At 41.3% G+C, this 245,198-nt stretch overlaps 13 protein-coding genes across 28 annotated transcripts in view; 9 read left to right on the top strand and 4 right to left on the bottom strand.

Annotated features, from left to right (window-relative positions):
- The first annotated feature begins 11,680 nt into the window (after positions 1-11,680).
- Positions 11,681-55,009, top strand: kcnip3b (Kv channel interacting protein 3b, calsenilin). 4 transcript variants are annotated; one of them, XM_069707820.1, is made up of 8 exons: positions 11,681-11,858; positions 26,490-26,664; positions 50,233-50,357; positions 50,483-50,552; positions 51,430-51,608; positions 52,111-52,215; positions 52,328-52,390; positions 53,912-55,009. In XM_069707820.1, the coding sequence occupies exons 1-8, from the start codon at positions 11,853-11,855 to the stop codon at positions 53,957-53,959; spliced, it is 771 nt and encodes a 256-aa protein (XP_069563921.1). In that variant the 5' UTR covers positions 11,681-11,852; the 3' UTR covers positions 53,960-55,009. The 4 variants fall into 4 exon arrangements, with proteins under 4 accessions (XP_069563921.1, XP_069563922.1, XP_069563924.1 ...); XM_069707821.1 differs by lacking the exons at positions 11,681-11,858; positions 26,490-26,664 and adding an exon at positions 37,878-37,998; XM_069707823.1 differs by lacking the exons at positions 11,681-11,858; positions 26,490-26,664 and adding an exon at positions 42,474-42,809.
- Positions 55,010-57,344: 2,335 nt separating this feature from the next.
- Positions 57,345-91,822, top strand: slc23a2 (solute carrier family 23 member 2). Of its 3 annotated transcripts, none has more exons than XM_069707792.1 (15): positions 57,345-57,428; positions 72,091-72,311; positions 73,920-74,018; positions 75,300-75,416; positions 76,500-76,657; positions 80,478-80,566; positions 80,837-80,904; positions 81,942-82,123; positions 82,857-82,977; positions 83,833-83,989; positions 84,222-84,369; positions 84,492-84,597; positions 85,589-85,856; positions 86,285-86,380; positions 86,837-91,822. In XM_069707792.1, exons 2-15 carry the CDS (start codon positions 72,207-72,209, stop codon positions 87,112-87,114), a joined length of 1,992 nt encoding a protein of 663 aa, XP_069563893.1. In that variant the 5' UTR covers positions 57,345-57,428; positions 72,091-72,206; the 3' UTR covers positions 87,115-91,822. The 3 variants fall into 3 exon arrangements, with proteins under 3 accessions (XP_069563893.1, XP_069563889.1, XP_069563892.1); XM_069707788.1 differs by lacking the exon at positions 57,345-57,428 and adding an exon at positions 69,528-69,577 and having other exon boundaries at positions 72,088-72,311; XM_069707791.1 differs by lacking the exon at positions 57,345-57,428 and adding an exon at positions 69,528-69,577.
- A 2,102-nt stretch (positions 91,823-93,924) lies between these two features.
- On the top strand, positions 93,925-106,349 carry rassf2b (Ras association domain family member 2b). 2 transcript variants are annotated; one of them, XM_069707782.1, is made up of 11 exons: positions 93,925-94,221; positions 97,583-97,633; positions 99,364-99,437; positions 100,484-100,559; positions 100,890-101,041; positions 101,948-102,063; positions 102,724-102,866; positions 103,135-103,288; positions 104,997-105,118; positions 105,265-105,362; positions 105,507-106,349. In XM_069707782.1, the coding sequence occupies exons 3-11, from the start codon at positions 99,385-99,387 to the stop codon at positions 105,574-105,576; spliced, it is 984 nt and encodes a 327-aa protein (XP_069563883.1). In that variant the 5' UTR covers positions 93,925-94,221; positions 97,583-97,633; positions 99,364-99,384; the 3' UTR covers positions 105,577-106,349. The 2 variants fall into 2 exon arrangements, with proteins under 2 accessions (XP_069563883.1, XP_069563882.1); XM_069707781.1 differs by having other exon boundaries at positions 93,925-94,175.
- A 1,291-nt stretch (positions 106,350-107,640) lies between these two features.
- Positions 107,641-110,356, top strand: sprn2 (shadow of prion protein 2). The gene is made up of 2 exons (XM_069707709.1): positions 107,641-107,668; positions 109,828-110,356. Exon 2 carries the CDS (start codon positions 109,838-109,840, stop codon positions 110,354-110,356), a length of 519 nt encoding a protein of 172 aa, XP_069563810.1. The 5' UTR covers positions 107,641-107,668; positions 109,828-109,837.
- A 2,440-nt stretch (positions 110,357-112,796) lies between these two features.
- On the bottom strand, positions 112,797-118,036 carry prnpb (prion protein b). The gene is made up of 2 exons (XM_069707774.1): positions 117,916-118,036; positions 112,797-116,215 (listed from the first exon to the last, which is right to left on the bottom strand). The coding sequence occupies exon 2, from the start codon at positions 116,206-116,208 to the stop codon at positions 114,988-114,990; it is 1,221 nt and encodes a 406-aa protein (XP_069563875.1). The 5' UTR covers positions 116,209-116,215; positions 117,916-118,036; the 3' UTR covers positions 112,797-114,987.
- An 828-nt stretch (positions 118,037-118,864) lies between these two features.
- On the bottom strand, positions 118,865-124,522 carry LOC138626256 (uncharacterized). Of its 3 annotated transcripts, none has more exons than XM_069707776.1 (3): positions 124,431-124,522; positions 123,013-123,239; positions 118,865-122,982 (listed from the first exon to the last, which is right to left on the bottom strand). In XM_069707776.1, the coding sequence occupies exons 2-3, from the start codon at positions 123,230-123,232 to the stop codon at positions 121,640-121,642; spliced, it is 1,563 nt and encodes a 520-aa protein (XP_069563877.1). In that variant the 5' UTR covers positions 123,233-123,239; positions 124,431-124,522; the 3' UTR covers positions 118,865-121,639. The 3 variants fall into 3 exon arrangements, with proteins under 3 accessions (XP_069563877.1, XP_069563878.1, XP_069563876.1); XM_069707777.1 differs by having other exon boundaries at positions 118,865-122,904; positions 122,953-123,239; XM_069707775.1 differs by having other exon boundaries at positions 118,865-123,239.
- Positions 124,523-127,231: 2,709 nt separating this feature from the next.
- letm2 (leucine zipper-EF-hand containing transmembrane protein 2) lies at positions 127,232-138,782 on the bottom strand. 2 transcript variants are annotated; one of them, XM_069707778.1, is made up of 11 exons: positions 138,577-138,782; positions 137,977-138,045; positions 135,010-135,535; positions 133,723-133,866; positions 132,627-132,764; positions 132,186-132,389; positions 131,955-132,074; positions 131,516-131,635; positions 130,887-130,985; positions 130,178-130,246; positions 127,232-128,495 (listed from the first exon to the last, which is right to left on the bottom strand). In XM_069707778.1, the coding sequence occupies exons 2-11, from the start codon at positions 138,021-138,023 to the stop codon at positions 128,439-128,441; spliced, it is 1,524 nt and encodes a 507-aa protein (XP_069563879.1). In that variant the 5' UTR covers positions 138,024-138,045; positions 138,577-138,782; the 3' UTR covers positions 127,232-128,438. The 2 variants fall into 2 exon arrangements, with proteins under 2 accessions (XP_069563879.1, XP_069563880.1); XM_069707779.1 differs by lacking the exon at positions 130,887-130,985.
- A 5,714-nt stretch (positions 138,783-144,496) lies between these two features.
- nsd3 (nuclear receptor binding SET domain protein 3) lies at positions 144,497-169,960 on the top strand. 3 transcript variants are annotated; one of them, XM_069707783.1, is made up of 25 exons: positions 144,497-144,983; positions 146,887-147,746; positions 149,529-149,783; positions 149,914-150,076; positions 150,185-150,339; positions 151,752-152,369; positions 152,446-152,728; positions 152,830-152,930; positions 153,385-153,430; positions 153,532-153,662; positions 154,486-154,611; positions 154,719-154,845; positions 154,936-155,136; positions 156,665-156,844; positions 157,546-157,692; positions 160,457-160,613; positions 161,608-161,810; positions 161,909-162,021; positions 162,151-162,297; positions 162,414-162,536; positions 163,462-163,578; positions 163,672-163,813; positions 163,933-164,039; positions 164,156-164,360; positions 165,075-169,960. In XM_069707783.1, exons 2-25 carry the CDS (start codon positions 146,931-146,933, stop codon positions 165,338-165,340), a joined length of 4,929 nt encoding a protein of 1,642 aa, XP_069563884.1. In that variant the 5' UTR covers positions 144,497-144,983; positions 146,887-146,930; the 3' UTR covers positions 165,341-169,960. The 3 variants fall into 3 exon arrangements, with proteins under 3 accessions (XP_069563884.1, XP_069563886.1, XP_069563885.1); XM_069707785.1 differs by having other exon boundaries at positions 157,669-157,692; XM_069707784.1 differs by having other exon boundaries at positions 152,449-152,728.
- A 729-nt stretch (positions 169,961-170,689) lies between these two features.
- Positions 170,690-178,527, top strand: plpp5 (phospholipid phosphatase 5). Of its 2 annotated transcripts, none has more exons than XM_069707786.1 (8): positions 170,690-170,850; positions 171,817-171,939; positions 172,059-172,167; positions 172,587-172,677; positions 172,798-172,861; positions 172,963-173,087; positions 173,396-173,566; positions 174,452-178,527. In XM_069707786.1, the coding sequence occupies exons 2-8, from the start codon at positions 171,869-171,871 to the stop codon at positions 174,619-174,621; spliced, it is 801 nt and encodes a 266-aa protein (XP_069563887.1). In that variant the 5' UTR covers positions 170,690-170,850; positions 171,817-171,868; the 3' UTR covers positions 174,622-178,527. The 2 variants fall into 2 exon arrangements, with proteins under 2 accessions (XP_069563887.1, XP_069563888.1); XM_069707787.1 differs by having other exon boundaries at positions 171,820-171,939.
- A 926-nt stretch (positions 178,528-179,453) lies between these two features.
- Positions 179,454-188,255, top strand: cdc45 (CDC45 cell division cycle 45 homolog (S. cerevisiae)). 2 transcript variants are annotated; one of them, XM_069707794.1, is made up of 19 exons: positions 179,454-179,614; positions 179,767-179,826; positions 180,462-180,554; positions 180,648-180,785; positions 181,085-181,234; positions 181,338-181,396; positions 181,479-181,527; positions 182,448-182,509; positions 182,599-182,649; positions 182,772-182,891; positions 182,982-183,113; positions 183,223-183,321; positions 183,399-183,560; positions 183,715-183,853; positions 184,051-184,134; positions 184,222-184,340; positions 185,404-185,480; positions 185,921-186,008; positions 186,533-188,255. In XM_069707794.1, the coding sequence occupies exons 1-18, from the start codon at positions 179,564-179,566 to the stop codon at positions 185,983-185,985; spliced, it is 1,710 nt and encodes a 569-aa protein (XP_069563895.1). In that variant the 5' UTR covers positions 179,454-179,563; the 3' UTR covers positions 185,986-186,008; positions 186,533-188,255. The 2 variants fall into 2 exon arrangements, with proteins under 2 accessions (XP_069563895.1, XP_069563894.1); XM_069707793.1 differs by lacking the exon at positions 186,533-188,255 and having other exon boundaries at positions 185,921-186,469.
- A 10,026-nt stretch (positions 188,256-198,281) lies between these two features.
- Positions 198,282-200,081, bottom strand: cldn5a (claudin 5a). Its single transcript, XM_069707824.1, has one exon. It carries the CDS (start codon positions 199,820-199,822, stop codon positions 199,175-199,177), a length of 648 nt encoding a protein of 215 aa, XP_069563925.1. The 5' UTR covers positions 199,823-200,081; the 3' UTR covers positions 198,282-199,174.
- A 1,314-nt stretch (positions 200,082-201,395) lies between these two features.
- Positions 201,396-228,219, top strand: LOC138626278 (septin-2). Of its 2 annotated transcripts, XM_069707816.1 has the most exons (13): positions 201,406-201,478; positions 203,913-203,977; positions 207,236-207,291; positions 207,709-207,808; positions 207,897-207,983; positions 208,402-208,525; positions 209,560-209,694; positions 210,367-210,484; positions 223,280-223,381; positions 223,567-223,712; positions 223,888-223,971; positions 224,054-224,111; positions 226,835-228,219. In XM_069707816.1, exons 3-13 carry the CDS (start codon positions 207,265-207,267, stop codon positions 226,898-226,900), a joined length of 1,047 nt encoding a protein of 348 aa, XP_069563917.1. In that variant the 5' UTR covers positions 201,406-201,478; positions 203,913-203,977; positions 207,236-207,264; the 3' UTR covers positions 226,901-228,219. The 2 variants fall into 2 exon arrangements, with proteins under 2 accessions (XP_069563916.1, XP_069563917.1); XM_069707815.1 differs by lacking the exon at positions 203,913-203,977 and having other exon boundaries at positions 201,396-201,478.
- Positions 228,220-229,216: 997 nt separating this feature from the next.
- The window catches only part of septin5a (septin 5a), a 21,314-nt gene continuing 5,332 nt past the window's right edge, over positions 229,217-245,198 (top strand). Inside the window, exons 1-5 of one of the 2 annotated variants that reach the window (XM_069707796.1) lie at positions 229,217-229,364; positions 229,519-229,532; positions 243,773-243,863; positions 244,349-244,435; positions 245,073-245,196. In XM_069707796.1, the coding sequence (XP_069563897.1) occupies positions 229,319-229,364; positions 229,519-229,532; positions 243,773-243,863; positions 244,349-244,435; positions 245,073-245,196 (362 nt within the window). In that variant the 5' untranslated portion in view covers positions 229,217-229,318. Of the gene's footprint in view, positions 229,365-229,518; positions 229,533-241,418; positions 241,755-243,772; positions 243,864-244,348; positions 244,436-245,072; positions 245,197-245,198 lie in introns of those variants that run through there. The other variant, XM_069707795.1, reaches the window with a different exon arrangement.

Genomic DNA, 245,198 nt, shown 5'->3' on the forward strand with positions numbered 1-245,198 from the left:
GCTCTTAGTATCATATTTTCTAAAGTACAATGTGTCTACTGCAGCCGTGCGTTTACCAGATAGAGCCACCGTTTCAGATAAGTACAGTGTGTCTCCAGATGCAGAGCAGAGAAAAAAAACACGGGGACTGTCATCTTAGGAAGTGACTGATAAAGCAAAGTGACAGTGCAGCCATTTAAGCTGCCTCAATATTTAATTAGGCACTGCCATCCGGGTTAAGATTAATCACGAGCGAACAGGCTTCAACCTGATTGGGGTTTCCACTCCTGAAATGGCCACAATTTCAGACTGCAGTATCAGACATGCTTCATAATTATGTCAGCTGTAATTCTGAGTCATATTTAATAGCTGGCGCAAAATCGGACTAAATCAGGCCAGAAAGATGAATATGTCTTTGAGTCAGAGCGACAGAGCAGAGGGTCCGTCACTTTCAATCATTCAACAGCATAACTTTTGTTTCTCCCCGAATTGATATTATTGAAATTGTTTGTTTTTGTATTTTTAATTAGTTTACAATTACTGTATTTCACATAACTATCTACTCCAAAAGATGGTAATTAACATCCATCTTCAACTCTACTCATTTGTTTTAACAACCTTATTATCTGGGATATTACTGTTTTTAAGCTTCCGACAACACAGTTCAGACAAGTTATTTATATATAAATAACACATTTTACTTAAGCAATGGGAAACCTGACTTTATTTCTATAGTGCCCTTTCACAATAAGGTAATTAAGCATGCTTTACGTAAGACATAAAAGAAATAGGTTTATAGGACAAAATAATGTTAAAACCTCATGGGAAAGGACCTTAACTAATATTTCTACAGATTGTATTCCAGTTAGCAGCACTGATCAGATATTAAAGTGTTTTCTAAACAACAGGGGACAATAAAGCCTCCCAGTGGTGCCAAATCACCTGCACTCAAGCTGCAGAGGACTTTGAATACCAAACACATGATGACAGGTGAAACTCTAGCAAAGACATTGAATGGGAACAGCTGGCTTAGTTCTATCCAAAGGTAACAAACCTGCCGGCCGGCACCTCTGAAGCTCACAAATGAACCCGTCACATGTTATCTGTTCAATCAGTTAAGAAATGAGGGGTTACAAAATGCAGTTTGAAGGAGATTTATGAAAGCTGTAGAGGTGCTTATACACAAATTACCTTTGGGCAGAAACTCTTTTCATCAGTTTCCAGTTGTTGGGTTTTTTTGCGCTAAGCTTAGCTAACGGTCTGCTAGCTGTAGATCTTGGCACAAAAACACATTTCCCACAACGGGATGCCACCTGCAGCTGTGAGGCTCTAATGGTGAGTCGGTTACTTGGACACAGACGACGCCACAAAGGCTCCTGTCCTTTTTCTTGCACACACGCAAAATTCATCAGGGTGTCATGTTGGCTCATAGTTGAGACTTCTTCAAAGGGAAAACGAGTTTTCAGAAAGTTATTTCACTCTGAAAAAAGATTTTGTTCAAAGTATCACATCACACTGAAGATTGTGGTTTAAGTGCCTCTGACCCCGATGGCCCGAGCCCAGCTGTTGATCTTTATGTTGGTCTGTGAGTTCAACAAAATCAAGTTATACTAGATCATCTCCATTATGTTATTGTGATCTGCTGACCACTGTTATGTGAAAATATTTCCCTTTTTTAAAAAAAAAAATAAGAGTGAACAGCGTGACATGCTCAAGATAATGTTAGAGACTGGGCATTCATTTGAATTTTATTTTTGTATTCATGGCTTTATTTGTCTCGTCTGGGATGCAGCCTGTTGTATTCAAGGGAACCTGGTGTCGACGGTGTTATCACGAGGCTGCATTCCTGCATCTCTCCGGCTCTCTCTTTCTCCCTCTTCTGTCTCTGTCTGGCCTTTAAATTGCTTTCTGCAGGCAGGGGATTTTGGCCAGGGAGATAAGGGGAATGGGATGAAACACTCCCCCCGACTGTCTATCTCTGTCTTTCTCCAACGTGGCAGGGGGAGTCTACTGAGGCGCCACGTTTTACGGAGACAGAGGAGAGAGCAGGTTGTTCTCGCTCATCCATCGGGTCAGCAAGGCCGAGGAGACGCCAGCGACATCTTTCCATTTCAAAACCACCGTCAGCCTTATCAGCAACAAAACTGCTTGTGGATGAGCGATGTCTAAGCGTACAGTAGACTCTCGTTGAAAGTAAATGTGGGATGTTGCCGAGTGGACGAAAGCCTCTTTTTCACCTCTGTACACAGATTCGTGTTCTTGCGGTTTTCTCTGCTCGCACCAGTCAGGCAGGTCCTGGAGGGTCAATCCCAACTCTCAGACCTGACACTCTCTTACATAAAGCCCTCAGTGCTCTGCTGCCTCTCCACCAGCAGGTTGCATGGATTATTGATGCCAGCACAAGAGGCCGCACATGGCAAGGACATACCAGTCGTACTCTGTGCGTGATCCACCTGCTTCACACCACTGCACGTTTCTAATATTACTGTTTCTGCGCCTGAGGATTTGAGGCAGTGTGATGCAATTTTTTTTGGTGTTGTGCAGACGTGGGGATTCCCTCCCCACAAATCTAACATTTGGGATTTTATGCACGCATCCGCAGCTCTCTGTCCACAGTACATCCACATCACCATCCTCCTCCCTGAGCTTTGATTTTGAACAGCGTACCGCTCAGTTGACACGCATGTATTTGTGGCTGTCCTCCGCGTGTTGAAGTCATCCCCGCATGGATTAGCATATTAATGGGATGTCTCCTTTGTCCCTGTTTTCTGTCACTTAGATTTCACAGCGGCGAGGGAGAGGACGAGGCGACGTGGCTGAGGAGGAAGATGAAGGAGCGTGCCTGTAGCTGGGAGTCACAGCTCAGTTTAAAGAGTACAGGTGGGACAAATAACTGATGTAATAACTGACGTGTTCAGTGACAATAATACGGTATGCGTTTAATTCCCCCATTTAAAAATTTTAAACCAAAGTAAAACACAGAAAAACATGTGTACTCCCCGATCTTGCAATATTCAGTTTTTAGGACACGCTTTTTGTTAAAGACTCCTATAGCATCACAAAGTGAGCAAAGCAGTAAAAACTGTCAATCAGAGTCCTGGTGCAAAACATCTGTATCACACGACCATCCCAGTCTTACCTTAACCAAGCTTTTATTTTGGCGGTCTGAACTGGATGTGTCAGTTGACGCAAATTACGCGCCTACCTGTCTGTGTTTTCCTAATATGGAAGGACAGGGCAAAGGATTGACAGCAGGTGGAGTGGACAGCCAGGTCAAATGACAGCCTAAATAAGTGGGAACTACATAACAAACCTGCTACATGTATGTTTCCTCTGCACTCACAGACATCACTGTGCTGATGATTATAGTTATGTTAAGGAAACGATGCATTTGTCAGATAATCCGGCGGGTTTTAAAATTGTTTATTTTTCTCAGCCCATGAAGGTAACACTTCTTTAAACTTCAGTGAAAAATTCCAACTCCATTAATTCGGGGATCGGAGCAGAACGAATGCTTTGTTTAGTCAGACTCGAACTATTTTGGTTATCAATTAAGAAGAATCTCCAAGCTTCCTTAATTCTTCCTCAGTTGTGAAGCTTTGCTGCTGCTCTTTGTTTCATTCAGTAGTAAAGAAAGAAAATGTTTCAGGTAGACTGTATTTACAGATTCTGGGCTGATGATTAGGAGAAACCAGCAGTTCAATGGTGTCACGTTGGGCTTTAGGGAAGTGTGATGAGTACTGTATTATTTCTCAGACATTTGTTTACATAATCCGTAGACTAGTGGATACTGAAATTAGTCTTTAGTTGCTGTTCTATTGTAGATCCGTGTGTTTTTGTTGGACATTGATGCTGCACAGCACTGTGTTAGTATTACATTGTGAAGTACCTTGTACAGTTTATTAATATAAGCTGGAATGGCTTTAATCTTCCTCAGAAACCATTTAGCTCTTCGTTCCTCTCTATCGTATGAAACTCTGTAAAAAAAAAAAAAAAAAGTGGCGATTTCTTCCTCTTCTCCTGCACCTTGCTTCCCGTCACAATCAGAGCTTTGTCCCTCTCCGTCTGGGGATGCCTCGCTTCGCTACTTAGCAACTGTTTCCACGGCTACAAAGTTGCTCCCTGTCTCACCCCTACCCCGATGCACAATAAGTGGCCGGTGTCCCTCTGCTGCTTTGGGTCTACTTCCTGAAGCCTGCTGATGAAGCGAGAGTCTTGACGAGGTCGTCGGTGAACACCGCCTCTTGGTTATCTCAGTTGGAAACCAAACTGTCTGAGGTTCGCGCTCACGCCCCAGTATGCCTCTGTTTGTTATCTCTGAGCTTTTGGTGCTTTTATTTTTCCGAAGAGGGCCGTACTCATCGTACTTTTATGAACGTGACAACCTCTTACCGACTGCGCCCACGCGCCTCTCCCTTTTCCTCTGTCCTCGTAGTGTCAGGGTGCTCTGAAACCTCACAGCTCGGCACTAATGTCACTGAGACAAATTCCACTTCATTGTCTGCACTTTCCCAGTAAACTGTTCATGTTTGGGACAGTCATATACACACACACACACACACACACACACACACACACACACACACACACACACACACACACACACACACACACACACACACACACACACACACACACACACACACACACACACTCAGGGAGGACGAGGGCGGATGAATCTTGAACCGGGTCCACAGAGACACACAGATGTATGAAAAATAATATACAGTAAAGGCTGCTGGTTATATTCAGACGGGAATCCGGCGCTACAGAAAGATCTATTTATATCGCTCTTAAAAATAGACTTTCTTCTCCATAGAAACATGAAATCCTTCTGAGGGGCGAATTACTCTCGAGCTACTGCTGTTGCGTGTCCGTGTGTGCGCGCGCACGTCTTCTGCGTTATTCTTCTAGTTTCTTCTAAAGGTGAAAGCAAATTATGGCCTGTATCGTTCCAGCTGTGCGACTCTTTCTCGGGGAATCTCCGCTCTCCCTCTCCGCCTGCAGCAGGCAGGATTTTTACAGTGCTTTGATGATCAGCTCACATCCACCACCTCTTCCTGCCTTCACGGTGACGGGTTTTAAGCCGGCAGGCGCGCCGCAGATTCATGCACATTAGAGTACAGTAGCAGAAAGAAGGGATGTGTGTGAATCCCTGGATAATCTGCTGTGGGAGGGAAGGGACTAGTTCATGTTGAAAAGACAAAATGACATGAAAATGGCAACAATATGCTCAATAAGCTAATTTGATCTCATTCAAACAGAAAGGGTCAAAAGCCGAATGATCCTTGTTAGTAAGCATTAACTGGGATAATTTGGATGATTTTTAACTGATTGTATTTGTGACACTATAGTATATCACTGCTGCAGCTCTGGGGCATGTTCACTTCATTATAAACACATTCATGTTTCTGAGACAAAGCATCAATTTGTCTGGATGACAGAAAAAGTGATGCGTGACAGCTCGAAACTCAGAACCAGTTGACACAACCAGGCGATGTGCTCACTGTAAGGTTGGATGCATGAGGGCTTAAATTAATCCCAGAGGGAAATTACACTGATTACACCTTCAAATTCATATAAATCAACACCAATTAAACTGTCAAGAAGGTAAACAAGAAACAAGTATGACTTTTTAAAATTATATGATGAGTATTTAGTTTCATATTTACCTCCTCGAGCCTCTCATTTGTCTCAGTTTAAGTTTTTTTTTTTTAATGGTTGGTAGAGTTGCAGATGCACTGTGCTGTATTTTATTTCTCCATGCTGGCCGGAGACCACTGCTGAACCCATAGACATGACAAATTAAAGGAAAATTGAGAATGAATGAGTTAAAAATGCAATTTTAAATGCAGATGTAGCGCATGATACAATTAAGCAGTTAACATCCTCTGAGCTGTAAAACTGCTGAGCTGGCCTCAAGGGACCTCACTTTTCTTTTTTTCTTTTTTAGATCAAACTGGAAGCAAAAGATCTAAGTGCCCTTTAAAAATATTTCAAAGGGTGTTAGAAGTCACTGAATGTCAGTGTGAAAATTATGTGAATCATTGGAGCAACTAGTTAGACAGCACTCATACGTTTTGTAAAGATCTGTGCCAAGGAGCTCTGAAGCTGCTCTGGAGGTTCCCACTCTCCAAACTTCCTTACTGAGACATACAAAGTTGTATTTTACTTTAATTTGTTTTTAGGATCATAATGCAGAACATAAATCAAGAAAATCTGAATGTTTCTATCCAGTTCACTTCAATCTACCCTGCTAGTGGAATTTAACAGTACAGTGCAATCTGCATCATTACATGGACGCGTCCACCGTCTCCTGGATCAATGACTACCTGACAGGCAGACCACAGTTTGTCCAACTGGGCGGTGTGCTGTCTGATACGGTGGTCAGTGGTACTGGAGCTCCACAGGGAACTGTTCTGTCCCCCTTCCTGTTCACCTTATACACAACTGACTTCCAGTACAACTCAGAGTCCTGCCATCTGCAGAAGTTCTCTGATGACTCTGCAGTGGTCGGATGTATAAGGGATGGACGGGAGGACGAGTACAGGGCAGTAGTGGAGGATTTTGTGGAGTGGGCGGGAAGGAATCACCTGCTCCTGAACGTGGCCAAGACCAGAGAGATGGTGGTCGACTTCAGGAGGAAGACGACGGCTCCACAACCGCTGAGTGTTCTGGGAGAGGAGGTGGACCTGGTTGAGGAGTACAAGTACCTGGGTGTCTCCATGACAACAGACTGAACTGGAAGACCAACATCAACGCTGTCTACAAGAAGGTGATGAGTCGACTCTTTTTCTTGAGGAAACTTCGATCCTTCAATGTGTGCAGCAAGGTGTTGGAGATGTTCTACCAGTCTGTACTTCGCTGTGGTCTGCTGGGGGAGCAGCTTTGGAGCCGGAGACACGAGTAGACTTAACAAACTGGGTAAGAAGGCCGGCTCCATCATTGGCTACAATCTGGATAGTCTGGAAAAGGTGGTGGAGAGGAGGACGCTGAAGAAATGATTATCCATATTGGATAATTCTGACCACCCTCTCCACCACCTGCTGCAGGGACAGCGGAGCACTTTCTCCAAAAGACTCCTCCAGCTCCGCTGTCACAAAGGACAGATACAGGAGATCATTCCTGCCGACAGCAATAAGACTGTACAATAACTCACCTCTGGCAAAATCCATCACACATCAATAACACCGTTGCATTGTTGGTTGTTTGTTCTATTATTTGCACTGTTGTTTAGTTTAATTTAATACGATTCTATTTTTATTTGTATATAATGTCATTTAAAAATATATATATATTTAATATTCCTGACTACCTGTATTTTTCATTCTGTCATTTTTATTGCGGGGTGTCAGCAGTGAGCATACAATGCGGCTGTGTGTTACGCAAAGCGAGCGAGGCAGAGATAAATTGGAGGAGAGGGGGAGATGGAGATAACGTGAGCTGACAGATATGAGATGATAAAAACACACACTTTGTTAAAAATCACTTTATAGATAAGAGCTTCAAAGAACAAGAAGTATAACTCTCCTCTGCACTTCTGACTTCTTTCCACTCCACCCTATTTACAACATATTCTCATAATATCCACTGTCTTCAGAGTATTTTTCTGCTGCACACAGCACAGATATTTACGACCTTAAGAGGACAAAAAAAAAAAACTGGTGGTCTTAAACGAACATGATGGGATGTTACTTAATTCAAGCATTTGATCATGTCATACAGCAGCCCAGTCTCACAACAAAATGTGTGATAACTAGGTTGGTTCACAGCACAACACGCACCAGTTGTTGCAGGAGGACGTTGTAGAAAGAAGTGACAAAGTCTGTTGGATTCAGCCTGTAACCTACATTAATGTTGTTTTGCCATGACGACCATTAATATCGGTCATAACAATATAATCTGTTGGAAGCTTTGACTTCCAGAGAAAATGATCAAAGTAAGAAGAAGTTAAAGTAGCACTTCCACAGGACTAATCCTCCATTAAAAACTTTACTCAAGTGAAAGCACAAAAGTTTCAATACGCTACACTAAATGTTAGTCGATAGGGAACAAGTGAAGAACAATCTGATTATGAATAAATGGTCAATGAGTAGTTGTTAATTAGCTCTGAATCAATATGGTGGTTAATGATGAGTTATCAGAGAAGGGACTGGAAGATGCTGTGTTAATGGATCATTAGGGAATGATTAGTTCATCAATATCTGTGGAACACTTTCAGTCTTTACTGTTAAACTCTGATTAACCGCTCAGTGGCACAAACTAGTAACCACTCAGTCATTATTATAAGTAAATTCTTAGTTAGTCTTTTTGTGACACACTATACGGACTAATTACTGACTCGTTCCTCAACACTGTCTGGCTGCTACTCTGGAAGAAAAGTAAAGCGTCATCTCACAAGACTAATGGGTCGATTTTTACTGGACAACTTCCAATTATTTCCTTGACAACAAACCAGAGAGCACACCTGTGAAATGTAATATCACATCATATCTCAGTTTAACTCTTTCAGTGTTAAATTCATATGCGACTGGATCATTATTATTGGTGCATTGACATGTTTAGTGGAATGTTGGTTGTGGATGTGAATCTTATTTTAACTAGTTACATATTTTAATCTGCTGTAATTCATCATATTTTGAATGTAGATTTAATATTTTGTTGTAACTAATAACTACTTGTATTAACTAAAGAAAGTCAGTAAAAATACAATATTTCCCTAAAACACAGTGAAATAGGTTTAAATGTACAAAGACAGATGAGATTGAAAAGCTTAAGTAAGGTAGCTCAGCATTGCACTCTCTGCAAATAGATAAATGTATAGAAGTTAGCAGCCTCTCTCCCCTGAAAGAAAAAGGTTCTCTGCTCTTGAACATCTTGTGATGCGACTGAAAGCTTGAGTACAGCCAAACAGTGAACCACGAGGTGAGACTGTTTTGTCAACTGGTCAAGACTGAACTTTGAATCAGCTGCTTCTCTGCGGCAGAGGCAGTTTGCTCACGACTTTAGTTAAACCTCCTGAGGCGCTTAATCCTCCCATTAAATTAAACTGTGTGATGGGGTGTAGAAGGATTTTTAATTTTAATAGACACTTTATTTTAATATAGCCATCACGCTGTGTCGACACAGTTTTAGTTTTACATCAAACTTGTGCTGCTGTGGTTGATTCACTGATACATTCAGTATCCACAACAGCCACTTCTTGCCTCCCTCAGATAAATCTCACTATGTTCACATCTGGAATGAATAAATTCTCTTAATATTCTGCTGCTCGTCCTCTCTTTTGTCGGTGTTGTACGTGGTCGCTATTGTTTGCATTCATGTTTGATCTAGTCTAACAGTGTTGCATTCAATAGAAATTAGAATTCGAGATGTAAAACTCTAACAATCGAAGCACAACAGCGTAGATGTGATGGTGTGTTTTGAGGATTCAAATCAAATCTTAGCATATTCAGGGAGCTGCAAGCATTGATTTTTGTCCACTCTGTGTGTCGGCAGCCTCGGGCGATAATTTGGCACTTTTCTCTTTAACCGTAGTTCATCCAGCACCATTTCCTGTAAGCCTAGGTTTAATTATTTTTTACTGGTGGATATACAGCCAGGTACCTCACATTTAAAGTCAGTGTGAATGTGTGTTTCCTTAGAATGACCGATCGGGCTGTGAGGATCCTGCAGAAGCACGTGGAAACGTGTCTTCAGCTTTGGTGGCTAATGGGAAGTAGTTTTATTTGACAGATGGCCTTTCCTCATTCATCCTCCAGGCTATTTACATTTGTTGGCTGTTCATTATGCAATCAGCGTGGTGTTTGAGGATGCTTGACCTGGCTTGATTGCAATTTAGCATCTTGCTACAGTCCCTCTCTGTCTGCTCCAGGCAGCTTCACGGAGATACAAGGTCGCCTAAATTGTTTTAGTTCCTCACCAACCACACTCGAATTCTCCTTGCAGGGCTTTAATTGCGTTTCTGTATCAATAACTCTTATGACCATCACGTATTGTACACGCACAAATACGCACTTGTTCACACATACAACTCACACAGACATAGAGAGAGGAGCTCGCTCTTTTTACTTGCTACTTACATTAAATTGGCTGGGAAGGATGGGAAGGGAAAGAGATGAATGGAAAGATTTAGTCTTTACTTTTTGTCTCAAAACCGCATTATATTGCAATATTGTATACATTATATTACGACCGTGTAATGCTCCTGCAGGATAGTCAGTGTCACCTAGTGCCTCACCTAATAAGTAAGGGGCCTCACATTTAAGCACCAAAAACTATGCAGCTAGTGTCCAGAAAAGATGATGGTTTGGGTTCAAATAAGTCATTTTACGCAAGTAAAGTTACGTGGGCTACGTTATGCGAGTTACTTACTAAAGATGAAAAAAAAAACTACTTGCGCAGCTTAAAAGAAATCAACGTTGACTATTGCTTACTCATGGACTCTAACACTGGCCTCCTGGGTGGACATCCCTGACCTCCTCCCTGCGCTGACTTCATCACTCTTTGTGCTGCTCATACACGCGTGTTCTTTTCACGCATATCAGGCGAGGAAATACGTGACACCGAAACGGTATCCTCAGTGGACTGACGGGTTCACTACATAATTTGGTGTGATACCAAGCTGTATGTTATAATGGCCAGTAAGTTATTCAAAATTCGCTTTTTGTTGCGTTAACGTCTCTCAACAAGAATTGAACACCGACAGCTGCATGTAATACACAGCTGTTTCTCTGAATCCAATTTAAGATACAAATGAATAGATAAAACTTGAAACCCTTTCCTGCTAGAGGGTTTAACCAGGTTTAGCTGAATAACACAGCTCCTTAGATCAACAGCAAAAGTAATTCATCTAAATTAAAAATGGCAATAAATTGTTAGTAGAGAGTGCTTACAATAATTAATCAATTCTGCAGTTCGAAATATTGATAAATATGAACTTTTTTTAAATCATTTACAGGCAGCGTATGCAATTACTAAATTGTTTATAACAGACTCAGCAGACTGTTATAAACAGAAGGTTGATGACACACCCACTATACATGTTTTATATGATTGCAGCTCAGATGTCAATTATTCATTTATACAGCTCACCTGCAAACTCCATGCTTCATCAGACGATTTATAATCCTTGACAAATATATTCATAAACTGTTGGATTCAAGTCAATCCATGGAAGGGATTCTCCTGATAATCTAAAGAGATAAAAACTCAAAGCAAGTGCCGTGATGGAGGAGAGATTTTTCACAAACTGGCACCTCAAAAGTTGTCAAGTTAATGACTTCTAAAAGCTTTAGCAGACGATGCATATGAGATTTAATGAAGCCGTTGCGGCGTATTAACCGTCATTAGAAAATGTGTGAAAATTAAGCTTTACAGCAGCAAAAGAAACATCCACAGGAGGGAACGTAGAGAATAATATGAATCAAAGACATAGAATCATACAGATGTGTCTAAATATTCTGCATGTGTAAATCCATTTATGAGATTTTTCTGGTCAACATCTGTCCGCGTGTGTCCCTCCACGCAAGGCTAATACATTAGCAGAATTAAATCCAGTGCCATCCTGTTGACTTCGTCCTAACATCATGGTAATATGAAGGTCCGCTTGTTTCCTGTGTGGCTGCACCCATCCCTCCCTCCACCCACTCACTCCCACACCCACACCTCCGTGTCTCTCCCCGTGTGTGTGTGTGTGTGTGTGTGTGTGTGTGTGTGTGTGTGTGTGTGTGTGTGTGTGTGTGTGTGTGTGTGTGTGTGCGCGCATTCCTTCGCATCCAGCGGAGCAGCAGTTGGAGGTTGAGGGTTCCGCGCAGAGAGGACACACTCGGCAGATATCAGCCATCACTGTCGCCGTTACAACACAGGAAAACATGCAGGTAAGACACTAATATTTCATCCTTTTCTGTTATCGGACTTTCGACAGGGCGGCGGGTTAAAATACAGATTTTCTGCAGGTGGTAAAATACAAAACGCGCCTTATATTAAATCAGCAGCTCGCCACCCCACTTTGGTTTAATGACTATTTTCGTACTCATTTTCACGTTCCTCCACGACCCTGGGCGGCTCATTTGCTCACACTTTTTTTTTTTTTTTTTTTTGCCGAAAGCTGAGTTTGGGAGTGAAGTTATGTAATTGCAGCCCTGCTGGAAGCTGCCCGTGGAGGAGACGCTTCGCTTTTAGCGCGCAGCAGAAATCCTGCAGACACCAAGTGTCACTTGGCATCACGTCCTTAACCGCCACTTTCCCTCTCCTTTCCCCCCCTCTCTCTTTACATCAGTTTTTTTTTTTTTTTTTACAGTGTGCTTTATCTGGGGGATTTGTGTGTGTGTGTGACTTGGAGAAACCTCCTCCTGTCATTCACGAGTGATTTAAAATGTAAAGGCTGGATTAAAATCCGCAAAGTCTGCCTCTAATCCTGAATTCTTGCAAGAGGAGTGAGATTGTGTTTGTTATTCTGGGTGTTTTCCTCCTGGCTGCTGAATCAATTTAGCAGTTCCATCCTCAACAAGGAGCAACCCATGAACCTAAATCCGAGGTAATAGACTGTCAAGTGAAAGCCCAGCCTCCCCAAAGTGACTCCTAGCACCTTGCAGGGCAGTGGTCATTAGTGCTCCATGAATGAACAGATGTTGTCTTATATCCACAGCTGGACAAACATCCCTCCTCTGCATGAGCACACACAATACTCAGCGGTGAGATGCTGGTCAGAGTAAAACCAAAGGATGAGGCAGAACTGAACTTCTTCGTGATTATCAATCATTCAATGGGTCAATCAGTCAGTCAGTAAATTGGTTGACCAATCAGGCCAACATAATCAGATGGAGAGGTGCAGGCTCCGGTGTGGGCTGGTTGCAGTTCCATGCATGTACACTCTTTTTCCGTGGTTCTTTGAGTCATCCTGGTAAATGTGCGAGATGCTAATCACGTCAGGTTGTTTCTTAAATTAGATTATTTAGTTAATAATTTCGTCAAATGTATAAAAATGAATTACCTAAAGACCAAAGTGACGTCTTTAACTTGGTGGTTGATGCAAAACAATACTTGAAAAGGCAAAATGTTCAGTTTAGTGTCACAGAACACAAAAACCAAACCAAATCCAAACATGTCAAAGAACTAAGTGATGCTCAGCGTTTTTGTTTGAAGTGACTCAACTGATTAATCAGCAGAAACTAGATTTGAACTTTAATTTGTTTGCTTCATTGCACCGCTTGTCTAAATCGAAGTTAAATTTGACCATTTCAGAATCAGCTGCAGTTATTGGCACCACCAGGTTCGATCGCTGTCACCGACTGACTGCTGCAGCACCTCAGCATGTTGATTTCTTTTTTTTTTCTTTTTTCGTCTCACTGGCATGCAGGTGTTTAAATTAAACCATGGTGTGAGGCATCTGGATGCCTGATGTTTCAGTGGGTGACTCACTTCCTTTTATTTTTTTTGCTGATGAATAACCCTACGATCAATAGGTTTTGTGGTTGTTCTCTAATTCTGAGTCATTTTCAGCGAGATCAGAGAGGGGGATCGACATTTTCCTCTATAACATCATTTTATATCAGATTTCCCATCAGTTTGAAAAATCTTCAGCTCGTTACAAGATTTACTTTGTGTTGAAGAATTATATTCAGTTGACCTGGTGATCATATTTCATAGATTATCCTCTGTGTCACTGAGCTTGATGGTTGTATAAAAGCTGTTAGAATCACATTCATCACGGAGCCGATGATCACGGCTGCTGTAGTTGTTGTTGTAGTCAATCCATCTTTTTTGGAGAAATTACTCAGCCTTTTCTGAAAATTAAAATGAAAGTACTGTATAGAAAGACTTCAGAATTGCATGCATGTAGATAAAGGAAAAAAATAACCGATCAAGACTTCTTTCAGTGTGTCATCACATGTTATGTGGCTGCCTTGTGGCTCTCAGTGTAGAAGGTGACTGTCTTTCTCTGTGCTGGATTTTTCCCTTTATGTTGCAAATAGTCCTAAACTAAAGGACAGAAACAGCCTTATCTGTTTGTGCTTTTAAAAACACATCCCTAATGAAAAATAATGATATTTGTGATAAAGTTGTTTTTGAGGTTTGGTTATGTTCAGGCACAAAAACAACTTGGCCAGGGAAAGATCATGATTTGGGTTAAACTGACTGCTTTATTAAGATTATATGCGATGTCTGTCATCACAGTTGTGATAAAACTTGGTTAAATTTCAGGAACAATTCTGATTAAAACACTGACTGTTGGCAGGAAACAGTCGTCTCCTGTTGCTTGTTGACCCAATCATCCACCCCGACATCCCCCTGAAATCGCGTCAACGTCCACTGCCTCCTTCTTTGCTTTGAACAGACCACACTGCTGTCGTTTTTGGGCTATTGCTGAAACAACTGACTTTAATTTTTGTTTCGTATAATCAGTTTAGTAAGAAATGATGGAGTTTAAAATATTCTCAGGTGTTAGGTCTACCCGAGTAACGAGATTATGTGTCGTGTTATTTAATCCACTTACTTAATGTGTTTTGGATGGAAATGTGAAGTTTTGGGATGAAAAGGCAGCCCGGTTTCACTTCTCATGCTCTAAAGTATTTATACTGAAGATAAAGACTACATAACGGGTATTTTATGGTGTACTTTTCCGTGAAGAGATTCAGCCTGATGTTGCAGGTTTCCACAGAGCAGCATGTCAATCAGAGCAGTCACACACAGTCAACCTGCAAAGATCAGCGACGCTGTGCCAGACAGGCTGACAGGGACACACACACACACACACACACACACACACACACACACACACACACACACACACACACACACACACACACACACACACACACACACACACACACACACACACAAATACGCAGAGTGCATTGTGCTGCACCTGATATTGTGTCTGAGGAACCCACCTGTTTAATAGGTGGAATGATTGGTGGACTCAGCTTCATTAAATAATTTAATGGTTCTGGTAACTGTATCCTTTAAAGTGGGAACAGGGATGGGCACACCTCTGATCATCCTCACCAAACACAGAGGAGAGCTTCTCTTCACTCTGCTGCAGAAAAACTAAACTTCAGGAAACTTTTTGTCTCCTTATTAAAACTGCTGGGTTTTTTTTTTTTTGCTAATAGCTTTTTTTAAATTTTATTTTAGCATAATTGAATGTTCTCAGGATCTGGGCCATAAACAGGGTTAATTTGACCACACTCACAGAAAGCACCAAAAAAAAAAAAAGCAGTGAGGTGCAAAGGTGCTGCTGTAAACGAATCAACCATTGATCAGTTAATGTTGTGATGTTCATACATGGTTTCTTTATAATTGTCAATATTCTTATTGAACTGTACAAAGGCGAATGACCAGACAGAGTTATGCAATCTGGTGTGTGTGTGTGTGTGTGTGTGTGTGTGTGTGTGTGTGTGTGTGTGTGTGTGTGTGTGTGTGTGTGTGTGTGTGTGTGTGTGTGTGTGTGTGTGTGTGTGTGCGCGCGCGTGCGTGCATGTTAGAGAGAGAGAGGGGCAGCTGATAATTGAAACATGGCTCCTCTATTGCTCGAAGTCTCCTCAGAGTATTAATTCTTTCTCCACATGAAGGCTCACACATCAATATAATACGCACTGTCGCTCTTTCTGTCTCACTCACGCACACGCTCACACACTCTCACACTCTCACACACACACACACACACACACACACACACACACACACACACACACACACACACACACACACACACACACACACACACACACACACACACACACACACACACAGCTTGCCGTCCATATGGATGTGCCATTCTCCCACAGACACACTGATTCGCACCGACAGCCATACTGAGAGGCTCAAGCAGTCAGGACACAAATAGTATCAGCTTTCCACCATGAGGCTGCTCGCATATTTTCTTCATCATGCAGCTGACTTCACATCTCCAGCCGCACTGTGCCACATCACAGAAACATATCGAGCCATGCAGATATCTTCTGTCCTCCAGTAAAGGTTGCAGCTCTGCTTATTTTCAACAGCAAACTGAAACCACTGAAAGGTGGCTCATTTCCAAAACTTCTTCAGTCTGAGTCTGTAACTGCCATCCAGCATCTTCTTTTTCTGCTGTTTGGTGATTTAATTGTTTTTTGTTTTCCATGAAAACTAATCTGTTCACTTCAGATGGAGTTTGTTTATACAGTTTAGTGTTTTACTTGGCGAGGTGGATCTTATTTATTCAGACAAACGATTTTACATGGAAAAGAAGTAGCATCTGATTCATGTAGGATTTTTATTGTATGATGATGTTTTTCAGTTAAAAAAAGGCAGAAAATTAAAAGGAAACAACAAACGATTTAAGCCAAGAGTCACTGCGTTGACATTGTTTGTCAGTGCTTTCCAAAATCATTTCATATGACAATTTGTCATATAACTGTTTTGTCATTTACCACCACTGTGATTGGGTTTGGTTACATTAATGCACAAGATGTACTTAATTCCTCTAAAAGCAATTGAGTTGTTAAGTGTTGGCTGGAGAAAAAGATTAGAGGTCTCCTGTGTCCAAGTCATGTTTTTAACCCCACTCATCCACCCTGATCTCTTCAGCTTATGTGGGTATAAAACAATCTTATGCCACTTTCAGACCGACTAGATTCATGATTTGCACAGCCTACAGTGATCTTTGAAAGGTCTTTGAAAGGTAAATGTAAACATCGGTTGCTACTGACACGGGAACAAACAACAACTTCTTCTTGGCTACAGTCTGAAAACTGTGGGAGGAAATGAAGACAGAGAGTCAGTAATGTGATATGATGAAGCTGCATGGACGTATATTAGCATAGATTAAATGACTGTAAAGTGAGAGGGGTTGGTCATAGTTACAAAACAACAAAAAAAAAAATCCTAAAGTTTCCTTTTTCTCTTCTGAACTTTTTAGCATTTATCAGCTCTATATTTATTGTACCGCTGCACCGTTGCATTATCAGTTTTTTAGTTCGCTCAAACAGGTCTTATTAATGGTGCCACAGCAGACAGCTAAAAACCACATTGTACACCGCCTGCTCAGCACCAGACTGAAGACAGACAGCATTAGTGACAAGCTGGTTTACATAACGGAGCATTTAGCAGCAAAAAAGCTACACATTTTCTCATGTTGGTGGAGACCAAAACAGAGCTCACCGCAACACACTGCCAATCAAAACTTATTATGATGATAATATCAAGCCCAAGAAGCTAAAAACGCATAGTAATCCCCCTCCACAGTCCCTTTTAGTCCATAGGGGTAAAATCTACTACATTTCCCATAAGGCAACTCAATGGTGTCACGAGTCTTTTAAAGTCTCTTGTCTGGCTTTGATTAAAACTCATCTCTGTTCGTCAAAGTTACATATTTAAAATCCCATAATGCCTTAAAAAGGCTTAAATTCATTGGGCAGATTTATGGATATGCAAATGGTCACTGCCTCTATCTCCATCCACCCCTCCACCACCAGTGAGTGTTGGAGGGATGGGTGGAAAGCTGGCAGCTTGATGATATGGAAAGCCCCATCCTGCATGTTGATTAGATCGGCTCCTTTAGAAATCCCAGCTGTCTAAATGTTTTTGACACTCAGTGTCACAACGCCGTTCCAAAGTGCCATGGCATTCACTGCTTCTTTCGTTAATGATATGTTCCCTAGCACGGACATGTAACCAGGGTTACAAACTCGATTTTAATTGGAGGGGGTCTTTAAAGTCCACATCCCCTGTGTTGTGTCTTTTCATAGGACACCACTGACTTGCTGTAAGGTGTGTCTTTTAAAGTCCACATCTCCTGTTGATACAAATCTGCTGCCTCCAAACCCTAAAGGCAGGATTTTTTATTTCCAAACTAAACACAGGGGACATTATCCAACTGTTTTAAGCAGCTGACTTGTTGTTGTCACAAGTAAACTGATCTTCATTTTTGAAATTTTCCCTCGTATCTACTGTCTTTTTAAAGGTACACGCAACCTCTCCATTTTTGTGCTGCCAGTTATTTTATAACTCCAGGTGTCGCTTATTTTGGAACAAATCTCTGCCAACAAACTGAATAACTGTCCTGTGAATCTATTTGTCATTCTTATGCTGTTTTGCACCTGCATGGCAGAGATTTGAGAACATCTCGCTCTGCTGGAAATCCCAGGTTATGTGCGAGAGTTTTTATAAAGTATTTACTGTACTTCTGCTTTTGTGTTGTCAGTCGTCTTGTCACCGCGCTCCTCCTCCCGCCTGCTCGTCTCATTTCTCTCCGAATTCGAGCACACATGGGCTCGCAGAGGCTGAGTCTTCCTCCTCTCTGTTTATATCCCTGTTGGTATCTCAGCTTCACCTGGAGAGAGGCCTGGTGACAGGTGACATCACAGTGAGAGAGGAGGGTGAGGCGGGGGAGCGATGGAGAAGGAGTGATTGACTGTGAAATAAATTGGAAGGAATGAAGAGGTGACGAAATGGAGCGATCGGCGACAGATCTGTACAGACATCAAGGGCGGAGAGAAACTATAAATATTAATGGGAGCGGCTAATGAAATGTTTTCCACTGTATGCATGTGTGTGCTGGTGTATGTGTGTGCACTCTGTTTTATTCCAAGTGAAATCAGGTTAGGTCTTTGAAATGCAGTCCTGTGGATCAATTAGATCTCCTCAGAGTTTTATTAGGCAGCAGAAAAGTAATACAGGGGGAATGAAAGCTTGTGTTGTGGTTTATGGGATGAATAGAGACAGAAAAAAAACATTTTATTCATTACCTTTTATTTTTTGATCATGTAGCTGTCAGTTATTTGCTAATGCGACTGGTCCAGTACAAATGTCTGTTCTCTAAATCACTGTTGAGCTTCGATTCTTGCATGACAGATATGATGGATGGATGGATGGATGGATGGATGGATGGATGGATGGATGGATGGATGGATGGATGGATGGATGGATGGATGGATGGCAAATAACTGACAGCTACATGATCAAAAAATAGGTCAAAAGTTTTAGCTATTGTTTAAAAAATGTGTACTTCATCTCAGACAGCGGTAGAAAAAAGCAGCTTCTCGTTTCCAGCTTGTGACCGTCGATTTTGGCGGCTAAAATTACAGCGGGACACTAACGTTAGCTACGTGAATTAGTTGAAAATGTTGCTAGGCTGTGACTTTTTACTGGTCATTTCAAAACAAGAACCCTGGAAAAGGACTTTGAGTCATAGACTATCTAAAAGTAGACGTAACTTCCGAGTATGGCAAGTAAAGCTTGTGCGGAAGTGCCATACACTGCAATACCATTGATGGCCACTAGGGGTTGCTTCCAAAAAGGCTCTGGCTCCATAGACTCCCTTTAAACTTCTCTAATGAAATACAAAGTCAATACATTTTTTCAACAAGTCATGATGGATTAATTTGCTAAAGTCAATCCTCTTGATTAGCTTTTTAAGTTTTTGTAGTTTTCTGGAGTTCTATCTGAAAATCGTCACATCATTAATTAGATATTAGGCCTCAAAAAGCGTTATGTCTGTTTGATTGACAGGCCTGTGGTGCAGGAAGGTTTCTGCTATAGGTGGGCGACACGAAATGTCACACCCACCGGTCGCTCCTCCACAGCTCGTCCAAATATGGTCACTTCTAGCTCCAAAATAATAAGATGGCGACGGCTGAAATGCTGACCTCAAGACTTCAGAATGGCAGTTCACAAACACATGGGTAACGTCACAGTTGGCTGCCACTTGTTAAAATATGCCATTAATAGGTATTTGATACATACATGATATTATAAAGATAAAGCTGCTTGTCCCGGGCAAAAGAAAATCCCCATCCATACCAGTTGTCCATGTAAAAACATAGAAGTAAAAAAGCACCACTGCTCTAAATGTGTAAAAATGATAAAGACAATAATATACAATTACTTCAACCGCAATGCTATTTGGCTTCCTAAAAGCTTTAATGTTGTTCTTATGCACTTGGGTCTGCTTTTATGTCTCTCTTAATGCACTTCCATAGATGTGTTGTGGGTGTATCTCTGTGGTCTAAATGAGTTTGCGGGGTTGTTTTTGTGTTTCGGGGTTTCGGATATCCCCGTAAGGATAGAATATAAAACAGAAATAATGCAGCTGAACAAACAGTAGCTAGTTTATGGGGAAAAAAACTATGGAAAACTTTATGGAAAATCATAAACACAGTGATGTTCCTACTCCTGAATGCAAACAGTAGATAGCATATCTCATGAGGTAATTGATAGAGAATACATATCGCTAAAGAACAATAGGAATCCAACGAGAGATTTAGTTATGTTTTTGTTCCCATGGAGACACCTGTTCTGTACTAAATACATATTGAAGTTCGATACTACATGTACTGTGCACAACTCTTATTTTCTTCTATTCAATGATGATAAATCAGAAGAAAACAAGGATTTGGTATTTGTGTTATTAAAATTGACATGCACTGATGTGATGGAAAGTGAAGGTGAAGCATACAGCGGTACATTTATTTTTTTGGTCTATCACCAAGCAGGTTTTGTGACCGGAAGATTTTTTCCTCAAGTGGCATGTTCAAATGAATGTTGCCCTTGAAGAAGCAGCCATGCAGAACAGGTGAACCTCAGACTTTGTGTCATGCTGAGAAAAAGCCAGGGAACATGTGAGCTCGGACATGAAAGCAGAATATGAGAGTGAGACGTGCTGTATCTCTGCTGTAGCCTGCTTAATCACTGATTACTTATTGATGGAAACTCCCATCCACTAATATAACATTACGAGACTGCACCTCTCTCTCAGCTCACCTCCTCTCTCCATTAGTTTCGCCTCCCTCTCCATCAGTGTTTGGATATATTCATAAGCCTCCATCAGTGTTTGGATATATTCATAAGCCTCCCTAATTCTCTCATAAGTTCTTCCTTCTCAAATTTGCTTTATTGGCACATGACCATAAATATATGCAAAAGCAGGTTGTACAAGATTTAAACATTTAAGTCCCCCCTACCTGAATATGCGCCAAGTGAAAATTCTGTCACTGTATTTTTAAAAGCAACAGACGCAAATATACACAGTTTGAAATGACAATTAAAGTGTAAACCATGTAAAGATGCAGACACAGCACGAGAAGTTCCCTACTTTGTAATGAGTGTCCTTACCTGTCTTCTATAGGGGCTCATTATGAATCCTGATGTGCTGCATGCTATTTTTACCCTAAGAGTCCAAAGAGCAAAATGCTTTCAAGCAATTAGTCCTTTTTTTTTAGTATAAAAGATTGTAAAAGGTTGTCAATGGTAAAATATACATACAATATCTACATAATATACCATAATACAAGGACCAAATAGATTGCTGCAACCATGTTATTAAAGCTGCTCTAATCTGTATTCTTATAGTAATATTACCTGCAGTGAAAATATCACAGAGGATTAACTCCAACCCTGATATTATTTTCAACTCTGCAGAGATACAGTTTTTATTATCATTTATCTCATTGTTTTGATTCTTCAGTCCATGACTTTACTGTTTTGATTTGATCCTCTCTATAATGTTGTTATTTGAACCCAAAACAGCAGTATTATGACTGAAGAAGAAAATCTAAAATTCAAATGTACACTACATTTTCTATCCAAAACATTATACAAAGTTAACTGTAACACACTAAAGCATTTATAAACTAAAGAGCAAGATACGAGGGTGAATTAATAAGTTTCGAAGCTGTTCCTGTTGCATGTGAACGGAGCGCAGCATCATGATGTGGGCGGAGCACAGAGAGGATTTACCCTTTGTGAATAAATATTCCTAGTTTCATCACTTGATCAAAATCAGAACATGAGTTACACAGGTTCATGTGATTGCTGGTCCGGTGCATCAGTGATTTTTTTTTTTTTTTTTTTTTTTTTAGGCACCTGCAACTTCAGCAGAGAGCGCACATCGAAGATTATGTCACGTTTTTATTGAACAGAAAGAAGTAGCAGGGAATCAAATCCAGTGAGCAGGAGTGGTGGGGAGCGACCATTGTGTTGTTTAGGATGAGAAACCTGTGTTTTTAACACACTGTGAGCAAGTGCATTGTTATGTTGGAGAAAACCAAGTGTCAATCCACCACAGTTCAGGTCATTTGTACTGAATGTTTTCCTTCTGCCCCCTTTACAATGTCATTGTAGAGTTCGGTCTGAACCTGAAGGACTAATTCACAGTGCACAACCCCGTGAATGTCAGCAAAAACCTACCTGTTTGTGCGCCTGACCTGATTTGCCGCCCCTTGGAATGCAAATGTCACTCAAACACCTGTCCAGGTTCATTGCTCGAGGATTCCTGAAGCATTGTTGCTGATTTCCAGAGTTGGACACAAAATTTGATGTGCGCCCTCTGGTCATGCCCACAGATGCATTGCTATGCGCGTGGACCCGCACTCATAAAAATGTGTGTAACTCTGAAACTGATAATGATCAAGTGATGAAATTTGAAGCACTTGCTCATTATGGTTATACCTCCCTCCTTCCCTGTCCACATCCAAGTGCTGCGCATTGTTTGCGCGCAACAGGAGTACTCATTGAATATATCTATCCACCGTTGTATTTCCCCTAATAGCAGATGGAGAGCAAAAACTGAGCTGAATGAAAGTGAATAAAGGAATTAAATTAACAGGTGGCCAGATATACAACTTTAAATGATTGGCGGTCTTTATCTGTGCTGTTAATGGTTAACTATTTTCTGACACACTCTACATGACAATTAGATGGTGATCTCTCAGTGTCGGGTTTACAACTTGTGTGGCTGCTACCGGCTGACAGAAACCTCAATTAATTAATGCTTTAAATAATTGAAAATATAAGAATCTATCTGGTAAGAGAAAAACTGATAAAATAAATCAAAGAGGAGCTCAGTGCAGTTTCTTGGGTTTTTCTGCTGGTTATCCCTCGGCCTCTGACATTGTGCTGCTTACATGGCGATGTCACTGTTTTCCTACAGTAAATATTGAATTTTGGTTTGGTCCGAGAGTGTGTTGAACTTCTGCTACTTGAGTTTTATTCCAGTAAAAACTGTGATGCAGAGAGAGCTGCTTTGTCTCCGTCTCGTGTTGTTGTCTGTTTTCTCCGGGTTGCCATGTTTGTTTTTGTGCACCAATCACAATCAAGCTGAGGTTAATGTCTCTCTCATTCTCTCTGAGATAATCTACGACTGTATTTTCTGTTCAGTGCAGAAAAGTACTGAGGTTAAAATTTTTGTTTGAACTTTCTTTTCTCTTTGACTCTGTTTTGTTTTGGATTGGTCTGGATCTTCTCCGTGTTGGGTACAGTGGAGTAACAGCATGTAATGAGGCCAGAGTTTACGCTTCATGTAAACCAACGTTCACTGAACCAACAACACAGTGACTGATATTTAATAATTTACAGCAGAGCATAGAGATGTGCTCTGTGTTTGCTTTAAGCGTTATGGGTATATGCTCTGCCTTATAGGGTGTGTGTGTGTGTGTGTGTGTGTGTGTGTGTGTGTGTGTGTGTGTGTGTGTGTGTGTGTGTGTGTGTGTGTGTGTGTGTGTGTGTGTGTGTGTGTGTGTGTGTGTGTGTGTGTGTGTGTGTGTTTTGGTGGATGTTGTACAGACATTACATTACGAGAGGGAAGTGCTGCCCCAGGACAAAGCTAACTGAAGCGTTAAGGAGCAGAAGATGCTAGTTGGAAATGTGTGTGAGTTAAGATTGTCAGTGCGCCTGTGTGTCCAGTAGTCCATGAATAAACAACTAATGCAGCGCTGGATTTTCTTTTGTTTACACTGAATCTGTCTGCGTCTATTTATCTCGCAGGCTTCTCTTTCCAATTTGTGGCTTCTACTGAAAGGCCACATTGAAAACCATCCTTTCTTCTAATTTACTTCCTCAAAGAAGCAATTCACTGCTGTGTTTTTTCACATTACTCATGTCTGCTGTGCCACTGTTGATATATGATGAAATAGATATTGGTATAAATGGAATTGTTTCCATCATCTCTTTCCATTTCAGTGTGCCGTCACCACATTACTGGCCAGTTGGCTTGGTCTGTTTGTGCGAGTATCTCTGCAGATGTTCACTCCTGACGTTCTGTGTACATTTCTCTCCTTGTAGTCCTCTGTCTTTGCCTCCTTTTCCCCTCTCATCTTTTGCTCTTTTTATCCATCTGTTCATGTGAAAGATGCACAGAAATAGCCTTGGAAATGTATTCCAGAGCAAAGTGCTTTCATAGATTCACCTCATCTATCTCCCCATCCTCCAACCCCCCGTCCTCTGGCCGTCCTTTGCTCTTCTTCTCAGATAGGCAGCAATTCATTATGCTAATTGACTTCAGTTCTTCCAGGAACATGAGCAGACCATGTTGTCCTCACATCTTTTTCTTTTGCACTCTCTCTATTTTGTGCTTTCTCAGTCTCTCTCACTACCTTAAAATCAGGGATTTGCATGGTCAGACTCCCATGGGATCAAATAGCCGTTTAAAATCCTCTTAAAATCCTCTGTGTGTATGTGTGTATATGTGTATGTCGGTGTATTTGTGTTTGTGTGTGCTCCCTCCTCCCTTCTCCTCCATTTTCTCCCACTCTTCTCTCTGTCATCCCTTGCTTTCCTCTCCTCCCAATAGAGTAAACAGAGCTTCTGTTTGTTCAGCGTTCACCTCTTTCATCTTCCTCCCTACACGTGTGTGTGTGTGTGTGTGTGTGTGTGTGTGTGTGTGTGTGTGTGTGTGTGTGTGTGTGTGTGTGTGTGTGTGTGTGTGTGTGTGTGTGTGTGTGTGTGTGTGTGTGTGTGTGTGTGTGTGTGTGTGCGTGCGTGCGTGCGTGCGTGTTTGGCATGCACCCACCAGGAGCTATTTAATAGAGCTTCTTGAGAGTTTAGGAAAAGACAATCTTACTAAATCAGATCACATCAGATCAAATGTTTCCTGGATAAGAAGCTGAAAGGTTGCTGAGATATGAAGGGAAGAAATTGAAAAATATATTTGACTTTATCTACACTGATGAGCGAGGATAAATGATGAATATGAATGAGTTGGTGGGGATTTGTTTTGCATAAGAGTCATGGCTGGATATGAAAATGAACAGAATTAGGCTTTGAATTCATCTGAAATTAACAGAGCGAATATTTCAAGAAGTGATAATGCTTCTCCTCTCTGGATTCTTAGAGAGCTGAATTCAAGGGTGTCTTGGGTTGACTCTTTACTGACCATCACATACCGGAACATTTGGAGATGAAGTGGAAATCAACTCTAATCAAATTATAACCTTTCTCTTAAACTGAACTGATGTTTTTCTCCTGTGTCCACACAGTGTCAGTGGTTCTTGTGAGCTACTGTAATGGCAGCCACATTGTTGTAATCTACCCTTATTAAAAAAAAGTTTTGAAGACCATGTGGTGAGTGAAATGACAACATGATGGCGGTGTTGGCTTTAAAAAACATAAAGTGTGGGGCACACATTCAAACATGTGGACCCAAAAGCTGTTCCAACACTTTAATACTAAAGCAAGTCATTGATGATGGATGGATGAAGGATTTTATTGGCTACATGAAAAGGAAGGCTGAAATATTACAAATCACAACACTAGCAATAAATATAAGTGACTTAGTAGAATTAGTTCATCATTATTCTCACTTAATAGGGATGTCATGATACCAGAAAATTGATAATTGTACCAATAACCTTGACATTTCACAATTCACAAAACCAAATTCAATAATATAGAAAAAAAATCAATCAACAGAATTTCAGCAGAAAGTATTTTATTGAAAAAACAAACAAACGCCGTGCTTGCTACCACACGCATGCACAATGTTATAATTTGCTGAATGGCAACGACCCAGCACAAAGCTCACGTCACGTTAGCCTGTTAGCCTTTGTGAACGTTGTGGTTAGAGCATTGCAGTAGATGCAGCTCTTAGTTCACAAAGAACAAAAATACAATTTTAGGACGAAAAGACTGTTTTGACAACATTTTAACAACCAAAACTGTGTCACCTTGAATTCTATGTACAAATCTGGATGCCTGTCTTGGAGCTGCTTGGATAAGTTTTAGATATCTCTTCCGGTCGTTCATCATGCTGTGTGACACCTTTTGCATTTTTGGTCTTAACTCTTCCCTGATTATGTGTTTTTTTTTTACCAACCAATTGCAGAAGCCCTTTTGCTGCAGCTACACTTGTTTACATTTAATGTGAAAGGTTGGGCAAACTTTCTTTCAATCCAGCAGTTTCCCTCACGTGTTTGAACCACTGCTGTTTGTGGTGTTTTAGTGTCTTTCAGCTTTTTGTTTTTGTTTTCAGGCCCTCTGTTTTACTGTCACCGCCGCTGCAGCAGCAGGAAGTTGTTTTCAGTGAAAAAAAATATTTAATGGACTTTCAAAACCTCCTAAAACACTGCAGATATTGTGAACTGAACTCTTTTTGAACCTCTTTAAAGTGTTCCTGAAAGACTTACAGATCAGAGGCTAATCATATTTTCCAGGCACCCACATAATCTCCTGTTTAATTTAAAGATCTCAGCCTGCTTTGTTTAATTTACATATTGTCCCTCTCTCTCTCTCTCTCCCCCTCTCTCTCCTCCCAGGCGGATGGCAAGGTGGTCGATGGCAGCCTGTTGGGAGATGCCAACGGCGTCGAGCCTGTGCCGGGCAGAATGAAGGATTCTGGGAAGTGGCAGAAGCCGCGGTTCTCTCGCAAAGCTCTGATGAAATGCTGCCTGGTGAAATGGATCATTGCCAGTACGCAGCCACAGGACAAAGGTGAGGAGGGAGAAATGGATCAGTGAGTGGGACGTGTTGGTGAGACTGACAATGTGGTGAATGCACAGCAAGTGTTACAACACTATTTGAAATGATCGATGAATTGACTGGACAGACCTCTGCTGGCCTTCAGAGGTCCCTGGAGACCCGACTGACTCATTATGCAGGACAGTTGACCTCAGGTGAACTTGCACACACTCATTTATCAAATGTGTCTACACCCTTTTTCATCATTAATAGTCTCTACACTGACCTGAAATACTGTGATACGCCCCATCACAGTATTTACTACTCTTTTTATCTCCTAACTTATCTACCATTTCTGCCTTTGATAAGCACTCATATACGTGCACACATTATAGATGAAAAATTAGAAGAACTAAGGTAACACATTATGACTTTGTGATTTACAGTGGCATTTTGTATTAATCAGATACCAGTAAAACACATAATGGTTCCTAACCTCTCTTGTGGTCCACAAGAGAGCAACAACCGATTAGAGGAAAGGATGAATAAATGATTCTCTTTTGTAATTATTGGGTTTCTGCCAGTTAAAGGAAAAACACTTGATATAACAGTCAACATACTTTATTCCTACAGCAAAGTCAAAATAATTGTTTGATCCACCCACATCTATATGTTGTTATTCGTCAGTTTTTACTCCTGGGGTGATCGTAGAAGCCCTCCATAGCTCTGCATTTGAGAAATTAATGCTGAAGGACTTGTCATCTCGGACCAAATTCTTATTGGTACTTAATTAAAACGACAAGACTATGCTGTAAATCACAGTCTGTGTTATATAGTGTCAGAACTGAAAGACTAATTAGGACTTCCTGAATGTTTTTCTCTTCCTTTGTGGATCCTGACTGGACTCCAGTCCTGGTTTGTTCATGGACTTGGAGTCTTAGTGCTCCACCCAGTGGTCGAGCTGTGACCGTGCACGATTAATCATTACTTGCAGGGAGACGACTAAGAAGTGTTTGTGAATGAAAGCATCCCGTCTGTCAGTTGAGCTCTCAGCGTGGTGTAAAGTTGTGAGGTATCATTGTACTTTTGTAAGTAATAATTTTGCACAGTGCAAATAAAAGCCACTTTTAAACTGTGAGAATCGGTCGACATATCAGGAAATAATATGTTCAATATCTCCGATCAGAGGCTCCATCATTCCTTTTGTCTTTCTTTGCCATCCTCCTGTTTCCATATTTGTTAGAAAGATATTCCTGTGACTCCAGAGAGTTTTAATTAAACCAAATGAGGCAGTGTGTAATTGTGACCTGTCTGTAAGGTCTGAGATCAGCTCAGCTGCATGTACCATGTAATGGTACTCTAGCAGGTCACTGAAACGTGAGAGCTCGTCTCGGTCGTACAAGGCCTTCCGTTGCAGCTTATCATGCAATCCAGTTTATCACACACACTCTTTGGATCAGGTAAGTGTCTCCTCTCCTCTTCCTCCCTCGGATCCGGCAGCAGCACTGAGCGCTGTAATGTTTTTTTCTCACAGCCTCATTGAAAAACTTTGTCCTCACCCCAAGTGGCAACAACAAGTGACAACTGTTTACATTCATTCTCAGTTTGAAGGAGGACGTTTGATACGTGTTTTTGAAACCTGTGTGGGTGCAATTTCTCATTGGCTGAAAATGGTATAAATGTTGAGCACGATCCTTCAGGTCTTTTATTTCTGTCTTTGGCTGCAAAATCAGTGAACGAGCTCTTTGTTTTGGGTGAATCAGGAGCGCAATGAGTCATAAAAAAACACAAGACCAACAGTCAGAGGGAGAGAAATAAAAGCAGGGCTGTGATGGGATCCCTTTCATCTCAGTAGAGCAGAGCAGAGAGCGAGTCAGCATTGACAGTGGGCAAGTCCTCACCCTGATAATGGCCAGCAGCTAAAAATAGCAGCACAAAGATGATGTGTATGGGAGAGGTGGGGCGATGGTGGTTTAGTTTCAGTGTGAAGAGGTTGAGACAGTGAGCAGGGTTTGAGATAGATAACTGATACTTAATACACTGCTGGACAGGAAGCACTACAGCTGAGGGTTTATGGATAATAGAAGTCTTGAGGTCACCTTTCATCATCTTCATTTGAATGGATTTACACCAAATGTTATGTAATAGTATTCATTATATAATACAAGTGATTTCATGTTTCGATCTCTCGTTAAGTAGTTTTGGTTTTAATTTGTTCTGCTACTACTGTGAGTAGCAGAAGCTTTTGGCCTATTTTAGTTTTGATTTCTCTAATCACCCGCTGCTCTTAATTGCAATGTGTTGCTGTTGTAAGTTAGCAGAAGGCGCGATTTGGTTTGTTACAGCCTCGAGAACAGGCCCGCACCAATTTGCAATGCTCTATATGTGTTTATTTTCTTCTCCACAACAGGATAAAGATATATTTTTTTTATCATGTTATTGTTTCTATCTAGTTTTAGCTCTGCAACTCGTCCACAATCTGAAGAACTTCTCAGTACGTATAATAATACAGTGACTCTGAGAGCTAAATGCACTGTGACGGACATCTTGCCGTTATCAAGGGTTCTCCTGGCCTGAATGCAGAGTGAGAGACCTGCTAGGTGCTTTTATGTGGGGAGAGAGACCAAACGTGGTTCACTGCAGCTCTGCTTATTAAGCCTCTTTCAGGCATTGTTTCCTGAACCACTCCCCCAATCAGTCCCTCTTGCAGCTGAGCCAAACAATGCCCCACTACCACACAGTGCAACTTGACAAAACACATGCAAATAGAGAGAACACAAAGAAATTAGGAAAACATCTTCACCAAGCTTACAACACAGGCACAGCACATACAGTAAACACACAAAAAAATACAAAAATGCTGCAAACACAAATGTTTCCAAGGGGCACTAAAAAGTGATGAACACACTAGTTGGTCACATAGTTAATCATGAAGTTACTGCAGTCTGTCAGTGTTGTTGGAAAATGAGCTTACATGTCTGGCTTCTGTTTGTTTGTTTGTTTTAACATACTAATGACATGATTCGTATGTAATTACAGATATCTGCCATTATATCTAGAATTAAACCCACATTTCTTCATTATTATTATATTATCAATTTATTCATTACATACCAATATTATTTATAGCTCGATAGGCAAAGTTTACAAGTATCGAGTGATGCTATCCTCCTACTGGATTCTTTTAAAGGATCTTCATGGTTATTATACCAAATACTAAACAACATTTTCTTAATTTGGTTGATTAACTGAGATTATTCTCTATTGCGGCTTCTAAAGGAATGAACAAAGTTGAAGCCAGCTTTCATAGTCTCTGTTTAAGTATTAAGCATGTTTATGTCCTTATTCCTGCGACTTGTTAGTCTAACAAAGAGCAATACATTATCATTGAGTGTTGGCCTCCACCAGCGTTGTCACTAGTTACAAATCCTGTTTGTGATTTACAGTACCAGTCAAACGTTTGGACACACCTTCTCATTCAATGGTTTTTCTTTATTTATTTTTTTTATTTTTTCTACTTTGTAGATTAATATTCAAGACATCAAAACTATGAAGGAACACATGGAATTATGTGGTAAACAAAAAAATGCTCAACAAACCAGAATAAGTTTTATATTTTAGATTCTTCAAAGTAGCTACCTTTTGCTTTGATGACAGCTTTGCACACTCTTGGCATTCTTTCAATCAGCTTCACGAGGTCGTCACCTGGAATGGTTTTCCAACAGTCTTGAAGGAGTTCCCAGAGGTGCCGAGCACTTGTTGGCTGCTTCACCTTCACTCTGCAGTCCAACTCATCCCAGACCATCTCAATTGGGTTTAAGTCGGGTGATTGTGGAGGCCAGGTCATCTGACGCAGCACTCCATCACTCTCCTTCTTGGTCATATAGCCCTTACATAGCATGGAGGTGTGTTTGGGGTCATTGTCCTGTTGAAATACAAATGCTGGTCCCACTAAGCGCAAACCAGATGGGATGACATGTCGCTGCAGAATGCTGTGGTAGCCGTGCTGGTTAAGTATGTCTTGAATTTTGAATAAATCACCAACCGTGTCACCAGCAAAGCACCCCCACACCATGACACCTCCTCCTCCATGCTTCACGGTGGGAACCACACATGTAGAAACCATCCACTCACCTTTTCTGTGTCTTGCAAAGACAAAGTCTTACAAAAATCTCAAATTTCAACTCATCAGACCAGATTTCCACTGGTTTAATGTCCATTCCTTGTGTTTCTTGGCCCAAGAAAGTCTCTTCTTGTTGTTGTTCTTCCTCAGAAGAGGCTTCTTTGCAGCAATTCGACCATGAAGGCCTGATTCATGCAGTCTCCTCTGAACAGTTGATGTTGAGATGTGTCTGCTACTTGAACTCTGCGAAGCATTTATGTGGGCTCTAATCTGAGGTGCTGTTAATTTGCGGTTTCTGAGGCTGGTAACTCTAATGAAGGTCTTAAAGTAATGATGGACTGTCGATCCTCTTTATTTAATTGAGTGGTTCTTGCCATAATATGGATTAGATGTGCAGTCAAATAGGCCTATTCACTGTATAGAACTGTGCACCAACCCTGCCTCTGCACAACACAACTGATGGTCTCAAACACATTAAGAAGGCAAGAAATTCCACAAATGAACTCTTGACAAGACACACCTGTTAACTGAAAACCACTCCAGGTGACGACCTCGTGAAGCTGATTGAAAGAATGCCAAGAGTGTGCAAAGCTGTCATCAAAGCAAAAGGTGGCTACTTTGAAGAATCTAAAATATAAAACATATTCTGGTTTGTTTAACACTTTTTTTGTTTACCACATAATTCCATATGTGTTCCTTTATAGTTTTGATGTCTTCAATATTAATCTGCAATGTAGAAAAAAAATTAAGATAAAGAAAACCATTGAATGAGAAGGTGTGTACAAACTTTTGACTGGTACTGTACATGGACAGGATTTTAAAGCTTAGTTCAGTTTGGGGGTCTAAGGATCAGATGATGTGGTTTTATTGGCTTCATCAGACCGTGACCTTCAACATGTGATGTGGGGTGGTTTGCAGCTGCGGACGGTGGCTGGGATGAGAGTCAGCACCTCCAAGTCTGAGGCCGTGGTGCTCTGTTGGAAAGCAGTGGATTACTTCCTCCGGCTTGGGATCGAGTCCCTGCCCTTAGTGAGGGAGTTTAAGTATCTCGAGGTACATTGTAGTTCATGTAAGCTGTGTTGGGTGTCAGTGACATTGTAAGACAGGAAACACTTTATATTTGAGAATCTGGAACCACTTCATGCTTGTTATTTTGCTTGACAAATGACTCAACAGATTACCAAATAGTTGTAACTATTTTCCAACGCCAGCCCCACTCTTTGTTCTATCTGTTCTAGATTTACACTGTACTTTTTTTTTATTTTAGATAGCACAAAGTTAAGTTTAATCTGTCAATTGTAACTCCCCCCATTATGGAAGCAGTGAGATAACGGGGCCATGTGAACAGGAGAGATATCAGTGACTGTAATATGAAAAGCGTAATATGAGTCGGATTAGATATATAAGACACCAAGAAGGGAGGGGGCGGAGTAACGTTGTGAGATTTGGTTTCTTCACTGAACTCCAGCAGCTCGTGTCTGTGTGACTTTTGTCTGTCAGAGAAAGTGAGCTGAACTTCAGAGGACGAACGCGTCCCGGTGACCATGCAGCGCTGCGGCCTGATGACGGCTGAAACAGGAGGAGAGTTGACGGGTGTCGGTGTTGTGTGTTGTGGTTTGTCAGGGTCGGTCATACGAAACGACAGGACGGACCAAACATCATGCGATTCAGTTCACCTCCTGGGAGATAACAAGGGTAGAGGAGAAGAGGAGAAGAGGAGAAGAGGAGAAAAGGAAGCGGAGAAGGAGGAGGAGGAGGAGGAGGAGGAGGAGGGAGTGAACTTTACCTGGAATCAAACTAGGATTTATAAAGGAGTGTTGGAGTGGTTATCCAAAGAGGAACAGGCAACATCAGACCAAGGAAACAACCTTCATAGTAAAAGTTCTTTTCTGCAAGTTTTTTGTTTTTGCTTGAAAATTTTAGCATCCCACTTTTTTCTTTTGTGTAATTTTTTTGGGATGATTTTTTTTTTTCCTTTTTTTTTTTTTAATCACATTTGTGGGGTGTTTTAACTGACTTTTTCTTGAGGGACCCTTTTCTTTTTTTACACTCTTGGTGCTGTGGAGGCAGCTGACTAAAGTTCAGAGGATGAATGTGTGCAGGGCAGAGTGTGAAAAAGAAATCACCAAGCTGCTGAGCTGCTTCTTTGGCTTCATCACTGGGACACTAGTTCAAGGTATTTTCGGTTTTATTCTGCTGCTTATTGTTCTTCCTGCTTCTTAAAACAACAGGTTAAATAGTTGTCTATAATTAATTGTAGTCTGAGATGAAGTGTATACTCACTGAATATCAATCGGTGGTAGAGAGCAGTACATTCAGTGAAGTACCTTTGTCTGATTTTGAGGTTTTGTACTTGAATATTTCTATTTTATGCTATTTTTTTCTTCTACATTAGGGCAGTGGTGTAATGTTTACTTTTACAGGTTATAAATGAACAAAACATCCCCACAAAAAAGCATTTTAAGGGCCAGAAGAGATGCTTCTCCCCTAAATCTGCCCGATGATTTCATAATTGTTCAGCGTCCAAAAAAACGTCAATTTATACAATATTTTAAGATTTCTCTTTTTCTTTTTAAAAACACAAACTCATCTGACCTTTGATTTTCTTCTTTGTTCTTCCATTAAAGATCTGACAACCCCTCAGATTTATTCATGTGACCCTTTAGAGGAACCTGACCTCTAGGTTGGGAATGACTGAACTAAACTGCCTAATTTCATATAGAGTAGTTGAAAGTAGCTGAATCTGGATCTGCTGTGTGAGAAAAATGCTGCTTACATATCAATGCATTCATCTTTTAAAACTTGAATAATATTTAAAATAAACCATCTACTAATGCAATATATGATCATTTATCAGTCACAGGGGCCTGTCACAGTCACTTTGCAGAGCTTGTACTTGTCATTTTTAAACTGCTGTATTGGTACTTTACTTAACTAGAGTTGTGAGTACTTTTTCCACTCCTGTATTGAAAGCAGTGCTTTGAGGGAACTATGCAAATTCTTATGTGTGACTGAAGCATGTCCTTAATTTATTTGTCTCTCTGTCATAATTTCCACTGCAGGAGAAAGATGGGTATGGTCTTGTTTTTACTCACTTGGTTACTATTATAAAGAGTTTTTAAAATGTTGTACTGAGAGAAAGCAATAGGACTTTTTTCTTCTCTTCGGATTAAAGAAATGCTTTTATTCTTCAGTTAAAGGAGACTTCTGAGTGTTGTTTTAGTAAACTGTTGGTAGGATTTTGTCCAATCAGTGGCATCTTCTCCAAATTCAGATTCTCAAATCTTCACTGCTGCTCTGTTCATCTTTTCACCAGTCTGTCCTTCTTGAGTCCGTCTGAATGTCCTTCTGTTCCTCATTGATTAGAAGTAAGTCTATCCTCTGTCCTCCTTCTGTGTCCTTTTGTCCAGCAAACACATTTCTTCACCAAGTTGAGTCAGCAGAATCCCTCACTCCTCATGCTTCATGTTTCCTCTTCACTCACACTCATTCTTTAAAAAAGTCCCATTGTGTCTGAAACCTGCTGTTCCCTGTTGTGCCACATTCCCCTCAGGACACTTCAGGGTCCTCTTTAGGGGGGCGACAGGACACAGGACTTGATGATGGGTTCTCTCTGCAGAGTAGAAAAAACACCTTCTTTTGCCTCCTGCTTGGTTTAACCTTTCAGCATCATCTATCCTCTTGACAGTTCCCAGTTTGAATCTCCATAACTGAGTCGTGCTCAGGTAGGTTCAGGCCTCCACTGATCCATTAGCTAATTCTGCCCTCAGCAGAAATGAAGGACAGAAATGGAAAAGAGAGAGAGAGAGAGATTTAGGTGTTGGATAAAATTAAATGAGAGGAATAAACAAAACAACCAGGGTCGAGGGAAAGGAGAAAAAGCAGCTTTGATTAAGAAGTCCCTGTTTAATTACACCGTGAAGGCTGTCTTTGAACCTGCCCGGCTGAGGTGGTTTTATGAAAAGGAGATTATCTCACATGGCAGTGGGACTGGGTTTACTTTTAATTGGAACATATCCAGCAGTTGAAGGGGCGAGGCGGAGATATGCCTGAAATAGCTGCCAGCTTTCCTCCTGATGACGATTGTTGGATTTCTGCAGCTCTTGTAGAAAGTTGGAGAGGCCAGGCAGTGAGTTTAAATGTCTGGGGTCTTGTTTACTGAGCACAGAGAGGCCTGTTCTTGTCAACACTTGGTGCAACCTGGAGAAAAAGTTTTCATATTCAGTCCCCGGAGCAGGTTGTTAGGTAAGATGTAAGCATTAAAAGGACTTGGATGGTACAATCAGCTCTCCTCTGCCCTCAGTAGCTGTGTGTTTACACGCTTATCACCATGCAGATTCTCACTTGTATGATCACATGATTGCAGTGATTATTCAGAGAAAAACAGTCAGACTTCAGGGCTGCAATCCCTTCGTATTAGATTTCTTTGTGACTTGTTTGTTGTCTATGTATTGGTTGTTCCTGATCAGTTGTTTCCCTGTGAAACATAGATAATGATGACAAACCGCAGAGCATCCACATATAGGTTTTCTGCTGAGTAAGCTTTAATAGTCGGATGAATTTGATCCATTTTCTCAGGTTTCATTTCCCTCTCTTTCCTCTCTGATTGTGTTAGTGAATGGAGAGCTGCTCAGCTGTGTGTTGTGTGGTATCTAGCACCCTCTAGTGGACAGGGAGGGGTATTACACGACTGCTGGGAACAAGAAAATCATCTTAGTGTGCAGTGATGTCATATCTTGCTGGTAGTACTGGAAAACACCTCGTGAGTCCCAGAAAGATGCTTCATTTGTATAAGAGGGATTTACTGGAAATACAAGTTGACTTAATCTTTCATTTGTTATAGACTCTGGCAGTGAAATAAATATAGCAGGGAATCACTCAGTGACCACAAGTTCAACATTTCGGAGAATATGCTTATTTAGACGAGAAGAGAGTTACACAGAAAGATAAGCACCACTCCCACAGCCGTCTGTTCAGAATGAGCTGAGCTTTACATAAAGACTGGAAACAGCTTGCTCTGTCCAAACAACGTTCACCTTCCAGCTTCTCTGATGCTCTTATTTGTACAGATTTAATAAACAATGTAAAACAAGGTTATGGTTTTCTCTCGGTTTCTGGAGGGCTTAGGTGCTGAGGGTGGTGTGCAGTTATTTGGCAAAAGGCGATGCATTTTTACATAATTTTGAACTGTTATCTGTTTGAACTGTCTGCCATTGAAATGATAATCACCAAACAACACCAAGCTGACAGGGAAGCTATAGTGGCTCAGACGCCGTGGGAAACCACTTGGGTGATGCGTCTGTGTTATATGTCTTATAATGGTGGTAAAACCCTGAAGTAATAAATGAGATTTAGAGGTGACCTTCTGACAGAGACAAGCTCGCTGTTACCCTGTTTCCAGTCTTTGTGCTAAGCTAAGCTAACTAGCTTTATATTTACAGAACAGACATCAAGAACAAAGTGAATTTGTAATTGAAAGAAATTGTTACCCTGTTCATCATCTTTTATCCACTGAGAGTGGTGTACGTTTTTTTTGTTCATGAGACTGTGAAGCTCTTTCAGACGATTCATGTTGAGTGTGTGAATTCATACAAAAACTTCTCACTGAATATTTGTTCACTCTTCAGGAGTTTGACTCTTTTGCTGATGGAAATGAAGCAGTTTGACCATAATAACTTTGCACTGATGGCTGTTTTCATTGCCCTTTCAAAACAATGCAGACGTGAACTGTAAAAACTAAAAGCACTCCTGCTTTCACATTATGGCCGGTTTGTTGTTGATGTGGACACACTTTGTGTTACATGACATTTTCCTCCACCACTGGCTGCATGGTGCCTGCTCTGTGTTGAGTCTCCAGCTGTGTATTCTTACAAAGCACAATCAAGTGAATCTTTACGAGTCACGAGTCCTCCGGAAGGGGTTTGTGTCAATGCCAGAATATTTGGCCTTTCTGAGTTAAAATCAAACAAGCTAAACATTAATAAAGACAGAAGTGTGTTTTCTACGCTTTTTACCAGAAGTTGTGAAATTATTAAAACTGTATAAAAAAAACAAATGGGTTACTCACTTGTACCAAAAGACACACCATCCAACTAGTCTCATATCCTTCATCCTCCTTTATGTTTCAGTAATATGACTAAACTTTCATTTACAAACTTCCTTTTTCATGGCATTTGTCTGGTTATTTCACCCTGCAGCTCCTGTCTACACCAGAGAAAGCTGCAAATATCCTTTAAATGTATTCTCTTGAAAAAAAGCTTGTTGAAAATTAGTAAAGTAACTCATTAATAAGAATAGATAACATATGTCACAATGCAGTTTGTCCATTTGTCTGTAATGAGATTCGGGAGAGTAGTTTGGCTTATCAGAAGGTTAGGTTAGGTTAGGTTAGGTAGTTACATTATTAATCCCCGAGGGGACATTTTTTCACTATAGCAGCATACAGGAAGCAATAAGATAATAATAGAATAATCTCGGCACAGGACTTGAAATTTATGCAAGAGTCTAACAGAGCGAGATGTTTTATAGGAGTCACAGTTGTGTGGCAAAAGAGAGGAAGGGAGTGAGACGGACAGAAAGAAAAATAAATGTGGAGGTGTGCGACGTGTGTGATGTGAAAGGTCAAAAGCTCTGCTGTGTCGTTTGATCCCTTCCTCTGTTTTTATCTCTCTCGCTTTGACGTGGTGTCACAAACTCAAACAGATTCTCCAATGTGGCCTCTCACAAAAGCATGGGCACGCACACACACACACACACACACACACACACACACACACACACACACACACACACACACACACACACACACACACACACACACACACACACACACACACACACACACACTGCATACCCTCTCTCACCTGTTGCCTTTTCCACAGTGCCGTCAGTCGCCTCTGTCGGTACGTGAGCTTCAGACTTCCCAGCGTTGTTTATTTGCCTTCTTTCAGGCTGAGATCAGATTTTTAGTCAAGCTTGGCTGCTCAGCATTTTAAAGCATTCAGTTAGCATTGATCTCCACCACTGAGTGTCACATTTAGTCCTTTAAAGTTTGGATCTTGTCTCATTAGACCTCTTTGGTTCTCCATCACTATCCAAAATATCTCAGCCCTCGTTGTTGTGGTAGTTCAGCTGCATTATGGGAGCTGTGCTGGCTGCTCTGTCTGTGGAGGCCCGGCGACGCCTCTCTCGGCCCAGCTGCCTCTCTCACTGTGGCCACAGTGCAGCCAGGTACCATCGCTCAGGTAGGCGCTAATGGTCTCCCCTCCACATTATTAATGTATCTGCATCTTCATTGTCTCCCTGTGGTCCACTCATTCATCACCCCATCTGTCCATCACATATTCCTTTTCTTTCTTTAATTATAATGCTTATTGACTGAGCCGGGCAATAACTCCATCTTATTGAGTGAAGACTTTTATTAGATTAATAACAAGACAGTATCATCACATCATGCTATGGCTTCACAAAATTGTGATATCCAAATTATTCATGTTGACAGCTGTTAAAATAATTTATAAAGTTTTTCTTTTTATGTGTGAAAAGTTAAACATCACTGATTATTTTATATATAATTTTGCAAATATTTACTCTATCCCAACACATACAGATATTGGAAAAAAGATTTTGTTATGATAGTAAATTGGCTTCTAGATTCTTGTTTTCATGGATTTTGAACAGCTCTTGGAGATAAGTGGACTGTTGTTTTATCTACAGAATTACCTGTTCGTGAAACAATTTGTTGGAAACGTTTCTTCTCAGTTGATATTTACGTTTCTGCGGGCTCTTTTCTGTGTCTGTACAGTTACAATGGAATTTGCAGCTGCCATTTCCCTGCATGCATTAAAGACATTACCTTACCTTTACTTATACTCCACTAGACTTCAGATTTTACTTCACTTTATTTATTTCACAGCTGTGATTACTCTACTGTCCCACCAAACGATTAAAAGACACCTGCAATACCAGACATTATGCTTTTTAAATGAGCTGGTTGATTGTGTTTATTAAGTTCTGATTGAACCCCTTATGTGTGAAAATATTCAACGTAATCTCTTAAAGTGTCTTTTCAGTGAGTCTTCCTCTCTGTGAAGATCTTTGCTGATGTGTTTAACTGAGAGGAAACATTCTGGGTCCTCTCTTTCTATTTACTGACTGTTGTGTCAGCAGGCAGCTCCATGCGTACCTTTTAAAAAAACCTGTTAGTGTCCTAATGGCCTGGTCAGAGGAGAGCGCACGCACACACACACACACACACACACACACACACACACACACGCACACACACAAAAAAGAACACACAATTTTACCAGCATCAATATACAGCAGAACAAACCTGCATACATGTCTTAAATAGACCCAAAACACACACCGTTATTAAACCGTCCATATGGACATGGTGATCAGATCCCTACATGCACGGTGTAGTTCTTTCTTAGCGTGTGAACGTCACCTGATCCACTCGCCTCCAAAATGGCAACTCAAATGCAAATTTGACCTTCAGGGTGATTCATCCACTGGAAAGCACACAAACAACCTCATCATGACTGCTAGAATAGATTTGTAATTTTATTATTGAAGGCTGACCTTGATTTTTCTAGTAAAGTACACGAAGTGGAGGGAGAGGAGAGGGGAGCTCGCTACCACCACCACCACCTCACCACAAACATATCGATCTCTCACTCTGTCCTCCCATCTGTGTCTCCAATCCCCAACCAAGTCAATGCATTAACACACACACACACACACACACACACACACACACACACACACACACACACACACACACACACACACACACACACACACACACACACACACACACACACACACACACACACCTTATTTTGATGCATTAGCAAGTGCAGAGTCATCAGTTATCCTCTCTTGACCTGTTTAACACACGTTCACACAAACACTCACATTTACGGCAAACTGTGGCACAAATTCCAATAATCATTACGATAATATAGTCGTGCATTTATGGTAATCAAGGCTCGCTCCTGAGGAGGAGGAGTTGAAGTGAGGCGAGTTGGCGTGTCCCTGCTTTTTGATCTCTGTACCACTGTATTTCTGTCCATGCCACACTCCACCTGTTTGAGTAATTTGACTTCAACTCTTATATGCAAACTGTACCAGCTAAGGATGACGTATATATGGCGGACCGGAGTGGTGACACGGGCACTCTCTGAAGTCTGGTTGTTAATATCATAAATGGATCACTGAGTACATTCTCTCAAACCTCTATATAAAGTTAATGTTAACATTTCTTCTAGAATATATATTTGTATATAATATATATAGATATATACTGTACTGTATACACTGTATATATTGTGCATTTTATATTTTATATTTATATTTTTACTGCTATTTTATTGCTTTTCTATTGTTCTATTATTATCTTATTGCTTCTGTATGCTGCTGTAGCAAAAACATTTCCCCTCGGGGATTAATAAAGTAACTACCTAACCTAACCTAGAAAAATAATTATGAAGAGATGTAAAATATCCACAACACAAGAGACAAAACGGAGCCAAAGCAACTGACTAAAACAACATTCAAAATGACTAAAAAGTGGCACAAAATCTCAGCAAAACAACTACAAAAGGCGTAAAACAATCACAGACACAAACTTAAACAAAAGGACAAAATGACCACAAACCGATTTCATAACAAATACGAAACACTCCAGAAGGATAAATAGACAGAAAATGACCACAAAGAGACACAAAACTTCTTCAAAAGGAGAAAAGCAACCACAAAAAGATATGTAACAACTACAAAACAATGCAAAATGATTAAAGAGAGACATAAAATGGTCACAAAAAGACTCAAAACGACTACAAAAGTAGTAGAAGAACCAGAGATGCAAAACAACTAGAAAAGGAACAAAATGACCACAAAAAGATACCAAAAGATTAAAAACACAGAAATGCCTACAAAGAGATGCTAAACAACTACAAAAGTGGCTAAACAACCACAAAAAGTTGCTAAATTACTATAAAATTCAAAATATCTACCTAAAGATGCAAAAGGAGTTGAAAATCAGAATAACTTCAAAATACAAAACAACCCTAAATAGAGACAAAACTGTCTCCTTTAATAGTAGTTATTTATAGATTTCCTCTCATTTTAGATTGTTTAAAGTTGTCAATTTGGTATTTGTTTCATAACAGTTTATTATTATCAGGCCTTGTAAACATGGATCTCAACTTATTTCTGCTCATTTTAAAATGACTAAACTGGTCTGCAGTCTGGCCCATTAAAGCTGCCTGTGGATTGAGATGAAGAAGAAGGAGACGAGGTGAAGAGGTGGATGTGGTGAAGACAGAAGGAACAGTTTGAAGAGAGAAGAGGGAGCCCATCAGAGGGAAAAAGAGAGTCTGCGGTTGGCCAGAGTTATGGAATGACAGAGGAGATGGAGGGAGGAGGATGGGGGATGAGGAGGAGGAGGAGGAGGTATAGCAGCGAGCTCCGGGCCACAGAAGCGAATCAGATAGACAGATGGAGAAAAAGGAGGAGTGCGGGGTGAGACCACAAACAGGACAGGATGGCTGGAAGGCTAACGGGCACTTCTGTTTTCAACCTCAGCAGGAACAAGTGTTGACCGACTGAGTCGAGGGAGGAAAAGTTGCAACTAGAAGCAGCAACAGATAAATCCAGGCGGCTGCAGAGAGAGAGAGAGAGAGAGAGAGAGGGGAGTGGTGGAAAAAGTACGTGCGGAGGAGGTAGACACCGAGGGAGGAGGTTTCATTCCCCACAGCTCCTCTCAGTTTCTCAGGGTCTCCCTCCCTGGACGTTGCTGCTGCCGCTCTAAGTGCCTTCTCTCCAGGGCCACACTCTTCCATATCTGGACCTGGGTTTGGACAAACAGGGAGGACGGGGCAGCGACACCGAGCCTGAACCGATCAGTCAAATTAAGTCTCAAAGGTGTTCGGTGGACGTGAGGATTACTGACTACTGTGACAGAAATACAGCAGCAAAAAGTGGACGATTTAAGACGTCACAATTTTTATAAGTAAGCCTTAGTTTGTTTAATTTTTTGAACAGAGGAGTCTTGTTCCACGTAGTTTTCTTCTTTTTCCATCTTGACTGAAAGGTCTGTTTTGATGCCGCAGACATCAGAAAGTCAGATTGTCCTCAGCTTGCAGAGAAAGTATTTTCAGTATGTTTTTGTTCCTGGGCTGAGGTCTTAGAAATGGCTCATGTGGTTGGCGCATATAATGAGGTAATTTATTTATGATTGCTAATGCTTTGCCATTTTATGGTGTGGAAGATGAGAGGACTTGTGTATTTCATGTTCTGTTCTTGGATGTTCTGTTCAGTAAGTCAGTTTTATTCACTCAGACTTTCTCCCAGCTAATGGGAGCAACATCATGAACATGGACACTCAGGCTGTACCACTTTCTCTGTTTTCCTTTAATCACACTTTCATCCTGAACCAGCATGTGATGTGTTAGTGTAAAGTATGACGTGAGGACCGATAGTGGCTGTTTGGATTAAGAGGCTGAGCAGTAACTTGTCTCTCAAAAGCGCATGCAGTAGGAAAGTCTGGAAAGTGACTCTAAACGTCTCCTTTAATGCACTGTGAGAAATGGCTGGTGACACAGCCCATATTTTCCCTCATGGGTCTACAAAGGGAGGTTTTCCATATATGTCGGCTTCTACATATTTTCCACTTCAGCATCAGTGTTGACATTAGAGCAGCCTCCGTCCGGCTCGCTGGCCTGGTTCTCATGCTGTGTCCTAGGACTGGAGACAAACTCATGCCGTCACCCACCAACCACACTGATTCCTGTCACTTCTTGACTCACCCCTGTTGAAAACACTTGTTGAATAGTAGAGCCCATCGTGACCCGGGCGGCCCCGGCTTCGTAGCATCTCTCCGCAGGGTCGGGCCTCTGTGTGCAGGCTTGGCCCTGAGTGGGCCCCCACTGTCCTGCCGTCATGGGGATCCAGGGCATGGAGCTGTTCGCCATCGGCGTGGTCATCATCCTTTTCATGGCAGTTCTCAAGCAATTTGGCATCCTGGAGCCCATGTCCTCATTTGAAGGTAAGGGCCTACCTGAGGCCCCTCTGCTCCCTAACAGGTACCTGCGGTTTGTTGCTGTACTGAGAATGACTCTACTTCAGTGGGTAACACTTTAATCCACCTTAGTACTTTATAAACATTTGATAAGCCACGTACACCACACTATAATGTAGTTATAAGCAGCTACAGAAACATATTTAAGTGTTAAATATGAAAGAATGAAAACATTCTTCATAATATGACAACTGAGATTTATTGTGTTTTCATTTATTGTATTATTGGACACCAGCTTTCACAGGAGGAGTTATAGTTGTTGACATAATCTTTCATAAACACTTAGATCTGCTTACATTATGTGTCTTATATACCATTTATTAAATCTTTGTATTTGGCTTATAAATCCTAAGCAGTACACAAAGTCAACCTTCAAGTTATCTATTACACTCTGTTGCACATCTGTATAGAAACACTATTGCAAAATCCAAACATAGTGTTACCAAATTTGGTGATAGAAGGAAAGATTAACTGTTCCTGTAAGGGTTAAGTAAATTAAATTGTTTAAAATCCCACTGGGATCATCCAAATAATAATGAAAGAAATCCTCGTCACCAAGCCAAAAACCACAGCGCTCAGCAAGTTGACATTTAGGATTTACATTTTTTATTTTTTTTTGCAGGAGCACATTCTTTGGAAAGACTTACCTCCCAGTAAACACAGCTGGATGTCGTGTCTAATACTTTTGATTTCTCGATTTAAAAAAAGAAAAAAAAAATCCAACATGAACTGAACAAAGTATCTGCTTCATTTTTATACTTCTAGCAGGAGTTGCATTTTTTTTTTTTTTTAGATTTGGCTGGTGTATCATAATAATATTAATACTTGAGTATAATTTGTTGTGTAAATCTGCCCCCTGTATATCGAAGTGACCACTCAGTATCAGCCGATGTATTGTGTCTTCTCCTATGTTTGAATTAGAATATCATTATTTACTAGAGATGAAACTACACAGCAGCTTATTCAGTATTTGAAATTTGCTTCAGCAGGTATAACCGTAAACATGTTGTTTACATATTAATACAGCAGTAACAATAATTTAATTGATTTGAATAATGTCACCCCTGTGATCAAGTCATAATTTTGTCCACAATGTCTATATTGACATAAGTAAAGTTACTTTTGTATATATTACACTGTCTGGATCACACATCTTAAAGTGCTTCACAGTTATATACAAAAATGAGTCATGAACTACAAAAACAAGATAATAAATTAATATAAAAGATGAAGTGTCATAGTTTTTATGTTTTAATGGTTAAATAGCATCTGGCCAACATACCAGGGTTTGCCTTGTGTACAGTAATGTTGATCAATGTACATATTCCCAGAAAATTTTAGGTTAATTAAATAAATCAATCAGTAGGTGCAAAGCAGTTTACAAAGCTAAGTGTGACTCTACAACATCATCTCTGGGTCTTTCCTCTTGTTCTCAAGTAGGAGTTATTAGATAAATAAAAAAATAAAAATAAAAAAAAAAGCCCTCCTAAAAAGTAAAACTGTAGTTCCATTTACTTTTAATGTTGTTTTTTTAATCTGAAAATATAATATTACTCTGGGAATATCAGCCAATGCCAACATCAGAGTGGAAAAAGGTTAATGGGTTGTTTTATTTTTCCGACTAAGGGGTACACCATAAAGTGTGGCTGTTCCAACAGACTGTGTACATTTGGGACTGTAAAAGAGCCATCAGATGCTGCTCTTTGAATGATGCAGTTGCCTTTGATTAGAGTTTTAGGCTGAAGGCCAGCGAGTCAGAGTGCCCTGCCGTCAGCGTGCCAAGACAATTACAGCCGGAAGGCTCCAGTCGGCACATTAGTTCTTCTCATATGGCTCGGCATCATAAGTAATAAATTCAACAAAAACACCAGCAATGTCCTTTCATAATTTATCTCCCCCCCTTCACCAATAGCACGCCCCCCCCCCCCACCCGCCTTCCTCCTATCACTTCTGTGCCACGGCCTATACCCCGGTTTAGCATTACTTCACATCAATTATACATGCAGTATCGAACAGGCTTTCTCTGAGACCGCCTAAATATGGAGCCCGGAGTACTCCTCCAGGACCCTGAAGGACACCATAGTAGCTTCCAAAATTCTCATCATGTGTCATCATCCTCATACCTGCCTCTTCATCGTCTCTCTGTGGGACTAATTTACCACCTGCAGTGTCCTTGGATCTTCTCACAATTAACTTGTTCACCCATAAAATAGATGATATTCTGTATGTAGTAGTTTTCAGAACCACCAGGTGCAGATGTTGTGCTCTCTGTTGAAGAGCCTGTGATAGAAATGTCTCCTAAACAGCAGCCCAACTATAAATATAGATTTATTGAGACTCTCATGTTGCTCTAATTGAGTTTTGTGGTTGTTTTAGTGTTTACTGTCTGAAAAAGGGACCCGTCTGTAAACTCAGACTTATGAATCTTTCTTTTTGCAAACGCACTTGTTCATTTGTCATATGGATTTGGAGGTTATTCTTCTACGGTATGTGTAATTTTATGATGCATAGACCGTGACGGTTCATCGTGACTACAGATGAGAGAGAGTACTGGTGTCCCTGGTGATTTTTCTAGGAATTAGGGGTAGCGTAATTACATGAAAGAGTTTACATATTCCAGTCAGGCCTGTAACTGATGATTATCAACGAATATGCCAGATATTTTCTCTAATAATAAAACATTCGGTCTTTAAAACTGAAAAAAAAAAAAAACGATGCGTAAAATGTCCAATAACGCTTCATGTGACACTGTGTGAAAGACTTTAAAACAACATTTACACCAGAGAGTAAACATTTACTGAAAAATATCATTGAACTGTTAAATGTTTAAATGGGAAATGGACTTTTTAAAAAGTAACATACAGTAGGAGCACTTGACTTTGGTATTTGGTTTGGGGCTGAGATTTGGCTCGTTTCTAAAATTATGGCTGCAGCCTGAATACCAGAGTATATTAACTTTGGAACTACATTTATGGTTTATGTTTGTTATGTTTGCCATAAAATGAATTAAAAAACTTAAAGTCAGACTGCCTCTGGATTTGAACTTCTTCAAAAATGTAAACCAGGTAACCAAGGCAACATTTATTGCATGTCATCAGCCTCTGTGTCGCCTCATTTCCTGTCTCAGTGTTTACAGTTCAGTTCAGATTGTCCTGTCCCACTTAATTTTTTCTTCGATGTTCCAGCCTCTCTGTGCCAATATTTAGCATCAGCAGTGCATTAGAAGTCCTTAATCAATCAGCAGACCAATAAGGTCTGGTAGCTTAGTGGTTGAATTATTTATATCATCAGCTCTCTACAAAATAGACTTTTTGATTTTGCCCTACAAAGAACTGCACCATCAGCCCTGCTTGTGTGTTTGTCTACACATGTGTGCATGTTGAAAGTCTGTTCGGGGATCTGATCTGAAACAAACCTGCTGGTCTTTAATTGTTGCTCCGGTCTGCTGCTCTCTGATGTCCGTTTTGGGTTCAGTCCAGCTCGGTCCTATTTTGGGATGACATCAATGCCAGAGGTAGCCTTGTCTTTAGAGATTTATGAGCCCTATTTTGAGGCTCTCTGATACCAATATCTGCTATTTGTTACTCTTCATTCGACTACTGTGTAGGATATTTTAATTATTGAATAACTTCAGTGTACTGTAAAGAGAGTTGAGAGGAAAGGAGTAGTTTAATTTGTTCGCTGTGACCTGCTGGATCATTTCCATGTTTGTCAAATGGCTTTTAGATCATTCAACAGGTTATTTATGATTTATATAATCAATTTTCAAAAACTGCAAAACCAAAGTTAGACCGGTAAAAGAAACCTTCAAGAATGTTTAAGCTAAGATTGCACCTTGAAAAAGGACATATGCACACACCGAAGACCAGATCTCTCACTGCTCTCAACCTGTTTTTCAAGATGACAGCATAAATTGGTACAAAAGTTTTGAAATATCAGCTAATATAACTTTTGCTCCAAGTGAGGATCACTAATGGTAATATAGCCTTACTCTAAGCTGTCCAAAGTGATGTGAGCAAATTTACAAAATTATATTTTTGTCTTTTATCCCTGTTGTATTGGTTTAATTGAATTTTATTGAATTTCTTCCTACAATGTCTGGTGCTAAAATTTTGACATGCTCGCCTGAGTCACTTTCAGTTATTGCTGCTCATTTACAGCAATGAGCTTAAGCAGTAACAGCTTGATTTCACACATGCACTATCACTGTTGGTGGAGTTTGTTTTATATAATTTATCAATATATCTATAATTTATCAATGTTTTTTTATTGGTACGCTTTGAGAGATTGGGTACATTTTTTAGAAAATCAATGAGAAGGAAATTCTGTCTCTCACCGGGCATCATGTGCACAGACAATAATTGTGAATGAGGAGAGAAACAATAATATTATAGCTCTATAGGATGGAGTTACCTCTTCACGTTACACATCTCAGTTTCACGTGAAGTCTCTGTTCCTGTTGTTTCATTTGTCTCCACTAGAGGGAAGCAGACAGTGAAACAAGCTCTGAACAAGTGTCACAGGGCCCGAGGGAGCGTTTGCTCACCGTCTCTCTTTATTACATGATTATGAGTGTGTGACAGGACTCCACTGAGTTAATGCCTCATTAAATCTGTGCTGGGGACCCCGAGAGAGATGCTGGAGCAATTAGAAAGTGGATCACAGAGCTGAGTGGGAAAATGGGATTCAGGACACCTGTTGACCTTTGTCACCACCCTCTCTGGTTGCTTAAAGGCAAATTGTTTTCTGCACATCGAATTTAGCAAAAATAATCTAAGTCTTTGTTATCTTTGTTGATTTAGAGCTGTAGTGTGCAGCGCCTTGATGTATTTCCTGTCTTTTATTTAAATATTTTGATGAAAAGGGGAGAAATGTAACTCTTCTTTTGTTTCTCAGGAGCTCACAGGTTAATTAGCAGAAAATAAAGTGCGAGATGGAGGGAGGATGATGAGGAGGAAGTACAGAGCAGAGCGTCAGTCATTCAATCTAGTGGAGGCTCACATTTCACCTCTTTGAATTCTGGGAAGGTTTTTTTTTTATTTGACATGATTTTTGTCACCAACTAGAGGAATAATATTCACTGGAGGAATCCCAATCCAACTGCAACCTTACACCTACCTCCACATGTGGTGTGAGGGTATTTGAGCATCCTCTCTATCTGGCTGGATTTCCCCTGGATTAACATTTCTCTCTCTCGTTGTGGAAGTATTTTTACAGCAATAATTCCAACCATTTGACCTTAATAAAGGAGTTGGACCATCACACCCTGCTCTTAGTTGTGGAAAACAAATCCTGAAAGGTCCATTAGAAAAAGCGAGAGCAAGAGAAGGGGAAAAAAGATCGTCAATTAGAAAAGGCAGAGGAGGAAGAGCTAAATCGAGTAACAGAATCAGCTGGAAAAAAAACTTGGGACCGAAAAAGAGCAATAAGTGAGTGACACTGTTTCAGAGACAGGAAGAAAAAAGAAGGGAGGAACGAATTGAGTGAGACTGGGAGAGACAGATGGATTTAAAGAAAGGTGTACAGAAGGTAATGTAGAAGTAAAGAAAAAGGAAGAAAAGGAGCCGGGAAGATTGAAGAGCAGGGGAAGATTAAAGAGGAGGGGAAGATTGAAGAGGAGGGGAAGATTGAAGAGGAGGGGAATATGAGTGTGAGGTGGGAGACGGAGGGACTCCAGACGGTTGGCATTGTCTGCCTGGTGATCATGTTCCTCAAACTGATGCACCTGCTGGGCTTGATCGACATCACAGAGACCGGTGAGACAACCAGGAAGCGGGGCAGTGAGGAGGAGGAATGACATGGAGCGACAAATTTTAATCCACGTGTAGAGATTTGATAACGTTGTTTGACCCAATCTGGATACTTGAAGATTATTATGTCAACTGAAAACTAAAATTTGTTTTACTGTTGCTTCCTGGAGTTCCCCACAATATACGAAACAATTAGCTGTGGTTGAATTTATATATAAACCTGTCATTTCTTATGTACTTATGAGTTCAAAGCCTCATGCTGTGTTTTTGTCACATGGTGGAGAAATTGGTTTTGTGAGGATTAAAATAATGTATATTAAAAATGTATGTTTAATTTGCTGGAACTATGGTATTGTGAGGTAATAATTTGTTTTGATTTCAGACAGTTCCACATTAGTACCAAGACTCTCAGTCGTACTTCTGACTTGGATGGCATTTACAGGTCAAGTCGGACACTCACAGGAAAGTTCAGCTGAGATGATAAACATGTGTGAAATCATAATAATGTGAAAGCAAATGTACTTTGATCCAAAGACAAATCAAGGTGCAAAATATCTGACAAAGAAAATCTAAACTAAAAGGCCACATACTACCTTTTTTCAGAGATTTCAAACATGTGACTCTGTCAACTGATATAATTGAAAGGTCTGAAAAAGAATAAATACTGCACCTTGAAATGTGCAAAGCTACGTTTCTTAATATAGAAGACCTACTTTTTTTTGTGGTGAAGGTCAGAGGTCGTCTCCGTCTCATTTTCTGCAGGACTAAATGAACCCTGAAGAAGAGAGGATCTCTTCCCACCTTCAGTTCCTGTCTTGGTGGTTTTGCTTTATTTTTCTCAGTATATTATATGTCACTGCTCTGCTGGATGTTTGATCAGAATATAACTTCTCTCCTGGACTCCTCAGGCTCCGTTGTAATAACCTCTCAGCGTCCAATCTGACTTGTTTTCTTTTTGTTTCTTTTTCTTCTTCTTACTGTCAATCTCCCACTGTTCTCCTTTTACTCTCTTTCACTCCATCTTGGTGTCACCCTCCTCCTCTGTTCTCTCTGTCTAAAGATGGTGAGTATGAAACAGCAGAAACCCGACTTTCCTAGAGAAAACTTCCCTCCTTTTTTCAGATGATTTCTTTTGTCCCAATTGTACAGTGCTTTCTCTTAGTGTGTGTGAGCTGATAACCAATAACGGGGCAACACCTAATCTGTGCTTTGTGATTTGAGTAAAAAAAAAATGTCTCAGATTCAATTTCTCAAATTTTCTGCAGTTTTTTTTTTTTTTTTTTAAACACATAATATAGTTTGGTGACATTTCCACCATAAAGAAAGTACCTCCTCTCCCTTTTTATACACCCTCACTTGCCTGCCTTTTACTCCTATACAGTTTTTCGGCTAATTCTCTCAGTTAAACTCGCACGTTTCCCCCACCTGCTCTAAAACAAATGCCTCCCCTGTTAAATGTGTGAACCCACCCTCTCTCCCTGAATGTTGACCTGCATCCACTCACTCAATGTCTGCCCCATCCTCCCTCTTTTTCTCCCCATCGCTCTCTCTCTCTGCATCGCTTCTCTGTCTCCTTTCTTTCTTTTTCATCCTTCCTGTCTGTCTATCCATTCCTTTCTCTCTGTCTCTTTCTCCCACAGACAGCAGCGACAGTGATTTGGAGCTGTCGACGGTTCGTCACCAGCCGGAGGGGCTGGACCAGCTGCAGACTCAGACCAAGTTTACCAGGAAGGAGCTTCAGTCTCTGTATCGGGGATTCAAGAACGTACGTCCAGCTGCTGCTGATGCTGCTGCTGAGACGCTGTTAATTGCTTTGCCACCATTACTATGCTTTATATAGATGTGAATTATTCTGATATGTATTTCTATTTTTCTTTCTCTCTTGAGCAGGAGTGTCCCAGTGGACTGGTAGATGAAGAGACGTTCAAGACCATCTATTCTCAGTTCTTTCCCCAAGGAGGTTAGACATTAAAATAATCTCTCCTCTCTTGTACTTTCTTGTTACGGATTGATCAAAAATGTATGGCATTTCATCTTCTGGCTGAAGAGAAGGTGGTGTGAAATATTTGGGAGAGCAAGATTTTTTTTTTCACACCCAGACTTATATTTCATTTAAAAAAAAGATTTATAGTGTCGATGCCAAATGGATTGTTGTGTCTGTTGTATTTATGTGTAAGTGGTGTTGTCCTGTCAAAGGTGGTCGATGTGCAGATCATTTTAACTAAACTTATGTTCTGTTTAGCGGATCGGTCTTCACTGGTGCAATAGATGCAGTGTTATGAATACAATTCTTGCTAGAAATGGATCTTTACAACCATATTTTAACAAATCTTATAAAATTTCAACCTGTTTTTAATTTAACTCTACCTGTCTCAACTTTATCTTGACACAAGAAGTATGAGACATGTCACTGCACTAGTTAGGAAAAAAATGAAATTGATCACCTGAAAACAATCGAGCCCAGCTGAAAAACATTTATTCATATTTCACACAATGTGTTGAGGACTTGGGACTCAACTGTAGCCAAGCATAAGACAAAGGTTTTGGAGGGAAGAAACCTTAAAAGTTGATTGTATGTTTTGTATGAAAAATCTTAGTTTGTAAAGTAACCAATGGCTAGAGTTGGTATATGATCAAAGTGGAGTAAAAAATACAGTATTTCCATACAGTTAAAGTTTTGTCTACGACCAGGGCGGATCCAAAGTAAACAGTTATAACCCTGAAGTCGAACATAAAGTCCAGCCCTCCTCCCCAGCCCAGAAGGGGTTTTTCTTTTGGTGTTTGTGTACTTTGGTAAAAAAAAATAGTGCACTAAACCTGACTCCTTTCAATCACAGATGCAACCACCTACGCTCACTTCCTATTCAATGCATTTGACATTGACAGAAACGGTTCAATCCGCTTTGAGGACTTTGTCATCGGCCTCTCAGTGTTGCTCAGAGGTTCGGTTACAGAGAAGCTGAACTGGGCATTTAACCTCTACGACATCAATAAGGATGGATACATCACCAAAGAGGTACGAGTGCAAGAGTGAAAAGTTAAATGAACGTATATTTTGTCAGATGATACTTCTTTCTTGTTTTTATTCTGAAGTGCCCATTTAAAATCGCCTGTTTGGCAGTATTTTTGGCTGGTTTGTGTCATTGTCGTGTAGTTTTGAGAACAGCTCACGGTGACTACTATAGCAGCAACTACAAACTGTAGCTGCGCAGCATTATATTTTACCTAACCCTGTGCAATTATGCATATTAACATTCAATTCTGGTTTATATTCATAATAACAGGTCTGTCAGCACTGCAACTCCGAGTCAAACCAAAGTACTTTAATATCTTATTGATTGTGCTAATGAGCTCAGCATCATTGGTGGGAGAGCCCATGTTTAAGTCCACCTACAGTTGTAAAGTATGTTTTAGTCAAATGTTAAATGGCATAAAGCTTTTTAAATTGAAAATGTGGGCACAGTGGGTGAGAAACAATAAATAGTAGTTTCACTTTCCTTCTGTCCTCTGCTCCTCAGGAAATGCTGGCGATTATGAAGTCGATCTATGACATGATGGGGAGGTACACCTACCCCTGTGTGCGGGATGAAGCCCCATCAGAACACGTCGACAAGTTCTTCCAGGTTCACACAAATAAAAGCACACAGACTGCTACAAGGCCACTTTCCAGCCGAGTACCATAAAAAAAAACCTCTTACTAACATCTATTTTGCCTCCTCTTTTCTTTTCCTAAAGAAAATGGACAAAAACCGAGACGGTGTTGTGACTATCGAGGAGTTCATTGAAACCTGTCAGAAGGTGACTCACACTTACACACACACACACACACACACACACACACACACACACACACACACACACACACACACACACACACACACACACACACACACACACACACACACACACACACACACACACACACACACACACACAGATACTGTGTTGCACTATCTCAAATAAAATCCCAGTTATTAGCAAACAGTAAACAGCAGGTCAGGCTCCCTGGTTCAGTGTCAGGGACAACATAACGTCAGCGGTTAATCAGACTCTGACTGAGATCATCGACCTTCACACAAACCATCACTGTTTTAATGAGACAACACACTTTCCCATTTCTTTCTTGAATCATATCCAGACCCTCCCTCTTACTATTTGTAACATGTTTCATTCTAAATTAACTTCATCTTTATTGCTGTTATCTTCTTCTCTATTTGCTACCTTCTGTCTTTCACACGATCCCTGTGTGGTGACACAAATATTATCAGGACAAGGAGACAAAATAAAACATCTTTCACCTCTAAACACCTGACCAACCATTCTGGAGACTCATAGAGGCTCATGTTATTGTCAGAGTAATAAGGCTCTGATACTTCCACTTCAGATTTATTTTGTTTTATTAATCTATCATTTGAACCAAAATGCAACACAATTATGTCACAGAAACCAACACACGCAGAAGGAAAAAGCATGAGAAAATTAGGAAAATCATAAAAGAATTTAGTTGTTGGTCATTTTAGTGGTTAGACTTTATAACAAGCTGTGTCCCGACTCAGGATCGGTCATCACAAACTAATGCTTTGAGCTCAAACCCACAAAATAGAAAAGGAAAAAATAGGCTGAATCATGTCAGTGGAGTTCTGATGACGTCAGTCGATGAAGAGTCAATTATTAATTTTGAGACGACCTATCCATGTGTTTAATTAACCACAAACTTAAACATTGGGCAATAAATCTGCTGCAACTTTGCAGCTGTTCAAACATGCGGTATTGAAAAAGAAGCAAAAGAATGAGAAAATAATTTAGTTCCTCTTCAACAAGAAAGCTTTAATATTCAAGCCGATAATTTTTTTTAGAACAAGAAGAAAAAGCTTTGTGATTTCCCCTGTAGCGTGCCATACCACCTCATGTGCAGACTCCAAAATTGCAACGCAAAAGAAGTTACAGCTCAGTGAAGTTACAGTGTCACTGTTGGTAATATCTTCAAATGTAAATGTATAATGTCTAAAGGTAACTCCTATCTTTGTCCTGTATCATGATAGTATTATCACTATTCTGCCATTAAAGAAGATTTTAAAATGCAGTTTTCTTGGGACAACTTTGCACCAGGAAACAAATAGCTGGATGTGTTAGAAGATCTTTTTTCATTATTACAGATGTTGAATCAATCACTTTTGTATGAATGTGGCTGGAAACTTCACTGTCACTGTGGCCACTTGAGAAAAACACAAGTGGTATGTCTAAAATGTTAAACGGATCAACCTGAACTGTTGTTTGTCAGACGTCCAGTGACAAGATGTTTTTCTTTGTCTTTTCCAGGACGAGAACATTATGAACTCCATGCAGCTTTTTGAAAATGTAATATAAGGAATCAGGATGATCTGAGTTGTTTTCCTTCAGTAGCTCAAGTCACAGACACACACAGCACAGTAATGCACCTCACCCACACCTCCAACTCCACATTAACGTAGGGCATGCTGCTGCATAATGTAGGTACTGTACAGAAACATGAACTAGATGGTGTTTTTTTTTATATATTTCTTGCTGCACTCCTTTAGTTTTTATCTTGCAAATGCTCCTGGATTAAAAGGACTGCTACATATAGAAGAAGAGCTTCCTGAGTAAAAGATTTTTGTGCCCTCAAATGATGCAACAGAAGAGCTTCTTGTGCTTTTAACATCAGACAAAAAGGATCAGCAACCAACAAGGGATGAAGAAGCTTACACTCCCCTGAGCCCACATGGCTACTAGCTTTAACAGCAACATATACACACTCATATACACAGACCTGCTGTTTCCTCAAGACGTTTTAGAGCACTGGATGAAGTACAACAAAACCACAGTGACACACAAAAATGAGAAATGAATTTAAAGCATGTTTGTCATCAAATATGTGATGTGGAATTAGCTTGCACTACAATTTTATGACTATGTATAATATACGCCTGAAATAAGGCCACTGTAGATACCTGTACCTGATACACCACTGGAGACCAGTGTGTATGTATATATGTATAGTTAATAGTTATTTAACCTGCATTGTGTTGATCTCATCTGTGCTGCACTGAGTGATGGAATAGGACCAGATTTGAATATTTGTTTAAGAAATATCTGTGTTAATCAGTTAAACATCATGTTTAGTAATCGTTCTTCGTTGAATTTAAATGGATTATTTAAAATATTTCTCTTGTTTTGTATTTTGGAAGATTATGTTTAGCTGTTCGGATTGGAGAAGTGAGTCTGTACAGTACTGTGAAGAAACTAAATGACTGTCATTATGCGTGTCCTTATGCTGAATTAAGGCTTCATCTTGTTTCTTCAGTATCTGCAAGCATGCTGACTCTAAGTGCCACAGTATTATGTACAGAACAGTGGGACCTTTGTGATGTCGGTTAATTAAAGACCCTGTCAACAGCTGCGACTTGTCCTTTTTTAATGCGTCCCCTCACCGTATTTCTCCACTGCATACAGATGATGAAGCAGCAACAATTGTGAGTGAGCAAATATGACGTGACATTCATCAGACGGAAAACAGCGACACAAAAAACTAAAGTAAGAACCTCTTGTCAGCAAATGGGACCTGGACATATTGAGAGTATGCGGCACATCGCTTCAGTTGTTACCGTCTCATTTGTCCTGCACTGGCTTCACTTTGTAAGACTGGAAACAGGTTGTGGAACATAGCACAGCTCATTTACTTTAATTAGCTACTACTGTCATTTATTTGGGGGATTTTATACTTTGTTAGTGCTTTTGAGAAGTTAATACTGTACTTTTTACATCCACAATATTCAAGAAAGGGAGTAAGCCCTTAAAAAAAGATGTGTACAGATAAACTCCCAGGTTTATTTTGTGACCCTTTGGAGTGACTCGACCCCCAGTTTGGGAATCTCTGAACTAAACTACCAAACTGTATATAAAGTTTAAGCTTTGATTGGTCACGTGTATGATCCTAATTCAAAGATGCAATCATATTAATTACTTAATAATGTTATGTAGGTACAAGTTATTTAATTCATGATTGTAGTGAGTGACATGGTTGCTGAGGAACAGGCAAAGCAAAGAACCCAATATTATTTTCAGCGGGTTGTGCAGGCCGAAATGGAGATATAAGGAGAGCAAAAATTCACTATATTCATCAGGAGTCAGGGTGGGTTACCAACTAGGACAAACAGGCAACTGCTCCAGGATCTACCCCAAAAATGGTCAAAAGCCCAGAAGCTTTAGGGTAACTGTGGCAGTTAATTTGAATAATTTCAAATTTGCACAATAAAAACTGAAATATCAAAGGTCTTGAGGTGACACTTGGAATCAGGTTTCATCGCCTCTCTGTGGTTTTGAAGAGGGGCATATTAACAAGAATTTATAGGTGTCAACTTTTTTTAAAAATTCATATAGCTTTAATAATATAGCATAACTCATATTTCCAGTTACCATCGTGCTTATTTCAAATTTGCATTTCATCAAAGCACTACAACCTCAATATACTGTTTATATTATCATGCTCCGCTTCGGACTCCAAAACAATTAGTTCATTCTGGAACTCTGACTTTGACTTATGTTTATTAGATGACATATCTCAAAAAACAAATACTGTGTTTTACAAAAGTGTCTACACCCATAACTCTTAAATAATCTGCAAAGTTTTCTCTAGAATCCTAAATACCAAAAGAAGTACTTTTGGTACCACGGCACACAAACCTTTTTGCTTCTGGCTGGCAGTGATGAAAGAAGCACTCAAATATTTTGCTTTAATTAAAAATATTGGTGCACCAATATCTGTTTTCAAAACTGTACTTAAGTATCAGCAAATGTATTTGAAGTATCAAAATTAAAAGTATTTAGCTGTTGTGATTGATAAATTCTTATATAGTATTATTCTCTGACTTCATCTTGTCTTTGTTGGGCCTCAAACTGTTAAATGGAAAATATTTTTTAATGGAGGCCGATTATTTTAATTTGAAAAGCAATTAGTAACTACAGTTACCAGATAAATGTAGCGGAATAAAAAGAACAATATTCCCATCTGAATTATGGTGATGTAACTAATAAAATACATTAAATGTAAACACTAAAGTAAAGTAGGCTACATCAAAATTGTACCTCAGAACAGTACTTGTGTAAATGTACTTGGTTACTTGCCACCACTGCTCGCTGGTTTAGCCCTGCTGTCCAATCTCGTGCCAACTGGGTTATGGAAAGCAGATCACCCGATTCAATGTGTGTGAATGTAGGCCAATAATGGCAGTGAAACCAAACAGCCGTCAGGGGGCAGTGTGGTGGATTACACAAGCCATTATATACAGTGGAAGGCGGGCAGAAAGACGCTGTTTTAATAGTCTGAGAGGCAGTAACGTGCTGGTTAGGCAACTGCACAAAAACCACCGGGCAGCTTATGCAAGAAAGGTTATTATTAAAGAAACAATAGGTCATCGTTAGGCCGCCTCTGATTGGCTGGGTCCAAACTCCGAGGCGGGGCGAGAAGTCGGCACTTGACGTCACTGGCGATGTGGGCATGCGTGTTGAGGGACGTCTACCCCCGTGGTTTATGAAAGGCGAAATCCCTCCATGGGTAGCGCGTCTGGCAGCTCTTTCGAAACGCGTCTGTCGAAGAGAAGGAGCTCCTTTCGGAGGAACCGGGCTCGAAGACGGTGTCATCTCTTCACCTACCGTCCGCTGTGTGTGTGAGCTATCTCCTACCTTCAAGTGTCGGCTGTCTTTGCCTCCCGCTTCGCTCTGCTTTAACAACACAAACCACGGGGACGAGCCGACGGACTCTCCGTCGTTAGCCGAGAGGGGAAGTGGGCTCCGTCTTCTCTTTTCATCAGGCAGGTGAGTACAAAACGTGTAATTTTTTTTTTTTTTTTTTTTTTTCACCCAGTGAAGCATACCCAGCATACATGTGGATGTTTAAGAAGCAGGACGTGCAGAAAACTTTTGCCTTAGGTGTAACCTCTGTATGTCGTCGCACCCGGGGCTCCGGCGGAGAGAGATGCACGGAGCTCCCCTGTGGCAGCTAGAGGACTTGGTGGGCCGGCGTGACTGTGTGTCTGCTGGTGCTGAAAGTGTGGCCGTGAAAATCCAGGCCCAGTTTGTCAGGCTCATCCTCTTCACCTCTCCCCTCTTTATGACCACAAATCAAAGGGAGTACTTACTTGTCTGTGTGGTGTGGAGGCCACATGTCTCAAGGCTCCCAGATAACGAGGGCTATGTTGTGACTCTTAAACACACAAAACACAGCAGGAAGGCTCAGCATGCATTACTAAAGGCTTTGTCTTGTGTCATTTAAATGAATGAGACCCCCCAATAGGTAGAGCTGGTAAAGAAGCACCAGGCAGCACTAACTGGGACACTAGAGCTTATTTGGCTATCAAGATTTATTGGCTCTTTATGATGGTGGTGTCCTAGAAACGTGGCTAGGCAGGTGCATGTGCGTATGCTTACAGTATGTATTTATATACACATCTGTCATTAGCAAACACACATGACTGAAAAAGGTACTAAAAAGGCAAATGTACACAGTATGGCAGTGACAGTGTAGTGCTGGTGAAGGTAATGAAGATGCTGCATCCTTTGGACTGTGGAGGGTGAGATCCCAAATATCTTAAACCAAGATGCCAAAAAGCAGCTGTTAATTAAATTTCCAGATGGCACTGCTGTTCACTGTTTTCCAGAGTGTGGATTTCTGACACAACATTAACCTGCTGAAATAAGGTTAAAACTCCAGCAGTATTTTTTTGTTTTTACCATCAATACCAACTTGAGACAACCTTCAGTTTGGGGCCTTCATATCAAGGCTCATCAGTCTGTGATAACCATGATGAAAGCCACAATAAAGCTATTTATTTTGCTACAAAGATTGCTTGAGTTTTGTCCTTCTCTTTCTTTTGTCTTTCATCTTTCTGATATCAGCAGCCATGAAGTCAGTGTTGACAGATTTGTGACCAGATCAATCACCGTTATTTGCATCTCAGTATCCATAAAACTGAGGTAATAATGTGAAATCCCATGTTTGTAGGAGATAACAGTCCAATAACTTGCTTGTAATTAAGCAAGGTTAGGCCAGTGTGTGTTTGTTTCATCCAGTCAATGTCTTTTTGTGATACGTGTAGTTTTTTTATGCAGAACTTCCTTCACATCAATACTTATCAATACTCACAGGACCTGGGTGGTGAGATAATAAGTGTCCTATAAAGGGGCTAGCCTCTGCCAATCTTCTTTTAGCAATTAAATTAAGTGGTTTTTGAGCATCTGCAGCCCATGTCAGAATTTTAGTTGTGGCAATACACACTACCTTACAGGTATTTTGCTTTGCACCTGTTCCTGCACAAGACTTGAGACTGGTTAATTGTATTTTGTGCTATGTTGGTGTGGGAGCGCAAGACCAAGGTTTGTGCCGGTCCATCTTCACCATTTCATTTAAAAGACTTTGTCTCAGATTGTATGAATTCTACTTTGTTGTGCACCAGTTTCTGAACCACAACAACGTCTGCCACTGACTTGGTGAGAGCCACATGGTTCGTCAGCTGACTTTCTGTATCCATTACAAATGTAATGCCCTCTTTTCAAATTCAAAGCCATCCAGTGTTTTATACACTGTGCAGGCATATATGAGTTTTTGACCTAGTGACTTTGACTTTGGTTTAATTAGCCCTCAATGTACGTATATGTAGTGTCAAAGCAAACACTCAAAAGCATAAATAAATCGACATAAAACTAAGATGAGATTAAAACTAAGCTGTAGAAATGAAACCAAACTCTGAACAGCTGGGGGTTTTGGATTTTACTTGGAAAGGTTATGCCGCTAGTTCATGAAACCTGCTGCTTGTCACTGGTCCGACCTAGTCAGCCTCCGTCTTCATGCAGACTTGTCACTTTTTCAAATGTGACAGATGGCAGTTAACACACTGTTGGACAGATCAATGAGGATGATTCAAAGGTGCAGCCACATAGAGGGAGAGGAACAGTTGGGAGAGCTCATATCATTGTGTGTGTGTGGGGGGGGGGGGGGGAGGGAGGGGGGGGTGCTAACTGTACAGGAGCTGGATGGGGGATCGTCCAGCCTCCCCTGCTGCTTCCTGTCTGCAAAGAGGCTGATAATGCAGTGACATGAAGATCAAAAGCCACAGATTATTGCAGCCACAGGCTTTAGTCATTTTTGGAGGGCACCAGTGTGATGTGGAGCATTTGAAATAGAAAGTAACATCACAGGATGTTGGGACCCGGTGTTTTGATATTTCAATGCTTTGATAGTGCCGTCATGCATCCTCTAACTGAATGCCAGGTGGATTGGGGGATTTTGGTTTGTGTGTTTAGACTGAAGGTCTGCTTTCCCCGAGAGTGCGAGTCACGTTGATGCAAATGAAGCCTGGAAAAAGAAAAACTTCAGGTGATGAAATTCAAGATAAAGGAACCACAAGGTCTAGCTGCGCTGTGTACAAGAGGGGAGAGGAAATGGTTTGTAACCGGTCATGTCAACTGCTGAAGAAAAAATGGTATGTTTGTTCCTTAAACCAAACAAGGAGATTATAGGGGGAGATAATTTTTCTCGAGAAAAATTGTTGCTCTAGAAAAATGATCTCCCCCTATAATCTTGGCAGATTATTGCAGTCACAGGCTTTAGTGATTTTTGGAGGGCACCAGTGTGATGTGGAGCATTTGAAATAGAAAGCAACATCACAGGATGAGGCAAATGCCTTGTGTCTTCACACAAGACATTTGCCTGCCAATTTCCCAAAATGAAGAACCACCCTCCAACCTGTCAATTATGTCAAAGCCATAACTAGCTACAGACTTTCAGTGCATGAGAAAGCTATCTTAACCAGTACAGATGTATACCTTTTTCTTTTATTCCCATTTCCAAGGTAACCATAAAGCAAATGGGTACCTTTTGCCATTAGTTAATATATTGATCATGAGTCATGCCAAAACATGCTATATAATTATAACATCTATTATAGTACCACTGCTTCAATACAGTTAGTGTAGCAGGCATTGTTTCTGCTTAATCCTTTCCTCTAATTGAAGCCACTCCTCTCTACACCCTACAGAAGGATGTAGAGCAGAGGATCACCTCAGAGGATGTGGGGCCAAGCTGGGCCAGGAACACGCTCACGGAGAACTGGGTCGCAGAAATGGATTCTTGGCCCTGTTTGCTGGAGGCAGCATGTGACTAAGATTACACTGTAGTGCTGGATCACACTGTGCCTTCCCACTGTACTGTTTAAAGGTGTGTTTGGGTGGGTAAACTGTTAGCATTTTGGCATGTGGCTTGAAATCAGGGTTCATCATGTGATTATTGTCAGTCCAAGGAGAAATAACGAATCCATTTAAAGTCTTTGTAGTTGGTAATGGGAAGATGGACATTTTCTCTTATAGTTTGCACCAGAACTAGATAGATAGATATAGATAGATAGATAGATAGATAGATAGATAGATAGATAGATAGATAGATAGATAGATAGGTAGATAGGTAGATAGATAGGTAGATAGGTAGATAGGTAGATAGGTAGATAGATAGATAGATAGATAGATAGATAGATAGATAGATAGAGCCACGGCCCAGATTTCGTGCCTCACTTATAGACAGTTCTGTGTTGTGACATTTCCTCGGGCCAATCAGAGTAGTTTTGAAAATACTGGAACAGAGCAATGACCCACATCATACGAGTTTCATCAAAAATGAATTAGCTGCGTGACAGATGATGAATGGGCTGGTAGCAGCATACTGAAGAGGATTAGTAATTGATTTACTGTTTCCCATTGTACTGGAAGTGGCCTATATGTGATCTGTCTGTGCATCTACCTTCATCAGGCCATCTAATTTCTTAAATGTTGAAAACGATGTGCATCACTGCTTGGTTTACCACATCAAGAAAACTCAGAGGGAAAATTGTTTAAAAGTTGATTTTGGACCCGGTAATATTTGCAGGCGTTATTGAAAGGCAGCTTTCGTCCTGCCTCTAACTCCAGTATTTCAAAATAAAAGCTGAGGTGAAGGGAGGTGTTTGAAAAGAAAGTGATGCTTCATGACATCACCAAAGGTTTCCTAAAGAGCAGTTTGAAGTTCATTTTGTTGCCATTTTGGCACTGCCTGACACCGCCTTACTCCCAGATAATCCAAAAATGGTCAAAGGTGGTGTGTGGGTGGAGCAGAGCTGGACAAACGAAGCCTCATTACTGAAAAAAGCAGGCAGCTACCCAGCTGTGATGGCACTCACCTGTCTCTCAAAGCAGTCCTGCTTTTCATTATATGTAACACTAATAATACAATTTACACTGGTGAGTTATAGAACCCCATCCCCCAATAGTTATCAAGAACGTGGAAGTTAATTATAGACCAAAACCGTTTGTGGTCCAGGCTATAAACATGTTTATTTCTGCTCTAATATTGGGCATTTCAACATGGGGGTCTACGGGGAGCCCTCTCTTTTGATGGCTACTTCAAGTAGCCGTTTGAACTAAAATTTTTGGCACTTTCACTTGGGCATCATTTTTCAGCCGTGAACGTTGCCGCTCGGTCCACACGCACATAAATCATGTTTCCCTGGTCTCCCAGGAAATACTGTAACTAATCGACTGCCTACTTGCTCTTTGTTCTGCTGCTGCTCACAGCAAAGTCTGTTAAAGTTGGCTTAGCCTCCAGTCAGTCCTCGCTGGTCACCTTCAATGTACAGGCTAATAGTGTTTTACATGTACAGCTGCAGCGTGACCTTGCTGCATGTTGAAAACTTGGGTTTAAGGCATCACTGATAGACTTCTATCATGTGCTGACTCTGGTATCGGGTCTGTCTGTGAGGAGCCTCACCCCGTCATGGTTTTCATATCGCTCCTCAGTGCAGCATCTCCTTATCTCTCAGAACCTCATTTGTTTTGTCTGTCCTCTCCTCTGTTACAACACCATCTGTCATGTGTAGCACATAACCTCCCGTGCAACCTGTGTGTGTGTGTGTGTGTGTGTGTGTGTGTGTGTGTGTGTGTGTGTGTGTGTGTGTGTGTGTGTGTGTGTGTGTGTGTGTGTGTGTGTGCGCGCGCGCGCATGCAGAGGTAGGTGTGTTTTTAAAATTCTGATATGTTGAATATTTCATACTTAGCAGCTGAAATGATTCATAATTATTAATAACTGATTAACTGACTGCCTCAAAACTAATGTGCAACTAATTTAATACTCCTTTAATTGATGCAGCCATGATTTTAAGCAGCTATACCAGCAATTCTCTGGATAAAGCGTTCAGATACGAATATTTTATGATTTACTTAGTTAGTACTTTGTTTTTAGATGAAGCAGGATTGATTGATGATAAAAAAAAAAAAAAAAGTTTGTTGCAGCCCTTTGATACTTGTATATTGTTGGCCCATCTTGAATCTATCATCTGCCATCTTGCAACAATTACTCAAATAATCCTTTAGTCAATTATCAGAAAATCAACTGGAAGTTATTTTAGTAATCGCTTGACTACAATTTTATCAGTGTGATGTTCTGCAACCAATAAATAATTACAGGAAGGCTGGCTTTTACCCAATCCTGCATATTTTAAAGCGTGTCTGGGCACAGCCAGCCTTTAACTTGTTTAAGTGTTGTAATGGAGTACAGTCTCAACCTTTTCTCTGATGACTCGCTTTTAATGTTAATGGGTAACTATTGTAATGCTATTTTATAAACGGTTGGTGTGTGCCAAAACATCTCAGGTTAGCATTGTAAGCTGATAATTATGAAACAGTGGGGGCTCAATGAAGGTAATCTGTCTCCATAGTTACTGTACAAGCAAGTGAAGCTGGCTGTCCCGCTGTGAGCGTCAGCAGGAATCTGGCTCTGGTAGACTTAAAGGATTTCATCAAATTCAAGCAACAATGGATACCTTTTATTATATATCCCTACTGGGCTTAATGGAAAAGATGCCTGAGGCTGTGGGAGGTGAAACCACCTATAAGAAGAGTGTATAGTTACAGTACAGACATACTTTGACTGAGAACAAATGTGAGAAACGACCCCCATTCATGTGCAGCTGATGGCATGCTGTGTGGGTGTAGGTGTTGCTTTGAGAACAAGATAGAAATACAGTTAAAGGCTGAACATCTTTGATCTCCTGATCTAAATGTAACCTTCTTCCCTGCTGCTTTGGTTTCTTTAATGGAGAAATATGTTTGTACAGCTCTGCATGGGAGTCCACCCGCTGTTTAACTCTAACATACCAAAGAAAGAAGCATGATTTCTGCTTCAGACCAGACAAATGATTGTAATTAAGTGGTACTTCACTTCTGTTAGGTTTTTCAATCTGGAAACTGACTGAATTTCCTGTATTATCGTATAACTCATCAGTCTATATGTGTAGCACATAATCTGTAGCACATAATCTGGAAACTGACTGAATTTCCTGTATTATCGTATAACTCATCAGTCTATATATAAGATCTAATTTACTGTACTGTTACATGATCACAGTCAGCCTTTTCCTTTAATGTTTCCTGAAAGCCTTTTGCCAAACTTCCTGCCTTCTGTCCTCCTATTCCAGGAGCACAAACAACAACGCAAACTGAGTGGAAGTGGAAGTCAGTGAAAACAAATAGGTAGTTTTTAGACAACAGTGGTCTCTATTTGAAATGAATATATTGTATCCCATGTTTTTTTAAAAGGTTGGGACCTGAATGTCCCTGAATTTTATTGAATTTTTCTGGATCATGATTAGGGAAAAAGAAGCAGACGGTTGCCCAAAAAGATGGTTCAGTTTTAGCTGTTATCACGTAGTTGCAAAAAACAAAATGCACGTTACAGTTTGAGCCTTGTAACTTTGCTATTCTACCTCTTTTTGAGACATTAATGAAAACAAATATTCTAATTGTCAAATTGCCTGCACACACTCAGCCCAGGGAACCACTCGGATGACATAATTGAGTTACAAAGCCACAACAGCTCCCACGTCTGCAAGCGTATTTTGTACACTGGTTTTATGAATCAGCAAGTTCATTCTAACTCGTGATCTTTCGTCTGAGCTCTTCTACGCTGTGTTATGATGTGTCGCTAAGAACTTTAGCTGTTTGTTTGCGTGGCTGATTAGTATTTATTGTTGCTGCCACATTAGTGTGACACAACAAATGAGTGTGTACTTCTTGCTGAAGTTAGTATCTGTTGACTTGAACATTGTGCATGGGAAAATATAAATAATTATCACTTTAGATCAGAAATAAGTAACCGAGCCTTTCAGTTTTATTTCCGACCACAAACCTCAGCAGGTGATTTCTTTATTTGGCTTCTGTTTTGTTTTTGACGATTTGCTGCTGATGGGTTCAACCCAAATCCTATGCCAATGAAAATCCTTTCAAAAACATATTAGTGAGCACATATTTAGCAATTGTACATTTTAAGATGACACAAAATCAGAGTAATAACAATGAATAAAATTTACAGTAATGAAATAAATTCAATAGAAGCTATACTTAAATAAATTGCAATGCAAAATTCTAAATAAAGATTACATACGCTAAACTGTATTTGTATTTTTACTTTCATACTGAAAACTGAGCTTTAAGTGCTTCATTAAGAATCCTGAGAAATAAACGCATAGCTGAGAAGTTACACTAAATACACACAATATACATTGAAATCAAATTAAGCAACGTAAAACACAACAGTTCAAGAAAGCAGCTGAAGTAAAAGGTTGAAATGTATTCCTGTGTCCTTCGTTACCGAAGCTTTGGAGTTTAAAAACAATCTACAACAATTGTGATAATCATTTATTAATAAAGGAATTTCAGTTTACAGTAATACATTAGCCAGAAGCCGCAAATCTTCGAATTGATTCAGCGTTATCTCGGGATCAAAAGCCCTCTGACATTATATAAAAGCACATTTAAAAATCTATTAATTGACAGTGAAAATATTCGTCACATGCAGCACTAAGTAAAAGATCGCTTTTAAAAACTCGTCACACATTAGTTTGTAGGTGTCCGTTGTGATCCGTCAAGCTCCATCTGCTTGAAGTTGTAGTTGATATGAAAGCCGGGAGCAGTTTGGTCATCTGTGGCACATTTTGTTGGCTGTATTGAAATATTTACCAGCTCATGAGTCTGTCTGAGCTCACACTCCTAAACAGCTTCTGTCTCTGTGCTGTTAAAGCAAACTCTCATATCTCCATTCACCTCTGCTCCGCTGACAGGAAGCTGATCAATGTAAACATGACCTTGCAGTCTCCCCCTCACAAAGCACTCGTTGTGAAATGTGAACGCCTCACGTGTACCCTGTCGTGTAAGGCGGCTGCCGCCACCGTCTCGAGACGAGACAATTTTTTTAATATATTTACTTTGATGTTTATCTTTCATTTCCTGGTTCAAATAGTTCCACGGCAGCTTAACTTTCACGTTACTGACAACCACATAGATTTGTTACAAAACCTACCAGGAAGTCATTTGGTGTTGAATAATAGAGCAGACAGTTGGAGACGATTACCAATGTTTGTGTGGATGACAAATTACAAACGTGAAAATCCTGATTGAAGAAAATGTAATGGATTGTTGATGAGGAAGGTGGTTTCCAAGTTACTTTTTAATTGGCCGTGCTATTGTTGACACTGACACTGCTAAATTAATCTGTATCGCCTCGCTTAAGTATATACAAATGCATGTACACAAGACTTGTCTTGTCAGTAATTTGGTTAATGAATCGAAATAATGTTGCGTTTTGAGATTTCATCAAATGAAGAAAAGCTTTCTTTTTTTAATTTATTGGTCTGTGGCTGCTCAGCCGTTGTGTCAGTTGAGGTTTTAATTACTCCTCCTGGCTGTCATACAGCTGTGGAAATGTTTATTTTTTTATTTCACTTTATTAATCCCCGAGGGGAAATTTCTTCGCTACAGCAGGGGGGCTCTCAGGTGGGAGCTGCTGCAACAGGCTGCCACTAGCGCGGCGCCAGGTAGCCTGACCTGAGGTGCATGTTTTTGGATGATGGGAGGAAGCCGGAGAACCCGGAGAGAACCCACGCAAGCACAGGGAGAACATGCAAACTCCGCACAGAAAGGCCCAGGACCGGATTCGAACCCGGAACCTTTTTTGCTGTGAGGTGACAATGCTAACCACTGCATCACCGTGCCGCCCTTACTACTGTACACCGTGGTTTTATGTTTGTCTGTCCGGATCTTCGAGTTTGTCATAGCTTTAAGTTTAAAGTATAATCACAGGTAGTCACAAAGAGGGCCAAAGCACAGATAACTAATGAAACTGAAACAAAATAAAAAGGCACCAATGCAAAACAATGCTAAAGCCATGAGAATGAGTTGATTTATGTGGAGGATTTTTTTTTTTTACTTTGGGGTCCAACATCCAAAAATGTTCATGTAAATAGCTGTTTGAACAAATGTCAAAGCAAACTGAAACTCCCCTTTGCTAACCTGAGTCCTGGAGGAATTCCTTAACTTGTCAGCCTCTCCTCCAGCGTGCATGCTCGCCCAGACTGAACTGTAACTAATATTTAGATTGTGTAGTCAACAAACTCTACAAGGCTCCCTAACAAACTGAATAAATAATGAGACCAAAAACCTGCATGCTTCCCTGTGGATGCTAAGCGATAAGGTGAGAGGGCAGGTCACTGTAGCAACACAGGAATGTCTTTCGTAAAGTGCCTCTGGTCAGACAAAACAACCAACTGGAACATGTCATCTTTAAATGCCAAATGTAGAGGTCTGCAACTGAAATGCTGTATTTTCAGTGGACGTCTTCTTCCCTTTTTTACTTTTACAACCCCAAATATTTAGGATTTCGTGACTCCTGATATTTATTCCTTTAGGACAGGAGGAGCTGAACTTCTGTACTGAAGCCATTGCATACACATGACTCTAATCCTGCTGCAGGTGTTATAAAGTCTAGACTTTAAACTCCAGACTAACAACTGGAGGGGATGGAGCTGAAATGTACATATGTATGCATCTCACACACACTAATTTAGTGCTCGAGATGAAAATACCAACACAAACATGTGGCGTGTGAAGTCCTCCTCCGGTGGAATCCCACACAACACAGCACAAGCCTGCACAGGATCAGGTTACCATGGTTATAGATCCAGGCGCTAACTGTCCACCAGCCTGCATATTCTGGGATGAGTTCAAATTACCACAACAGTTATCTTTGTTCCGCCTCACATCACTCCCTTCCTTTCTTCACTGCTTTTACTATTTTTCTGGTACTCTTTTTTTTTTTTTTTTTTTTTTATCCTTTTTAAGTTTTCTTTTACATAATTTGAAAAGTAATGTTTATGAAACGGCATATTTGTCTTCTGTTACATAATCACAGCCACTCGTTTCAGTTCTCTCTTCTCTCAGTCCAGTTCCCCATGTCTCTTGTTTTCTCATGGTTTCCTCATGTTTAGTGGTGTGTGTGTGTGTGTGTGTGTGTGTGTGTGTGTGTGTGTGTGTGTGTGTGTGTGTGTGTGTGCTTGTGGGGCGTGTGGACGGATTCCTCGTCAACACCAGCAGACACAAAACACAGCGATGAGTGGAGCGGAGGGCAGTTGTCTCTTGGGCAACAGCGGAGCCGGGCATTTGAGGATTTCATGCTACAGTAGCATGGCTCTCCTGGTGTTAGCGCATGCCTCAGCAGACCTTAACTCACCCAGAGGCTCCTGGGATACTTTCTGTCACACACTCCACATCTCACAGCTGACTCACAGGACTGAGAGAGCCACTGGCTGGGCAGCACCGAGGCCTATTATGCGTTCTGTTTTCATGTGCCGTATGCTGTATTCATTGGTCAGGAAAAGACTTGATGGGTGAAAGACATGACTTGTCATCATGTGGCATTATTAAGGGATCGTGGTTTATTATGACATGGGTCTTATTTTTGTACTCCTGGCCATTATTTCTATTGAATATGTAACATTGAACCCTCCAAACAATATTTGAAAAAAAAGGAGTCGGGCAAGGCAAGATGACAGACAATATCACGAGAGACCACTGATGTAGGGTTTAATGTGGTGGTTTCCTGTATACTTTGCGTGCTCAACAAATGCAATCTCAAGTAGCATTACTCATGCAGGATGCTCCACTAATTGTTATCAGGGATGGAGGGGAAAGAGATGAGTTCGCTTTACAGAACGTGAGACGATATGTAAAGTTTTTCATGTTTAAGAGGCACTTCAAAGGGAGGAAAGTCCAGCCATTAACCTTCAGGTAATTTTGAGTTTGAGTCCCTAGTTTCAAACCTGTATGATTATCTGACTGCTCGTGTTTTTTGCCAAGTGGATTATCTCTTGGTGATGTCGCCACATAGCGAAATCTCATCTTTGAGTTCTTGCTGCCGATAAGAGCGATAATAGCCAATATAATAATGATGAGACGCAGCTAGGGGTAAAGCAGAAATCTCCTCTTGAAGGAATGAGTCTCCATGCCAGAAACCCAATCCTTTTTGGTTGTGTACATTGAACATTCAAGAATCGGATGCAGTGGAAGGTTTTCAGCCACAGTTTCTAACAGAATTAGGCTATGGGTCTTAAAAATGATTTCTGGTTGGTCAAACTTATGTATTTATGACTTTACCTTACTTTAGCTTACAAATCAGATTATATCAAGTTGGTTTAACATGCTCACCTACAACTGGACTCCAGTTTCTTCTTTTAAACTTACTAAGGGCTCTTCTTATGAGTGGCACCTGTGACAAGGTGGAAGACATAATTGTGATACACTTCACTCTCACTGCCTTCCTACAGCTGTATTTCACCTGAGAATCTGAATTATAACCAGCTCATCAATCACACTAATAACTTTTGCTTGTGATTAAATGCTACCTGTCAAATTAACTGATGTCTCGCCTCCCTCCTCCTCCTCCTTCTCATCCTTGACCCCGCTGTGTCCCTCCTCTGTGCCTCCTCCCCCCCTTATCTTCTTCTCTTTCCGCTCGTCCTCTCTTCTTTGACTACCTCCTCCTTTCCCTCTCTCTTGCTCCTTCCACACAGATGCTCCCAGCCGCCCAGCTTGAAAGGAGTGATGGGATGTGTCAACTAGGTATTACACCTATCCCAACATCTTACACTGCAAGCAGGGATACTGGCTGGGTGGGAGAGGAAATTTAGACATTTGAAAAGACAATATGACATAGAAGAACAGTGATGACAAGACAGGGTACACTACAAGTGATGGCATGTAGGCGTTTGTTGACATTTAATAAGACGGTTTATGTAAAGATACCAGCATGTTTTTTTTTTTAACTTTTTGTTTTTTAGGGCTGAACGATTTGAGGAATATATCTAACAGCAATATTACTTTGTGTGAAGTATTTTTAGTGGGTTGATTACCTTTTATACTCAGAGGACAGAAGAGACCTGACAGGAAATGAGTGGAAAGACTCATAAATCACTGTTTTAAAGTTGAAATGCCAGTGTGGCTCTATATCAACTTTTCTTTCTAACAACATTGTTGTTAAAATTTTAATTATTTATACATTTATTTGCATGATAATATGCAGAACTATATTTGTAGTGTATTATAATACAAGATACTTTGTTATCAGGCAGAATTCACAGTAACAGTGTAGACTAAACGGTCAGCTTTTTACAGCTTGGTAAAACAAATATAATGTAAATAAAAAAAAATTTACAGGCAAATATTAAGAAACCTGTGAGGGGGGGGGATCTGTGAAGGAGGGCACTGAACAAGAAACACTTACTATAACAAAAAAGATCAAATCCACTATGACAATCCTCAACTGCGACACATAATAAAATTGGGGGCTTAGGAATCCGAAAGGATAAAAAACAGAAATACGGCATACAGTAAATGAGGCATACTGCTGTAATACAACAATATTTTTGTGAGAGAGTGCAGAGTTGATGTGGTAATTTGTTTTGTAAGTTGTGAATGAAATGACCTTCAAATATAAAAGCAGCTATGCATTGGAGTCCACCCATTTACTGCATTACTATAACTGTCTTTTTTTTTTTTTTATTGTGTGTGTGTGTGTGTGTCGCAACTCTCAGTTGAACCTGATGATATTGTGTCTCTGTACAGTATTTGTGTGTGATGCAGTTTCATTCAGAGGGACATAGTTTGTATAGACGCTAATGTCGCTTTCTTAATGACCTTCTATAATTTGATGCTGTTAAACCACTACAGCACTGTAATTTCTTTAAAATGTTGAAACATCCTGTTTTTCTTCTTTCCACACAGCAGACTTAAGAGTTTTCACCTGAGATATGTTTGTCTGATCCCCAAAGCTCGGATCATCTGCTTTCTTTTGGAATATATACTCTTTCCACATAATGGACACCAAATAATCCTGCCTTTTTACCAAAACTTAGTTACCTAGTTCACCTTTATTTAATCAGTATTTTTTAGTTACTCTTATGCATCTATCAAAATCCATATTCTGTGTCACACAAAGCAATCATAACACACAATTAAAATGGTCCCAAATATTGATTATATGAGCAAATGCATCAGAGAAAAGGTGTCTGAGGAATCTGGGTTTAGAGAAGAGCAGGAATACTTGACTTGGTCCCAGCTGGGTTTGGCAGGTACATCACACCTGACACTCTGCGATCTTGGCAGCATCGCATCATCTGATACTTTTGATTCCAGCAAGTGACACTTGATGAAGATGGTAAAGAGTAACGTAGCTCAAGGGCTTGTTTTACACAAACAGAAGTTGACGTGACATCAGAAATTAGACGGTACCACACCACTCCTGGTAGAACAAAGTGACCTCCCTCTCTTTCTGCCTTCTGCACCTTTTCTTCATCTCTCAACTCCCATTATTCTGTTCCTCATCTCTATCAAACATAATCTCTGTTTGCATAATCTCTCTTCACTCTGTGCCTTCTCCTCTTTTCTTGTGTCTATCAGACAGTGACCTGATAGCGACATAAATTATTAACTGAAGTGGATATATGATTTTGTTAACAATTTGTATAGGCTGCATTGAATGATTATTCTCATTATGGATTAATATACAGATCAGTCTTGTGATTAATCAATGTTTTATTTCTATAATATGTCAGAAAATAGTGAAAAACGACCATTATAATGGCTTAATTGTTACTTTTGTCTGACAGATGGTCCAAAAAGACGGTGAATCCACACATTTAAGGCTTAATTGTCAAGCTTCCTTGGCAATTTTCCTTGAAAATGGTTTACACAATTGGGCAATGATCCAAATAGTTGATGAGCTGTTTCAGGCATAGATCAGTTAATCATCTACTTTTAGTTAGTTACTTAGCCTTGGGAGTGCTTTCATTATGCACAATGAAGGAAGCCTGCAGCAGCCAAAAAATTCCTGAAATGTTTTGATATTAGTGGAAAAAAGGGAAGCAAATCTTGATATTTGTTCAGATATAACCAGCATACAGATCTGTCTTTTTACTTGATTCATCATATGTACTTGCAGTTAACTTATTCTTGTTGTTCAGAATAGACTGAACAAAACAAGTAACCTGAGATAAGTTTCTTCCTAGAATATTAGAAACCTTTAGATAAATAAAGATATTAATCTCTGTTTATCTGTCTTTTGTTTTCCCAAGCAGATGAGGCAGTCCTGGACAATGTAATTGGACTGAAGGATTCGTCTGCAGTGTTCACACCGGAGCGAGACAGAGGAGGGACAGAGAACGAGGAAGCGGAGGACATCAAAGACACAAGAATGGGCGTGGGGCAGAACACCACCTCTAAATCAATGGATAGTGGCAGTGAGGGAGGAAAATATGAAGAGGAGAGCAAACATGGGGCAGATTTCTACCCAATTCCGGTACACAACTTTGTTCAATGCCCTTTTGCGCTTTCGTAAAATATTTCCACTCAGATAAAACCACAGACATGCCTAAAACAAACTTACGTAATGAACAATGACAAAGTCAGGGCTTGCACGCAACCTTATAATCACAGTCCTCCGGCTTCTTCCCCCCCCCCCCCCCGTCTCCTTTTCTTTGACTCTCGGTTATGTTTGGCATTTCTTTTTGCTGGGATTTGTTTGAGCAGACAGCCACGCACAAACTACACTCCGTGGCCACTTAGTACATGCTGCTGATACTCTGACCATCCATTTCCTTTGTTTGTCCTCTTGGCACCAGGCCACAGCTTCATGTAGATCAATAGGCTAAATGATAACTTTAGCAATTTATCTGAGACTCGGTCATAAATCACACCAGCACACCTTTTTGTGATGTGTTGCTGTGGTGCGACGTGACTTCATACTTTCACCCAAGTTCTGTCCTTTAGGACTATTTTGAAGTTCTTGAAGTGGAGAATTGGGGCACGAGCATGATTGGTGCAAGCGTTGTACCAGATCATTTTAGTGAAAAGGGTGCTGAGCTGTAAGGTGACGCTCTCAATTTGCCAGACAAAACTGAAGTCACATTTATCTGCTTATCCAAGACCTTCCGTCTAAACAGTTGGGTTGTTGTTTTTTTTCGTAAATACTTTGATAATGTCAACATTTTCACTGCTGTAGTTACAGCTTGTTTCCAATACCCCCAATTGCTCAGAAATCAGTTAATGCAGGTTGAAGTAAAGGATCTGAACAGCTTCCAGCACTGTATAAAACTAAGCTGAATATTTCCACATGGCTGTAAAAGTGACCATGATGTCTGCTTTCTTCCTTCAGAGACTTTCTAAGAATAATCATGAAGCTTCTCTTTCTGAACAGAAAAGGGAAGTCAAATATGAGGCCGAAATTCCCCTTCCATGTAATTGTCTCATTCAGGCATTGTGAGGTGATGTTTGTTTACTTGCACACACACTCTGCTGCTCAGTGCGGTAAAAATCACTTTGTGCCCACAAAGTAAAGACAGACTGGTGGCAGTAGGTGGATGAGCGTGTTTGCATACATCTATCATTTTGCATGTTGTTCGTTAGGCATGGAAAACTTCAAAAATCTTCTTCTCTCTTCTTTAAATGTAATTTGTAATGTTTTTCATCTTCCTCACAATGTCCTCTCTTTTATAATGACCATCTCTTTGATTATTAACACAACATGGATGCAATGAGGACATACAGTACACAGGAAAAGCATAAATTTATACATGCACACACTCAGTGGAAGAAATTTGTTTGTATGGTTTGCATACTGTATGAAGCTTGTGTCAATGTCCAGGTTGTCCAATCTGTTCCTGTCTTTAATTTGACCTTGCATGTGTGTGTTTTTTTTTTACCTGCACATATACATCTTACACAATCTCTGCCTCTCCTTCACCTCACCTGTGTCACGGCTTTATCACCCGGCCAACATGTCAAAGCTGTGAACGTCACCCCCAGTTTTCTCACCAAGGGCTGGCCAACTGTAATGAACACTGCGTTTTGTAATGCCTTATGAAAGGAAAAGTGTTGATGTAAAAATCTGAATTGTGTGTGTGTCTAGGTGGTAGTAAACGGTGTTGCCAGTGCCAGTGGAGACCAGGATACTGAAAACACAGAACTGATGGCCATCTACACAAAACATAATCAAGTCGCAGAAAAGGTAACTCGAGAATATAAATGAAGAAGTGAAATACAATCCTAATGTATTTTGTTAGTCATTCAAAGTGCATCATAAGTAGATAAGCTTCTATTTAAGCTGACTGAAACATAGTCACATGGTTCAAATAGCTTATTCATACAGTTCCAGGCTAATTATAGGTTCTGTAATTTTGTTAACCAGTCAGTTTCAGTGACTTTCCTTTTCCTCCCTCACCTTTCCCTTACATCCTTAAAGTTGTTATCCAAGTGTGCTTTAACACTGCCACAAACACCCGAACAGCTTATTTGTCAGGAGAACTCCTGGTGTCCATTTACAGTGCATTTAAGCTCACATTGTTTTAATAAAGAAGCTTGTCAAAAATGCAATCGGTATCAACACAGGAATGGCTGACCAAGCCACTACTATTAAAAACTACAATGTGGCCAGATAATGATGGCAACAAATGGAAATTGCAGTTTGCTACTCTGGCAACAACAGTCCAGATCACAATCTGTAAAACTGAGTAAATATAAAATATTAAAGTTAATAAGGAAAAGGGCTATTTAAGATCTAGGACGAATTTAATTAATCCCATAGGGGAAAATTGGCATCGTTGCATCAGCAGCAGGATACAGCCTGAGATAGGTTGACATCAAGCATAGTTAAACAATATTGACATAAATGTGTTTACAACAGTAAAAACTGTTACTGCTGGTCAGTTATAATTTCACAACAATATCCATTCATGTGTTTTCCTTCAAAAATGCTGTCCTTTTATAATTTCTATTTTTTTTACAGGGTTAACTATAATTTTTAGTGTATGCTGTATCCCGTGTCCTTGTAACGGTAATATGAGTAAAACCAAACTCATTTCTGCAACTAGTGACAAAAGATTTTTCCATTGACCTGTCTCCATGTTCTCCTCCTCTGCTGTGCTCTTTTCCTATTGTCACAGTGACTGTGCAGTTTTCTTTTCTGAGAACATGAAATGAAATGTGCTTTCTCATACACCGTGCCTTTCCTTCTCCGCCACTTTCTATTTTTTTATCTCACAATCTTCTCATTCACAGAAAGCAGCACTCCTCATCTCTGCTCAGACATGCTGTTCTCACATCAGTATTTGACACTCGTTGGTGTGATCTGCCAGTTATTTTTCTGTACTCTGACATGAATAAACTCTCACAAAATGTATTATTTTGACGCTTTACAGACAGCAAACTGTTGAGGACAAACTAAGCATGTCATGAAAGATTTGAATGATAAAGATGTCATCTATGCTGGTTTTTTTGTGCTTCATTGTAGAGCTCGATGTCTGAGACGCTGGACAGCACCGACAGCATAGACGCAAGGAGGATGGATATGATCTACACCATTGAAGACACCCCACCCTGGTACCTGTGTGTGTTCTTAGGCTTACAGGTATATCTACACAATCATCTGTGAAACCATATGGACTGAAAACACACCGCCTGCACATGTTCTGTATAATCAGAGTGTGTCATCTTTCACGGTGTTGTTCGTGTCGTCTCTGTGCAGTATTTTTCATCCAACCGCGCCCACAGTTAATTGCGCAACTAGACGCCAGACACAAAAATAGGGTTTTGCTTACCCCATGTTGATGGTTCAGTCTCTTAGTCATCTAATAGTACATGAAATAAGTCACAAAATTTCAAACAGATGCGTGAGCACATAACCAAACCGAGGATGCGCAATCCCTCAAAAGTTGTTGGAAAGAACTTTTTAAAAAAAAATCAATCAGTGTATATTTGGACACAAAACACACAGTTGCTTAATACTTTCCTCATAAGAGTCTGGCTTTGGGAATGCCAATCAACTTAATGGCCTGTCTGTTAGAATAGATTTGCAGACTCTGACAGATAATAAATAGTTTGAATGAGTTTCCTGGCAGCAAAAGACAAGAAATATAGAATAACTTCATCTCTCTTTGTTGGAGCAATAATGAATAATTGTGTCACATTGGTGGAAAGCCAAAAATAAGCTCAAGAATTTGAAATAATATTGTTTTTAATTGTTTCTATTAGATTCATGAGTTGTAACCCAATACGTGAAGTGGTTTATGCATGTCTACATGGTGGCACCTTTATTTCCAAATCTGAAATAGGTTACTAGTTATTTTGCCGCTGTCATAACTGTGCGGCAATGAAAAACATACCCACACTGCTTTCTTGTTCCCAGCTTTTCATAAATTATGAAACTTGACGATGTTTCTGCCACAGGTACATCTTCAAATGTCAAGTACATGCATAATTAAAGAACTGGAAACTAGACACAAGTTACCCTCAAAAGTTTGAATTTGTAGTCGGATGTAGTCAAAACAGCCTAAAAGATTGTGGCTATGGTGAATTTTTTGCTTTTTTGTTTTTTGAACACACCTCCACTAGATAAGTTTACTATCGCTGTCAAGTATGGACCTTAAAAGTATGCCAGGCAAAGTCAAACACACCCATCTACACACTGACTCGGCGGCATTGTGTCTTCCAGCACTACTTGACCTGTTTCAGTGGAACTATTGCGGTGCCATTCCTCCTCGCCGACGCCATGTGCGTTGGCTTTGATCAGTGGGCCACCAGTCAGCTCATAGGGACCATCTTCTTCTGTGTAGGAATCACCACCCTGCTGCAGACCACGCTGGGCTGCAGGTACGCACACAAAATCAACACTGTCTCACACGCTGACATGAGGAAATGCTTTTTTGATAAATCCGTACACACAACTGTTGGTCGTATTTTGTTTTCATAGCCCCTTCCTTTTTAGTTCCTCCTTTCTTTGACCTTTGTCAACATACTCATCTTTCTCCACCCTTCCTCTTTATGTCAGGCTGGAGTGTGTTTAAGAGTGCCAGCATGCTTTTAAGTAGATGATTTTACGCATCCTTGTTTTGTCATAGAAGAACTACAAAATACTCAGTTTTCAATGTAAATTTGTGCTGAAAATATCTCAGATAAATTAGGTCATCGTGTGTTATGTTTCTGCCTTTATATATAGCATCTGTCTTTTCTGCATATTGTCTGTCACAATATGCTAAGTGAATATAATTTTAACTTCCTTATTTTGTTCATGTGACTGCAGTTGCTCTGTGAAACCGAGTCTCTTTTGTAAGAGGAGAGAGAAAACTACCCACAAGTTACAATTTCTGAGTAGAGGCAACAGAACAGAAGCTGAAGAGACTCCAGAAACTAAACACATGTGGCGTTTGACTGTCGCCCGGAGGAGTCTGCTACATGCGGGTCAACTATTACATCACTTCTGGGCAAGCAATAGCACTGAAATAATGTTCGATTAAACAGACAGTCTTTATCAGTAGCCTATTAACCAAAGTGAAAGCCCTGTTTTGGGCCATACTGGCATGAACATGTCAGGAATAGCTCATTTGACCTAATTCTTCACACATTTATTTCCTTCTGGTTATCTAAGGCACCTCATTTGTTTGGTTTTTGGTCAATTATAAACATATTTTTCACCTTATGTCACCCCACTGACTCATTCCACACATTTCTCCTTCCTCCATGAGCTGTTTTCTCCCTCTATCCTCAATATGCTTGGAGCTGCGCAGTTTTCAGTTGATACCTACTTTTTCTGGTTCCTTGCTTTTACACGCCCATAAGGTTGTTCGTACATAATGTGATGCATGTATGCCTATCAGTGATTCACTTGATTAGCTGACAAAGTAACTGACATGAGACACTACTTGTTGCCATGGATATTATCCCATTGTATGGGTCAGTGTTTAAATGAAAGCCAAGTCATGTTGGCATCAGGTTTTATTTTTCTTTCATAAAAGAGGAGCAGTTCAGGTAAACTCAAGACTTGTTTCCATTTTTTCTTTTAATAAACATAATCTTTCCATCTTGTCAGCGCAGATTCTGTTTCTCATTATTGTTCCTGGTGTGAAGCAGCAGCAGCTGCCAGATCACCTCATTCAGGCCAACTCAGTCACAGACACTTGCTGTTCTGTTGGACAACTTGATGGCCTTGATGAAAATAGTTTTCAAACACTGTCCTATCTGCTTATTTCTTTCTTACTCAAAGATGAAGGACACGTGCTTCAAAAACAATTGAGCACTTTGTGTGAAAGGCTTTCAGTGTCCAACTAAGGAGCAATTGTATGTCACAGCACATAAACTCATTGAAACCATAGCAGATTTGTTTCCCACTTCCTGCAATTACTGCTACCTGCAAAAAAAAAAGATAATTTAAATTGTATTTTTCATGTTATCGATCATGAACTCCACGACTGGCAGTGGACATATTGGTGCTGCCATGTCTTTTAAAAAGTCATGTTCAGAGGAACTCCAATTTTTTTATCGTTTGAGGTCAGGAAGCAGCTTTATCTTTATGGGCTATTTAGTTGTCTTCTCAGCTTTGGTGTTGTGATTACAGGCACAGCTCGTGTCCTTCATTTTTGTTTATTAGCTTAATTTACTGATAGGTCAAAGCACATGTAATAGGTTGAGCTGATAGTGAGGAGAGCGCCCTCTGTTGGACCTCAAGGCCAACTACTTCAGATGGTCTGTTACACTCGCAGTTTGAGTTCAATCTTTTCAAATGTTTGGTTTTTTTCTCACATTGGCACAAAAGAATAGACAAAATACTGACAGCCTTTGATACAGTGGTCTAGAGACTTAAAGGGTCAGTCCATCAATTTTGAGTTGCACTTCCATAGAAGGGGACACTTACAAGAGACTCCGTTTTAGGCCCTGATACAAGGTCCAAAAATGCTGGCTCCCACTCCTCTCATAATGGATCTCAGTAGTGTCTGTCAAAGAACTGAAGAACTCTTTACATATATGTTTACATTTTTTGCAAACATTTCTTATATAAAAAGCTTTGAAGCTACTTAATTTTGCCTTATCATAGCAACAATGGGGAAATTCCAAACAGTGTTGAAGGGCAATAGTCAAAATAGATACAAGTTGTAGTCTTTGTCTGTCTCTCACTCCGTTCTTCCTCGCTCACCCGCAAAAACAAAGACAGGGAAGAATCTGATCTACCACACCAGTGGCATTCCTGTCACACCAACAGCCCACTCGCTCTGAGGCAGGGCTGAGCTGAGGTGACAGACAGTCCCTGCCTATCTGGCCATTTCTCTCTGGATTACTGTCTCTGGAGAAATGTCAATGAATGGAAATATGTGAGGGAGAGGAGAGGAGTGAAGCAGCAAAAAAAAATAGATGGATGATGGGAGGATAACTAGCATTTACTACAGTAGTTTCTACCTGTTTGATTCTGTGTAACATCCAGTCTGTATGAATATCTGACATATTTACATATTTCCTTTTTAGTTCTTCAGACTCAAAGCTTCAGCACATTCAAATTGCGATAAAGCAATGGATGCTCCATTGAAGTGCTAGGTCTCTGATTTAATTTGAGTGGATTTACATCAATATAGACATAACTGTGTGGGAGATGTAGCTTACTATATATTTACTTACTTCCATTACTTGTGGTCCATGCTAAAAGTTCTATTAAAATGACCTCCGCTTGGGCTCAGGCCCGCCTTCACCCGCCCCACCGGCCCTCTTTGCTATTTAGCCGGTTCTCGCATCCTAAAAGGTCTAGAATCATATAACATGTCAGGAAAAGTGTTGACGCAGAACATTTAAATATTTCACTGGTTGATTACATCACTAACGACAATACGCAGGTCGAACTTCAATGTACAGAACAACGAAGGTGTACGTTTCACCCAAGTATCCTGCCCGAGTGCAGCTGCCACCTGCCAACATGTGACTCGTGTCGTACACTTCAAATGATTCAGTGTAGGCTTGTTTTTGAAAATTATACTTTATTTTGCAGCTGTGCGACATTTTCTTTCAAATGATTTGTGTTTCATTTCTAATTATGAACAAAGAGCGACGGTGTGTTTTTCAGCAGCGTAGCAGTTTAGATCATGGAGGCAGACTTTGAAGTTTTACGGCTAAATTGAGTAATCTTGTGACTTTCACGAGTTTATTTTTTGTTTCTGTTGCATTGGAAACAAGTAGCTGTACAGTAGAACGAGTGATGCTTTTCAAATAAACACTGCCACCTGCCAACATGTGACTCGTGTCCCAACCTGATCAGGTGACACTGTGATCGAAACTAACAGATGCAATACCGATGGGTTAGCAATTTATTATGAATGCTCACTTCCTCTTTCTTAAGAAAACAAATGTCCTCTGTACCTTTTCCTGCTTGTTCACACTTTTTCTGTTCTTTGCATTTTTACTAATGTGAAATCATTACAGTTGATTAATTCTGATTTATCACACTCCACACTGTCTTTAACTACTATTAAAGATATGGCAATAATTGCACACAAGAATAGCATGAACTCCGACAATGATGTCTGGGACCCAGTGGTTCTACGCAGAAAGTAACCTTGTTTGGGACAAAATTTGAACTCTCCCTTTGTTGTATATGTATGTGATCATTCAGGCTCCAAACATCATTTCTAAGCAGAGTTTTTCTGGTGTTTAGGCTACCTTTGTTCCAGGCCAGCGCTTTCGCCTTCCTCGCACCAGCCAGAGCCATCCTGTCACTGGACAAATGGAAGTGTAACAACACAGGTAACACTTCTCTCACTCTAGACTTACTCAATACCAACACCTGATGAAGATGTTGTCATGATAATTATGTCTTTATTTACTTTGATCCCAATTTTAAACGCTATCAGCATCGAGGCCTTTTAAAGATGGCAGAGAATTAAACATTCCCAAATGGGATAAGCCGCTTTATATCCGCTCCAAATTAATATCTCGAATTATGATTCACACATTGATCTTATTACACTTTATTATTTTCTAATCTCTGTTCTCCTTGTCTCTTTCCATGACCAGCGCTCCCAGCCCTGAACGGCACAGAGCTCCTCCACACAGAGCACATCTGGCACCCCAGGATACGAGAGGTGAGGCAGAGAGAGACCAATGAAAAAACTCATACAGACTTAAAGGAGGGAGCGGGGGGAGGATAGGCATGTGGGATCCTTACAAAAGATTCCTCTTATGAAAGGTGGGCGGAGTTCACAGTAAAAATTGTATAAGATGTTATTCATCCTAACTTTAATAACTTGTTATGCAAATTTTTACACAACTGTAGTTGAGTAACAGGTTTTTATTGTGCTAATATTTGAACTGTTCTACTATCAGGAGATTATTTTCTGTCCAAATAGAGGCATTAGTCTTTCTGTATGTCTGCAGGGTTTGTGTAACAGATGACGTTAATGTGCGTTAACCTTTTCAGTTTGCGTAAGCCAGTTGAGTAACTGTTTTTTATGTGACACGTGAACAAGATATAACTTAATCAGGCTGACTCAAATTGTTGAATGGAGGAGAGTGCAGGTGATAAAGAGTGACAGGAGAGGACACAAGGACAGATAAAGGACCAACAAACAGGATTATCACTCAGGATGCTGGTGATTCTGCTAACCGGTCTCATTCATCCTGATGCAGACAATTCCCGTTTGTTTTTGATTCATAAATTTGATCGTCTAAATGATAAGAACAATAAAATGTAGATACTAGAGGATGTTTCTAACATTTGCCTCTTTCATGTGTTGCATGTACTTTAATGTTTGATTTAGTGCCACTGCTCAGTTTGTCTTAAATAAGCCTCATACTTCATGGAAATATGATAACTTCCTGATGTTGGCTGAAGCACTCTTTATTTCAGGGCACTTCCTTTAAAAAAAAAACTGCAGGAAGTAGTTTTGCAAGTATTCATTTAAATTTATGTTTTGTTAAAATCTCAATAGTCAACATCATCATGTATCCCTCTAAGTCTGCCCTTGCTCTCAGATTTGACTTTATTAATCCCACAGTGGGGAAATTTACTAATATACTCTTCATGGGCTTCAAAGTGAACATAATTTAAAACTGCAGCTGTGTTTAAGTGGGTATTTCCATGTTGTCTTATTTTTTGGCCATATTCTCTTTGCTCTGTCAGATTCAAGGGGCTATCATCGTGGCGTCCCTGGTGGAGGTCTGTATCGGAGCACTGGGGCTGCCAGGGATCCTGCTGAAGTACATCGGACCTCTGACCATCACTCCCACCGTGGCCCTCATCGGGTTGTCTGGTTTCCAGGCTGCAGGCGAGAGGGCTGGAAAACACTGGGGCATCGCTATGTTGTAAGTACAGATGAAAAGAAAAACACTAAAACATCTTTAAAGTCACATTCCACCTAAAATCCAGTTCTCTGTGGTCCTTTTGTTTGTTCTCATGAGCATAATTCAAAGTGTGGTTGTACAACAGGGCGGCAGTGCATTTAGCTGTGTTATGTGAAAGTTTCTGGGGATGTACTGAACCTTCAGGTGGACAGCTGTAGGAGGTGACGCAACAGGTGTGGTGAAGCAGGTTTCTGTTGTGATACTGTTTTTGTCTGAAAACCACTGAAACTGCCCGAGTTAAGACTGTCTGTAAACGAGTAGTTATATGACAGCTTGTCACCCATTCACTAAGAGAGAAAATATCTCTACATAAAGGAACATTGTGTATCATGTAGACTGTAAAGCTGCAGAGGACTGACTCACACACTTCATGGAAGATGCACTTCATAACTGTGGTATTCAGGCAGGTGTGACATCAGCTTGTGCTAAGTCATGGCTGTAGCTGGAGAGCCTCTTGTCTCACTCCACAGGGACACAGGATATGTGCCTGTAATTGCCCCTGATTTCTCAGGCAGTTAGGGTAATTGATTGTCTCTCAAGCCTCCGGGGTTGTAGTCAGACATGGACAGGACTAAATGGAACATGTTCACACAGGATTAGTTCTCTTACAGAAGAATAGACAGTACGGGAAATAATACAGTACTTTCCTCTGACTGTGATGCACTAAACTGAGGAGGACTGTCTCTGTCTGCAGGACCATCTTCTTGGTGCTGCTCTTCTCTCAGTATGCCAGAAATGTTCACTTTCCTTTGCCGATCTACAAAGCCAAGAAAGGCTGGACTTCATATCGGTTGCAGGTCTTCAAAATGTTTCCTGTGAGTACACAACCTGACAGAAAGGACATGCACACTTCAGCTTGGTGCCTTTTGCACAAATGGTGTCTGGGTTCCACTCTATGATTTCTGTTTCTAGTATAAATAAGCTTCACTCTTCTAACAAATTCACTAAAAAGATATTTTTGTTCCCAAATAATTCCCAAAGTATTCAAAAGAGGTAATTTCATTCTCCCTGGGAGGTGACTAAGCAGAGTGTAAATCAGTCTTTTCTACCCTCTGCTGGTGAAATAATGAAAACTCTTTTAATTCACACAAAGGTTACCCATCAATCTGATTTATGCCAGTCTCATTTAAAAGGCCTCCCATTGCCTTTTTGCTTTTAATTTAAAATGTTAAAGAGGACTCGACTGTGTAGCTTTGGAAGCTGGCAATATACTGCAACAATTTTCAGCTACTCCTCAATTTCAATTATTTTCTATGGGAGTTCAAATGTGTTGAATGATTAAAGTTTGAAATCCAATTGTGGAATAGAAGTTCGAGCATCTCTATTTTCTGTATTTACATAGGGTATAGTTATATCGCTCACATTCCCAATGTTTTCAGACCAAGAGGGGAAATATGAGGGAGAAATAAAGAACTTTCACCCAAACCATCCTTTAAAAAATGTTAAAAAAAAAAAAAAAGTTTTTGCTTGCTAAGATCCAAACAAACACTTCCTTATATGATACTGTTCTGTTAATCACAACAAAGCTAGAGTGTTTCCAAGTCACATTTTATTGGATGAAAATATGTATACAGTATGAAGTTCACATATTTGGCATAGAAGAAGATAAGAATGCAGGATTAAAACTGTTAAAAATGTCTAATAAGTATTTTCTTTTCTCTCGTTCCCAGATCATAATGGCTATCCTGGTGTCGTGGCTGTTGTGTTTCATTTTTACTGTGACTGACGTTTTCCCGCCGGAGAAAGACAAGTACGGTTTCTACGCCCGCACAGACGCGCGTCAAGGAATCCTCGCAGCTGCACCGTGGTTCAAAATCCCCTATCCCTGTGAGTATGTCATATCACATGTAATGATTAGGAGGAATGATCATGTCAGTGAGGTTACAGCACAGACAGAAACCAATAAATAGTTTAGATAGTGTTCGGTTGTGTTACATATCGTATAATTTGTCAGGGTAGAGACGGATAACTTTGGCAGGGTGCTTGCATGTCGACTTTATGCCGCAGAGTCGATAACCGTTTCTCAGCTCTGACCCACACTGTGTTTTCACCTCTGCAGTCCAGTGGGGCTTTCCTACTGTAACGGCTGCAGGTGTGATCGGCATGATGAGCGCTGTCGTGTCCAGCATCATCGAGTCGATTGGAGACTACTACGCCTGTGCTCGCCTGTCTTGTGCTCCTCCACCTCCCATCCATGCCATCAACCGGTAACACTCATTTATCCATTTCCTTATTCTCTCAAATACACGACTTGTTTATAAAGCAGAGCATGGGCAATTTACTGTCTGGTAGATAACCAAGTTATCCTTCTGTTCCTCTGTCTCTGTAGGGGGATATTTGTAGAGGGTATTTCCTGTGTGCTCGATGGTCTTTTCGGGACAGGAAATGGTTCCACCTCCTCCAGTCCAAATATAGGTGTCCTGGGAATCACAAAGGTAACGCACAGCTCCACCACTGTTTGTTTTATTAATTTTGTTTTGATTAATTTTTGATTGTAAGCTTCCTTTTCTGCAACTTGGCTGTTTTTGTTTATAGTTGTAGATTTGACTTTATTAATCCCACAGTGGGGAAATTTACTCGTCACAGCAGCATAGAGAAGACACCAAAAAAAAGTGCACACAATATGAACAAATGTACAAATACTTAAAGAAAGAAAGAAAGCGAGAGCTGCTGTAACTGGCGGCCACTCACACAGCACCATTTTGCCTACCTGTGAATATTTAATTCATCATTTGGCAGAAAAGATTTGGCAACTGTCTGATAATTCGTAAATTGGTTGTACTGCCAAATGTCTGCTGGTACTTCAGCTTCCTAAAGATGAGGATTTTCTTCTTTTTACTGTTTTATGTCAGAATATTTATGTGTTGGGGGCTCATAAGCAATCTGAAGAAGTTTTAACAGGCAACTCGCAATTTTAATAATAACAACCCAGGGTATCGACGAGTGTTGAAAAGTATTACAAAGCACAGCTCTTATAGCATAGCTAGGAACTACAGGTGTGTCTGGTGTGACATCGTGGGTACAAGGAACTTTTCAGTGCTTTTTGTAGTATTTCAATCTACACCATCACTCCTGTTGCAAATACTGTTGTTACTGGTAGCCATAGTAACTAGATAGTTCATCGATTCATACCATTCAAGTGTGTTCTGAAATTACTTCAATTATTTTTTAATTGTGTAATCTGTCCATCACACTTATACAGATCCAGGTTGTTTTAATTGATTGATATTGTTGTTATACATCTTGGATGTACTGATATAAACATGATATAAATGTCAATAAATTAATGTACTTAGTAAGTAATTGTAGGCTTCATATTACCTTGCTGATATACTTTCATAGTTGTGGCTGGTATGACCATGAAAGTGGCATTAAGTTATTTCTATGTGATTATAAAGGTCTTAAAAAGTTTTCTTCTTTCTCCAGGTGGGCAGCAGACGTGTGATCCAGTATGGAGCTGCCATGATGCTGCTGCTGGGGCTCGTGGGTAAATTCAGCGCCCTGTTTGCCTCTCTGCCTGACCCTGTGTTGGGAGCTCTGTTCTGCACCTTGTTTGGTATGATCACCGCAGTGGGACTGTCCAACCTGCAGTTTGTTGACCTCAACTCCTCCAGGAACCTCTTCGTGTTGGGCTTCTCCATCTTCTTCGGTCTGATGCTGCCGAGCTACCTCAAACAGAACCCGCTGGTCACCGGTGAGTGGGGGGAGGGGTCTCCACCTGGATACAAACTATGTCTGGAAAATATTGTTTTAAATCATCATTAAGATGAACTGTCCTATAAACTTCAGTAATGATTGGTGGAAAGATGCACCCGTCCAGAAGATTCTCTGATGCAGTAGATTTATTATTAGTTATCTGTACTAGTGAATAAACAGGACTTCCACAAATTAAATTATGACCCTGAGTAACTTTTTGTTTCACACATTCAACTATCAGAGGTGTACACACTTATAACCAAAGTCTAATTATATAAGTATTTCAACACAAGTCGATTGACGTGGCATATTTTTTTGGCACCAGCGCATAATTCATAATGTCAGTTTTGGTCATTTTTAGGCTCCAGCCTCAACATAAACATAGTTTAATAACTTACTCATCTCCTGTCTCTTTATCTTTCTCAGGCATCGTTGAAATTGACCAAGTGCTGAACGTGCTGCTCACCACTGCCATGTTTGTCGGAGGCTCTGTCGCCTTTATTTTGGACAATACTATCCCTGGTAAGCTCTTTATTTCACTCTCTCACATTTGTCTATGATAAGGTTTATGGCTGGAGGATAATCATGATTACGTAATGGTAGTTTGGAGTATGCAAAACATTTTTAATGGAGAAAATCATAACCGTGCGGCTGTGACTGCAGAGCAGATACAGGTATGCACACTAAGGCAGAGCATGTCGGGGCGGTTGTATATCTGATCCTCAGCATCCCTCTTGAAGAGCTTAGAAGACGAGGCAGGGAGAAGGTCATCTGGGCTTCTCCTGCTGCCTCCTGGAAATACTGCAGCGCATCGATGGGCGGAAACACATCTACGGCTCTCTATTTCTTTATATCTTCAAAAACATCTTAAGATTGTAGCAGCAATGGGAGACTCATAGTTCTCATTCCTTGTTAGTTTGGAGTTTTGTGGATTTCAAGGAAGTCATGATTAATCTCTTAATTTCCTTTTGTCCTCAGGTTCCGCTGAAGAACGAGGCATCGGGAAGCTGAAACGTGGATCTGGTCTCAGCGCGGCAGAACTGGAGGGGATGAGATCTTATGATCTGCCGTTTGGAATGGACATCATCCGCAGATATCCAATCTTCAAGTACATCCCCATCAGCCCCACTTTCACAGGCTACCAGTGGGGGAGGCTACAGGAAGCCTGCAGGAGCAGAATGAGACATGGGGATGTGGCGAAGGGAGGAGGAATGGGAGGGGAGGGCGGCACAGCTCCGGGGGAGAGCCGCGTATAGCCAACGGGCTGGAGAAGTCTGAAACGTGGCTGAATTTGGGGAGCAAGGGATGGTACACTAAGATAAAACGGTGGCAGGGTGGACGACAGAATCGGCGCAGGATTGTGTGGAAGAAAATGCGATGCACCAACCCCCCACCCCCGCCCGTCAAAATGTGCTTTCTTTAGCTTGTGTCAGTCTTTTCCCACTTCCCACTATGCTATTTTAAGCATGCATTAGCAAGTCACAGCATGCTACAAAAGATGTCACCATGCGGAGGCTCGTCAGTGTGCGTGCATGTGTGTACAGTATGCAGCAAGAGGTAACGGGTTTGTGCATTCATTTATTTGCACTTCCAGACGGAGCCAGATGGACGTCAGACAATCGATGCTGAATGTTTGATGATTCACTGACTCGTAATTGTTGCTAACTCGTACTGCCCAAATCGTTCTTAAAAACTCAACCTACTAAAAGCAAAGCAGATGGGATTATGTCAGTTGAGGATCATGTTATGAATCATTTGCCATTAGACTTGTTATGCAACCACATTAGAGATACACGCGCACACACCAAAAGCCTCACCAGATGTAGATCAAGCGCTACAATGCACGACGGAGGTCATGCAGATTGATGGAAGTAGTTTGTGCCCTTAGCCATGCAAAGTGATTGTGAGATTTATGTTCTGCCTCCCGAGTTCAAAACTAGAATATCAGTTCACAGCTTGCTCCCCTTATTTATTCAGTAAAACTCCTCTGAGACTCACTTAGCAGCACATCACATCCGCTCATCTAAACAAGCTCACGTCCCTCTTTTTTTATGTAGTAAAGTGCTAGTAGTCACCAGACCTCCCATCTGATTGGGCAAAAACAAAAAAAGAAACTCACTAACACCAGTTTACATTTCTTAACTGTCAGTATTATGCAGCAGTTACTAACAAGACCAAATCTCTACTTTTCCCGAACACACCCTTGTCTCTGTCAAATGGGACTTAACCTGTTTTTACGTTGTTATGGAACTAAATTATAATTGCTATCTTTTCATTTGATTATTTTTCTTCACATGTTGGCACTTACATGATGAAACAAGGTTTTGATAATGTCTCTACCGCCGTGATGACAGCGGTGCATTAAAAGCCACAGTAACACAGACATGTGGCCTTGGCAGGGAAACTTTGTGTCCTTAAATTCTGGGTTTGAAATGGAGAGATGACAACAGGAGAATTACATGTTCTTCGTCCAGAGGTCTCTGGTCCTCTATGTGGATCTTCTTTCTCAGATTTCCAGGTTCTCTTGTGCTGTTTTTAGCAGTCATTCGTAGGATTTACAAAGGCTGCACCATAAATGACACATACCTGCCACTGTCCAAACCCCGTGGTGTTTCCATTGGTGTGTTCAGTACAATTGAACGAAGACCTAAGGATGGTGGTTTTGTTTGGTATTCAAATGTAATAACAGTTCTTTGGATGGTTTCTTCCTTCTTCTTTTTTTTCCCTCTGCTTCGACTCACACAGTGACGTGTGTTTTTGCATCAACCAATCGCGACTGTGTCATTAACAGTTTTCATGTATTTAATGGTGTCGATGACTTTCCCTCACATTCCTCCTCCTCTTCCTATCCTCAGTCATCTGTACCCCACCCCCCACGTTCATCACACTGTTTATAGCTGTTCTGTCTGTCGTAGTTCAGGCTGTGGCAGTACTTTTGGCTGAGTAGCAAAGTTTCAGAGCATCAGCAGCCTGCACCGTATGAACCCAGGTGTGACCCTAAAGATTTGACCACACTGTGTGCCTCTGCTGCTTTAATTGAAAAGCAGCAGTTTTAAAAAAAATAATAATACAACCAACAGTATAATCTTAGTAAATGTAGAAATACAGAGTTGCACAACTTACAAATAGTTAACCTAACGGAGATATTTACTAAACCAAAATTCGAAAAAGTTTTTATTTGTATTTCTTTTAACTGTTCTATTATGATAAACCAAAACTTTTCTTTAAGCATTGGCAGTTGTTGCTACTGAGAAAATTTTGTCTAAAGTCTCATCCCAAACGTCCCCGCCCTTTATCTTTTTTGTTAAAGCTATTTATTTATTTATAAGAAGAAAGTTGTTAAATAACAAACAGCAGGTTTATGTCTATTGCACAATGTTGAAAGTATATTTTATTAGTTGATTTGTTCATGATCTGTAAAGACTGGTGTGATGATGTCGAACCCCCCTCCCCCCCCTCCCCCCGCCTCCTCCCCTGCCCTCAGCCTCACCTCCAGTCTGTGCTTTTACAAACTCGCCTGGGGACTGCAGCTTTTTGTAAAGGTAGATCCTAATGTAAGACGTAGGATGCTTCTTTGTCATTCCATTGATATCACGTTGTTTTTAAAAGAAAAAGAAAAACACATTCAAATGCTGAACTGGATAGTTTAGTCACATTTTGGAGTCAGGGCCTTTTTATTACAAGTTTGCACATGTAATGGTGCCAAGAAGATCAGGGTCTGAGTGAGTAATCCTCACTAACCCGGAACCCTAAAATGTCATTGGAGTACTTATCCAGATTTAGAGGCAATATTTTTCTTTTTTTTTTTTCTTTTTTCAATGACCTGAAGTCAAGTGGCTGAACTACTTTGTGACTATCTATTTTTGGTTGTCAGGCTGGTATGGTATGTCTAGCTATAGTCCCATTTATGACTTCATCACTGAAGCGTACATTGCGCTTCTGATTCGATCACATCCAACAGATGTTTTAAGGGTGTTTTTGTCATGTTACAGATGTTTGCCGAGCTCAAAACCAAGGTTAAAATCCAATGTTTCCACAGACTGTGGTGCTCCGCCTTGCTTTTCTACTTTGCTACATGTACTTTTGGCAAACCTATGGTAACATACTGGTATAGACCAATGTTAAATCTATGTCCCAAATAGGAGTTTTAGCGAGTGATATCCCTACTGAAAATTATTTTATCATAGTTTATTTGGATGTTACCCAAACCGGACTCCAATTTTGGTCTTTTTAATGTAGCGTCGCTGAAACTGACTGCGATTTTGGTCCTTCATACATCATCACAGCTATATGTCTTCATTTTTTTTAAAGGCATTTTGACTTCATTAGATAGAAATAGAGAGCGCTTGTAGTGAAAGACAGCAGGACTTGCCATGTGTTATGAGCCCTGAATCACCTCAGGTTGCCCTGCTGCTATCAAAATATGTGACCCTGTCTCAATACAATGGGGCACCAGTTCCACTTATATCTATCAAAATGCAGTAAAGTAACGTAAAACCATTTACAATGGTTATACAGCTGAAGTTCGAGTCACAGAACTGATGACTGTGTGGAAACATTGGATTTAAACGTCGGTCCCATCAAATATTAAATGAACATACTGGGTAGACAGTGAAGTGAAAAAGTAAGGAGTGCTGGAGTCAGAAAAGAGGCTGTGCTGGTTGGAGACCACTGATGTGTGCAGAAACTGTAAATCTAAAACTTCGCCATCCTCATCTAAATGTTGGCTGTGTTCTTGATCACTGTAAATACAAAGCAGTGTTACAAGGTGGTCGCTAAAGGGGTGGGTGTGCTTTTGGCACACTGGCTGATGTTTTTGACCTCCTTGTCCACACTGTAACGTTGCTCCAGGAGCTGCCGATAATCAAGTTGAAGCCAGAGCGAGTCACTTCTCTCTTTCAGAAATGAAGGGTGGTCTGTCAACTCCTTGTTTTCTGTGTCATATCATGTTTATGCAACCAGCACTTGCATGTACTTGTCACCATCACATTGTCTCTCCTACACACACACACACACACACACACTTTGTTTCACCCTCTGGTCCTGCAGCACAAATATACTGGTGTCGTCTCATGTTTAGTGTACCTGGTTTTCTCCGTGGGAATTCTTACTGTTAGTGTTTCTGGATGCAGGAGGAGACACCGGCTGGCCACCTTCTTAAGAGCCTGTTGGTCATTGGCAGCTGAGTCAACCTGCCTTAACGTCAACATGAATATTGGATGTCTTTGTGCCTAAAGGCAGATTCTTCTTCTTCTTTTTTTCTTCTTCTTCTTCTTGATTTTTACTTTTATCTTCCAGTTTAAATGATACTTTCGCTCTTATTTTAGGATTGTATACATTTCTCACACAGTTGTTACAGAATTAGCTCAGTTTCTGGCTCAAATTACATTCAAGTCAGTTTAACCAACAGATGGCTCTTAAGAAGGTGGCTTTGAGGTGTGTAACACAAAGACATCAATCCCTTTCAGTTATTTTGAAGGGGGTGCTACCTGAAGAATATACTTCTGTCTATTAAGTGTTTTCTCTTTCAATGTTTTTGTTTTTTTTATACATCGTTTTTATGTTTTTGCAAGCAGATATTTGTAAGAAACAAATCCTAACTTTTAATCTTAAATCATGCTGGAAAGCGCACCATTTTGATGTACTTTTTATTTAAACAGTAAATACATTTTGATCCTATTCTGACTGTGGTTTGGTGGAATCCTTTTGTTTGTTTGTTTGTTAGGACCTTTTCATATTGTATTTTTTTACTCTAACGTTGCTTTCTGTCCGTGTTAACACATTACCAATATAAATCAAAGAACAAGCTGAGAAAGTTTAAATACATGTAAAAACAAAAAATGTATATTTAATGGAGTTAAGTTTGCTAAACATTCTCGAAGATAAATTGTGTAGACTAATTGTAGCAACAAAATGTTTTATTCTTTGTTCCTAAAACTATTTAATAAGATGTTACAGAATGAATTCAGTCTTTTGTCTTTTTTTTTCGTCACAAATCCTGATGGTCATGTTTCTCAGTTTTTTCCCTCCAAGGTGAATCCAGGGAAACGGAAACAATCCAGCGTCTTATATTTTGTTAATAAGCAGCTTCTTCCAATCCAACGCTCTCTTTTCACAAATGTCCAATGAAGCATCTTCTACTGTCATGGCTATAAATGTGTGTTCTTTCAGCTTTAATGGCCAAATTCGAATATACTTTTCAATGCGTATCTTTTATGAGTCTGGACAGACTTTGATGTAAGCTGCATCTTGACTGGTTGGCGGAGGCCTACAACTGCGAGGTGATAACTCGAGTTTGTATAGCTGTTCCAGCTCTTTTTGACTATAAAAAAAAACTGTCACTGTAACTAAACCAGGATGTTTAGGTAAACATTTAAAAATATTTTTTAAAGACGCCATCAAAAACATGTGGTTACCATAATATAGAACTATTGCAATGTAATAGTTTTTGTTCAGGAGATCACAGAGAAAGTCTCATCCGGCAGTCAAGGTAGAATTACAAACTGCCCGGTTCCATGTTTGGCAAATGGTTTCTGGTAATGCAATTGGTTGTAATAGTTTTTGTAAATATGAAGTAATGCACAGTATTAGCCCCTGTAATACAGTAAGGACCTGCACATGGATCTAGCTTTTTACCGAATCTTGAGGCCCTCTCCTAAAATGGGTCCTCGTTTTAAAATCTAGTTGTAGGTAATATGATCTAGGACACAATGCAGTGGAACTGAATGGGAGCTATTAGGAGCCCTTTGGCTCATTTGCCAGCCATGGATGCAGGTACAGAGGAAAATCACTATGAACCTTCGTTTTATTTTGTACAGGCTCACATTTTCCAGTGTTTACTTAGTTTTTGCTGAACCTACACTTCAATGTTGACTTGCTAAATATTAGGGCTTCAAGTAACAACTATTTATCATTAATGTCTATGAAACATTTTATTTGATTTTAAAAAATATATATATTTTATGACAACCTGGAACCAATATAGTTTTGAATTTATTTAATTTGACTAATTGTTCAGTTTATATTTCTTGTTTGCCACATTTATTTATTTTATTTTTTTAAATCTAGCTTATAGGATTCCATTTCCTTATGAACAAATAGGAAAAAATACAATTATTAACATCATAAATAAAAAATAGTAAAATCACAATTATGAATATGCTTTATTGGCATATGTGCAAACACAAGTAATTCTTCAGTTTTCCATTGCTCTAAATGCACAAGAATGTTTACATACAGTACATACTGGTGGCTTAGTTTTATAATGATTGTAAGTGCACACTGTGTAACAATAAATGTAAAATATGTCATTTCCAATTTACAGTTAGACTACAGTAAACTATATTCTAGTGTTATGGTAAAAGTTAAAATAATGACCAAATTGTTCAATCGTCAGAGTGGAAAGACACTGTCCCTGTGTCAGTGTGTTTTGCTGAGAAGTGGAAACAGGTTTATGTCCAGCGTGTGAAAGTGGTGCCATCTCATAGTCTACATAACAAATACAACAATGTCAAAATTATGTTTTCTGCTTTATCTCAACATTATCACATGAATCATGAGCTTGTGGGCTATAGAAATCAGAGTTTTGTGTTATGTATTTTTTTGGGGAGGGTGGGGGGAAGAAAATTATTTTTTTTTGGATTCGATCTCCATTTACTGCCAATAATGCCTGCCAAGTCTTTTTTTTTTTTTTTTTTATTTTTATTTTTTTTTTATTTTTATTTTTATTTTTATTTTTATTTTTCTTTTTATTTTTATTTTTCTTGCCTGAACTGAGCCTCCGTATTCATCCCTGGTCAGAAACGATAAACGAACATGTTTTTTTTTTTAACTTTAAATGGGTGGACAGAGTTTGATGGGACGTGATACTTTCATTCGTAGTATTTACTTCCACTAAATCTGGGGTTTCCATTGAATACCATTGACTGCTGATTATTCCCCGAGTGTGTGTGCGCGCGTGCTCGGCTCTCCCATTGTTGTCCTGTTTTCATTCATCTCCGCACGCAGCGCGAACAAAGGCGCATCAAGGGTCGCTCTCTGATTGGCTCTCGGCCGGGGCCCCGCGACGCTGCTGTGCCGCGAGCTCCGCCACAACAGATGGACCTCTCTCGCGCTCTCCTCCTCCTCCTCCTCCACCTCCTCCTCCACCACCTCCTCCTCCTCCTTCCACCAGCCTCTGGATGCACGGCTGCACGCGCCCCCACTGATTGTTTCCAACAGCAGGAGAACGAGCGAGTTGACCGAGGAGTTGAACGTTAACGGGAAGACGAGGAAGAGGAGGACCGAGGAAGAGGAGGACCGAGGAGGACCGCGTTCGGTGAGCCGAGGGAGGACCTCCAAAAGTCGGCAGGAATCAGACCGAGGTTCGGCGTAGCTAAGCGGGCTGACCGTGAAGACGTCTGTGGGTAGATGCGGTAGACACGGACATGGGTGTAGTTTTTGATGGCGTGTTTGTTTGAACAAAAAAGAAGACTTAAGAACATTTTGACGGCATTAAATGCAAAACGGACGCATTTATTTACGTTATAAAAGCACACGCGACGCGCACGGAGACTAAAAACCTCGAATATTTTTTTGACATTTATGGTATAGGAGATGCACATGCGGTGATGATGCCCCGATCTAAATATGAAACATGACGGAGACGATCACACTTGGTCTCCAGCAGGGAGTGTACACACTTCTGTACCCGTAAAATAGGTTACATAACCAGCAGGGCAGATTCCTCTCTGCACACATAAGGCTGGCCAGACAGAGGCAGTGCCCAAAGAAGTGAATGTTTTGGCTGATAATGCAACATTCAATTCCCAGTTTATTTGAAACTGCATTAATGCAACATACCTGCCATGAAAGTCATAATTATAATGTGTTGTTGTTTAAAAGTGTTTTTGAGAGGTGTGGATTCAACTTCTTGGCCGTTATGAAGAGTGATAAGAAGCAGTTCAGCAGCACCATCTCCAAAATGATCACAGCTGAGTCGGCTTATTTACAGATAGGGAGCACTTTTTTTCTTTTTTTTTTTTTTCTTCTATTTTTGCATCAAAAATAACTTTGATTGAATAAAATCGGTGCAGATAAACAACTATTTTTTTTTTTTTTTTTTTTTAGCCCTAGTGTTCACTCAAGGGCAGGAATAATCTAGGCTTGATCTGAAGAGTTTGGGAGCCATGTTTGGATTCGAGTCGCAGCGTTTTTGACAAACCCCAGTAAGCCTAACAAGGAGCAGGAGAAACAAACACACATAGCCTACACTATTTCTGGCTCAGTCATGTCGGCTAGTTGCTGGAGCTTAGATGTTTTTGGTGTTGCTATGACAATAGTGACAATAGTGAGGCAGAGCAGTAGTAATGTGGCAGCTGAAGGCGGGAGGAGGCGGTGTTGGTCGGTTTTTAACAGAGGAAAGGAGGAGGTTTGGAGCTATTCATCGACCAAATCAGCCGAAGACATTGACAGAGGAGACTCGGAGGCGACAGGGCGAGAGGGCAGAAAACAAGCGTGCATGTGTGTCGATGAAAGAGAGCGAGAGTTGAGGGGGGGTGGAGGGGGAGGACGACTAGTCAGGAAGTTGTGGTCATGAGTTTTAAAAGAAGGCTGGATGGCTTCTAGTGTTTCACAAGAGAAGACGAAGCAGAGAAGAAATCTGGGTGGAAAAAAACCACCAGACGTCAGAGTGGGAAGAGTTCCCTCATCAGAAAAATCGGACCGCCGTTAATAAACCGAGTTAGTGTGGAACAAAAGAACACGGCAGAGACGGAGATGTAAAGAAGGATGGGGAGGATGGAGGAGGAGGATTTGCTGACGTTGTAATGAGCCACGGGAGACTTCGGTCAGTGATTGAGGTCTACATTTAGACCGTCGTCCAGCACGGAGAGGAGCGCTGACCTCACCGGGTTCAGCTGTGGGTCAGTCTGCCGTCCACATGCTGCTGTCGGCTCCCGGGCTGCAGTCTCACCGTCATACAGATTATTCCTGGAGACGAGGCCTTCTGGTTATAACAGACAAAAAGCTACCGGTGGTTCAGAGGTTTATATGTTGAACATCCGTGTAATTTATACAATTTATTAGGCATTAATCAGGCCTATTGGCTGGTGTGGTTTCATTAAAGCCATTAAAGCTATGCCAGTCCAGTTTTGGGGATTTTCATATTCGCTTTAATCAAATTCCTTCATGGTGCTGCAAAATACTAAGAGAAATTTGATATTAATATGAAGACTGCGTTGAATCAATATTTCCAACCCAGACTAAGTTAGATGGTCTCTGACATGGATTTAATTGCAAAATGAGAAGAATGAAAAATGACAGCGTAGAAAGATCACTGGGAATGCACAGAATATTTGGTCAATTAATGGCCATAAAGAACTGTTACACTTACAGCACAAATGTCATATTAGCACCTGTAAGGGCACACTTGCATGTGCAGGCCAAACATGTAAGCAGGTATTAGCAGTATCTGCTACCACAGATAGAATAGGTCTGCTTTAGATCTGGATGGTGGAAAAAAATGTACAAAATGTGTCTGGTCAGATTTAAGGAGTTTGCTCGTTCCTGCTTTCTAAAACAGGTTAACATTTTTATACTTACAGGAAGGTAGTGAAATAATTGTTTTGGTCTTATGTTGGCACAATTATCAGTATGTTCCAGAGTACCCAGGTATTGTTTTATCTTACGGTGATGTCGCCTTTACAGCTGAGGGCAAACGAAGCTTTATCGCAATATGGCAATAAAACCAAACCCGAGACAATATCGAGCCTCGTATAACAACATTCATTTTGCCGCGACATAACTGAGAACTTCAGCTGACGAAAGCAACAAACACTAAGTCGGGTACACGTTTATAATGACACACTCGCGGTGGCTTAGATGACGGATTTGATCTTTATCTCGGGGGCCGGAGGGAACATCAGGGGAAGGATCAGTTTTGTTATCAGATGACAACCTGGTTGACCTAAAGTTCATGTTGATCTTGTGACTTGCCCGACAGTTACGGCATTGTTTTGGTTTGACAGCCGGCCACGCGTCCGTCTCAGACCGCTGGCGTCCCCCGTTCAAAGAGTCTTCCAGCACTTTGACCACGGACGTGGTATTAAACACTAATGACTTCCATTGTGTAGGTCAATGGTGAGCGTTTGAGTGCCTGACGAGCCTAATATAGTTGCTGAAATATTGATATACCTCGGCATGGGGCCGGGCTGATTGGTGTTTAATATTTAATTTGGCCACAATAACTCAACACATTCATTTCAGAGATTGACAGCCTCAGTTTATTAATCAGCACTGTGTTTTTAAAGCTGCTCGTCGGGCTGCGAATATCTTTTGTTGACACTAAAACTGTTGAGGTGTGAGTCTGACCTCCGTGTTCAGAGCCTGATAATGAGGCGAAGCTCTTTGTGCTGATGTGTCATCGCTGGAGAGACCCCCTGCTGGTGTGCGTGAACTCCGTTTGGGTGACAACTCCTCTGTGCTGCTCGAATTGAGGAAGTCGTGCGCTGTGTGAGGGCTCGTGTCAGTTTCCTGTGTGACCGACTGAGTAAAGGAGGAAGTGACTTCACGGAAGGGGAGCACTTCCTTTAATCGCCCCCGCTCTTCCCCGTCTGTTCGCTGTCACAGTCAAAAGAAAAGACCTGCGAGGGGCGTTTTAAGCCCTCACCTGAGTCACAGCGCCGCTAATACCCGAGGCCACGTACAGGCTCGACCTGCCTAACTTTCTGCTTTCTCTCCGCACAGGCAGCTCCGTCTGTCTGGGTGACTCAACAAGGTCACGCTCTCTTCACGACGGTAAGATCACGTATCCTCTTCTAACACATACTTATATTTACTCTGCGGGTTTTTGGTGAGCTGCTCTGTTCCAGTAGCTCTGAGAGAATAAGAAACCCCACTTTTCACGAGGGCTTTCAACTATTGAACAGAACAGCCATACTGATGGTTTTACGTGTTTTAGCCTGCTTACCACTTCATGCTACTTCTTGTTAGAGATGTGCATCTTCCAAGCAGCTCTGAGGCAACAAAACCGTAAAACAAAACTTTGAAAAAATACTGCAGATGTGTTGTACGTTTAAATCTCAAAAGTGTGATAATTGATTTCTACACCAAATGGAAATAATCTAATACGTCGGTTGCTTGTAACTTTAGTAAAAAAAAACACAAAGGCATAAAGTCTGCAGCCGTGTTAGCAGCTCTGTGAGATTGTGTGTAGATATAAAGGTGCTTTGATCTACAGCACTTCATCGCGTCGGCTCACAGCGACAACGTGATGTTCAGCACACGGCATTTTACCATGTTGGCGTGAGCGAGCTGACGTTTGCGAAATGCAGCCAAAGCTGATGGAAATGTCATTTGTTAGATTTTGAGAGATTAAAAAGATGATAAAGTTAATATCATTGTGAGGGAAACATGACTGTCAGTGCGTCCAATAGTTAGATTCAACATACGAGCACAGACCTCGACATTGCGAAGGCCTAGAAGAGATCATTAAAGTTAATAAATATCATCCTCTCCGGACCTTCTTCTGAGACTCGTACAAAATGACTTATCAATCCTGTAGTTGTAGAGATATTTCACTCTGGACCAAAGTGCTGGAGACAGCGAACAACATTGCAAGCCATAAATATGTCCTCTTCATAGACACGGTGGGCATTCAACTACGCTCTGCAAAAATGTGAATTATATCCAGTTGTTTGACTAAACTTGCAAACACACCGAAGGCCCATGATAATATGTCTGTGTGGGTGAAAGCAGAAGGTTGAGAACCATTCGGATTCATGTGGCATGTGACAGATGAGGGCGTATGATGTGTTTCAGTCGGAGCACGCTCAGAGATAAATGTTTAAGCAGCTGAAGTCATTTGGAGCAGCGGGTGGACCACGTGTCCTGCACCTGTCCGCCTCCTTCCTGAACCTTCTGTCCTGCCAAGCGCGCACACACACACACACACACACACACACACACACACACACACACACACACACACACACACACACACACACACACACACACACACACACACACACACACTCGTTCATTCAGCAGAGAGGGAAAAGGAAATATTCTCCAGGGTGATGGCAGAGTGCCATTCATAACAGCTGCATGTGCGAATGTGTGCGTAAAGGAGAACGACATAAGATTTAAGCGACAGACAGGAAAGAGAAAACACATTGTAAGATGAAGAGGAGAGTGAAGAGCAGCTGCTCCGCTTCATCACACACTGAATACTTTGGTTGTGTTGAGAGGCACGGCGGTGTTTTACCTGGCAGGATCTTGAGGGAAGGAGTTGACAGGAAAGTAGATATGATCTGATGTTAGTGTTTACAGTCGGCAGCGTTCCCTCCTCCTCCTTTTCCTGCCGTGGCTCTCCTCTTCCTCCTCCTCCTCTTCCTCGTCCTCCTCCTCCTCCTCTTCCTGCCGTGGCTCTCCTCCTTCGGGCTGTCCTCTCTGCTGGTCATGAGGAGTCATGAGACCGAGTCGGACGGAGGAATATTAACTCTCTGTGTTGCTCCTTTGTCTCTCAGCTCCTCTCATGCTCAGTGAGAATGGATGAAACACAGGACGTGGTTCAGATCGGAGAGAACAGGTTCATCAGCAAGTAAGATTTCAACTCCACACCGTTGCTCACATTAACACCAGTATGCAAACGTGTATGTATGTGAAATGATTATTCACGTGGTAAACCAGTGCCTCCAGGAGCAGAGGGGTTATTTTGTGATTGTTGAAGTTTCTTCTCTTAAGGCTTTATAAAACGAATGTAATTGAACATACAGTGAGATTAGACCGGCACATGGACGAGCGATGACTGGAGGCCTAATTCTTGAGAGGAACACGTATCCCATAAACCCTTTCACTTCCAGGTTTTACATTTTTCTCGATTAGCTGCAATGTGGTTTGTTTTGATGGTGAGAAGAGAAGCTGAAGAGTCTTTCTGACTCTAAATGAGGGTTTTGTTTTTGTTTGTAAAGCCTCATTTTGTGCTGTAATACCTTCAACAGAGATTGTAGGGCAACTGGTTAAATATGCAGCAGTTGATGCGATCGAAAGATCACGATATCCCGGAGGGATTGATCGACGTATGTCAACTTATGACTGAAAAAAAGATATTTACCCTTTATTAATCTGTGGCGTGTGTATGTTAAAAACTTGGAATAACATGGTGTGAAATTGGGTTGTTGAAGCAACTCTGATGGTTTTAAAGGTTTACCTATACATACATTCACTGATTTATTGATGATTAATGGACAGATTTAAGTGCATAGTAAGTACTTCAGTGAAATTAAGGACCACATGGGGCCCTCCAGCTCATATCGCCTTACACAACTCTGTAAAACAGCCAGTTCGATCACAAGATGGGAAACAATAATGCACAGATCGAGATCCCCGAAATTCAGAAAGATTTCATTTCCACAACAGAAACAGGGGTGTCTGTCATTGCTGCCACAAACGGCTGTGAAATTAATTCCTTTAAATCAAAGGCTGCGTGTACAGCAAATCAATTTCACCACATCTGTTGTGTTTTGTAAACCAGTCTGATATAATGTGTAGACATGACTTCTGGCGACACATTGTTGTGAGTTGGCTAAAATCATGGCGGCTTCAAATAGCATTTCCTCCTCAGTGATGCAACTTCTCTGTCTTCAGGGCAACAGTCCTCTCGCATCTTAAAACATACAACCTCTACTATGAAGGGCATAATCTACAGCTTCGCCATAGAGAGGTGAGTGTGCACAGCTGTCTGTTTCTGTCTGCTTGTTTTTACTTTTAATGTTTTACTTTCAACAGAAGAGTCTGAATGTCTCCAGGCTTCATCCCTGTTGACCTTTTCACTATTACTCTGTCTTCGGCAATTTAATATACCTTACCCATTACATGCTCCAGCCCAAAGGGGCAATAACTGTCCTGTTGTGTGTGTGTGTGTGTGTGTGTGTGTGTGTGTGTGTGTGTGTGTGTGTGTGTGTGTGTGTGTGTGTGTGCGTGCGTGCGTGCGCGCGTGCGCGCGTGCATTCAGAAATCGTGTTTATTGATCATAGCTTGTGTCTCCTAACAGGAAGAGGGCGAGCTAGTTGTCGAGGGTTTGCTGAATATCTTTTGGGGCCTGCGGCGACCAATCAGGCTTCAGATGCAGGATGATCACGAGCGAATCCGGCCTCCTCCCTCCTCCACGTCCTGGCACTCCGGTTGCAATCTGGACAGTCAAGGGTAAGAGGTCCAAACAGCTCCAGTTACACGTCAATGACCGGAAACGGTGACAAACGGAGGGTCAGTGAGGACAGATATAGATTATGTGCAGTTTGTCCAATGAGAGATGAGCCGGTATTTAAACGTTTTAAATGAGTGTCATCAACTTTTTTTCCAATGTTTGTTGACTTTATTGTTGGGAGATTTAAATCCATGCAAAAGCAGTCGAATTCTGAATTCGACACCAACTGGCAGCGGTCCATAAACAAAAGTAAACCTTTTAAGCCACCTCGGTTGTGGATTTTGCCCCAAGCTATCACGGATCTGTTGGTGTCAATAGGCTTGGAGCCCCATTTTCAGCTCTGTAATCCCATTCATCAAATGAAGCTATTCTTGTTCCAAGGATAACGGGCCTCACAGGCATGCAGCTCACAATTGGGTGATAAAATGACTTTCAGGAAATGGACAAAACAACACAAAACTTGAAGCCAAATAATCTGCAGTAATCTTGCTGGTAAATCTTTCCAAAGCTCACATGGTTACTTCAAATATGAAAGGAAATACTGTCACAACTCATGGGGACACATTTCAAACACAGAAAATCTGCATTATTAATAATTAATAAATAAAAAAAAAGCCACGGCAAGTTGACGCTAACCAACACGGATATGACGTACATGAACTACATGCTGCTGCTGCTTGGCAGGAACTCGAATAACAAGACTTACCTCTGTGTCAGCGCTTGTAGTGACGCTGGAGTTGTTACTCCAAACACAACACTGTTGACGACACTGTACTCCAAAACATCTACTGACCGCTTTTACGTGGAAAATATTTTTGGCCGTACGTTTCCAGCTTTGCAGCTCTTCTCCTTTTTTGCCTCTTCGTCTCCTTCAGCCGCGCTCTCTCATTGTTTCCCTGTTAAAGTTCCCCAAACAGCACAGATGGCCAACAGACGACTCAGCAGAACCCGCCCGCAGTGGAAGTGACTCCGCCCGACAGCCAACCGGAGGACAACGGTGTGACGGAAGAGCAGACAGACGGTGAGTGGCTTTTAACACGATGAGTATTACCGCCCTGGTTCTAACGAGGAGCCAGTGAACGACGTCGTACGTTGGTCATAGGGATGCACGTGCACGTAAATGACCAAATAAGCAGGGTGGGTTTTATTTGTGGTGTCTTCCCAGACGAAAAAAAATTGAATTGTGCATTAGGTCATTAAGATCAAATTAAATTGGCTCTAAAGAGACACCGTGGAGCAAATCTCTAATCAGCTCTCAGCTCCTTTACATAAAATGACATCACCGTAAGCTGGAAACTTCTCATCTCCAAAATGGAAACTCACGATCAGGGAATTAAAGCCTTATATTTTTACTTTCTTATCTTTAGAGGAGTCGGCGTTATACTTCTATCAGTTGAAATTAAAACCTAAAACCTAAAACTTGTCCACTGCGGTGGGATTGTAATGTTTTCTTTAAAACCGAACGTTGCTTGTAGTTGTGTACAGGTCATGTTTACGTTCATGTTTTAAGATATGGACCTGCTTTTAAAACACCGCAGACAGAAGTTGGGTGTTCTCCCAGAACCAGCCGTAATTGGGACATCTTAGTTCAAAGCTAAGTGAAGTCCCGTAGACGTCTTCTCTTGTTGAAGACACTGAATAGTAACTGATAACCTAAAGGGAGTGATTGTTGCTTGGACAGAGGACAGCGAGAGCTCCGCTCAGCTCCTCAGGACGAAGAGCGATGCCGGGGTCCTGAGACGAGGCCAGCGGAGGTCCCCGAGCGACCAGAGGAAGATCCGACGCCACCGATTCTCCATCAACGGACACTTCTACAACCACAAGGTGACGTCAGCCCCGAGCGTTTGTCTGAAAAAAAAGTCCCCCAAAAAACACAACGTCACGTTCAACAAGTTCTAATAAATCAAGTGCGGTTAGTTCCACAGAGTTTATGTGCTACTTTTAAACAGATTATGTAATCCACCATTTTAATGCTGAGGTTTAAATTCTTTTTAAACTAGTAAACGAGCAAAATGTCGCTCTGCAATTGACAGACAAATATTTACACACAAAGTTACGCGGGAAACTAATTCGCCGTGTCTCTCTGTCTCAGACAGCCGTGTTCACCCCGGCGTTCGGTTCAGTCACTAACGTCCGGATCAACAGCTGCATGACCACACCGCAGGTGCTACGAGTTCTCCTCAACAAGTTCAAGATCGAAAACAGCCCGGACGATTTCGCGGTCTACCTCGTCCATACAAGTGGAGGTAAGAGGGTGGTGGTTTTTTTTATGTTTCTTTCTTGCTGTGCTACGGTGTAGAAAGAGATGTCAAGACGTGTAATTTAGGCTGAGTGAAGTAAATCCTTTGTTCTAACGGCTTTCATTACCGACAGTCCTTTCAGAAAGTAGCTCAATGATGCCTCCGCTTGTTTTTTTGTTTTTTTCTGCCCTCCAGTGCCTCATTGGTTTCGGTTTCTTTCAGTATGCTAACAATATGAATATGAATATGAACACCCAGTAGACATGAGCGTTGACATCATTTTGACAGTTTATCTGAGTCCAGGATCATTTTGACAGTTTATCTGAGTCCTAGATCATGAAGACAGTTTATCTGAGTCCTGGATCATTTTTGACAGTTTATCTGAGTCCTGGATCATGAAGACTGTTTATCTGAGTCCTGGATCATGAAGACAGTTTATCTGAGTCCTAGATCATGAAGACAGTTTATCTGAGTCCTGGATCATGAAGACTGTTTATCTGAGTCCTGGATCATGAAGACAGTTTATCTGAGTCCTAGATCATGAAGACAGTTTATCTGAGTCCTAGATCATGAAGACAGTTTATCTGAGTCCTGGATCATGAAGACAGTTTATCTGAGTCCTGGATCATGAAGACTGTTTATCTGAGTCCTGGATCATGAAGACAGTTTATCTGAGTCCTAGATCATGAAGACTGTTTATCTGAGTCCTGGATCATGAAGACAGTTTATCTGAGTCCTAGATCATGAAGACAGTTTATCTGAGTCCTAGATCATGAAGACAGTTTATCTGAGTCCTGGATCATGAAGACAGTTTATCTGAGTCCTGGATCATGAAGACAGTTTATCTGAGTCCTGGATCATGAAGACAGTTTATCTGAGTCCTAGATCATGAAGACAGTTTATCTGAGTCCTGGATCATTTTTGACAGTTTATCTGAGTCCTGGATCATGAAGACTGTTTATCTGAGTCCTGGATCATGAAGACAGTTTATCTGAGTCCTAGATCATGAAGACAGTTTATCTGAGTCCTAGATCATGAAGACAGTTTATCTGAGTCCTGGATCATGAAGACAGTTTATCTGAGTCCTGGATCATGAAGACTGTTTATCTGAGTCCTGGATCATGAAAACAGTTTATCTGAGTCCTAGATCATGAAGACAGTTTATCTGAGTCCTGGATCATGAAGACAGTTTATCTGAGTCCTAGATCATGAAGACAGTTTATCTGAGTCCTAGATCATGAAGACTGTTTATCTGAGTCCTAGATCATGAAGACAGTTTATCTGAGTCCCGGATCATGAAGACAGTTTATCTGAGTCCTGGATCATGAAGACAGTTTATCTGAGTCCTGGATCATGAAGACAGTTTATCTGAGTCCCGGATCATGAAGACAGTTTATCTGAGTCCCGGATCATGAAGACTGAGTTACAGGACACGAGTCCTGTAATGCAAAGACATGAATTTGAAGGTGGTTGTAGCACCTCGACATTTCATTTGGAAAGTTTAGAGAATTTTTCAAAATATTCCAAAAGCTGAAACATGGCTGCGTGTTTTGGGGAACGACTTGAACTGACTGAAGATGTCTGAGGATGGCAGCTGGGTTCAAACATGCAGAATCACTGACACGGCGCTTTCATGAGGAAGACAATACACCAGTGTACATGTTATTTGTTATATCTGTTAATCAGTGCGTTTGTGTATGTGTTGGTGTTTCAGAGCGAGTGAAACTGAAGCGGACCGACTACCCTCTGGTGCTGAGAATAATACAAGGTCCATGTGAGCAGGTCTGCAAAGTTTTCGTCATGGAAGAGGACCTGGGAGAGGAAGTCACATATGACGTAAATCACCGTATTCACTGTGACCTTTTGGCTGGAGACAAATATATACGTATTTAACCGACCGTGTATCCAGTCTTCTCTTCTTTACCTTTCATGCATCTTGATCTCCCGAGCGGTGTCGTTGACGTTCTCTTTCCTTCCACCAGGTGGCGCAGTACATCAAGTTTGAGATGCCTGTCCTGCAGAGTTTCATCACCAAGCTGAAGGAAGAGGAGGACAGGGAGGTGCAAAAACTCAGAAGAAGGTACAATGAATATATCAACTCCCTCACCGGATGATCACAACATGCTCATCGACTGTAATCACTTTACAAACAAACAAACAAACAAAACAAAAAGCCCGTCCGTGGTGGCTGACATTTGATCTCCCTCTGTCTCCACACCTGCAGGTATAACTACCTGCGGTGTATCATTGAGAAGCAACTCGGCTGTCTCCCGGAGGGGGCGGCGTGTATGTGATCTACGGCGAGGACTTCCTCCACCACAACAAAACTGTCCAAAACCTCCCCAGGGTCCCTCGTCCTCCGAGCAGCGACCGAGAGTCAGATGACAGAACCATCCTGCGTGGGTCTCGGTGTCCGTCCCCGCTCCTCCGAACTCCCGCCTCGGCCTCCGCGTGGGGTCATTTTCAAAATCAATCAACCGACAGACAAAACTTCAACGTGCATGTTAGGTGGGACCGTCTCGAAAATAGTCTTAAGAGTCACGGGGTCTCGGTCGCAGCCAAATCACACGTTTCCCTGCTTTTCTCCCTCCCTCTCTCTCTGTTTGTCATCAGACACGTCACGTCGCGCCGCCTTGATTTGAACCTCTTTGCAGTTCAGTAATTTGCAGAATGAGCCTAAAGTGAAACATCCCGTCTTCTGTCTTCCCGACAGATGATGGTCCAAATCGCATTCAGAGCACAAACCTCGTGTTTCGTGGTCTCAGCAAAGTGCCTCTTAAAAGGTTTCTCCAAGCACAAAACACACAGACTTCCATTGAATATTAACCCGTTGATGTTGTGAGGAAAAACTCCCGGCAAACAGGGAGGGTGCAAGAGAACCACAGCAGCCTGGATATATCCAAAGGTGACAAAACACACCGACCGGCGTGTCTGAAGCTCTCTATAAAACACTCTGGATCTCTTTTGTTTTCATCTGTAAAAACACAGATTGTTGAAATGACACGTGGTTCTCCAGAGGTTCACGTGTCAGACTGTTTCTTCTCCGAGACGCAGTTTGGGACATAAAGCTGCAAAAAAAAAAAAATCCATCGTTTTTACACTGTGGATTAAACAAGAAGTCATGTGTTTGCTCGGTGGGCAGATTTTGTTCCCTTTGAATGGATCCAGGCTAAACTAACCGGTTGCTCGCTGTAAACTTCGTATTCACCACACAGACAAATTAGATTATAATGATCAGATTGTCGTATTTCCCAGAATATCGAATTATTCCTTTGAAGAAAGAGAATCCATCTTGGAAATAATCGGGACACTTTTAGGCCTTCATATTGTTCTTAAATGCATTAAGGTCTCAATGTAAAATGACAAAACCACGTCATGTTGTCACGGGTTGCACAAAAAAAAAAAAAAACGAATCATCATGGCTGGACATCCTTTTATTTAACACCCCGACGTAAAACAAAACAAGAAGCACAACCCCAAAAGTGAAATCCCATGAAAACTGTGAATTTACGCTGATGGTCTTTGGTGGAGAATGTTTTCAATGAATGACTGAGCGATTTGAAGCGGGACCCTCTGCCTCCACGTGCTGCACTTTTTTTGCCTGCGTGCGCGCGCGCGCGTGCGCGTGCGTGCTTACAGCCAGTCGGTTCAGTGGTCCAGACATTATTTGATGAAAACGTCGCCGTACGGCACACAGTGGACGACGTCCTCGAGAGTGTGTACGTGACTCTGAGCGCGTGCATGTTATATTTTTTAGCCTGCTTTCGTATTTGCGTCTTTTACAAAAATGAAGAAATTATTAGTCTTTAATGTGTTCGTAAATGATGCCACTACTTGTAAAATGTAGGGGTGTTTTTTTTTTTTTATATATATCATGTCCAATGATTGTTATTTAATAAATAAATAAATAAAAATAAGAAAGAAAGAAAGTTGTCTTCTCCACCTGGCTCGCTCTGGACGGTGTTGTATAATGATGTTTAAATCTTGTATAATGTAAAAAAAAAAAAAAATGCTCTTATCCCACCCAGCGCAGCATTAGTCATAAAGCTCGTTAAGTGCTCTGGTTCCTTCGAGTTCCTTCTAGTTCACCGTTAAATCATTCAGACAAAATTAGAAGCGCAAACACACCCTCAGGTAATTATGCGTGATGTCGGCGGTGCAGCGGCTTAGTGCTCAAGTCGGCCAATGAGCATCTGCGAAACGGGAGTGATCCACTCGACCTGTTGGAGATTGTCCTGGAGGACAAATCTGGAGGACAATCTGGAAAGTGAAACACACTTTACCTCAGACAGGCTGAGAGGGAGACGCGCGCTTCGTGGCTTTCATCGCTGGACGAGGAACATCATCTGAACCGCTGCGTTTCCGTCACCGACGGACACTCAACAGGTGAGGTCGTTTATTCTTTGAACAGTCAAGTCGGTTTACATCGTTCATAAGAGCCGGTATTAAGGTTTTGTAGTCACTTTAGTGGGTTGATACGGTTCCCTCTCAAGTTTTCGTGAATTTCCCCAAACACCGTGCGGTGTGATGTTATTTGCACAAATTGGCTCGTATCTCCGGACGGCACAATTCATTCTCCAGTGTTTCATCTTCCGAGTCTGTGCTGCTCTTGCTGTAATCTACAGATTATTCTCAAACAAAGTGACCTTGTGTGATTATAGCTCGAGTCATCGTAAGAAGACGCAGATTAGAGCGTGTTGACGGCAAATGATGTCATGCAGCTCACGGCCTGTGTGGTCACGTGGTGGAAGATGTTTTCATTAAGTATAACTTGTACTATCACACCTTAAAATCCTCCACTTTAAAAAGCCTTTTAATTGAAAATATACCAAAAAATATATATATTCAAAGTATCAAAAGTTAAATTAGTGATGATCCAGTCAGTGTTTTATTACTGTACTATGATATTGGACAATTAATACTTCAGTGTTGCAGTTGGTGACGGTGCTTCATATACTGTTCGGTAATATATTAATAATGTATGATATTTTTGAAAATATCATTTGTCAAAAGTGAAGTAAAAAAAAAGTACAATATTTCCCTTGGAAATGTAGTGTAATACAAATATAAAGTGTGAAATAAAAGTACTTTAGTAAGTACTTTCAAATTAAAACTGTTTCTACTTTTCACCACTAACATTTTTACAGGTTAGAACAATACTGTCAGCAGTAAAGAAGATGCAGCGTTATTTCAAAGTTCACCACAACTTGTTTTGGTAGAAATATTTGATCAAAATACTGTGATAACGTACATTTTGTTATCTACTCTGTAATTTGTATGTAATAATTGTACTGATCAGTGTAATAATAATAATAATCAGACCTCCTAGTTTGTCTTTAACAATATGCCTCCATTATAAACTATATTTATTTATATTTGTAGCAATGACATATCCAACACACAGATTTGTATATCTCTTTAATATGTTGTTATGTCCTATAAGCTACTATTTATTTACCTGTAGAACAAATAGTATACACATTATGATTGCTGCGTCACACCACTGGATTTGTGGATTTCTTCTCCACAAATATATATATTTGTAATGTATACAGCCTGTTAATGTTATTTGTATAATTCCCTTAATTACTTTCTAATTACATTTTTATTCATTTAATTCAAATTGTTGTTTTTTTAATGTTTTAATTTGACATCTCGTCAATTCTTAGCCGGTCACTCTGTTGTGGATTTTACCTCTGGGTATCAGTAAAGTAGGGTTCGATCGCATATTTAGGATAAGCACGCGCCGAGAAAACGTTTATTTGCTGCTGACCAACAGCTGGTTATCCACCCAACAGGTCCGCGGATCTAGAACCGGGCCGCATCTACCAGATCCAAATTAAGGGTATTACAGATTATGGAAACTATGTGATCGCACGTCAGCTGCAGTGTTAAATTGTGCTGCGCTGCTTGTGTAAAATGTGCTTCTCCAAGCTGGATTAAGAGCTGTGATCTGTTTTGCTCGTAGTTCCATCAACCGCGTAAACATACCAAGCAGCAGGGCTAAAGCTGCACCGACTACATCCCGTCAGTCTGTCCATGTTTGGGTGAGCACAGTGCCCGCAAGAACCAGTAGTGGGAAAATAACCGAGGATGCTCGCTGAAGTACGGTTTTATATAGTTGTACTTCACTTAATCAATTCTGTTGTGAATCATTTTTAGAGAAATAATTTGAAGGCTCAAGTAGCTATAGTTACTATCAAAGCTAGAAATCTTGAACACAAAATATGCTGTATTTTTACGCATCAAACTACTTACCAGTATATTAATTTGTAACGTGGCCACTGGATACTTTTTCTGTTGATACCTCAAGTACATATTTGCAGAAAATATGAAGGTGCTTTTGCTTATATGTTGGATGCAACACTTTTTTTTTATTGTTTTTTTTTTATTATTGTTTTTAAAGAAAATCTTTATTTTTGGGGGAAAAAAAGACCATTTTTAAAAAAAAAATTCATCATAACATGCAACAAGCCAACTGTTTTCAGTAGTGAGGCAGAAGGTTCAAATTCACTCCTAACAATGTTTCTTTCTTATTTTCACAGGTTAAAAGTTATGCTGGGTCTCCAGAAGCCGCCCATCACAGTGGCCCTCTGTCTGCTTCTCCTTGCCACACTGTTGCCCGTCTCTGAGGCGCGCCGGGGTCGTGGAGGCTTCGGCCGAGGAGGAGGGGGAGGCTTCAGCCGGGGCTGGGGTGGCCAGGCCTACCGACCCGTCCAGAGCAGTGGCCCCAGCGCGGGGAAAGTAGCCGGGGCAGCTGCTGCAGGAGCATTAGGAGGTTCTATGCTCGGGTCTGCCCTGAGCCGTCCTGGGTTAGGTGGAGGATATGGGGGGTACGGAGGGTATGGGGGGGGGTACGGAGGGGGATACGGAGGGGGCTACGGAGGGGGGTATGGTTACCCACGATTTGGAGCCGGTGGAGGCTATGGCTCCAGACCTGGCTATGAGCCAGAGGGCTCTGGAGATATGGAGTACTACGTTGGAGCATCCAGTGGCCCCATCTACAACAGCATCATCGTTGTCATCGGCTCCTTGATGTCCCTCCTCCTGGGCCACTGGGTGGCAGTAATGTAGAGCTGGAGGCTGAGTTGAGATCCCACAAATAGACACAGAGCTGACCCCTGTCCAAAAATAACCTGCAGCCTGACAGTTAAGAGGACTATTGTAAAGTCAAATGGGGTCTAACGTATGACCTTTGGAGGATGAGAAGCTGCGGCTAAGTTGTTTCACCAACACCTCAATGACCGGCTGTGAGGACAGGAAGAGGAAGTTGACCCCGTTTAACCATGACAAAATATCAGTGGGACACGAGATGAGAGGAAAAGACACTCCTTGTAGATATTTGTCAGTCATGAGATCATTTGATTTGAAAATTAGCTATCTGCATTGTACCCGGCAGTCTTATTTCTCCTTTTAATGTGCCCACTGTTTTTATATTTTTGATGATTGTGTTGGTGATCACGTTAGTGAAGGTGATGAGTCTGAGCCAATTTGTTTTTTGGGAAAGCAATTCTATAAGTAATCTGTAAAGATAGACCAGAAATAAATTAGATGTGTAAATTAAGTTAAGTCTACCTCAAGGTACGATGGCAGAACCAGAGTTTAAGAGCAGCTACACACTTAATATGATAATGCCATTTCCCGGTATATTTCATCATAACTTCCATTATGATGATGAGTTGTCTATCTTGTATATTAAGAAGTTTATATTTTAAGTATATTGCTTGTATGAACAGCTTCACCTAATTAAATTACACATTTCATGCCATTTTGTAGATTTTATTTTATTTTTTGTAAAAGAAAGAAGCTTCCATGTTATATAAATAAAAATAATAAAAAAATATTTTTGTTGAATTTTATTCATTACGTCACACAGAGAAGAAACCAAGTAGATCATTTTAGATACACAAAAATATATATATGTATTTGGAAGTGATACAGATAAGATTAGATTTTTCAAGAAAAGCGACTAGCTTTGAGCTCAACAGTTGATTTTTGACTGAACAGCATTAGTCAAGAACAACATAAGATCCTCTGCTTGTTCCAGAGCTTTCAACCACGTCGTAAAACTGCTCGGAGCTAAATGCTGACATCTGCATGCTAGCATTTGCTTGTTAACATTTTTTTTGACTAAGTTAAGGGCTGGACTATATAGACATAACATAAAGTGTTGGATGAATTACGTTTTTGACAATTGATCGTCAAGGGTTTGTGAATGTCTGAACAACATTTCCTGGTAATCCACAAGCCTCGTGTCAGCCTCGCGAAAGAGAAAAGCTGGAGGCTCGCCGAAGTCATTAAGGATTCAGCCTCTGTGCACAGTGGGCCCTTTCAAAGATCCATTCATACACACTTCATTCATGATTTACAAACTCCACCCTCACTAAGACTGAGGGGGGAAAAAAAAAACGGTGGGAGCGGTCACCGCTCATGGATGGATGTCTGAACAGACCTACCGGCCACAGGCCCGGGGGCTAAAAGATTCTCGTTGGCAAGTTACTTCAACAGCCACAAAGATTTTAGGAACCAGAGATGCAAAATGAACACAAAGGGACGTAAAACGGCTGCAAACACACGCGGAAAGTAACGTAAATTGACAACAGACGGACAGAACCAACCACGGAGACTCAAATCAACCTCAGAGAGGTACAAAATGACATGACAAGTATCATAATTAATAAGATAATATATTCAAACCAAATGCAAATAAGTAGGTGGGAAACATCTATAAAAGTCAGAAGAGAAGCACCCGCTCACTTACCGTTTGGATGTTGTGATTTAAAACAAAAGAAAAGGACAAAAGGGACGTGTGGAGAGAAGAAGTCCTCCGACCGGTCTCATGTTTCCATGAGGGACAACGGCCGTCACACATCATCACTTTAACATAGAGGCAAACGATCACGCCTCATAGGATGTGCTGCTTCTGCTTTTGATTGAGTTTTCTGATTTTGTACTTGTACGTGGGATTTTATACTTGCAGTAAAGTATTTTTTATTGTGTATTTCCATTTTGAATTTATAATTTTACTGAAGTCAGGGGAGTGAATACTAGTTCCACCATTAGCACGTTGTTTTATATCAGATCAGAACTAATCATTATCCAGTGACTACCCATTATTGTACTTTTTTTCAGTAATTACATCTAGAGCAAGTCATCCCAACAGAAGCACGCTTAAAATGAACTGCTACCTACAGGAAACCCACAGATGAGGGGTGTAGGGCTTTATACATACGTATAGGCAGAAACATTCATTTGTTCAGATTCTTATTTCTTCTTTCTGCTTTTTTAACAGCAGCTTTGACATCTTTTTGAATACCAAAATTCAGATGAAAATGTAATATTTCAGGGTTTCCCTTTGATCCCAATCAGCATTATAAATTGTCAAATATTTAGAGCTCAATCAAAAAATGTGCTCTTTAACTTCACTTTAGGTTGCAAATGGGTTATTAACATTTCTCGTGACATTAAATCCAAGTCAAAATTCTTAAAACTAATAAAAACAAACATCCACATATGGAAGTTGGTAAAGTTTATTTGACAAGACGAGCAAAAAAAGTGCAAGTCAACGTTCAGTAGTCAGCAGAACATTCAGCAGCACAGCAAATATGTCCTCCCGTCAGGAACAATCCTGCAGGCAAACAGCCCATCCTGATCCACAGTTACAGTTCATCGTGACAGCGCCATCTAGTGGCCGCGTTAATTATCATGTTCCGCATAATGAGGAGGTCGGGGTGGATAGAAAGGCTGACAAAACGTCAGATTGTAGGTGTTACTATTAACAATGACAACAGTAACCGCGCGTTTATTATTGTAACATTAAAAACAAAGATTCTGTATTTCAACTCAAACGTCGTCCAAAATCCTAAGAAATGTGTTCTTGTATCAAAACCCAACCAGCGGAGGTTTGAAATGTTGCTGCAGGCGCTACGTCGGCGGGCGATTCAGGAAACACGACTGAGGGACGTTTTCAGGAAGCCAAGATAAACGACCTACTTGGTTGTTCAGGACGGAGGATCATTAATACGTGTGCTTTTTCAAATACATTCAAAGCCAGACACAAGATGACGTGGGCTACATACGGCGACACATTAAAGGTACACTCAGCAGTTTTCTCTGACCACGCGTGATCGGGGACATTTCGACGGTCAAACTCTAAAAAAGTGTTTGAGAAGAGATAAATAGAAAAAGGCTGTGCTATCAGTGAGGCTTCTTCCTGATTTGACAAAACATTTTTATTTGTGGCAGTGTTTACGTACATTTACGTGCTTATTGCAGATATTCACGGCAGTCTTTTTGGGTGTATTATCCCAAAAGGAATAATGACCGTGTCGAATGATTTAGCACGGCAGACGTGGGTTGCAGAGACGTTTTTTTTTAAAAGTTGGCAAAAGAAACCTCCAGCGAGTACCTTTAATTTCTTTTTTTGAGTCATCCCCTTTGATGACTCAAAAAAAAATCTTGTACAAATCTCACGTGCTGCGCTGCACAAATCTTGATAGCATAAACACGGCTGTTAAATACACGATGACATTCAGTAGGTTTCGGACACTAACTCAGCTCAGAATTGGTACGTCAGGGTTGTTACACTTTAAGAGCACTTCTTCAATCACAAGCTACTCCAGAGATTGGAGAAAGAGATGAAACACTGGATAGAGGGGAAGGCAAGTATAGGCAAGTCTATTAAAAAAAAAACAATATCGGGACATAAACAACATACTCAACAAAGCAAAGGTCGTACAAATGGAAAAATGTCAGACAAATCTCAAGAAATATTCAGAGAAAGCGCTCTCTGCTCGCAGTGAATCCGAAGTAGATGATTTAAGGAGTGCAAGGACAACAACGTGCATATTATCGTTCTTCTTTTGAGTAAGAGTTTATCCAAATGAAATAAGTACCTACAGATATAGTAATCAGACATTTTGGTTTGAGTTCTAAATGGACCATATATGATAAAAGTCCACTATTGAATACAGATGATCCATTACAAATACTCAGTCATGCTTATACTGTTAAATCTGTCTGTCTAAAGCACAGTTAGCGAGAGTAAGTAATTGGTTACTGACAGGTAAAAAGCTCAGTGTTAATGAACTGTCCTTGCAGTACAACCATATCTTGCTTGAAGCACATTTCAAAGCTGTGTATTTACACAGATTCTCACCGTGACCGAGGCTGTACGAGCCCACAGCTGAAAGCCTCTTTGATGCTTTTTAATCTGAGAAAAAGCAGCTCCTGAGATAAATAAATCATAACGGAAAAAAAAAAAAAAGTTTGTGAGACGCGTATTATATCAGACAAGCGGTGGCAGCGGCACTTGTAATTTCTGGGGCGGCGGCTAAAGAGCTTGAAAATCTAAATGGACTTTAATGAACCGGGTCTACATCCTCAGTGTGTACTGGTGTACACTCAATGGACCCTGTCTCTTTCAGAAGAGGAACAAGGGACATGCAATTAGTTGCGACAATGTGGCGCCTTCATTTCCTCCAATTCATAGTTCAAACTTGCAGTCCATTATGTGCCATCTATGTGGTGCCAGGTAAGCACATGCACGGTGAGGCAATGCCTAAATCTTGAGAAAGCATAAAGAGCACAATGAAGGACTCCAAATAAAGAGAGGCCTAAAATGTTAAGAGGTTCCTCTCTCCCTAATTACCTTCCATCTATTTACTCAATTCGTTTGACATTATTTTGTTACTTCCCCTAATGCCTTAGTGCAGCAGCATCAGTATGTCGCTATGAAGCAGCATCAGTGTAGTACTGGTGATCACAGCTAAAAGCCCTCGCAAGCCCATCTCCAGTCCTTCTGCCCCTCCAGTCTGTCTCTTCAGGTACTTTTCTGAGAAAGCCATGTACCGCTCCAGGCATTTCCTGGCCTTCAGCTGCTCAATCAGAGCTGGGTAACCGATCTCCACAACGCTGACTGTGTCATCGTCTTCGGCGGTGCCGACGGACCGCGGAGCCGGAGACACGGGACCGGCTTCAGGCTGGTTGGCGGGGCGGAGATTTGAAAGTGTTGAAGTCGAGGAGCTTTCTGCTGCAGTCCTGTTGGTCTCCGTTGCGTTGCTGCCTGCGTCAGCGTCTGAAGCCGAGGCAACAACAGTCGTTGCGGTCGTGACCGCTGGGTTGTTTTTTGGCTTTTGACTCTCTGCGGTCAGGACGTCACGTCTCCTCATGCAGGAGTCCATGTAGCCGTCGAAGGTCTGAGGTACCGAGTTGTAGCTGTAGTCTCTGCTGTAGTCATTGGTGTCAGTAGACTGGGTACCGTACTTCCTGTACATGTAGTTGTTGTAGTAGTACTCCTCCTGGGAGCTGTGGAACTGGAAGGGAGGACGGGGGAACCTTCCCAACCCGTAGCCCAGGGCCATCCCTGCCATAGCTCCTCCGGCTGCTGCCATCACCGCACTGCGGCCGAACCCTCTGGACTTAGCGTTGGGCTGAATGCCCATTGCCTGAACTGAGTGGGAGAAGGGAGAGCCGCCCCGACCGCCGTAGCCGCCGTAACCGAAGCTGCCACCATAATGAGGGCTCAGGATTTGGTTGTTTGGGTTTTTGTTGATGTATCCACCGGGGTAGCCTCCATAACCACCTTGACCACCTTGACCATACCCTGCTCCATATGGAGAACCCCGTCCTGGATAGTAGCCTCTTCCGCCCTGCTGCTTGGGGTAACTGCCAGGTTGTCCGGGTCTGCCGGATTGCGGAGGAAAACCTCCCTGATTGTTTTGTCCGATCTGTTTGGGATATCCACCCTGAGAGCCCTGGTTGTTTTTGTTGCCTGTGTTGGTGTTGGTGCCACCTCGGTTGGTGTTGGGGGACTTTTTATTGCCAATGCCTTTCCCAAACCCTCCTCCCCCTCTATTCCTGGCCAGTGAAAAAGGGGCGTGAAACAAAAGAAGTGGTAGACACAGCACAGAAAAAGATAGCTTCATCTTCACCCTACAGGAGGAAGTCGAGGAGAGAAGAGGACATTTTAAAAAGGGAGGAAAAAGTAGAGAGACAGGATGAGGAAAATATGAGATCATCATATTTGGACTTATTAATTTTACCCTTAAAAATCGTATTTCATAAGAGCTGTCGGTCTTCCTGGAAACAGTGAAAGCCTGTAAACCACGTCGTACAAATAAACACCTCACATGGTTATTATTGTGCTGGGTGTGTTGCATTGTGCAACCACGTCCTTCGTCGACTTGTTCTATTAATTCAGGCAAGAAATACAAATAAAAAAAATTTGCACCATGCAGCCTTGCCCATCTGTTTTACCCCATGATTTCAACACAGAGCTGTTGGTCCTGAATGGACTGCCAGGTTGGGTTGACATAACACTTCAGACCTCAATACTATTGCAGACAGTAAGAAGATAAATCTTCCGTCACGTTTTATATTCAGTCTATGTCAGCAACTCAGCAACGTTGCTTATAATACTTTCAGAGAATGTAAATCTGTCACACGTCGGAAATGTGGTCATATTGCCGACACGGTCACACGGTAGCTGACTCTATAGGCGTATGGCTTACAGACCAGAAAGCAGGACGGATTTATAGACAGATTATTACATTATTTTTGCAATTTTTGTAATAGAATATTTGTATCTAGTATGTAAAAATAATAATATATCATTATAAAACAACTGCAAATTTTTAATTATTACAAAATATATATTTGTAGTTACTTTCATGGTTAGATGATTATTTTCCTTATTAGTCAGTTACCTCATGCCCATTATTAATATCCCAGAGCCAAGGTGGCATCGTCAAAGTCCTTGTTTTGTTTGACCATTACAATAAAAGATGCTCAGATTGTTCTCATACATAAACAAATAAAAACAGTAAATCCTCATTTGAGAAGCTGAAACCAGAGAATGTTTGACCTTTGAAAAATGACTGAAATGATTATTCATTCGTCAAAACGGCTGCTAATGTCATTATTTCTCTTTTTTTCCCCAGAAATTCCTCCTTTGTTTGAGGCTCTGAAAGGCAGTTATAGTGAAAGTTGATCATCTGTTGAATTTATGAATGGATCTCAGTGTCTGCTGGTAAAACGAAGCTGTTTCCACAGAGAAACAACTCAACAAAGTATTGACGTAAAATAAGTTAACCGTCGATGTTAATCGATTGGTTTGTTATTAAAATGAGATCAATGCCACTTTTAACGATCGAAGATGATGACGTTTTCCTCTGAAGGCAAACCGGTCAATCCAAAAAGAGACAAATATAAGGTGTGGCAGTGACAGCTCTCAAAAACAAGACCCCGGGGAGGTGCAGCAAAGGAACGGTGAGGCACATTTGGTTTTTACATCACACCTCCTGCTGCTCCTCATCGCCTCACATTAAAGGCCACGTAGAAACGGGATGTTATATTCATAATTCTGTCAATGACGGAGTGTATTTCTGACCTTGCTCCGACAGACGGTGCTTGCCCATGGCCTGCCCGCTACCACTGTCCCCCCTTTTTTCTTTTTTTTTTTTCAGTCCGTAAGATGGCGCGTGACAGGTAAATATACGCACACGGTGAGGTTTCGCGGTTTGCTCCGGTTATATTGTATCGCAGACAAGAGACGGGTCGCGTGCGGAGAAAACAATGCTTTCTTTCCCAAATTAAGAAAAGAAGGGTGCGGCCCCTTTAAAACGCAGCCTTACCTTGAGTGATGACTCCTTGTCTGCTCCTTTTCCGTTTTGATTTCGCCTCACCGGAGTGTGTTTATTCGCTCCTTCGGTGACGACGTGTGCTGATCATACCGTTTGGAAAACTCTATGACGTAAGGCCGCACGAGAATTGTGGGTCGCTTAGAAACAGAGGATCGGGGCGGGGCTTCGCTTGGCTCATTTTTCAGCATCTTCATCCGTGTGGTGACGTACTGATATATGTCTATGCAGGACATTAATTGTAATATATTTGCTGTTGTGGTATTGCTATATCAGTTCTTCTTCCACCACCGAACGGCACTAATATCTGAAATAAATTCAGAATACAATGGCAAAATGACACCATATATTGTTGGACGTTTAAAGTACAAGACGGGAGTTTGGTAAAACACTTGTCAACTATCTTTTTTCATTTAAATGTTTTGTCTCCATCTGTTGACACACACCACACATTTTAGGTCATATAGTTGTCATTACTGTATCAACTGTTACTAAAACTCTCGACGTGCCAATGTAAATAGAACCAAAAACTAATTTATTCAAGAATAAGAGGTTTAAAACTTTACAAATCCTAAAAATGCTTTTTTTAAACTTTCAGCCAGGTCATTCTGGTTTTTTTTTTTTTTTTAGCAATTTTTACTTTCCGTTATAACCAACATTAAAAAAACAACAACTCCCGAATCTTTCTTGATGGAATATTAAATATTTGCATGGCATTAAGCAGAAAATCGTTTTATACGGGCTGTGATCCAGAGAGAAGAAAAACTTCAGAAGAGGTTACATTTCAGCAGTTTAGAGCCGTCTCATGAATCAAGTCACCACTTTCATTCATTTGTAATGCAGACTGCAAATAGGAAACCTATTGACATGATGCATACAATTTGATGTTAAACACAAAGGCTCTGAGAGACTCGCTGGCAGCATCATGCATTTGTTTGAAAGGCAGAGTGTGTTTTAATGATTTCTGGGAGAGGAAATAAGTGTCCGTGGGTGGGAGCCAGAACGAAGAGTGCCGAGCACCAACACATTCTCAATCAGCGAAGACTTTGAAAACCGCCTGTGATAAATCAGTCGATGGACCCACCGCATATCTTTTATTAAAAATAAAAAGTGTTCATAGCAGCAAAAGTACACTCTTAATATAATGTACCAAACCAAAGAAGCCCCTAATAATTAGATATTGATATATATACATGTGGGATTATGGTGGCCTCCTTACAGTAATAAAGCTACATTTTCATTTGAGTGCACACTTTTAGTATTCTTAGGATCAACACAAGACAAGTCATACTTTTGCTGAGAAATTAAGTTTTATTTCTCATTCTACATTTTACATGCAGCCTATATTTCACTAAATATTAAGAATAAGGCAATTTTACAATATTAACATTTTGAGCCCAACTGAATATTAATGGCTCATATTTTCACCATTTTTATTGTGTAAGTAACTAAACCTTTATGTATTTACCTCAAGGTTAACTGAAAGACGGGAGAACTGCTTTTTAACAGTTTCGTCATTGTAATCGTGTTATTCTAATGTAAGGGAAGAATAAATGTAATTTAGAGAAATAATAAACCAATCATGCAGACCCACATCACGACAGCAGGAACAGTTTCCAGACAGCACGGGGTTGTTAGTACACTGATAATGAATGACTAAACAAAACGGGTAGAATATAAAGTGTTCACAAATACACCTCCACCGTGGCCAGTGATAGAAAAGTCCTGTACAATTCTAAATCCAGTCTCAGTCGATAATGTAAAAAACATTCAGTACATATGGAGATGAGTGCAGTGTCAATCCATCACGTGATCAGTACCTAAATGCAAAATCCTATTTGGTATTTATTAGGGCCCGAGCACCGAGAATCGGTGCGAAAGCCCAATAGTTTTTCGTAAAAATGTTCTTGGACGTTCGACGTTCTTATTCTTAAGTAAAGTGATTTTCCTTTTCGGAGGCTTTATCATATTCATAAACTCATGAAAGTGGATACACACGTCTCCCGGCGAAAAATGTCGTATTCTAGTGGAGTCGCGAGTGGGCGCGGCCAAACGGCTCGAGAGCGCCCCCTGAAGAGATGCCCCGGCGGCCACGTTTACCTAAATTCACAAAATCCGGTGGACACGTGTATCACACCTCGACGCACAAAAAAGTTACTTTGCACCGTTATGTCAACTCGACAGGAAGTACACCATTTTGAATTTAGTCGCCATTTTGGGCGATTCTGACACGTTGTACTTTAACGAACTCGTCCTAGGGATTTTGTCAGACTGACTTGAATTTACATTCTATGGATAGATAACATGTTTGGGATTAAATCTTCTTAAAATAATTTGTTTTTGTTGATGTGTGTGCCCGTAGCGTGGCGGCCATTTTGAGCATCTCGCCATGAAACTACGAGTTGCTTTAAATCTTATGTACATGGACCGACCTTCTCCAAACATCACAGGTATGATAACAGCCCCGCCCTGAAGACCTCTGTGGGGTAATATTCGCTCATAGTCATAGCGCCCCCTGTTGGCCATTGGAAATGACACTTTTCATACTTTCACATTCTACGTCGAGCTGGTTGATCCCATGAACGTCAAGTCGGGTCACAATAACCTAAACATGTAGTTGATGATATATTGAGACATTCGTTCGACTTTGTTAATGGGCGTCGCCGTGACGATGCGGCAAAGTTTGATGTCTCGCTGTGACACAGGAAGTTGATGTTTAAGGTCAAAGGATGCTTGAAACCTCATGAAACGTGTCACATATATCCGGCGTGGTGAGACGATACATTATATACCTGTTTTGCGAGAAGCGGGGATATGCGGTACCTCGCACGCTGCACGTCGGGGAGACGGCTTCGAGGAGGCGGCTTCGGGGACGCGGCGCGCCGGAGTGCGAGGGCCCGTACATCACTGCTTGCAGTTTTAATGTTTTCTTTTTTCAATTAACCTTGTTGTGTTATTTGAGGTTCAATTTGGTTTAGAACACATTTAAAATGGTGAAAAAATGATCCATCACAAATACTCTAATATTCAGATATTTACTGTTTCTTTTATTCAATATATTATTCACGCTCTCCTTTTTTGAACTTTGCTTGAATCAGACAGTCCTCCAAACATCAGTCACCTTTTAGTTGGTATCAGTAGAACTACATTCTCATGTCAGATATCATTATTTTAAAGCTGTTTATTCACACAAATCATCAACCTAACAGTCTGTACCAGCACCAGAGTGAAAACGAACACCCCTAACACACTGACACTGGTCAGATTTCATTAATAAATAAAACAAGAGTCCACGTCTACAGGTATCATTGTGGTTCAGTGCTGCTTTCACCTAAATGCTAATGACAATGTGCTAAGATGCTTCCGATGTTTACCATGTTTGCAATCTTAGTTTTGCATAATGTTCCTCTGAGGTTGATAAGACTTTTAATAATTTGGCAGCAACTTGGTTTCAAACCAAATTATCTACCCAATCTTACCTGCCAAAAACTCATCAAGATGTTTTTTTGAAACCAAAAATGTCGACCTCTAGTCCTCCGAAAAACAAAGATTTGAACAAAAGGTCATGGAAGTCCGTCCAACAGTTTCCAAGATAGTTTCAGTCTAGATCAAGGTGGTGGACCAAATCACCGACCAGTTCGTCCCCAGAGTCATGCTGCTTTAATACACTCTTTGCTGTGCACTTTATTCCTCCATCATTTCACTGACAATGAAGGCCTCAGTGCAGCAGTGTTTGCATGTTGCTAATCAGTAGCATCACTACAAGGCTGGTGACCACAGTTAAAAGCCCTCGCAACCCCATTTCCAGTACCTGCACCCCGCTGTGGACTGTGGTTTTCGTCTCTTTCTTCAAGTGCTTTTCAGCATAGGCCATGTAAAGCTCTAGACATCTCTTGACCTTCATCTGTCTAATCAGTGCTGGGTAGCCAATCTCCACAATGCTGACTGTGTCGTCGTCTTCGTCATCATCATCATCATCAGTTGCAGCGTTACTAAGAACCTGTGAAGCTGGAGATGCAGGCTTGACTTCAAGCTTTTTTAGAGGGTGAGGAGGAGTTGAAGGTGAAGCAGTCGAGGAGTTTTCTGCTGCAGAAGCTGAAGAAGTCAAGGATTTTTCTTCCGCGGATGGTAAAGTAGTCGAGGAGTTTTCTGCGGCAGAGGGTGAAGTGGTTGAGGAGTTTTTTGCTGCGGTGCTGTTACTTGTCCCGTTGGTGCCCATGCCAGTAACTGGTGCAGCAGTAGTTGTGGAATTCACAGAAGCAGCTGTGGTGGTTTTAGTTTTAGTGGATGCTGGTTTCGGCTTTCGAGTCTCTGCAGGCAAAAGGTCCTTTCTCTTCATGCAGGAGTCCATGTACCCATCAAAGGACTCCGGTGGTGGACTCTGTCTGGAGTCTGTGCTGTAGTCATTGGTGTCAGTAGACTGGGCACCATATTTCCGGTACATATAGTTGTTGTAGTAGTACTCCTCCTCTGGGCTGTGGAAGTTGAATTGAGGACGTGGGAACCTTCCCAACCCGTAGCCCAGGGCCATCCCTGCCATAGCTCCTCCAGCTGCTGCCATCACCGCACTGCGCCCAAATCCTCTGGACTTATCGGAGGGAGCAATGCCCATTGCCTGAACTGAGTGGGAGAAGGGAGAGCCGCCCTGACCACCATGGCCCCCATAACCAAAGCTGCCACCATAATGAGGGCTCAGGATTCTGTTGTTTGGGTTATAGTTGATGTATCCACCTGGGTAACCTCCATAACTGCCATAACCTCCTCCGTAAGGGTAGCCCTGTGCTGGGTAACCACCAGCTGGATAGCCCCCAGCTGGGTACCCTGGCTGCTGAGGGTAGCCTCCAGGATTAGGGTATCCTCCTGGTCTGCCTGGTTGCTGAGGGTAGCCTCCTGGGTTAGGATAACCTGCTGGGTACCCTGGTTGCTGAGGGTAGCCTCCAGGATTAGGGTATCCTCCTGGTCTGCCTGGTTGCTGAGGGTAGCCTCCAGGGTTAGGATAACCTGCTGGGTTGCCTGGTTGCTGAGGGTAACCTCCTGGGTTAGGATAACCTGCTGGGTTGCCTGGTTGCTGAGGGTAGCCTCCTGGTCTGCCTGGTTGCTGAGGGTAGCCTCCTGGATTGTGTTGTGTGGGTTGTTTAGATTTTTTTAGGATTGAATCCTTAGTCTTAGAGTCCAGATTAGTTTTTGTTTTGGAAGGCTTCTTAAAAAGATTTGTTATCCCACCAAGCTTTCCTTTTCTGCCGGCCAGCGACAGATTAATATGAGCCAAAAGAAAGGTTACACACAAAACAGCGACTACAGTCAGCTTCATATTTGTACTGTAGAGAGGAAAGAAGAGTAAAGAGAACAGGTAGTTAAAATATGGAAGAAAGTAAATCTTATTATTTTACCATTTAAACATCTTTCACTTTTTGTGGTTGGACCCCCCAACAAAAGGATAGTTCTGGTTAATTTCAATCTGGTATATTTCCTACTGACATATCCACTGTGGCTGATGACACTGTGACTTTGCACTACCCACCTCTGCTGTAGAGATTCAGGGAAACAGAAAGTTGCATATAACTGTGTTTATTGGGCCAAAAACAATAAGCATCCTGCAGCCTTTTTTTTTTTTTTTTAAATGGGATTTTCAGATTAATCATTTTAACCATTTGTTTTCGAGTCAAACAAAAAGTTACTCTTTGTTTCTCTGAATCTCAAAGTTAGCACGACCCATATAGCCACAATAGACACGTTCATAGGAAATATGTCACATACTTAAACCAAAGAAGTAATACAATTTGAAAGTATCTGGGACAGACAGCTGGCCTAATCCACAATTAAGGCCTCCAAAAATACACATCATTTTTTTCAGTCCTTTAAACACAGCCTATGTGTGCTCTGGTCTGACTAACAATAAGTGCTGTCAACATTAGCTGCAACATGATTGATCAGGATCTGTGCAGAGTCTTTATGGTTGCCATGGCTCATGGACTGCTTTCATGTGCCATTTTAAGCACCATGATACAGCATATCTACTAACACTGCTCATGCCATCAATTTAGACTGTAAAACCCAGTTTGAAGACTTTGAGCCAGAACTTTCTTTGGGGATAAAATACATAATATTGAGTTAACACACACTATGGCCTTCAAATGCTTTGGCACCACACAGCAACATGAGGCTATGGCTCCACTGATGTTGCCAGGCTTAAAATAGCACAGTCCACCAGAGTCACTCCAGGCAGCCTCATGATGACATTTACGGTTGTAACTTGTTGTTTTTAAAGCTCTTAACTTCTTCTTAAAAGTAAATACAATAAATAGGCCCACGGTGCCGGTCACCTGCTATCAATTAGTCATTTATTACGCAAAGTCACTGCGTCAATCGCGCAAATGTTGGGCTTGTTTTGTTCTTTGAAAAGGAGTCAAAAAGTACAAAAACACAGAACATGGAGACAATATTTACAGGAAGCGCGTATTTTACAACAAGTTAGGACAAAAACAGCTTAAAACATAAACCCTTCTCACCTTGTGCTTTCGGTGCGTCCACTACAGCGCTGTTCACCAACTTTGTTTGAAAGCAGTCGCTCCTGCCCCTCCTCCTTTCACGGGTAAAATGTCATCCTCCTTCCCTCCACCAACTCCCAACATCAACCACCGCAGTGAAGACAGTTTGAGTTTCACTCAGAACCATCAATAAATTACCATTTGAATGACATAAAACCGGTTTGTTTTCGACCTCAAACCTCTGCTGACTCGCCGCTACTCGTGAAAATTATGGCAAAAAAATTAACTGAATTCTCCTGTCGTTTATCTCTTCTGATATATAATGTGTATTTAATTTTATTTCATGTAAATATTTAAATAAAGCATCATAGATTTTTATTTTTATTTTTTTCCCCAACAGGTTCTTGATCATGTGACCCAGTGACTGCAAACCAATGGCAATATGTCTTACTATGCTGGACATGTAAGTCATATTTCTTTTTTAAATTGTTTTTTGTGTATTTTATATTTTATATGACTAGGCCAATTCAAGGAAAAATCAGCACTGTTTTCAGCAGCTTAAATGTCACGTGACCCATTGACTCCAAACCAAGGCCAACATGTATTACTACACTTTATGTGGTTGTTGGATTTGAATGCTTCAATTTGAATACTATTTTTATGTAAAAATGTGCATTTATAGCATTTGCATAGAAGTATTTCATAGGATAAAAATAATCATCTTGAATTGAGGAAAAAAAATCACAGGATTAACTTCACTGCGGTGCATAAACCGGATTCAAATCCACCGTTTGCTGCAACCTCCTGCATAAAATTACCGGACTCACTGAGACCTCAGTGTGCAATTTGGACCGTTTCCTGAGAACATGAAAGGGCAGCAGTGGCTGCAGTAAAAGTCTTTAGGTTTGTGCAGTGTTGACCTATAATTTAAATCGGAATAGGAACGCAGCATAAGTGATTTAATGAGTCATGATGGGCATGGATATATTTTCTCACTTTATAGGCTGCCTCTAGTTTTGTTTCATTTAACTGGATGAGATTGATCCAGATTCAAACTTTTAGCCTGACACACTGCTAGTGAATATTTGTCTTTATTAGTTTAGCACTACACCATGAATAGTGAGGGTAAATGTCTGAGCTGGTGTGATCTGCAAAAAAGGCACCTTAAAACAGATTTACACTTAGACAATGGCAATATGACAGATATGCACATCAGAGGACAGTACACAACAACTAAGGTGGAAGTAAATGAAAGTAGATCCTCTTATATATCAGATATATCCTCAAGTTGTACAGACTGCAGGCTATTCTTTATCATCAGATGTAATATGGAGCAACGCCATGTTACAGAAATCACAAATAATACCATTAACTCTGATGTTCTTCTCGAACAAAGATATTCAATTATTTTAGATGACTTGAACACGGTGATATAAAAAAAAATTGCACTAAAGGCATTGTTTCTTGTGTAATAGATGGCGCCACCTGCTGGCCGTGAGTGTAGAGGAAAACTTATGACAGATGTGAACGTAAGCAGGTGGCAATTAATGATATTTGTGGCGTCCTTACAGTGCTGATGTGAAATGTTTAGTGTGTTTCACTGCTCGTGTCTTCAACAGTAATAATTTCACACAAAAATGTAACAGAAATTGGATTTCGCTCCCATTTTCTAAACAACAAAGAGAGAAAGGAGACGTCTGTGAAGGGTTTCATCATTTTAATCATACGAATTCTGCTTTTTCATCGATCCAGAGCTCGTTTGCTGCCGTAGACTGACGGATGAATTTACCGCAGGGTCAAAATGAGCATCGGTGCAATATTGAACCGAAACAAACAAACAGTCTGTGATAAGTAGTAATACTTCCCAGACAGGCACAGAGTTTTAAGTACACACAGGATGATGCTGATGACTGAGAGGTACACACAGGTGACACGAGGAAGGTTGTTCAGGACACATTGAGTTGCGGCAGCAGACGAAAGCATCCTGATCAACTCGAGTCATATGACTTTTTCTCCAAAGGTCGGTGACGGATGCACCTCCGGGAAAAAAAACAACAAAAAAAACACCTTTCTGCTGACCTGCGGCGCATCACCCGGCTGCAGTGACGTACAGGTGTGCTCTGTGACATCACGGTGTGGGTACAGGTGGAATAACGCACACCTTAAAAAAAAAACTACTACTTTCCAGCCTGTTGTAAAGTTACGCTTCAAAAACTAGCATTCATTTAGCTTAAATCAGCCCATATTCACTCAAAACCTCAGAGGAAATATTGGCTTTTTCTTTAAATATAGCAGCAGAGCACTAAGCAGAGACGATAAAACAACTAGTCTGATTTTTTTTTTTTTTTTTAAATGTTTTTCTCACCTTCAGGTGCAGAGCTGATTGAAAAGATGGCCGCTTGTCCATCAGTATCAACACGGGATTCATCTGGATTTAATGGGAAAGGAAGGAGGAGACATTCCCCTACAGAGAAAAGGTGCAACTGGGCACTTTCAACTCACTGAGGTGACTGATTAAATCAAAAGAACAAACTGACGTGATAAAATATAGGAAATCTGTCCTATGAAAAACGCAAGCAATCGCCCTTTAACCTTAGGCACATCATTTGGTTTAAAAAAAATAAAAAATAAAAGAAAAAGTCCTTTCATTCCTGGCATCCACGTCTCAACAGGTTCCTGTGGATAAACAGCAACGAGGAAACACTCATGTCCAAAGGTGAGGAGGAGGGTTTCAAAAATTTGAAACATTGTCCAGCACACGCAACACTTCCAAATAATAACGTCCAGGGGCATATTTATGGGGCTCAATAAAGTTATACATAATCAGTCAGAAGGCTTTATTTCACTCTTTTGGAACCACAATACCAAAAATAATATTGATCTCATTTGTGGCTTCAGAATTTAAGCGTCTCCCATCTTAATAATATAATATAATATCTGTATTGATAACATCAAGTATTTTCTCTTTTCAGTTTCAAGACATTTTAGCATCTTAGTGTTAAAACACAGAACAAACACTGTATATGCAAATATACAGATTGCCCTTTCAGTGGCTTCCCAGTGGAGGCGGACTGCAGTTCAGCAGTCACCTCTGGATTTATGGAGTGGACCTGCTCTTAAATGTTCTTCATCGCTAACGACAGACGCAGTAAACTACAATAAGGTCACCCTGTTGAGAAGCAGGGTCGGTCCAGATGTGCTGGTTCACCAGTAGACAAAAAGACATTCGTGACATGTTCGCTGAACCTTTTTGAATGGGATTTAAATGCAGGTTGGGAGCGTGTCGTCTTTTGACGTCTGCTTCGGCACGTCAGCGCGGTCGAGCTTACTGAGCAAAAGCTGCGGGACCAAAAAGATCAGCGGAGATGTATTTCTAAAACATGGATGACTCCTCTCATTTCATAAATGCCAGTTTCAAAATATCTGCAAAAAAAAAAAAAAAAAAAAAAAAAAGGGCTAAAAGAGAAGAACCTGGCCGCAGCATAGCAAACTGTACAAAGCTGCTGCTCCGGTGATGCAAGACGGAGACAAAAATATACATGATATTTACAAATTTACAGGAGGACAGGGGGGAGGATGAAGAGGAAGAGGCGACCGTGTGGACTGTGGGAAGGAAACATCAGACAGACAGTTGACCAGGAACTACTGTGGGCGGTTCGGGCGTCACCTCCTGGTTCAAGTCCTGTGAAATGTCAGGAGAGTCCCAGAGAACGGAGTGCACATGAGGGGGTTGAAGGTAAAAACGATGCAGCTGCTGAGATGGAGCGGGAATAGCTGGACTTTCCTGGGAGGTAACCGGTGAGGGGGGGGGGGACGAGGAGGGGGGGCTTTCGGGATGAGATGTCGGTCCAAAGGAGGCGGAAGGGTTTCATGGAGAGCTTGAACTGAAGGCTGCGGAGATGTAGACTCTCTCTGGGCTGTCATCCATCACCCCTCTTCCTCTGAGGACACGGGGCTGTGTGAGCCAACTCCCTTCCCCCTCTCCTCCCCCTCTCCTCCCCCCTTCAGTCCAGAGACCGCTGCTCCTCTTCACACGCCGTTGGCACTCATCTTGCTTTTCTGGGTCACCTCTGTTGCTGCTTTAGCCTGCGGAGGACATCACAGAACTGAAGTGAAGTACACCGTCCATGAACGGGATTCAGTTTCAGGTGACATGACACAAATTCCTTGTTAATGTTTTTTTTTTTTTTTTCCACTTTCTTGCATTTGTTTTATAGATGACGGACACTAAGGGACAGAAATAGTGGGATGGAGCCTGATGGAGTAAATACGTGTTCCTGAACAGAGGTAAAGAGCAGCGTCAATGACACGGCGAGTGTCCCGACATCTGAAGAGGAGGGCGGTCCTGTGACTTCAAACATTATCGAGCTGTGAAAATAACATTCATGTTGTTTCTGTAGGCTTCAAATCCGATTTCTGTAACGTTTCCAGATTTAGAGCCACATTTTAAATCACATAACGACAAACGCAAAGCAGCGGCAGGTCAGCTGCAGCCACACAAAGCAAAAAGTGGAATAAAGACGGGAGGATGTGTTGACTAATATATAAACTCTCAGCCTGTTACATCACTGGTGGCGTCAGGGACACAATGTGAGCACGCGGCACCTTCAGTCTGCAGCCACGAGGTGACGCTGTGGGTTTTAATCGCATTGGTACAATCACATCAATTCATCAGTGCTGCAGCTTTAACTCGACACCATCTCACAATAAATGCTCACATCACATCGTTAACATGTCCGACGGCAGCGTTTACAGGAAGACCGTCATCACTGTGCTGCCTTAAAAATAGCACACAAAAATCTGACGTCCTGGAAATCTTCGCAGGAAATAACTGCCGATATCGTCCGCGTGATACACAATGTTCATAAGCGAAGGAGATTTAGTTAAATTGAACTAACGTTACATAACAGGCTGTCCTAGTAGTTGAGGGGGGGGGGGGGGTAGAAAGTGTGTCAGAGTCGTCGGGATTTCCCTGCCATGTGAAGACTTGTGTGCAGCGTCGGAGCCGAACAAACTAAAAATAACTAAGCCGAGAAAGAAAGGATACTGTACTGCCTTGAGTAGAAGAGACAGTCGTCTTATATTTAGTACCTGGACAATTGTGATATTCTTTTCAAATGGGGACATTAAAAGTGTAATTACGTTGCATTATGGGTTGTTCGTCGCTTTAATGTTGGAAAGCCAGCGAGTTGTTTTCAAATCTGCCCGTAGCGAGTCTTTTGGGGTTAATCTGCCCTTAAGGTGTTTATTTGGTTTTCATTTTTAGGACTTTATAACGGCTCCTGTAACATGTTCAGCTGCCGCAGAGGAAATAACTTTGTGATGACTGAAAATGAATTCGCATCATTTCTCAGTTAAGCAGCCAAGATTTCCAGCTGTCACTGATCATTTGAAATGAGTCTTGTAGTATCCCTTTAGATGACTGTCTGAGCACTTTGAGGAGTGACGGGTTTATATTTATCAGGTATTTTTAAACCTCACTCTCAGTAACTTGCTGATGTTAGTTTGCCAGTTTGTTTCTGCATTAGCGACGGTGTCTGTCGGGGCTTCGAGTCAGCAACGACTTCACCTCGATCTAAACTCCGCAGGTTTCCAACCGGCCTCGGTTTGTTTCTCCTCTCAGCTCAACCGGAAGGAGAGATTAGCACGTCATGTGAAAGAGATCAAAGCAGCGAGAACTAATTGGATTTAAAAAAAATAATTAAAAAAAAAAAAAAAAAAAAACCTGTCGGTGGATGCTGCAGGTCCGAGCAGCTGTGGCGGCTCACCTGAAGGACTTCGGCAGGAGTCAGAGGTTTGTCCGACACCACGGGAGCCTTGTCTCTCATCTCCTCCACCTGCGACGGGAAAATAACGTCAGATTATCTCGGGCTGAAAATGCCTCTCTTGACCCGTTTGGGTGAACATTTATTTACCCGTCTGTTGCTGTCCTGTGAAAATCACGTTTCTCCCAAAAGGTCAACATCGAATTGGCTAACGATAACCAACAATCTGACGGTTTACTAAACGAAAAGAATATGTTTTGACAAATACGTCGGTTCGCTCCGTTTCACTCTCGTCAGTTCAGTTAACATGACGCTTCAGCTGGCAGCTGATGAGCTCAGCACAAAGACCGCAAGCACAGAGAGAGCTACATTTTTTTGCGTCAATCACCGAATCAAATAAAGGAGCCGTGTTAACGAGCGAGCCGTTGCGGATTTCATCGCTAGAAGACAGAACCGGGCTCGTCGTTTCCCCTTTTCTTCCGGTCCTGACGCTGAGCTAAGCTAATCAACGGGAGACATTTACTGCACAGATCCGAGTCGTAACATTCTCATCTTAATGTCCACAGAGAACGTCAATGGAGGCGTTTGACTAAAAGTTGAACAATTCCTTTAAGAATCCGAAACACTTCCCGCACAAACACTGAAACGCAGCTTGCGCGAGTGTCTGAACGTCCGAACACGGAGCTGCGAGGGAGAAACGGAGCGCACTGACCGGCCTGTCTTTGATGATGAGTGCGGCGTCCGTCAACACGTCCGTACTGACTGTGGCCGTGTTTGTTCCTGGATTCTCGGCAGGAGGAGGAGTAGCTTTCTGCAGAAATAACGACAACCAACACGTGATGAGACGACCGCATCGCCCACAAGACCGCACGGTCAACCGGCTTCGGTTTGTTTCTTGCTCATTTGTTTTGCTTGTTGTTACTTCGGGAAGAAAATTCGATTCTGATCTTCATTTTTCAAGCAAAAAAAAACAACCTAATATTTATTTGAATATAAAAGTGGATAAAATATCTTTGGGTTTTGGACTGTTGGTCAGATGTTAAGTTTAATTAAGATATTAGTTGTGATGGGCATTTTTTTTTTTTTTTTACTCCATCTTTCAAAGACTAAACCCTGATTCAGTTGAATGAACCTCCGGGTTGTGAGGTTGTGGAGTTTATGGGGTTATGCCTTAATGTGATTATGAAACACTTGGGTGTTTTCCACCAGCCAAAGACTGAATGTACCAACAGAGACCTGCGTACCAGCTATTTAACAGCTGGAATGTTAACCGGAGCAAAATGTCCTCTAATCTGGACATTGGATTACTGCGAGACTGCAAGTAGACTGTAAAGGTCGAACCTCGAGCTTGGCAACAGGCGGGATGACGGGGGGTTTGGGTTTGAGGTCTGTCAGGTACATGGCTCTGGAGAGCAGCAGCAGCGATGGAGGAACGTTCTCCTTCAGGTGCAGGTCCAGCCACTACAAGGAAAGGAACATTTATTAAAAGGAGGTCGCTGACAAGACAGAGGACAGTTTGGTACTTGTAACAAACAAAGATGCTCCCAAATGATGGCACGAGATCCCACAAAAACACATTTGATGAGCCGAAAACAAAGTGAACTCCACTTATTTTTTTCATTCCAGTCTCGGACAATAAAGTAAACTTGGTGAGATTTGTATTATTTCTTTTGAACTCTTCAGCCTCAACTGCTGAGAATCACGGGAATCGTTCTTTGGAAACCAGGATCAAGTTTCCATCAAGCGATAAAAAGCAGCAAACGGACATTTGGTTGCTCACCTGCTGCATCTGCTGACGTAGCTGATCGGTGGTGAGACCCAGAGACCTCATCCCACGACTACGACACGCCGCCTGTAACTCCGTCACACTCATGGCCGCCACGCCCTCTGCCGCAATCATCTGTGAACAAACGGAGAGGGGAAGTGAGAAACTGCTGCACCAGCACGACGAAGGGTGACCGCTCGCAGTCGATACGGAGCACCGAGTGTGGAAGGACCTCGACCGTCTCACCTCGTCGTCTGACTTGATGGTTCTGAGCTGCATCATCAGCTGAAAACGCAGCAAGTTGTTTGTGCCGATGGGCTGCAGCTCCAGCAGCTTGCACAGAGCCACCAGCTGGGGGCGCTCTAGGTGCTCCAGCGTCAGCTCGTCCTCAAACAGCTTCGAAAACCGCACGATGTCCTTGGTGGTGGGCTGCTCCCCTGTACCTCGAACCTGCACATATCACAGTCGAGCAATGAAACCGTCGCCAGCTAATGTCGTGCAGCCGACGTGCAAACAAATTTAAAACGATCGAAAATTTAACCTCAAGACCGAATCCACCAATCTTATCCAAGTTTAGTTCTTGTAAATATCCTTTAAAACACACACACACACACACACACACACACACACACACACACACACACACACACACACACACACACACACGTTACCTTCGCTGCTATTTACCTTCTGAACGTATGTGGAGAAGCGCTGCGTCTCATCCTCTGTCTTGGCTTTATTCCTTCGGGCCATTTCAGCAATGGTCTCCTGCAGAAACTTGGCCAGTTCCAGCTTCGCCGCCAGACCCTTCTTCTGCTTCTCTTCCTGCACCAAGAGGACGGAGGAGGAAGGTCAGTTTCTTTTGTTACTGCACATTATAAATTGGACAGTAAATCACAATGTATATATATTCCTCTCTGGTATCTTCAACCTCGTCTTTTAAACTGACTGTTTTTTTTTTAAAATTTCTTCCTCTGCTCAGTTACACTTTCAGAGGCCGGACACCTCTGTGCCGTCCAGGAGCACAAGTGCATATCTGTGAAGCAGTCAGCCGTGACGCCGAGCAGCCGGGGAGTTAACGGAGCGACTGCATCACAACAGAAACCTGCTGCAGCGTTTCTTTTCCAGCTGATCAGAAATGAAGCAAAGGAATGCCTTACTACTGGTATATTAATTACATTTTGCAACAGGGTGACACTTTTTAGCATTTACAAGCAGCATATAAACATTTAACAAATAGTGTATAATGTACCATTATGTAGCTGTAAGCAGAAGAAAGTGAGTATAGCAGTGGTTGACGTATACCAGATTATGAATGACGAGATAATGAAACAATAATTGTTTGAATAATATAAATGTGTTGTCATAGGAGAGGTTATAATTGTCGACAAACTCTTTTAATAAAAAAAAAAAAAAAAAAAGTCCTTGTATTTGCTTGTATTTCCGATATAACGTGTTTAAAACCATTTGTTTAAATGTTGACATACTGCTTATAAATGCCAAATCAGCACACCTGCCTCTGTCACTAAAGTAAACTGCCCAGGTTAGATCAAGTCAGCTGTCTTCATGGCCTGAGGTTCTTAGGACAGCAGCCATATCCATCAGACATTACATAATCACAACGAACGCTCCCGCAAGGTCACTCAGGCGGCAGGGTTGTGTGTGTGTGTGTGTGTGTGTGTGTGTGTGTGTGTGTGTGTGTGTGTGTGTGTGTGTGTGTGTGTGTGTGTGTGTGTGTGTGTGTGTGTGTGTGTGTGAGCGCGCGTGCGCGCGCCCAACATGCCTTTTTCGTCTCTGTCTCGAAGGTGGAGGGCAGCATCTCTGGGAAGAGTTTGAGGAAAACCGGAAGGAGGAACTCCATGAAAGGAACGATGATGAACACTATGAAGGGCACCAGACGGAAGAGGTCAGCACACGTCCTCAGCAGCTGTAAACACAAAAGAAAAACAACGCCGATGTAACAAAACGTGGACGACGGGGGCCGGTATTCACGCCACGGCAGCGCCGTCGGTGCCCGAGTTTGTGAGATCTTTCCCACGTGCCTGACGGTCCTCCTCTAAAACAGCCTGAATGTGGTTTTACCATGGCATGTGCACAGCGTGAGCCTCTGACAGGTTGTCTCTTCATGAAGCGACAGAAAGATCATCTGAAATGCATTTAAAATAAACAGGAGGAACCTCTCAGCACAGCCGGTTAACATTTTTTTGTATTTTACTGATGTGTCAGCCAAGAGCAAAGCGGGAAGAGACAGTTTCAGCTCAAATAAATAAACAAAACAGCAACCTGGCCTGGATGATATTATCTGATAGTAACTCATCACAGACATCATCAGTGAAGTAAGTACCAAATTTCCCCACAGTGGGATTAATAAAGTCCAAGTCTAATGGTGGAAATTGCAATTAAACTAGCAGCTGTCAGGTTTTGAGGAATCTACTGTAAGTCTCCATAACATAAGTTTGTCCACCAAACAGCAACAACAGTTTTTTTTTTCCCCTCACAGTTAAGTCTCCCAATCAATACAAATCTGGGCATTTTCAATGTGACCATTTATTAAATATAAATAATATAATGTTTGTTATGTGTAACGTAGAAATCCATGATCCATTGGGCGATGAAATGTGACCAAACAGCAAACCATGACGATACAAGACCAGCACACAAAAATCAAGAGACAACTGATCTGAGACCGAGCTGTGGAAAGAGTCAGATGGTGTCATACGCTGTGCAGATCGCAGGGTCCCTTGAAGCAGGTTTGTGATTTGTAATAACGGGCTGCTGAAATAAAACTGACTTGACTGCATGATATTGATGAAGTGTTTCTTAAGATAAATATACTGCAGTCCAGTGCGAGAACTACCTTTCACCTCCATTACAAACACACAGCTGAATTAACATGTTTCTGACAATGTCAACAACAACTGAACAGCTTGTGGCAGGTCTGTTGTGTTGGATTAAATGGGTGCATGTTTGTTATCCCGTGTCAGCGGGGCTCTCAGTTCCCCAGATCCCAGTGCCTGGTTTTAAAGGGGTTTTACTTAACTTGCTATAAAGCAGATTCGTGGTCTCTTACCCGTCTCCTCTCCCTGCGTGACAGCAGTTGTCCATGCAGCAGCCTCCACACCATCCTGCCGGCGATCTTGATGTCGATGCCGAGTAACCGGAAGCCATTGTAGTAATGTTTCAGCTCATCCGCAATCCTCTGATGCAGAGCCTTCTTCACGACTGCCCTCTCCTGGACCGGAGGGACGGCGGCCGCTGTGGTAGCGGTGGACGTAGGAGGGGGAGCTGAGGGAGGCTGAGGTGCGGCGGCCGCAGTGTCCGTTTTAGCAGCTGGAGCGGCATCCTGGGTAGCAGCTGGCGAGGCCTTAGTGTCCTCCTGTTTTATGTCCTGGAGCCAAACACCTGAACCGTGTAGAGAGCGGGCGAGCAGGGCGGCGCTGTGGCCACGGCCGAGGGTGTGGTGGCCTCTGAAACTGTGGGGGTAGCGGGAGTGCCTGAGTGGTATTGAGGAGACGTTGCAGGGAGGGTCTACGTGGAGATAAGCTTTGGAAGACAGAGAGGAGCAGCTCTGCCTCTTGGACAACAAATATGGTCCCCTGTTGACAGAGACAAGAAAAACTGGTATTACAGATATTGCGTAATATCATCTGCAGGAATGCTGTTAGAAAAAGTAAAGACAGCATGTTCAAGTGCTCATATATGTTTGATGAAGTGATTGGCTTATTAATAGTACACAACTATAATTTGAATGATTACTTAATTAGTTGCGGGCACATGGTGGTACAGGAGTGCAGTGGTTGATACTGTCGCCTCACAGCAAGACGTTTCTGGTTTCAAAGCTGCAGGTGGGCCGAGGCCTTTCTGAGTGGCGTTTGCAGGTTGTCCCTGTTTTAAGTGTGCGTGTACTCCGGCACCACTTCACAACACCAAACGCTGCTTAAGTTATTGTTTCGATGTAAAAGTTACCACGACAGCAGCATCATAATCATCATTTCTTGTCTGTTGATTTGTTTGTTAGTTTAATTTATGTTTAATAATAGTTGGATTTATTATCATTTGGCCTATAAAATGCCAAAAAGATGAATGAAAAATGTGAATCACAATTTTCCAAACCCAAGATGGAGTCTCTTCAAATTGTTTGTCGTCATTAACAAAGAGGTAACTCCATGAAACACGTACATGCACCGCTCATACAAGACAAGTGTTTGTCTTGATTTGGTTCTCCTTGGCCACCGTACACTCATCAACCAATCACAAAGAAGCAGAACTATGACGTCTGTCAAACAGGCTCCTCGCTGGTTGCAGGTGAGGCATCTTTAAGGATAACTACCCCCATCTGGGTTTATATAATGTGTTCCTCTGAGGGCTTTAATGATTAACTTGATGAGTTGGTTCAGTAGCATCTTTCCAGTTTGAGCATCAGGATGTCAAACAAAACCACATGTCAGAGACGGGAGCAGTTAAAACTGTGTGGAAATGTGTAGCAAAAGGACAAGAAAATAAAAACTAGTGATAAGATTTAAATCCAAACCAAACATCTACTCAACTGGTGAACAATTCTGTTCAAAACAGAAAGTGGGTTGTTTGCACATATTGTTAGTTTCTCAGCCCTAAATGGAGCAGCCACCAGGTTGTTTGAAAACCTGCTGCACTCACAACTACAGCTGTTCAGAAACCACGTATGGCACCGAGTCCTGTTAGATAAACATGTCTGAGAAACAAATCTGCGTTCTTTCCTCTGCAAAATATTTTGGTGAATCATCACACCACATTAATCTGTCTCGAGTCTTTTCCATCCAACTGCTTTTAGTAAAACTTCTTCTGTTCTTGAGCACCATTTGCTGTTTTAATAACATGTTGAGACCTAAGACTCAGATGGATACTGAATCCTGCTGCAGTTTACTCCTGGCATCAAAATACACATGGACTGCATCTCAAGTGACTGTGTACTCAAATATCTCTTCCCACTCTCCACTGCTACCGACATAAAATACACATTTAAGCAGCCTGAGAGGACATTTTGCACTCCGAGAAGCGTTTGTGTTCATACGGAACAACATACGAGCTCAAAGTTTGACCCACAACACCTCCGCATCTTAAATTTAACACACAGTTGGGACTAAAACCGGTTTAAAGATTGTTTTAAGTCTTGCATCGTTTACTGGCCGACAGTCTTCTTCTTTCCTGTCTTTGTTGGCACAGAGCTGCGTTTACTGACACATTACTGATGGAAAAAAAATATTTGTCTCTTCCTCTTGTTTACATTGTGGCTCCGGAAAGTTTCTTCTGTTTTCTGTCTTATTTGCAAGTGATTCCTTTTTGCTTTACTTTCCGCATCTAATGGACGACTCCCCCGTGTCCTTATCTTGTGACCTACAACCAACTCAGTATTACTATATGAAAGCAGATACAAAGGGAATGGGGGTGACTGTCAACTGTTTGTCACACTGTATAAAAGCTGCCCTACGGAGGAGATCTGGGAGCACTGCTGCACACCTCTTTTTGAGTGTACATGTATTTGCTCCTTGCAAGAATAAATGTCTGATGTGTTTGATTTTGAACCAAGCCTCTGAGTAAATTACAATATGGATGGTAACTTCCAAAACAGCATGCAATCTTCTTTTTTTTTTAGAGCAGTTGTTGTTGTTGTGTGTCTGGATCTTACATTTTCTGTAAACTCAATTAAAAAGCATTAAATATAGACAGAAAAGGGCGAATCAGAGGAAAAACACCAAAATGCTGTAAATGTAATCCTGCTATACTTTTACTGAACAACTGTGTTTATGCTGTGTAGTTGCAGCTCGTGTGAGAATTCAGGCTTCTGAACACGAGGGCACGCAAAGTCCAAATCTTTCAAGGCTTGCATCATCAGTGTGTCATGAGATACAGTGGAAAACACTTCGCTGCAGCAGACAGTGTAACCAGAGACAGCCTGCACGCCCAGGGCCTGGTAATTACTGTCATCCGGGGGTTATGAACTCAAAATCATCCGTTCCCTGGTTGCAGACTATAAAGAAACCAGGAGCTGCCTACTCACCTTGATCTTGTGACTGCGAGGAGCACCTGTTGACCGAAGACCGCCATTGCAGAGGCAGAGTAGAGTATTCTGTAAAAGTACACATCCGGTTACAATTCATTACTGCAGGTTGATTTAAAACGACACTAAAGCCACCAAAACTATGAATGGCATCATACGTCAGAGTTTATCAGGAGCACAACAACGGTGTGACGTAACAACTCGGCTGCACACCGGCTGCTGCTCACGTACTTATTTCCTGTGCAATAATGTGACACAAACTCTCAACACATTATTATAATTATAATTAATGTTAATTTAATTATTATTATAACTAGATTGAGCCGGTGTCGCATCAAACGGACGTAACTTGATGCTAAACGTAAACGATAACCTGCAATATTTTTTTTTTTTCTGGTAATTTTCCACTGACGTTATCTCAAAACGTGACATTTTCTGAAAACAGTCATAAAAAAAAAAAAAAAAAAAAAAAAAAGCGACATAATATCACGACTCCAGAAACGTGTCAGAAAAACAGACCGACTTTTACGATCACATTAGCATGTCATGCTAGCCTAGCCTAGCCTAGCTGAAAGGCTGCTAACGAAATGGCCGACTAACCTCCAGCGGCGAGGACCGAGCTACGGCTGACTGGGCGCGGAGAGGCTTCTCGGTGAGACGTCAGTGAAATAATCCATCCAAAACAATCGGCCGAGGTAAACGGGAGCGACGACAGTGACGGCTGTGGTGGTGATAAACCCATTTACGTGTCCCCGTCGCTGACCGTGACCGTGTTGCAGCCTCCCGGCGGCGCACTGAGAGGTCACGTCGGACATGCGCACATGTTGTGTGCTGACATCCGCCCGAGATCGTCTGTTCGGCGAAGATGGATCACTCCTCCGCGGTTTTCAGCTCAGTAAACGTCGGGCGTTAACCCTGAATACTTCATCAGTGGTTTGGAAATGTACGTTTCCTCAAGTGCTGTGTGCTGTTTAAGTTCTTTGAGGTACTTGTACTTTACTTAAGTAGCCCGCTTTCATTCTTTGCAACTTTATATTTCTACAGGGGGGGAAATGTTGTACTTTTTACTCCACTACATTTGTCTGACAGCTTGAAGAGAGGAGGCGAGAGGAGGATGTTGGCCAAGCTGACATCGATCATGCACAACACCTCTCAGCCTCCATCAGTCTGGAGGAGCTTTAAGCAGCTCCATCAGTCTGCTGTCAGACTGTATTTATTTTATTTTATTTTTGTGTATATACTTTGCGTGTGTGTATTTATTCATTGCTTTTATTTTGTTTCTAAAATAATTATTTGTATCTATCTTATTTTATTGGATATGTATTTGTACATTTTCTATTTTGTTTCTTATTGTGTGCACCTTTTTGGGATTATATGCTGCTGTGACGAGTAAATTCCCCCACTGTGGGATTAGATGGCGCCGCGCTAGCGGCAGCCTGTTGCAGCAGCTCCCCTCCCCTTGTTATTAGTATTATTAGTATTTTTTAAACCTTTCTTCTCTCTTCGGAGTTGTTTTTTTTTTCTTTCTCTCGTGTTCAGTTAACGGACCGTAATGGACCGTAATTTTTCCACGTTTCTGGCTGGGGGCTCTGTTATTGTTTACTCTTGTGATCAGCTGATCTTGCTGAGTAGCCCTCGACTGCTGCTGCCCGGAGCGAGGCCTGAGATCCCCGTTGAACTTCGGAGAAGACGGCGGGGTTGCAGAGCCGGAGCTAAGCTAAAGGCGGAAAGGAGGAAATACAAGCCAGCGGTACCGGAGATCTTAATGGGGAACGTGAGGTCGTTGGCCAACAAGACGGACGAGCTCGGCGCGCTGGTAAAGACCCAGAGGGAGTACCGGGAGTGCAGCATCATGTGTTTCACCGAGACATGGCTGCACTCACATCTCCCGGACCACAGCGCGGCCGTACCCGGCTTCAGGACTGTTCGGGCGGACAGAGACGTTGTTCGGAGCGGCAAGAAGAAAGGTGGAGGGATTGCAGTCTATGTGAACGAGAGGTGGTGTAATCCCGACCACGTGTGTGTGAAGGAACGTTTCTGTAGCCCGGACATTGAACTGCTAGCCGTGGGGATGCGTCCTTACTATTTACCGAGGGAGTTCACGTCCGCCATTGTTATCGTTGTTTACATTCCTCCATCAGCTGACGCAGAGGCAGCAGTGGACACCATCCACTCCACGGTGGCTAAACTACAGACTCAGCATCCCGGTGCATTTTTGGCAGTTACTGGAGACTTCAACCACACCAGTCTGGATAAAGTACTGCCAACTTTGCACCAGTATGTTAACTGCCCCACAAGGAACAATAAAACTCTGGACTTACTGTATGCTAATGCCATGGATGCATACAGTGCTACTGCCCTTCCCCCCCTTGGTAGATCAGACCACAACCTGGTCCTGCTGACTCCCAGGTATGTCCCCCTGATGCAGAGGCAGCCTGTGTCCACCAGGACTGTGAGGAGGTGGACACAGGAGGCTAAAGATGCCCTGCAGGACTGCTTTGGGTCCACGGACTGGAATGTGCTGTTTGGACCACATGGGGAGGACATCAACAGCATGACGGACTGTATCACAGAATACAGTACATCAAATTCTGTGAACACACCACCGTACCATCCAGGACTGTAAAATGCTTCCCCAACAATAAGCCCTGGATCACCAGTGACCTGAAGGTGCTTCTTAATAAGAAGAAAGCAGCTTTCAGGTCTGGGGACAGGGAGGAGCTCAGGAGAGTGCAGCGCCACCTGAAGGAGAAGATGAGGGAGTGCAAGGACTCCTACAGGAGGAAGCTGGAGGCCAAACTCCAGCAGAACAACGTGAGGGAGGTGTGGACCGGTATGAAGGAGATTACTGGGTTCAAGGGGCGAGAGAGACAACCAGGGGGCTCCCTGGAGAGGAACAATGAACTAAACTGTTTCTTCAACAGGTTTAGTTCACCACCCTCATCTGTCTCCTCCACACTTTACACCTCCCAAACACCTCTGCTGCCTCCCCCCCTCCCCCCTCTGCGCCCCCTGGTGAACTGCATAGAGCCCTCAATCTCACAGGGCTCTTCCTCCATCGACCCCCCCTCACCCCTCACCCCCCTCTCTGTGACGACTGGCCAGGTTAGGAGACAGCTGGAGAGAATCCACCAGCGCAAGGCTGCAGGACCTGACGGCATCAGCCCCATGGTCCTGAAGACCTGCGCCGCCCAGCTGGCTGAGGTCCTACAACACCTCTTCAACCTGAGCCTGAAGCAGGAGGAGGTCCCGGTGCTGTGGAAGACGTCCTGCCTGGTTCCTGTCCCCAAGAAGAAGACTCCATCTGGCCTCAACGACTACCGACCGGTTGCCCTCACATCTCATGTGATGAAGGTGCTGGAGAGACTGGTCTTGGCCCACCTCAGGCCGCTGGTGAAATCTTCTCTGGACCCTCTGCAATTTACGTACCAGCCTCGTGTGGGAGTGGACGACGCCATCATCTACCTGCTGCAACGAGCTCAGTCTCACCTGGATGGAACCGGTGACTCTGTGAGAATCACTTTCTTTGATTTCTCCAGTGCATTCAACACCATCCAACCACTGCTGCTGAGTGAGAAGCTGCGGGTGGTGGGGGTGGACGCGTCCACCGTCTCCTGGATCAATGACTACCTGACAGGCAGACCACAGTTTGTCCGTCTGGGCAGTGTGCTGTCTGATATGGTGGTCAGTGGTATTGGAGCTCCTCAGGGAACTGTTCTGTCTCCCTTCCTGTTCACCTTATACACCACTGACTTCCAGTACAACTCAGAGTCCTGCCATCTGCAGAAGTTCTCTGATGACTCTGCAGTGGTGGGATGTATAAGGGATGGACGGGAGGACGAGTACAGGGCAGTAGTGGAGGACTTTGTGGAGTGGGCGGGAAGGAATCACCTGCTCCTGAACGTGGCCAAGACCAGAGAGATGGTGGTCGACTTCAGGAGGAAGACGACGGCTCCACAACCGCTGAGAGTTCTGGGAGAGGAGGTGGACATGGTTGAGGAGTACAAGTACCTGGGTGTCTCCATCGACAACAGACTGAACTGGAAGACCAACATCAACGCTGTCTACAAGAAGGTGATGAGTCGACTCTTTTTTCTGAGGAAACTTCGATCCTTCAATGTGTGCAGCGAGATGTTGGAGATGTTTTACCAGTCTGTTGTGGCCAGTGCATTGTACTTCGCTGGGGTCTGCTGGGGGAGCAGCATTGGAGCCGGAGACACCAACAGACTTAACAAACTGGTTAAGAAGGCCGGCTCCATCATCGGCTGCAAACTGGACAGTCTGGAAAAGGTGGTGGAGAGGAGGACGCTGAACAAACTATTGTCCATCTTGGATAATCCTGACCACCCTCTCAACCACCTGCTGCAGGGACAGCGGAGCACTTTCTCTAAAAGACTCCTCCAGCTCCGCTGTCACAAGGACAGATACAGGAGATCATTCCTGCCCACTGCAATAAGACTTTACAATAACTCACCTCTGGCAAAATCCATCACAGTACAATAACACTGTTGACTGTGTTCTTGGTTGCTTGTATATTATATGTATATTATATATATAGATATACTGTATACTGTACTGTATGTGTATGTATATATATATGTTGACTGTGTTTATTGGTTTGTTGTATATAATATATATAGATATTTAATGTACTGTATATATACTGTATGTACTGTGCATTTTATATTTATATTTTTTATTTTACTGCTTTTCTATTATATTATTATATTATTATTTTATTCTATTGTTTCTATTATTGCTCCTGTATGTATGCTGCTGTGGCGAAAAAATTTCCCCTCGGGGATTAATAAAGTATATACCTACCTACCTACCTACCTACCTAATAAAGTCTACTTTTAAGATCATAGTTTTTTTCATACCCTTTCTGTCCAGTGAAAACCGCTTATCTCCAAATCCAATGATTTTGAATTAGATTTTTTTTCTGATAAACAGAAGAATTAGAATTTATAAATTGAGAAAATTGTCTTAGTTTTACACTAAATAAATAATTTTAAAAACGTATTGGATTCACTGGAAAATGCATTGTTTTTCTGAGCTGTTTAATAGTACATAGTAGTAGAGTAGTTCAAATTAGCAGGTTAAATGACTACAGCAGTAAAATTCACATTAATGCACCATATATGGTAAAACAGGGAGCATTTACTACATAACATATACTTTTACTTTTGATACTTCAGGTGAATTTTACTGATAATACTTACATGCTTTTGATTAAGTAAAGTTTTGAATGTAGAGCTTTAGTGGATAATGTTCACAGTATGGTATCAGTACTTAATGAAGTAAAGGACCTGCATACTTCTTCCACCACTGACTGAGTCTCTTCAGATCGCCTCCTCACTGATATGCAATGTTTGAATTTAGCTGAACACGTTTCCTGGTGAAAAAAATAGCATCTCGTCAGCCAGGGAGAGCCAGTTATTTAAGAGGCTCAGAGCTCAGCGCACTGAAGACGACTAAGAAGTGCAGCGAGGTGATCAAACGCAACCAAATACAGACAAAACAACTACGTGTAGAGACGCTGCAGTGGTGTAGATGACATAACAAATGAGTTTCAAAGCAACAATGTTTTTATTATTTTTTTGTTTTGGTCGTTTTTTTCTTACTTTACAACATTTTTTTGTTGCGCATGAGTCATCAAATTACTTCTTATCCATCTAACTTTTTCATTGCTTATCAATGTTTTTTTTTTCATATTATTTCCATACGTATTAATGCTTATTTTGTCATGGGTCAGGTTTTCAGATGAAGACCACTTTAGGTAGGTAGGTAGGTAGGTAGGTATTTACTTTATTGATCCCCGAGGGGAATTTTTTTTCGCTACAGCAGCATACAGAAGCAATAAGATAATAATAGAAATAATAGAATAAAATACTAGAATGGAATATAATAATAGAAAAGCAATAAAATAGCAGTAAATAGCAGTAAGAAATATAAACATAAAATATACAATATAAAATGCACAGTTTATACAGTACATTATATATCTATATATATTATATACAAACAAACCAAGAACACAGTCAACATATATATATATGCATATATATATATAAACAGTACAGTATATATCTATATATATTATATACAAACAAACCAAGAAACACAGTCAACAGTGTTATTGTACTGTATCTTTACTGTCCAAATTAGTTTTGACAATACTCCCGCCACACTGTTGGACTACAAGCGGAGTGAGAGCTCTGTCGTTTCGCCTCCTCTCGGCTGCAGATCAGGCGAGGAGGCGTATAAAAGCCAATCAGAGGCGCTTTGGCGCAAACGTGACGCCGGTCAGAGAGAGGATGTCCAAACCGCGCAACCACGTCAAGACTATTAAAACATCACATTTTAAGACTGTTCCTGTTTATTTATTTTTTCATTATAAATCCCTCTCAAGTGAAATCACACATGCGTGTCCACTTTGGTTACAGCGTTGATTTTTTATTTTTTATTATTTTTAACGCTGTCTCGTATTTCCCTTTCCCTCCGACAGTGAAGTAAACTACACATCCCGGTGTGCCTCTGTTGACCCTCGCTGCCTTGCGTCTGTGTGATTTGGCGCTGAAGCCGGAGAACCGAAGCGGGCCTCGAAAAAAGCAGAGGGTGCTTTTTGTTGAGCCGGGAGGAAGAGGGAGCTAGAGATTATTATTTAGGAAACAGGAAAGAAAAAAAAAAAAAAGAAAAAAAAGGGGGATCTGAGAATTGAACGTCTCCAGCGGGGTTTTGGAGACTAAACGCTGCGCGCCTCTCACTTGACGGAGAGCCCGGCTGCGGGATTGGGCAGCGACCAGATAGCGTAACACCTCCTCCTCCTCCTCTCTGTGGAGAATTGCGTTAAAACGAAAAAGGAAAAAAAGGCCCTGAAGCTTTTTTTTTTTTTTTTTAATCAACAGTCCAGGATTATTCTTCTATTTGATTTCATCTTCTCCCCATAGATTAAACGAGGAACCGTGTCTGGCTGGTGTATGTGTTTAGAATGGGACACGCTGAAGGTACTGACATCTCTTTTATTTGCATCTTTTCGACTCCATCCACCAGATCCGCGCTGCTCCTTCGCTCCTTCTCCTCAGCGTGTGTTGTGCCATATCTTGCATGCTGTTATCACCTCCTCCCCGCACGGCCCCGCTTGTGGGTTTCTTTTTTTTTTTCTTTTTCTCCCAGGCACATTTTCCTCCAAACCCCGGCCGGTGACGGGAGGTTTAATCGCGGCAGACTATTTGATTTAAATTTAAAGGGGGGGTTAAAAAAAAAAAAAAAAAAAAAAAAAAAAAGGCAGCCATATTGGCAGTGGCTCTTTAGCTTAGCCAGCATTAGCTCCCCCGTCCTTTCATCTTCCTCCATGTGTGGTGCTCGTAAACGCACCGACAATAAACTGGACACGAGCAGCCGTGTGCGCTGAGACGCAAACGCTCGTCTCCCCGTGCCGTGCGTCGCTTTCCATCCGTTTAAATGTCTCCCCCCCAGGTTTCCATTACGATCCCTTTGATGCCAGGTAGCTTCGAGCTAATCATCGCAGGAAGCTATAAAAAAAAAAAAAAAAAAAAAAAAATCATTGAGTGAAACATTTATGTCTGCGCAGTCGGTTTGTGAATAAACCCACACGGCTGTAACCAGGGATTCAGAGATTAGGACCCCCGGCAGAGGATTAGGAGACAATATGGGTAGATAGTGACCGCTGGTTGACACCTTATGGATGTTTACATCACCGTTATTCACCTTTCACAGCCCGAGTCTGTCCGCACATTAATCCACAATCAGGAGGATTCATCCATTCAATCCGTCCACTAAACACTCGACGTGACTGAGTGGTCGTTGCAGATGTTAAAAGTGTCATGTTTTAAGAGGGCAAAAACGGCCTTGTTTTGTTTGTTGATAGCAGGCCACCATATGTTTGTGTGGATGGTATTTAAAAACCACAAAATGATCAGTAGTTTTGTGAAAAGAAACCAGTCCACAGATGGATGTCAAAGAGGAGAGCCTCTCGGGCAGGACCGGGAGCAAGTTTAAGACCAAAGATGGTGATTGGATATGACCACACCAGTCCGATTATCGTCCTCTTGCATCCTAACATTCAGACCGGCCTCTTGAGTTTTTCAGGGATTTGACCCACGACTATTAATCAATTTGCAGATCATCTCCTCACAGGTGTTTATTACACGGTCTACGAGTAAAACAATTCCTCAGAGTGCAAGTCGACATCATTAAATAGCTCGTTTTGTCTGACCAGGTGTCCAAAAATCTAAAATATTCAGTGTATTATTATAAAAGACTTTAAAAAAAAAAAAAAGAACGATTATTGACTTTGAAAAACAGGAACCAGTGGATTTCAACTCCAACTGCACCTGAAGTGATTATTAAAATTGTTTCGTTAATCTACTGATTGTTTGAGCTCTTTAGTTTAATCAGGGCTGAGGTTAGATGAGAGAGATGCTGTATGTTTTTACAGGATGACCTCTACATGCCAAATCAAGCTTTAAAGATGGATTAAAAAAAAACTGTCCACTTGTGTCAAAATAAAAATTCAGATTATATTATGTAATGTTTTATGAAATCACCAGAAAAAAAGCTGATACGCATCAAACCAGGGGATGAATAGAGTCCCAGAAGAGGAGCAGTGGTAGTTTGCGGAGCAAAACACGATGAAACTGCCATGTGTGGTCGACAGTATACACCGTACCTGATGCATGAACACTCAGGAGTCCAGACACAGTGCAGTGAGAGTTGCAGGAATCAGGGAGTTTGATGTCTGTAATGTTCAACTGCTGGTGTGTGTTATATCTTTCCCTCAGGCTTCGTAAAGGTTAAAGAAGAAGATCTCGGTGGTGTGCGGTTGTTTAAGCGATGACGGGCCAATCAGAGGTCTCCTGTGTCTTATTTAATTGTCTCTGCCAACAGGTCCAGTCAAAGAAAAAGACAGTTAAGGATGCAGGAGCCCAACAATGGATTTCTCCTTCTCTTTCATGCAAGGGATCATGGGAAATACAATTCAGCAACCCCCTCAGCTCATTGACTCAGCCAACATCAGACAGGAAGGCACCTGTGACACCGGCAGTGACCCGGGTGAGGATGGTGGTCCCTCCTACGATGCTGCCCTGGATGCAGAGTTTCCTTACCCGCCGTCAGCCGCGGAGGACATGCCGCAGGTCCCCAATGGCTACCCGCCGGGTTTGGGCCTGTACGAGCCGCAGGCCAAGTTCTCCATGTACTCGCAGTTCCCCAACGGCTCTGCCAACGGCTACGGTGCCATCCGCAGCTACGGAGAGCACGGCCTCATGCCGGGGGAGGGGACCGTCCTGAGAGGCCCCGGTCTCCAGGAGAGGCCTCTGTCTCCTGTTTCTCCCCCGCTGCCCACACATCACCCGCATCTCCACCACCATCACCACCACCCCCACCACCACCACCACCACGCGCACCACTTCCACTCAAACCCACCGCACATACAAACCCACTTGCACCCGCAGAGTCCTCCACCGCAGCCGCTGCCCTCCCAGCACCACCTGCCCCAGACGCCTCACATCATGACCCACAACCTCCCTCCTCCTCCCCCGCTACACCTGCCCTCCTCCAGTCCTCCCCCCTCCCTCGTGGACAGTACCCCCTCATCTCAGCCCTCCCACACTCCGTCCAACACTCCTGCTGGGGTGCTGAAGAAAACCAGCTCTCCGGAGATCAAGCTGAAGATCATAAAGACGTACCAGAACGGAAAAGAGCTGTTTGAATCGGCGCTGTGCGGAGACCTGCTGCACGAACTGCAGGTAATGAATGCTCAGCTGCTAGTTTACACTCACGCACACACAGCGACACAAGTCTGCGTCTATCACTGAGGACATCGTCCTCATATCTTCTGCATTTTCTTACTTGTGTTTACAGTTTTCAATCCAAAGACTCATTTCATTTAAGGACAGGAAGGAACAGTCTCCTATATTTAATGACATTTTTAAAAAGTGTACTTCATGTTAAAGCTGAAATGATTAGCTGCGTTGGCAGTTAGTTGATCAACAGAAAATTAATCGACAAGTCAGTTAAGGTGTATGTGACATAATCCACCTGAGGTCCTGTGCTGCATGTTGTTGTTCTCTCTTTTCTTGCGTCCTGTCCACCTCCACACTGTCCTGTCCAGTCAGGCTAAAGAAGCGATCAGTACGCATTGTTGTTATTAATTGCTCAGATGATCTTACAGCAAAAATATAAAACACTTTAGCCTCTTAAATGAAAGAGTTTAACTCTTTTAGTTCACTGTTAATTGAACATATTTGGGTTGAACTAGTGCTGAGGATAAACAATGAATTAAAAAATGTTGAGATGCCCAGTAATGTTTACCTGATAAGCCTCTTGAGTGTGATAGCTCACTTAACAACCTCAAACTCAATTACCAGCTTTTAATCACATCCCACAGTCGTCTTCTGTGTAAGCAGAAGCTTCGAGGCTTTTTTTGTTGATGCTATGCCTGCACATCATCATGACTTCAGTATTAAACTCAATGTGTTTGTTATTTAAACAATCTTTCTTCTATATTTGCGTATTTTTATTTGTGTCTGAAAGTCAACAAAACTACACCTGAAGGTAATTTCTGCTGTCAAGCTTTATACTCAATAAATTAGAAGAGAAAAATAAAAGAGCAAAGGCTGACCTGATCTGAAGCGATGATACTGCTGCCGCTCTAAGCTCTGTATTTGTTATGTCCCTGTTTACAGTCTATTTAAATGAGAACAATTGTAAGATGATATTGATTTATCATTTCAAATTTATCCATCAGAGACCAAAAACATTATAAAATAAACCCTTAAGACATCTGAAACATTGTTCAGAGACGCAGCAAACTTCTCATTTGTTCCTAAACTCTTAATCAGTTAATTGTTTTGCTTGTCCAGAAAATAATGAAACATCCCCATCACAAGTCCCTGGAGTCCAAGATGACGTCTTCATATAGCTTGCTTTGTCCAAATAATACACAAACATTTTGAGTTTACAATTAAAAGACCATGAAAATGAGACTAAAACCAGATTTTTAAGGGTGCATTTGACCTTGTGGAAGATTCTTTCACTTACCTATATCTTTTTACTTCAATTTGATTCCATATTATATTAATGCTTAGTCAGTAGGAGTAGCAAGTTTGATTAGGTATATAAATTGAATGCTTAGTTGCCAGAAGTATTGGTTTTGTGTGATCCACAGCACAAAGTGCGAGTCGTGTGTCAGTCAGGAGTCAACAGTGACATGATTTCCACCACAACCTTGAAAAATGACTTAAAATGTTACAATTGTTTCAGCTCCATAAACAAACCACAGAAAAGTTCTCACCTGCAAAATAGAAGTCTAATCTATTAAAATTCATGTGGAATTGTTAGTTTACTTTTAATCATCTTCTCAGCAGCACTTAAGAAGTGGACATCTGAAGGAGTTTTGATTTCAGCAGGCATTTGTGATAGATTTTTGAGTGACGCTTATGTAAAAACCAAAAACGAAAGAAGGACAAAAAAGAAAGAAGCGATGTCTCTTCACCGCGGGTTTCCTTTGTCTGTTTTCTCGTCTTCAGAAGGAGTCTCAGAAGAACGAGGCCGCTCAGATGCAGCAGCGCAGACATGAGAGGAAGAAGGAGAAGAGGAAAAAGAGTGCGCGACTGCTGCAACTGCAGGTCCAGGAACAGAGCCTGGAGCCGAGCCAAATACAGGCAGGTACCGCGGCCCAGACAGAGGACACCCACGTCCAGCCCCAGCCGAAGGAAGCACCGCCGGCCCAGACAGAGATGCCTCAGAACACCGCTATCAAAACCGAACCAAAGACGCCGAAGGCAAGAGCACGATTGTTCGCTCTCCAAAGTAGTTTGAATTCTTCGCACACCAATCACTGTAGCTTGTAAACACACAGCACCTCTCTTTGTTTGGGTTTCAAAAGCTGACCAGTGACTTGTTCATGTTCAGGTTCCTAAAGTCCATCATCCATCAGTGATCCAAGAGACAGGCTTCTGTAAGGAGTTTGTAATAGGAGATCTGGTGTGGTCCAAGGTGGGCACCTACCCCTGGTGGCCCTGCATGGTGTCCTCGGACCCACAGATGAAGGTCCACACTCGCATCAACACCAGAGGTAAAATTCATTAAAACAAACAACCCGGACAGTCGTAATCTTGTAAGTGTGTGAATGTGGAAGGACGTGAGGGCCACAGCTTGATTTCTGCTCTCTGCTGCTGTGCAGGTCACAGGGAGTACCACGTCCAGTTCTTCGGTAGTGTCGCTGAACGAGCGTGGATCCACGAGAAGAGGATAGTCCAGTACATGGGGAAGCAACAGTTCGACGATCTTCAGGCCGAGACGCTGCGCAAAACCACAAACCAAGTGGAGAGACACAAAGTACGTACAAATGCATCAGAGCAATCTTGTCAGACCAATCTAATATGAACACAGGGAGCTTTTAAAAATAAAAAATTTTATTCAGATGCTATGCAGACATTTACACGGGAGGAGACGTTAAACCAATGTAACTTTAAGAAACAGGAGAATCTAAAAAAGTCAAGGTTTATAACTTTATAGTTCGTTAACAGAAGATGTGCCTTAAATAGTAACTTAAACATCTAATGTGATTAAGAATAAGGATGTGTCCGAACAATATCCTTACAATCTTTAATATGATGGAATACATTTATATTGTGATAAAGACAATTCCACAATATGAACATGCTTGATTGTAATGGCCTCACTGTTATGCTGCATAACAATATGTGGTATGTTAAGTGTTTCACTTCCGCACAGAAAAAACAGTCATGGCTGGAAGAGTTAGTTCAAAAAAGAGGAGCGACTTCTGTGGTGTAGAAGTGGTTTGGTCACAAAAATCAGATGTAAAACAAACAAACTGCAGTAATATGTTATTTTTAATGAATATTTGAAGGCAAACTGTTACATTTATGTTGACATATAAAGCTACCCTGAAATATTGGGATATTATTTGTGGGCCATATCATTCACCCCTAATTAGGAGTTGACTTTTCTTAGTGAATACGGTAACCTCATACTGTGCAATTTAATACAATGATTACAGTATTGGTAGCGGTATAAACTAATTAATAGTAGGCTTTTGAAGCTTATTCAAATGTTATATATATATATATATATATATGCGATATATTTTTGTAGTACAAAAAAAAAAATCCCTGCAGAGCAGTTTTCAAAGAGTATTTTACAGTTCAACAATAAACTCCGGAGACAACCGGAGACTCACACTATTTTTTTGTTTTAGTTTAAAAAGGGTTATTCACAGGTGAAAATTGTATTATAAGAATACCTAATGTGGAGCCAACACTCAGCTTCGAGATGTTAATTACAATTTATTAATTCATAAATGTATTATTTTGAAAGAAAAATTAGCAGCTCTTCAGAATCTCTATTGATTTTCTCTTCAGTTTCTCTCAGTGGAAGATTCGTCTGAGCTCTCCTCTCCACATGAGGACCTTATTAAGTGTTGAAGGAATAATTTTTTTTTTTGCTACGCATCTCGTCCCTTCTCCTTGGGATCATAAGACATTGACGTTTGTAGTTCAACAATTTCTTTTAACTCATATTCTTTCACTTTCAAGTATTTCAATCGTCGTGAGTCACTCCTGTTTAGTTAACTCTAGTTAAGTCTTGGGCTCGTTTACCGCAGAAAGTCACAATATTTGGATCAGTGGGGACGTATGTACATTATTTAAACCCTCATGAATTCCAGTAATAATTCATATTTGTATGTTCATGACTTCATCAGTTTTGTATCTTATTTTCTTTTCCAGCTTCTTAAGCCCATCCCTCAACGGGAGCGTACACAGTGGGAGGTGGGTGTGGGCCACGCTGAGGATGCCTTCCCGATGAGCCGCCAAGAGCGAATTGACAACTACACCTTCATCTACGTTGACCCAGACCCTAACGAAGCCCCGCCCAGCAAGAAGCCCAACATCAGAGCTGAGAAACGAAGCCGGCGCTCCAGCGGCTCGATCAGTAAGAAGGAGGACGGAGATGTGAAGTCACCAGACAGAGAGCAGCCGCCGCGACGGCAGCTGCCACGGAGACAGTGTAGCATTTCAAACACGGACGACAACTCGCAGGCTTCAGGTGAAGAGAAGAACCAGAGGGGGGACCAACGTAAGGCCGGCTCGCCCAAACACAACGCCGGCTGTGATGCACAGCAAGACTCGCCACCTCCGGTCAGGGCCTGGAAAACAGCAGCCGCCAGGAAGCTGCTGCCGCTCTCCATCACCATGAAAAGGCTGAATGTGGAGATCACCAAGTGTGACTGGCCTCTGCTGCAGAAAAAAGCAGTTCCGTCTCCAAAGAAGGACAAAGAAGAGGAGAAGGAGGAGAGAGTGGAGGGAGAGGCCCGGCAGCCCGACCTGGGATACTGCTCACCTGAGGTCGGTGTAACGCCCACACAAAAAGCTGTGCATGACATAGATATCTTGTGAAGTTATATCCATATGTTGCTTTCAGCAGGACTGCAGAGCTAAACCTGAGCCCAGTCCAGAGGAGGAGGAGGACGGGGATGAAGGAGATGAAGACGGGGAAGAGAGGGAGGAGAGGGAGGAGAGGGAGGAGAGGGAGGAGATGGAGGAGAGGGAAGAGAGGGAGGAGAGGGAGGAGAGGGAAGAGAGGGAGGAGAGGGAAGAAAGGGAGGAGAGGGAAGAGAGAAGAGGCTCCCCTGCCAGTCGGAGGAGCGAGGAGGGAGGAATGCAGCAGACCTCCTCTCCTGGATCGCACTACAGTAGTCCACAGGGTTGGTAAAACACATGCATGGTGCTTTAATGAATATTAGACACGTGAAATGACCGTGAAGTCCATAAAACAATTCACGGCTCCATATTTTTGTGCTTCCAGGTTCTCAGGAGAGGAAGCTGCAGCGGCGATCAGTCAGGAGCCGGTCTGAGTCAGAGAGAGGCAACGATCCCGTCCCGAAGAAGAAAACCAAAAAGGAACAGGTATCAGTCCTCCACAGCTAACCTGGTGTTCAGACCACAAACAGCACTGTGCTTAAAAGACATGTACGGATATATCTCTCTCCTTACGTCTCCAATACAGTGTCTTCTCAGTGAAAGATCAGCTGCCCAAAATATTATAAAAAGTGAAAAATGAAATATGAGCCGAGAACTGCGGTTGGAGGAACAGCTTCAGGACTTGGAGGGCTTATCAGATGCCAAAACTCTGTGAAGGGAATTGTAATATGAGAGATATTTTTACAACCACTGAAAAGATCATTTTGTCTTGCGTGTACTATATAATGTCTTATAAAATGCGGGAGCTTATTATTTTGCGCAGTGCTAATGTTGGTCTGTTCGTGGCCTTTGTGTGAAACTTTCTTCAACTAACCTGCTGTCAGCAAAATTAAAAAGACCTCCATGACATCCTAAACCTCCACGTTTAACCTCCCCACAGGCTGAGATGGCTCCAGAGACCACGTTGAGGACGGGTTCGCAGAAAGGTAGGCGATCATTCTTTCACGCCTGCTGTAAATCTCTGGCAGTGGAAACTCCTTGTGCTGCTAAAAAAGTGAAATCCATCTTTTTCTTCGTGGTCCTTCAGGAGCCAGTGAGATCTCCGATGCGTGCAAGCCGCTGAAGAAGCGAAGCAGAGCGTCAACAGATGTGGAGATGGCTTCATCTCAGTACAGAGACACGTCTGACTCCGACTCCAGAGGCCTCAACGACCCGCAGGTGGGTGTAGAAAACATGCGCAGGGAAACGACAAACACTAGATATGTTTACATGTCACGATAAACACAGGACTTTACTGGAGGTGGGGAAAACAGGACAATGCAGCGTAGCACTACAATCTTTTATGTGGCAATATTGTGTTGATACAGGCCAAAGATTGATATTTTGTGACTTTTGCCATTTTTGACAGGTTTTTACAAGTCTGTCTGCTTTACGGTCCCATTTTGTGCAATAAAAATAACTGAATTGAACAGACTAAAAACTAGATTTTAATTGATTGAACAGATGTTGACAAAGTTGTCCTCTGGGGACACTTTGCAGTTGAAACATGGTAATAAATCACAACACTCAGCATATTACAAAAAGTTAAAAAGTGCAATAATATCATGTCACCACCTAAATATAGTGATGGTTTCGTATCGTGGGGACTCTGGTGATTCCCACTCCTCGTCTTTGCCTTATTCAAACAAATTTTCATAATGCAAAATGTTTAAGTTTGTTATCGTTTGTTTTCACGCTCATCACATCATTACTACTCAAGCCGATGATGGATTTATTGTTATGTTTTTTTAAGCAGAAATAATACAAGTGAAGTGCTTTCAGCTTCACAAAGATGAACATTATATTCATTTACTTTTGCTCGTATTCAGAAACATCTTTGGGTTCTGTTCTACTCAACTCAAGAAGACACTTGAGAGCATTGAAGTTTTGCTGACATTTTATTGTCCACACAGTTAAAAAGGAACATATTTTATAATTGATCCACGCACATGAAAGAGTAGTGACCACTGTGGCTTACATGCGGTACTTGTCTGTGCTCCAGGGTTTATTTGGGAAAAGCCTCGACAGTCCAGCAGCAGCGGACGCAGACGCTTCAGACACTCAGTCGGTGGACTCCGGCTTGTCCCGTCAGGACAGCGGCACCGGCAAGAGAGACACCGTGTGCCAGGTCAGCACTGCTCATGAATCATCTCTGGTCTTCTCTTTCTTTTCAAATCGAACACACGCGGAGTTGTGCGATGTTGTGAAAGTCTTTCTGTGTGTGTTTTTGTGTAGATCTGCGAGGTGTATGGAGAGGGACTGGTGGTGTGTGAAGGGGACTGCAACAGGCAGTTTCACCTGGAGTGTCTCGGCCTGTCGTCCCCTCCTGAAGGCAGATTCACCTGCTTGGAATGTAGAAATGGTGAGTGAGTCGGAGAGCAACTGCATCTTCAATATCACGTCCGTTGCGCTGCATCTCTTTACTGCAGACTCTCTGTCATTGCTTTTCCAGGAAGTCATCCTTGTTTCAGCTGTAAAGCGGTGGGCCGGGAGGTGACGCGCTGCTCTGAGTCCGGTTGTGGCTGTTACTACCACGAGGACTGCGTCCGTAAACTCCCGGGCACCACCAGCAGTGCGGGCGGAGGCTTCTGCTGCCCTCAGCACAGCTGCTCAACCTGCTGCCTGGAGAGAGACCTGCAACGAGCCAGTAAAGGTAAAACAGCTTCTCATTTCCTGTTGAAGCTGAAAGGCCGTGAACCGCTGCTTTTGTCTGAAAAAATTTAAAGAAAATCTCTGAAACACTTGGCTTTCTTTTTGAGTTGCATTTCAGACTTCGTAGCTGATGTCGCTGACCGACAGCGATAGAAAAAAAGCAAGAGAAAAGGAGTGGAAGGGTCAAGGCTCTGCCTCCTTGCTAAAATATGTAAGAGGGAAGTACAGGAGGAAGAAATAAGATAACAGGCGGTTCCTCCTCAAACTAAAAGTGCTCTGTTTAGTTTGAGGTGAAGGGCATCTGGAGGCCACGAGAGAAACAAAAAGTATTGCCCTGTAACCTGGAAATGTCTTTCGATTGTGGTGGATTATTTTGCTGATAAAGGGAAGAGATGTGCCGTGTTTTGAACAAACTTTAGGTGTCTTTTGGTTATAAACTGACTCTTGAAAATAAAAGGTGCTAAAAATTGACCTTGAAAAATTTGTCACATGGTGACAACATCAGGTATATTTTGAACATTTAGCATATGTTAGGGAGTACGTGAGCTGTCAGTTCTTGCAGTCAACAAGTTCAAAGCCGTTGAAATGAGGCACTTTGACGAGAACCATATTGTCATGGCCAGACTCCCGGGTCAGAGCATCTTAGAAGAAACAAGGATTGTGTAATACTCTTAGTCAGCAGGGCTGGTCACCTTTCGGCACATGAGCAGGGACGAGCCCTGAACCGCAGACAGGCTGTTGGTGTAATTGCTGGAACGTACAGTAGAGTTCATGCTTCATGGTGTTTGATTATAATGCTTCGACTCATCACACTGTTCTGTGTTTCAGCATTAGTATGAAGAGTAAACACGGGTAAATTCAGGTAAAGTCATTTGTCTATGGAGCCCAAAACTCTGATCTTTTGTTTATTTGGAGTTCCTTGCTGTGTTTCTGGTGTTGATTAGTTATTCAACAACCAGATGCAACCAGACACATATTTCCGCACTTAGCTTCTGAGGTGGTTTCATTTAAATAATGGTTTGAGGCCCAAAAGGTTACATTATGAAATATTTATCAGTATTAGTGCAGCACAACTGTTTTTCTTATCAACACCATCAAGCATCACAGAACAGATTTGTTTTGTGGTCCCAGGAGCTGAGAACCACTGATCCAAAACAAACACAACAAGTGTGAATGTTCATTATGGAACCGTGTTTTGTCCATTTTGCTGGTGAAATACAATAAAACTACGCGGTGAAATTACATTTTAAAATCGTAAGATTGAAGTCTCTGTAGTCTAGCCACCAAAAAAAAAAAAAAGTACAGAGAGGTTGTATTATTCCTTTTGATTTCCTTTAATTACAGCTGGAACCCATAAAGGAATATGACCTAAATTTCTACAGAAACTCTGTTGTGAAAGGCAGCGAGCAGCTCAGTGCTGCACCGTATCACAGCTGCATCTCCCATGTGATGGCAGCTCACAAAAACTTTGCACCGCTGAGCGTGGAAAAACTCAAGGCCTCTCTCTTTCTCCTCCGCTTCCCGTCCAGGCCGCCTGATCCGTTGCTTCCGCTGTCCGCTGGCGTATCACACGGGCGACAGCTGCATGGCGGCAGGCAGCGTCATCCTCACCCATCACATCATGATCTGCAGCAACCACGGCAGCGCCAAGAGGAACGGTCTTCTCACCTCGCCCATCAACGTGGGCTGGTGCTTCCTGTGTGCCAGAGGTAAGCTCTGCCAGCCGCACTCGCTAACGGCCTTCCTCCCCTACAGCAACACACGGAGCAGACGAGCACAGACGCTCTTAACTCAGTCCTGTGACGAACAACGACGCCACTTCTTCTTACTCACACTTCACGATGGAGCATCAACAGGACCTGATCACCCTCCATGACTGTAGTTGTTCTGTTAGGAGTTTAACCACTGTTTCATACAGCCACATTGTGTTTACATATTTCATGTTTAGATATCTTTAATAGTACATGTTTCATGTTTGGCATTGGTGTTCATGAATAGTAGTGCTGTGAAATGTAATGTTTGTTTCCCATCATGGTACTAAAACTAAGAATGACTCAGGCTGTTACACTGCACTCCACTTCAAAGTGTCACATCTGTCCTGAATGCTGATGATGAGGATTTTTACTTTTTCTTTTCTTTTTTTTTTATGACTTTTAGGCAGTTTAACAACAAGTTGAGTGCACTGTTTGGCCTCTTTTTTTTTTTTTTTGTACTTGTTCCTTTTTTGTTTTGTTACAACTGTGTGTGTGTGTGTGTGTGTGTGTGTGTGTGTGTGTGTGTGTGTGTGTGTGTGTGTGTGTGTGTGTGTGTGAGATGGGAATGTGTTTGTTCTTACTCTTTTTGTGAATTTTTGGGTAATTTCGAGTTTGACTGCGGCTCACCCCCGTCTCTTCCTGTGTGTCTTGTGTAGGGCTGTTAGTGCAAGACCTTACTGACACCATATTAAGTTCATATGCCTATAAGTCCCACTACCTTCTGACTGAGTCAAATCGTGCTGAGTTGAAATTACCTATGATTCCCTCTCCTTCGTCAGCTACCAAAAAGAATGTTGGGAAAGGTAACTGAACAGTTTTTCTCTTTCTCCTTTGTCCCACTGGTCTGTGTTTGTGTTGTGCCTGCTTCCATTCTGATTTAGTTTCCCTTTTTATTTTGTATACATCTTTCATTTCAAAGCCTTGAGGTGCAAAGTTAATTAACTGATTAAACATGCAGTTAATTTTAATGCAGAGTGGCGCAAAGTAACTTCAAGTTCCCTAACGCATTAACAGATAACAGTGGGCCTCATGCAAGAACAGTTTTCTACTCTAATAACTAATCTGTCTTTTTGGGGAGCATGTGGGAAGTCTAATTCACAAAACTAAACTTGATTAAACAATTTGACGTGTCACAGATTGAAAAGTGCAGGTGTATTTGACAATATGGATTTTATTTTGCTGTTTAAGAGTCAGGATCCTGTATGTGTGGCAAAAAGAAATCATTCAAGTAATTCAGTCAGAAACCAGCAGACAAAAACAGACTGCGCAGAGGTATTAGAGGACCAGAAACCGTTGCAAAATATAAATTCAGATGATGGCAATGTGTCTTCAGAGCAGGCAGTACTGAGTTAGAAGTTAACTCAAGGTTCAATTATTCAACTTTTTACATTACTGTCAGCATATACAGGCCTTTTTCAGCAGCTGTCATGTGACCTGTCACATGACAACAGATGGTCATACAGTAGGCCTTCTGCCACTGTTGATGTTGAATGTGATGCGGCGTTTAAAGTGAACCTTGAGTTATGAAGTTTATAACAGTTTATTACAATTGATTATTACAGTATACAGTACTTTGCAAAAATAAGGGCACTAAAAGTTACATGAGGATGCTTTCAAAACTATTGCCATGAATGTTTTTTTAGTAGATTTAAGTCTCAGTGTCCTTTGTCTCTTCACACTGACTGTGTAATGTGGAGATCAGGACTCTGCTGAGGGCCAAACCATCTGTTACAGGACTTTATGACCCCTGCTGTGTGTTTGGGCTCACAGTCTTTTACGACTGAATGAATCTGGCCAATCAGACGCCTCCCTGATGGAATTGCATGATGGATATGAATCTAAACATCAAAGTGCCCTAAACTTTTGCACAGTACTGTACATTCAAAGAGGGAATAGATTGATATAAAGTTAGAAGCTGTAAAATATCTTGTTCAAGCATAGTGGTCCACAATCAATGATGGGAGGCAGCGAAGAGGACACAGGTTCACAAACATGGATATTGTTCTGCAGGTGGTAGATAGGAGAGGATTTTCTAAGTTATATCAATAAGATCATAAAAACCTCTCAGTAAATTGGCCAGCCGTCATGATTTAGTCTATTGGAGTCGTACATTTTTATTTAGTTAATCTAAATTTGAGCTATTCAAACAATACGATTCTCATTATGACACAAAATCAAGTTGATGTGGAAAAATCTTATCTGTACATGACTTGTCTGGACTTTCATTAAGCATTGATGATTGTAACAAGTTCTCACTTGTATGCGCCACCAATCCATTTGTATAAGTGGTTCTTGCATGAGGCCCAATCTGAGACTGGTTGTGCATGAACAATCAATCCAGGTATATAGATTTGAAACAATTAAAAAAAGTTGTCATAAACAGGAGAAATCAATTTCTCTGCTCGGAAAATACAATCAGTGGTCCAAGCTGTGGGCAGTAGTGATGATCCCCGAGGCTGGACGCTCTGGATCAGCTCTGGTTCTGTCTGGTTTGTGGAGCTTATCGCTGCTGGAGGTGCACTGCTTCTCTGCTTCAGCACTCTGGGCTTATTTTTGATTTGAAAGGCCTCGTCCAGCCTCACCTCTTTTGTGCTGACTGCAACTAAGTTTTATTTTTGACTGAAATTTTCAGATGATCTGATATTTTGGCTCCCTTCATTTTTCTTGAGCTTTGACCTGCCTTGGATGGAATATAATCCCAATCAGAACCAGATCTGAGTACATTTAAGCAAAAATAATTTCCCAGGTGAAATTACTCTCTTCAATTGTGATGTTAGTTTTACATTTCATTAAAAATAAATTTAGAAACTGCAATATTATGAGCATATGATTCCATGCAAGCTGGTCTGTGCAGGATGTGATATGTGTGATGGGAAAAGTTTGCTTTACTGGCAGGACTGCATGCCTGCTTTTTGCCAATAATTGATTTGAGTATAACCCTGATTCAGTGTTAACTCGCTGGCTGATCTTATTCCGGTGCTGCCGCATGTATTTCCCTTAGACTGGTCTTGGTACAGTGCTCTGAATCTGATTGCCAGACATGCTGTTATGCTACAATAAGAAGCTGTAACCGACCTGAGAACCCCCACCCAGGGTTGTCGGTCGTCTTCATGCAGTCACAGGAGCCTTCACTCGAGCAAAAAGCTCCTGGCCTTAGGTTTTTATTCAGAATATTGAACAGATGTTATTGTGGTAGCTTTAGATACAAATGATGAACACTGTTTTACCTCAGATTAGATGTTAGAAGACCCCAAGTTGATTCTGTATTTGTAGACTTTGTAGTTTTTATACTTTTCTTAGGCTTGTCTGCAAATGAGATTCAGAGTTTGTCCAGGTATTAAGATGCATCACCTAATCATACACTCCTCCTCTCTTTGCATACCCCACTTCCCACAACGCACACACACACACACACACACACACACACACACACACACACACACACACACACACACACACACACACACACACACACACACACACACACACACACACACACACACACACACACACACACACACACATATACACACACATGCACACATGTGTACATCCATACAAATGTAGGAGGCAAGTTGCTGTGCTGCGACTCATGTCCAGCTTCCTTCCATCCGGAGTGTCTGGAGATGGAGATGCCAGAGGGCGCGTGGTCCTGCAGCGACTGCAGGGCAGGGAAGAAACCTCACTACAAACAAATTGTCTGGGTCAAACTGGGCAACTACAGGTAGGAAGTGTGGTATGGTTAAATTTAAAGGAGAGGCCTGGTGATAGTCATGTTTTTCTTGTAGCCAAAACAACATCCCACGAAAAGACATAAATACAACAACAAATTTCATTGTGTCATTGGCCTCTATTGATGTCTGGAAACACACATCAGTGACTCACACTATTGTAACGTCTGACATGTTGCTTCATTATAATGGATTTGAGCACTGTAGTTTGCAGCATCCTGTAGCTGTAAATCTACAGAAAATGTTGCCTAACAAAAACGGTTTACCCCTGTTTAAGTAACTTTTTGGGCACAGCGGTTTTAAAAAGTAGAACTACAAAGACCCATGTTGTAAGATTTATGTCATCAGTAGGAACAAATGGGCTTGAGGCTGTCAACTGCAGGCAGGGTAAGGTCGGACTAACATGATGCATGGTTTTTTTTTTTTTTTTTTTAATAGCTTTAGTTGACATGAACAAAAATGTAAAAAAAGATCAACAGTCTTGTCCTTCCACATTGTGTGCAACAAATTTGCTTCACACCTCACACAGAGACAGGATGTGTAGTGGTGTCATAGATGCAGGTATTCAGGAAATACTGAGCAGTGCACAGTAGTAGTGTTTTCCTGTCTTACACTAACTGTGAAACATGTCCACACTTTAAGCCCTCTTACATGGTATTAGATTAAAGTGTGGACATAAATAATTTTTATTCCATTTATTGGTCAAACATGTAGATCTCATGCAGGTTTCAGTTCAACAAACATGAACTGTGATCTGTGGTTTTGCCAGAGAAAAGTATTTGTGCTGCCAGAAACGACTTCTTAAACATTATCATTGACCCAAGTTTCAGCATGAATTAGTGAGAAGCCAAGTAAATTTTAGTGTGACATCATCCTGATGCTTTAAGAACTTTAGATGACATGTTTTATGTTTCTTTTTTACTACGCTCTCCTCTGTCTTTGCTGTTCTTCTCCTTCTTATTGAACAGTGCCCTCTTTCTCTGGCAGGTGGTGGCCAGCAGAGATCTGCAACCCCCGCTTGGTGCCATCAAATATTCAGAGCCTTCGCCACGACATCGGTGACTTCCCTGTCTTCTTCTTTGGCTCCCACGACTACTACTGGATCAACCAGGGCCGTGTCTTCCCCTACGTGGAGAATGACAAGAACTTCGTGACGGGTCAGATCAACATCAACAAAACCTTCAAGAAAGGTAACTTCTTCCCAGAAAGTCTGCTCCTACTTCAAGATAAATCTGTTGTGATCTCATCCTTTTAAAGATGGATTTCTGAGATGTTGTTGATGTTTTAGCTCTGGAAGAAGCAGCGCGGCGGTTTCAGGAGCTCAAGGCACAGAGGGAGAGCAGGGAAGCTCTAGAGCAGGAGCGCAACTCTCGCAAACCTCCACCCTACAAATTCATCAAGGTAATTACCTAATTAAGATTTTTATATCTCTCTAAAAACCAAATGGTGCAGGACTGTTTGAGCTGAAGCTGTGTTCTTTAGGTCCTCAGTGTTTTTACTGATTCTGTGGATTTTATGTTTTCCTCTCAGTCTAACAAGCCAATCGGGAAAGTACAGGTGCACGTAGCCGACTTGTCAGAAATCCCACGATGCAACTGCCGACCAGCAGACGAGCATCCTTGCAGCCTCGACTCTCAGTGTCTCAACCGCATGCTGCAGTACGAGTGTCATCCACAGGTCTGTGTGCACATTTGCTATTGTTTGTGTAGCTGATTACTAATTTAGGTAAAACAAATTTAAAATAAAAAACAGTGAGAAGTGCCATCTCTCAACCTACATGTTGTTGTCATCAGGTATGTCCTGCAGGAGACAGCTGTGAGAATCAGTGTTTCTCCAAGCGGCAGTATGCAGAAACTGAAGTGATGAAGACAGACGGGCGTGGCTGGGGCCTCAGGACCAACCAGGCTCTCAGGAAGGTGGGTGCTGAGCTTTACTTCTGGTCCTTTAATCTGAAACACCATCAGCATGTCACTGTTACTGATTTACTTAAATTTTACATGTCCTAAATTCCTGTACTATAATCACATACAAAACAGACAGTTAATATTCAAATTTGATATCGGAATCAACCTTGAATATCTCACAAATAACATGTAATGACCATTCACCCTAATGAGGCTGCACTGCTATCTCTGATCCTGCATCTACAAGCTCACACAGCAGACTGGTCAACTTGTGCTTATTTCCACATGGTACACAGGGTCAAGATTTTCTTCAAAGTGTTGTATTGGAAACAATATGAATCAAATTCATAAACACCATAGGCTCAGCCAGGAATCAAAAAGGCAACTAGTTCATTTTTGTGAAATGTTTTCTCATCGAGGACTCGAAACAAACTTTCTTTTGGTTTAGTGACCTTTAAAAGCAGCAAACTGTGTCTTTGTGATGTGACCGTGAGCCCAGAGGAGAAAAAGTTATGAAAGTAGTTTGTTGAAAATTCAGTGTTAAAGTATCATACGGTTAACTGCAATTAACGATTTGAGCTTGTGTGAAATATAAGTGAGAGATGCTCACCCAAATCAAGATCAAATATTTCACACTTTCTTCCCCTGTCAGTGGAGACATGAACGCGTGATAACAGTCCCAGACAGCTGTAAATAAATCATAATAAAGTCTCAGCAGTGTCCAGACATAGTTTTTTCTTTGGTGACTGTATCTAATGTTTGGAAACTTCAAGTCAAATACGTGGTGTCATCCTGATCACTGGCTCTCCAACTCATGTGTCCTGTTGAATCATCTTTGACATTTTTCTCCAGTCTTCTCACTAACCGTTAATCATTTTAAATCATAGCGTCTTTGTGGTGCCCAAAACTACATCAACATGTTTGTCGTTTTCTCCAGGGTGACTTTGTGACTGAGTACGTGGGAGAGGTGATCGACTCAGAGGAGTGCCAGCAGCGAATCAAACGCGCCCATGAAAATCACGTGACCAACTTCTACATGCTCACCCTCACCAAGGTAATTAATAAGATGTAAATATATTTGAAGACATGTTTTCGGATCAGAGCATGTTTTTAACCGCAGTGTCTTCATGTCCGTCTCTCCCGGCAGGATCGAGTGATAGACGCTGGTCCAAAAGGTAACTCGTCTCGGTTCATGAACCACAGTTGCAGCCCGAACTGTGAAACCCAGAAATGGACGGTAAACGGAGACGTTCGCATTGGACTCTTCACCCTCTGTGACGTCGAGGCTGGTGAGTTCACGTGGAGTTGGGGCACACGTGCCCACACCTGTTGATTTCCGATGTTACCTGCACTCAGAGCAACCCAGATGACCCATGTGACGTGACTCTTGTCCCCGGTGTCCCTGCAGGCACAGAGCTGACATTCAACTACAACCTGCACTGTGTGGGCAACAGGAGAACGTCCTGCCACTGTGGATCCGACAACTGCTCCGGATTCCTCGGGGTGCAGCCAACAGTGAGGACATTTACCTCATCGTCGTGAATCCAAAAAGCTACTTCCAACCCGAGAGCGAACTTGAGTTTGGAAGCTGAGTTTGAGACGATTTCTTTGTTTTGTAATGTTTCTCCCAGAGCGCTGTGGTGATGGAGAAAGAAGAGAAGGCCAGGAACGCCAAACTGAAGCAGAAGAAGCGGAAGCTGCGGCCGGAGGGGAAACACACACACGAGTACTTCTGTTTCTGGTGTGGAGAAGGAGGAGAGCTGGTGAAGTGCGACAGGAAGGACTGTCCGAAAGCGTATCACCTGCTGTGTCTCAACCTCACCAAGCCGCCATACGGTCAGGACAAAACAACACTTGACATTTTCCTGACATTTTTCTGCAGCGGGTCAATTCCTAAATGTTTTCCAGCCTTTTTGGTTGACAGTGTGAACTTGCAGCCTCTCCCTGCAATGCTCACACACAATGTTGGAAATGGAGACGCAAGAAAAACAGACTTGATAGTGTTCATATATTATTTCAATGGGGTTAGCTCTGATGCTAACCTTGCAGTTCCACCAGATTATAGCTTAATGGATTGTATTTGTGTCGATACTGAATTTGATGTAGCTGCCAGCGGTTGATCATTTCTAGCCATTTACCAACACTTTGCTCACCTCTGTAGTTCTTTTTATCAAGTAACACTTTTTGACGGGTCGGCGCTGAGCCTTCTACAGTTAGCTGTCTGCCTTCATTTCTGTGCTGACTAGTGAGAACTTTATCCAACTGGAAAGCAGCAGGTAGAGATCAGGTGTTACAGATGACTCGGGTTGGTCAGTTGTTGTGATGATAAATATACTAAAGATCAGCTCACATCGATTTATAATCTTATCAATATGTTTAACACAATTTTTCATACGTGTGTGTATATATATATATATTGTGTTTTTTCATAATAGTTTCTGGTTTTTTTTTCAAAACGCTCAGCCAGGCCACAAACTTCGTTCTTACCTGCAGAAATACTCTGGTTGTGAAGCGAACTGCTTCCCTAATGAGCTCTCCTCCTGTCTGCAGGACGTTGGGAATGTCCGTGGCACGACTGCAGTGTTTGCGGCGCCCCGGCCTCGTCTCTCTGTGACTTCTGCCCTCGCTCGTTCTGCCGGGATCACGAGGCGGGGGCACTCACCGCCTCCTCCCTGGACGACCGCCCATGTTGCTCCAGTCACAACCCGCTCAGTCCGCTGGGCTCCGACTCCAGCTCCACCCAGCCACGTCGCTCCGCCCCGAGCCCCCTCAGGGTCAAAGAGGAGCCGGAGTCGGGCCAGGCGGCCTCTGAGTGACGCCGCAACTCCCCTCAATACCTCATTCCCTGTGAAGTGCGCTCTGATCCACCTCTGACCCGAAGCAGTGCACTACCAAAGGGAATACAGTGCTTTTTGACCAGCGCGATGGTCATGATTCAGAGCCGAGACACACTGATGAACACCTCGATGCCGTTTGTGGCGAGAGCAGAGCGACAGCCGGGGAAGTGACCAGGCAACATCGTGCGCCGTTTTCCCGCCCCTCTTGCCATAAAACACCACTACTTACACTCTCTGCAGCTCGCCTGTGCCCACACAAGGGCCCAGACCACCACCTCATTACCTTTTCTTTTTTTATTACTTTTACAGCTGTGGAAAATTTTAAGTGTTGTCACGTCGTCAGTTACCGGCACTTTGAAGAACTCAGTGGGTGAGGTGGAGGGAGGAGGAAGAGGGAGGAGGAAGAGGGAGGATGAGGAGGAGGATGAGATGTGAAGAAGCTGAACTTTTCCACCACCAACACGCGGCTCTTCTCCTTGTTTACCTACTGTAAACTGTGGTCGACATCTCACTCACAGGATGGCTTCACCATGGAGACGAGCCAACTTCTCTCCGTCGCCCCTGTTGTGATCCGTCATCTTATTTATCTCTTCGTCTCTGAGAAAAAGGGGGCGGGGCAGATGACCGATTTTGTGCAATTTTTATTTCAGGACCACACTACATTCCAACCTTCCTTAAACATGGTTTTAATATACTTATGGTATAGATGAATATAATTATATACAGTATCTATGTTTGTTAATGTTTACAGACAGATTCTCTCACTTCATCTTGGTGAGTGGTGTATTATGTTTGTTTGTTTAGGTGTTGAACATTACGCAGACCTCCTTGTGAAAATAGTCCTATTAAGGTGAAATATAATGGTATATAGTGTAATGGTATGACATTACAGAAGTACTTGTGATTTCCATATTGCCAGTCTCACTTGCCATGGTGTACATAATTGGCTCACGATATTGTAAAGTACTTAAAGATCAGGAGGGGCGTAGCCTCGCCTCTCTGCTTGTTCCTGGAAGAAGCAGACGCTTTTTTAAACAAGACAGATTCCTTTTTTATTTTCTTTTTCACGTTCTGTTCTCACTTTTCCTCCAAGTAGTTACTGTTCTTTGTATAGTAGATGGAGGGGCCCAGCTTGTGATCACTGGTGCTGTCTTAAAGTGTTGTTAATAAGCCTTAAGTTGGATTTTGGCTGTAGTAACTCCTGCCCAGATGCAGTCCATTTCAGTCAAATTTGGTTTGTTTTTTATTTCACTCGTGTACTGTGACAGCTTTGATGCTTTGGTTTTTTGTTTTTGTTTTGCCAAACTTTTCTGAAAAGCACTTTCACACGGCTCGTCGCTACACAACTTAGCTAGGTCATACATATACAGAAATGTATATCAAAAGAACATATGACAAGTGTTTCAAAATGGATACCTCTTTTTCTCGTAGTAACGTTGGAATTTAAACTGTGTTGTAACTTTTTTTGCCTCTCGGTCAGAAATGTGGTGAGTGCTGGGTGTGTTTTTTGTTTCTTTTCTTTTTGAGGAAAGTGGCCTAAATGCTGTTTTGTTTTTTGGCACGAGTAGGAATGACTGCCAGCCCAGCTTCGTACTATACAAAGTCCTCGATGTCCTCCAGTGGCACGTCTTCATTTTCCACCTGGAGAAACTCCTCAAGGCTGGGCTTTCTGTAAAGACGTGATGGTGTACCAACAGTCCAGTCCAGTATGATGTACAAATACAAACTTCTGTACAGTGTTTTTAATCGCTCATCTGTCTAATCCAAATTTTTTGTATTTATTGCACCACATTTTATACCGATTTCTTTTTCAAACACCAGTGCAGTAATTCGTCTCTCTCCTCACCACAGTGTAAGTGAAATAGACTATTAAAAAAAAAAAAAAAAAAAAAAAAAAAACACACACAGGGGAGTTTTACATGATATGCCTGTATCTAATCTTTTTTTTTTTTTTTTTTTCTTTCTTTCTCCATTTGGTGTAATGATTCCACATTTGGTAACAGCCGCTGCTCATCGGCCTGTGTCGTGACTCACTGTAATTGGTGTTCAAAGCAGAGTGAAGCAGTTCAGTATTGGAATGTAAAGTTTCAGAGCGCTTTTTGTGCTGATTTCACTCAGTTGATCATCAGAGGGGAAGCTTTTCTGTAATAACGCCTCGGCCTTCTGCTTGTGATTCTTTGCTTGTCACACGACTGTTTTTTTGTGTTTTCTGCCCTTCAAAGATGTTTTTCTTTACAAAAAAAAAACCAACAACAACAACCCTACAGCGGTTGGTGTCAAAATTCGAGCCACAGGGTGAAACCGTGCCAATGTTTTGAAATCTGTTCAGTTCATTTATGATCTCTTCACATACAAAGAGTAGATACACTCAGGTGGCTGTACAACAGGTCAATTTAAGTTAAACTAACACAACAGTCATGCAGTAAAATCCTTCATCAAGGTTCTTATGTCCAGTTTTTGTTGAAATTGTTCAGCTGTGTGGTCATTTCAGAGGAAGTTTGTTGTGCCAATGAGGGTAGACAAAATAACAGAAACGCCTCCTAAATTCAGAAGCACCACAAACTGCAGCCTCTGAAACAACCACGGAATCAAAAAAATTAGAACCTTCATTAAGGATTTGCTGCAGATACTGTTAAACTACTTTTGTTTTAGCGATTCTTACCTGATCAACTGTCAGCTGAGTGTAAATCAAGAGGGATAAAAAGCCTAAAGAAAGGGGGGGAAGGAGAGCAGCCACTGAATACAATAAAGTAAAAGTTCCAGAAATGTTTGAAGCCAACAAAAACTTCTTTGACCTTATTAAAAGCAGTGAAACTTGCATATATTAATTTTTCTGCATAAAAGAAATCTATAAAACAGCAAATCTTCCTCTTTTAAAACTTTTTTACTTCACTGAAAAGTCCAATGGGTCTCCGTGTTTCTACACTGGAGGCTTTAGAGGTTTAATTCAAACGTGTTTAAGTTGCATATGAATCAGTACTTTTATACATATGTCTTGCATTTAATTTGAGCACAGAGAAACGTTTCCGCTTTAAAAACTGCCTCCTATAGTGTCAGACTCTGCACATCATCCTGCACAGTGAAATTCAAACAGTGTAAAGTACATGTTTGAGTGAAAAGGATTTTAATATAACGATACACACTTAAATATATAACACAGGCTCTTAAAGAGCCTTTAAGAAGGAGAAAACGTTTTCCAAAACTTGTTGCCATATATCCTGTATTTCTGTATTTCTGTATTTCTGTATTTCTGCATTCAGCAGCTCCTCTCCTTTCTTCTTCCTGTTGTCACTGACACTTTCAGGAAGTCCTTTTTAGTGGATTCCTGAAAAAAAAGAGACAAAACTTGCTGATGTCTTTATGCAATTTAACACTGCTCCCACTTTTTCCTTTCAATATAACTTCATTATTCATTATCATGTGCATCATTGAGGCACTTTTATTTGCATACACAAAACGGTCTGCGTGTCTAAACTTGAATTTTCTTTATTTTTTTATTTATTGATGTATTATTTTTTTACACAGGTTACATACATGCGTTGATTATCGGACCGCAGGCATCCCTGACTCTTGTGTTTGTTGCTTCAGAAGATTTGTATGACTTGTGATAATGTCAACCGGCCTTTGTTCTCTTTTCAAGGTGACTAATGGTCAGCTAGAATTGCATGCTTCCATCGTCAGACAATGCCAATGTTTTGTTTTTGATTTGTGTTCCTTTTCATTTTTTTTTTTTTTACCATATTGCACAGAGATTCTGCAAAACCGAACAGCCTTTTGTTTTTCTTTGCACCGGCAGATCGCATGACCACGATCATTTCTTCGTGCCAGTTTGTCCTCCTCTGCTGTTCTAAGCTGATACAGCAGCAGTATTACTGATTTATGTGTCCCTGCGTTCACCACTTCAGTTACTTCAAAAATGGATGTGTTTGTGTTGTTATTTGTTGTTGCCCACATCTTTTTTTTTTCTAAGAGACAGCATGTTTGTTCTCATTTAAGTGACCCTTAAAATCGCCTGAGGAGGATTTTTCACTTATATTTAGGATGCCACCCCCCTCTCCTTTTATGTGTCAAAGGGCATGTTTCAGTTCACTGTGACGTCTTTTTGTTTGTTGTGCAATGTTGCCGACTGTCATTAAGTTTCTAATTGACATGCTGTCAAATAGTGTTGGAATAAATAAATACATCCACCTTCATAAGCAATCATCATCTCTTTTTACTTGTAGTAAAACTGCTTACAGTAACTCTAACTGGGGTCATATCTATCTCTCTTGGTGTTGCTTCAATTAAAACGTGGATGAACACAAAATACCATGTTAATTACTGTTCAACCTGTGTTACTGCATACTACATATTGTTGAAGAACTTGTAAATAGTTTGCATTGAACTTGCATAGAATCATGTTACTGTGGCGTGCTCTTTTTGCCTGTACAATTCTGCTTCTAAATGTGTGTGACTGTTGAGACGACACTCTTTTTGTACATGACTGTCTTTTTATTTGAGAATATTGATTCTGTCCTTTTTCATTCTAAAGTTGAGTTTGAAGAGTTCAGACATGCCTGAAGTTTGACTTTAATAAAGCTGTACTCTGTCTCAGTGAAACACTCACTCCATGTGGCTTTTTCACAGCAGGAGGATTTGGTGAATAACACAGTGAGCCAGATAAGGGGCTTGTTTACGTGGCTGTAATAGTTATTGTTTTTACCATATGTCTACCATGCAGATGACAGTTAAGTAAAAATGTCACAAACAAATCAAATTTAAATTTACTGGGAAAAACATCAACATGTGTGAAAATAATCTCGAATGCAAGTTTGAAAGGGAGCAAAAGTGTGTTTGAGTTAATGATGAGGGATTTCCTACATGGTTCTTTACCATGTTGGACTAAAAGTAAATATATTCATGTATGTCTTTCTAAGGGGAGTTAAACAACGAAAATGTAACACGTTGTCGAGTTAGTAAACTACAAATGGAGTACATTTGACAGCTAAATTAAAAAAAAAAAAAAAAAAAATCAGTGTTTGCCTCTAGGTGGCATCTTTAACGTGACGTGGCTTCTTGCATCCACATGTCAAGTCAGATAAATTATCTACAAGACCATTTCCGGTTTATAAATCACCGCAGGTTTAACCGTTTTTTTTTTTGTTTTTTTTAACAATTTCAACACGGAAACAACAATAGAAGATACCACACACAAAACAATATGCGTGATACCGTGCACACAGGAGACGTTTCACGCCATGAAATACCGTTTCCACCAAGTCGGCGCAGACCTTTATTTTGAAACTCACACCGGATGTGGATGTTGTTTCCGCTCGCTTCAAGCAGCGCTCATCTCCTCCTCATCCCTGTTTCCTCCCAAGTCCTCAAATGCACGATTTCCCCTGTCGGCAAAAAACAGAGGATGCCAAGGCCTGGTTCACGTTAACGGAATATGTTAATATGACGACAAGGAGATAAAAAAACAACAACAACAACCAGGCCTGTTTGAGGTTAGTGACGGACTTGTTGTTCCTTGTCTGACAACGCGGAAATAGGCCAGATGTCTTGTTTGACAGATGCTGGGTTAGCGTAGTGTGCTAACATCTGGTTCTTGCAGAGCGCAGGCTTGTGATGCTGTCTTATTGTCCTGAGTGCTGACAGGCGGTGTTTCCAACTAAGGGATCATTTAAAAAAAACAAAAAAAAACCGGCTTAATGTTTTATCCGGTTAAATAGCAGCTCCTGGATATGTGCATCACCTGGAGGTGGAGGGCACAGGTGCAGCATGTTGGCCTTCATTTTACATTTTATATTTTTAGACGGGGCAGGAGCCACAGGGTGAATACTGACACGTGTTTAACATGATTTTTGCCAGAGTCAAAAGACGTGGAGATATATTGTGTAAAGAAAAACAAAAACAATCCTTGTTTGCTTGGTGTTTTCCTCTCTTCCTGTTTGAGGTGAGTGTACATTAAGGGACAAAGGTCTTTGACTGCTGCTGAGGTGGGACTGTAAAGGTCAAAAAAGGTCAAAGGTGAAATTTCCTGTGACACTGGATTTTATTCTTGACCGTGTTCAAATGAAGCGATGCACTCGTATGTTTCTTTTAGACGACCAGGATGTTTCCCCTTCTTTACCCTGACACTACATTTTCAAAGTCAGGATAATATTACGTACCATTTAGTTTCGCGTGTACTTTCCTCACACAGTCCTGAAAAGAAGTGCTTCAGGAAAAAAAAAAAGACTGAAAACACCCGTGAGGGTGTGAAGGGCTTTTGAACTGCTGTAACTTCTTCCTTATTGTCCCACACAAACACAAACACGGACACGTCTGCAGTGAGGTTTGATCGACCGATGTGGGAGAGTGGCTTACTTCTCATAAAAATTAATCATTTGTGCAAAGTAATGGACGTGAACACGTGTAACTGAAGTGATTATAACATAATATTCTCTCCTCGATTTCCTATTTCCTAAAAGAAGATGGAGTGATGACGTTTGCTGTTGACTGAAGTCCATTTTGAGAAAAATCATGAAGCGGAGGCTGCTGCGTGGCTTCCTGTCGGAAATCTCCATCCGATTGGCGCTGCTGCTCGTGTTCCTGTAAGTTACGCGTTTCCTGCGAAGCATACCTGTCGATGCACGGTATCTAAAAGTCAAACATTATTTTTCTTTGTGGAAAAACTCAAACATCAACGTAACATTGTTTGTGCTACTCTCAGTGTGACGGAGCAGATTGCTCCTTTCTACCGTGAGATCCAGGCGGAGGAGATGTGGCTGTATAAATTCCATCGTGTGGCGAGAGACCACGTGCCCACCTCGCTCATGTTTGTAAGTGTCTCTGCTTGCTTCTGAGATAAACTGGAGTAGAATAAGTCCGGTTGCACGACGGTCGCTTGACACCGCAGTGGATTTTCTCACAACCCGGCTCAAGGCTGGACAACAAATGGGAGAATCACACACAAATCCAAAGAGAAAAGAGTGTTTACTAAAGTAAACTAAGTGACTCGGACTCCTCTGTTCCTGGTTGAGTTGCATTGTGGGTAATGTAGGTGTCATGTTTTGACAAGCAAGAAGAATGCATGGGATAGTGATGATGGCATCTCTGGTTCTGCTGCATCACTTTTGATGTCTTTTTAATCCAATCTATCGTTGTTCTAGGATGTGATACTAAATTGGGGAACTGCTCTTATAAAATTGGCTTTTATGGACTAGTTGTTATTCTCTCCTCTTTTTTTTGTTGGTATCAGAGTGTGGCGGTTTTCACCCCGCTGATTGTAATCCTGGCTTTCACCTTCCTGAATAAGGCGGAGCGTGGAGATCTGAAAGAAGCCTCTCTGGGTAAGAAACAGCACGTGCAGACGGGTTTTTCATCAACAATTTAAAAAAAAATAGGTCAACTAGCTTTTTGGGTTGACTTGTCTTTTTCACGGTTCAGTTGTGTTTCCTCCTGTCATCCAGCTGTGACTCTGACTCTGGTGCTGAACGGAGTTTTCACCAACGTCATCAAACTTGTTGTTGGCAGGTGAGCGGAGTCCATCACATAGCAGAGCAAATGTTTAGTCAGTGTTAGAGAGCCTAACTTGGTCCTCTATGTCTCCTCTGTCTGTTCGTCTCTTCTCTCAGGCCGCGACCAGACTTCTTCTACCGCTGTTTCCCAGACGGTCAGATGAACCTGGAGCTGCGCTGCAGCGGTGACCCAGATGTCGTCATAGAGGGCAGAAAGAGCTTTCCCAGCGGACACTCTTCCTGTAAGAGGCTTTCATGGTCAATTATGCTTGTGTAGCTGGTACATTTTACATCAGCAGGCAACAAGAAAAGCAAAACAAATGCACATAGTGAGGCAGGAGGGCCTACATCTTGAAATAGAGGTACTAAGTGTGTTTTTGCCTTCAGGCTCCTTTTGTAGTTGTACGAGCAAGAGACCATCCTGTGTAACTCTAAAAAGCCTCTCTTGAGCTCTGATCCACTGCTCCTCTTCACTTTGTTCTTTTCCCTGACTTCTCTGTTTATAAAACGTCCTCTGATTAACCTTCCCATCCTTTCTCCTCGGTCCCAGTTGCCTTCGCAGGATTGGGTTTCACGGCGCTGTACCTGGCAGGGAAGCTGCGCTGCTTCAATGCAGTAGGCCAAGGCAGAGCGTGGCGGCTGTGTGCCTTCCTCACCCCTTTACTCATCGCGACTGTGATCGCCCTCTCCAGAACCTGCGACTACAAGCACCACTGGCAAGGTCAGAGTCAAAGCACTGCTCGGCAACAGAATCGGGGCGTGCTCGATGTACGGAAACAGGAACTGGATTCAGTCTGACCACCGCACCATGTAAAAAAAAAAAGAATCCATTAGCTTACTTAGTTGACAAATTGTAGGGAATGTTGTAGAGCAGAGGTCTCCAGCCTGTAGCTTGCGAGCTGCCAGCAGCTCGCCACCCGTTTCCAGGTAGCGCGCCGCAGTTTCAAACAACTTGCAGTATTTCCCATATATAGACTTACTTGGGCGGGCGGCACAGCATTTTATATTTACTAATTTTATAACCTGTCCGAGAGAACGACATAAAATTAAAAGAAAGAGAAGACTGCAACGCGTAACATGTGAACTACAGGGAATGTGAAGTGATGTGATGCGCTGATATGTGGACAGACAGAAAAAGACATTGTTTTGTTTTCTATGAAAGCTGAGAGTAGTGTGAGCCTCATCGATTGGAAAAAGTAAACGAAGGGCATACAGAAAACAACATGCACATGCTGTTGACTTGAAGCTATGATGTGATTTGTGTTACAAAATGTCTGTGAAGAGTATCACTTTGTTACTGTTCACATAAAAGCTTATTCAGCTGATTTGGGTGGAGCTCAACTATGTTAATTAATGTTATTAAACATGAGCTCTCGCACGCTTTCATTTTGTCAAAGTAGCTTTCGGAGGAAAAAAGGCTGGAGACCTCTGGTGTAGAGACAAATGGCAAATAAATTCAGGATAAAAATAATTATTTGCAGTTTAATGCACTCAGTTTTTTTTTTCCATCGTGTCCCGTCTTTGTTGCAAGCTCGAGAAAAAGGTACAACTCGGTGTGAACTTCGATTTAGTTCCTTGTGTGTATTCCCGCCTCTCCTTCATGTAGATGTGTTGGTGGGGTCTCTGCTGGGTCTCGCCTTCGCCTGGCTGTGCTACAGGCAGCACTACCCTCCACTTCAGGACGTGGACTGCCACAGACCTCTGCGTCACAGAGAGACTGTTCCCGCTGCACAGGAGCGCAAGCTGGCCAACTCCAACTACATCCTGCCCCTGTAGAACTGCTCTCACCGCATTATACTCTGTACTGGTGTCCTTCATTCAGGGGTACACAGTAATCCTTGTGGTTTTGTTTTCACATCTCTAGGGCTGGGCAGCACGTCAATATTTATTGTTTATCGTCAATCATTGCAACTGTATTGTGGGACTTTTATTTCGTGTTTGTGACACATGATACACAGTTTGTTTTCTGAACTGACATTACAGCGTACTTACTGTCTTTACTCAACGTAATGACGCAAATGTCTCTTAAATGGCTTCGGTAACACTTGAGAGCTTCATTAGCACATTAACAGTGCAATGCAGTGGACATCCACCACACGTGTATTTCCAAATCTACAAAGCTGTCGTAACATACAGGATATGTCACTATTAGAGGGTGTCTTGGCACTGTTTTCCATGAGGCCCAGCTCTGCACACGCTGTGTATTGTGCCTATAGATCACATACTTCAACTACTCGCAGCAGCTGAGCAGGTTAACGACACAACCACTGCACTAATCGTCCACTGCCTGTCAGTCTCTGGCTCGGCTGTTGTGAAACAGTTTCTCATGTAGGGTCACTATTTTGTGATTGTTTTGTAAACTTGCAACTTTTTAAACAAGCAGGGTTTCACAACAAGGAAAGATACCTGTACTCTCTGTTTGATGTCTGTGCATCGATGTTCGTATCGACCTTAAGGAACAATATACAATGTACTTGGGGTGCGGAAGATCAAAGCTCAAAGGCTCACTTCAGGGTTTCCCAAAGGTTCACAAATTACAACGTGATTGGTGCAGCGTGTGACTGATGTGCATAAAGACACTCGTGCAGTTTAGAGAGGGAGAGTGTCTCCCAGGTTATTTTCTGTGACTACAATATACGGACGTCCCCTAAACGTCTCTCATGCGGGCTACGGTAGACGCTACTTAGAAGCATCTAGTCCTCACTCAGTCACTGCAGCGCACACAGTTCAGACAGGTGTGTGGCCAAAACTGATTTAAAAACAGTGAAATAGTGCTTTCTAATGTAAGATTTAGTGAAGGTGAAGCTCATTCATTTTGCTCTACCTGCGCTGGTTTTAATCTATCTGTAAGAACCGCCCTGGTAGAGATGCACTCGATAAGGTTTCAGAATTTTCTGCCACATCGGATGTTCTTAAGTTTTTGAATCTGGCTCGTGTCGTGACGAGACAGAACGAACACCAGGAACAGACGACGTCGGCTCTCTCTAGAGGGTCAACGGCCTTTCCTACTTATCCTGCCGGCTCAAGGATTAAAATAGCACAACACGACCTCTCGGAACTTTAGAGATGCATATTGATCACCTGTTACCATCTGACATAACTTCACATTTAACATCACACGGCGACACGCGAGGCTGCTACATTGGCTGAGGAAGATGATGAGACCTTTGAGCTTTGACTCCCTTCAACATGTAATAATTGATTTGTCAGGAAAACTGGGGAAGTATGAGGAGTCCGTATGGGTCATATGGACACAATTCTTTGTCCTGGTGCATATTATTGTGTCAAAATATTGTTTGGACGGTTAATTTTTTTGCTGCCTCTGTTGAAATCTTTCTGTCTTCCTCTGGTATAATTTAAACGTTTCCATTCACAAATTCTTTGACAGATAGCAGAAAAGAGTTGCTATGCCTCATCCTCAGTGTAACACCCTCATGTAGCAGGGCCACTCTTCACTTCTCAGTTTCTCCAGTGCCTGTTGTACTTTAAATGATTATCTCATCTCTGCTCCATCTGGACAGCACATCTGATCATATTATCACAAGTAAGCATGACCGTAACAGAGCTACGAGAGAAATGTTTTCCTGCGTCGGTTGTCTGAGGCTTACTGTAGGTCTGGGTTGTGGGACTGCACACCGAGCCCTCCTCTGCCGACTCGTGCGGCCCCGTCCTCAGTTTGAATGTTCACCGCGGGTGGAGCGAGTAGCGTGCCGGGTTGGTTTCTGGAGTGACGGTGGAGCCAGATCTTTTTGATGAACCGGAGTGGGGTTGGTCTGTAACCTTTCCAGGTGTTGGTGCTATAGCCTCCCAGTGCTCCTGCTGGTCAGGTTTTCTGTCCTGTTAATAGTTGTACTGGCACGCAAACTTTAAGTGGTTTGTTGTTTCGGATTTCATCGACTTTAATTTAAGACGGTGAATGACGCAGTTTGTGGTTCATTTTGAGTTTGGCTTCTGTCTTCTGTTTTGTCCTTTTAATCGTGTTTTGAAGGTTGGTTTTACAGTGAAAATAGCTTCATATTTACACTTTACATTAACCATTTTTTCCAGGTTGAACCATGTTTCCGTTTGTGTGTGAAATCAGCCAAAGTTTTACAGGGTCAAAGCACTTTTGCTTGTCGCTGTGAGCCGAGCGTAGAGCAGCTGGATCACAGTGGCTTCAGACCAAACTTGGCAGAAAAAAAAACAACAGATAAATTTGTGCCTTTTGTTTACAACATTACTCTATTAATCTCCGTTATGAATGAAGTATATGCTGCATGTTACAGTGTATGCTCTCTCATGTTCTGATTCGTTACTTTTTTTTTATTATTGTTTCAGGTTTCATTGTATTCACTCGTGAAGATAAGACACAAGGTTTAAATGTGGCATGCTGCCTTTCTTTACCTCAGAAAAAAAAAAAACGTAATTGCTTTTCATAAGTTTTATCGTTAACGGATTCAGATGTGAAGATGTCTGTGTGGGGAGAATTTTCAACAGAGTGACGGGGAGAAGAGGAGAAAAGCTTTCACTTTGAGACCTTTAACACAAATAATATCTGAACTTTCTCGGTCAGTCTTACAGGTGTTTTTTTTTTCAATGATGTACAGGTGTATTTAATTTTGAGGCATGTAGGAGTTTACTTGAATTTTGAATATTTGTTACCGGTACTTTAAATGTGAGGATCGTGAAATTGGGAATCATGGTTGTGGGGTTTCTGGGGGAGTTTTCAGACAGAAAAATCTAAGTTCATTAGACTCTGCTGCATTTTGATAAAATCCTGCATGTTTCACAGCTAAAGGGCAACATGTTTCCCTCAATACTTCCATTCATTCTTTTGATTAATGTGATTTTCAGATGTTTGTGGATCATATCTGGTCTTCTTCAGATCTACTGTCATGACGAGGAATTATACTAAAACCTGCCTGTTTTCTTTCTTTATGTCATGCTCGTCAGAATTTGACTTGGCACGTACAACCATATAGCAGCTGCTCATGCAGACACATCCTGATAGTCAATGTTGTGATGCTTTTAATGAATTTTACTGTGACACTAAATTATGTTTTGAAAGAATCTTTCAATACACATGGTCCTTTGCATATTTTCTTTTGGCTCGGCTGTCCTGGTTATAGATACAAGTGATAATTAATAGTAAAATACAGCCACAAAATAAGTTTTAAACAAATATCAACATCACAATATGAAACTGTTTGGGCTGCAGCAATGAATGTTTGCAGAATAGCAGAATTTACAAATGCAGTTTCTGTTTTATAGCTGCAATCTGATTCTTTACATATTAGTAGCTATTGTAAAGGGAAGGCATTTCCTACTGCAAGTATAAATACCGTATGTATTTTAACTAGAGGGAATGTGACACTTCATATCAAAATGAGCGCTGGAGCAATCCTTTACAATTCTTCACTGGATTTGAACAATATTGAGGATTGTAATCCGATAAAATTGATGATTGATTAGATTGATTGAAAGGGACATCATAGTGTGTTTGTGGTCCAGAATTTAGGATTGCTTTTCCTCTTAAGAAATCATTTGACTGTATTTTCTGTAAATGTGATTTTCCAAAGTAATGGATGACCAGGACAAAGAATGTTGATCAGATATATGATTCATGTGACAAACTGACGTGCTCTGAAGACCCGTGCAAAACTTAATCTTTGATTTCAATAAAATTTCAACTTGTTTTATTAATAGTTTACCCAGTGTCATTAATGACAGATCAAAATTAAATACAGTATGTTTCTGTAGGTTTGACCATGTGAGCCAAAGTGCTGCACAGATAGATAATGTTAAAGTCCTAATCATGTAATGTAAATTAATGAATTAGTTATGTGACAAATTATTCTTCTATATCTCAGTCAATAATAATGTGTCCTCTGGCCTTGATGTCCTGCTATGAGTAAGTCTGGAAGCAGCATGTGGGATTATTACACTCATAATGCAAATGGTTGTGTTCAGAATATTATTAATTTTATTACAGAATTATATTTATTGATGCGTTAATGTGTACTCTGTAGCATTGCCACTGGTAAAAATGGGATTCTTGTAATTACTTTATATACAGTCAGGTAGCTTGTCTTTGTAGCTTTTCTTTGTCTATAATAATACCTCAGTAAATTTAGCCTTATTAGCCTATTATTAATTTTAATCTAAAAGTCCAGTCTAAAATGCACTATTTACCTCTGAAATGTATTGGAGTAGAAGAAGAAAATAGCATCAAATGGAAAAATAGAGTACAAGTACTTCAAAATTGTACTTGAATATAATATATATACATGTATACTCTCCACCACTGCCTCTGCATTTCTAGACTCTTCACTAGAGCCCTGACAGGTGTTCACTCCCCTGCTGAGTTCTCAACGGCTTTGTGGGGGACATTAATATAAAACTGTAATTTCTTTACCAAAGTTCACAGAATTTGTGCTCCGAGAAAAACTATTTTTGCAGGAACTTGTGTAGTTTGCTGATTTGTGTTCTTTGTTTCTGCGCAGCTTTGTTTTCTGAACATGGTGGGCGTGTCCTTACGCGTTTGACGTACCCAATTGTCCACCCACGTGATTGGCTGGAAGTGACGTATAGATTTGGCGCCACATTTCCAACAAGGAGTACAAGCGCCACAGTCTGCAGCAATAAAGCCCCGAGACTGACAGGAAACCAAAATAAGCTGCTGCTCATGCCGCTTTAACATTATATCGCATCTTAGACGGTTTTAATCGACACTCGGAAAATGTTCGTCACGGACGTAAGAAAGGACTTTTATGAAGTTGTTGCCAACCAGGTGGGTGTTTTTTGTGTGTTTTTGGGCTCACTAACATGAGGTTTGTTAGCTCGCTGACTTTAACCGAGGCGGGCTCACGTCGCTCAGCGGACGGGAAGCTTAACGTCAGATATCCTGAGATATTAAAAACGGTGACTTTACTTTGCTTTCAGAGAGTCGCTCTCCTGGTGTCAGCGGACGTGGACGCCCTCTGCGCCTGTAAGATACTGCAGGTAAGCTGCTGTGCTAACTGGTAGCCCGCTGTTCGCTCCTTCACTGCTCGGGCTCAGATAGCCTGTTTTTGTTGGTTTATATTTAAATTCAATATTTTGTTCCTGTGTGTTTATAACCATCAGCTTAACGTGTTGTCTGATTTATTAACATTGCTGTAGTCTTATCTCCCTTATTTAAAGTAACTACATTAAGTCATATGTTACTTTTGCAGCTCCTTTCTATAATGGTGGATTTTGGTTGTAATAACTAACATGTAGACTTTCAAATAAAGGTCATATTTAAAGGATCTGTTAATGCTTGTAAACATGAGGGGGAAAAAAGAAAAAAAAACGCATGTCCCAGCAGTATCTCTTTCACCTGAGGACAACAGATCATACTGGGATGTTGAGCAAGCTGCCACATTTAGATTTTCACAAACTGATGACGTTTTAATTATGAATATTAAACTGTACGGTTCGTTAGTTTGACTAAGAGCATGTGGTAAATGTATTAATGAATATCTACATGAATTACTTTCATATTTGTCTATAAAGTTTCTCTTGGACTCTCACTTCAGGTACTCAAGGTTCAGTGTTTTCAGTGGTTCGAAGATTAATTAAACAATCATTTCTTCATCTGTTTGTGGCTTTATTAGGCGCTCTTTCACTGTGACCAGATCCAGTACACACTTGTGCCAGTTACAGGCTGGCAGGATCTCGGCACTGCGTTCCTTGAACACAAAGAGCAGGTAGAGTTGAAACAAACCTGAGCTTACACCTGAATATATGACAGAAGGAGAAACTGAACTAAACACGTTATTATGGTTTGTGTTGTGTTGCAGTTTCGATACTTTGTTCTTATCAACTGTGGAGCAAATGTTGACCTCCTTGAGATGCTGCAGCCAGATGATGACTCCATCTTCTTCATCTGTGACACTCACCGGCCTGTAGATGTCGTCAATGTCTACAATGACACCCAGGTGACGTATAATGGTCTCGGGGGTTTCCCTAGCTGTCTGAGGGGGCATCAGTCTGACTTACAATATTTATTTTTTCAATGCTCTGTTATAAAAATAATAGTCACTAAATATTGTTAAAACAAAGCTTGTATGTATTCATGCATCTGACCTTCATCATTGATTAATTGAAGTCTTCTGCACCGGACGTTTGCTGTGACGGATAACGTTTTTTAAATCACATCAGTCGAAGCTTTGCAGCCTAAATTATTCCTCTCTTGAGGAAGTGAACATTACATTAACTCCTGTCATCTCCACCACAGATAAAGCTGCTGATCAAACAGGATGATGACCTGGGTGTCCCCTCGTATGATGATATCTTTCAAGATGAAGATGATGAGGGAGGAGATGACTCTGGAAATGAGAGCGTTGAAGGCTCGGAGCCGTCTGATAAACGGAGGAGATTTGATGAGGTAGGTGTTTCACAGAATTGGTCGACCCGACAGAAGTGAAGCAGGAGAGTTGTCGACCTGCCTGTGATGCTTGTATCACTGGGTTGTAATTGTGTCATCACAGGGGGCAGTCGAGAGGAGAATTGAAAGACAGCGAGCGAGGAGGGAGTGGGAGGCACGAAGGTGAAGTGGTTTTAATAAGCTATTGGTATTTTGGTTTTTAAATAGACGTACAGTAAATTTGAACGTTTGACTCATTTCACAGGAGGGAAATCTTGTTTGACTACGAGCAGTATGAATACCATGGAACCTCTGTGAGTACGCTGCTTTCACTTCTTTCTTTTTTTAAATTCTTTCCTGGTAGGCTCACATAGCCAAACCTGTCTCGACTGTGTTGTGCCAGCGCAGGAGAATAGTCTGGCTACAACGAGGCCTGTCACAGTTATTACATAATCACCTGATCACAAAAATGTCATTTTTCCATCAATATCTCCGCATCATTTTCCACCATTCAAAGTTCAACTGGCAATTTTTTTAGGATGTCATCTCGTCTTCTGTTGTGGTTTAATGTCACATGAGTAGAGTTAGTGCCACTGAATGTTTATCTGGAGGCGCTTGACCTTCTTACGTCAAACAGAAGACATTTCCATGAAAATGTATTTACTTGAACGTCATGGATTTAGTTGCAAGCCCGTCACCTCAGCCTATAAGTGGCTCTTCTTTTTTATAAGGTGTATGTATATTATTAAACTAAAACAGAAAAAGACAATTAACCGGTTAATCACAGTTGTGTTTTTTTTGTACAATGATCACCAACTTCAACATGATTGTGAAAGCCTAAGCTGAGACTATATCATTCAGGGGAAAAAGAACACTCTGGCTTGTTTGGATTTCGTTAAACCCATCACGTCTCGGGGGGAGCTAAGCCCAGAATACATTTGCAAAATAGTTTTGGGGGGAATTTGATTAAGTGGTGAGCCCAGCTCTGGCATTAAAACCATCCAAATGCCAAAACTTGCCATTTTCAGCATGTAGGTTGCGCCCGGGATGTTTCAAAATGGTAACAAACAGATGGGAGGAGAATGTCGACTAACATAGTCAGTGGCACCCCAGATGACCTCTCAGCTCCCTTTCCCTTTGCTTAGATTTGTTTGACTTTGGTTTCAGATGCTCTTTTACTGTTTGTAAATGAATCCCTGAATACAAATGTTTCTTGATGTGTTTCTTCTGTCAGGCTGCGATGATGTTTTTTGAGCTTGCGTGGGTTTTGACCAAAGACACCAAGGACATGCTCTGGTGAGCTTTCTGATTACATTTTATTTTTGAAACAATATAAACATTACTGGAATGCACAGTGAACTGTACAGACTGTTTTCTCTTTGCAGGTGGGCTGTCATTGGGCTGACAGACCAGTGGGTTCATGATAAAATCACACAGTAAGAATGTCTTCAGTATTTCAAAACAATTAATAAAAACACATTGAACTGCTTCACAGAGGGACTGTGTTTGTATCAGGTTGTTGTTCTGAACTCTTCTTGCCTGTCTTGTTCCTTTTCAGTATGAAGTACGTAACCGACATCGCCACAATGCAGCGACATGTTTCCCGACACAACCACCGAAACGAGGACGAGGAGAACTCGCTCTCCATCGACTGTATGAGGATCTCTTTCGAATACGAGTATCCTTAATTCACCTGATGTTTGACTTTATTGATCTTTATATCCTAGCTTGTTATAAAATAAAAATTCTCCTTGACCTTCTGCTCCAGCCTGCGTCTAACGCTCTACCAGCACTGGTCTCTGTACGAGAGCATTTGTAATTCCTGTTACACTTCCTGCAGCTTCAAGCTTTGGACTTTAAATGGACAAAAGAAACTGCAGGAGTTCTTAGCTGACATGGGGTACGTGCCCTGAAACCTACCAGCAGTGGTGCTCTTTTATTGAGTGGAAGTTTTTTTTTTTTTTTTTACTAAATAATACTTTGTGTGTGTGTGTCTGTGGTTGTAACAGGTTACCTCTGAAACAAGTGCGACAGAAATTTAATTCCATGGACATGTCAATCAAAGAGAACTTGAGGGACGTCATCGAAGAGTCCTCTAATAAATACGGGTATGAACGAGACTTGAAGACACACTTGCTGTCACTAAGTTTCCTTTATATATATTTATTTTTCTCCTCTTCATCAGTATGAAGGACATCCGTGTGCAGACGTTCAGCGTTCACTTTGGCTTTAAGAACCGTTTCCTGGCCAGCGACATGGTGCACGCTACGACCGCCCTGCTGGAGAGCACTGAGAAAGATGAGGGCGACAGCGACAACTTCATCAAGGCTCTGGATTCCCTTTCCAGGTGTGTGGAGGAAAGTTTTAGTTGGTTCACAGCAAAAAAAACATAATGTGCTCACATTTCTTTGAAAAATGTGGACGACCAGGACTGCTCTTGTTTTTTTTACAAGCTGTAAAATGTTTGTGAAATAATGTTTTCCACGTCTTTGTCTGTGCAGAAGTAACCTTGAGCGTCTACACTCAGGCATTGACCTGGCTAAGAAGAAGCTGATGGCCATCCAGCAGACTGTAGCCAGCTGCATCTGTACAAACCTCATCCTGTCGCAGGGACCCTTCCTCTACTGCTACCTCATGGAGGTACGAGTGTTTGGATGCCTAATACGCGTGTGTGTGTGTGTGTGTGTGTGTGTGTGTGTGTGTGTGTGTGTGTGTGTGTGTGTGTGTGTGTGTGTGTGTGTGTGTGTGTGTGTGTGTGTGTGTGTGTGTGTGTGTGTGTGTGTGTGTGTGTGTTAGTAGTGAATCCCACTCTCCTCCTCCCGCTCTTTCATCTGTAGGGAACACCTGATGTGAAGCTCTTCTCGAAGCCCATGGCCTTGACTCTGCTCTGCAAGTACCTCCTGAAGTCTTTTGTCCACTCGGTGAGCTCCTGAATACGATCAGAGATGATTCGGTGTGTGAAGGAACAGTTTTCCAGTCCTCCACTTACGCTGTCTTGGTTTCTTTAGACACGGAATAAACGCTGCAAACTGCTTCCACTCATCATGGCTGCTCCTAAGGATGTGGAGAAGGGAACTGTCCTTGTTGTGGGGATCCCACCGGAGTCTGACACGTCTGACAAGAAGAAGTAAGATCTCACAGTGAGCCGTAGCTCTTGGGGAAGAAAAAAAAAAATAAGCAGCTTAAATCACTTTCTTTTCTTCTTTTTTTCCTATTTAATATTTAACTTTAGAGAATTAACATTTGTGCCATATAGTTAAATATTCCAAGTCTGATATAGTTTTTTTTTTGGAAGGAATGCGAAGTCTGTTTCTGTTTTACACCTACAATGTGTCAACACTGCCGAACCACACAACATTTTAATAATCATTTCTTCATCATTACAAATATGTACATGATAATACAACATCAGACTAGTAAAACATGCCGCTTCCAGTTTCCCGGAATGCAACTTGACATATTCAAGTTGGCTTTTTTTGTTTTGTTTTGTTCCAACACGTCCTAAACCCAGAGATGTTCATTTAAATGTTCAGCAGATTTGAAGGATTTCTTTCTGAAATCAAATTCTGACAGAACTGAGATTCTTCTTATTGGCCCAGAAAGCTTGCACACACAGGTCAAGCTGTATCTCTGCACCATCACTGCAAAACAAAATATATTTTTGACTCTGACCTTATATCAGCAAGCTTGTGCAGTCCTGCGTTTCACCATCTAAATATATTTCGAAGATTAGACCTGTTTTATGTCTTAAAGATGCAAAGGTTGTTTTGCACACTCCTTATCTCATCTCGACTGGATCGCTGCAGAAATCTCTCAGCAGACTTCAAACTAAAATGTCACTTTTGGCAAGACTACACCAGCGACTCATTTGTTTTAGGACTGAATTTAAAATGTTGTTTATTTTTAAAGCTTTTCATGGCCCAGGCTCCAGACTAGTTACTCACCCGCTATCAGCCCTCTTTATTATCTTAAGAAACAGAAAGGTTTCAAAGTTTTGCATTAGTTAAGCTGGAACCTCTATGCATTTACTATTTTTGCCCAGAAAGCTATATAAATAATTCATATAAATTAATATCCTGTAAATTGTCTGTTTGAGGTCTAATTTCTTCAAAAACCTTCCCTCTCTGTTGTAAAGACCAGTTATTGCCTTGTTCACTCAACTCTTTTCTTTCTTTTCTCTGTCCTCCAAGTTTCTTTGGCCGAGCCTTTGAGAAAGCTGCTGAGAGCACCAGCTCCAGAACTCTTCACGACCATTTTGACACCTCAAGTAAGTAACCCAGTCATTTTCTGTTCTTGTGCGCACACTTATAAAACCTGAGTATTTATTTTTACAGAGGTGTCAGTCTCTTCTGTAGACACTAGGTGACAGCATTTCCTTTTTGTAACCTGCAGTTACACATTTAATTCATTTAGTTGAGTTAGCTGAGCGCCAGGCGTCATGAAACAAGTGGGACGCTCATAACCAGTATTTGCATTTCAACACAGGAGTCATGTTTCATGTGTAAAATACTATTTTTAGTATTTTCCACTCATTCCCACTTCCAATATTTATTTCCAAATTTCGTTTGCACGTGAGGATACAAAACATTTGCTTGTTCACTTTTCAAATTATGTGCAGAAAGTCGCCTCACTTAAAAAACTATGCTGGATAATGGATGTGTTCAGTTTCTTCTGGCTCTTATTTCTTAACTGTTTTTCTGTCTGCAGTAATCGAGCTGAAGACGGATGACAGAAGCAAGTTTCTGGACGCCCTCATCACTCTCCTGTCATGAGACTCGAGGGACTCGGAGGGAATGTGAGTGACGAGATTGATTCCACGTTCTTGGTTTGAACAGTCGGACCTGCTGCTGTTCAACTCTTCATGTTTGATGTGACTGAAATTAACCAGTCTCCTCACACATGTAAAGTGTCACCAGAACTTCATCCATGTTTTTGTTTTTAAAGGTTTTAATGGTTTTGTGTGTATATTGTACAGTCTTTTTTGTAAATGTGTGGAAGTATTGTTTTTGTTTTTAAATTCCCGTGTTTTTTTCCCCGTCTGTGTGAGTAGTTCACATCACTTTGCATTTTAAACATGATTAATAAATCCTTTTAAATTACTTAAATGCTTTGAACATCCCAGGTTACGTCCTTGGTTCTGTACAGATTCCATTAAATTCTTAATCTTTGATCTTATCAGGTGATATTAATCTTTTTATGCACCTGGACATTTCATGCTTTTTATTTATTTGGTTGTCATTGTCAACAAATGGGAATTCCCACTTTCCACAGAATTAACCTATTGTACCACACTTAATTTTTCTGTTGACCTATGTCTAGATCCGCCATTTACAAAGCAGGAGAGGCCCGAATCATTTCGTGAAAAGGAAACTGAACTTCTCATAAAACAAAGACCTGGCAGAGCATTGGCTGCTGGCAGTCCCAGCCGACGGGGGCAGAGAAAGTGATCCAAACTGATTACAGTCTTTTCATCTTGTGTTTTGTTTTGCTGACGCTCAACTTGTGTTTCCACAGAAAGTAAAACTGCTCTCACTATTTGTGTGACTGCCAGTAAAGGACCTGAGCTTTAATGAACTTAACATCTTCCCCTGAGCGCAGCTCGCTCATGTAGGGTAAAAGTGAGCGCTCTGACCTTGGCCCACATTGGAGAATGTAGGCCAGACCTCCTGGTGGTGTTTTTCTGCCGGTCCGATCCAGGGGAGAGTGATGGGGAAGGAGAGGCTGCTCTCTGCGGGGTGATTGAGATCCTTATCGCTCCTAGATCAGGATGAGATCGTGACCTTCGGGGTGAAGGGTGTTTGGGTGGTTTCACAGGAAAGAGCCTGAAACATACCACGGTCTGCATCGTGCTGCAACAGCGGACGTTAATGCAAACAGTCTTATTGTCAGGAGGACGCGCACGTCATCGTAGCTTAACTGTGAGGAATGCTGTACGTCTCACCGCTTCCTATATGACGCTTTACATCCACGAGGACATTGTTTACCGTCACAGTAGAGGGATGTTATCCAGAATTAATAATGCACCAAACTGTTGCTGAGGAAGCAAAGCAGTTTATTTTTAGACATATCATTAATTCAGAATAATGTACCTTCAGCAGCCTCTCTGTTTTTCATTGTTATTTTATGTTGCCTTCTTTTTTTTTTTTTTTTTTCCTGTGCAAGTCTGTGGAAGTTTGAACATGTTTAACCTGGCTGAGAAGATCTCACTACAAGATCCATTTAACTCCAAACTACAGGGTCCCACCGTGTGTGCCAGCTACAGTTTGTTTATATGTTGAAAAAACTAGCTCATGAACCAATGAGCTTACCAATGTGTGCATTGTAAAAAAAAAAAAAAAAAAAAAGAGAAGGATTTTAACTTGTATTTGAAGTCTAAAGAACCTCTGCTTCTGTGCTTTTATTTTGATTGACAGTTTCCCATGACACAAGTACAGTTACCATTTGCTGCCAGTGTAACAGCCAAAAATAGCGTTGTCACACTTGGCTCTCATTCAGGCATTTGTAAACGGGGTCTAGAATTAGATTAGTCTGCCTTTTTTGTTTAAAATTCAAGGTCATTTTCTTTCATTGGTTTCGTTTTGTATTTTTAGCCCTATCTCCACCTTCACTGGACTTTTTTTCATGTTTTTTTTTTTTTTAGTGCGTGGCGGCATTGTGTGCCACTGCACTCCTCCGTCATGATATGATAGTTTTTCAAGACGTGTAAAATAATCTTCTCTTTGTTGATGTTATGTTGTTGTTTTCCTTCTTATGTGATGTTCACCTGGTCAGCGAGCACAGACAGATGTACCTCCGTCCAGTCTCTTGAAGCTCCAGCGGTGCATCCACCTGTTGAGCCTGTCATTTGCCCCCCGCCCCCACCCCCTCTGCCATCAATCACTCTGCTCTCCATCCCCCCTCTTGCACCTCTGGTGAAGTGGGGCCACTGCCCTTTACGCAGCTCTGCATCTGAGGAATGTGGCATGCAACAGACCTGACGCGCACACACACACACACACACACACACACACACACACACACACACACACACACACACACACACACGCACACACACGCGCACCAGATCACACTGAGGGAAACATCTCCCCAAAGGCTCGATCATGCAGCCGGTGTGTGGATGTGCAGAACAGCTTTTTCCGAACAGTCTAAACAGTCGTGTTGCCTCAACAGGGGTGAGCTGCCCAGCGGGGCGTTGGGAGATGTTGGTGGAGTAGTAATGATGTGGCTGATGAGGGAGGGTAATATAGTTTCTGACTAGTACTTCATGGACTATGTGGAAAATTCCTACCTGTAATACATTTATATTTAAGTTTTTGAATGTTTTGATTTTAGTTGACTGACCAATAACTTTTTATTCACAGCATCCGTTGCCCAGTAAATCTACTTGATCACAAGTTAAATCTGGTAGCATAGCCTGACGGATACTGGATGTCTGAGGCAGGTAACGATATTCATTATTTGATAGTAAATCAAATCTAAACACCTAACATTTACAAACATTATTGAAAAAATCCCTCCCATTAGTTTTTTAGCTGTACAGCTACTTTGACATTTCTGTGCTCAAATATATTGATCTCTGACAGCCTTTACACCAATGCTGAAAAAAATATCAGCCAGCTAATTGTTCTCGTCCATTTATATATTGATCTATTTCTAGTGTTCCTGGTCCTGACAGGATGAATCCTGCTGACTTTGGTGATCCAGACTTTTCATTTTGTGCCAGAAGCTCAATAGTTCTATTTGTCCAACAATAAAAATCTGTACTTGCGTCGTATCTAAACAAAATATTTCATTTCTCTATATTTACATACTGACTCATCACAGTAAGAGGAACACTTATCTTTAGGTTTCTGGAAAAGGTATCCTACTGATGTGATGGAACAAAGTAAAAATACTTTGTTACAAAATGTCTGTTACAGTACTTAAGTCTATTTGAGGGTGTTTTCTTTTTTTCTTTCAACTTTCACTTTTACATTTGCTAAATTAAATGCATGCTTGTACTCCAGCACACTTCCTCTAAGCATCTCGGTTCCTTTGTTACTACAACATAAATTTGGAAGAAATTTGATAACCCGACGATGCAGACTGCATGTAAGCAGGTGTTTCCATCCCTCTTCCCTCTGTCGCTAACTAGTCCAGATTCCAGATAAGATTAACTTCACTGGAAAGACAAAGAACTACAGCTGACTGTTTCTGCGTGTCATGCTGTGAGTGGATGATCACACTCACATACACATACTCACATATATCTACAACCACAGTAAATCAACAGTCGCACAAACGTCTCGCGCAAACTCGAAACCAAATTTTTTTTCAAAGACAATAGAAACATCGACACCTCAAACTTTTATTTTCAGCGTTGCTTCTGCTGCCTTCATTTCAGCCTGTCAGCCCACAGATGCCCTTAATGATCCCTAAGCCCTGCGACCTTTGACCCCTGGCGCCCTCTCACTGTGGGGTTATTCCCGGAGTCGGCCTCTTCACTTCCATTGTTTTAAAAGTGCTTTCAAGCTAAAGATATTAGTATTGCCTGGAAACAATTTGCATGAGTTTGATATTGATTGATGTTACTGAAGTGCATAACTTGACTCACTGTGAGTCCACTGAGCTGTTTTGTTTAGTTTATTTCAATTTATGATAACTATATACATGATTAATTTCATTTATATTGAACTAGTCCTCAATTTGTGCACCTGCGTGGCTCATTGCATTGTCACATGGACACATGTACAGTCTCGTCTATTGTATATGCTTCCGTACGCTGACCCACCTTCTATAAATAAGATGTTTACAAATTATGACCAAAAGATCATTCTCAATAATGCATAAACAATAATTAAAGTTGAGGGGCTTCTTTTTGACGACACAATAAGGTATAATTAGAAAATATTTGGGACATGTTCTCATTAACTTTCTTGAAGAGAATCAGCTGAGACGTTGGAGACCGTGACGGTGGTACCGAAGCCAGAGCCAGCAGGTGGTTAACTGACCACAAAGACTGGAATCGGAGAGAACCAGCTAGTCTGTGCAATAAGAGAGAGGGAAACACCTCTAAAGCTCATGTAACATGATGTGACCGCTCCTGACGGGCAATTATCTGGCACCTAACTATCTGTCTAAATATTTGGCAGCACTTTTCGTACAGATGCTGCAGATTTTTCTCCCTGACAGGGACAAGCTGTTTACCCCTGTTTATGCTAAGCTAAGCTAACAGTTGGCCTTAGCCTCCTTGCACAATAAGTAATATCAATCTTCTCGTCTTAACTTTGTCCATAAAGTCAATAAGCAGTTTGTGGCTGCGGTGTATTTAGTCAATATCCATTATTACAGGCTTATTCTGGACATTTACACCTGCAGACTTGATGTGGTAGTATTAAGTTGACAATCCAGCTCACTCCAGATGTCTCTTAATTTTTTTAATACAGTATTTTACTTTTTGATCACACAGAAAATGTATATATCCTGTGCATGTACCATCTCCAGGCTGATGTGTTTGTGAGCTGTGATAAACCAGTGGGCTCCCGTTAACTCTGTGAACCCTGGACTATTTTTCAGGCTAATTTCACTACCTTCACTTTTAAACTCATATCTTGGTCATATTAGGGGCTAACCACTCATGCTATATCTTGGTGGGGTTTTTTCAGAACAGTCTGGGATATCTAAATCTTCCATCATTTGATCTGATAATACTTGCAGTTTTGTTTCTATTTGCCTATATATCAAGGGGAATAAAATTGTCTTTTGAAATTGCTATGTTTTCACATGTAACTCACCACAGGCTGCTGGCAGTAGAGATATCTTTTCATAATTGTGTAGAGGAGAATATCTGAGTCTGGCAATATCTGAACCATGGTTGTAGAACACTATGACTTAACAATTTGAAAAAAAAACCATGTACTTAATGCCTGATGGAAATATCACTGTTTTAATCTGTTGAACAGAAGTTTCTTTTTCTGTCATGCTAATTTAGAAATAGGCTTCATACAATCACAGAATCAGATGGAAGAAAAGTAGGTCCCAACACTAGATTTTCAGAGGAACCCTTGTAAAGAAGATCAAGATCCTGTAATAACACCTTCATGTCTTGATCATGTCAGTTGATATTGCCCTGCAGTGCTGCTGTCTCAAAGTGTAGTCTTATAAACCAACACTGGTGTGCCTCAGACGAAGAGACAACATTTAGGATAAGGTATGTGTGTGTAAATATGTTTTCCGCGGCTTGTTTTTTGAGCCACGATGCGGAAAACTCCCAACTGGCGTGACGCTCCCATTATATTTGGGTTTTTACTCTGGGATGGCGGGGAGGAAGAGTGAAGGAGGGCAGGCTCAAACACAGCGGCCTCAGTCTGCAGTCGGCTGTGATGAGAGTGTCTTTTCTGTCGTTCTCTGTGGTGGGTGGCTCAGTCATGCAGCACTCCCTTTAATGGATAACAAGCAGAACAACTTTCATTCTTGAAAATACACTGCGGTCCCCTGCACAAAGACAGAGAGATGAGAGCTCAGGAAGGGAGAGTAAAAACACTAACATGGCTTTGACTTGTTCTTCCTCTGGATTAATTATTTTCACGTATCAAGTGCAGATATTTTTTTTCTTTGCATCCAACAGTGCTGAGAAGAGATTTCCTGCATGAAGCAATTAGTTTGGAAACAATAGTACACATGTAAATCCTGATCCTGTTTGTGTGTGCGCTTTAGACAGCCTGGATGTTTCCTTAACCACTGATTGCCACATCCTACGTTCATGTGGGAGTCCAGATTACTGGAGCCAAAAGCGGCTCCACCTGCGTGGCAGCCCTTTAAAATAAAAATGATAATGATGAACAAAACGCTGGTGTTTTTGCAGCCTTGCTGTAAAAGAGGTCTTTTTTTCACGCTTGAAGAAAGACTGACATCACATGCAGTTTGCTAACCATGCCAAATCAGAAATGTCTCCTGATCCCACCCAGACATTCCTCATGTTGCCAGGACTCCTCTTCATCTCAGCAGAGGCCTGTCACTCACCGCGCTGTCTGGGTTGACTTGTGCAGGGGGGGGGGGGGGGGGGGCATGCCAGCTCAAGTCAATACATGTTTTGATATGTCCAAGTATTTCAAGTTGTCGGCCCATAATGATATATGGAAACATGATCTCACTCTGACAGGCATGACAGGAATTAAGACTCCTGGTTTCAACCTCTCCTCTTCTCATATTTTTGAGATAGCACATTTCCTGTGCTCTCCATTTATCACCCTCGTACGAAAACACTTCATCTCTTGCTGTAAAATGTTGTCAGCTTGTCTGAAATTATACATGACTCGTAAAATATTGTCTCGTTCTGGGGAAAGTCAGGTTGGCTATTTGGCAGCAATTTTTTTTTTAATATTTATCAAGATCATGTTGGATTATTGCTAAATTTACAACAGCTGGTTTCTTTGGGCCAAAGCAGGAATATGTTGTGACATACCATCACCTTTTTGGCTGATATGAGAACTTGTTGCTTGTTTAGTCATCCAGGAGTTAGAGCAACATTATCGTTCATATCTTTATACATTTCCCAACAGATATTATTTATCATTATTATTGGAAGTTCTCGCCCACCAGAACTTATTTCTTCATTCTCTGGAGTTATACTTCCTGATGATGTTCACCTTTTTAGTTTATGTTTGACATTTGAAAACATATGCCTGTTTACAATGAGAAGCTAGTCAAAACCTGATGAAGGTCAGAGGATCAGAATGTCTTTGATAAAGTGTGCAGGATTTTAGTTTTTCTACGTACACATTTTGTCATGTTTAGCTGCACAGAATAACTGAAATGACTGGCCCAACATCACTGGGATTTAAAGGTTAAATTTCCCCTAGAAGTACCTTGTAGATATAATATTCTACCAACCTGTTTAACAACAGCACACATATGATTGTTTCACCACCTTATCAGAGCTTTAGCACTTTTATATTGGTTGAAACATTCCCATCCAAGATGCTGTGTTTTATTAAAGTTGCAACAGTGCAAACAAAGGGATAAACATCAATGGACGATTTAATCATCTCAGATTTGCAGATGATATAGTATTAGAATCAGATAATTTACAAGAAATAGAAACAATGCTCCAAGACCTTGATACTGCAAGATGCTAAAAAGACCAAAGTCATGGCAGACACTGTAACGAACCCCAAGACAATGATTGTAAATGGTATACAACTAGAACAGGTGGAAGAATACATCTACTTGGGACAAAGATTCACCTGAACTGAGAAAAACCAGGAGAATGAAATAAGAAGGTGGATAAAAGCAGAATGGCAAGCATTTGGGACACAGTGCAATCATGAAGAGAAAACTCCCAATATGTCTAAAGAGGAAAATATTCAACCAGTGCATCATACCGGTCATGGCATATGCTTCAGAAACATGGACACTGACAACTAAAATGGAAAAGAAACTCACCTCAGCTCAACACAATATGGAACGCAACATACTAAATATCACATACAAAGATAGAAAAACAAATAGGACGGACAAGGGAACAAACTAAAGTGCAAGACATCATGGAAACCATCAAAAACAAAGTGGACTGGAACGGATGGAAGATGGAGTACAGAAATCACTGTATGGACACCAACAGAAGGCAAACGAAATAAAGGAAGACAACGGAAGAGATGGAGAGATGAAATCCAACACTACTGAGGCACTGCCAACTGGTATAATTTCACAAGGGACAGAAAGTTGTGGAAACGCCATGCCGAGGCCTTCGTCCTGCAGTGGATTGACAATGGCTGAACATGATGAGTGCATCAGGCAGACCAGAGGTGCCCCAATTCTTTTCTATGGAGGGCCAAAAATGTATCTGGATGGAGGGCTAAGGGCCAAAAATATGTTTGTGTCGTGTAAAATTACATTTCATTAATATTGTAATATAGTTTACAGAAATTCAAAATCTAAAATACAAATTCAAAATACTTAAAAGACTACTTTTTAATCTGCTTAATAGTAATTTTATTATTTTGCAGAAATCATTTTTAAAACCAGTTTTCCAGCCTGTTTACTCTAAATGTTCTCTTGTCAGTGTGTCACTGCCTTCAACTCTCATCTTGACTGGCAGCTCAAAGTCAGTGACAAGAAACACTAACAGCACATGAGTTTCAGCAGGAGAGAGAGAATACCGTCGTTCTTCGGAGATAAGACGTGGGTCAATGCAATTGATAGGAAAGTTTAACAGCACTATGCTGTACATTGCCGTAGAACTCATACTATGGACTTTTTGTAGTCGTTACGGTTTGGTTTTTATAGCACTTAAGAATGAGGAGAATAAGCATGAGCTTGTCAAATATCAGGGTGGGACAAAACAAAGAAGGTGTAGTCCAAACTTGGCCCACGGGCCCCAATTTGGGCCACTCTGAGGCAGACAGTTCTGTCTTATGTGTAATCAAATTACCAATTGCTCCCATTTTCCCGTCAATAACCTCGAGATATTTTAAATATTTAGAAAGTTGTGCAACTTGACTTGAATTGAAAACATTATCTGGATTAAAACCCAGCACAACTGTAAAATAACGAAATTATCAAGAATTCATTTTAATTGCTGCAATTAGTACATTAAATAGTATCTAACATAAAAGTGTGATTTATTTTCACCATTACAAAAGAATAATTTTTATGTCGCTGTATCCTGAATGTCTCGTGTGAGGATGTTGGCCTGTGAAATCCATGAATCTAGAAAAGGGAAACTTGTCACGAGCTAAGAAATAAAAATTGTAAATTTAGTGCTGAAGCATTTTTCAGATAATCTTTTTTTGCTTGAGAAGAATAAAAACTTCTCAAGCCATAAATGAACACTTAGGTGTTTTGTGCTTTTTGTGAAAGTTGCATCAAAATGAGTTTAATGATAAATGTGATCAAACAAATCAGAAGTCAGATGTACGTTTGATATAGTCAGACACATTCATTTGCTTGTACCTGTGTCTGTGTCACTGTAACTTTGGTAGAAGTCTACTACCCCCACCACTGAGCTCCATACACACAGACACACACACACACACACACACACACACACATATACACACACACACACACACACACACACACACATACACACTCTGCACCCTCCTCCTCTCCCCCTCTCCCACACCCTCCATGTTCCTTCCTGTTTCCTGTTCCGCTGTCCGCTGCACAGGAAGCCTGATCGTGCTACGGGGCTTCGACTAAAACTTGAGTCACAGAGCTGTAAACTTTGTGGACATGTGAGAGTAAAGAAGGTGGTGCTTTTTTTTTTTTTTTTTCTGAACTCCACCTCTAACCACGCTGGCTCTCGCATTGTTTCTCAAACAAACAGCTTACGGGGTCTTTAACGCCATATACAAAGACGCATTTATCCTCCACAATCAACCACCTGCTGACTCTTGGCTTTACTATCTGTCAGTGAGCTCTGTTCAGCTGGGAAGTCTGCAGATTGTATGTATGCACCTGCTGGCTCTGATGTGAGTCTGAGTAAATCAATAACAACACTGAATAATTCTCCTTTGTATCATGAATCACCTCCACTGCTTCGTTTGCTTTGTAGTATCACCATATGGCATTTTTAATTGGCAAACTTTCCACAAGCTGCCTATGTAACCAGTTATTAGCTGGTTGAGCGCAGTGCTTCGATGAGATCATTCACAGTCAGTCGGGAACTGACTTTTGGCTCGCCTGACCCGAGACCAGCGTCACGTCATGAGAAACAACTCCTTGGCCCAACCCAACTTCTCGAAAAGGCACGTCTCTCACTGACGACTGCACAAATGTGAAATCAGTACATGCAACCTGACTGACTTCTGACGTGACCTTAACCGTGTGGCCCCTCGCTCCACCGGGATGAATGAGGTCAAGTTTAGAGGTCAGTTTGGTTCTTCTCTTTGTGTTACGTCATCTCACTCTGAGGGGCATTTTTGTGATATCTGCAACACCCCTGAAATGTATTTATCATTTGTTTGTATTCATGTTTCACCTTTTGTGGCAATATGTTACGTGTCCTTTTAAAAAATGAAACAGAATGAAGCAAATGTGTTTTTGCTGTCACAGCTGTTTTGGCAGTGACCATTTCAGGCTTTCAGTAAATCCCTCCTTCATCATCCAGACTGCTGTGCATAGGCTGTGTGCATGTGTGCGTGCGTGTGTCCATGCTTGCTGGAATGTCTGCCGGCCGGGCCTTTTATTAGTCTCATCCATACCACCACATTATAGGCTCCCGTAGCCAGGCAACTGCAGGTTCTGGCTGGTTACCATGGCGAGTGCCCATTGAGTGACGTCGCTGGCCCTATTTGCCTCTGTCCTCATTGGAATGAAGGCCTTTTTAAAGGTGCACCCCCTTTCAACTCTTTCTACAATCACACACACATACACACACTTAACCCATTACTCACACACACACACACACACACACACACACACACACACACACACACACACACACACACACACACACACACACACACACACACACACACACACACACACACACACACACACACACACACACACACACACACACACACACACACACACACACACACACACACACACACACCCTGTGCTTCGTCACCCTCTGTGGGGTGACTAGAGGAGGGGAACTAACAATCCGACAAAAACATCTCACTGAGGCACATCACAGCGCACCTTCAGGGAGGGCCTTTGTGTAGAAAAACCCATACAGACCGCAAAGTAAGAAGGCTCACTGTAGGCAGTCCTTGGCCTGATAATATTACTTTATCTGGTCATACAGACACAATTTACTGAGTATAATCTAACAAGTGTAAAAACATTGTTCTCAGCCGCACTAAACCCCAACAACAGACTACATAAATGAACTATATCATTGGAATTAAACATGAAAATAGACATGCGATCAACAGTTGTTTTAATGAACAATTATAATGTCAATTACTTTCTTGATTAATTGTTTCGATTAATTGATTAAAAGAAAAGAAACACAAAACTGTTTCGATAATTGATTGTTTTGAAAAAATATTATTTAAAAAAATGAGTAAATTCTCTGATTTCAGCTTCTTAAATGTGAATATTTCCTTGTTCCTTTAGTCCTGCAGGATGATAAATTGAACATCTTTTGGGTAGCTTACTCTCCATCTGAATATAATATAGTCAATATCAATTATTTTTTGCTCAACTTAAAGCCCTCTTACCAGCTTTTTTCATAGCTTTCACTACAAGCTTCATGCTTGCAAATGGACATTAAGAATTATTTTGTCAAATTACTATTTCAAAGGCCAAGAATTAATTTTAACAATAAACTTTTCGGCTCCATCACAGCCGGCCAAACTCCATCCACTGATGAAGACCTTGTGATAAGGTGGAAAGTTCTGGAAAAAGACTTTTTATTTTCAACTTTTAAGAGGGCATATGACTTGCTAAGATACTTAAGTCACCAGTAAAACAAGCATGGATAAGCTTTTGTAATCCAGTCACAGTTATAAATCAGAGTGCTGTTACTCAATATTTTGTGGTTTTTTTTGTTGTTGCCACAAGTCAAACAGTCCTATAATTTTCTTACCCTCACTTTACCCACACTATGAGGTATTACTATGTTTCAATATCATCCCCAGTGTTTGAGTAAATGCCCATGAATTAGCTGTGGATAAACTAATTGCTTGAAAGTGATGGTGTGTAATCATTTGTCACGAGCCCATCTATCTTAGCGCCGTCCTGGTGGAGGCAGCTGGGGTTGTGAGGACTAATGAATGAATGGGGTGACTCGTAGGAAGACGATTCCAGCAGCTTCTCCGTAGCTTTAATTTGGATGCCTTTTCACTGACTGCGGATGATGGGGGTGGCGGGTGGGGGTGGTCTGAAGGGGGGGCGGGGTGGGTTGGGGGTGTATTGTGAGTTGAACAGCAGAGCCCCACTCTAGCTGAATGGGCATTGTCATCTGGATTTCTATGGCTAACCAAAATACTTTCTCCCGCCGTGGGGGTTGGTTTATGGATTCGCTGTGGGAACGGCATGCATTACGCACAGCCGTAGAAGACAGACCTACCTCTGCAGAGCATCACAACCCGGCTGGAGCCGCTTTATTTTAATAACACATTTCAACTGAAGATTTCAGACAATATATTCAGTTTAATCTTCATAAAATGAAATAGTATTGCATCATCTTATACATGAATAATGAGTCATTACATCAAACGTCAACATACCAACAGAAAACAAAGTTTATTCCTGGAATTTGTAAAAAGACAAGAGACTTCCTGCAGGGACAACGATGAAAAACCTTTGCAGGTGCTCAGTGCGGCCGAATAACGGACTGTACATTAATCATGTTGTGACCTATAGATCCCAAACTCTCCGGAATCTACAAGTCCAAAGTTAGACTTCAAACTTGCAAGTCCCCATTATCAGCCAGTTGAGATTTATTAGAGCTTCAACACGTATGTAGCCTATTTTTCTTCGTCCTTCTTGATTCTTATTGGACGTTGTTGTCAAGATCTCAACTTAGTTCCCCAAAAGGAAATTGGTCTTTGAATGTGTAGGAGTGCAAACATTCTCAGCTACTGCACCAGTTTGTGCTGACAGTGCACATCAAGGCAGAAGAACGGTGGGGTTATATTTTCAGTGGCAAGAGTTCTTCAAGAAAAGAAAACCTTTGTAGTTACAACAGTAAACAATTCAAAACACTAATTATTTCGAAGATTTACAAAAGCAGGTACCTAACAAAGATACTCCTTTTTGTCGTGAGCTACCTCTTATAGTTGATAGTCTTTTTTTTATTCTCCTGTAGACACAAAAAGGATGCGTGAATTTGTGGTCCGAGCATACTGAAGGGCCAGTGTAAAAAGAGCAGAGGTGCTTCCATTGATTTTCAAAGTTCAGATTTCTAAAAACATACCAAAAAAAAACCAAAAAAAAAACTGCAGGTGCAAAGACAACGTCCGTAAAAAACAGTTTCTCAAAATCTGCAGGTCTCTTACGCACCGCCTGCTGGGAGCCACATAACTACACATAATTCCTCTTGTCATAGTCCCCGTTCTGCGTGGCTCTTTTGGTCGGTGCGTATTTTACCGAGTATCCCGAGTTACCGCTGGATGGACAGGAGCAGCAGAGCATCGTTCCTCCGATCAGGAGCAGCGCTGTGGCCGCCCAGCCGATGTAGAGCGCAGCGCCGATCTCCCTCTTCTTGGATGCGGGAACCTGTGGATTGTAGAAGTCCGATATGATGTTGTTGGCCATCCAGCAAAGAGGCACCAGCACAAATAGGCCACTGATTATGTAGATGGTCCCACCGGCGTTCACCACTCGAGCTTTGACGTACTCTGTGCGGATGCAATTTGTGCACTGTGCCCCCGCAATCACAACCATTAGACCCAGCACGCCCATCACAGAAGAGATGATGGAGAGCGCTCTGGCCGCTTGCAGATCGTGGCTAAGGGCGAGGACGGAGTCGTGCACCTTGCACTGCATCTGGCCTGTGCTCTGCACCACGCACGACATCCACAAGCCGTCCCAGATCGTCTGAGCCACCACGATGTTGGCCTCGATGAAAGCCGTCACCTTCCACATGGGTAGCCCGCACGCAACCATCACCAGGAGCGAGCCAAATACGCACAGCGACAGTCCCAAGATCTCCAGTCCGGCCGACAACATTTTCGCTCTTTACGTTCAATCAAGGCTGTCTGTAGTTTGTTAAACTCCTTATTTCTCTCCCTGAGAGAAGTGTGTATTTCTGCTCTTGATTTCTTCGTTCTCACCTCGATGTACAGGCGCGCCAGTCGTTAGTTGCGCATCACTCACCACATTTACTCAGAGATGTAAGACAGCAGCTCCGAGTCTCTTTGTTAGTGAGGTGATGTGAAAGCAACTGGAATCACAGTAGCACTGGACCACGAATATCTGCAGGATGGGGGTGTGTGGACTCGGGAAAAAACTTTCCTCCAATCCACTGTAGCCGCATCCTCAAGGGACCAATGAAAACGCAGGGAAGTTGTGCGACTGAATAAAGCGGTCCAGAGCGCATTGTGAGTTTGAACAGTTATTTACAATGAATAGAAAGGGGGCAGGAGAAGGGTGAGGGGGGTTTATGGGAAAGGGGGAGTAGAGGGGTGTCTTAAGGTTATGGAGCAGCTGAAATGCAATGGTTCGGTGAGGGCACTTGTATTATTGATTTTTCAGACATGGAGGCTAATGCCACTTGTCTGTGATATACAATACCTTCAATGGCCATTTCACACCGACTCTGATATATATGAGGCTCAGATTAGGCTGTCTTAAATAAAACGTTATAATAATTTTAAATGAATTAAGTGTACTTAACTTTGAAGCAGTTTTTACAGCCGGATCCTGTCTGTTTCTTTAGGCTATATAAAAAGTGTTGCGCTCAATGCTTTTGATCATCCACTAAATGTACTTTTTATTATGCTAATTTTATACTAAAAATCAACTTGCTTCTAAAATTGTATTAATTTTGTGACTATTGTTGTTGTTTATTAGGCCTATTTATCATAGCTATTCACCTGGCATGTGTTTGTCCGGGTTTTTTTGTGGTTTTTTTTTTTAAGGCTATTTACTTTAAGTGGTTGGAGTGGAGTATTATGCACCACATAGAGTGTAGGACAATTTGTGAAATAATAATAATTTCTGAACATTTCTATAATATTTTTATATATATATATATATATATATATATGGCCTCAATAAAATGCACTCTTCTCCAGGACGTGCTCAATGTAAAAGTTTTTATTTGCACTTCAGAATAAAGTGGAAATATAAAAATAAAAGGATCTAAAAAAATTTAATATATCTAAATGTGCGCATTTAACAAAAGTAGCCTTACTTACTTTTCACCACCGAAATCGCGTATGGACACGTTTTTGGCGTAATAAAAAGCCTACAGTGTAGTCTGTAACATAATAAAATATAGCCTAATTAAAGCCTTTCGACACAAATACAGTTACAGTTCGGCAGCTTCATTTTCAAACAGGGAGGTTACAGTGTAAAATAGTTTTACTTTAATGTTTCCCACAAAGGCGGCGGGTAGACGAAAGCCCCTTGCGTTAAAAGAAACCGTAACACTGAAGTAGCCATATTGGATCTAACAAGTATTGAGATTGTACTGCTCAGCCCTCCTGATCTTGAGCTCTAATGGCGTCAGTGGCGCAGCCCGAGAGCCGTTTTGGTGATGAAAAGCTTCAGGGACGAGGGCGGTCTCAGGGAAGCGGTTTCCGGGTTTCCCTTCCTGGGCTGGGACAGCGGCGAGAGGCAAAACGCTCCGGTTGATTAACAACATTTCAAAGTTAAGCACAGGTAAGCCACTGGCCAGTTGTTTATTGTATTTTGCTTAACAAACTGTAATGAGCAAGTCGGAGCAGGCAGTGAAAATAACGCCGGAGAGTGAGTTGAAGCCGAGCTGGAAATATGACACCAGCCGCGGTAACAACTGTTGAACGCTAAAAGTTTGACATATAACATTTACACACTTTCATTGCTGTTTAGGCTCAAAGTCGGTTTATCAAACCATTTTTTTTTTTTTTTTTTTTTAAAGAAAAAGTGATTGTAAAAAGCTGCGTTAATTACATGAACCGTCCACATTGAAATGTCATTGTTGATGTTTGGTGAAGTCTGTCTGACAGACTGGGTGTGGTGGACATCAGAGGCCTTCACACACGTTTCAAACCCCTGAGACCAGTCACTGAAGCATTGTTTCATGTTCTCCTTTATTATATGAAACAACTGTCAAAATAAACATTTCCTTCTCTTCAGCTTTTACAAGCAGTGATGATCGCCCAATACCTCTTTTGAACTCCTGTATTGTCCCATTGTCCCAGCTTACTCTTGACATCTGCAGGGAAGCTCCCAGCACTCCTACATATTTCATAAATCACGTTAAATATACACTGACGTCCCTTCCACAGCGTTGACTCTCCCACATTTCCTTTAAACCAATGCTGTGTAACTTTCCTCAACCCTCCATTTGCTTTTTAAACATCTGATTATTCTTTGACCTTTTGAATGCAAAGCTCATTTGCACAAAAATAAATATTGCATGTAGACAACTTAACAATAACAGTGGGAAACAATTCATATTCTTATTATGTGTCTGTCGAAGATGTGGCGGAGGGCCACTATTGAATAATTATCATCCATCTTTGCTTGTGTTTCTGGCACAGTGAAAACATGCATATTTGCCTTCCTTTCTTGTGGAGTGGTGAACTCTATGAGCACGATGGCGGACTTTGTGAGCTGTAATCTCGGGCTGGCAGCCGCCCTTTACTGCAGAAAACAACGTAGCTTTTCAGAGATCGGATTGATATCAGAAAAACAACATCTCTTCGTATCGAAAGAAGTCCCAGGCCCCGTGGTCCAACACCTTCAACGCTCTCTGACCTTTCCCCTTCCCTTGACCTTATCTCACAAACTCTGTCCGGCACAGGAGCGCCAGGGAAGTCATCTGTCTGTCTGACACCTATAAACTACAAAGGGATGTTTCCTCCCACATTACACTGTGGTGTGAATGGAAAAACAAAACTTCATTCACTTTGACAGACCCCCAAGTACACCTGGACTATTGTCTCAGAAGCTTGAATGGTGACGTTACACAGCAGGATCCCTTTATTCACGAGGTTGTGTGTAACCTGGATGAAGAACTGCACTTTAGAAATAACTTTCCCCCGCACAACAACCCAACATTGTCTAAATCCCCAAATGTTATGTGTCCTTAATGCTTTGGGACTAATTATCTCAATAAATCACCAGAAGAAAATGTGTAAATATTTGACAGGTTTTTAAGAGCACAACATTACTTGTTTTGTCTGACTGTCAGCCCCCAAACCAGAGACATTAACTTTACTATAATATAAAAGAAAGAAGAGCAGAACCGCTTCACATTAAACATGCTGAAACTAGACCATCTTTGAAATTTTGCTTCATCGATGCCTTTTTTGATCAGTTGTTGGTGCTTGATTCTCCATCCACTGACATTTCCTATATAAGAAATGAAGGCCAGATATAATCAAACAGAGGGATTTGTGTTGTGATTCAACTTGTGTTAATCAGTCTGTCTTATATCCATCTCTTCATTTAAACATTTGTAATGTCCTCAAAATAAAATGCCAGTTGTCAAACATGAATAGAGACATTTCCTGTCCAGATGATGGAGTTCAAAGGATTATTTGATCTTCACCCATAACTGTGCACCAATATAGAGACTTTTCCCCATCTAAACTTCATACTACAGTCGCTGTGTTTGTATGATATTGTGTTGCTGTATGACTCCCACTTGTTTTTAGTAATATCTGACCCCGTCCCAATCATCATAAACAGTCCATCCGGTGCTTTAAACTCTGTTATAAACAGGCCTGCTGGTTTCGTCGTGGTTGAAAGGCTTTTTCATTCCGCCTATTGTGATTTTTTTTTTTTCCTCTCTGGGCTCATATTATAAAGTGTGTCTAAAGCCACAGCTTAAAAAACACGTATCATATCTTTATGACAGTCCTGTTGCCCACCACCACTACCTTTAGCCCCTGAGGGCCCCTTTATTACAGCCAAGCCCCCCCGTCTCTGTGTTGTTGTGCGTCTATGTGTGTGTGCCTTTACATTAGCCAAACATCACTTTATTATGCGCTATAACTCTGGGGTCCGTCGCTGTTGTCAGTTGCCAGTAAATTGCCATTTTTGTTGTTATGCCACCGAGTTCTCAAAGTCTCCATGGTGGGAAATTATTGTTTCAATGTTTCCAAAGGGTGCAGAGAGTCCATAATCCAAGGAGGGGGGGTGTGCGGACCTTTGACACTGCCTGTCAGGAAGGTGAATAGTTCTACTAGCACTGCTGCCCTGTCATGGCTTCACCCCAGCCAATAAATCAACTGTAAATGCATTGCATGCCAACAACTTTGGCTTTACTAAGATGGCATTTTTCCCTTTTGGCCCAAACTGTTTAATCTCCCCCACGTCTGGCCCATTGATGGCTGTGTGTATGTGTGTGTAAGCAGCTCAGCAGCCTGGCCGATTAAATGGCCATTATTAAGAGAGTGCTATTGAAGTGTGCCTCCCGCCTGTCTGTCCTGTAGTGTTGTCTTTGTGAGATTGCAACTGCGATATTGGAGCGGTTTAATTAATCTGCTGCCGAACTAATGCTGGTTCCCACAGAGACTGACCAGGAGCAACACTAGGGGTGTGTGTGCTTGTGTGGGCTGCTCCATTAGCTCAGATGTTCATTAACAATGAACAACCCAATATCACACCAACGTGTGTAAGACACCCGTCTGTCCACTAGGCGGTATCGCGCCCAGTGTCATGTTTTGCCTAATCAAGGCGTAAAACGTACGTGCATGTGGTTCAGGCATCAGGCAGGCAAAACGTGACACTGACACGGTATCCTCAAGTTGACTGACGGGTACTTGACGCTTCGGTGTGATAATGGGCTGCAATGAAAACGCATTATTAGCTTTAACAATTATTTCCAATGTCTGTTATTCTATTGATTATTTTCTTGATTAGTTGATTGGTCTTTAAAATGTCAGAAAATTGTAAAAAAAAAAAAATTCAACTTGTGTTTCCCGAACCCAGAGAAGCAGTTTTTTAAAATTTTTTTTATCTCGACTAACTGTTTGTAGTCAATATGTATTATCATGTAATGGAATTACAAAATATTCACATTTAAAGTGCAATCAGAGAATTTGGTCTAAAATGAGTCATCGGTTATCAAAATAGTTGGCAATAAATTCTGTGTCAATCAACCAATCAATTAATTATTGGAGCTCCAATTACATCTGCTAAATATTTACCAGTATTGCTAACAGGCATTTAGCTCAAGTACAGCTGTACAGCCTCACGAGCTGCGAGCATGACTGTAGGTTCTTAGTGCTGTTTTGATTATTTATTAATCTACTGATTATGTTTGATATCTGAAAAGTGTTGTTTTCGTTTCAACTCAAGTCAAATTACAGTGATGATACTGTTTTTCAGTTTCAGGGACATTTATATTTGCTGCGCGTCATTAATTATTATTCCCCCTTTGAATGTCCTCATGTACCCTAATGTACTTCCATTGCTTTGATCGGGCTACCTCTTGACGTTCATGACTCTGTAGCCCCCACCCCAGTACTCCTCCACCCTGAAGGGTTGGTGTCCCCCCTTGCCGTCGTGCATGTGGTTGGTCTTGAAATGTAGTCGGGGGTGAGGCACGTGTTCTCTCTCCTGCCCAGGCTGAGCTGCCCTGTATAGGAAAGGCTTCGGGAACCAAAGGGATAAACGGCCATTGTTCTCGCTGCAGGCTCGGTGAAACCACCCTCTGAGTATGAGACATCTCTGCCCAGTTTCATGTTGATAAAGAGGGTTCCCCCTTAACTACCATCTCATACATTTAAGAGTGTGAAATGGTTCCCCAAATGTGTGTTTGGCACATGCCAATGTAGAATGGTCATTTTTAGTTTCCCATGCCACCTCTCTCCACCCAGGCTAACATTACATAACCACAGTACCGTATATCTCCGTTTGCCAGGGCACGGCCACCTGCCTCTTTCTAATGCTTATCACACTCCACCTGTCAAGGGCCAGTGTGTTGGTGATAAAAAGGAGCCTGTTCTTCCTGCTCAGTCATTATGTAGCTAATTTATCAAGTGGTCTTGTTGCTCTGTCGTCTGCTCAGGGTCATAGAGAGGGACAGGACCACGTAAGACCAATACTTTAATGGGAGTCTGGGAACAAACTTGTTGCCCAGCGCTCGTAATCTCTGCTCCTTCCGTGCGATAGTGTTGAAAACAGTGTAGACTGAATGAACGTCTCAACGTGGACTCGGTGTACAAATCTGTTGGAGTTTACAACATAAATATGCTTGTGTTGAAGATACGGGATGTAAAGACAGCTGTGCTTCTTCTAAGTGATATCTTAATGTCGTATGGATGTCTTGCAAAGACATTTTTACACGAGACGGTATACATTTGTTGAAAGCCTGAAGTTTTGCTCTGATGTTTTTACGATGGCACCTGCTAGTTCTTTGGGTTCATTTGGCTTTTCATGGCTATAATAGAAATCATTATACAAAACTGTTTCATAATAATATGTGATTTCTTTTATATGATTTTTTTTTTAGTAGACTTTTCTTTTACAGCAAACATTATGACTTGTCAGAGTAGGGATGCACAGTGGGAATTGATAAAGGCTCAGTTACATTAAGTGTCCCTGGAAGTCCTGACAGTGAATCAGCATACACAAAAGCAGGACCTCCCCTCAGTGGAGTGCAGCCATCATTAATACATCTGTGCTTCACTGGCTGTGGAAACTAAAAATGCCTGCTGTGTAAAAGATCTATGTGTTGATGATTCAAGTACTGCTGCATTACCTAAAACAGCCATTACTGTTTTGTCATTTTTATCCATAATCAGATTTTCTTTTGATGAGCTTTTAGAGAAAATTATATCTGAATATATAGCAATACTGTGATGTTATATTACATATATGAGAGTTGATTTGATTCACTTTGCCCACCCACTACTAATCTAATACAGCAAGTAATTAAACACAAGTCCTTATGAATGGAGTTTTTAAAAAAAAAGCCTAGTTGATAGTTTTGCTGAGAAAAACATGGATCTATGTACAGCTTTGCACTGTAAATTTAGTATGAATATGCTATATGGCACCAGATAATTTAACAGCGATGTTTTCAATTTTTCAGGCTAAAACTTAAAACCAAAAAAGGGCAATAATATGAGAGTCTCAGACAAAAGGGTTAAACTGAATCTGGGAAGAAAAGCTAATCCCGTCTTTTGTGCGTTAGAAAGCAGCATTGGGTGGTTGCACAGTTAAATACATTTTTCTGATCTTCTCTTTATTATGATTTTGGCACGTCAGTCTCCATGAACAGAAGTTGTTACCATGATGTTCTCACGTGCTGGAGATTCACAATGTACTTTATTCATTGTTTAGGCTGAACTTGACATATTAGAATTATACATTTTGATCAATCAATTTGCCTCCAATAACAGATTTGCTACCAAATCAGAGGAAAGTTATTTTTTTATATATATCATTTGGCGCTACATGTCTCCTTTTTTCCACCTATAGGCTCGTCAGACATCCAGTAAACGGTAGCGATGTCTCAGTCTGGAGAGAAAGGGAAGGTGAGTAACAGGCCGTACCTCATCACATCTTTCACTGAACTATGACAGATCCACGGGGTACACGAGAGGGCTCTCTAATAAGGCACTGGTGATTAAGAGTCATGGTACTTGTAATCTCATGCACACATGCTTGCACAAGCATCCAGGGAGGATATCCTGTATAAAGTGAGTGTTTCATGGCTAGGCTTTATTGCCTGTTGGAATTCCTCATTGATATACATCATCATCAATCTCACTGTGAGAATTCACAGAATTATGAATTATGCTCAGTGTAAAGAAGGATGTCGTGAAATGTTAGAAATCCCATAGCACTAACGTTGCAAAATTCTCCTATCTCCTTAGATATTTATTAAGTATTAATTGCAGTTTTGGATCCTCACATTGAACATTTTTTGTGCCTTTTTTTGTGCTCCGTAGTTCCCAGATGCTGCAGGTTATGTTGGGTTTGCTAACCTCCCAAACCAAGTGCACCGAAAGTCAGTGAAAAAAGGGTTTGAATTTACCCTCATGGTTGTAGGTGAGTGGTCACTCTTCTCTTTTACATGTAGACTATATGTTTTCTTTTTGAGAAAATAGATTTATTTTCTATTCTCTTTGTTTTCCAGGGGAGTCTGGTTTGGGAAAATCAACACTTATAAACAGCCTGTTTCTCACTGATCTCTACCCTGAACGCTACATCCCCGGTGCCGCAGGTATGCTCAGCAATGAGCACAGAGACATGCATACACATACACACATACACACACTGTAATAATAGAGAAATGTCTGCTGCAATGTCTCCAGCAGAGCATTATTTCAAGAGGAATGCCGGGAATGCTGCAGTCTCAAAATATGACCCTGCCCTTCTTATGACTTGACTTAGATTAGGACTTGTTCTGGCTTGAAAACAATTATCCAGGCCCTCCCTGGTCACTTAGCATAGATAAGAAAACGCATATCCCTTTAAAATGACAAAACCTATGATTTCATTTCTTTAAGGCGTATCCGCCTCCATGACGCCTGCTGTTATGGCAGCTCGGTGGCGTGTAACAGATCGCACAGCTCGGGCAGGACTTTTTGGACATAAATTTAAAGTATCTCCTGAGTGTTTCTCATGCTTTGTCTCCACAGAGAAAATTGAGAGGACAGTGCAGATTGAGGCGTCCACTGTGGAAATTGAGGAGAGAGGAGTGAAGCTTCGTCTCACCGTGGTAGACACCCCTGGATATGGCGATGCCATCAACAGCCAGGACTGGTGTGTTTATGTGCTGTGGAGGAGTGCCAACAACTCGAGACCTGCCTAGCGTGCTCCCTCATCCTCTTATCCTCTACGACTCCCTTTCTCAAGTTTCATCCAAAACTCCTTAGTTTCTACCTCTCCTCCCTCTGCCTAGATTTCATGTATCTGTGTGTGTTTACTTGTGTGGTATCCTCATGCCAGTGGTGTCAATGTAGACTCCCTCTCCAGGATCTATTTCCTGTTTATTGTCCTGGAATAGCGGTATTTTTACACTCCTACTATAGACGGTCGCTACCAAACAACAAACAAGTCACTTCCTCTTTGCTTTCTCTCTGCATAATTTGTGAATTGTTGCCTTCAATATTTAGATGATTAATTTTAAAAACGAAAGAAATAAAGCCACATTTAATGAGGAATTTGGAGTTAAGGGCTGAGCTCAGTACATTAGTAGTTTCTTTTTGGTATTCAAAAAGAAACCGTAATGGCTAAATAACTTGTTGTTGTAAGAACTGAGATGGCAAAGATCTTGCATGTATCAACAGAATGTCCATACAAACAGTGGCTGTAACTTTACATTGACCACCAAGTTCATTCAATACATTTTAAAAGGTTTTTCAGCACATACAGGAACATAAAACCCTTCAACAGTCCATCTGTCACGTCATAAAACCTTTGTGACAACAGTAATATATCTCCTGACATCTGAAACCACACTGTAATGAGTCCTTTTGGAGTCCGAGAAATTTCTTCAAACATATCATCTCTGTGTTTGATCCTTTGAGACTACTTCCTTTCTTTAATTCTAAAACTGCCCCTTCACATTAAACCTTCGTAAGCTTATGTTGGGCTTTTTAGAAAGTTAAAATTGGTTCCTTGTGTGTAAAGAACATTTGGCCTACAGTTTCTCTTTGACCAGGACGATCCTATAAGACTCATTACTTTTAGGATGACTACAGTACATGATTTTCTTTTCTCAACTGTTTGAAAAACGATGTCATTCTCGGTGCTGATGGAAAAGTATTTTTTTTTCTGTCTGTGTTTGACGTCAGCTTCAAGACCATCATCCAGTACATTGACAATCAATTTGAACGGTACCTCCATGATGAGAGCGGGCTGAACCGAAGACACATAGTGGACAACAGGGTGCACTGCTGCTTCTACTTCATTTCTCCATTTGGACACGGGTAAACAAACAAAGACACAGTTTTACAGGCACCAACAGTGAGCAGAATTACACTCCCTCCAGGATTAAACATTTTTTGCGATCAAAAATGCTCACATTTGCAGCAGATTTTCTCAAAATTGTAATGCAATTTGCTGATTTTTATGTGAGTTGTTTGCAGTAAGAAAAAAGAATCGGAAATTCGGAAAGGCTTGTTTTGTCCCATAAGCCTTCAGCAGAGCTTCTGTGGAGTACGTTTAATGTGGAGAAATCACTGAAAAAATAGCAAGCTTGGTTGATTTTGCACTAATCATTTCGATTGAAAGCGTATAAAGGGATTTGGAAGTTGTATTTCAGTTGAATTACATGTCGACTTTCAACACACAATACCACCAAACATGTTTGAAGCAACCATGGCAGAACTTCCACATTTTGGAAATTTCAAAACAAGACGTCTCTCACTAATGAAGTTACTAGCAAACATTACAGCATTAGTATTTCTGATGTTGTTGTGTCAGAGCTGTTGTTCCGCTTTGTCTCCAAGTGCTGTCATGTAAACTTATTGCATAAGTTGCGTAATGCAGTTGATCTCACTCAGTTTCAAACTTTTTCATCTCAAAACTGTTCCTTCTGTTTTTTGTCTGCTGTTTTTCACTGTGATGTAATTCCCCTACTGTCTCCTTTTCTTTCCCAGCCTGAAGCCTCTGGACGTGGAGTTTATGAAGGCCATCCACAGCAAAGTCAACATCGTCCCAGTCATCGCGAAGGCTGACACACTGACACTGAGGGAGAGGGATCGCCTGAAGAGGAGGGTGGGTTTCATCTCCACACACACACACACACACACACACACACACACACACACACACACACACACACACACACACACACAATTATAATCCAAAGGTGTCTTTTCTTCTCTATATACGGTACATGGAATCATATTTGCTCTAGATTTGACTCTTGGCACAAAGCTGGAATGTCTCCACACTTGTTGTCAGGATGTTACAGACTGTTTTTTTTTGTGTGTCTGTTATGTGCTTGTTTATATCCGATGTATGGTTTAGCCATTACAAAGTAGCTAATCCTAATAATAGAGTAGAATAATATGCAAAAAAAAATATCAAAATCACGTATCCATCTTTATAGGCAGCCTGGTGTATCATACATCCGTGCGTTCCTGTGAGAAAGTACACGTATACTACTCTAGGTAATTAAAGTGATCTAGGGCTTACATTTTTGTGTTTTTGCTGATACTGCCAGATTGTTCAAAAGTACAGGGAGGGGCAACATGCGAGAGGAAACCATGGGAGGCACGTGCGTAGAAAAAGAGGGTTGTAAATGATATAGATGAATCACATCTCATCTCATCCAGCGTCAACCCGTCCCATATACTTCCTGTTGGAGCGGACCCAAGTGTCTGTGCCTGCCTGCACGCTCCTTAGCTTCCCGCTGTCCAGAAGGGGAAGGACAGAGTAGTACCGCACACACTTCACAGCAATGTGTTCAGCTGATAACCTCTCATCTGTGAAATGAGTTAGTAGGATTTTCCTGCTTCTGTTACTCCTTTTCTTTCCTTTTCTGTGTGTCTACTCTCTTACATCCAAGTTGTATGTCTGGATTCAGAAAAGAGCTCATACGATTGGTCAATTTGTCAGTTATATAAAATTATTAGGTAACTATTTTGATAAACAATTAAAAGTTTCAGTCACTTTTCAATCAAAAATGCTGAAGAGGTTTTGATAATATAGCTTCTCAAATGTAAAGATGGGGTGCTTGTCTCTTAAAAAATCCTCAGTTGTGCCAGGCATTTAAAAAAAAATTTTTTTAATGAGGAAGTCATTATCAGACTAATAAATGATGAAAAGAACCAGTGGTTGCAGTCCTACTTTAGAAACATGGCAGACGTATGAAGCATTAGTTGCAACTAACTTTTTTTTTTTTTTTAATGCCAGCCCACTCCACTCTTTCTTTTAATTGGAAGTTCGCCCACCTCCCCACCTTCCTCTTGCATGCCCAGACCTCCCACCTGCCTCTCATTCAGGTCTCGGAGCCGGTGGTCTGGCAGGCGTTGGACTGGTCAGCTGACCGGAGTCCAGCTCTGCTCTGTTCTCTCAGCAGCCAATCGGTTGATTTCCCATTCAAATTGCTTGTGATCACTGATGCAGCATCTTAGCAAAAGAAAAAGTCACAGTTTGACCGTTGAGGACACACTTTTCTTCTTGTACTTCCTAACAAAACAGGAATTAGCATTTGCCACCGTGACAAAATATGTGTTCACAGTATTTGCTCCTGTAGTTTCCGGAGTGCAAGTTGGTCCTGCATCAAAGGTTAAATTCCTGCACTGTGTTGTCCTAAAGGGACCCACACTTGAATTGTACTCTATAGTGTTGTTTTGTCTTGTGACCTTCCTCAAACCTTTTCAGTGTTCCTTTGGTACTCAAGATGAACAAAACCATGTTTCCTGCCACCACTGACCCCCACCTCAAACTACAAAAAAACCCCACGTTTGTTGATTTTCTGACCCAGCTGCCAGCGCTCACCACGTCAGCTGTGTTGATTCGAGATTTTACATAACTTTTATTTATTAAGTTTGCGCATGTTTTTAAATGGGAAATTATAAAAGTGTGGCAGAGGAAATATTAGTACGAGTATCACTGTGATCTGACCTCTTTTCAGCTGAACTGTCCACAGCACTATCGGCACTAACATTGTCCTACATTTTGTTCACATGCTCTGCTGAGTGTTGCATTAACAGACATTTCCCACTATACACAAAGCAGCAATTAGCATGAGAGGTCAACAAAATTGTCAAACTCATGCGCACAGACACACACACACAGTCACAAATCCATACAGTCTAGAGATGAAGAAAGCTTTTTTTGGCACTAAATTTAAGGTCGATTTCTTTAGTTTTTTTTTGTTCTGGGTCCACACTAAAGGAGATCTTACAATTTATCTCAGACCTATTTAATGATAGAGAGTTCCTGGACAAGCCATTATGGTCAGGAAATACAGAGGGTTAATTGAGCTATCTGCTCCAAATTTAGAAATAGCAAAATGTGTCTCTAAGGAGGGCACGTTATTCCTACCATCTCTTGTTTGGCCACAATCTGGGCATGTACAACTTTTATCTTCATCTCAATTTGGGTAAATACTGCAGTGGTGCGTCAGTGCATCCTGGTTTGGAATTTTGAGTTTCAAATTTACAAGGTAGCCCTATTTTGACTTGACACAAAACGCCATTCTTTGGACCGTAAACTTAATAATAACCTGATGGCTTTTTAATCATATAAATAGATAAGGATGTGCATTAATTCCTGATGGAGAAATATTTGGCCATGGTTATCTAATATAGACTCAAGGCAAGAAATGGATATCTGTAGATGTGTGTCTTTGTTGCAAAATAACACAATACACACTACAGCTAAAACTGAACACCTGTATTGATTTAACAGTTAATAAGTTTTTTTCCCACTGCTGAGCAGGCAGGACGAGGAACAACTGTGCTCTGCAGCTCTATTGCAGCTCTCTCTGCAGCACATTGAAAATAATGTAGGAATGAAACATGATGATGGACTAATTTCAGGTACACTAAAAATAATCAGATGACTGCAAACAGCATAAATGTGGTATTTTATGTGCTGACTTTCCTCAATTGTCACAGTAATCTGGTTCCTTGCACATATGGAAACATTGTAAATCATTGTAAGCGTGAGGCATCATAGTGATGCCCATTAATCTCTGTTAAGTGGCTTTCAGGAGAGCTGGCTCGAGTAATTGTACGTTGGATCAGATTAGCTGAAGTGGCTCTTAGGTGTACGTGCATGATTTCTGCTGTACAGTCCTGTACAGTGAAGCGGAGCACCAGGCCTTCCTCTGAGGTCAGAGCACCAGCAGCCAAGAACCTGCCACAAAGCTTAGTGCAGCAGGATGATTGATACCCCCAGTGTTTCTCCCACACAATTTATTAGTTTGTTTTTTAGCGGGGCACCGTTCTGAGCCATTTGTCTCTGAGTAAATGGGACCCAAGCACCCTTCACTCCTTTCTCTTATTATTAGGGGGAAACAGCTTGTACAGAACAATATCAGTTTCCTGCAATGTGTCAAGACTGTTCCACTGACAAGACACAACCTGCTGCCCGGCACAGCTCAGGCTCAAAGCACAAAGTTAACAAACCTCCAATCGTTCACCTTTCATCCCCTTAGTTCTGCTCTCCTCTCACCAAGCCCTTCCTCTCCTGGCAGTGCCTCACTCAGCAGCCTCTTACGTTCTACCTCTGCCTCTTTGTGTCCTCTTTTTTTAATTTGCTCTAATGCCAATTTCCTTCACCGAGGTCGCTGTGGTCTCTGGCTCATAACTTGCCCTGAGGAGGGTATATTGAGTGGCTGATCCTCTCAGTCTGGGACCATACAGTCATATCCTGTGTGGAGCTTTAGTCTCAAAGTGCTTAACTGGTTGTTTTCTGATTGAGAATAGAGGACGGCACACAGCTGGTTCAGACTTGAACCCTGGTGGAAGCAAAAAGTATCTTTTGTTATTTGAAAAAAAAAAAAAAAGTGCTTTTGATGTGCATCCGATTCTTTTCACACGTTTCTGTAGCCAGAACAATTAATTGATTGGTCCTTTTTCAGATGCAAGATTTCCACTAGAGTAGAGGAAGCTCCAACACGAATTTCAGGTTTACATACACTTTACTTAAAACTAAGTATTTTTAAGCTGGATTATTTTGATTCTGTTTTAATGCACCTAAACCAAAAACGAGTCCTCCGACCCACACGAAGATAAAAGTTAGTCAGTTCCTATCCAGAAATACGACCCAGGAGTGTTTTCTAAATGAGTGCCACTGGTCAGGTTTTGGCACAAAAACCACAAAGTTAAAAGTTTGGGAAAAATGATAGTTTGGGTTAAAATGATGAAGTTATGCAACCCTTGTCGTCATGGCAACAGTAAATGCGGTTTTATGGAGCGGTCCGACTCTTGCTAGGAAACGAGAAGTAAACAGCCGTTTCCTGCACCCAGCCTTTAGAAACCTGCATCGTCATGGCAACAGTAAACGTGGTTTTGGAAGTCTGTCCCTACTAGCGGTTGGAAATGGCAAGAGAACAGCGTTTCACAATAATCCTCTGTTGTATCGATCCAACTATATAACCTGCCTCCTGTTTCACAATGTAAAACTCACGTTATATAGACGTCATCTGAACGTCGTCTCGTCTCCGTGACACCATGTTGTTGTTATTTGCTTCCATAAAAGACCTTTGCTGTTTTTAGAGGACGATGGTCTCCGTCAGCTGTCATATAAGTGTTTTGAATTTGCAAAAAAAAAAAAAAAAAAAAAAGGGGGAGGATGCAGTTGTCTTTCCTACAAGCAAAGCTATAAGAGAGTTGAATTAAATCATGAAAGGTTAGCAGAAGCCAACCAGATGCTCTGTGTGATATCCGCTTTTCTTTCGTGTCAAGACTAAAGGCTGTTCTTTTGAGCCAGAGGTCAGTGAGGGCTAGAGAAACCAGCTCCTCCCGGCTTCTCGCACACGGCTGCAGACAGCAGACAATAGTTCAGCCCTTTTTCCTCCCTCCACTCCCTTCTGTTTTCCTCCTTTCTCTGCGTTCTCTCCACATCGTTTGCCACTTCCCTCATCATCCTCATCTCCGCTCCTTTCTTCTCTCAGCCAGCCTCTTGTCCTTAACCGTCCATCTCTGCTCACTGTCTCCCATCCAGAACCCACTCTCCCTCCTGTTTGTCCCCTCGGCTGCTATATTTTACTCCCAGCCAGCCACGGTCAGTTTTCCCCTCATTGTCTGCCTGGTCTCCCCCAGCTGCCCCACCATACTCCTGCTCTGTGAACCAGCGCTATACTGGGACACATTATCAGTGCTGGACTGCTCTTAAATGGCAATAACAGAAAATGGAGCAGTTTTAACACAAGTTAAAGTCCAGCAGTCAGAGTTACGAAAAGGAAATTATGATGCAGGTATTTGCAACTGATTTAATTATGCGAGTTAGATGCTCAGCTCCATTTTTATTAAATGTTTCATGGTAAATGTTTAGGCTAGTGCCTTTATTAGTAAAGGTTGAGTGGTGATTACTTCATCTTTAGTAGTGTGTGTGTGGGGGGGGGGGGAGTGTGTGTGTGAGAGAGTGTGTGTGTGAGAGAGTGTGTGTGAGAGAGTGTGTGTGTGAGAGAGTGTGTATACATCTGTGAGAGTCCCTGGTCAGCTTGTGCTCAGGTCCTTTTCCTGCCAGTGTTTCAAACACGCGGATATATTTATTTTTCTGCCCTCCAGCGGTCATTGTGCCAAGCCATGCTCCACATCTCTACAGATTTTAAAACAATAAATATGCAAGTTTTTTTTCCCCTCATGGAGCGAGCAGCTCCGTTACACACAATCCTCTGTTCTCAAGTGAAGAAAGTACAAGGCGACTGCAGTGTGAAAACAGCAGGTTTCCTTGTTCCAGGGCCAACCTGTAAAGATGCTTTCCGGACTTAGCAGTGCAGCTAAAGAGTCACTTATTGCTGTTGAGGTCCCTTTTGATTACCAGACCAAGTCACAAAACGTGATATGTGGTTGAAATCCTAAACTCACACTATCCCCTTTTAAATCTCACTTAAATGCCAGATTACATGAATAGCTCAATTCTATCTCCATACTCTTTGATCAGAGGGAGAGGTGGGTGGTCTTAACTGTACTAATACTTAGCCCAGACAATAGGACTGTGTGTGTGTGTGTGTGTGTGTGTGTGTGTGTGTGTGTGTGTGTGTGTGTGTGTGTGTGTGTGTGTGTGTGTGTGTGTGTGTGTGTGTGTGTGTGTGTGTGTGTGTGTGTGTGCGCGCGCGCGCGCACACCTTGATCATAGTTACTTATATGATGCCTTTGCGTTACCACAGTTGTAGGACTTCCTCTGTATTTTCCACCAGAACCTCCTGTTAGAATAAACCCAGCTGTTCTGGTCCGGTCTGTTCTGATCTGGACCGACTGACTATATTTGGGATGTGTTTCTGTGCATGCATGCAAGTGCCTTTATTCCTGTGAACAGAAATGTATTGTTCTCCTGGTGCTGCTGCAGGTCAGAATCAGTCCTGGGTTGGTACTTTCAGGGAGACGTCAGAGGGATTTGCTGTGTAGATGGTTTGAAGGAAGGTCGGAGAGGCAGAGGATGTGAGCATATTTTTTTTTTTACCTTTCTTGCCAGGCTGATTCACTGACCTCCTGGAGCTTTAAAGCATCACAAAAAACATGCGAGCTTTTTTCCAGTCCTGATGCTGGATAACAGTACACCAGTTCACAAAGTCAGGCAGCAGTTTGCTATGCGTGTGTGTGTGTGTGTGTTTGTGTAAGAAGCTGGTATGAGGTCTAAATCCCTCGGACCCCCCTAGATCAGGTATTGTCGGGGCTCCCTAACCCCCTCAGACTCCCTGCAGGCGGGAGAGAGCCGGTTAGTTGAAAGGCGTTTCCTGGCAAGAGAGAAGCATTTGTTCTCGTGTCCTGAGGTTAGCAAATTAAGTTTGGGAAATTAAAGAATAGTTGTAGGAATCTAGCAAGCAGTCATCTTTCTGTCTTCATTTTGCCAAACCTCTGTTTTGTAATCTTGTAGTTGAGGTATGTAACATGTGTTCAGTACTCATCATCCAGTGTTTCTATTCGTTGGCAGATTTACCAAAGAGTCACACTTACACCTTGTGTGGGAGGCTGACTAAATTATTTTTTGTCTTGTGTTGCAGGTTGGTTGGTCGGTCGGTAGAGTGACCTTCCTTTGTTCTTAAACATATTACAGTCTGCAGTTTACAGTTGAAACTTTAGGCAAGGCTAGTTTATTTATATAGTGCCATTCAGACACAAGGCAGTGCAAAGTGCTTTCCAAAGACACAGAAATAAATTATAAAGATCAAAATTACATTTAAAAGACAACGGAAAAACAAAACGGTTCAAAGTATTTACTGAAATACGTTAAGAATCAGACATTAGGAAGAAATTAAAATGCCTTTCAAATAGACAAAAGAAAAGGCTTTAAACTGCTCGAGACTTAGATTTACAACTGGAGATGCTGGTACTCATCACAGTCATGTTTTTAATTGGTGTGGCCTTGTATTTTATGTGGGAAGAGGTCATATTTTTTCCTGTCCAGAATAACTCATTTGACTTCGTTTATTGGCTTGACAGTTGGATTTCATCATCAGACCCACTGGTGCTCTCTTTTTCTCAGGTTTACTTTGATCTTGTACAGACTGAAGATTGATGCTTTAGCTGCTGTAGGACGGTTCTCCTGGTGTGATTTAGTCAAATATAAAGCTAACATATGGAGTTTTACATTCAATTGTCAAAGAATCTGTATTATGTTAATTAATTCCATACTTGCTTTCACTTCGCTCCAACATAATAGCCAAACCAAATTTCTGAGCTCAAAATTGTAATTAATCAAGGTTTGGCTTTGAATATTTGTGACATATCTCATCTTGTGATAAATGTATTCTTTCGATGATGGCCTAAAAACAATAGAGAACTGCTGTGTAAAACAGAGCCTCTTGTCTTTTTAACTGGAAATCAATACATTTTCAATAAATTGAAAGTTAGCTGGGCTGGTCTTTGCTTCAGATGAAGTAACTCTCATCTAGTGTTTTTGTGGGGGGGTCTACAGTTTATTTGCCAAGTGTAACTGTATACATCATTTTGAAAATGTGAGGTAATTAGGCGAAAATGTAAAGAAGGAAATGGGTATAGCAGCACATAGAGAATAAATCTGTAACCAGAATAAAGTTAGATTCTTTTTCAAATCGTCCCTCAATCCCTTTCATTCAAAAGTCTCACTTTGATTGTAACTTTTTATTATTATTGAGTATTACCAGTTGACCTGGATGGTTACATATCTCCTGAAGTTAACTCTTGTCTCTGAGGAGCAGAGATTATGTGTCAAAGTACATGCTTGTATTTAAAGGTGCAAAGTAATCAATTTATTTTGTTCAGTGATCCACAATAGGTCCACACACGAGACCTACCGCAACCTCATAAGGGACACAGAGCACTCTCCATGACTGGGATTTTCCTTTAATGAATTCTCCATTCTTGGAAAAAGAGGGCCCCCGTCCCTTAAACCTCATAACAAGCAGTGTCCCACCGGTGGTTCGACTATTACAAACTTTGTTCCAGGCCGTGTTCACTTTCTCCCAGTGTCAGGACCAAGATGATTTTGACAGCCTAAAAACTGCTTACGGAAAAACGGAAAATCGGTTAAGGTGTTTTCTTCTTATGTAACGAGGTTTAAGAGCAGCTGAAATGGTCACTGCTGAAGCTGGCAGGCAGCTGTGAGGTTACATAAACGTTACGTAAAAGTGCTGCTGATCTGGTCCCTGTTCTTTCAATTCTTGCTCTTCTCAATCAGGGTTGATTAGTGCCGAGATGCAGTTCGATTGTTTGGTTTGGTTTTTTTCTCTCTCTGTCAGCATTGTTGATTTCCTGAGAATGCTCTGGTACATGTTTCTACTTCCAAGTATTGTTCCCTGTTACAGTTTTAGATTCATGGATATAAACACCATGCCAGGCCAGAGGACACTGAGCTCTGTCCTCAACAGTCACACAACAAATCTGAACAGTTGAGAGTGTGAGTTTGTGCATGCAGTCACCTGTTGAATGTCAGAGCTGCAGTGTTCACCACAATCCCTTCTCCTTTTGTTTCTTTGCTCTTTTCTTTGGCAGCTATTTGTTTCCTTCCAGTGATGTTTGTCCAGGACTCATTTCTCACTGCTTAGCAGGTGTTTGAGTCATTCATGTTTTTGTGGGTTCTCTTATGAGCGTGAGCAGATCATGAAAATATTATTCCCTGTGCAGGTTGATGTGTTGAAACTGTTGATGCCTGTAATGATGGGTTGGCACCTTGTTTCATTGTGATAGGAGGTTTTGGTTCAACCTGCTGTGTAATTGCAGAAAAACTGCTTAAGCCACATCTCCTATCACTTCGCCCTGTGTAATTATATCTATGTATAGACCTACAGGTGTGCTATATTTGGGCTACAGATAACCGCCATAGTTTCTTTCATAATACTGCTATTCTTAGAACTGAGTGAGCCTGACTTTTCTTTGCACTGTAAAAACTTTGGATTTATCCAACACAAATAATTGTATATTTAGATTTTAAATCTAGTTGGTCTTGTTTTTAGTCTAAATGGACATTTGATCATTTATCATTTGACTTAATTTAAGTAAATATAATTTGCCTTTTCCTGATGAGCAAAGACAGACTAACTCAAAGACAGATTTACTTTTAACTAGATAAAAGGAACATGTCTGAAAAATGGGCACTTTAAGTCTACAGAAGCCTTATTTTCAACAGTATGTCTTGAAACTATAATTAGTAGATCTATAAGACTTCAAGACTGCATTCAATTGCCAATAAATGTTAATGAACTTCTGAGGTGGCCTTGATGTTAAGAGCAGATTGCTCAATAATATTAAGCTCAGTGGTTTTGATTCTTGTTTCCTCCGTCCACATGCTGAAGACACTGCATCCTCCGATGTTCCTGATGGCACGCAAAACTCTGCTGTGTGCGTGCGTGTGTGTGAACTTTGATATTAAATTAAATATAGGTTTAGGCCTACCTATTTCAAGATTAGGCAACTTTTTTCAAGTAAATCTCCCGTATTAAGTAAATTCTCTTGCTCTTTGGGTTTTATTTTTTCAGTTTGCTAAAATTAAGGTTTAAAAGTTAAATATTGAATTAAGAATTATTTACTGATACTGTTTTATTTATTACTGTCTCAATTACTTTAATCTAAAACCAGCATTGTTTACTTATTTCAAACCTTTAAACAATTATCGGAGCTGCTTATGTCTAGACTGGAAGCATCTTATTGTAAGACTTCTAGTGAAGTAAAATTAACTAGCTGCATGGACATTTCATTTTGTTTATATTCAGTCATTATCTTCTTCAATTCAGTGTTTTTTTTTTTCTTGTGTTTCGGCCAACTGTGGGAATACATGTCTGGCATGATTCACCTGCAACTTCTCTCATTTATAACCCATTTTCGAACTGAACACCCTCCGCCCTCACACTTATCATAACCGCCCGACATGGTGAAATATTTCCACAAACAATGCTGCATATTCTGTGAGGTGAGCCAGAAACATAAGGCGATAAATCTTTGGCTTCCTTTTCTAATTAACAGTGAGGGAGAGTCTTGTGTGGCATTGTTTGTCCCCTGACCTGGCAGCATTAAGCGGACCTGCCCGGCCAACCATAACAGCACAGAGAGGGGTGTGGGTTAGCAGTGCATTATAGGCCGGACAGGATGATCATAAAATCAAAATGGCTCCCACTGCCAGCAAACCCTGTGCCAACTAAAATACATGACCACGAGGAGGAGAGGCTGGTGTAACATTCGGGATTAGGCTGACATTGTTTACAGTAAATCAGCAGGAGACAACAGGGATTTGGAGAAGGCATGTGATGATCCCCGAGAGGTCTTGATTATAGGAGTCAGGCCGTTCTAAGCACATGTTACAGAACAGAATAATTCAGGTAAACAGCCATTTTGGATTAGTGAGGTCTGGAAACAGATGATGGCAGACAACAGACTTATGAATGTGCAGTGACCAGATGAAGCTTCTGGGTATTTAATGGTAGTGTGTTGTGCGTTCTTCATCGGTTGTTCATTTAACTGGTTTCTCGGTGGTTTCCAGTTATATTTTTCCTGTTTTTGTCACTCATCTAATCTGAATTTGTCTCTTATTTTCTTGTGTAAATAGATTTGTTGTTTGTTTAATTTTTTTCCTGCCATTGTGTCACACGTGTTTATTTTCCCACTGAGTGCACAGTTTCCCAAAAGTCTTCATGCGCTGCCCCACCAGAGTAATGTTTATCCAGCCTCCACGTTGGAGGGTTCTGAATATCGTATGTGTTTGACTAAATGAAGGAAAAAGAGTCTCTGGCCCGATGTCGCGCTCTCTTCCGAGTCGGCAAAGCCTGTTTGTTTTTAGATCTGCTTCCACAACAATACCCGACTCTCCCTGACAACACTATCTCACACATACTATGCACAGAGCTCACTGAAAAAACAAGCGACAGCCATAACAAGGACTCCAACAGGAGCTGCGCTCTGTAGGAAAACCTGCGCTCACTTCCCAGACTCCTGGCTGACTCACCACTGTCCTGTTATACACCACAGTACATGAAAGTCCCCAACAAGTCAGGAAAACAACGCTTGACATTTTTTGGCTCCATTTGATAAGACTACATTGTGGATTTAAAAATTGTGCTTTTGCGAAAACAAAAGAAAAATGCGGCTTTGATGTTTAGAATAATAAATACTGACATCTGTCCCCGTGGTAGCGGTGAAAAAAGCTCCTTTGTTTTAACTTGTTTCTTCACCGGTCGGAGCAGAAATAAAGGAGCGTGAGGACTTTGTTTGGGGCTCTTTCGGAACTTGAATGAGCAGTTATTTTTCACCTGTCTACCCTTTCTGTCTCACCCCCCCCCCTTTTCCTCAATGGGGGGCTTTAATTAAATGTGTTGCTGCAACAACAGGTACTTACTCACCCTCCTATTACTGCATAGAGCTCTCTTACTTTCTGTTCATGGGTCAAAAAGGCAGCTATTATATATTTCAGTCCCTCCAGGTATATTCTCAGTTGTTGTTTTTTTCTCTTGTGATCAAAAATGTATCTTTTTTTTTTTTATAGCTTCTTTTCTCATGAATTACGATGCAGTTTTATCTATTTTTTGTGAAGCAAAATTGCTGTACCTACAAAGTGTTAAAGGAAAAGTCATATGGAAGCACTTTGTGTGATGATAAGTATACTACAGCTCGAAGTGTGACAATTCTTAGTCTAATTATCATGATAGGACCACATTTCCCATCCAGCCTGTCACTTCTGTTTTGCGGGGGTTTTTCTGTTCAACTAGCATGCATTTTTGTTTTGATGATGAAAGGCTGAAGAGCTTTGCTGACTAAATGAAGAGGCACTTTTGTTAATAATACTTTCAGCAGAGCTTCTGTTGAGTAGCTTAATTGGGGGGAAATCACGGGAACTTTGGAAAATTGTAAGTTCCCACAAATTAATTGATTTTGATTGGTTGAATTAGTTATTGAATTCATTACTGTGGTTGCGTTTTCCTGCACGGACTGATATCTAGATAAATTGTAGAAGCTTTTATGCCTTCATGGAATCAGCTTCTGCAGTTACGAGCTGTATTGACATCCGATTCAGGTTATATTATTTTAGTTAAGATGAAAAGTTATATGACAAATTAAATTGCACCTCGCTACAAGTAAAAGAACAGATGCATGGGGAAGTAAACATTAAATACATTATCATCATCTAAATTATGCACATTGAAGCACGACATGCAAACATGCAAAAAAATGTAGTGCTTTCTAATAAAAGATATCTTGAAGGAACAAGGTACTTGTTGATCGATGTTTTGCTGTAATTTAAATGAGTTGACTTTTTAGATCATTGGTTTTTCAGACTGATAATAGAAAGTCGTATCTGCAGTGACACATCTGCTCAGCCATGAGTTGGGTTTTTTCCCCCCTGTGCAGTGGGACAGGTCAGGAGGTCACGGTGAGGTCACCACACTGCCTCTTCATCCTGTTTCTCTTCTTTCCACCTCAGATCTTGGATGAGATCGCAGAGCACGGGATCAGAATTTATCAGCTACCTGATGCCGACTCTGATGAGGACGAGGAGTTCAAGGAGCAGACCAGAGTCCTGAAGGTGAGAAAGGGACACTCGGGTGATGTCAGCTGTTACAAAACTACGTCAGACATTGTCTGTTTAGTGATAAAAACTGTTCTCTTCCCATTCCTCCTCTCGTTACCTTTATTTTCCACGTCTCTGTTTCATACCCCTTCCTCTTGTTTCTCTCTGGTTATCCTTTGACATGTAACATCCTTTCCCAGGCAAGCATTCCCTTTGCTGTGATTGGCTCCAACCAGCTGATTGAGGTGAAGGGCAAGAAGATCCGTGGTCGTCTTTACCCCTGGGGAGTCGTAGAGGTGGAGAATCCTGAGCACAATGACTTCCTAAAACTGCGCACCATGCTTGTGTGAGTAATCTTGGCAATACAACTTTTTAGATAATAGGATTCTGAGATGGAAACTCATTTAAAACCTAAACAGAACTTCTTCCTTGTTAGGTTTGTGGCATGAGAAAATAGTTTGAAGCAGTCCTCTGCTGCCCTCTAGTGTGTGAGGATCTGATTGCATGTCTGTCTATCGCAGGACCCACATGCAAGACCTCCAGGAGGTAACTCAGGATCTGCATTACGAGAACTTCCGCTCAGAGAGACTGAAGACAGCTGGCAGGTGAGATGCTGTTCAAGCAAAAGATGAGCCTCTCCTGTTTCAAGGAAGGTTATTAACATTTAATATTTGTTTTCTGCTGCAGAGCTGTGGATGAGGATGTGATGGATAAGGACCAAATCCTGCTACAGAAAGAGGCAGAGGTAAGTACATACAGCTGCAGGAAAGTTGTCTTTTTCTACTCTCCCCGTGTGCAAAAATGTTGTCTTAATTTAGTAACACGTGGATAGCTGTACTTACCAATCTGCAGAATTCAAAATCAGACTGAAGGATAAATTCAGACATTGCAATTTCATTTTATTATAATACTCACCAAATTTATGATAGAACATTATTGGTCACTGAAATCATTCCTCCTCTTCTTACTGGTTGTAATGTGTTCCCTTTAAAATGCATGTCTACTGTAATAAATGAAGAACACAATCTACAGTCCTTCTATTGCTCTGTGCGAAAACAAAATATGAAGCGTCAGCAGTTTGGGTTGCAGTCTTTTCAGTTCAAGGTTTACTTATTCCTGTGTTTAATACGAAGCCCCTGTATTAGTGCTTCTGCTTAAACAGCTCATTAAACCTTTTTTTTTTATGTGAAACTTTAAGTACTCCCGACCATTTCCCAAACCTCACAAGTGTCAGTATAATTTTTAAATGCTTTTTTTTTTTTTTTTTTTTAACCCGTCATCTCCGAATGACTTTGAACTTGATTCTGTAGCCAACGCGTGTTAATGAAACGCACGTCGGCACTGTTTTTTTGTTAAAGTGACGGAAGGCTGGCTAAAATATTGTTTTACCACAGAAATCATAAATACGCCAAGCTATAAATGCAATGCAATGGGCAGCACATTGAATTTTAGTTGGAGGTATCACCTGAGCCTTTCAATCCTGTCAAGAGGATTACAGAAAAACTACCCTTGGTGGAAGGGTATAGCATTAGACAAAGAAAAAGACATTAAATTAAGCAGTAGATCTGAATTAGGCTGTAATATTACCACGATTGTATACATATCTGGTGGCTGCGGTTGCTGATTTGCACATCATAGAAAATATGCTATTGGCCTTGGTTGAGGTCTCCGAGTACCCTTTGAGTTTACCTCGGGGACCACAGAGCATTCATGTCGTCGGACAAATAATCTTTTTCCTAATTGCTCCTGATTGCCCTGTTTGTTACTGCTGCAGTGCACTATAGTGTAACGGGCGGGCTGCAATCAGAACTGTTTGTAAACAACTTGCCCAGGCAGGATATGCCATCACTTCCTGCTTGGATGTCCTGGCCCAGTTTAATGGTGGGAATGACCTCGGTAATATGAGGAGCCCAAAACACAAAGCTGGAGGGATGGTGGTTCCTTTGTTTACATGCTGAGAGGTTTACTGGGAGGAAATATTACAATAACAACTGTTACCCTGATTCTTAATTATTTCCCTTGAAGGAGGTGATTAGTAATTGTTCTTTATTTGAAAGGTTCCTATATAGAGCTATTACTTTTGTAATATAAGTGGCAAATTGAGTCAGAGCTCAAGTGCATTAATTCAGATTATTTGATCATGTCAGTGCACAGCGGGTTGAATGTGCTGAATTGTCAAATTTGTCTTCCTGTGTAGATTTTAAATTACAGGCCAATTTAGGTGACGGCTACTGAAATCAATACTATTATATACATATTATTATATAATGTATTTACCCTGCAGAGTAATAATTTGAATATAAAGTTGTTACACAATATTAATGTTATTAATGTCATTAAAACAGGACATTATACTATATTTTGAAAATGCAAGTGTAATGGGGAATACATGTAATGAAATATTGAAGAAATACAATGACATTAAGACTGGAGTTTCACATACATTTTTAATTTTTTTATTTTTACAATTACATGTTTATATTAACTGAATTTCGTTCAGTAGAAAAAATACTGTTGTACTATGGAAATCAACAACTGTTTAATGTCCTGGCTTTTTCCCCAAAATAGAATGAATTGAGGTGGTACACTGCAACGCTGAGCTTCCAGTCTCAGGGATAAGTTTTCTGTATAATTGGTGCAAGTTACAAGTACCAATACAGTCATTTGTAGGCATTAAAGGAAATCATTAGGAAATTGCTGCAGACTTAAAATAAAGCATTAACCATGATTCCCTAAGGCAAATGATCATACCTTATCATTTAGTCTTCTTAAATCTAGATGTAATATAAGAATATTGATGACAAATAAATATAAAATCTGTGTTGATGTTTAGAGTGATATTAAGTTTAAACATTCACATTTCTCGTCGATCTTAAATCTAAATTTTAATTGCCGAAATTATGTAGAAATATGGAGACATCAGCCTTTAAACTGTCTAGAAAAATGTTGATTTGTTTTACCAAACCACAAGATATCATGGGAAGGAACTTAAAATAGTTTTGAGGGAAAACATCCAACATGAACCGTTTGCAGTTTTGTCTTCAGCCACAAGGAGGCGACAGACATTAAAGAAATCTTCAGAAGAGTTCATGTTTATCAGAGAGCCAGGATTACAGTTTAAAATGTGAGCACTCATTTCACCGGTAGAATTAGATTATATACTTTTTATGCTTAAATCTCTACTTTTACCTTTAACATTTATTTACCTTTCAGCTGTTAATTAATTTATTGTTTGACGTTGATCTCACGCTTCATAAATTTGTAAACACTTTCTTCTATATCCTTTACAGCCGATATGAATATTGATGATATCATTATTAAAATTGAAACCTTTAGACTGTCTTTTTGGAGACATATTAGTCTTACATGAATACCATAACTGAAACTTATAAAAGGGAAAATGGTAATGTTATTATTTAAAGAAACTCTCCATTCATTTCTTTCTTTTTGTTTTTTTTCTCTCTGTAGCTGAGACGCATGCAGGAGATGATCACTCAGATGCAGGCACAGATGAAGATGAAAACAGACGAGTAAATTGGTCAGAGCCAAAGGGAAGACACACACATGTACACAGTGTACACACACACACACACACACACACACACACACACACACACACACACACACACACACACACACACACACACACACACACACACACACACAAACCCTTCCTGCCACCTCCCTGCAGACCCACAAGGAGCCCAGGTATCCAGGATTACATCATCTTTATCTGCACACCACCAGCACTTCTTCTTCTTATTCCCTCCAAACATCCATCCATCAGCTGTTCTGGAGCTCCACACTGATGTTTTTTCTTTATTTTTAAGTGGTGTGAACATGAAAACGTTTGAATACTGGATAATTATAGTTGACATTTAGCATTTGATCTTAAGTGTCGTCCACACAGCTGCCAGTGACAATGGTACTGAGAGGTTATGCATCATTATGCAGCATGTATACAAAAATGTACGTTTGGTTCGAGTCCAAGATTAAGGAGGCACCGTTTGCCATCAGGTTGAGACTGAAATGAACATATTTCAGCTTAAAGATAGAAAACATTTCCTTTTCATGTTTTCTAATGGCTCCTGAGTAATTCAGTAGCCCATCACTTTTACCTCCGGATGGTTTTAACCCTTCAGCTGCTGGTTTGCGCTTCAGTCTGATAATGCCATAAGTATGAATATTACCGCCGTGAATAAAGGTACGTGTAAACTGTCCATGTTCAGGATAAGGGAACGCTGTTATGTCTGATTTTCCAGAAAAAAAAATTCTAATTGTGTTAAACTAGAAACTTTATTTTGTAGCCAAAATGAAAAAACTAATGCTACTCTGTTATAAAGGGAGAGAACCAGACTTTAGGATCATGTCATAGTGTTAGTTTAATATTTATCAACACTTATCTTAATGTAAGTGCCAAACGACAACTACAGACTGAAAACTAATGCAATTATTCAGTCCTGAGACTTGATATGTGCCCATATTTGCTTCAGCGATGTCATTTAACATGTAAAATGGGGTGTTTGTACACTACATGTGCAGTTTTTCAACTTACTGTATTCACGCTTTGCCATTTAAATATCAGATGCTTTATTATTGAACTTGTGTAACTCCCTCCGTTCTTCTGTGAGCAGCAGACTAAACATCCTAACTTCTCTAAGCACTACCATTTACCGGTGCCGTCACTCACGTGCCATCTTTGTGTTTTTCTGTCTTTTGCTCGCAAATATGTCTGTCGAACTAAAGACAAGCATAATTATTATTTCTTAATCATGTGTCATTAAAGACTTGTTTTAGGCGTCAACATTTTTTTTTTGTATTTCTCTCGAATAAAACCTGTTTAGAGAACAAAAGTTGGCATTTGTTGAGTCTGACGTTACGTTTGAATGACATGTTTCTTCAGTTTTTGGAGCATTTTTAGCCCTCGTTAGCGTTAACGGTAGAGATACAGACACAGTCGCAAACATCTATTTGTTTTCTTTCGGTGAGCAGCATCACACAAAACAAAAAGAGAAAGTATGTCAGCTCTAGCTTTGATATAACCCTCGCTGATGTGTGCCTCGTTTTCCAGCTCATAGGACCGAGCTTAATAAAAAATTGCATGAACATCCATCCCAACAGTGACACACGTGATCACAGTAGCTTGATTTTCTTCAGTTCATGGGTGAGTACTTTTGTTTCTGGAGTTTTTGACATAAAATTTACCGTAAATGGTGAGATAGATATTTATGTCATTGTTTACATTTATTGTTTGGATACATGTTAATAGGAACAAAAACCAAGTGAAGAGATATTCGTGGAAGACGATGTTTTCTATGATCAGTGTTTTGGGGAGTTGTACGTACCAAAATATTTATATTGAATGTGAGGGCAAAAATCCTCTGCGGGATGTTGGGAAATAAAATAGAAACGCTTCCAGCGATTTTTCAAAGGGAAACTTGAAGCTCCAGAAAGTTTGAGTGTTGAATGCATCTGTTAATGTGATGGATCAGTATTCATCAGGAAAATATCAAGGTTTCTCAAATGGGTCAAGTGATTTGTGTGAAAGTTCACTATTATTGATGATCAAATATTTGATCCTCTACATACACAGCGTCTGTAGAGAGAGAACGACTTCAGAATGCATTTCGGTGCTGCTATTTTTTTATTTTTTTAAAAAACGTCATTTAAAAAACAACAATCTATTTCTGACGTTATAATGCAGACCGGTTGTGTTTCAAATGTCGAGCTGATGTCGGTGAGGTTACGGATCTGACCCTCACAGCATCCTGCAGGCTGTACCCCGCTGGTGGAAACTCTGCAGTGTGACTGGCTGACTGAGGAGGAGGAGGGATTTTCATCTGCTAGCTCAGTCCGCCCTCCTGCTGTCTGTCCGGGGTTTGGAGGCGAGGCGAGAGGCCGCTGTCTGTGAGCGTCGCTTCGGTGAAATCGAGGGAGGAGAGCGGTGAAAAGATGACGTCCAACAACAGGTACAAAAGCCGGATCCCGGTCAAAACAGGTGAGCGTGCTTCTCTGGGTTTTCGTCTGCAGCGATATGAATTGATTTGGGGATCAATGCAACGATTGCTTCATGTGTCTCTTGTCTCCCTGGGCGTCGCTCTGCATCCCCGCACCTGCGCCTTCTTCTCATCCACCCCTGTGATGGCCAATAGAGGACTGCTCAGAGGTAGGAAACAGCCTTTCATGTGGTGCTTTTATGATAATAAATGCGATTGAGAGTGCATATTTAGGGCATTGCAGTCGTAACTTCAGACCGCACCACCTCGGTTGCAGCGGCATCAGCGATATTTACGTGTCAAATCTCACATTCTTGGTGTTTTTTTTCGATGTGCGTTTTGGTTGCCTGTCAGATTTCTAAACGCTCGATGCTGTGTGTGCAGCCATGCCATCACAGGCTGAGCGCTGATCACCGGACTGACAGGCGGCGGAGGGGGTGGTGGGGGTTTACGTTTCATTTTTAGACGCGTATGTGGAGCAGGCCGACGCCGCAAGAGGCGAGCAGCCAACATGGTACCCAAAACGCAGCATCCAGCTCTCCATCCTCTCCTCCGCCGCTGCCTGCTGAATTATTAGCGATCATCAGTCACCGAGTCCTCTGATGGGCTGACCCAATTGTCAAATTTACATCGGCACAGCTCCTGATTACAGCCGCTGCCTTTAGTGAACCCTTCCCGACCATTGTTCAGCCATTGTTCAGCGGAGAAACACAGCTGCCACGTGAGCGTGCAGGGGAGGTCGGGTCTCTGCTGACCCCGGGCCTTCCTCCTCCCCCTCTTCCTCTTTGCATATAGTGTCTGATGGCAGTACGTGAGCCTGGAGTGCGTGCGCGCGCTTGATGATTGAGTTGAACCTGATAGTATAAAAAACATTATCTGAGCAGCTCAAATTTTATAAAAGAGGAATCATTTCTGATGCGAAAGCAAAAATAGATTCAGATTTGTGGTAATAATATGCTCCTGCAATAATTTGCAATTAATGGAAAAATGTATGTGTAAATATGCATTTAACCATTTATTTTTCTACAGCTGCTAATTAGCATCACTTAATTGCAATAGATCCTACCTCAATGAAAGTGTAGCGAGGTGATTTGTTCTATGATCAGTTTAAAGGTTAAATTTGGTGGTGCTGCTGAATTAGATTGAGAGGTGTTATTAGGGTCCGAGCAGCGATGGCTCGCCAGCCCGATTGTTCTTCAAGGAATTATTATTCCGCGTTATTATTATTCTCCGTAAACAACTGCACTTTTGGAGGCTTTATCATATTCAAAAACTCATGAAAGTTGGTACATGCGTCTCTCCCGGCGAATTTTTTATTTTTATTTTAGTGGATTTGCAAGTGGGCGTGGTCAAATGACGACGGGGGAACTCAAACCCCTCCTCTTACCTGAGAGGCTGTTAGCAGCGCTAACCACCAATATTCATTAAAATACGACCAAAATTGCCGCAGACATTCTTTGGATAGTAGATATACATGTTTTCAACGGGGTTTGCAGTGATATTAAATAGACTAAGTAGAAACACCTCTCAGAAATTACACAATATAACTGGACAGCACCACAAACTGCAGCCTCCACATCAGTAACATTACAATGTTCATGAAGGTGGAATAAATGTCTGACTGTGACTATGACAGCTCAGTAGATCCACTTTACTGTTCCTCACTCTATACTCAGCCTTCGCACCAAAAGCATCATTGAATCAGAATTACATTAATTTATTGACAAAGTAATGCATTTGCGTTGCCGGGCTTCTCTTCTAAATAGCATTAAACCTGAAACAAAATTAATATCAATAAATTAATATTGCCGTTAAAGTACTGGGAATACTTGTGTTTTGATGTGTCCTTAAGCAAGTGTCTGAGTCTCACAGTGTTGTTGTATTTGCTGTAAGTAAATGTCGTATAGGGCAGGCTACTCCATGACGTAGTACTGCATTCAAAATTATACTTGATTTTAGAAGTAGAGTATTATTAAAAGCAACAGCAAAATATTATATTGTATGAACATTAAATGTTCCTATCGTGCAGAATAGCATCTTTCAGAGTCTCATTTAAAGTATTTTTTTTTTTTTTTTTTTTTTTAAGTAGACAGTGAATGAGGGGAGATAATGGATTTAAACTAGGAGCAATGAGATTACATGTTCAGCATGTTAATCTCATGGGTCACCAGGACACCACAGAATTACATAATACAATCATAATATGTTATTGAATCATTACGACTGATAAATCAAAGAATAATCATAATTTTCATGTAACGTCCAATAAATATAGTGGAGTTAAAGGTAGATGTACTAAGTGGTGAAAATAGAAAAAGAATACATATAATTAGTCTACATGTACCTAAAAAAGGTACCTAAATACAATACTTGAGTAAATTGGTTACTTTCCACCACCTGTATTTGAGTTGCACAGAAGTCTGAATTTGAAGTATTGTTTTTGGGAATATAAAGATGAGAAGCATAAAAAGAAAACTTTAAACTATTTGCTCTCTTATTTTTGCACCTTTGCCTGTTCACTTTGTCCGATTTAGCTTCCTTTTTTTGGTCTCAGTCCCGTATTTGTCCAGTTCCCTCCTGTCGTCCTCCGCCCTCCTCATTACTGGCAGAAATTTGCTCGACAGGTTGCATTTGTTTTCTTCCAGAAATCCACAGTTGGATCCAGTTCAGTGGTTGAAATCACTGTGGTCACATGGTGTCACTACTGCGGTGTGCACACAGAAGCACATGAAATTATGACGCAAACCTGGAGTAGTATGATTTCCAGTTGGAGCATCGACGGTGAAAGATCTGTAAAATGGCCGTTAAAGCAGCTGTTGCTTTCCTCGTACAAAACATGTAGTGATTCACTCGTGCTCAGCGTTCAGATTACTACCGTTTTTACACCTTGTGAGGTTTCGCTGTTGGCCGCCACTCGCTCTTCACTCCCACATGCTCTGCTGCATCTGACACCTGTGAAAAATATCTCATATTGTGGAACATGCAGGCTGCAGAGGAGGAGGTGGAGGAGGAGGGAGAGTTGGAAACAACAGCAATCATGACCTAATGCTGAGATCATAGCTGCTGAAAGGATCGGAGCTGATAATCAATCCTAAACCAATATTTTCAAAACACTCCCCTCCCTTCTTGTCTTTCTATTTCCACGTCTCTCTCGCTCACATCCCCCGAAACGCTCCCGTCACTTCCTCAGCAGCGGTATTGCGTTGCCGGGAAACAGTCTTTTTTTAATCTGTTTTCATCACTTCTCTGATATGATGGAGTGGACGACGCCATCTGACCTACCCACAATCCCGTGCGGTGATTATTCTGTGTGTGGGAGGAAATACAGAGAACACATTTTTCATCACATATTAGAAACCAAAAGAGAAAACCCGCCATCACAGTTTCACCAGCAGTTAGGTTGAGTGTGTCACTGATAGAGACGCACAGCACCTCTAAAATAAGATGATCAGCACTATAAATACATTCATATGCGTGTACATGTTTTGACGACACTTTCAGATACGCTCGGTGTTGCTGCAGTCATCTGAACAAGCAAATAACGGTTAGTGAATCAGTCTCACCAAAAACTATTGGAAGCAGCAGTTGACAAAATAATAATTGATTTTATATTTGTAAAAATGAAAAATTGAGTCGCAAATACACTTTTTCAATGTTACATTTTGTGTTCTCTGTTTACTTATAGCGAGTCATCTACAGAACAGAACAGAAGCACGATGAACTACTAAACAAAGTGTATTAACAGGTCTTTTATATATATATATATATATATATATATATATATATATATATATTATGAGGTCATATTAGAACGTGTAATTATTATTATGTCCTTAAGAGGGATCCATCTTCTGTCGTTCCTCCTTTTTTTTTTTTTTTATGGTGTTTTCTTGCACCGAACATCTCAGAGGAAATGTGTACAGATAAAAAAAAAAAAAGACAAAAAGAGAGAAAATTTTTTTTTTTTGCCAAAATAAACACAAATTTACTAAAACAAAACCCTGGATTGCCGCTGATATTACAGCATAGCAATAAATGGTATTTATTCATAATTTATATTAATGGTTAATAAGTAATTTACTAATGCTTTATGTAAAAGTTGTAGGTCATTAATAAGACACATTTTTGGGTTTCCTGGTTGAAGAAAATTTCTTGTTGATGTTTATCCTTTATACTGTCTTTGTCTTTTTAACTCAGTTGACCGCTTGTTCACAGCGCATCTACAATTTTCTTAAATTTATTAATAACATTTTCACATTCACATTTAAAGACTTTATGAATTTGTATTATTAACATTTATATTTACAGATGGCTTGCTAACTTTTTTTTGCTGCATTAGAAACACCACTAACCGTTACTATTATTGGTACCAGAAGAGCTTGACTTTGAGCAAGTCTCTCTGCATTATCACAACTTGGTGTCTTTTCTATCGGTGTTGTCAGATCACAGGTTGCTTGACACGCTGCTTTCTCACTGCAGCGGTGAACAGATGTTGAGTCAGATGCGTCTGCGAGAGCGCATGTGTGTCACTTCACTTCAAATACACTCAAGTCATTTCACTCTTCACTCTTTATTCTCCTACTTACTCCCTCTGTCTTTAAACACACACACACACACACACACACACACACACACACACACACACACACACACACACACACACACACACACACACGCACACACACTCTCACTGCCACAGATGGGACCCTCGTGGACTCCCAGTGAGGACCAGCTGCAGAGCAGAACAGGCGTATCTCAGGGGGAGGGTCGGGTATTAAGACCGAGGATTTGAGCCCCCTGCTGCTCTTCCTCTTCACACGTAACATTTTCCCCTAAAAGACATAGTTAGACTTTCTAGGAAATTCTCATGTGCTTATGTTGGAAAGCCAGTTAGTATAGAGACTGGGAACACTTAGAAACATCGAGCCTTAAAGGTGACAAAGTCCATCTGAAGTCCAATGACGCCTCCCCAAACCTCCAAACCTCTCTGACTAACACGGCATGTCTCGATGTCTAAAAACAACTGTCTCTGTTTTAGTGGCAAACTTTGTGCAGTTGACAGGTAACCTGCTTGGAAAATAACTGCTCCCAGCCAATAAATAGTCCGGCACATAATGCAGCATAAAATGGTGAATGGTCATTGTGGCACTTTCCTTTCATACAGGTTAAACAGGTGACGTGTTCATTAGAGAGCTTTAGTGGACTTTGGACAGAAGCCACTCTGTTTCCCACTGATTCCAGTTTTTGTGCTAAGCTAGCCACCTGCTAGCTTCGCTTATCTATATTTAATGGACAGCCATGAGCGTGTTATTGATCTTCTCATCTCACTGTCTGCCAGAAGGCAAATGAGAAGTGTCAAACAATTGTTCTAAGCAACTTTAGGGTTAGAAAATTGTCTCATTTCACACTTTCAGACTCTGTCATCTTGCCCAAACTCTACTAGTTATATGGTTGCATCTCTCCAGAGAATCTAAATATTATAATACTGTATATTTTCATCATTTTTGACACATTTGCTTGAAAGTTTTGCTGTCTTTGGAAATGTTAGGATCTCAACTCAAGTGTAAGGTTTGGTTGGTTTGAACACTTTTAGGCTGCAGTGCATCTGCTTGTATTGACTGACCGACCAACTTCAGGTCTAACAAAATCAAATGACAGGTCATCATTGTAAATGAGAATTGGTTCTCAATTGATTCTACCTGGTTAAATAAAGGTCATATATAACTTGTTAAAATAAATAGCTTTCCTAGATGGGTTCATACCCAAGACAGTTCTTACAGGAGAAGGTCTTACTTGAGAAGAATTAAATCACTCCATTTATTCCACTACGTTGGATCCGTCAGTACAGTTTGTTCGGATCACGCAGCCTCTGTGTGTTTCTGACTCTGCATGTTTTCTTTGGAGGGTTTTTCCTCTGTTGGCACCTTCGTCCTGCTTCAGGTGTTTGAGATGGCAAAGCCCTGCCTCTCATTCACATACCTTCATTTTGTCATACTGCAAACATGGATGTAATTCCAGTGATCCAGTGGATTGTGTGTGTGTGTGTGTGTGTGTGTGTGTGTGTGTGTGTGTGTGTGTGTGTGTGTGTGTGTGTGTGTGTGTGTGTGTGTGTGTGTGTGTGTGTGTGTGTGTGTGTGTGTGTGTGTGTGTGTGTGTGTGTGAACGGTCGTCTTGTACCTGAAACAACTCACCACCCGTTCTCTCCTCTTTTATGTTACGGGTTTAGTCACACAGCACAGTCTCGGCACCACGTTTCAAAAAGCTTTTGTAAAGTACTGAAGGCTGGCCCAGATAGAGAGAGCCTTTGAGAAAAATGTTTGTAAGTATTTAGTCGACTGGGAAATGTTTGGGATTATGAGTTCTTTGGAAATAGGGATCAGGAGTTTGAGCAGTAGTCCAATGAAACAACTGAAGAGAACAGATTATTTTGAAACCGTTCCCAGCTTATTAAATAGCAAAAAAAACATCTGATTTATACCTTTGTCAATCACATGTAAAGTTAATAATTGACTAGAAAATACTGGATATGTTGGATTTATTTCCTATGGAAGCATGAGGTTGATGTTATTGTTGTACTTGACAGTATATTCTTGATCTTGGAAACAACAATTCACAAAACAATCTCAACTGAAGGTGAACTTATTTATTTGTTCTTCGACTGTCTTGACTTTACATTCACATTTAGCTCGACACTTTGTCGAGATGATTTTCTCAACTGCAGTCTCCAAGCACAAAAAATGAATTGTCGAGCTCAATTTAAGTCAATTTAGACATAGTCAGAGAGATCCTCCGGATCATGATAGTTTAACCATCCGTAGCTCCATCTCAGTAAACCAAAGCAGGCTGCAAATACAAAGCTCAGGCTGGACGGTGCCGTTTTTAGCGATCGTTGCTCAAACATGAGTAAATAATGAATTTGTTTGGGACTATTTTCAGTTGCGGATTAATACACACTTGGCCTGTTAGTGACTGTTTACAGAAGCAGCACAGTACATGTTGAATCAAGTGTGTCGCAACGTGGCTGATTGATGTGTGTTTCATAGTTTTTGGACATTAGTGGAGTTCTGTGGTCCAGAGAAATTAGATAAATGACATTTTGGCTAAACAGACGTTTTCAGTCGAGCAATTCTTTGTTTGTTTTGGTCTTTTTGTGGGATTTTTGACAAAAAGAAAAATATAGACGCACCAGGAGTTTCTCTATTGTTTTGCACAACTTCCAACCTTCCTGAACAATTTCTCTTAACCACATGAAGTTACAGCCGGGCTCCCACGAGTCTCATTTGTCTTTGTATAGGCAGATACTAAAACAGCCAAGTGTCCTTCAGTGAAGCAGTTTTATTGCTGCCTGAGCAATTACATGCTGTCAGATTAGCATGTTAAAGAGCCAAGTGCATGCTGGCCTCTGCATCTCCAGGGAGACAAAACATAAGGGGAGGGTGGGGGGCATCTTTATGTTGTTTTTCAGCCCACATCCGTCTGTCTCACCCACCATCACCCCTCTTGTCTCCCCTTATCTCCCTCTTTGCCTCACTTACTGAATCACCATCCAGCCGAGTGAGCAACAATTAGAGGAAGCATTCGGGTTTAATGATGTGAAAGCGTCAGCGGGTCATCTGGGAAGATCCAGAGAAGTCATCGGTAAAGGTCACCGCCCTTCACGGGTGCATCACAGGCCGTCTGGCTGCTTTAAGTTCTGAGCACTCACACAATGTAAAGCTTGGTTATTACCATGATTGAACTGACTGAGTTTCAAGATCATGGTGAGCTTGCACTGGTCTGAGCAAGAGTGAAGATTAACTGGACACCTGCTCTCATTTCTCCAGAAGCTTTGGAGATTGGTCATGTACTTTTCATTGATGTAAATTTTTCAGGATTCCTTTGTCAGTGTCGGCCTGCACGTCGGTTGTTCCCCCTTCAGTTCAGACTAAAATATTTCAACAACTATTGGATGGACTGCCATGAACTTTGGTACAGACATAAGGTTTGCCCTCACAATAAGTTCAAATCACTTTGTTGACTCCTTTTCATTTTGCGCCTACATCAAGTATCTGCAGAACTGACGACATCCCATCATCACAGCTGTATGTGGCTAATCTGTTGCACTGCTTAGTTCATCAGCATGCCGGCGCTGGTCATTGGGAGCGTGTTAGCATTGTGCTGTTACCATTTACCTCCGATCGCCTCGGTGCCCCAGCCTCACGTGACCACCTTTTTATTTTGCTGAATAAGTTACTGTTATTGTTTGTCACGATTGGAGGAATATTCAATTCAACTTTGCTTCAAATCTTTGCTTTTGTTCTGTAAAATCTACAGTTTAAAGTAATGCTTTGAGTGGTTTTATTGATGGAGTCTTACTTTTTTTTTTTGACCAGTAAGAGCAAGACTACTGTTTGGTAACTTCAGTTAGAAATTGTTGCGTAACATAAATATATGTTCTTAAATAGTTTGTGACCACATCACTTCTGTTTTCTTAACATTAAAGTCAAGTAATTCGACTTGAGGAAGACTCATTTGGACTCTGGACGTGCACAAAACAAGGCGCCTCACTGCGGACACATGCTATCATGTTATCAGTAAACATGTTGATCAGTGGACAGCCTGAAGTGATGCTGCAGTTGTAACAGTGATCACAGAAGTCTGTTTGTCTGTGTGGTGTGAAAAAGCCAACTGTCAAAAGGATGATGCTGAGTTTTTCATGGTTGTTTAAGAGATTGAAAGTGTGTCTGTGTTGTAGTGTCTCATCCCTGTGGATTTGTTTTTTCTTCTTGAAAGCCCTTGGCAGCAGGCAGTGATGGGGTGTGGGGTGCTGTGTGTTTGTGTGTGTCCCCTGGCAGTGGACTTGGGTGCTGTGGCCTTTTGAGAGTCACTTCCTTTATGGATACGACTTTGTATGACTGAGAAGAAGAAGTGGAGCGATGCCTGCAGTTTGAGTGGCTGATCTCTGCATCTGTGCCTCTGCAGGGGCATCCAACATACTGACAAACAAACAAACACAGTCATGTCATCTCTGAAATGATACTCTGACAGTGAAGAAGTCCCTTCTGCTGTCTGGTAACAAAGCAAAACAACATGGGAAACTCATAAAGTTGGAGGCTATTTTGTGTCCTGCGCAACGTACACATCTCTTCAAATGTTTCTTTGTCCAAATGTATCTACGTGTATTGATAGTTCATTTATTTCATTACACATGTGATCAGGAATCGAGAGAAAGTACATGATAATCTAGAAGTAAATGTAGAAAGAAGGCAGAAAAGCACCGAGAGGCTTAAAATAAGAACATTTTTAATGTAAAAGAAGGGATGGGGCAGGGGTGTCCCTCCAACTAATGTTTTAGGCAGTGTTACTTCTCTTCTGCTGCAAGTGGAAAGTTTCTTCAAGCTCATTCGCAGTCTGTTTTTCTGGCGTTTTTAACATCACAACTAGTTTGGAGGCCAATCCTGGTCTGATAATCAACAAGTGGGATGTTAAGCTTTATTTATTTATACCTAGGGTTCATTATTAAGTCCATCTGGTGCATAAGTGTTTAATAAGTGATAAGAAGTGTTACTGGAGAGGTAAAAGCAGCATCAGAGTGAGCGTCTGAATGAATTACATCATCCAATGCAGAACTTTCTGGCCTCATTCAGTAATGAAAGGGTGTTCAATTGAACATAATGTCGAATTAGCAAGTAACAATAGACGCGTGTGTGTGTGTGTGTGTGTGTGTGTGTGTGTGTGTGTGTGTGTGTGTGTGTGTGTGTGTGTGTGTGTGTGTGTGTGTGTGTGTGTGTGTGTGTGTGTGTGTGTGTGTGTGTGTGTGTGTGTGTGTGTGAGAAAGGGAACAGCTGTCCACTGAGAAAGACTAACGGTGGGGGTTTAGCCAGGGGTCTGTTTTAAGACCATTGTTTTTAGACATCTGTTCCTTTCTTCTATTCAGATTGATAGACCCACCGACCTCCACACACACTCAGTCATCTCTCCTCACCGTGATCTAAACTCTTCATCCAGCATCTTACTTTTTTGTCTTGTGCAGCATGCAGCTCTTTGCATCTGCATCATCCCCGCTGACAAAAGCAGTGTTGTTCTTTCTCTCCAAGAGGAGTCAGAGAGGTCAAACCATTGACTTTTTTTTATTCTCTCGGAGTCCTCTGTCTCCCTCCTGTGGTGTGGAGTGGGGCCGTCACATCCTGTACGTGGCATCACCACGGGGCGGGCCTGCTCGGGGGACGAAAAGAGAAAAAAAACAAGGCCAGCTTCTTTTATTTCAAAGAGCATTTATACTCTGCTGCCCACATCATGTATGCGTGGGACACACCCATCCTGAGCTCACACACACACACACACACACACACACACACACACACACACACACACACACACACACACACACACACACACACACACACACACACACACACACACACACACACCGCTGTCACATCTGGAATCAATTGAGTCCAACCTCTGCCATGAAATGTACCTCCTTCACCTCTGCACACACACACACACACACACACACACACACACACACACACACACACACACACACACACACTCCTAAAGAGCCCACAGCAGGCAGACAACGTTGTGGCTGATTCCCTTTACATCCTCTTCATTAATGTCTAGACCAACGTTTAAACCCGAGCAGCTCTCCATCAGGCCGCTCACACAACATACATGAGTATTTTCCAGCTAAAAATGACACCATAGGGATAATTACAGAATTTATTTTAACAACCAAATAAAAACAATTGATTGTTTGATGAAAAATATGTGACGTGTGACATTTAGGGGAAGTATGTGCTCTCTTGATAAGGGATAAGAAGTTTGATATCCCTCACGTGTCTGTACTGAAAATATGAAGCTGCAGCCAGAAGCTGGTTATTATAGCTGTGTCCAAAGATTATACTTTTAAGTACTTTTAGGTTTTCCTATAGAAAAAAGAAACAAAACATCAGTTTTTAAGCCATGTGAAATTAAATATAAAAAATATTGAATAACGGTATGCTTCAATTTAGTTTTTTGGTTTTTTTTTGTTTTTTTTACAGGTAAATGATCAGTGTAGTGAAGAGGTAGCACAAGTAGCGAAAACTTGTATAATCAGTAAAAACTGATGATGATGTGTACCTGGAAAACTCACTCATAACAACCGGCAGTGGCATTCAACCATGTTTTGATATCAATTTCTTATTTCTTCTATCTTGATACAACAAAGTTTAGACGTACTTTTGTTGAATATTTGTCCTCTGAACTCCTCAGATGTTTTTTCATTTTGACCCAAAGAGTTAAAATGAATTTTTTATTTTTTTTCACAAAAAATCAAAGATTAGAGAGAAATGCCCCAAAAAACTTTAATCCACTAATCGTATCATGACCCAGGGGATTGGTTGGGAGTGGATTAAACTTCCTGACTTCGTGTGAGGTAATTAAACAACCTAAAGTTTGACCAGCAACAACACCAAAATACTCGTAATAATATCGTTCATCGGCCATTTGCGGAACAAGTACTTTTACTGTGATGTACTGAGAGTACATTTATGCTGATGGCACTTATGTTATGGAGTATTTCTACATTATTTGTACTTGTACTTTTAGGGCACTTCCTCCTCCACTGATTGTCACCTCAAACAAAGAACCGTTGGCTCCGCTTTAAGGCACAGTTCAACACAGACTCTGTGACACTCACCAAACATAATGATTCACAAGTTGATTTACTTGATTATCTCGCTCCACAGGTCTGCACTTGCAGCCTCTGTTTTTATGTTTTGTTTTCTCTGCAGCTTTTGGCCTTCTCAAGTTCATACAAGTCCTTGTTTGTTTCACTTCTTCCAGCTCCACAAAACAAAGTGTCTACACTTTCTGTCTGTGAGTTTCTTGAGCTGGTGGTCATTTCTCTCCGTGCAGGGATTTATTTTTCAACCGTCAGGGCTGGGGGAGGGAATTCAGGCCGAATGAATGAGTTTCTTTTAGACCTTCGTTTCTATCATCCCTCCCTTGTTTCCTCCCTCAAATTGCCACCTCTCTCTTGCTCTCTCTCTCTGCGTCTCCGTCCCTCTCTCAGTGAGAATTCCTCCATACCTGTCTGAACAGGGAAAAGTCGGACCGCTGTAGGGCAGAGTAGAGGAAGAAATAAGGAAAGAAATAAGGCTGGGGGAAAAAAACAAAGGGCAATCTAGAGAAGGAGGGCAGGAGCAACAGATTTAAAGAGCCAGAGCAGGAAAGAAGTGTTTTAGAGATTATCAAGGTCGAGAGCCTTCACATTTGTTCCCTGCTGGGCTGTTTTTTAACTTTCTGAGACTAGTGGCTATTTTGGTCCGTCAGTGCCGGAGCGGTTTAGGATGGATGCCATCATGCTGCAAGAAAAACTGGTGGAACGGCTGCTGTGCCCACGAGTGAGAACGGCCAGACAGAAGGTAACGAGTTGGGTTGATGGGAAGAAATGTGTGCAGAATAGACGAAAAGAGTGGAAAGATGTCAGGAAGTTATGCATAGACAATGAAAAACACTGTCAGCGAGATCAGGTTTAGTTCAGAGCAGCACAAATAGGAAGCCCTCACACCTGTTGACGATCTGCCAGCATCTTTTTGCTGTTTTCTCTCTGCGGAGGTGTCTGAGTTCAGTTTCCACTCGTGATATTTCTACACAGGGTCAGATTTACTGCTGAGATTACTCAATGCTTTATCTGCAGCTTTATCAGCAGCTTTTCTCATTCTTACACCTTTGGCTCTTTGGCAAGTGTTGCTGCCCTGCTCTTATTGCACTGCCTGGGTTTTTGTGTGTGAATGTGTGTGTGTGTTTCCATAAATGGGATCCTCACCCGAGGGGGCTGTCGGAAATGCCTATGACAAGTTATGACAGCGTATAAGGACGCTGACTGTGTGTTTGGCTCGTGTGTTTGCAGAGTGAAAAAGAGCTTTTCAGGACGGTTGAATGTCGCCTCTGTCTGAGTGTGAATGCTCTCTGCGGGCCTCGAGTGCGTATTTATATCTACACATGTCAGTGTGTAGCGTTGTGGGTTAAAGATGACGTCCTGCCAGATGCAGCAGGAACGGGAGCTACTGTCCGACACAGTGAGAGACTGGTATCCTCTGGCTCTCTTTGTGTTTCTGAGGGGTTCAGTGGAAAGTCTGAGACGCTGGTTATTCTCAGCTGCTCGGAGAGGAATGCTGCGCACGTGTTTTTCCATGCAGTTGTAGATTTTCTGTATTATAGACCCCGTCTGTCTGTTGTGGTCATTTTATTGCTGCAGACGTTGCCACATCCATTTTGTCTCCACATTAAAAATCTGCAGAGCTCTCTAACAGTTATTTGGTGTCTGCTTCTATATTTGAACTTTAAGTTTTTGGTGTATCTTTGTAGAGCTAAAACAATCATTCAGTTATTCAGTTAGTTCAATGACAGAAAATCAATTCAGCTAACTGTTTTAACCATTTTTCAAACATACCAGTACTAAACATACTCATTTAGTTCAGAATAGCATATATTATATTGTTATATTACAATTAATGATGTTTTAAAGTGTGCGTCCCTTAAATGAGGCTAAGTTTAATCACTTTTATGTAGGCTACTCCTGGATAACCTATGAATCCCCCATCTGGCTCAGTAAAGTCTTATTTGATCGTTGACCTTTTCTATGAGACATTAACACATCATACACATTATTTACTTATTACATTTTCAATTCTAATCGGCATTAAACCAGTCAAATAAATGTGGTGTACTAAAAAGGACAAGAAATACCTCTGATTTATAGTGTACAAGTATAGCCTACAGTTGTGAAAAAATTAACAGAACAAGCACCTCATTGCACACGTGCTTACATGTGCTTGAATACAGTAAATCTTTTTACTTTCAGCCGCTGGTATTTTGTGATAGTAAACTAAATATTGTTGGCTTTTGACTGACACTTGAACAGAAGAGGCACTTTGAAGACGTCACTGTACGCTTTAGGAAATTGAGATGGACATTTTGCAGTCGACCAAACAATCAAGAGGTCGCTCAAGACAATATTTTAAGGCTAAAATTAACAGTTAGTTCCATGTCTGATGAATCTGACAATATGACTGAAAAATGTAAAGTGATGTCTTTTAGTGACTGGTTTTGTCCCACCAACGGTCCAAAGCCCAAAGATATTCTGTGATACCACACCACATGATACAAAACAAGCAACACATCTTCACACATGCAAAGCTGTAATTAAAGAAGGTTTTTCCTTTACTGCTTGAAAAATGATTGAAACCGTTATTCAATTTGCAAAATAGCTGTCAATGGTTTTTCTGTCAACCTACCATTCGATCAATCGATTCATTGTTTTAGTGCTACAATAATTGTCAGAAAAATTGATGATGGCAACAATCATTTATTGCAGCAAAGCAAGATCTAACACTAACAACCTCGTCTTCTTCTGTGTGTCCTTTCTTTTCTGTTCCAGGAGAAACAGTATGTGGGCTTCGCCACTCTGCCCAACCAGGTCCACAGAAAGTCTGTGAAGAAAGGCTTTGATTTCACGCTGATGGTGGCAGGTTAGTTTCAGGTTGAAGATGCACACCTTATAGAAATCTTAACTAACTCACACTCAGTTGCCATTTTATGAGGTACAACCAACTAAAACTAAAGTGTAGCCCTGGAATATATCCTGCCTTCATGGAGGTTATACTGTTCAGTTCTTGTTTCAGCTGTTTTAGGAGTGTTGATGAACCATGTGGTCACTTTGGAGAGATGCTTCTAATATTCAGCCTATCTGCATTGATATAAATCAGATAGACAAAATATTAGAAACAATATCATTCAAGCTAAGACCTTTAAAAGGGACATAAAGATGACCTGTCTAAATTAAAAAAACTGAATGTAATCTGCGTGAAGGAAGGATTTGTTGCAGGGTTACGTTGGTTTTGCTAACATACTAGAAACTGAGTTGTTTTTTTTTTGTTTATTTTATTTAATGTCATCAGATATACTCACATGATAAGTACCTGTATGTGTGTGTGTGTGTGTGTGTGTGCTGCAGGAGAGTCAGGGATGGGAAAATCCACTCTGGTCAACAGCCTGTTCCTCACAGACCTCTACAAAGACAGGAAGTTACTGAATGCTGAGGGTGAGTCTTCATGCTATTTATTATCTCTCTGTGTTAGACATAATGGATGCACTGCTTACTCGATATTACTCGGTTTTGTTGAATGCGGAATAATAAGATCGAATTTATGTGACTTTATTTGTTGATTTCTTTTATTTAATATGATAAAAAGTTATGTTTTATTTATATAAAATATTGTATCATGTCAATTGTTCACTTTTTCCAGTTTCTCTCCTAAATATTTTTGTGTAAAACTAGGTAATTTTTTCCCCAATGAATATATTTCCTGAACAATATGAAATCATTGCTCTTTTGCTGCTGGTTAGCTTCACACTCATTTCTTGCTTTAGCTTTTTTATTTGCTACAAGCTACATTTCTCGTTAGTTCAGTTAATCTGTTTCTTTTGATTTATAATTGATGAGATGGAAACATTTTGCGCCACAAACAGTTTACACAGTTTTTAAATGACTTTGCTTCAGAATAAATTCTTGAAATTCAAAATGTTAGATAGTTAATGTACGTGTAAAGTGAATGTAAAGTAGCCGTGTAATAGTATCCATAATTCATTATAAAGAAAAATCAGAAGTGTCAATCACACCATCAGAGTTTTGTCCTTCATTTTCTATCTTTCATTTTCTCTGTGTTGATTATTTGCAGAACGTATCAACCAAACCGTGGAGATCATCAAACACACTGTAGACATCGAGGAGAAAGGAGTGAAGCTCAAGCTAACCATCGTAGACACACCGGGGTTTGGAGACGCTGTCAACAACAATGAGTGGT

The sequence above is a fragment of the Brachyistius frenatus genome, unplaced genomic scaffold (genome assembly GCF_029030835.1).
Source record: "Brachyistius frenatus isolate BFR_SWC_R1_liver_20210118 unplaced genomic scaffold, ASM2903083v1 Contig_72, whole genome shotgun sequence".
NCBI classification, from domain to species: domain Eukaryota; kingdom Metazoa; phylum Chordata; class Actinopteri; family Embiotocidae; genus Brachyistius; species Brachyistius frenatus.

What these genes read in the sequence shown, in the direction of transcription:
- kcnip3b (XM_069707820.1), top strand. An exon ending in TACGCAGCCACAGGACAAAG is followed by an intron (nt 26,665 to 50,232) that starts GTGAGGAGGGAG and finishes TTTCTCCCACAG; the next exon opens with ACAGCAGCGACAGTGATTTG. An exon ending in ATGGATACATCACCAAAGAG is followed by an intron (nt 51,609 to 52,110) that starts GTACGAGTGCAA and finishes TCTGCTCCTCAG; the next exon opens with GAAATGCTGGCGATTATGAA.
- slc23a2 (XM_069707788.1), top strand. Translation starts at nt 69,529, where the DNA reads ATGCTCCCAGCCGCCCAGCTTGAAAGGAGTGATGGGATGTGTCAACTA. An exon ending in ATAATCAAGTCGCAGAAAAG is followed by an intron (nt 74,019 to 75,299) that starts GTAACTCGAGAA and finishes GCTTCATTGTAG; the next exon opens with AGCTCGATGTCTGAGACGCT. An exon ending in GGCACCCCAGGATACGAGAG is followed by an intron (nt 80,905 to 81,941) that starts GTGAGGCAGAGA and finishes TTGCTCTGTCAG; the next exon opens with ATTCAAGGGGCTATCATCGT.
- rassf2b (XM_069707782.1), top strand. Translation starts at nt 99,385, where the DNA reads ATGGATGAAACACAGGACGTGGTTCAGATCGGAGAGAACAGGTTCATC. An exon ending in TGCAATCTGGACAGTCAAGG is followed by an intron (nt 101,042 to 101,947) that starts GTAAGAGGTCCA and finishes TCCCTGTTAAAG; the next exon opens with TTCCCCAAACAGCACAGATG. An exon ending in GACGGAAGAGCAGACAGACG is followed by an intron (nt 102,064 to 102,723) that starts GTGAGTGGCTTT and finishes TTGCTTGGACAG; the next exon opens with AGGACAGCGAGAGCTCCGCT.
- sprn2 (XM_069707709.1), top strand. Translation starts at nt 109,838, where the DNA reads ATGCTGGGTCTCCAGAAGCCGCCCATCACAGTGGCCCTCTGTCTGCTT.
- prnpb (XM_069707774.1), bottom strand. Translation starts at nt 116,208, where the DNA reads ATGAAGCTATCTTTTTCTGTGCTGTGTCTACCACTTCTTTTGTTTCAC.
- LOC138626256 (XM_069707775.1), bottom strand. Translation starts at nt 123,232, where the DNA reads ATGAAGCTGACTGTAGTCGCTGTTTTGTGTGTAACCTTTCTTTTGGCT.
- letm2 (XM_069707778.1), bottom strand. Translation starts at nt 138,023, where the DNA reads ATGGCGGTCTTCGGTCAACAGGTGCTCCTCGCAGTCACAAGATCAAG. An exon ending in CACGCAGGGAGAGGAGACGG is followed by an intron (nt 133,867 to 135,009) that starts GTAAGAGACCAC and finishes TTGTGTTTACAG; the next exon opens with CTGCTGAGGACGTGTGCTGA. An exon ending in CTCCTGCCGAAGTCCTTCAG is followed by an intron (nt 128,496 to 130,177) that starts GTGAGCCGCCAC and finishes TGTCCTCCGCAG; the next exon opens with GCTAAAGCAGCAACAGAGGT.
- nsd3 (XM_069707783.1), top strand. Translation starts at nt 146,931, where the DNA reads ATGGATTTCTCCTTCTCTTTCATGCAAGGGATCATGGGAAATACAATT. An exon ending in GTGCTTCCTGTGTGCCAGAG is followed by an intron (nt 156,845 to 157,545) that starts GTAAGCTCTGCC and finishes TGTCTTGTGTAG; the next exon opens with GGCTGTTAGTGCAAGACCTT. An exon ending in CCTCACCAAGCCGCCATACG is followed by an intron (nt 164,361 to 165,074) that starts GTCAGGACAAAA and finishes TCCTGTCTGCAG; the next exon opens with GACGTTGGGAATGTCCGTGG.
- plpp5 (XM_069707786.1), top strand. Translation starts at nt 171,869, where the DNA reads ATGAAGCGGAGGCTGCTGCGTGGCTTCCTGTCGGAAATCTCCATCCGA. An exon ending in TGCCCACCTCGCTCATGTTT is followed by an intron (nt 172,168 to 172,586) that starts GTAAGTGTCTCT and finishes TGTTGGTATCAG; the next exon opens with AGTGTGGCGGTTTTCACCCC. An exon ending in TCCCAGCGGACACTCTTCCT is followed by an intron (nt 173,088 to 173,395) that starts GTAAGAGGCTTT and finishes CCTCGGTCCCAG; the next exon opens with TTGCCTTCGCAGGATTGGGT.
- cdc45 (XM_069707794.1), top strand. Translation starts at nt 179,564, where the DNA reads ATGTTCGTCACGGACGTAAGAAAGGACTTTTATGAAGTTGTTGCCAAC. An exon ending in ATGAATACCATGGAACCTCT is followed by an intron (nt 181,528 to 182,447) that starts GTGAGTACGCTG and finishes TTCTTCTGTCAG; the next exon opens with GCTGCGATGATGTTTTTTGA. An exon ending in CGACCATTTTGACACCTCAA is followed by an intron (nt 185,481 to 185,920) that starts GTAAGTAACCCA and finishes TTCTGTCTGCAG; the next exon opens with TAATCGAGCTGAAGACGGAT.
- cldn5a (XM_069707824.1), bottom strand. Translation starts at nt 199,822, where the DNA reads ATGTTGTCGGCCGGACTGGAGATCTTGGGACTGTCGCTGTGCGTATTT.
- LOC138626278 (XM_069707815.1), top strand. Translation starts at nt 207,265, where the DNA reads ATGTCTCAGTCTGGAGAGAAAGGGAAG. An exon ending in ATTTACCCTCATGGTTGTAG is followed by an intron (nt 207,809 to 207,896) that starts GTGAGTGGTCAC and finishes TTTGTTTTCCAG; the next exon opens with GGGAGTCTGGTTTGGGAAAA. An exon ending in AGCAGACCAGAGTCCTGAAG is followed by an intron (nt 223,382 to 223,566) that starts GTGAGAAAGGGA and finishes ATCCTTTCCCAG; the next exon opens with GCAAGCATTCCCTTTGCTGT.